The sequence below is a fragment of the Phocoena sinus genome, chromosome 4 (assembly GCF_008692025.1).
Source record: "Phocoena sinus isolate mPhoSin1 chromosome 4, mPhoSin1.pri, whole genome shotgun sequence".
NCBI classification, from domain to species: domain Eukaryota; kingdom Metazoa; phylum Chordata; class Mammalia; order Artiodactyla; family Phocoenidae; genus Phocoena; species Phocoena sinus.
The window spans coordinates 36,948,862-37,237,219 of record NC_045766.1 but is presented as its reverse complement, the minus strand read 5'-3'; the positions used below and the strand labels follow the sequence as shown (position 1 = coordinate 37,237,219).

The 288,358-nt window shown below is 39.6% G+C and overlaps 3 protein-coding genes and 1 non-coding gene across 8 annotated transcripts; 3 read left to right on the top strand and 1 right to left on the bottom strand.

The window, feature by feature from the left end:
* The first annotated feature begins 69,136 nt into the window (after positions 1-69,136).
* VEPH1 (ventricular zone expressed PH domain containing 1) lies at positions 69,137-285,911 on the top strand. Of its 5 annotated transcripts, none has more exons than XM_032631409.1 (14): positions 69,137-69,266; positions 77,123-77,417; positions 103,240-103,455; positions 112,881-113,055; positions 135,528-135,694; positions 147,322-147,531; positions 174,518-174,738; positions 190,303-190,512; positions 191,084-191,481; positions 232,411-232,550; positions 234,986-235,120; positions 264,570-264,687; positions 281,106-281,242; positions 285,215-285,911. In XM_032631409.1, the coding sequence occupies exons 2-14, from the start codon at positions 77,280-77,282 to the stop codon at positions 285,449-285,451; spliced, it is 2,502 nt and encodes an 833-aa protein (XP_032487300.1). In that variant the 5' UTR covers positions 69,137-69,266; positions 77,123-77,279; the 3' UTR covers positions 285,452-285,911. The 5 variants fall into 5 exon arrangements, with proteins under 5 accessions (XP_032487300.1, XP_032487298.1, XP_032487302.1 ...); XM_032631407.1 differs by lacking the exon at positions 69,137-69,266 and adding an exon at positions 69,291-69,471; XM_032631411.1 differs by lacking the exons at positions 69,137-69,266; positions 285,215-285,911 and adding exons at positions 69,291-69,471; positions 283,018-283,092.
* On the top strand, positions 96,544-99,688 carry LOC116753110 (THAP domain-containing protein 7-like). The gene is given in 4 exon segments (XM_032630615.1): positions 96,544-96,562; positions 98,796-99,364; positions 99,366-99,594; positions 99,597-99,688. Coding segments are annotated over 4 exon segments (909 nt in total).
* Positions 122,772-128,307, bottom strand: PTX3 (pentraxin 3). The gene is made up of 3 exons (XM_032631412.1): positions 128,056-128,307; positions 127,205-127,609; positions 122,772-123,995 (listed from the first exon to the last, which is right to left on the bottom strand). The coding sequence occupies exons 1-3, from the start codon at positions 128,183-128,185 to the stop codon at positions 123,382-123,384; spliced, it is 1,149 nt and encodes a 382-aa protein (XP_032487303.1). The 5' UTR covers positions 128,186-128,307; the 3' UTR covers positions 122,772-123,381.
* LOC116753748 lies at positions 179,048-179,154 on the top strand. The gene has a single exon (XR_004349849.1). It is a non-coding gene; the product is annotated as a U6 spliceosomal RNA (small nuclear RNA).
* Positions 285,912-288,358: the final 2,447 nt, after the last annotated feature.

Here is a 288,358-nt window from a genome sequence, read left to right as displayed (position 1 = left end):
ACCGGGGACTTATCCCAGAATCTTTCCTTTTGGGGTCTTGTACTTAACAGCCTTTCTGGGTGATCATTTTCTAAAATTTCACGAGGCTCTAGAATAGCTAGTGTGGATGGAGGCCTGAGAAACCTCTTCTAATGCAGCAGGCTACAAGCATTATCAGAAACCATGGGTATGCTCATTACTGCATTTATTCACAAATATTAAGCACCAGTGATTTTATAGGCTTTCCAGGACTTACCATATACAGATAAACCGGCTTTTAAGACTCACATGCAAGGTAAAATGCTGTTTCAACTTCAACACCTCAATGTGAGAAGCATCACATAAACCCAAAGATGAATTAAAGTCTAGGTCCTCTCTCATGAGTTAGGCAGTATCCAAGGAGCATCGTCAGCCACGCCTGGGAGCTGGTCACACTCATACAGATGACAGCCACAAGGGACTTACTTCGGCAGGTGCCGAGCAGCCTGTTCTGACAACTCCAGACTAGCTAACATCTCTAAAATGCTGCTTTGATCATGGCACTGTTCCCACGGCCCACAGGCGGCCCTTAAGGCCCAAGGCTCTGACCTACCTCTTCTAGCCTATTCTTCTACTACTGCCCTACAGTAACCCTCCTCCAGCCAAACAAGTCTTCTTACTAGATCTCAAATACGTACCCACCTTTAAGCCTTGCTCTTCCATCTGCCTGGAAGTTCCTTCCTCTAACCTTGATCTACTGCTAACCTAACCATCCTGTCAAGCCCACATCATATATTCCCTTCTCCATAGAGCTTTCTGTATTTATTTGTGAGGGTTGCCATACAAAGTCCCATGGACTGGGTGGCTTAAATAACAGATATTCTGGAGGTTATAAGTCTGAGAACAATGTGTCAGCAAAGTTGATTCCTTCTGGAGGCTGTGAGGGAAGGATCCGTGCCAGGCCTCTCTCCTTGACTTATAGATGCCATTTTTTCCCTGTGTCTTCACATCGTCCTCCCTCTGTCCATGTCTGTGTCCAAATTTCCTCTTCTTATAAAAAGACCAGGATTAGGGCCCACTCATTTTAATTTAATTTTACAGACCTATCTCCAAATACAGTTACAGTCTGAGGCACTAGGGGTTAGGACTTCAACGTATGAATTTTCGGGGGGACACACTTCATCCCATAACAACTGCCTTCCATTTCCTCATTTCAGCCAGGAGTGACCTCTCTTCCAATGTGCTAATTGTCTCCACTGCACGTAACATTTAGCAGCAACTGGACTTCTCTCTTTTTTTCCCAACTAGGGACTATCACATTGCACTCTGCATGGTAAGAATATACTAGAGTGGAAGCTGCTTAATGACCCCCACCTACAAATTCTGCAGATGAGTGGTCACTCCCACCCTCTGTAAGCCTCTCTGCTCCTTACCACCAACACCAAGGGTCAACCAAGAGCAGGCCTCTCCCTGCTCTGACTGGTTGAGTTGTAAATTCACCAAGAATTGATTTTTTTAACTGCAGTATACTTAATTTACAATATTAGTTTCATGTATACAGCATAGTGATCCAGAATTTTGGCCGATTATATTCCATTATAGGCTATTACAAGATAATGGGTATAATTCCCTGTACTATACAGTATATCCTTGTTGCTTATCTATTTTATATATAGTAGTGTGTATCTCTTAATCCCATACCCCTGATTTGTCCCTCCCCACTTCCCTCTCCCATGTGGTAAAATGACAAGTTTGTCTTCTATGTCTGTGAGTCTGTTTCTGTTTTGCATACACATTCATTTGTATTATTTTTTAGATTCCACATATAAGTGATATCAGTATTTGTCTTTATCTGACTTATTTCACTAGATGTGATATTCTCTAGGTCCGTCCACATTGCTGCATATGGTGGTACTTCATTATTTTTTATGGCTGGGTAATATTCCATCATATATCTATATCTATATATCTAGACATAGATATATATAAATATATATCACATCTTCTTAATCCAATCACTGGTGGGCACTTTCATTGCTTCCATATCTTGGCTATTGTAAACAGTGCTGCTATGAACATTGGGGTGCATGGATCTTTTAAGAATCAGTTGTTTTTGATTTGACACCTGTATGTGACCTGTTGGACTTAACATATTTACACAATTTAACTAAATATTATGTGAAGCCATGAAAGATGAATGCAAAAGGAAGGAATTGTTTTTAGGAAAATGATGATGGCTGCTTTGGAAAGGCTTGCCAAAAGGGAGCTCCTAAAAATATTGTTATACTATGTGTGAGAGAGAGAACTGTAAGACTCAAGGGAAAAAACGACAATTACAACCTGGAGGCCTCTGTTCTCAGAGCATTCTACGAGCATCTTTAAGTTCTTGCTCTAATGTAGCTATAACTTTAAAGGAACCCAGAACGGGGAATTGTATAAATGTGGTTTGTGAAAGACAACTCCAATATCAGAGCCAGATTTAAAGAAAAGAGTTTTCCCCTCCTGCATCAAGTGATTCCTGAATCAATACACAGTTTTATATTTAAGTTCAAGGAAAATGTTTATAGTATGTGTGTATTAGTTTTCTAAAAATGGCTCTTCATTTTATTTACCGTTTCCAGTCAATGATCCAACTCCCCATCCCTCTTGCACAAGCTAAGAGGGACCCCCCTGAATGAGCTGCCATGTCAGTAAAGGATGGTACTGAGGTGTGGTTTTCATAAACAAAGAAGGTACAACAACTGCCTGCAGGATTTGTAAACTCTGGGCAGCAGCCGACAGACCTAAGGCTTGAGGAATAATAAAGTTTCTTTCCAAACAAAGGGCTCCAGGCCACTGCTGCTGCGGCACAGTCCTGAACAGAGACACACTGTCTGGAGAGTGGCTGCCGTTGTTATCACAGCCCATCACCTCTCTGGCCAGGAGAGGAATGTCTGTACTGGGGTCCCCTCCCAGCCACACCCACGCCCACCAGTCAGTCCACTCCACGGTGTTTCAGCCAGTGTTTATGGAACGTCTGCTCACACCAGCCAATTCCACCTTGAGAACCTTTGCCATCTTTTCCAGAACCAGTTCCCTACACAGTTGTATCAATATGTTACCACAGCATCCCCCCCACCCCCGACCCTCCAGGAAATGAAATATTTTACAATTACCCACAACAGAAGGGATGCCTAATCCTCACTCAACCCCAGCCCCCTGGCCCCCATCTGCTTTAAGAGAGCAGGGTGCCACACAGAACACATCAGTAATTTTTGTTATTCTGTACATTAAAAGATAAGAACCACTGCTGTGTTAAATCTGAGATACAGGAAATTAATCTGCATCCCACCCTCACCCATTACTTATCTAGAAGCCTATTGCCTTTCATTCTTCTCCAAGCTCTTTCTCATTCTTGTTTCCCTTTTCTGATCTTTGCCTTCCTTGTCTCCTCCCTGGATTGCTTGCTTTCCTTTATGTCCTACACCCAAAGGAATGAAAACAAACAAACTCTGGAGTTGAATACAGAGAATAGCCAAAGAATTCTAACGCTGGAAAGACTATTTTAGATGTAATTCAGTTTCATCCATTATTTTTTTTTGAAGTCAATGTACTTTATTATTATTTTTTTTTACATCTTTATTGGAGTATAGTTGCTTTACAATGGTGTGTTAGTTGCTGCTGTATAACAAAGTGAATCAGCCATATGCATATATATGTCCCCATATCCCCTCCCTCTTGAGCCTCCCCCCCACCCTCCCTATCCCACCCCTCTAGGTGGTCACAAAGCACCGAGCTGATCTCCCTGTGCTATGCGGCTGCTTCCCACTAGCTATCTATTTTACGTTTGGTAGTGTATATATGTCAATGCCACTCTCTCACTTCGTCCCAGCTTACCCTTCCCCCTCCCCGTGTCCTCAAGTCCATTCTCTATGTCTGTGTCTTTATTCCTGTCTTGCCCCTAGGTTCTTCAGAACCATTTATTTTTAGATTCCATATATATGTGTTGGCATACAGTATTTGTTTTTCTCTTTCTGACTTACTTCACTCTGTATGACAGACTCTAGGTCCATCCACCTCACGACAAACACCTCAATTTTGTTCCATCCATTATTGACAAGCAAACTAAAGTGCTAAGAGATGGAAGCTAGTTATGGCAGAATTCTTTGGCTCTAGGAATTCCTGTTTGCAGCTTTCTGGTTGGTACTACTACAGGGACTGACTAAAGCAAAGACCATGTTGCACTCTTTGGATTCACTGAGGACCCTTCCTCTGAAGAATAGCAAATCTGAGATGTCCTGTGTGAGATGGCTCTGTCACCCAGAAAATGTTTTAAAACCATCAGTAGACTGCAGTGACATTCATGTCTCCTCAATTCTGAAATCACATGTAGGCACAGTGAGGGCTTATCTGAAAATTTTATTTAATAAGATGTCTGATATATCTCCACACCAGAAGAAGTTAAATAAACACCTCCATGCGATGCACACTTTTTACATTCTCACATTTAAAACAGCCCCAGAACTCTCAGGAGAGCACTAATAAAAAGAGTACCGCTTGCTAGGACTATGTGTTATTCTTGTCAGCACCCTGAATCACATGCAAATCCATTTTCTCTTGAGGAATGGACATTTTTCTCAGTTTAAACAAGAATAAAATTCATCTTTTGAATTCTCTGAAGATTTCCCCTCCTCTATGTATCTATTTATTATTTGTTTGTTTGGTTTTGTTTCATAGTTGGCCAAAGCACTTCCTGCCTTTGCCCTTGAATTTCTCATCTAAGAGGTATTCTACCTTTGGCCCGGGAATTTCTGGAATTAAGTCATAGCTGAGAAGTGTTTTCCCAACATAAAATTCTATATTATGGTACAAGTAATAAAAAATACTAGAGAGAGCTCCTCATTCTTTTTCATCTGGTAATCAACGCCAGGGGATAGCATATTCATTGCTTTTCTTTCTTTTAAATAAAGGGTAAGTTTTGCAATTAAGAAATGGAGTGAAATTGTACTAACTGTCTCTCTCTCTCATCTAGGGTCAAATAGACCACGAGGAGGTGTTATGCCACTGGCATCCAACATTAGTTCGGATCAAGGTGACTCACTGAGAGGAAGAAGTGAGGGGAGAGAGAACCCCAGTCACCTTTTCAAGCTGGCTGAACTCAACTTGGCACCTCCAGGGCCTGAAATCGCCCTGCCATTCCTCAGCAGAGCTACAAGATCCAGGTATGATATGGATGTAACATGGGCTATGAGATTCCACCCAGCGCTAGGGCGTGCTGCCAGCAGAGGACAAGGGAAGCACTAAATGCAGAGATCTGACCTAAAGTTGAGGGAGGAACTCAGCCATGGAATCAGAAATCAAAGCAGAAAGCTGGGGGCCAAAATGAATCCAAATCTCATTCCCTCTCCATTTAAAAGAATTTTAAAAGAGTTTTCTAAGAGCAGAAACTGCCACCAAGGGTGTAGCAGTCAGGCTGGCTATGGTCTGTGACTGGTCTGACAAAGACTAACTCTTACCCAGATGTCCAATAAAAACACTTAGCAAGTATCATTTCCATAAGGCTTTGTCTACTCGAAACACAAGCCAATTGTTTGGGTCCAATTTATGAAGCAAGGTCTTACGAAGGTTATGGGGTGAGGAGGCCTGATGACAACTAAATTGCCTTAAATGGAGCTCAAAATACCACCTTAAACATTCTCCTCTCCCAAGAAATGCTTAATCATAAATCAAGTGACTCAAAATGTATTAAAAATGACAAATAGAGCAAGCACTTACATCTCATTTTTTTCTTTTAATTCACCAATGCATCAAAGTTTTCTGAAAGATATTATTCCACACACAAAAAGATGAAGTGCACCAGGAATGCAAGATTCCAGGGATAAAAGAGGAGATTAAAAATCAAATGGTGGACCAGGCTTCACGCTGAAAATTATTCTGAAAATAGACATACTCAATCTAAGACAAGGAGATGAGGACTCTCAGCTCTGAACTTGTAAGGAGTGGTGAATCTCACAATAATTGGACACGTGTTTTTCATCTTAGAAGAACTTATGAATCCATTTTAATGCATTAAAGTTCATGGATACTATTTGTCCACAAGTAAGCTTTCTCCCCCTTTTCCCCACTATGCAAACGTTAATGGGGTTTTGATTCAGTGGGGAAAAAACCTCCCCAAAGTCACTAATGTTCCCTGAATTGCCGTTAGGCTAGCTCTAGAAGGAATTTTAAAGCATGTGCTAAATGAAACTTTCTGTCTAAGAATATTTAATATTCTACTACTTTTAAGAAACAAGTTATTTTTATGTGTCCCTACTTTTATTGGTAGAAATTCATTCTCAGCAATAAGAATTATGAAGTGCCTAACTCAAGATGCTTATCTGTCTGGACCTGGAATAGATTAGAAAGTGGATCAGGCAGAAAAGTCCAGCCTGGCAAATCATCATACACCTCTTCAGAATGTACTGATTCTGAGCCCTTGGAGGGCTCAGTGTGGAAGGAAAGAAGAGCGAACTCTCTGGAAACAACTTATTTCTTCTCCCTTCCCATTGATTACAAATACCTAGAATATTCAACTGATTGTAAAAGCAGTGAACCTGATTTTTTTTTTTTTCACAGTCTTTCAGTCTGATTGGAAACATCTGTTTTTAATTGCATTTGGATTTGAAAACTAATTTCGGGTGAGATTGGGTTCAGGCTCCAATCAAGTTGGAACTGAGAGATTATTGCTTATCCACGCATCCTGAAACTCAGGGAGGCTTGAGGCCAAGGATACCACGGTTTCTGAATGCATGCATGAGGCACATGCATTTAGAAATCAAAAAGGAATGGCCTAATTCTCTCAGGGAAACTTCTTTAAGGCCAATGATTTGGGGTTTTAGGTTACAGCTTTTCGACTCAGGATTCGATTTTGGGAAAGGTCAGTTGGAGGACAACACCCTCCCATGCATTCCAATCCATGGAGCAGGAGATTAAGCATTCATATGCTCAAATCAAAATAAAAACAGTATTTTGGGTTGTTCATTGACGAGATATAAATCTAGCCCACTCCCTCAATTTGAAAGAAGTTGAAACAAATACACTGTCTCCTAACACAATGGCATGGGGTTCTCTGCCCTTCATCTTACTGGAAGTTGAAGAAAGGAGAATGACTCAAGAACCCCCCTTTGTGCGGGTTCTGGGACTGCCTTTCGCACTCCTGGGCCTGCTGAGGACAGGGGCTCTGGAGTTGGTCCCAAGTTTGTCACTCACTGAGTATTCCTAGGATCCACTCTCCGCCTCAAGATATCCAGTTTTTAAATGAGGCTTTTATTTTTCTGCTTCACAGTAAACATTTTGGGAGTGCTCGTTAGTGATCTATGGCAAAGTACTAAAAATCATAAAGGGCTGCTAAAGTGCAAAGAGCTATTTTGATTTTCTTTAATGGCTGAGTCCAAAAAATAACTGTAAAATTCATGCCAAGAATTCTTAAGAGATTATTTGATACTTTGACAACCCAGAATATGAGCCCTAGGTCTCTTACGTTGCAATTCTGAATGACAACTAGTGCCAATTTTATCAAGCTGATCAACAATAAGCACCCCTATGTTTTCTGAAACTCCAACATCAATGAGTAAAAGAGCACAAATATTTCAATTTGATTACATAGCTATTATACATTTTAATAAGCTAACATGTTTAATAAGCTAAAATGAAGAGTGCCCTCATATTTGTTCCCTACATTCAAAGGATGTAGGTTTAAATACTATGGCTAATTTTCATTAAATTCATTACCCAACTATTCCAAAAGTTTTATTACCATAAGCTATTCATTCCTAAGAATCACTTTTATTGACACACGGAAGGACACTAGTTACCATTTATGAATTCTAAGTGTTCTCTGGAAGGGTTTTCAGCAGTGAAAAGGCCCTTTTTCTTAATACCTGCCATTACAATCTAACAAGAACTTCATATCTAAAATACATTACTTTCAGTGCTTAATCTTGGCTCAACTTTTTTATCTGATGAACCAAAGAAAACCAAGGAACTTCCATTTGAATTTGATCCCCTGCTACAATGCTAATAACCTAGAACACTTTGGAAAAAAAGAGAGCTTTCTTTGTAAATGAATGTCTAGACTTTAAAAATGAAAAGGCTATATACCATTAGCTATTTACACTCCTTAGAAGAGGCCAGGGCTTCCCTGGTGGCGCAGTGGTTGAGAGTCTGCCTGCCGATGCAGGGGACACAGGTTCGTGCCCCGGTCCGGGAAGATCCCACATGCCACGGGGCGGCTGGGCCCATGAGCCATGGCCGCTGAGCCTGCGCGTCCGGAGCCTGTGCTCCACAACGGGAGAGGCCACAACAGTGAGAGGCCCGCGTACCGAAAATAAAAAAAAAAAAGAAGAGGCCATAAAAAGTACGTGTTTATCTCCAAATGGCATTCTGATGACAAAGGGTACCAAAAAAAGTCAGGAAATAAGACTCCAGAATTCCCAAGAAGCCAAGGAAGATGATGCACAATGCAGGTGCTCCTGTGACACTGGGCAGCTGGTGCCTTTAAACCCACACTGAGTCCCTATGTGCAGTTCCCAATCACAGCCAATGCAAACAGCAAAATGGAGTCCCCTCAATAGACCTTCTTTGGTACTAATAGAAGTCAGGATGGTTATTAGTTGTTCCTTTCATTACACAATCCATCACCTCACAAAAGTTTTAAATTGTATTTCTTTAGAACTTATGACATCTTTTAAAATCTTTTATTTATTTATTTATTATTGAAGTATAGTTGATTTACAATATTGTGTTAGTTTTGGGTGTACAGCAAAGTGATTCAGATATATATATACAATATAAATACATATTCTTTTCCATTATGGTTTATTATAGGATATTGAATATAGTTCCCTGGGCTATACAGTAGGACTTTGTTGTTATCTGTTTTATATATAATAGTTTATATCTGCTAATCCCAAACTCCTAATATAACCCTCTCCCCCCCTTTCCCCTTTGGTAACCATAAGTTTGTTTTCTATGTCTGTGAGTCTATTTCTGTTTTGGAAATAAGTTCATTTGTGTCATATTTTATTTATTTTTAATTAATTAATTAAGTAATTTTATTTTTGGCTGTGTTGGGTCTTCGTTGCTGCACACAGGCTTTCTCTAGTTTTGGTGAGCAGGGGCTACTCTTTGTTGTGGTTAGGGGGCTTCTCATTGCAGTGGCTTCTCTTGCTGCGGAGCACAGGCTCTAGGCATGTGGACTTCAGTAGTTGTGGCACATGGGCTCAGTAGCTGTGGCTTGCAGGCTCTAGAGTGTGCAGGCTCCGTAGTTGTGGCACACAGGCTTAGTTGCTCTGTGGCATGTATGGGATCTTCCCGGACCAGGGCTCAAACCCATGTCCCTGGCATTGGCAGGCAGATTCTTAACCACTGCGCCACCAGAGAAGTCCCCTGTATCATATTTTAGATTCCACATATAAGTTATATAATATGGTATTTGTCTTTCTCTGACTGACTTACTTCACTTAGTATGATAATCTCTAGGTCCATCCATGTTGCTGAAAATGGCTTTATTTCATTCTTTTTTTATGGCTGAGTAGTATTCCATTGTATATATGTATCACATCTTCTTTATCCATTCATCTGTCAGTGGACATTTAGGTTGCTTCCATGTCTTGGCTATTGTGAATAGTGCTGCTATGAACATTGAGGTGCATGCATCTTTTTGACTTAGAGTTTTCATCTTTTCTGCATATATGCCCAGGAGTGGGATTGCTGGATCATATGGTAACTCTATTTTTAGTTTTTTTAAGGACCTCCATACAAATTGCTCTTGATACAAACTGCTAAAATGTCTTCCAGAAAGGGTATAATAATTTATACATCTACTCAGCAGAGTATGAGTGTGCCAACAAGCCCTGCCCTTATCAGCTTTGATCCCTACAGCTTCTTTGTATTTGCTCTTTGATAGATGAAAATGGTCTATTACTTTTGGTCTATTCATTTTGCATGTGTTCAATTCCTAGAGAGGTTAAATTATTTTCCACGTATACTCTAATTATTTCTATTTCTTCTTCTTTAATTATCTGTTTTTAAGTCCTATGTAAACTTTTCTATTTAACTGTTTTCCTTCTCAGTTATGGAGATTCTTATTAACATTCTGTTATTCACCATATGTATTTCCTAATCCTTTATATTTTGGTTTTATATCTATATTTGATGTCCAGACATGTCAAATATTTATAGTTAATTCTATAAATATTTCTTTTCTCATCCATTTCCTTCAAGATTAAAAAGTACTAAGTTTTAATATTTAAAATGTCTTCTGTGTGTGATACTGGTGTCAGTTAATGCCCTTTTAAGTGTCATTTAGCACCGATCTCTTAGCTCCATTATTGGATCAGGAGTTAGTAAATTACCTACTGTGAAGCTGCCTTTGGGCTCATTTTCAAGACAATTCTGAGGGAGAGACTATAGTAACCTCCTCTGAAGAAAGTGTTGTTTCCATGAAGCTTCTTTATTCAGAGTCTGCAGTGTGCTTCCCTGTTGCTAATTACTGGGTTATTTATTCCTCTTGATAGATATATATATTATATATTATCTATATTGCTTTTGCAATACTTCATTTCAAAATACTGACAAACGTAAGAATATTTGGAACATGTGGAAATTCAAATGTATTAGTTAGAGAAAAATATTATTTTATTCCCACTAAGCATTCAAAAATTTAAAGTGTTCAATTTCCAGGACCTGACAGAATGAGAGAATATATTTGAATGGAAGTTCAAATAATCCTTGGATGGTTAAAAAATCGGGAAGATAAAATGCACATCCCCAAGTTGAGTCCTTTTTGGGTCGCCACAATGAAGTACATTAGCTGCAAAACGCAAGGGAATAGTGAGTTTTTCAAAAGTTGAAACAACCACCATATCCACTCCAAATGCTTTGTATAATTTACTGTGATTTCATCATATTGGTGTTAATATGCAAGCCCAGCAAAACAGACTGAGACTAAAATTCTGGTTGATCTGTATTCTGTTGCCTAAGCCGAAAGGAGCTTAACAAACAAAACAATCTGAGCGAGAATCAATTCAAGACTGTGACTTCCATATTTTTGGTCCCAAATGCACTCCTCAGAATTCCAAGTCATCTTCCAAAGATAGAGAAAGAGATAAGAAGCACTTTTGATTGATCAGAGCATACAGAGCAAATGATGTACTTACATTTCTATACAGTTAGGGGAATTGAGATCCTAAGTAGAATATACAAGAGAGCTGGCCACAGATAAAACCTGCCATTTCAATTATGCCAAGAGCATCCTAATGCAGGAAGAATGATAGCATTAGGGGGCAATTAAAGCACACATTAGAATCTAAGCATTTTAAAGGAAATTGGGAGTCATTAAACAGAACCAGTATGGAAATTTTTTTTCCGTCTTTGTTATTTTGGAGACCAATAAATATGAAACATCATCTTCTAGGATGGGTAGTAGTCCCCAGTCAGGTAGCAAAATCACTCACCTTTCCACTTGGATATGCTAAGTTGTTTTGAATAATGGCAATTAAAATTTTTTCTTAAATAACTTCGATATAGGTTTATTTACCCGGTTTCCATGTGGATTCCTGGGTCAGCCCCATGGAACCCCTTCTTTGACCAGTATAAAATCATCTGCCTAGAGGAGGGGTTATGTAGGCATGTTCACCTCCTCACTTTGGGTCAGGCCTTCCTGCCCACCAGCCTCTGTTCCATGAGGGGAGAAGATGCCCTCCGATTTTCACGTATCTGGATTTTACAAAGCCCTGATTGATTTTGGTATACCAAAGTTCACTAGTTGTGAAATCCCAAAGGCTTGAATTTTCTTAGATGTAATTTGACAAGTTAATAAAAATTATTTCATGATTTTTTTTTTATTGGGAGAACATGGAAGGGGTGGGGATTGCGTCCTAGCACACTCTCATTTCTTCTTTGAAATAAAATGTTTTCTAGACTAACTTTAGCACATCCACAACATCTTTGCAGAAGTTATAAGATTAACAACAATGAAAAACTCTGCGAAAACATTTCTAAAGTGACTCAAAAAATGGATCTAAAGGAAAGAGCTTATCGCTCTCAAATGAAGATTCCCTTTTCACTCCTGTTGAAGTCCCATGTCGATTCTTCATCAGTAACACTGAGTATTGCCATTGACAGCACAATGAATGCCAGTACCCCAATCACACATAATTCTGCAGGCTTCTACTCCCTAGTGCTTAGAAACAAATAAACAAGGCAATGGTGAGCAAACGCCACAAGCTACTGAGCTGATACCGGGCAGCACACTGAAAGGAATTACTGCAGCTAAATAGTGCTTATCTGGTAGTTAATCTCCAGATTATCTGTGCTTCTGGAATGGCTCCACAATAAAAGGTATCCAGAAAAAAAAAAAAAAAAGAAAAACGTGTGTCCTTTTCTTAGAACTCAGTGTCACCAAGTCCATCTGAGACCAGAGTAGCCACAGGTAGAACCTGATGGACTGTGGTAATTGGCTAGATCAATTATAGGAAAGGAAAGTGCTGTTTAATTGCCCAGCTACATGCTTATAAGCTCAGTGCCTCCATACTAGCGCTGGCAGGCCTTGGAAGAGGACAGAAGACAGGAATGAGAACACTGCAGAGATGGAGTGGGAAGACAGTGCAGGAAAGGAGAGAGGAGATGAAAAGCGGTGTGAGTGGCAGCAACAGTCAACGGAAATTAAAAGCAGTAACAGAGAGGGTGATCTAGACCTCTGAGAGAAGGAGAGAGGCAGCCAAAAGACCTGTTCTTGAGACGGAGAAAAAGCAGTGACCAAGAGAAACCTAGGCACCACTGGAACATGCCATGCAGAGGTCCTGTCATGGGGGAAAGAGGAGTCACTTAATCAACAAATTCTTAATAAACACCTACATTTCAAGATGCCAGGAATGCAAAACTGAATACTTCATGCTGGTGCTCCAAGATGCTATAAACCAAGTCATTACATCCTAAGGACCACATCTCCTATATCTGCAGCTAGATCACTCAACCTCCAGTCAGCAGTGCCAGCCAAGGTACAGTTTGGAAAGGTCTCCAAGGAAGAAACAAAAAGCAGCTGGTCCATAAACCGTTAACCATACAGAACAGAACGGCTCCTTCTCCATGGGCACTGGCTGGCTCTGGTCTTACTCCACCAGGTAATAATAGAAGCAAGAGAACGTCCAGGAATGAGGATCAAATTGAATACTCTTGTTTAGGGAGCTAGGAAATACTGGGATGTAGAACCTTAACAAATGTGACAGACGACACCAAAAATAAAAACAAACATACAAAAACCTATGTTGAAATAGAAAACTTGGTGCCTTACAAATCAGACTAATGTCCACCAGGAGTTACTAGGGGCAGAGTTAAATCCATGCAGTTTTAACTTCTGCATTCAATTTTTAATTTTGTAGTTATGTTACATCTGTATTAGGGTTGTTAGTATCAAGAGACACCAGACACCCAGATGTCTGACTGCAAGATTCTGGGTAAATCATTCTCACTTTAACATCAAATTGACGAAGCATTTATTTTAAAACATTTGTGGAGTTGTAACTGCAAAGATAGAACTCACAGTTTTTTACATATTACAACCACATGTTAAGACAATAGACTTCAATAAAAAATTACCTTCAAACACATTTTGTATTTGGGGGATTTGCTTTATCCCTTAACACTCCGGGTGAGAGGAACAATTGAGCCCACGTTCCTTAGCAAAACTTCATTTTCTTTTGAACACTGCATTGACCCTAAGTTTAACATCATTCCAAATTCGGTCTATTTTCCTTGCACAAGATATTGCAACCAAGCAAAACTCTGTCCCAGAAACCCATAAATTGTATGAGCTGCTCAATTTAGGCCTGAGGGAGTAAATTGAAGAGAGCTTAGCCTGTCATATTGTTTTAGACTGTTTGCCACAGAAATTCAGGATTAGTTCTAGATTGATTGAACTAGTGATGATGGTGACTATGTGTATGTATACATACACACACACACCTATATCCCATTATTTTAGCAATTTTTTTTCCCAAGTAGTCCTTTGCTTTAGTTCTTGATGCCCTGCTTTATTTAATATATTTAAAGTGGGTTTGGTGTTGGGGGGAAGGGGGAGCAGGGCAGGAAACTGAATGAGCATCCTCTAAGTACCAGCTTTACTGGAAACATCCACATATTTTATAATTCATTCCATTCCACCACTCTTCACCAAATGCCTGCTATATGCTAGGTCCTAGGGACTCAATATTGAACAGACAGAGGCGGGCCCTCTTTTTATGAAGCTGTGATTCATGTGACGCCAGTTAAACTGTGAATCAGTCAGATAAATTCCTGACGTCACCTTATTTTGATTTTGAAATCCAACACCTCTACTTACCAGTTGTGTGGCCTTGGTCCCGTTTATCCATGCCTCAGTCTGCTCATCTGTATAACGGAGGTTGCTGTGAAGAGTAAGCGAGAGCAGAGAGCACATGTAAGAGGCCTAGCACAGAGCCTGGTGCACAACTGGATGGTGTCCCCTGCCTTCCTCACAATGGTACCCAGTGGGCTTTGGAGTTGATTTTGCAGATTTGAGTGAATGCTCCCACCTTGTAATAGTTACAGCCACCAGGGGGCAGTAGAAAATGGGCCTCATGAGTCCTGAGGAGAGACTGGCACTATTTTCATTGATAGATGGCTAAAAACAAATTTCATTTTTGTATTGGCTCATCAGTGAACAAATGAAGAAATGAAAAAACTAATTAAACAGTCATTGAAAGAAACAGTGATCAAAGCAGAAGTAAAAATGATGATATTCAGTTACTTGACAAATGTATGCTGAGGGTCTATTCTGGGCCAGCCTCTAAAGATAAAAATAGTACCTGTTCTACCAAGTGGTGTGAAGGTTGTCTGAGTTACAACAGTACTGACAAGCAGTAAACACTTAGGAGCTCTTTGCAGTTATGGTTTTGGGGAGGATATGTTTTTAGAGTAGGCAAGAGATAAAAAGTGGTACTATTTACCACCTATAGAAATCTCTCTAAGAATGTTTGACTTTTCCTGCCAATCTCTCTCTTACCTAGAGGAACCAAAAATTTTCTGATTTATCATTTCTGTTCATTTTTCAATCACACAGACCAACTGAAATAAAAGATAAAATAGCATGGAATCTAAATGTGTCACATCCCAAAATTCTTAAAGGAGTCATAGGGATGATTAAGAGAAATGTTATGTCTTATCACAGTCTGCCTTATCACGTTGAAAATAACTCTAAAATGTTCTATTGATTTTTATTTTTTATTTATTTATCTTTATGTATTAATTGAAGTAGAGTTGATTTACAATTCTGTGCCAATCTCTGCTGTACAGCAAAGTGACTCAGTTATACTCATTTAAACATTCTTTTTTTAAAATATTCCTTTCCATTATGGTTTATCACAGGATATTGAATATAGTTCCCTGTGCTATACAGTAGGACCTTGCTGTTTATCCATTCTATATATAATAGTTTGCATCTACCAACCCCAAACTCCCAGTCCATCGTTCTCCCTCCCCCTTCCCCCTTGGCAACTACAAGTCTGTTCTCTATATCTATGAGTCTGTTTCTGTTTTATAGATAGTTTCATTTGTGGCATATTTTAGATTCTACATATAAGTGATATCATATAGTATTTGTCTTTCTCTTTCTGACTTACTTCACTTAGTATCATAATCTCTAGTTGCATCCATGTTGCTGCAAATGGCATTATTTCATTCTTTTTTATGGCTGAGTAGTATTCCACTGTATATATGCACCACATCTTCTTTATCCATTCATCTGTCAGTGGACATTTAGGTTGTTTACATGTCTTGGCTATTGTGAATAGTGCTGCTGTGAACACAGGGGTGCATGTATCTTTTTGAATTATAGTTTTGTCTGGATATATGCCCAGGAGTGGGATTGCTGGATCATATGGTAATTCTATTTTTAGTTTTCTGAGGAACCTCCATACTGTTTTCCACAGTGGCTGCACCAACTTACATTCCCACCAACAGTGTAGGAGGGTTCCCTTTTCTCCACACCCTCTCCAGCATTTGTTATTTGTAGACTTTTTAATGATGGCCATTCTGACTCTTGTGAGGTGGTATCTCATTGTAGTTTTGATTTGCATTTCTCTAATAATTAGCAATGTTGAGCATCTTTTCATGTGCCTATTGGCCATCTCTATTTTTTCTTTGGAGAAATGTCTATTTAGGTCTTCTGCCCATTTTTCGATTGGGTTGTTTGTTTTTTGTTGTTATTGTTCTTGAGTTGTATAAGCTGTTTGTATATTTTGGAGATTAAGCCCTTGTCTGTCACATCATAAAATGTTCTATTGATTTTTTTTTTTTTTTTTTTTTTTTTTTTTTTTTTTTTTTTTTGCAGTACGGGGGCCTCTCACTGTTGTGGCCTCTCCCATTGCGGAGCACAGGCTCCGGACGCGCAGGCTCAGCGGCCATGGCTCACGGGCCCAGCCGCTCCGCGGCATGTGGGATCTTCCCGGACCGGGGCACAAACCCGCGTCCCCTGCATCGGCAGGCGGACTCTCAACCACTGCGCCACCAGGGAAGCCCCTGTTCTATTGATTTTTAAATGAGAAAAGTGTCAATTATGAATAGAAGTATTAAAATGAACTGTTACTGATTTTACATTTTTTTCCTTCTGATTATTTAACTTATAGTTTGCAAATTGTGAAGGCATGATCATACTCATGTTCCTGTAGCAGAGAGCTGCAAAAATCTGGAGTGGTAAATAAGGATGGACATCCAAAAATGTCAAATCCAAACACCATTATCCAACGTCTATAATGTGGTGTACGAAGATGACAGAGTTATTTGCATGATTAAATACATTAACAAGATAGTTTAAAAGCTCACAATCTTCCACTTTATTTATTTTTTTTACATTTGAATATTGTCACAGAGAGGTTTGCCTGTAGCCACAAACTACTGGTAATGATTACTCTCTTTGTGGACTACCTGTCAGCATCTGTGGATCATTCTTCAGTCTTAGTATAGAAAAGAAAAGGTATCCCCTAATGGCAGCATATCACGTTCAGCTACCTTGAGGCAAGAAAATATTAAAACTGGATGAAAACAAGAAATTAAAACTGAATATAGATTAAAAAAAACAAAAGAATGTCTGAAAACAGACTGGCTTCTATTCTAGTCTAAACAAGTTGTAACATTAAGAGTGTTGTCAAGGGGCTTCCCTGGTGGCGTGGATAAAAATCCGCCTGCCAATGCAGGGGACATGGGTTAGAGCCCTGGTCTGGGAAGATCCCACATGCCGCGGAGCAACTAAGCCCGTGTGCCACAACTACTGAGCCTGCGTTCTAGAATCTGCGAGCCACAACTACTGAAGCCTGTGCCTCTAGAGCCCGTGCTCCGCAACAAGAGAAACCACTGCAATGAGAAGCCTGCGCACCGCAACAAAGAGTAGCCCCTGCTCACTGCAACTAGAGAAAGACCATGTGCAGCAACGAAGACCCAACGCAGCCCAAAAAAATATATATGTGTATATATATATATATATATATATATATATATATATATATATATAAAAAGAGTGTTGTCAGGGACTTCCCTGGCGGTCCAGTGGTTAAGGCTCTATGCTTCCCACAAAGGGGGGTGTTGGTTTGATCCCTGGATGGGGAACTAAGATCCCACATGCTGTGTGGCACAGCCAAAATAAATTAATTTTTTTAAAAAAGAGTGTTGTCAGATAAAATACAGGATTTTCATGTAATATTTAAGGCATGCTTAAAAGAAAAGTTAATTACTGTTTATCTGAAAGTCACATTTAACTGAGTGTCCTGTATTTTTATTTGCTAAATCTGGTAAGCCTATACATGAGGACTTCCATGCACACATAATCTTTCACTCTTTAAAGATTAATTCTGAGAAACGTTTAACTGAATAGGCAGTTGGTTAGTCAGGTAGCAACCTATGAAATTTGTCAGGTCCCCACCAATCCAGCAGAGCAGAAGTCTCAGAGGGAGTGCTTCATCCACTTTTCATTCCTGTAGACCACTCAGATCATAGAGCTTAATGAGGTGGCTAAGTAATAAGTACCAAAAAAACTGGTGAAGTACAGCATTAAACATCCCATTCACTCCCAGTCAAGGCACCCTTGTCAAAAAACAACTGGCCGTAAATGTATTGGTTTATTTATGGATTCTCAATCCTATTCCATTAATCTATTTATCTATCCTTATGCCAGTACCAAACTGTTTTGGTTACTGTAGCTTTGTCATAAGTTTTAAAATTGGGAAGTGTGTGTCCTCCAACTTTGGTATTCTTTTTCAGTATTGTTTCGGCTATGCAGGGTCCCTTACAAGTCCATATGAATTTGAGGCACATCTTTTCCATTTCTGAAAAAAGGCTGTTGGAATTTTGATAGGGACTTCATCCACTCTGTAGAGCACTTTGTGTAGTATTGCCATCTTAACAATATTAGGTCTTCCAAGCCATGAACATGTAAGTATTTCCATTTACCTAAGTCTACTTTAATTTCTCTTAGCAATGTTTTATAGTATTCAGTGTACAAGTCTTTTATCTCCTTGGTTAAAATTATTCCCAGGTATATTATTCTTTGGATCCTATTGTAAATGTAATTATTTTCTTAATTTTCTTTTTGGATAGTACAGTGCAAGAGTATAAGAAGCATAATTGGTTTTTATGTGTTAATCTTGGACCCTGCAACTCTGCTGAATTCATTTATTAGCTCTAGTAGTTCGTGTTACGTGTGTGTGTGTGTGTGTGTTTGTGTGTGTATTCTTTGGAATTTTCTATTTATAGGACCATGTGATCTATGAATAGAGATAGTTTTTCTTCTCCCTTTTCAGTTTGGATGTCTTCTATTTCTTTTTCTTTTTCTTTCTTAATTTCACTGGCTAGAACTTCCAGTACAATGTTGAATAGCAGTGATGGAAGTAGGTGCCATTGTATTCTTCCTCATCTTAGGGAGAATGCTTAGTCTTTCATCATTGAGTACAATGTTTGCTATTGGTTTTTCATGAATGCCCTTTATCATGTTGAGGAAGTTTCCTTCTATTGCTAGTTTTCTGAGTGCTTTCATCATGAAAGGGTGTTGGATTTTATCAGACATGTTTTCTGTGTCAGTTGAGATAATACTGTGGTTTTTTTCCCCTCACTTGATTAATGTGGTATATTACACTGACTGATTTTCTTATGCTGACCCACTCTTGCGTTTTTAGGTTAAATCCCACTTTGCTGTGTATAATCCTTTTTAATATGCTGTTGGATTCAGTTTGCTAGTTTTGTTGGTGATATTTGCATCTATATTCATAATGGCTATCACCAGTAGTTTTTTTTCCTTGTGGAGTCTTTATCTGGACTTGGTTTTGAGGTAATACTGTCCTCAAAGAATGAATTTGGAAGTGTTCCATCCTCTTCAATTTTTAGGAAGAGTTTAAGCAGGATTAGTATTAATACTTTTTCAAATATTTGGTAGAATTCACCAGTGAAGCTGTCTGGCCTTAGACTTTTCTTTGTTGGAAGGTTTGAATACTGAGTCAATCTCTTGTTATAGATCTGTTCAGATTTTTGTTTCGTCAGAATCAGTTTTGGTTATTTGTGTGTTTCTAAGAATTTATCCATTTCATCTAGGCTATTTAATTTGTTGGCCTACAATTGTTCATGGTATTCTCTTTTAATTCATTTTATTTTCTGAAAGGTGGGTAGTAACAATATACTTTCATTTTTTATTTTAGTTGTATCTTCTCTTTTTTTCTTGGTTAGTCTAACTAAAGATTTGTCAATCTCATTGATCTTTTTAAGGACCCAACTTTTGGTTTATTAAACCCCTCTTTTGTTTTTATATTCTCTAAAAGAATAGATTTTTTTAATAGTATGAAGGACATAGAGAACAGAGAAATCAAGTCTCTAAGGACTCTTGGGAGGATTTATTTGAAGGATTAGAATGTAACTGGGCCATTAAATGCCTAAAAAGCAAAGTTTTACTTCACAACTCTTTCCCAAATTGAGAAAGGCCTAAAACAATTTGCCACTTTTGAAGAGCTGCTGGTTTAGGAAAAGTGATGCAGTTGGAGAACTTTGGGTGTTTACTTTACCTTTTATTTAGTGGCTTTTTGGTAGTGGTAAACTTCTAAAATGCAACACTGAGGGAAAAAAAATCATACAAGCAAATCAGCTTACCTTTCTGTTCGCTGCTTCCAACTTCCTGATCCTTGACAGCATGGAGCATGATTGTTGGTTTGGAATCTGAAATGATACGTGGCATATCTTATTTATCAAAGTGCTGTATGCTTAGGTCCTAAAGAATGTGTTTTGAAAATGAGTGTGACCAAAAGAAATGGTATTCAAAAGAGAGCTTATGGGTAAAGCCTACCCACATTTCAGACTTAGGGAGGAAAAACAATTCATGCATAAGAGTCTTGGAAGCTTGTCTTAGAATTTGAACATTGAAACCTCTTCTTTTTGACCATTCCTTTAACTTCTTTTAACACATATATTAAAGAATAGAGTAGAGCAAGGAGGAAAAATCTACTTTTTTGAAAAAAGTAGATTTTCAAAAAGTTTTAGGTTATGTTTCATCATCATATTTTTCATGAAATTCACTGTCCCCCACACAAAATGCAGCAATAAGTTATTAATTGCCTTAAGAGATGTTATCAATTTTATTAGTAAGAAAATTCAGGTCCTATCTATAAAACCACATAGGATTTTGTTTGAAGCTAATAAACAAAAGTTACATTTTTCTTTTTGAAATCACATTTAGCTTTGAGATACAGACACACGCATACACGCACACACATGTCACTCTCCATTTTCAACTTCTCAGTAATCTTTTATTGCAAAACCAAAACTATTTGAAAACGGAATCTTCAGTTTAATCTTTTGTAAAGTCTCCTGATTGTTCTCTAAATAGTGTAAAATGAGAAAGCTCACACAACCTGCACATCAGTGTCTGTCCATCACAGCCAGTAACTGTTAGTCAAATGGGACAAATACCACCCAATATGTCATTAGTAGGCTCTTACTAATATTTCCAATGTGTGGATCTAACACCATCCTGTTGTGCTCAGAAGTAAATCCCAGATGTAAATTATGCATCAAAGATTATACTTGTCTTTAGCTCAGTTCAGCTTTCTGGCTGACCAGCACCCACCTACAAATTAGGCAGCCACCAGGTACAGTGGCCCAACAGATTTTACTGTTGCTGTTGATACTTTAAGTAATCTTCAAGAAAATGGCTGATAGTTAAAGTATAAACACATTTCTGTAGCGGTCCCCACAGCACTTCTCCCACGGTGATGTACAGCTGTGACAGCAGGATTTTCTCAGAGATTCTAAGCAAAACCCAGTCTCAGCAGATTGCAATCATACAAATGATCAAAGCTATTAAAACATCAAGAAAGGTAAATATTACTCACTGGAAATTCTGTACTGATTGTCTCACTTGCTTGAAGAACACACTTTCACAACTCTCTCAGGTCATATAAAAATAGTGAAATAAAGTCTGTTGGATGCAAGACACCAATGAAGACAAAGTTAGAAGTACATATCAGATAAAGAATTTCCATAGCAAAAAATATTTCATACCTTGTTCTTCATCTGAGCTGTGCTAGTCAAATACTTTATCACATACTATGTCCCCTTTTCTCTCAAGAGAGTCTGAAATTCATAATAGAGTACAAATTTTTTTTTTTTTTTGGCCGCGCCAGGCAGTATGCAGGATCTTAGTTCCCCGACCAGGGATCAAACCCGTGCCTCCTGCATTGGGAGCTCGGACGGAGTCTTAACCACTGGACCGCCAGGGAAGTCCCTAATATGGTACAGGTTTTAGACTTGGTGGTGTCTGATCACCACATACAAATTGCCGAGCACACAGTTCTCAATGCCAGACAATGTAGGACAGGCATGGTAAACACTTCTACCCCAGCAGTCAGTGATGTGAGGTCTAGGGCCACAGTCTAGGATAAGGGACTCATCCAAACAGATTTCCACTTTCCTCATTTCATGGCACCCCTGTACCTGCCTCATCACCACCATACAAGGTCCCAGGCCAAAGATTCCAGTTCTTGAAAGGGATGTAAAGATATAACATGTGCCTGAGAGGGTTGTCAGCTGGCTTGGTGCTACAGGGCTTTATCTAAAGCCATACAAGTGGGGTGGCTTCCCCGGGACCCACCTTGGGGAGGAGAGGTGCTCAGGGAACAGAATCTGGGGCAAAGTGCCCTTGGCAACCCAGTGGGGAGGAGAGGTGCTCAGGGAACAGAATCTGGGGCAAAGTGCCCTTGGCAACCCAGAAACAGACACTGGTGGACCCGGAATCCCAGGCCACATCGCCAAGGCAGGGCTCCAGCTCACACCCTCCTCCTTCTTGAACCTCTTCTGCTCCCAGCTTCAGTGTCTTATCCTGCTCTCCTAAGATCTATTTTGAGGGCACAATACCAGAGACCTGTGGTCAAATGCAGCCTGGAGCTGGATAATGTTGTGGCCTCTAGTTGTAAAAAGTTTTAAATTTGTTGCCAACATTTAAAACCAAAAATATTTCACATAAAAATAGAGAATGTGGGCTTCTCTTGGAAATGGGAAAATCTGGCAGCTGGAGCAGCTTTTCCTGTGACAGTGGGCTGGAGCTGAGGAACAGCTTCACCTTCTAAGACAGGACAAGCACCCTATGGACCCATTGGCATTTGAGTTGACAGCTATGGCTCAGCAGTTCCCCACAACTTTTGAAACACAGTTACAGATTCTGGACCATGAATTAGATTAGATGTTAGGAAGGTATTATTTTCTGAATGGGAGGCATGGTTTTGTGTGTGTCATGGTAAAACTGGTCCATTATGAGTCTCTGGTCTCCTGTTCACCTTGTTTGCTCACTTCAAAAAAAGTCTTTGCTATTTTCTGGAGGAGCCATTTTTCTTTTAACTTTTTGCTCCTCTGTTCATTAAAGCCATTTGTTAAAAGGCTGCAGACACCTTTCCTACACTGCTAATTTCTCTCTTCCCTAGAAGCTTGAGCAGTCTCAGTTTCCTCATCCTGAAAACCTAAACAGTAATGCCCACCGATGGGCAGGTTGTCATGAGGACTCACTCATACTTACATTCATGCTTTCATTCTTGATTAATGTCACCTCCTACCTTGTTCTAGGCACTGTGCCAGGGGCTGGGTTAAATGAGACACCTATATGTAGGTACAGAGTGTATGAACAGCTCTTAGAACCAGGCCTGTCTGACACACAGATGCTGCAATCATCACCGGAGTCCAGACACTGAACCTCACTTTAGTGGGAATTCACACCCGCACTTTATGGAAAGAGAATCTAAAAGGAACAGTAATGGAAAAAGTGGAAAGGGGCTTCTTACCCTTGGAAAACAATAACTCTTATCTCCACCCTCCTTCAACCCTGGTCAGTTTCCACATTTCCTTCCAGCAATGCTCCCCATGCTTCCGTTAAAGATGGAACCATCCAGAGAGCTGGGTGTGTGATTGACTCCCGTGGCTCTGTGTGCTGATTGAGGTCATGTTCACCCCTTACCGAAAGCCCAACCTGTGTCCACACAGAGCTAAACCCCTCCCAGGTGGACTCCATCTTCCCTCTGCTCCCAATTATACTTCAAACAGTCATTCCATCTCTTCCTTGAGCTATTCTCATAATCCAAATTCCCCTAACCTAGCTTGTAAGTGATAGGACATAACTCAGGCAGAAACCTTCCAACCCCAGAATCTGTGCTCCCTCTAAACCACATCTTTTCTCCAGCTGACATGTAAGCGCCCCACAGAAGGGACAGCCTTAGTCTACTGTCACACAGGGACGCCACTGGATTTTTGAATGGGAAAATTCTTTATAGAGTCAGGCTGTCTCGGGTATCATAGAACATCTAGCATCCCTGGCTTTGATCAGTTAATTTGAGTAGTACCCCAGTATTCGTGACAATTGAAAGTGACTACACATTTCTAGACAGAGGTAAGGGAAGTGAGGCTACATGGGGGTGGGGGGATGGGGGCGTGGGCAGGGAGCAGTCCTCATTAAATTTCAACATTTCAGTTGAATTTGGCCTCCACATTTTCTTCCCAATAAACTTAATAGTCCCTGGTTTAGCAATAGGTATCCATAATTATAAACAAAGCAAATTCCCAAGAACATGTGGTAATTTTTAAGATACAGAATGTTTCCAAGGAGAACAATGTGCACCACCACTGTGATCTCAGGCAAGTTGCTTAAATTCCCTATGCATCAGTTTCCTCAACTGCAAAATGGAGATAATAAGGGTCCTCAAGGACAGATGATTCTTGTTCCTCTTCCACTGTATAGAATTGTTCTGTGAAGTGGCTTCCTGGCCAGGAACTACATTTCCTGGCCCTCATTGTATCTGGGTGGGAATATGTGGTTAGTTCAGTGAAATGTAAGCAGAAGTGATGTGTGTTGCTTTCTGTTAATGTGGTTTGGAAGTAGGGGCGCCTTCTGCACATTTTTCTTCTTTTGCCAGCTAGATGTCAGTGTCCAGAACATCCTAGGAAGCAACACATTGGAAATGAAGGAGCAACAATGTAGAAAGAGCCTGGGATCCCTGGATCTCCATTTGGAGGAGGATCATTTAGCTCTTATGCCAATCAGGAATATTCATTCTGGACTTAGATGAATAAAGAAGCTTCTATGGTGTTTGAGCCACTGTTCATTTTAAATTTCGTTAGAACAGGTAGCATTGCCTTAACTAATACAAATATTTACCTCTTGTGATAGAGTAAATGATGTAGAGTACTAAGGAAAGCCCCTGGTACATAGTAAACATTCAATAAATGCTAGCAATAGTTATTGTAATAATTATTATTGTCTCTCTATATTACTTAGTGGGGCCAAAGGCACTAAAGTTTGGGGGAAATTAGGTGTGTAGGATGCTTTTAGATGCAACAGATAACTCGGTCTAAAAATGGCTTAAATGATAAGCAAAAATATCTCACACTGTAAGTTCAGGGCCAATATTTTCATGATTGGCTAGACCATGTTGTCACAGACCCTAGTGCTGTCCATCTTTTTGCCCCATTATTCTGGTGTGTGCTGATGTCTCTCCTCATGGGTGCAAGATGGCTGCTGTTGCTCCAGAGATCACATGCAAACAGGACAATGCCCAGTGAAGAAAAGGGGCTTTCTCTTTAATTGGTGAAGAAGACCTTTCTTCCAGAAGACCCCCAACTCCTTATCCAGGATTGGCTTACATGCCCGTGACAAAACTAGTCAGTCATTGGTAAGAATAATGAAATCATCATTGTTGGTCACCTTCCCTGAGCATATGGGAGGGTAAGCAGCCAAGATAAATAGAGGCTCTGTAACAGATGCTGTGGGTGCTGTTATTTCCCCAAAGGAATGCTTTATACTTCCAACACAGGGCTGTTCTACTAATCTTGCAAGCATCCTTTATTCATGTCTGCCTCTATACTTTTGCTCACATTAATGTCCCCTGGAATGCCATCTGTTCTTCTCTTGTAACCAGTATTCAAGTGGCTCCTCAAGTTCTACTTCTTCTATGAAGCATTCTCTGAATGTGTCCTTCCTCTTCTTGGAACTTCTATAGCTCTTATGGTCAGTATCACATTTTGGTATTATTGTATCACATTATATTATTATATAATATTTTTGTTAGTTTATGGTATATTACTATAGGCTCATTGTTTGTTTGACATATATGGATTTATTCACTCAAAAATTGTTTTTGAGCACCCACTGTATGCCAGGCATTGGGGGAAAAAAGTTGAGTAAGACATGGCCCTTGTCCCCAAGTTCCTTATAGCAGTAGAAAACCCCATACCTTAGATGCCTACTGTGTCTTCCATGTTGATCAACCCAGAGCCAAGCATAAGGTGAACACTTAAAATTTTACCTACAATAATATACCCAGGGAGGGGTATATTTGGAAAACAAAGTGTCACCACCACACAAACCCAATTTGTAAAGTGTTCACCCATTATTGTACCTCAAGCCTCCCTATTAATCACCAAAATCACCCCATGTAGAAACCTCATCACTACAGTTACTCTGTGAATTTAAAAGTGACAGTTTCCCAGCAGTTCAAGAGACCCTGAGACATTGTGAATATCAGGTGTAATCATGTGTTTCCTTCCTGGGAAGAATGTGTCCCCATTTGTCTCTTCTCTGTAAAGAGATACAGGACATTAAATCACAAAGGAGAGAAAAGACAGGAAGAAGAGTAGATTTAGAAAATCACTTAGTAGTTGCCTTAGGACTTGCACATAGAGTTTACAAGATGAAAGAAAGTGAAGACACAATCACTTTTAATAGTTCCTTGGAAAAACTCCATCCCCAAATGTCCTTCATTCTTGTTGCTATTTGTTGAAGGTTTGCAAAGCTGACTGAGTGTGTTTTATGCTAATTGGCTTTATCTGACATCTCTTTATCATTTGAAATTAATAGACAGCCTCGTAGATACAAGGTTAATGGAATATCTTCTCCTCCTCAGATTTGCAACTTGGCATTTCCCCCAAAACACCACTTTCATCTTTATATAAGTGATCGTGTCTATAAAGTCTTCTTAAAAAGGCATACTGTCTAATCCCATCAACCCATTTGTGAAACGTTCCAGAGGGAAATTGTTACACTGTTATTGTAGAAGCTGTTCTGCTCTTTGCATGCTCCTAAATGCCCAACAGATCTGACATCCTCTTAGCATGGTGGGGCGATAGCAGCTGACGTGCCAAGCACTAAGCAACAGCTGGCCCCATAGCAAAGCCCCTTCTTCTTTGCTTCTTTGGAATGATGCCACCTGAGAAAAGGAACACTTAATGTGCACTAGAACCAAACTTCGTCCCAAAGTGCACAGATGATAGAGGCTCTCTCTCCTCTCCTCCTGCTTCTCCCTTTCGAGGAATGGCTGTGGTGACACTTGGAAAGGAGGTATGAAAATGTTTGGGAAGGCTTCTCTGTGTATCTGTGAGGGACAAGAGGAGAGGGGAGGAGTGGCAGTAGATAGGGTGACCGTTTTTGGCCTTTAGGGAAAAAAGTCGAGGGAATCAGCAAGTTTATTTCTGTTTGTCCAACTCCGGTCACCAAAGGGAATGAGAATTGAGGGAGGCAGATTGCACGCAGAGTCCATAATGATATTTACATGCTTTATGCTCCCAGAGCTCCAAGGGCTCCAAAGTCTTAAATAGCATTATGCCAGCATTTAAGACATGCAAAAAGGTATGAAGAATAAAACGAAACAAAATGAAACCCAATACATGCTGTATATACATGTCCCATCTCTCCCTCCTGCATCCCACCCCAAAAGTAATCACCATCCTAAATTTGTTGTTTACCACTGCATGCTTTGCAGGCTTTTGCTACATACTAATTGCTTTGCATCTTTTGAAACTTTATTTACATCTGTATCAGATGTAAATAGAAACAGATATAACAGAAAACACAAAATGAAAGCAGCTTAAACAGAATACATGTTTATTCTTCTATCACATAGGAGAAGGTTGGGGGTGGGCCAGCAGTGTCGATACAGTGGTACCTAGGAATCTGTTTCATCCTAGCTCATGGTTTCCACTATCCAAGGCACCTTAAGGTCTAAAGTTAGCTTCTGGCGTTTCAGCCACTATGGTCACCTTGTGGGCTAGAAGAAGGCGATAAGGCTGAAAGACAAAAAAGGGTCATTAGCGGCTGAGTGCAACTCCTTTAAAAGCTCCTGAAAGTCCTAGTCATCACTTATACTTACAGCTCACTGGCCAGAACTAAATCACATGACCACACCAAGCTGCAAGGTCCCCTTTATCTGGGAAGCAACTTACCAAGTAATATTGGTGTTCTATTGCTAAGAGGGAAATAAGAGTGGCTTAAGCAACTGTAGTCTCTGCAAAGATTCATGGTCTGTGTATGCTTGTTTTGCTAAATTGCATTTGTGAGATTCATCTATGTTGAAAGTTATAGCCCCGATTCATTAATTTTCACTGTTCTATACTATTTCATTTGTGAATAGTCTCCAACTTATTTACCCAGTCTCCTGTTTTGTTTTGTTTTGCTTATTTGTTTTAATTCTCTTTTGGGGTTGGTGAAAACAAAGGTTTACAGAAATGATGCTATGAGCATTCTCATATGTGTCTCCTCATTCATATGTATGAGTGCTTCTCGAGCACTCTTAATGGGGAGTGGAATTGCAGGGTCAAATGTATGCACTTCCAACTTTGCAAGGTATTACTGAACTTTTCTCAAGGGTGATAGCACCATTTCATTGACCCCAGTCAATGGTGTCCCTCAAACTCCGCTTTCTCAACAACCCTTGGTATTGAGACTTTTTAGATCTTTGCCTTTGATGAGTGTAAAATAGCTTCCCACTGTGGCTCTCTTTTCATTTTCTTGGATATTAATATAGATGAGTGTCTTTCGTGGTTTTTTTTTTTTTTTTGCGGTACGTGGGCCTCTCACTGTTGTGGCCTCTCCCATTGCGGAGCACAGGCTCCAGATGCGCAGGCTCAGCGTCCATGGCTCACGGGCCCAGCCGCTCCAAGGCATGTGGGATCTTCCCGGACCAGGGCACGAACCTGTATCCCCTGCATCGGCAGGCGGACTCTCAACCACTGCGACACCAGGGAAGCCCTCGTGGTTTGTTTTTTTTTTTTTTGGATGATCTATGTTTCATCTTCTGTAAACTGTCCATCTCTTTTGTCCATTTTTCAAACATCAAGTTATTTACTTTTTTCTTTTTTTGTTCTTTATGTATCCTGGCTACCAGTCCTTTGCCAGTTATGTGTGTTGAAGATATTTTTCTCCCAGCTGGGATTTGCCCTTTCACTTACTCTTATAGTATCTTATGATTAACAGAAGTTTTAAATTTTAGTGTAGATGAGTTCATTGAACTATTTTTAGTTTTTTATCTTAAGAAATATTTTCTTCTCCAAGTTCAAAACATTTCTCTATTTTCACATTTTAATCTTCAATTTACTTATACATAAAATTTATTTTCTGAGATAAAGTTCCAATTTTCCTTTTTACTGTTTGACTAATCAATCATTAGCCCTAACACCACTTATTAAGTAGTCCTTATTTTCCTCATTAGTCTGCAATGCCAGGTATGAAATATATTGTTTCCAGATATTGATAGGACCTTTTTTGGCTCTTTCATTCTTTTTTACTAGTTTACTTGTCTGTCATTCTGTCAATAAGATGCTGTCTTAATTAGCACAGCTTTAATCATGAAGTTAGTATGGGATTAACAGCGTGATAGACAAGTGAACCAATGAAACAGAATAAAAGAGCCAGTGTTTTCCTGTGCTCTGTGTCCTTTTATGTGATGGTCAGTCAGGTTCAGCCACAAGAGGAGACACAGGAGACACTCAGGAAAACAAAGTCTATTATACTCACAGGTCCTACAGAGGGGTCACAACAGCTCCCTCCTCTCTGGTATGCAAGATGCATCATCTAGCCACCTTGGTCTCTCTGGATTGTAGCTCCATCTCCTCAACTCAGAGAGTCCACCTGACTCCCCTTGGGTGAGCATCTCTGAAACTTGGTGTGGAAACGCTCTCAAGGCAATAATCTGGGGCAAACATAGGGCTCATCTCATTTGTTTTTCATATTTCAGGAATCACTGTCCTTCATTGCCTGATGTCCAATGTCACAAAAACCATTTTTTCATATATATTGTCCATTGTTTTTGGTTTTTCAGGTATAGGATAAATCTGGTCCTTGTTACTTTAGCCTGACTGGAAACAATAATCTGGGCAATTCTCATTTTGTCAATATCCATGCAAACTCTAGTAAAGACTGTGACTGAAATAACATTGAATTCATACAGATGGAAATATTGTGATTTTGGGTCTTCCTATTAGTGATATGAAACACATGCAAATAACTTCAACACAAATATGGTATATCTCACACTTCCCTGGTGGTCCAGTGGTTAAGACTGTGCTTCTATTGCAGGGGGTGTGGGTTCGATCCCTGGTCGGCGAAGTTCCACGTGCCTCAAGGTGAAGCCAAATAAAACCAAAAAAAACCATGGTATGTCTCTCAACTTTTAAAGATTTATAAACAAAGTTTTATAATTTTATTCATTAAAGTATTGCACATTTTTGTTAGATTTACTCTTAATACTTTTATCTATCCCTACTATTATAAAAGCTATCTTTTAAAAATTAATTTTTTAAATGTATTTCTATGTTTTCTATAGTGTTTTAGAATATAGTTGACTTATATACATTGATCTTAAATCTAGCAACCTTGCTGAACTTTCTTATGAATTATAATACCTTATCTAGAAGTTCTTTTGGATTTTGTACATATATAATTTTATCACCTGTATATAATTACACATTTTTTACTTCTTCCTAATCTTCATACTTTCTTTTCTTTTCTCTTTTCTCTTCTTTCCTTCCTTCCTCCCTCCCTCCCTTCCTCCCTCCCTTCCTTCCTCCCTTCATTCTTTCTTTGTTGTTCCCTCTCTTTTTTCTGTCTCATCGTGCCAACCTGAATCTCCAGCACAGTGATCAATACTGAATACAAGTGGTGGTAGCAGGTCTTCCTGTCTCACTCCTGATTTCAAAGAGAATTTTTCTAACATTTCACTAGTTTGAGGTTTGCTATAGGTTTTCATGAGGTCCTGTATTGGACCTTTTTTCCCCCTCAGTTTAAATATTCATTGAACATTTGCAACATGAAAGGAACTGTGCTAGGCTCTATGAAGTAGACAAGGTTATACAAGACATGGTTCCTACCTCAAGAAACTGACAGGATCAGTAGTGATATGAAATATCAATATATATAAATGTAACTTTAATACAGAGCAGGCTAGAAAGTGACAAATGAAAGATACAACCAAGTGTTTAGATGTTGCATCAATTCCTTGCAAGATTCAGCTCAATAAATAAATTTTGAATACCTACTCTGTGCAAGAATTAAGGAAGGCTCTCTTAGACATGTTTCTAAAATTTAAATGAATAAACTCTTAGGTTAGTAGTAAGTTTAAGCTTGTGTTCAGTATTTTGATTATTTAATGATTTAGCTCTTAAAACCCCAAGGTTTTACGAAAAGGAAGAGGCCAGTTTTACCCCCATGATAGTGTTAAACTCTAAAATGTACAGTAAACCAAAAAAGGGATATCTTATATGTCAGTGTTATGGAAAATATTGTTTTAGGAATGAAAGATCAGCTAAAAAGATACATTTTAGACATAAATTTTAAAGAGATGTACAAATTGCAATGCTGTCTTCAGAGAAATAAGGATAAAAAATACTGCCCATGAATAATTGCTTTTAGTGCCTTTAGAACTTGATTTTTTGTAATTTTGTAGTTAAATTCAATTCAGTAAGTTACAAGGAAGAAATCCTCTTCTAGGGCTTTGGATAAAGCCATTTTTGTATGTTGTTCTCATTGTATGAAATTAGAGATAAAACATGATTGTACCTGCTTCTCACTATTATAAAAAGAAGTGAATATTCGTATTCCTAAATCATTTGTCCTTAGCAATGTTACATATATACTACCACATAGGAAAAAAAAGACTTCTTCCAACATTTTTCTGTACAAAACATGCACCTACCTTATTATTGTTAATATTTTGTAGCTAATATCTTGCCTGGCTCAGTTGTATGTGAAAAGTCAGAAAAACCGGAACCTAATTCTCTGGGGTAAAGGGTAATAACTCTAGAGAAAAAGGAAAGAATGACAGGAATGATCAAGAATTTCCCTCACCAGTGAGAGGAAGAAAGATGCCTGAGAAGTACCCATTAGATTGGGTCAGTAAGAAGTCACCAGTGACCTTATGGAGACCATTTTTGGTGAAGTGACAGGAGAGGAAAGCCCTTACTATGAAAGATGAAGGGAAGGTGAGGAGAGGAGACAGGAGTATAGACAGCTCTTTCCAGCAGTGAGTCGGCTGCTTTGTCTCAAATTCCCTCAGGGGAGTTGGAGTCCTGAAATCAATGGCTCCCCAAAACCAACTGTTGATCCCATAGAGATACATAATAGAATTTTCATAGAGATGCATAATAGAATTTTCACTGGTCCAAATCAAAGTGAAAAAGGTACAGACTATGTAGGAAGTTGTTCATAAAACTACATTTACTCCATTTAAGAAGTCAGCTCTTGCTCTGAGATAAAGACCTTCCGAAGCATCCCCCATCTCTTTTGGAGGTGGGGAAAAACACTCTTTCCTCTAGGAAATAATGGGGAAAGTAGATAGAAATGTTTTAGTTATGACTTCTTTTTTTGTGAAAAGGGACTTGGTAGAATTTTAAAAGTTCGTAGCTGTATATTTTTCTTTTGTTTTTGTTTTGTTTTGTTCGGTGGGGGGATTGGATTCCAAAAGTCTTAGAATCAGATTTCTTTACCTGAAGGACAAAATGCCTTGGAGAGACCATTACCACAGCCAACCCACCTGGGATACCCAGGCTCCCTCTCAGGTGCCTGTCTTCTTTCTCCTGGAATCCGCTTCCTCAGCTGCCCTGTCCTAGGGAACATACAGGGTCCCACGTGGAGGGCCACTTCCTTTTTTTTCTCAGCCCAACGGTAAGCAGCAGCAACACAGATGAGAGCTTAAACACACCTCTTTAGTTGTAGGATTGCTGACCATCAACTCTGGGCTGCTCAGAGCCCTGCACAGTCTTGACTGGGGTATATGTCTATGCAGCTATGCCAGGTGTGGTAGTACTTTTACAGTCCTGTGTTATGGGCAGTGAATTCCTGTAGAGTTCATGCTATTATCAGTTTGGTAGAACCTACAGGTTCTTTTATTTCTTCTCTCTTGCTAGAAGATGATGATGATGATGACGATGATGATTGTAGTTCCATAGACAGAAAGTCCTTTAACCTTATAAATCATGCCTATTAAATTACTCCTCATTTACCAAAACACAATTTGTTCACAAATGACAAGTAGCAAGAATAATGTGAACGTGTCACATTATTGACACGTAAGATATGTCAATTTGGAAGTTGTGACAGATTGTATTTTCCAAGGTGGCCACACAAGATCTCCCTTTTTACTTGATTTTCTTATGATGTGATGTTGATATTTTTCCAATTAAGAGGGGATGTCTGGGCTTCCCTGGTGGCGCAGTGGTTGAGAGTCCGCCTGCCGATGCAGGGGACACGGGTTGATGCCCCGGTCCGGGAAGATCCCACATGCCGCAGAGCGGCTGGGCCCGTGAGCCATGGCCGCTGAGCCTGCACATCCGGAGCCTGTGCTCCGCAACAGGAAAGTCCACAACAGTGAGAGGCCCACATACCGCAAAAAAAAAAAAAAAAAAAAAAAAAAGGGGATGTCTATGTTATTACCCCTTGAATCTTAGTGGCTTGGGACTGTGGCAGAAGTGATATTTTGTGACTTCCAAGGCTAGGTCATAAAAGATACAACTTCCACTTGCTTCTCTTGAGATGCTTACTCGTAGAATCCAGCCACCATACTGTGAGGAAGTGAAGAGGCCACTAGTGGGTGATCCAGCCCATAGCCTCAGCTGAGATCCCAGCAGACTACCAGCCTTGACTGCCTGACATTTGGGTGAACAAGCACTCAGATGACTCTAGCCCCCAGTTGTTGTGTCACTCCAAGCCTTCAAATCTTCCCAGATGAAGCTTCAGACATTATGTGGCAGAAACAAGCTGTCCCCACTGTGCCTTGTCTTTGTTCCTGACCCACAGAATCTGTGAACATAGTATAACTTTGTTTTAAGCCACAAATATCAGATGGTTTTTTATGCAGCAATAGGTAAGTGACAAAGATGCTCATTTCTTGGTTAAGAAGTAACAATAAAACCTAATATTTATTGGTTCTGGCAACAGATAAGAAATTTACAGTACTTTCTTATTTAATCCTCAAAATGAGCCCTTGAAATAGGTATTACTTATGAATCCCATTTTATTGATGAAAAACCAATGCATGAAGGCATGGGTACAACCTCATGGAGCACAGATACGTTTTATATTTTCATAATTAGTGCCATGTTATTTCTCTTCAATATTTCTCTTCTCTTTTTTCTATACACTAGTGATAAGGGATCATTCAATGTGGAATAACCTTTTTTGTTTTAGTTTGAACTACTTTTGGAAAAATCTAAATTCAGAGTAAACCTTGAAGTAAACCTATGAATGCAAACTCATAGTTTGCATTGTCTGTTAGAGACATTATAAAACAAGTTAATGGGAAAATCCTGGCAAATACTTTGATCATGGAGAATAGTATAATAAAATGATTTCTATAAAGAATATAAACCATAACATTCTATTCTAAATGAAGTATAATTGACCTTCAACATCATATTAATTTCAGGTTCACAACACAGTGATTCGATATTCTATACATTACAAAATGATCACCACAGTAAGTCTAGTTACCATTTCACCACACAAAGATATTACAATATTATAGGCTGTATTCCCCATGCTGTACATTTCATCCTGTGACTCATTTATTTTGTAAATGAAAGTTTGTACCTCTTAATCTCCCTCACTTATTCTCTCATCCCCCCACCTCCTCCCCTCTGGCAACCATTATTTGTTCTCTGTAACTAGGGGTCTGTTTCTGTTTTATTATGTTCATTCTTTTTTTTTTCTTTTTTAGATTTCACGTATAAGTGAAATCATACAGTATTTGTTTTTCTCTAACTTGTTTTACTTAGCATAATACTCTCTAGATCCGTCCATGTTGTCGTAAATGGCAAAAAAAAAATTTATGACTAATATTTCATTGTATAAGTATGCCACATCTTCTTTATCCGTTCATCTACCTATGGACATTTAGGTTGCTTCCATATCTTGACTATTGTAAGCAATGCTGCAATGAATATAAGGGTGCGTATATCTTTTCAAATTGGTATTTTCGTGGTTTTCTTTTCTTTTTTTTTTTTTGGAAAATTACCCAGAAGCAGAATTGCTGGATCATGGCAGTTCTATCTGTAATCTTTTCAGGAACCTCCATGGTGTTTTCCATAATGGCTACACCAATTTACATTCCTATCAACAGTGTATGAGGGTTCCCTTTTCTCTGCATCCTCACCAACACTTGTTATTTGTCTTTTTAATAATAGCCATTCTGACAGGGAGTGAGGTGATATATCATTGTGGTTTGGATCTGCATTTACTTGATAATGAATGATGTTGGGCATCTTTTCATGTGTCTGTTGACCATTTGTATGTCTTTTTTGGGAAAATGTCTATTCAGGTTCTCTGCCCATTTTTAAATCAGGTTGCTTGTTTCAATGATGTTGAGTTGTATAAGTTTTTTGTATATTTTGGATATTAATCCCTTATCAGATATATTGTTTGCAAATATCTTCTCCCATTCAGTAAGCTGCCTTTTGGGTTTGTTGATAGTTTTCTTAACTGTACAGCAAGCTTTTTAATTTAATGTAGTCCCATTTGTTTATTTTTGCTTTTTTTGTTTTTTCTGGTTTTTTTGGTCTGAGGAGACATATACAAAAAAATATTGTTAAGACTGATGTCAAAGAGTATACCGCCTGTGTTTTCCACTAGGAGTTTTATGGCTTCATGTCTTACATTTGCCTTTTATTCACTTTGAGTTTATTTTTGTATATGGTATGAGAAAGTAGTCCAATCTGATTCTTTTGGAAGTAGCTGTTCAGTTTTCCCAACACCATTTATTGATGAAGCTCTCTTTTCCACATTATATATTCTTGCCTCCTTTGCCATAGATCAATTGACCATATAAGCGTGGGTTTATTTCTGGGATCTCTATTCTGTTCTGTTGATCTATGTGTCTCTTTTTGTGCCAGTAGCATATTGTTTTGATTACTGTAGCTTTATAGTATGATTTGAAATCAGGGAGCATGATACCTCGAGGCTTGTCCTACTTTCTCAGGATTGTTTTTGCTACTCAGGGTCTTTTTTGTTTCCATACAAATTTTAGAATTATTTGTTCTAGTTCTATGAAAAATGTTATTGATAGGGATTGAATAGACTCTGTAGATTGCCTCGGGTAGTATGGACATTTTAACAATGTTAATTCTTCTAATCCATGAGCATGGTGTATCTTTCCAATTGTTTGCATTGTCTTCAGTTTCTTTCATCAATATCTTATAGTTTTTATTTGTAGACATTCTTTTCTGTTTAATTTGTATATGTGTTCATTCATGTAGTAATGCTACAATGTTTGAATTGTAGTGGCTTTATAGTAAGTTATATAGCTGCCTGTTAATTAACAGGTACTCAACTTCTAATAAAATTTATTACTTGTATCTGAAAAAAAAAATCTTATAGTTTTCCCAGTACAGGTCTTTTACCGCCTTGGTTAGATTTATTCCTAGGTATTTTATTCTTTTTGATGCAATTCTGAATGGGATTATTTTCTTAATTTCTCTTTCTAATAGTTCATTGTTATTGCATAGAAACACAACAGATTTCTGTATATTAATTTTGTATCCTGAAACGTTACTGTATTTATTTATTAGTTCCAATAGTTTTTTGGCAGCATCTTTAGGATTTTCTATATATAGTATCATGTCATCTGCAAAAAGGGACAGTTTTACTTCTTCCTGTCCAATTTGGATTATTTTATTTCTTTTTCTTCTGTGATTGCAATGGCTAGGACTTCCAATACTATGTTGCATAAAAGTGGTGAGAGTAGGCATCCTTGTTACTGATCATAGAGGAAATGTTTTCAGCTTTTCACCATTGAGTGTGATGTTAGCTGTGGGCTTGTTATATATGGACTTTATTATGTTGAGGTATATTCCCTCTATACCCACTTTGTTGAAAGTTATCATACATGGATATTGAATTCCTCTGTATCATTCAATCTACTGTTGATCCCTTAGAGTGCATTCTTTATTTCAGTTATTCTATTCTTCAACTCTGTTTTGTTCTTCTTTATATTTTCTAACTTTTGTTAACCTTATCATTGCATTCATCCATTTTTCTCCCAGGTTCATTGAACGTCTTTATGATTATTATGTTAATGTCTTTATTGGGTAGATCGCTTATCTCCACTTTGTTTAATTTTTCTTCTGGAGTTTTATCTTGTTCCTTCTTTCAGAATTTATTCCTTTATTGCCTCATTTTGCCTGATTCTCTCTGTTTTTATTTCTATGTATTAGGTAGGTTAGTTACATTTCCCAGTCTTGGAGAAAAGGCCTTGTGTAGGTCCCATATCGCCCAGCAACACAGGCCCCTCTGGTCCCCAGAGCTAGATGCTCTAGGAGGGCCTCCATGTGGCCCTTCTGTTGTAGCATGGCCAACTACTGTGAGCATGCTGATAGTCAGGGCTGGCCCCTAGCCTGATTGGCTGCCACGAGGTGCCTCCTGGGGGCGCTGCTCATCCACTGGTGGGCAGGGCTGTGTTCCAGAGCGGCTGGCTGCAGGGCCTGGCATCACGTTCTTATGTTTTGTTATAAGGAGCTCAAAGAACTCTTCTAAGTGGCTATCATCATCTGTTGACCATAATTCTGTCTCTATTTTGAAGGCTTGGAGTGGTATAATTAACCAGCTGTAGAGGATCAGACACTCAGCCGGAGGGTAAGGAATAGTACTTGTACCTCCTAATTTGTGTTCTGGCCTCTCTATTTACCTAACTGCAGTTTTCTGACACTTTTGAGTATATATTCATTCAGTTATTCATCTATTAATAATTTTCTAAGTTATGAACACCTATTACACACCAACAATGTACCAGGCACAATCCTAGTGTGATGAAGAAATATTTTTGAAGCATTAGTTTACTTAAAAAAAATTCTGCCAGACTTCCCTGGTGGTCCAGTGGTTAAGACTCTGCACTTCCACTGCATGGGACACAGGTTTGATCTCTGGTCAGGGAACTAAGATCCTGCATGCCACAAGGTGTGGCCAAAAAATAAATAAATAAAATAAATAAAAATAATTTTACCACCTCCTATTTTTAGCTCTTTCCCCCAGTTCAGCTAGTTAAGTTTTTCTGGGTTCATAGAATCATGGAAATTATGTGAAACAGTAAGTAGAGAAAAATAGTTTGCCTTTGCTTTTGAGTTTCAGAAGATTAGGCCCTCAGGGGAACACACAGGACTCCATATAGACAAAATATTTGAGAGAGGGAATCTCAAAAATAAGAGTGAGGCTTTTATTTATCCCATCTCCTGCTCCTTTTAGGAAAAGATTCTCTTAACTGAGAGTACAGAAGATCTGGAGGAAGGTAATAAAAGTGCAGATATTGATGGGTTCTGGAACAGGGCCCTGTGCCTGTCCCCAGGTAGGAATGACTGCAGAGCCAGATTGAGAAGACCAAGCTTCAGCCAGCAGCACAGACTGCCCAGACTCCAAAGTGGTGTAGAAACTGCAGAATAGTTTGCTTTGCATCTAATAGAAACATGGTGTGAACTACTGGATTGAAGGGCCTTTGGATTAGGAAGAGGATGTCTCTCCGGTGGCCTTTGTGAACCAAAGGCCTGACAGAGGCTCAGAACAACAGGTGTCCTGGTAGGTACTAGTGGATGGAGAACATGGAGATCTTGAGGGGGCACCCATGTAATTCCCCTACCACTTGGGTGCAACCCCAGGAAAGTGGATGGGGGACCATCTTGATTCCGATTAGATTTGCCTGCCTTGGTAGAGTAGGAATTTGTGAACAAAAAGGAATCATTTAAATAGTCATATTTTTGCACACTGGTGTTAAGGACAGTGATTTTTCTTGAACAAACTACGTTTGGAGATTACATCATTGGAGAGTGACATAATAAATGAGCAAGCATGTAAATAAATAAAATAATTAGAGCCTGTGAAAAGCATTAGGAAGGAAGTGAATAGGGTGACAGAGAATAATCAGGACACCTGCCTATCTAAGATGATCAGGAAAAGCCTGAAAGAACAGCCAGCACAAGGCCCTGAGGTGTTGCAAGCAGTTGTTCTGGGTTCCACAGAAGGCCAGCTGAGTGGACTGAGGACTGGGATAAAGTTGGACAGATGGGCAGGGACCAGAGTTTAGAGGGCCTTGTGGGCCATGATACAGAGCTGGGATTCTATTCTATGTGCAGTGAGATGCCACTGAAGGGTTTTAAGCAGGAGAAATCAGAGTCAAATCTATAATTGAGATTTAAGAAGATGAATCAGGCTATTGTCTGGGGACTGGATTGTTGAGGAGAGCGACAAGAATGGGAGCGTGGTGCCAGCGAGTACAGTGGTCCGGACCAGAGATGATGGAATCTTGAACTAAAGTGGAACAGGAAATGGAAAGAAAACAGTAGAAAAATATAAGATATATTTTAGATATGGGATCAAGAGATCTGGCTGGTTCATCTAGGTTTGGGAAGAGGCACGAGTGGGTATCAGGATGACTTCTAGGTATCTGGCTTTAATAACCAGGTAGATGTTAGGGGCATTTCCTAAAATTGGGTAAAAGGTGATGTTGGGATGATGGTGATACCTTTTCTGGGTTGTGGTGCAAAATCCATTGTTCCATTTGGACTTGTTCAGTTTGATAGGACAAGAAGTCATCCACATGGGACTGTCAAGAAGATATTTAGGTATGAGCCTGGGGTTCAGAGGAGAGGTCTTAGGAGATAGAAGTTTGAGAGTCATCACTCTATAAATATTCTTCAAAGTCATGGTTATGAATGAGATCGATTAGGGAAAGAGTGTGATGGAGAAGAAAAGAGGGCAAAAAATAGCTGGATTCCAGCATATAGAGGTCTGGCAGGTAAGGAGGACAAGGTAAGCTGGACTTTAAATTAAAACATGTACTCATAGTTCTTTACTCTTTGTGATAGCTCTGCTTGGTGAATAGTGTAGCTGACAGGGAACCAACACAAACCAGCCTGTTCTTCATATGTGACTTCCTCCTAAAGCTCTAAGTCTCCTCCACTATTAGTTTCCTCAGCTACACAAGAAGGGCCCTGTTGTAGCAGCCACCTTCCTTACAAGGTTTGGTGAGAAGTGTCAAGATGGAATTAAACTCAGGCACAAAGAGTTACATTCAAATGCCAGCCATTTTCTCGGTCCTTATGAATAGTCCAGACTTTGTATTTTAGGCCTTTAGAAATACTAATAATGCAAATGGAATCAAAATCATTTCATATTATTAACAAGCATTTTTGAGTAATGTTTTGAGTAAGCACCTAATAAAGTTTAAGAAATAAAAGTAACTCATGTTTATTAAAGAGGAATTACTAGGTCTCCATTCATAAGCTTCAATATCCTGCTTAATGGATTCCATACAACATAACAGAAATCCAGTGAATGAATTATGGAGAAACAGTCCACAAAAATTATACTGTTTCCTTTTTTTTTTTACTGTTGTTCCCCCTCCATGAAATAACAATGAGAACTGTAGCTTGAATAAAGCCATTTCTTATAACAGAATGAAAGCATTAGGGTGACACTGGTTGTATTTTATAGCTGCCTGGCAACATCGAAAGCTTTATGGTCAGAATGTGCCCCCTAGTGGAAGATGTGAGTAAGAAAAAGTGGAGAGGAAACGGTACTACGCTCAAGATCTTGTGAGAATTGAGGGTGGGGAGAGGCCTAAGGAGGCAATGAATAAAATGCTTGTTGACCATGGTTTGTAAAGAGCTGTGTAAAGAAGAAGGCACGTCATCAAATGAGGAAATGAGTGTAGCCGGGTGGAAAGGAGCGCCTGGGACAATTAAGCCTGCAGCCTTAGATTCTAGAAAACTTGAATCATTTATGATGAATTATAAATGAAAAAGCCACTGAATGAGGCCTCATAAAGTGGTGGAGAAGTGTGTTGCCTGGGAGCTCAGGCTGCCTGGGTGCAGATCTTGGCTCTGTACATAGCTATGTGACTTTTGAGAGTCACTTTGCTGTCCTCTAAGCTTCAGTCATCTCATCTGTAAAGCAGAATAATCACAGTGCCCTAGGAGGTGTTGGTTGTTGTGTAGATCAGGGTTGCTGCAAGGCACAAATGAAAAAATGTCTAGAAAAGTGTTTTTAGCATAGTGACTGCTGTACTACAATAGCTGTCACTGTTACCTGCCAAGGGTGCATTTAAAATCAGGAACAGGCATTTGCATTTCTATTTTTAAAAATGCCTTCAGATACAGACATTCAACTACAGAGGGAAGCTCTGGGGCTCTGAAAGTTGTGAGACCAGAGATTTCTGAACCATTCTGTAAGACACCCAGATATAGTAAACCGGGTTGCACTTGCTCATCTGCCGTGTGTGTCCTAACAGAACAGTGGCCAGACACATTTGGATCTGTGTAAGCAATTTGTTTTTACAGTTTTACAGTTGAGGTGAAGCCAGTCAGGGCTGGAGAGTTGACTGAGCAGGGCTGGTAGGGTGGGTGGCATGGGGCAGGGGTCAGCTTTCTGTGAGTGACAGCTGAAGGGGGAAATGGAACATCAGCTGGGACCACAGGTAAGGCACAGGTTTACAGGAACCCAGAAGAGCTGTACTCCAGGAGAACACATGAGAACATTCTCAGGGCAGTAACCATTTCCACTCAAGGGTTGACATGGTGGAGTGGGCAAACAAAAGAATAGCAGGTTATTACAGGAAGTTTTGTGGGTTTTTGGAAACTTGCTTTAAACAAACAAAAAAAAGTGTGTGTCTTTTAATTCCCTCAAATGTGCTGCCAAAAATTCAGGTATTTGAAAAGGTCAAGAAGCACTGGTGCAACTGAGAATCTCCAGCTGGAAAGAGGGAGGTTGGGCTGTGGTTGCCTGGAGTCTGGGGCCTAAGGCTCTGTCTTATAAGGAAGGAGGCTTCCGGGAGCCGTGCTGATGGGCTGGTGGGCTCTGCCCATCTCTCTCACTCAATGAAGGAGTGCACAAGCTGGATTTTAAATACATGTTAGTGCAATAGTTTTCAGATGGGGAATTCCACACACACACACGGCAGCCACTCCATGCTTCCCGGATGCATCTCACATCACCCAGAACCCTGTGCAAGTAACAATGCGGTTAAGAATGTGTCATGGCAAATCAACAAAATATGTAGTTTGATCAGCACATCCTGAGAGCAGATTATTAAAATATGCAACCAGATCCCCCAAGTGCATGAAAAGTTAACTAACAAGTTTTGTATCTTGATCAGTTTAATGAGTGAGAAGTCGACGAACAAGCGTGTCAAATTGTACACTCTGGCAAGGGAGTAGATGTTTGAGAGAAGCGGGAAGGGCCAGAGCTAATACTGTTGGTTTTCAAACTACCAATCCTTAGAGTTCGATGTCAGAGAGAGCTGATTAGTAGTAAGATGTTATCCAGCCTGTGTCCAGCATGATGTGATGAGAGGGAGAGCCTTCTGATGAAATGAAACATTGATCCTCCCTTTGAGGCTTCACTAAGTCCTAATGGACTCAGCCATGTTCCTGGAAGACCCTGCCCATACCATTATATTCGCATGTGTGCAACTAAGAGGCAGTGGCAGCCTCTTGAAATAGCTAAACTACCTGACCTTGAAGAGCAGCTAAAGGGAAGGGGGAAAAAAAAGCTCTTTAATCACACTGTATTACAGATGCCCCATGCCACTGAGAAAGAAGCAGGGCTTAATAAACTAGGAATGCCCAGCTAGAAAGCTGGTGGAGAACTCGAGTAAACTAACCCAAGTGGTTGATGATCACTGAGGAGATGTGAATTGGATTGTCACTGAAGACTATGAGGTCTGCTGTCACACTGCTATTGGCAGGATGCTAATGGGGAGCTTGGCAATCCACTTTCAACACAGCCACACACGCCCTCAGTGACTTGACCTGCATATAAACAGGGATGTAGGCACCGGTCTATCAATTCTGCTCTGCTACTTTATCTTGGCTGACTGACTGACATTGCAGCTGTGGGAGTGTTGGTTTCCCCAGGCATAAATTTACCCCCTTCTATAATGAGCCGGGCAACAGAGAGACGGCAATCCCAAATAAAAGGCATAAAGCAAATCCAAATGGGCAATATTCTGCAGACAAAGGAGAAAATTGGCAGTCTGGCAAATGCTGACGTTGGAGCTGGCTGCCAGTTGCCCTTCTGTTGAACATGTACTGTTGGGGCAGAGGAGGTGGGAGAGAGACTTTTCTTTGTCTTTCTAAATTTGGCTAGATTTTCCCAAAGTATAGCACATGGTCATACCTAGAATGATTTGGGGTCTTATGTAGTATATGGACAAACATTAAAAAATGGTAATAGTTATGATTCTATTTCCATGAATATTAGATAAAACAGAAATAGCACATCAAACTCATGATTTGACTAATATTGTTAGAGTGAGGTAAAGATACCAAAAGTAAGTCAAATTAAAGCAAATTTAAAGAAAAATACCACATTTACAACAAGACATGATAAATGGATATGTCAAAAATCATAAAATGTTTTTCAAATGGCTGGAGTTTAGGAAAATTTGGGCTAGAATATTTTTTTTTGGTAAGAAGTTTTCATGTAATTCAGCCTAAGAAACAGTTCTGTGTATGTGTTGAAAAGATGTGTGTTTCTGTTTAAAATGATTTTAAATAGAAAAGGAAAACTGGAGGACAGGAATAAACAAATTAGAAATTAAAGAAGGATTTCAAAATTTGTCACTTATCCCATTTTCATTTGTTGAATGAGCTAAGGGAAGTTCTCTAGCCATAAGCCTGGGAAAAGAAAAAGGTCAGGGTCAACAGATATTTTTTCCACACTGTGTTTCAATGACACACGTTACACATGGCTCAATGCTGCCATGGGGGCCAGACCCGGGTCTGCATGAGGGCCCTGCGAGCCTCTGTGAATCTCTTTCTTAGATAAATCAGGAAATGTAACTTACAAAAATTTATAATACACAGATGAAGGGATCTGAAAACATACCACAGTTAGCTTATTACCTCGCTGTATAGAAGGAGACAAAGAAGCTCAGACCAAGAACACACTCTTGAGGTACTAACACATTAATGAGCTGTCATAAAACCATTAAAGTACTCTTTGAATTACCAAAAAATAACTCTCGATTATTAAAAGTTTTAATTAAATTTTTATGAAGATTTTATTATAAGTTATAGCATGCATCAAAAGTATGTATACTATGTATGCATGTATGGCATGTATAAACATACACACACATATGTATATTTTTAAAATAATAAGATACGCCTGCACCCTCCAACCAGCTTAAGAAATAGAAAATGACTAGTATTTTGGAGTGTCCAGTGTGCCCTACGAACAGCAACCCCATTCCCTCCTATCCCCAGGTACCTACTTCACTGAGTTTCATGTTGATCATTCCCTTGCCTTTCTTCATAATCTTACTATGTGTGTATGTACCCCTAAGCCATATTTTATCTAACGTTTCCTGTCCTTCAATTTTACATTAAAGGAATCACACTGTATGGATTCTTTTTTTTTTTTTTTAAACATCTTTATTGGGGTATAATTGCTTTACAATGGTGTGTTAGTTTCTGCTTTATAGCAAAGTGAATCAGCTATACATATACATATGTTCCCATATGTCTTCCCTCTTGCGTCTCCCTCCCTCCCACTCTCCCCATCCCACCCCTCCAGGCTGTCACAAAGCCCCGAGCTAATATCCCTGTGCCTTGCGGCTGCTTCCCCCTAGCTATCTACCTTACTACGTTTGTTAGTGTGTATATGTCCATGACTCTCTCTCGCCCTGTCAAAACTCACCCTTCCCCCTCCCCATATCCTCAAGTCCGTTCTCCAGTAGGTCTGCGTCTTTATTCCTGTCTTACCCCTAGGTTCTTCATGACATTTTTTTCCTTAAATTCCATATATATGTGTTAGCATACGGTATTTGTCTTTTTCTTTCTGACTTACTTCACTCTGTATGACAGACTCTAGGTCTATCCATCTCATTACAAATAGCTCAATTTCATTTCTTTTTAAGGCTGAGTAATATTCCATTGTGTATATGTGCCACATCTTCTTTATCCATTCATCCAGTGATGGGCGCTTAGGTTGTTTCCATCTCCGGGCTATTGTAAATAGAGCTGCAATGAACATTTTGGTACATGACTCTTTTTGAATTTTGGTTTTCTCAGGGTATATGCCCAGTAGTGGGATTGCTGGGTCATATGGTAATTCTATTTGTAGTTTTTTAAGGAACCTCCATACTGTTCTCCATAGTGGCTGAACCAATTCACGTTCCCACCAGCAGTGCAAGAGTGTCCCCTTTTCTCCACACCCTCTCCAGCATTTATTGTTTCTAGATTTTTTGATGATGGCCATTCTGACTGGTGTGAGATGATATCTCATTGTAGTTTTGATTTGCATTTCTCTAATGATTAATGATGTTGAGCATTCTTTCATGTGTTTGTTGGCAGTCTGTATATCTTCTTTGGAGAAATGTCTGTTTAGGTCTTCTGCCCATTTTTGGATGGGGTTGTTTGTTTTTTTGTTATTGAGCTGCATGAGCTGCTTGTAAATTTTGGAGATTAATCCTTTGTCAGTTGCTTCATTTGTAAATGTTTTCTCCCATTCTGAGGGTTGTCTTTTGGTCTTGTTTATGGTTTCCTTTGCTGTGCAAAAGCTTTGAAGTTTCATTAGGTCCCATTTGTTTATTTTTGTTTTTATTTCCATTACTCTAGGAGGTGGGTCAGAAAGGATCTTGCTGTGATTTATGTCATAGAGTGTTCTTCCTATGTTTTCCTTGTATGGATTCTTTACAATTTGATTTTCTCACTCAATATTATGATTCTAGTATTGACACATGTTAATATGCAAAGATTTGGTTTATCCATTTTCACTCATGTGTACTATTCCAGTGAACATACCACAATAATCTATTTACTATACTGTTCATGGACATTTCAGTTGTTTTCACTTTTTGTTATTATGCACAATGCTGCTTTTACAGGCCCCCTGGTGTTCATGGGCAAGAGCTTCCCTTGGGTATACACTTAGGACTGGAATTGCTAGGTCCTAGGTATGTGTTTCTTCCACTTCAAAAGATAGTGTCATTGTTTTCCAAAAATAGTTTTATCCCTTGTTGGTTGCACTGTTTGCAAATATTTTCTCCCATTCTGTGGGTTGTCTTTTTGTTTTGTTTATGGTTTCCTTTGCTGTGAAAAAGCTTTTGAGTTTAATTAGGTCCTATTTGTTTATTTTTGTTTTTATTTCCATTACTGTAGGAGGCAGATCGAAAAAGATACTGCTACAATTTATGACAAAGAGTGTTCTGCCTGTGTTTTCCTCTAAGAGCTTTATAGTATCTGGTCTTACATTTAGGTCTTTAATCCATTTTGAGGTTTTGTTTGTTTGTTTGTTTGTTTTGTGGTACGCGGGCCTCTCACTGTTGTGGCCTCTCCCGTTGCGGAGCACAGGCTCCGGACGCACAGGCTCAGCAGCCATGGCTCACGGGCCCAGCCACTCCACGGCATGTGGGATCTTCCTGGACTGGGGCACGAACCCATGTCCCCTGCATCGGCAGGCAGACTCTCAACCACTGCGCCACCAGGGAAGCCCCATTTTGAGTTTATTTTTGTGTATGGTGTTAAAGAATGTTCTAATTTCATTTTTTTACATGTAGCTGTCCAGTTTTCCCAGCACCATTTATTGAAGAGACTATCTTTTCTCCATTGTATAGTCTTGCCTCCTTTGTCGTAGATCAACTGACCACAGGTACATGGGTTTATTTCTGGGCTTTCTATCCTGTTCCACTGATCTACATTTCTGTTTTTGTGCTAATAACATACTGTTTTGATGACTGTAGCTTTGTAGTATAATCTGAAGTCAGGAAGCCTGATTCCTCCAGCTCCATTTTTCTTTCTCAAGATTTCTTTGGCTATTTGGTCTTTTCTGTCTCCATAAAATTGTTTTTGTTCTAGTTCTGTGAAAAATGCCATTGTAATTTGAAACGGATTGCGTTGAATCTGTAGATTGCCTTGGGTAGTATAGTCATTTTGACAATACCGATTCTTCCAATCCAAGGACATGGTATATCTTTCCATCTGTTTGTGTCATCTTCAATTTCTTTCATCAGAGTCTTATAGTTTTTGGAGCTCAGGTTTTTTGCCTCCTTAGGTAGGTTTATTCCTAGGTATGGTTTTTTTTTTTGATGCGATGGTAAATGGGATTGTTTCTTTAATTTCACTTTCTGATCTTTTGTTGTTAGTGTATAGAAATGCAGCAGATTTAATCTCCAAAATTTACAAACACCTCTTGTGGCTCAATATCAAAAAACAAACAACCCAATCAAAAAATGGGCAGAAGACCTAAATAGACATTTCTCCAAAGAAGACCTACAGATGGCCAAAAAGCAAATGAAAACATGCTCGACATCACGAATTATTAGAGAAATGCAAATCAAAACTACAATGAGATATCACTTCACACCAGTTAGAATGGCCATCATCAAAAAGTCTACAAACAATAAGTGCTGCAGAGAGTGTGGAGAAAAGGGAACCCTCCTACACTGTTGGTGGGAATGTAAGTTGGTACAGTCGCTATGGAGAACTTAAGGAGGTATGGAGGTTCCTTAAGAAACTAAAAACAGAGCTACCATATGATCCAGCAATCCCACTCCTGGGCATATATCCAGAGAAAAACATTTTTCAAAAGGATACATGCACCCCAGTGTTCACTGCAGTGCTGTTTACAATAGCCAAGACATGGAAGCAACCTAAATGCCACTGACAGATGAACAGATAAAGAAGATGTGGTACATATATACAATGGAATATTACTCAGCCATTAAAAGAATGAAATAATGCCATGTGCAGCAACATGGATGGACCTGGAGATTATCATACTAAGTGAACTAAGTCAGACAAAGAAAGAAATATCATATGATATCACTTATATGGGGAATCTAAAAAAAAATTGATACAAATGAACTTATTTACAAAACAGAACCAGACTCGCTGACTGAGAGAACAAACTTAAGGTTACCAGTGGGGGAAGGGTGTGGGGGAGGGATAGATTGGGAGTTTGGGATTGACATGTTCGCACTGCTCTATTTAAAATAGGTAACTGGGACTTCCCTGGTGGTCCAGTGGTAAAGAATCTGCCTTCCAATGCAGGGGATGTGGCTTTGATCCCTGGTCAGGGAACTGAGATCCCACATGCCGCGGGGCAACTAAACCTGTGCGCCTCAACAAGAGAGCCCACGTGCTGCAAACTACAGAGCCCATGAGCTCTGAAGCCCGCTCACCACAACCAGAGAGAAGCCCATGCTCCGCAATGAAAGATCCCACGTGCTGCAACTAAGACCCTATGCAGCCAAAAATTAAAATAAATAAATAATAAAATAGGTAACCAACAAGGACTTACTGCATAGCACAGGGAACTCTGCTCAATACTCTGTAATAACCTAAATGGGAAAAGAATTTGAAAAAGAATAAATAAATATATACGTATAACTGAATCACTTTGCTGTATACCTGAAACTAACACAACATTGTTAATCAACTATATTCCATATAAAATAAAAATTTTTTAAAAATACCTTTATCAGTTTAAACTCCCACTATTTACAATAGCAACAAAAATAAAATGACTGGATCTTTATCTTACACTATACAAAAATCAACTCAAAATAGAGTAAAGACTTAAATGTAAGACCTGAAACTATAAAACTTCTAGAAGAAAACATAGAGGGAAATCGTGACATTTGTCTTGGGAATGATTTCTTGGATATAACACCAAAAGCACAGGCAATAAAAGCAAAAATTAATAAATGGTACTACATCAAACTAAAATCTTCTACACAGCAAAGGAAACAATCAGTAGAATGAAAAGGCAACATATGACATGAGAGAAAATATTTGCAAACCATATATCTGATAAGGAGTTAATATCCAAAATATACAAGAAAATCCAAACTCAGTAGCAAACCCCACTCCCCAAATAACCCAATTTTAAAAATGAGCAAAGGACTTGAATAGACATTTCTTCAAAAAAGAAATACAAATGGCCACCAGGTATATGGAAAGATGCTCAGCATCACTAATCATCAGGAAAATGTAAATCAAAACTACAATGAGATATTCCCCCACCTGTTAGGATTGCTATTATCAAAAAAAAAAAAAAAAAACCAAATATTAGCAAGCATGTGGAGAAATTGGTACGCTTGTATACTGTTGGTGGGAATGTAAATTGGTGCAGCCATTATAGAAAACAATATGGAGTTTCCTCCAGAAATTAAAAATAGCAGTACCATATGATCCAGCAATTCCACTTCTGGGTATATATCCACAAGAATAGAAATCAGGATCACAAAGAGATATGTGCACTTCCATTTTCACTGCACAGTGTTCACAATAGCCAAGATACGGAAACAACCTAAATTTGTCCATTGACAGATAAAGGAAATGTGGTATATACATACAATGGAATATCATTCAGAATATAAAATTCTGTCATACATGACAACATAAATGAACCTGAAGGACACTATACTAAGTGAAATAAGCCAGTCACAGAAAGACAAATATTTCATGATTCCATTTATGTGAGGTGTCTAAAATAGTCAAACTCATAGAAACAGAGAATAGAACAGTGAGTAGCAGGGACTGGGGGCAGGGGGAGCGGGGGGGTTGTTCACTGGGTAGAAAGTTTCAGTTACACAGGTAAACAAGTTCTAGAGATCTGCTGTACAACACAGTTCCTTTAGTTAACAATACTCTGTTGTGCACTTAAAAAATGTATGAAGAGGGGAGATCTCATGTTAATTATTCTTACCACACAAAATCAAAAACAAAGTGGCACAAAGAAACTTTGGGAGTGATGGATCTATTACCTTGACCTAGATTGTGCCTATAGTTTCATGAAAGGCTGTATGCATATGTCCAAACTCATCAAATTGTACATGAAAAAACTAATTGACTGAAAAACATTAAAGAAGATCTAAATGATTTTGGAATTATAGCATGCTATGTTTAGGGAAATTCAATATTATATAAATATTAACACTCCTCAAGTTAACTGTAAATTTCATGATATTCCAATCAAATCTTAGAATTTTACGTGGAAGTTACCATCTGATTCTGAAGTTTACAGGGAAATTCAAAGGGCTGAGAGTAGCTAGAATAATTTTGCAAAAGTAAAAGATGAGACAACTAGCTCTACCAAATGTGATAATTAAGACAATGTGTTATTAGTTCAAAGATAAGCTATATATTGAAAGAAAAAAACATAGAACTCAGAAACAGAGCATTCTCTAGAAGGAAATGGATAGAGATGGCAGCGCAGATCACTGAAGAAGGGATAAACTCATAAGTAAATGGCACCTGACTATTGGTTGACAATAGGAGGAAAAATAAAACAGACCCCTACATACCACCACATACAACAATCAGTTCCTTGTGGATTAAAAACTTAAATGTGAAATGCAAAACTATAAAACCTTTTAAAAGACAGTGAGAGAATATATTTATGATCTCAGTGTACAAAAGAATATCTTCAATAATATACAAAAAGCACAGTGCATAAAGAAAAAGATTTATAATTTTGACTACATGAAAATCAAAATATCAGAAGACATTTTAAAATATCAAAAAGACGGACTTCCCTGATGGCTCAGTGGTTAAGAGTCCACCCGCCAATACAGGGGACATGGATTCAATCTGTGGTCCAGGAAGATCCCACATGCCACAGGGCAACTAAGCCCATGTGCCACAGCTGCTAAGCCTGCGCTCTGGAGCCCGCGAGCCACAACTTCTGAGCCTGTGTGCCACAACTGCTGAGGCCCGTGCACCTGGAGCCCATGCTCTGCAACAAGAGAAGCCCATGCACCACAGCGAGGAGTGGCCCCTGCACACCGCAACTAGAGAAAAGCCGGTGCACAACAATGAAGACCCAATGCAGCCAAAATAATAATAATAATAATAAATAAAATTTTTTAAATGTCATAAAGAGAATGAAATTCAAACCACAAACTGGGTAGTACTGTACTATTGGTAGTGCAAAATTTGTACTACCAATATCTGGAAAAGAACTCATCAGTAAAGCATATAAAGAGTTCCTATGAATCATCAAGAAAAAGATAACCAAACAGAAAAAAGACATGAATAGCATTTCACAGAAGAAAAATATGAATGGCAAATAAATGTTAAGAGATGATCAAACTCATTGGTGATCAAGGAATTGTAATTTAAAGCCCAAGTGAGACATAATATCACACTCACCCAACTGGCAACAATTAAGAAGTCAAGCAATAATCTGTTGGCAATGATGTGGAGCTAAGAACTCTCACCCACTGCAGATGAGAATGTAAATCAAGACAACTACTTCGGAAAATAAACAAGCATTTTTCAGTACAGTGGGAGGTTCACATATCCTATGACCTAAAAATTCCACTGCTAAGTGTATAAGCAAGAGAAATACTTGAACATTTGTATGCGGAGACATGTATAGGAATGTCCAGAGCAGACTCTCCATTACAGCAAAAATGGAACAAGCCAAAAGCCCACTGACAAGTTAAAAAATAAAGTGGGACAAAGGCATAGAGTGGAATACTATACATCTGTTAAAAGTAAATCAGCCACATTTCCATGGAAGAATCACAAGAACATAATGTTGAGTAAAAAACATTGAGTCACAGAAGAATATAGTTTATTATCCAATTATTATTTCAAAAGCATGTGAAGTATTTAGATAAAAACATGGGTTATAAAACTATTTCTAAAAAGCAAGAGAATAATGATATACAATTCAAGTAGTACATTACTTCTGGGTGGGGAAAGGGAGGGAAAATTGAGGAAGGGCACACATTCTAGTTGCAGGTTTGTTTTTTTTTAAACATCTTTATTGGAGTATAATTGCTTTACAATGGTGTGTTAGTTTCTGCTTTATAACAAAGTGAATCAGCTATACCTATACATATATCCCTGTATCCCCTCCCTCTCGTGTCTCTCTCCCCCCCTCCCTGTCCCATCCCTCTAGGTGGTCACAAACCACCGAGCTGATCTCCCTGTGCTATGCGGCTGCTTCCCACTAGCTATCTATTTTACGTTTGGTAGTGTATACATGTCCATGCCACTCTCTCAGTTTGTCACAGCTACCCTTCCCCCTCCCCATATCCTCAAGTCCATTCTCTAGTAGGTCTGTGTCTTTATTCCTGTCTTACCCCTAGGTTAAGCTGGGTGGTGAGTAGATGAGTGTTCATTTTATTATAATCACTTAAATTGTATATTTAAAAATAATACATTCATTTGTATATATTACAGAGTTCACAATTTAAAAAGACAAAAGGAATTATATAGCTAACAAATACGGCAAAAATTGTGAAGGTACCCCTTGATTGACCAAAGTAGGTGTCATTCCATGCCAGAGAGGAAAAGGAAGTATGACTGCAGCATGTGCACTGCCAAAGGTCCTGTTAATTCTTTGGGGACACCAGCATATACTTGAACATTTGGCACCTGGCATGTAATACATATTCAATACAGTTGGTGAAAGAAAGAAGGAAAGAAAGGAAGGAAGAGGAGGAGGGAAAAAAGTAAAGTATGGGGTGGGGAGGGAAGGAGGCTGGCCATTCTGGTCTTGTGAATAATTGATTCTGCATAATAAAGAGATTCCTTGTTGTCTGGAAAGAATTCACTCTTGTCTTGATGAGGGAGAGCTCTATTCTCTTGCAGAATTTAGCCCATTGTGTCTTCCTGTTACTAATGGCTATACTGACAGCTATAGTATACCACTGAGACTTGCTTGTCAAACATTAACTGCTATGCTATGTTATTACAGATTTTTTTTTCTGATAGAGTAATCATTACTACTTATGCAGAATGACAGAAGCTGCCTGATAGTATTTAATCTAATCTGAAAATACAAGAAATAGCCCAACTATGTAAGACATAGAATGAACCCAAAGGGATTTTTCTTGAAAAGTCAGGACAGGAAGGGAAACATTAAGCACATAACAAAACTCTGACAGACTGTACCTTTCACTTTAGTTTCATGAGAATTGGAGTAGTAGGCAAACAGCCCAGCAATTTGATGGCATGCTTAAATCTGCATTTTTAAAATTAATTTTTAAAGGTTGAATACATACAAAATCATACTCATAAGACATTTCAAAATATAAAAATAATGATAAAACAAAAACTTGTGTACACACACCACACAGCTTTAAAAAATAGAACATTAAAAAAAAACAACTTAGAAGTTCTTCCTGTATCTTATCCCCTCAACTTTCCATCACCCCATGCAAAGTAATGACTGTCCTGAATTTTATCTGTATCATTCCATGACTTTTGTTTATAGTGTCACATATTTGTATATATTCCTAAACACTCAATTCTTTGCACACATTCAAACCTTATATAAATACAATACTACTACATTTTTTTCCTACTATGACTTTTTTCCATTCAGCACTGTTTTTGAGATTCATCCATGTTGATAATATATGTGCCTATAATTCACTCATTTCCATTGCTCTTTGTATGAATAGCACAACTTACATCCATTTTGTCTACTGATTGATATTTAAGCTGTTTCCAGTTTTTTGTTATTATGACACTATGATCTTTCTTGTTCACCTCTCCTGGTTCACATGTGAAAGTTTCTCTGAGACTATACCCAGTAGTGGAATTGTTGGGATATAGGGCATACGTATCTGCAACTCTGCTAGATAATAATTATTTTCTACAGCAGTTTACCAATTTGCACACCCACCAACATTGACTGAAAGTCCCCGTTGCCTCATATCTTCACCAGTCATTTTTGCCACTCTTAGGAGTTAGTATTTATCAAGTTCTCTGATGTGCCCACTTATATCATACTTTTAAGTAATCACAGATGTGATTAAGTCAGTATATTAACCATGTACTTAGATCTGTGCCCACAATTTGAAGTTAGTGCCCCATATCGAATTGAGCCACAGCCTCATTTGGACATTTATCAAAAAGCAGGGCTTAAAATGGAGAATAACTCTGTTGTTTTCTCAATAAAGTGCTGATTGACAAATATGAGGAAAAAATCATGTTAGTGGTAGAAATGAAATATTGCATTTGGCACTGTTGGGAAATCACCCAAGTTTTGTGGGTTTCTGACTTCATAACTACAAGATATTTGGATCAAAGTATACTTACTTTAGGTGACATATGAATTCATAATCCAAGGGAAAAAGCCTCATAAAAATAACTTAACATTAAATATATCTTGCAAAAGAACCATTTAACTTGGCAAAATATTAATGAAATAAAACACATGGGTTAGATTTCCCTTATAATACACACAGGAATAAAATGTGCTCAACAAAATGTACTTTGGCTTTTTCCAAACTAGAAACATCTGAAAATAAACTAAGAGATTTCTCTAAACCATAGCATGTTTCTGGCTTTGTCCTCCACTTGAGTGTTGCTTTCATAATGAAGCACATTAGGGATGGGGGTTGTATTCAGCCTACAAACCATTCTTTATGAGGTAGTAAAGATAAAGACAATGATACCAACATAAAAAATACTTAATTTCATGGTCTTACCTTGTTAGCATATGTTTCATATCAGCCATACGAGTTCTTTTCTGAAATCCCCTTTAGTTAAGAAAGTTAACCATTGTTTTGTCCTGGAAATTTTAGGTAGAAATCTATTATGAAGGTTACAGATAAAGGAGCTAGGTAGGATGTTTCCCTGGCAACTGTAATTCCATTGCTTATAAAGAACAAAGTTATCTATGTTGGTAAAGCATAACTGAAGTTCAGACATTTTTCAAGGCAAATTATTGCTTTATTCTGTGTCCACCAATGTGAACTGTTGACCCATTAAAACTAAGGTTTTAGAAATAATAAAAATATCCATAAATGCAATTTTAGTATAATCTCAGTGCACGTGCAGACTAATTTTCTAAACGTGCAAAAAAATAACACATTTTAGAGATAAAAACTTAACTGTTTTAGACTTCCACTTTCAATATAGTCTAGGCAAATCAATTCATCTGATGAGAACAATAAAATCTGGACAAAATACTTTTTTTGGTGTTTGGAAAAAAATATGCTTCAAGGCACTGAAAAGGCAAAAACATAATAAAGTATCAGGGAGCCTAGGTGTAGAGGAGGATTGAAGACCAGGGAAGTGAACCTGGATTTGGGGGCCATTTTTCCCTGATGGGCTTTGCTGACTCAAAAAGGAATCTGAAAGTCTAACAGGCAGAGAACCTGAGCATTACTTTTCACAGCTTCACAGAGAAAGGGGAATAGGCATTAGAGTCCAGGACCTATCAAGAAGGGAGGGGACTTGCAGAAACTCCTGTAGAAATTCCAAAGGGCTGCACCCTAGGGACAAGGTAAACTGGAAATAGAGGAAATAAAGTTTCAACTTATCTCAATACTTAAAATTGGTGATACCAGTGCTAATGCATGAGCATATTTGAATCCTCTTCTCAAGCAGAAGACATCCTTAGTTTCAAATTATTTTTATAGTCAATTTTGTAAATGCAATGTCCATTCACTCACACACATGAACACACAAACACACACACACACATACATACTCACATACACATAAATAACCAAGCATACAAGGAGATAACATATATGAATAAAAACAAGAGGGGGAAGAAAACCAGGCAACAGAAATGGACTCACCAGGTCTCCAGATACTGGATTTATTAGGCACAGACCTTAAGATAATTTTGCTTATGATATTCAAGGAGGAAAAAAAGACACGACTAAAAAATTGGCAGGGAACTGGAATCTACATGTGAAAAAAAGCAAATGAAAATTTTAGAGACAAAAAAATAACGGAAATGAAAAATTTAGTGGATGGGATATTATATTAGACACAGCTGAACAGAGAATTAATAAGCTGAAAAAGATCAGAATAAAATATCCATAATGTAGAACAGAAAAATCAAAGGATGGAAACAAGTGAAATTTAGAAAAAAAAAAAAAGTACTATAAAGAGTCTATCATACATGTAATTAAAGACGCAGAAGGAAAAGAGGGAGAGGAAATGAGGCAGGAGTAATATTTGAAGAGACAAAGGCTGAAAAATTCCAAAACGACCTCTAACCACAAATTCAAGAAACCCTAGGAATCCCAAGTGCAGGATAAATTAAAATAGATCCACACCTAAGCACAACATAATGTCATTGTTAAAATAATAAAGTCTTGTGGAGATATACATACACATTATATATACACATATTACACAGTGTACACCTATACATATTGTATTCGCCAAGGAAGTACAAAAAGATAGTAAATGAGTATGTAATTTTGAAGCTTATTGAGGAGACAAAGGGAATAAAAAAATGTTCAATCAAAACAAAAGCAAGGGGCTTCCCTGGTAGCACAGTAGTTAAGAATCTGCCTGCCAATGCAGGGGACATGGACTCGAGCCCTGATCCGGGAAGTTCCCACATGTCACAGAGCAACTAAGCCCATGCACCACAACTACTGAACCTGTGCTCTAGAGCCCATGAGCCACAACTATTGAGCCTACACACCACAAATACTGAAGCCCACGCTCCCAGAGCCCGTGCTCTGCAGCAAGAGAAGCTACCACAATGAGAAGCGTGTGCACTGCAATGAAGAGTAGCCCCTGCTCACTGCAACTAGAGAAAGCCCGCACACAGCAACAAAGACCCAACACAGCCAAAAAGAATAATAAAAATAAATAAATTAAAAATAATTTTTTTAAATCAAAAAAGAGAAAAAAATCATAAAACAGAATATAAAACAAATACTATAATGATAAACTTAAACCCAAATATATAAGTAATTAGATTAAATGAAAATGGTTTAAATATTCTAATTAAAACGTGAAAGTAATGAGATTGAGGGGGCAAAACTATATGACGTAAAAAAGAGACATATCCAAAACATAAGGATAAAGAGAGGTTGAAATTAGGATCTAGAGCATACAAATATTAACCAAAAGATATACTGCATAATTATATTATTGTCAAACAAAGCTGACTTTAGAAGAAAAATCATTATTACCAGTAAGGAACGCTTCTTAATAATAAAAGTTTTCAACCACCAGAGACGATAACAATTCTAATTTTCTAAGTATAACAGAGCCTCACAATAGTATAATTACAAAATAGACAGAACTTCAAAAGAGACCAACGGAGAAATGGACAATTCTAAAACATAGCAGAAAATTGTAACACATCTTGAAATATCTAATTCAAAAAGCCATATAAAAAGTAATATTAGAGAGAGGGGGAAGATGGCGGAAGAGTAACACGCTGACATCACCTTCCTCCCCACAGATACATCAGAAATACATTTACACATGGAACAACTCCTACAGAACACCTACTGAATGCTGGCAGAAGACCTCAGACCTCCCAAAAGGCAAGAAACTCCCCACGTACCTGGGTAGGGCAAAAGAAAAAAGAATAAACAGAGACAAAAGAATAGGGATGGGACCTGCACCAGTGGGAGGGAGCCGTGAAGGAGGAAAGGTTTCCACACACTAGAAGCCCCTTCGCGGGCGGAGACTGCGGGTGGCAGAGGGGGTAGCTTCGGAGCCCCGGAGGAGAGCACAGCAACAGGGGTGCGGGGGGCAAAGCGGAGATATTCCCACACAGAGGATCAGAGCCGACCAGCACTCACCAGCCGGAGAGGCTTGTCTGCTCACCTGCCGAGGTGGGCAGGGCTGGGAGCTGAGGCTCGGGCTTCGGTCAGAGCGCAGGGAGAGGACTGGCAGCGTGAACACAGCCTGAAGGGGTTAGTGCACCACGGCTAGCAGGGAGGGAGTCCCGGAAAAAGTCTGTACCTGCCGAAGAGGCAAGAGACTTTTTCTTCCCTCTTTGTTTCCTGGTGCAAGAGGAGAGGAGATTAAGAGCGCTGCTTAAAGGAGCTCCAGAGACGGGCGTGAGCCGCGGCTAACAGCGCGGACCCCAGAGATGGGCATGAGATCCTAAGGCTGCTGCTGCGGCCACCAAGAAGCCTGTGTGCGAGCACAGGTTACTATCCACACCTCCCTTCCGGGGAGGCTGTGCAGCCCGCCACGGCCAGGGTCCCGGGATCCAGGGACAACTTCCCTGGATCCACTGCAGGCTCTCCCTGCACTCTGTACCCCTCCCTCCCCCCAGCCTGAGTGAGCCAGAGCCCCCGAATCAGCGGCTCCTTTAACCACATCCTGTCGGAGCGAAGAACAGACGCCCTCCGGCGACCTACACGCAGAGGAGGAGCCAAATCCAAAACTGAACACCGGGAGCTGTGCGAACAAAGAAGAAAAAGGGAAATCTCTCCCAGCAGCCTCAGAAGCAGTGGATTAAAGCTCCACAATCAACTTGATGTACCCTGCATCTGTGGAATACATGAATAGACAACGAATCATCCCAAATTGAGGAGGTGGACATTGAGAGCAAGATTTATTATTTTTTCCTCTTTTCCTCTTTTTGTGAGTGTGTATGTGTATGCTTCTGTGTGAGATTTTGTCTGTATAGCTTTGCTTTCACCATTTGTCCTAGGGTTCTATCCGTCCGTTTTTTGTGGGTTTTTTTTTTTTACTTAAAAAATTTCTTTTTCTTAATAATTATTTTTTCATTTTAATAACTTTATTTTATTTTACCTTACTTTATTTTATTTTATCCTCTTTCTTTCTTTCTACTTTTTCTCCCTTTTATTCTGAACCATGTGGATGAAAGGCTCTTGGTGCTGCAGACAGGAGTCAGTGCTGTGCCTCTGAGGTGGGAGAGCCAACTTCAGGACACTGGTCCACAAGAGACCTCCCAGCTCCACATAATATCAAATGGCGAAAATCTCCCAGAAATCTCCATCTCAACACCAACACCCAGCTTCACTCAATGACCAGCAAGCTACAGGGCTGGACACCCTATGCCAAACAACTAGCAAGGCAGGAACACAACACCACCCATTAGCAGAGAGGCTGCCTAAAACCATAATAAGTCCACAGACACCCCAAAACACACCACCAGACGTGGACCTGCCCACCAGAAAGACAAGATCCAGCCTCATCCACCAGAACACAGGCACTAGTCCCCTCCACCAGGAAGCCTACACAACCCACTGAACCAACTTTAGCCACTGGGGACAGACACCAAAAACAACAGGAACTATGAACCTGCAGCCTGCAAAAAGGAGACCCCAAACACAGTAAGATAAGCAAAATGAGAAGACAGAAAAACACACAGCAGATGAAGGAGCAAGATAAAAACCCACCAGACCTAACAAATGAAGATGAAATACGCAGTCTACCTGAAAAAGAATTCAGAATAATGATAGTAAAGATGATCCAAAATCTTGGAAATAGAATGGACAAAATACAAGAAACATTTAACAAGGACCTAGAAGAACTAAAGATGAAAAAACCAACGATGAACAGCACAATAAATGAAATGAAAAATACTCTAGATGGGATCAAAAGCAGAATAACTGATGTAGAAGAACTGATAAGTGACCTGGAAGATAAAATATTGAAAATAACCACTGCAGAGCAGAATAAAGAAAAAAGAATGAAAAGAACTGAGGACAGTCTCAGAGACCTCTGGGACAACATTAAATGCACCAACATTCGACTTATAGGGGTTCCAGAAGAAGAAGAGAAAAAGAAAGGGACTGAGAAAATATTTGAAGAGATTATAGTTGAAAACTTCCCTAATATGGGAAAGGAAATAGTTTTAAAAAGTCCAGGAAGCACAGAGAGTCCCATACAGGATAAATCCAAGGAGAAATATGCCAAGACACATATTAATCAAACTCTCAAAAATTAAATACAAAGGAAACATATTAAAAGCAGCAAGGAAAAAACAACCAATAACACACAAGGGAATCCCCATAAGGTTAACAGCTGATCTTTCAGCAGAAACTCTGCAAGCCAGAAGGGACTGGCAGGACATATTTAAAGTGATGAAGGAGAAAAACCTACAACCAAGATTACTCTACCCATCAAGGATCTCATGCAAATTTGACGGAGAAATTAAAACCTTTACAGACAAGCAAAAGCAGAGAGAGTTCAGCACCACCAAACCAGCTTTACAACAAATGCTAAAGGATTTTCTCTAGGCAAGAAACACAAGAGAAGGAAAAGACCTATAATAACAAACGCAAAACAATTAAGAAAATGGGAATAGGAACATACATATCGATAATTACCTTAAATGTAAATGGATTAAATGCTCCCACCAAGAGACACAGACTGGCTGAATGGATACAAAAACAAGACCCATATATATGCTGTCTACAAGAGACCCACTTCAGACCTAGAGACACATACACACTGAAAGTGAGGGGATGGAAAAAGATATTCCAGTTGCAAATGAAGCAACTGACAAAGGATTAATCTCCAAAATTTATAAGGAGCTCATGCAGCTCAATATCAAAAAAACAAACAAACCAATCCAAAAATGGGCAGAACACATAAATAGACATTTCTCCAAAGAAGATACACAGACTGCCAACAAACACATGAAAGAATGCTCAACATCATTAATCATTAGAGAAATGCAAATCAAATCTACAATGAGATATCATCTCACACCAGTCAGAATGGCCATCATCAAAAAACCTAGAAAGAATAAATGCTAGAGAGGGTGTGGAGAAAAGGGAACACTCTTGCACTGCTGGTGGGAATGTGAGTTGGTACAGCCACTATGGAGAACAGTATGGAGGTTCCTTTAAAAACTACAAATAGAACTACCATATGAGCCAGCAATCCCACTACTGGGCATATACCCTGAGAAAACCATAATTCAAAAAGAGTCATGTACCAAAATGTTCACTGCAGCTCTATTTACAATAGCCAGGACATGGAAACAACCTAAGTGTCCATCATCGGATGAATGGATAAAGAAGATGTGGCACATATATACAATGGAATATTACTCAGCCATAAAAAGAAACGAAATTGAGCTATTTGTAATGAGGTGGATGGACCTAGAGTCTGTCATACAGAGTGAAGTAAGTCAGAAAGAGAGAGACAAATACCATATGCTAACACATATATATGGAATTTAAGAAAAAAAATGTCATGAAGAACCTAGGGGTAAGACAGCAATAAAGACACAGACCTACTAGAGAATGGACTTGAGGATATGAGGAGGGGGAAGGGTAAGCTGTGACAAAGTGAGAGAGTGGCATGGACATATATACACTACCAAACGTAAAATAGATAGCTAGTGGGAAGCAGACGCATAGCACAGGGAGATCAGCTCAGTGCTTTGTGACCACCTAAAGGGGTGGGATAGGGAGGGTGGGAGGGAGGGAGATGTAAGAGGGAAGAGATATGGGAACATATGTATATGTATAACTGATTCACTTTGTTATAAAGCAGAAACTAACACACCATTGTAAAGTAATTATACTCCAATAAAGATGTAAAAAAAAAAGTAATATTATAACATTTGGAAAGCTAATTTGTATATTTGATCTAGTGTACATAAACAGAACACTGAATCCAACATACAATCATGTTTTAAAAGGCCATATGCTGAGACATAAAACAATATTCAAAGCATTTTAAAGGATTGAATAGAGTGGATTCTCTGCCTAAAATGGGGGAATAAAAAGGCAACTAGAAAATCACTAAATGTTTGGAAGTTAAACAATAAACTTCTAAATAAGTCATGGGTCAAAGAAGTCATGATGAAAATAGAAAATATTATGAACTCAATAATGATAAAAATACCACATATCAAAACTTATGAGTGGGGCTTCCCTGGTGGCGCAGCGGTTGAGAGTCTGCCTGCCGATGCAGGGGACACGGGTTCGTGCCCCGGTCCGGAAAGATCCCGCGTGCCGCGGAGCGGCTGGGCCTGTGAGCCATGGCCGCTGGGCCTGCGCGTCCGGAGCCTGTGCTCCACAGCGGGAGGCCACAGCAGTGAGAGGCCCGCGTACCGCAAAGTAAAAAAAAAAAAAAAAAAAACTTATGAGTGACAGCTAAAACTATGCTTAAAAGAAAATTTAGTTTTAAAGGCAAATATGAAGAAAGAAGGAAGGGTGAAAATCAATAACCTCAACTTCAAACTCAGGAAAATAGAAAAGAACAGCAAAATAAACCCATAGAAAGCAGAACGAGGGAAGTAATGAAGAGTATAAAATCTATAAATACAATATAAAGGAAATTTTTTAGAAAACTAAAAATTATATATGGCTAAGCTAGTCATTCCAAGGGACTAGGGGAAAAAATGTAAACCCAATAAAATTTGTAGAAAAGAAACAATAGTGATAAAAGCAGAAGTTAATGAAACAGAAACTAAAAAGAAAAATAGGACTGACCAACGAAACTGATGCTGGTTCTTTGAAATGACTAATGGCAAAATGTGTTAAAAAAATCAGAAGGGGTTCAAATGAATAAAAAAGAAGAGGAATATAAATTGGGGGGGGATGGATAAAACTGTTCTATTTACAGATGGTAGGATTATCTACATTCGAAAGTCTCTATAGATAAACTTTTAAAACTACTAAAAGTATTCAACAAGGTTTTGGATACAAGATTAATATACAAATTTCTTTAAGGCTCCCTTACACTAGGAATAATAAAATAGAAAATGTAATTAAAAAAAAGAATCACAAAAAAATTATACAACAGTACCTACGTTACAAATTACCTAGGAACAAATCCTACAAATATGTGCATGAACTTCATAAAAAAATATGTTATTGAATAACATAAAAGAGAACTTGAATTAAGTGGAAATTGTACCTTGCTCATGAATTAAATAAATCAACACTGAAAAGATATCAAGGGACTTCCCTGCTGGTGCAGTGGATAAACTCTGCACTCCCAGTGGAGGAGGCCCGGGTTCAATCCCTGGTTGGGGAACTAGATCCCACACACATGCAGCAGCTAAAAGTTCACATGCCACAACTAAGGAGCTGGTGAGCCACAATCAAGTAGCCCGCCTGCCGTAACTAAGACCCAGTGCAAATAAATAAATAAATATTTTTTAAAAAGAAATCAATACTTCCGAAATAATCTATAAAATTCATTAAAATCCATATAATTTAAATTACAATTCTAATCAAAATCTCAAATTGATTTCTATGAAAAAATATTAACTGAGTCTAAAATTTATGTGGTCAACAAGCTGTAAAGGTCAAAGAATTGCTAACACAATTTCAAAAAGAAAGCACAAAGAAGGGGTACTCTTTCTATACAATATTAAAGACATATGCAAGACATATTAAAGACATATGCAAGATATATTAAAAAGCTAAGATCATCAAAACTGTGTAGTATTGGCACAGAGGAAAACAAATAGGCCAATGGAACATAATAGGTACTCCTGAAATAAACCCAAACATATATGTAAATGTGGACTATAACAGAGCTGGTATAGTAAATCAATGGGTAAAGAGCAGACTATTTACAAAAAAAAAATCATGCTAGAAAAATTATATATATATATACATACACATATATGTATATACATATATATTAATAAAACCAGATTCCTACCTCACATTATAAACAATAAATTTTGCATTAAAACCTAAATATGAAAAATCTCTATATTAGACATTAAAAGTATGAACCATAAAAGGAAAGATAATTTTTTAAAAGCTAAAAGCTTCTATTCTAATTTACTACTCCATTTGTAGAAATGAAGAAAGATTGGAATTACCCAAACACCCATTACTAAATAAATTATGCCGTATCCATACAGTAGAATAAAATGCAGATTTAAAAAGAATGAATTGGACTTCCCTGGTGGCACAGTAGTTAATAATCCACCTGCCAATGCAGGGGACACGGGTTCGAGCCCTGGTCTTGGAAGATCCCGCATGCTGTGGGGCAACTGGGACCGCGAACCACAACTACTGAGTCCGTGTGCCACAACTACTGAAGCCCACGCTCCTAGAGCCCATGCTCCGCAACAAGAGAAGCCACTGCAATGAGAAGCCCACACACCTCAATGAAGAGTAGCCCCCGCTCACCGCAACTAGAGAAACCCCACATGCAGCAACAAAGACCCAACGCAGCCAAAAATAAATAAATTATTTAAAAATTAAAAAAAAATTTAAATAAAAAAATAACGAATAAGCTAGAGCACCATGTTATACTGTTAAGTGATTGAAGTATTATATACCTATAGTATCTGTAGTGATGTCAACTCTTTTATTCCTGATACAGGTAATTTGTATCTTCTCTCTGTTTCTCTGATTGGGCTGGTTAGAGTTTTTTTGGTAAAGGATATGCCTCCTTACCAGTACTAGGAAAATTAAAAAAAATTTTTTTTACCAATTTAACAAGAAAATAATTATATCTCAGCCAAATTGATTTATTTGCTATATATTTCTTTGTTTCTGCATCAGAATTCTTTTCGATTACAGAATTACTGTTTTACTGATGCTTTAAAAATGAAGCCTTTATTCATGAAATTTTTATTGAAGTCCTCCTCTGTGCCAGATAGTAGGCTAGAGCTGGAGTTTCTCAGATGAATTAAAACCTGGTCCCTGCCCATAAGGGTTTGTCAGCTAGTGGGAGATAATGAGATTAATATGGTAGATTAATATGGAAACAAAAAACGATGAGGTCAGCTCTACTTGGCATGAGTATCTTTACAGAGAGGAAGAGGTAAGAATCATGGTGAAAGGATGAGCTGGCACTTTATACACAGACCAGGCGTTCCAGGTAGAGGGGCTGCCAGGTACAAGGCACAGTAGCAAAAGGGAGAATGATGGCTGTATCATCATTCCTTTTTTTAGTTGCAAGCAGTGGAAGCAGTTTGGGGTTGATTAAACAGAAATGGATTTTCATTAAAAATCCATATTAGGAGTTCCCAGAATGCTGGGAGGAGTGAAGGATCATTGGAGAACAGGTGGGGAAGCCCCTTCTGCTCCTGCACTGGGAACTGTGGGGAAACCACTCCAGCCTGGTCCCACAGGTGCCTGTGTTGAGTCAGGACCATGACCTTGCCACCACTCCTGCCCATGAAAGATGGATGTTTCTTTTACCAAACTAAATGACAAAGTGGGTTCTACACAGTTATCCTTCATCAGGTTGTTCACTTCTAAATTACAGTCTTGCATGGAGAGTCTAATTAAGCTTAAATTACCTTCCTTTATTTACTCAAAGTTTATTCAACAAGTCAGGTCCATACTATAGGCCAGACACCAGGTTGAACTCTACGGAATCAACTGAACAAAGTTCCTACCTCCATGAGGTTTATAGTTTTGGAGGACTGGTGAGAAAGAAGTGTAATAAAAATTTTTTTACAAAGAAAGAAGTAAATATATGTTGCAGGCAAACATATATAGTATGTCAGGTGACAGTAAGTGGTATGGACAAAAATTTTAAAATAAAACATGCAGTGGGCTTCCCTGGTGGCTCAGTGGTTAAGAATCCGCCTGCCAATGCAGGGGACACTGGTTCGAGCCCTGGTCCGGGAAGATCCCACATGCCGTGGAGCAACTAAGCCCATGCACTATAACTACTGAGCCTGTGCTCTAGAGCCCACAAGCCACAACTACTGAGCCCACATGCCACAACTACTGAAGCCTGTGTGCTTAGAGCCCATGCTCCGCAACAAGGGAAGCTACCGCAATGAGAAGCCCATGCACCGCAACGAGTAGCCCCCACTCGTTGCAACTAGAGAAAGCCTGCACGCAGCAACGAAGACCCAATGCAACCAATAAATAAATAAATAAATAAAACAGGAACTGAGACATGCAAGGGAGGCAGGGAATGTCACTGTTTTATAGACAGTGGTCAAGCAAAGCACGCTAAAGTGATATGTGGGTAAATATATGAAGTCAAGGAGGCAGCCATAAGGACCTCTGAGGGTAGGGCCTTCCAGGCAGAGGAAACACAAATACAAATGCCCTCTGGTGGATATATATCTACTGTGTCCAAGGAATAGCAAGGAAGAAGAAAACTCTGTGTAGCTCCAGTGTGGCTGGAGCAGAGAGAGCAAGAAGCAAGAGTGGCAGATGAAGTTGAAGACAAGGAGGGAGAAGGGGGGGAAAAGCTGTATCATACAAGGCTTTGCTGATTATCGAAAGGACTTTGGCTCTGAGTCAGGGTGAGATGGAGAGCCATTCCACCGGAGAGTATTGAACAGAAGGGAGTCAGTTTTGACTTGCATTTTCATAGGATCATCTAGTTGTTCTGTTAGGACTATATTTTAACAAGGCAAGAACAGAAGCCAGGGAGCTATTGCAATAATCCAAGTGAGACATGAAATAATGGTGTTTGGATCACAGTAGTAGTGGTAGTAAAGAGAGGAGAGTGAAAGGTGATAGGCTCCTGGATGTATTCTGAAGGCACTGGCCTCACTACACAGGGCTGTGTGTGCGTGAGTGGTGCAGCAAGCTTGAAAGGGGGTGGGAGCCAGATTACAAAGCCCTTTGTATACCAAGTAAAGGAGTTCGGATTTCATCTTCAGGCAGTGAGCTGTCACTTACTCAGTTTTAAGTAAAAGAGTCATATATCATATTTTATTTGAGAAAGCTAATCAAAGTTGAGAATGGAATTGAAGGGGCCATGCTGGAGGCAGGGAGATCTGTTAGGAGACTTCTGTCACTATCCAGATAAGAAAGGATGAAGAATTTGACAAAAAAAAAGAATTTAACAGAAACAAAGCTATCTAGCTATCGCAGTGGAGAGGGGGGAATTGTCATGTATTAGTTTTCTATTGCTCTATAACAAATTATCATGAACTTAGTGGTTTAAAACGGCACACATCTATTGTTCCACATTTTCTGTGGGTCAGGAATCCAGGCATGCCTTAGGTGGGTCCTCTGCTCAGGGTTTCACAAGGCTGCAATCCAGGCGATGGCTGGGCTGTGTTCTATGGAAACTTGACTGGGGAAGAGTCCTCCTCCAAGTTCACTCAGGTTGATGGAAGAATTCATTTCCTTGTGTCTGTAGGACTGAAGGCCCTGGCTTCTTGCTGGTTCTTGGCTGGACGCTGCCCTCAGTTCCTAGAGGCCTCCCATAGTTCCTTGTCACGTAGGACCAATTACTTCATCAAGCCAGCAAGGAGAATCTGAGAGTGAGTCTGTCAGCAAGATGGAGTCCCATATAACATTAGGTAATCATGGGAGTAACCTTCCACCATCTTTGCCGTATTCTGTTTCTTAGAAGCAAGTCACAAGTTCCACTCACACTCAAGGGGAGAAAATTACACAGGGCATGAACATCAGAAAACGGATCATTGAGGGTCACCTTAAGATCTGCCCACCACATATAATAAAGAATGTGGAGAACACAGAATGGACAGGATCTAGGATGTGACAGGGTCATTGTATGTGAGCCTTGTGGCTTGTGGGATCTTAGTTCCCTGACCAGGGATCGAACCCACGTGCCCCCTGCCCTCGCAGTGGAAGCGCAGATTCCTAACCACTGGACTGCCAGGGAATTCCCACTACCACATTTTTAAAATCAAAGTATTTTTTATTTTAATGAAATAGACAATAAACCTAGCCCCAGGTCCTTATTCTTCTTTTCCTAAAACAAACGAAGAAACCAAAAAAACAAACAAACAAACTCTTGCAGTTCAAGCCATGTGTTATTTTGCTGAGCTAAAAGGAAGTTCCTGGTCCTGTGTGAATTTCTGTGTTTCTAATGGACTCTTGCAAACCTGGGAGACTGAACACAGAAATGGTATACCTGAAGCAGTGTGAGTGGTTTCAGGTAAGAAAAATTATTTATAGAAAATGAAATCATCCAGGAATTCTCAGTGTTTATATATAATTTACACATTTAAAGCCATTTTAGAATTTATATTTATATATGTTCTGTAAAGGAAGCATCTTAGTTTGACTGTGGTTAGAGATTCTTTATTTCAAGTTTGCCAAGGGAGTGTGGGAAGGGGTGGAAGTTGTGCAGAAACAGGGGAGTGGGGAGAGCAATACTCTGTGAAACTAATTACCCAAAGGAATTTATGAAAATTGTACATGGATGGATGGATTCCATGATTAGGTTTATTAAGGTCACATAGTACGTGACTAGGATCCACCAAACAAGTTTAGGTGGTTAAAGTGGAAATATTTGGGGAAGTTAACATATAATTGTTTAAAAAGAATTAATTTGGAATGTCCCAGTTTCAAGTACACTGAATGACTACATTCCTTGTAGGCCTTTCCTGTCTCTAACTGTTGTCTGTGGAAGCCTGTGGTTGTCACTGAAGAGGCCCGTTTGACAGAGGTGGTTGTCCACTTCCTTTGCAAGGAGCTGCCCTGTGGGGACCCAGGAGAGCCCATCCACAAACCTGTCTTCAGCTGATTCTGTCCCGTAAAACTTTTTCAAAACAAATGGTAGAAAACCCAACCTAAAATCACTTAAGCTATAAAGGCTTACAGTGAAGGGTGGATCTTGCCAATATCAGAAGCAGCTGGTTTAAGAGCTTAAACAAAGTCACAAGATTTGTTTTTTGGTGGCAAGAGCAACCAGACCTTATATCACATCATCAAGTCTAGCAGGAAAGACTCTGTCCCCCCAAAGCCAAACAATCATCTTTATCGTGACTTTCATTGGGCTGGAAGGGGTCATACACCTCCCCTAAATTAATCACTATGGTTAGGAGAATCCAATTCTCTGATTGGCTAAGATCCAACCTGTTTATGTAAATCAACTCTATCTAAAGGACATCATTTCCAAGGAAAATTTGGGTATAGTTTTTACCAGAAGTAGGATGAGTGGATGTTGGGCAGTAAACACAGAAGAAAGTCCTCTTCATCCCATGAGAATGCCTTTTAACTGAGCCAGCAATTTATTTACGTGGTAGCATGATTGCCAATGGCATGGAAACATTGATATCTGTGCAACTTGTACAGTTGTACAACTTACATCTTATTCTCCCCACCACACTACCCCACCACACTCACATACTTCATTTGACTGAAAGCTCTAGTTAGAAGAGGCTCAGAAATATTCCATTGCTTTGTGTGCAGGCAAAATCTCAGATCAATAAGTGTAGAAAGCCCATGTCATGTACATAAGGGGAGAGAAGTGCCTCCAGATACAACAATCCACTGGGTACCACCAATTAATTTATGCATTAGAGGTTTGAAGAGCACTCTCCTTAAAGGAGAGAGAGAGATGTAAGGATATGTAGGACTGCTTGTAAGGGATCCTCAGTGTATTAGCCCTGAGAAGAGGAGTTCCATATTTGGATAGTAAGAGGAAGTGAATTAGAAATTTGGATGGGCACAAGAAGGGACAGTGCTGGCTTGGAAAGATCTCTAGTGCTACTAGATGCTTCATTCAGTTGTTCAGGGTTTCACTAGCAATACTAATATAGTTAGATTGTTTGCTCATTGAGACTAGTTATTTTCCTTCTCTTGTGGTATTTTTCTTCTATCATATTTGGCTTAAATACTATCTCATTCCACTACATTCCTCCCTCCATCCCTCCCCAGACCTTTTCACTGATGCCTGCCTGATAAAAGGCCCCACATCTGATATTAACCTAAAGTTCCTTGATTCCTTAGAGTGAGCTATTCATTAACAGCACCTAAATTACTGGTTGTTAGGCAAATCTAATTCTTTTCAATCTACGGATCTGCTCCGAGAGGCTTCCGTAAATCTACTGCAGAAATAAGTGAAGCTTTGTGCCAGTTGTTAGCACTAAGCAGAAGTTTGAAAGAGGGAGGAGAAGTTACTCATTTGCTCGATTCAGCATGGTGAGTCCAGGGGAGGGAATCAAGTGTACCTCAGGCTTGACAAGCAGCTCAGGAAAACACGGCTGCTGCCTGCCGACAGGACAGAACCAGGCAGGGGCGACTGGGCTGCTTCTGAGCATGGTCGTGGGTTCCTGCCGAATTGCTCTAAAGATCAAGCATTTTTCCATCTATTTCCTATGATGGCCAGAGTTTCCTGTGCTAAGAGGTATGGCTGTCTTCTTTCCTGTCCTTTTGTTCAGCAAAAACAAAAGCTAATTAAAGTAAACGTCAGAAGCGGTACTGGGGCAAGGAGTGGGCTTCGGGACTGGGGCAGAGAAACTTCCAGCGGCTGTGGCTGATTATGCAGATAAAGTGCATTTGGGAGCTGTGTGTCTAGCCATGTACGCGTGCTTTTCAGTTATTATGATAAAAAAAAAAAGCAACCTCTCTGTGGGTTATTAAAACATGTCTCTAGGCCTCTGGAGCAGAAAACTGTGCTTCTAGATTCACAGAATGTGCATTTTTGTTTTACTCCATAATAGTCTAGGCTCATTTCTATTCCATACTTTTGTTTACCTCAAGAAACATTTTGCAACCAGCAAAGAAACTGGCTCTGCCTATCATTTTCAAAGAAAATTCAGAGGCATCATTACAATCACTGGGTAGGACAGTCACCATTATTGTTTGTTGTTGCTGTCATTTTTTTCCCTTGATGTTTCAGATACCTTACAAATCATAACTGAATCTAGCCACTTTTTTGTTTTTCAAATACATATTTAAATTGCTATAGTACTCAACTGCTGAATTCCATGACATTTATATATGTTTTCAATTTAAAGAAAATACTTAGGGCATTATTTGAATTGGTCATGCAGTTGTTTAATATATGAAATTTAAATGTAAATAAAGATACATTTAACATTGAATTTTCCTTGTAATTTGCAACTCTGGATATGTTCTCTGGAAAAGCAAACCCAGAAAATTGGAATTAAAATTTTTTTGGTGAGATTTGTATCAATTCCAGAGCAAACGTGTCTTGTGAAGTCCAAATTTACAAATGAAAATTGATACACCTTGAAATCATTATGACAGGTCACAAATTCTTGGTTTAGAAAGTTTGCTAGATGTTTCCTTCATTCCTGATGAAATGTTTCCTATCTATTTGTGTTCTCATAAGTTGCAATACACTTTCAAAATTAAGCAGAATTTTTTGAGCTCTTGCCTAAACAGGTCACCAAACCTATTTTTTGTATGCGCCTATGATCACAAGGCTGCTACAAACTTAGACTGTATGAGTTCTAGCAAAAACACCAAGGGTTGAGTCCTTTAGCATCATTTGGAATAACCCAGCCTCAAAGGCTTTCAGTAGGAGTGAAGTGTAGCAACATGTCACAGCAGAGGGAGCCAAGAGACGCCCAGGGAACAATAGACATCTTGTGGGAAGGGCTGAAATGTATGCGGCCCATTCCCATGGGAACGCCTGTAGTTCTTTCACACTGTGTGAAAAAGATGCTCCTTGAAAAGGATCTTTAATCCTTTCTTTCAAGGGAAAATCTGAGAACTTTATTGAAAGTTTCTAGAACCCAAATGGGTCTAAGTTAGTCACTGGGTATTTTAAACACAGGTGAATAAAATGAGAATTTTTGGATGCACAGAAGTGTTGTCCAAAGCATAATGTAAATAAATATTGCTATTCTAGAATTGTCTGAAGTGAAGAAACCAGAGAATACCCTAACCTGGGGTTGGAAGCTAGAGGCTCATTTCTTCAGAATAACTTGGCTTCCTGAGACAGTTATGTTTATTGAAATCCCCCCAAAAGTGGTATCCCAATAGCTGGGCGAGTACGTCCTCTGGTTCAAGTGTGTTTTCATTTAGCAGAATCTACTGATGCATAATAGAGTAAACCAGCAATGTCTTATTAGCCCCCATTCAGCGTAGGTCACCTTGAAAAGTCATAAAGAACTTTTCCCTCTGGTGCCCTGGAGGGTATAATACCCTCCCTCCTTCCTAATAAACATGGGAGTGAGCGTGACACTTAAGTAGAAAGCTCAGGTATTTGGATTACCTGGCCACAAAAAGTCTGAGATACATTGTATTTCAGTCCATATCCGCTCTGTGAAAAAATTCACTGTTACTGTTTGGCCATGGTGGGGACAGCATCACAGTAAAGCTGTCTCTCCAAGAGAACAAAGCAAGTTTGCCAAGAAATCAACAGGGACACATACAAGATAGCGTATGAACTGCCCAGATTTAAGACTGGGGGAGAGTACAACTAGGATATAAATATGACACAAATGGGAAAGACCTAGGCATCTTTAACGCTGTGAATTCAATGTCAGGTAGCAGTACAGTCATCGTTAGCATTTACAGGGTATGGCATGGGGACATATAGACAGGAGAATGACCTACAAGAATAATGATATTATTAAGGATATGATTGCTGTCACTCTTCGTGTGGTTGCTATTCGCCAGATCTGTGTGAAATGCTTTACATAATCTCTTGAAACCTCCCAACAACCCACATCACCATCCTCAGGTGTAAATAAGGAACCTGAGGCTCAGGGAGGTTGATTAATCTGCCCAGGTTTATACTGCAGGTAACGGCAGAGCTGAGCCCAGATGTGTCCACGTCCCCCCGCACTTACCACTCTGCTCTTCTTACTGGGTCCCCATACTCTGTCCAATTCTGGACCCTAAGCTCATTTAAAAATGAAAGAAATTGAATAAAAACTAGTGATAAGTACCGTGAATGATGAATAGAGGATGAAGAAGAGGGAAGACTAAAGAAATATAGTCTATTCCAATAAAAGGAAATAGAATACAGCTACTGTATCAGAAAATTATCAGTGAGAGAATACACCTTCTCACGGATGACTAGGTTCTCTATTTTTATAAAGTAAACTCTTTAAGGGGACAGTCCTCCTCATGTGGATGGCATAAAAATAGATTGATCACCAAGTGTTTAGGAAGATTTAAGAGGTTATTCTCCTGAAGCATATGACCTGGTTCAGTGGCAGGTGTGTGGCCACCCTGAGCACCCACCTTTATGGGGTAGCACCACTGGGGAGACGCCTGCAGTGTTCACATCTTGGTGATCATGCAGATGATTTTATCTGCAGCACAGCTTTTTGTGCACTTTGTCAGCAGATAGGTGACTCCATGGGACGAGCAGACCTACTATAGGAACAGACAAGCTAGGGGTAGAGAATAATATAGTTTAAAACATGATTTAAAGATGTGTCACTAACTTTTGAAACAGTAAGGAAGGGTTTCGGTACCTTTTTCTCCTCTGCAGTATCAACAGATGAAGCAGTATCAACATTTTCTCTGAGTATTGCTGCAATATTTAAAGTACCAATCTAAGTCTGATCCAAGAATCTCCCAGCAAATAAAGAGGGAAAAAACAGGGTATGCATCTTTGTTGAGTGAGTTTGTTCTGTTTATTAGCAACTTCCTGCATCCTGAAACTTTCAACAATGTTGATCTAGAGGCAAAGCAAAAGGATGACTTCTTTAGGAGCTGTGACTCTTCCTGAACAAACTCTCAGTGTTTCACACTCTGTATGTGAAATGTCGAGGGGGAGGGAAGTGTTAATTAAGCTGCAATTCTCCTCCCTTCCGGGGAGGGGAGGGGGGTGGATGTTGAGAAATGGCTTCGATAGCCGTCCCATTCACCTGCTTGAGTTCCTATTGAAACCGTGTTATCTGGGTGGCTTTTTTTTTTTTTCCCCTCCATTCTTCTCAGGGAAAGTATAGATTTTCATGAACACAGGCAGTTTTGTTTTCGCTGTTAAAAACAACTCCACTTTACTGGAGCAGGCTTTCTGTTTCACCCCAGGAAACAGAGCGTTTCACTCAGAGGTAACTCTCCACTGGGTGAGGCGCAGCCTGTCACCTGACCAGCTCCAGAGCTGCCAGTGGCATTCCTAGAATTCTTGAACCCGGCACCGCAATGAACAACTTCAGGTTCACTGAGCTGAGTAGATTCCACTCCCTGTGCCCTTGGAGTCCGCTGCCCGAGTCTCCCACCCAGTCTCAAAATAGACCGTTGAGTAGCAGCAAGTGCGCCTTTGAGGAGTAGCACGCAGGTAAAGCGCGTTTGTGGGGGACAGCTGGGACTCCCCGAAATGTGTTGCGCATGGTTCAGAATAATTTCTCTTTTTGGGGTGTCTGTTTCTCCATACAGAAACCCGACTTGTCAGTCAACATCTGCTTAAAAAATGTAGACTGAATAATGAGAACCTGGGCGTCAGATTAGGGAATGAAATTAGGAGGGCCAAAGGCGGGGATGAAAAGGAATTTTATAAGGCAGTTTTTGTAACATAGAAAGTAGAAGATTTGGAGGCTGACCTACTTGGATGTGAATCTTGGCTCTGTGTGTAACCTGGGGCATGATGTTTAACCTCACCAGTCCTGTTTCCTCTTTGGTAATCATATCTACCTGCAGGGTTGATGGGAGAACTGAGACGAAAGTGTCTAGTGAAGAACTTGGTACATAGGAAGTATCCTAGTGTGTGTACATACACGTGCTTGTGTGTGTACGGTGGATGCATATGTACACCTACATATAGGCCACAGGACTATGACATTCATAAGAGTACGAAGTTTCTCAGAAGATGAGGTAAAATTTGATCTGGCTCTAACCTTCTGGGCTGTTGCAAACAGAGCAGCAAGAGAAGCCAGACACCTGAGCAAAACATTGACCGGAGCTGCTGAAAAATAAATAACATGCCCTGTTGATTCTTATCCAGGAAAGGGAGGACTGGATAAGGATGCAGGGTGCTCTTTAAATGAGGACAGATGGAAGGGAGGCGCTCAATAATTACCATGCACAGTCATGTATGTACCTACACACAGTCCTGAGAGGGGCTTTGTCCTGGGAGACCAAGTGCTTTCAATCCTGACTCTGCAACTTACTCTCCAGGTCCCCCTGGACTGCTTGTTTTCCTCTCTGGACATCAGTTTCTCATCGCGTGGAATTGTTGTGAGAATTCAGTGACTTGTTATGTGGGAAACTCTCAAGAGTAGTGCCTGACACATGGTAAACACCCACTAAACATCAGCTGGTGGTGTCATTATTTTACAAAGTGCTCTTTTGTGTGTTATCTGCTTTGATCTTCAAAACAACCTGATGAGGTAGATGAGGTGTGCCTTACACACGTTTTGCAGATGAGAAAACTGAGGCTTGGGGAAGGGCAGAGCATGAACCAAAGGCCCCATGACCACTGACCGGCTGGGCTGGAACTTGAATCTGGGGCCCCAGACAAGCAGGTGGCTTAGTATGTACTCAGCACACGTGCACTGAATGAAACCTGAAAGTTCTGGCTAAACACCATTTCCTCCACAGACCCATTCCTTGTCATCTTGCCCTAGGAGAGATCTCTCTCTCCCTCGTACTTCCCCAAACTTCCTTTTGTAGTACCTCGGCGACTTTTCTCTGGGTCATCTTTGTAATGTAGAATGTTTGGTCCAAGTCTCCTCTCTCCCTCCTCCACCCCTGGATGTGTGAAAGTTTTCATGTATGGCTATGTGTTGAATAACAGTGTTGCACATGGTGGACACACAAGAGTAACAGCTGCAGTTGGAAGCATGAGCGTGGGACTCCACCCCAGGTGTCACTGCAAGTGTGAAAAGAAAAGAAGGAGCCCAGGAGAACCCTGTGGGTGCTCCTCTCCCCCAGCACGTATTTCTGCTCCTTCTCGAGTTCCAGCTTGAGAAGCTCTGCTATGTCTGGGGCAGCTCAGTCTGCTTCCAGAAGTGCCTGATAGTGACCAACAAGCTGACTGGTCGAGGTGAAGTAATTTCCATCCAATACCTTATTTTCCTGAATATTATTTCACGGAGACTCTGTCATTGCAAATACCTGGGTGGGGGAGGGCGAGGGGAGCGGGGGAAAATTCAGGAAAACACTGCCCTAATTTTTCTTATAGATATTGTAATTCACCCCTCCACATTTGCCAGGATGCAAAGGTCCTTTGTAGGATCCTCACTCTCCTCTCTCCCCATCCCCTGAAACCTTCCCCACCCCTCTCGTTCTTTTCTCATCCTCTAAGCCTCTCTTCCTTGTGACTCTCCTGCTCTCTGGTTGGCCTAAATCCCAGGGTGTAGATGGACAAGGATGCAGGGTCAGTGTAGGAGGCAAGAGGAATTCATCTTCTTGCTTTATGACCCTACCCATATCTTCATCCTCAAATGTTACTAATGGGGTTTCTACTCCCAATGGTAGCTTCACGTGGAGCCTTACGTGTCATCATCGGTCCACAGCAGTTATCGACTGGGAGCCCAGCACTGGAGTCTCTGGGTCCAAATCCCAGCTCTCTAATCTACTAGCTGTGTGGCTTAGACAAGTTATTTAATGCCTTGTGTTCCTCACCTGTAAAATAGGAATGAAATAGCCTCATACAGTTGTTATGAGGATTAAATGAGTTAATGTTTACAAAGCATCCAGGATCTGGCATATAGACAAGCATATGTAAGTATTGGGTGTCATTTTTCTAAAGCTGGTAGGTAGTGCAAAAGTTGCATGTAGGCAACACTACCCTTGAAATCTCTTCAATGGCCTGTAAATTGCACCATTTGGAATACTACAGATAGCTTCTTCAGTTAGGTGCCTGATGAGGGATTTGGCTTGTGTTTAGAGAGCATGTTGTATGGAGAGTATGTATCTTTAAACTTTAAAAGTGCTTTCAGCACAGAGAGGTGCTGCCACAGTGATAGCTCACGGGGGGACACCCAAGGGAGCAGCAGACTTTCCCTTTTCACACTCATTCTGGGGAACACATTCAGACTGAAATGCTGGGCAGAATCGCTTATGTTACATAAATCACTCTCAGCTCTCACTCTTGGAACAAGTGGCTGCATTTGTAAGCTACCTGTATGTATGAGGTGACTCCACTCTAACGTAAACTTGGGGGGAACCCACTGGCCTGAGATCAGGAGAAGAGCACTGCCACAGCTACTGTGAGGCCTCGAAGAAGTCTTAAACCTCCCTGGTTATGAAATGATTGCTAAGGTCTCTACCAGTGCAAATGGTCTATGGTTTTATTAGGCCCAGAAAGGAGCTGATGAGAATAATCAGTTATTTAATTGGTACCATTGCCTTACTCTCTGTGGGCTGTTAATTAAGTAAGAACTACAATGGGACTTTATTATTTCAACTTTGGGAATAGAGGGAGGATTGCCCGATCCTAAAACCCTTCCTCTTTAGCCTTCATTGCAACGTTCTCACCTTCAAGCTCTGTGTTCAAGTTCACGCTCACGTTCTATAGAGATTTATCTGGTCTCATATTCCCAGGCAGAGTTCTTTATTTCATAGCCATTTGTTTAGAGAGTACATAAGAATAGGGCACCTTCTGGACTGAGGTTCAGGAAGCTCCTGTTGTCAATACAGCAAAGAAGCCCAGCCAAGGAGGTAAGTTAAGCATTGGTTTCCACGTCCAGGAAACAGGCAGTGGGTCTAAAAGGTGTTTCCTGTGTTCTATCTTCCTTTCATTGCCCTTTTCTGTTTGGTTCCCATGGGAATCTGTTTGGGGAAAATCTGGCAAGTATTGGGCATATTTGTTGCTGGTCCACTTGTTTCCTTGTGGCAGGGAGAGAAGGACAGGATATAGAAAGGATATAGAAAGGAGAAAAGTAGGGGATTTAAGCTGCTTTTTGAGGCTCAAATTAAATTCTGGAGAAATATAATCATTTTTGACAGGACTTTTTGAGACAAAATAAGGAAAGAGTTCTTTTGAAGATCATCAAGCCAGAATCTGTGATTCCATGCATATTTCCAAATGTCTTTGTTTTCCTCTCTCTCTTCTGGGCACCAAGTTCACATTCTGAGCTCATGCCATCCTACTAAAGGCTATCTTGTGTCATTTGTTTCTCTTGCAGAGCGTGTCAAAGAAGACCTCAAAGTCTGGAGAAAAATGACCTTTCAAGGAATACGAAGTCTATGTCCTGCTACATGTTTTTGTCTCACTAACCTCTGGTGACTGAGACACGTGGTCCTGGGCCTGCCGATAGTCCATTGATTATCAGACCCCTCAGCATGCATCAACTCTTCAGACTGGTCTTGGGACAAAAAGATCTTTCACGAGCCGGCGACCTCTTCTCCTTAGATGACTCTGAGATTGAAGACAGCCTGACAGAAGCCTTGGAGCAAATTAAAATCATTAGCTCATCTTCAGTAAGTAAACTCGTTCTTAGACTAGACCCCTGAAATGACCTATTCCGGAGCTAAATGACTGTACATATCCTGGGGAAAAAGATCTTTGCAGAGGAAAGAGGAAGGACCACTCATGTTGGTCTCTCTTAGCCCTTCTCTGTGGTTTAGCTGGCATCTGAGAAATAATACCAGGGAAGTCTTTGACTTGGGGAGCACCCAGACCACCTTTTGCCCATTCACAGAGACCAGAACTCTGGAAATGGCAGACCTGAGTGGAATTCTCACAAAAGGCTGTCTAAAGGTTGTTTCTACATCCTTGAAATGACATGGAGAGGAGAGGGAGCAAATCTGGGGGAAAGCAGACCCACCGAGCTGCCCAAGAGCATCAGTAAACAAAGCAGCGCCTGAGATGGGGGTTAAATAATGAAAGAAGGCAAGGTGACACCTCCTGCCACACAGGTAATACGAGACCAGGACAGCTATCTCTCTGCTGCCAGAAGTGACAGTTGCCCAGGGCTTAATCACGCTGATTCTGTTTGCTTCTGTATAATCTCTATTTTTTGAACCTTTCCTTTGCTCCTTTTTCTACACCCCCCCCCACCCATTTAAATTCAACTCACCCGTTATTAGCCCCCGGTATGATTAGACAAACTTAAAATCTCCATCAACCCTCCCATTCCTTCGCTTTTCCTCAGTGTCAAAATTATATATCCTGAAAGCACTTCTGAAAGAGAGCGCGTGTGGAGTGCCTGGCGTGGTCGGATGTTGACCTTCTTGACTGTGCTTGCAGGTTGGTCCCATTTCAAAGGCCAAGGCCACCAATTATCCCTTCCCATCCTCCCAGCTCAACAGTGTTTTTGCCAACACTTGGCACAAACACCCACCAGGCAAAGGAAAGAGACAGGACTCCAGCCATAAAATACTGAATAGCAAATATGTACATATTTCAGGGATAACAGCTTTCTTCCATGTCATAATGAAAAGATGCTTAAAAGGCATAGCAACCAGTGCTGCTTCCTCCTCAAATCTGTCAGCACGTTCTCTTGTTGGCTGCCATTAACGTGCCAAGTCCGCCCAGTGACAAGTGAAGTCACTGCCCAAACACTATTTTTCTCTCAGGTAATGTTTTTGACAGCAATTATGTGTCCAGAAAATTAATCAACTTAGTCTGACTCAGAAAACAAAGTATTCCTGGTACATTTCCGCTTTCTGGGTAGGATTTGTGTGCTATTTCCAGCAGTCCCTTCCTTCATACTCCTCTGGAAATAAACTGGCTGAATGTGCTACTGATTTTATCTAATCTAATGGAAAATATGTGTATGTATATCTAGGTATCTGTATCTATATTTCCCTGAAGCCTATTTCCACTAGAGGTCACTAGTGTCAGTGATTTCTTCTGTTTCTTCATCAATTGCTTTGTCTCACAGATGTCAAATTCAGAATTTCAGGACTGGTGAGTTCTATTATGTGTCCCCACTTTTAACCATTAAGGCTGGCATGTCCTTTGTCATCAAGAGCACTGTCCATACTTTAAGCCCTCCACTTAGCATCCCACGAGACTAGTAGGTCTGGAGAGCTAGTAGTTCTCTTGAGATCTGCATCTACTAATTTCTGTCACATCCCATTTCTTCCATTCTCTATCTGTAACCATGGCACAGAGTAGATAGGTGGCAGAATAAAAAGAATAATTTTTTTTAGAGGAAATCATGCAGATCATTCCAATTTTTAAATGCAGGGATCATGTTGATCGATACAGTTTTGAAATTTGCTGATCAATCCTAGTTATAAACATGTTCCTGTTTCGCATTCCTTCCCAGCTCCCCTTCTTTAAAAGCCAGTTCAAGTTTCATTATTCCTGAAAAGATTTCTAGTGGTTCTAGTTCTTAGTGGTTGCCTCTTTCTAAAAGGACTTAATTGCCCTTTTGCATTATACTTTTCTTATAGAAAGTCATCTATTCATATATCCTCAAGTGCAGTCTCTACATGGGGGAATCCAGGATCTATGTTTTCAGCCTTCATATCTCTCGCTGAATTTCAAGCTCGTACTAATTGATATCCACCACCTCAGATTCAATATATCTAAATTAGCAGTTGTCACCTTTCTTCCAGTTATACTACCCTTTTCCTAGATCTCCAGGTTTGAAACCTGGAGTCATTCTTGACCTCTTTCTCTCACTCTCACCTTTTCCTGTAAATTCTGTAGGCACTGCATGAGAAATGGCTCTCATCTGCTGCTTCCCTTCCCTTCCTGCTGCTATCACCTTGGCTTAGGCTCTCAAACTAATTGATCTCCCTGCCTTTGGCCTTGCCTTTCTCTAGTTCAATCTACTAACAGTTACCAGCTTAAATTTCCTAAGCCAGCTTTTATTACATGTCTCTCCATTGTTCAAAGTGTTTCCATGATGCCTCAATACCCATGACATTCAATGACCAATGCCAGTGATCAGTCCCCTGAACGACCATGCCTACTCTATGGTTACTTCCCTGTTAACTGCATCCCATCCTTCCCTTATAACCAAGATCAGATAAATATTCCTTCTTAGGCCTTTCCTAATGACCCTGGATCTCAGTAATCAATTCGACTTCTCAATTCCTCTTTAGAGACATAGAACTGGAAGGACCTTCTAAACTGTCTTGTCCAACTTCCTTACAGCACAGAAATCCCTTCTTTAGGATTCTCGACAAATAGGTGGCCTCTCCTTCTGTTTTTGCAATGATGGGGACATAGTACGTTTCTGATATTTTTTTCCTGCTCCACCATTTTCCTTTGGTAAATTGCCCCTTCCCATTGCCTGAAGCCTTCCTTGATGGGGCCTTGAGTCAAGGTTTTCTACTTTGCCTTTGACAGGGAGGGGGGAAGGCAGGAGTGGGGACACCTGACCCAAGCTATGCCAATCAGATTTTCTTTCCCAGTAATTCTAGAAAAGAAATCAGCAAAGGGTGAGCTATCATGATGATGGTGTCCCAAAGAAACAGTCCTTGCTTCCTGTCCCTCTGTGACTATAGCTGCCTCAGTCATTGTCTTTCTAAGGCTAGATACTACAAATTTCCCTTCAAATCTGCAAGCCACCTCATATCTTTTAATTATTTTATTTGTTTGTTTATTTTGCTACAGTTATCCAAACTTTTCCTGCTGCTTGTGAACAAAGAATCCTAACTGTCAAAGAGATAGCTGTCTCACTGTTGGAAGTTCAAATTGTTAGTGTGTTCCTCCTTTTGGCCTAATAAAATCGCAGTCTATGTATTTTCTTTCTACTATTCTTTGTTCTATTCTCTGCCCTCAACAATCAAGAGAATCTAACCTCTGTTCCTACAAGAAGAACTTTAAACATGTGCAGATAGGTATCAGGTCTCACCTCTGGCTTCTCTTCCCAGCTGAATATCCTTATGTTTTTCTGTGACAAAGAAGGGCCTGTAGCAGGGATAGTTTACACCAGTCTCTGGTCTGGAAACTCAATTTTGTCAGTACATGAGAAATGGTATTTAAATCATGCTATCAGAAGTATGAAACATAATGGTGACTTAGTGATTTATAATGAAAAGTATAACGTCTGTCAGAATTATTGTGTGTTCCATGCTATTCTCCCCGACTCTATTTACCCAGTCTTTCTCTAGACAAGGAATATTATTACTGATTAGGTGTCCTCCTCTTCTATTATAATCACATTTTAGCCCTACCTCCTGGAGATTGTATTTAACTTACCTGTAAAGTCACCCATGTATAGGTAGTGTCTTGCATTAGCCCTGTAGTTATTAGCTAATCCCACTCATACAAGTGGGGTTTTTTTGTTTGTTTAATCCTCAAAGGGCAATCTTTTTTCCAGATTTTTGGAGGATGCCTCTTTGTAGCCTATGTTCTCAGAATTTTGGTTACCCTCCCCTGGAATCTTTTAAATTTATTATTGTAATTTATCATTGCCTGATACTTGAACCAATTGCTTGGAACAGTTGCTGATTCTAGTCAGATACTCTGCTTCTAAAACTTCTTTTCAATAGTAACATCACACAATTGGCCACATTTATCCTTTGATGTTCCAAGACCCTGAGGTTAAATCAAGATTTGTAATTAGATAACTTGAAAAAATTTTTTAAGTATAGAATGTCACATTTTAACCATTGAAATAATATTCTTGTCTTTAGGCCCTCATTCCAGAATGTTTATACCTTTTAAAAAACCATGATTCTGTCCAATATATTAGTTATCATTCCCAGCTTTGCAGAATCTGAAAATTCAGTAAGCAAGCCTCTAATCCTTCCCCCAAAGTCACTCATAAAACAATCGAATGTTACTAGACTCTGCTCTGCAGTCCATGCCCTTTTTTTCCATCAGTTACTCTAAAACAGAGCTCGAAAATATTTTATCCTCAGGCTTGATTTGAGAAAGTGACTTCTCACTCGAAATTCTAAGTTCCCAAATACACCTTTAAGTTTTGTCTTTTCATTTCAAGTCTTATCTGGACTACCTAGGCTCCCTCTTTCCAGACTATCCAGGTGAGACTTTCTCCCTATCCATTCAGCCTCTTCTCATACTCTCAGCACCACCTTTCCCACGATGCGCACCCATGCCTAATCGATCTACCCGTCTTCCAGTTCTCTTTAATTTTTTTAATAATAAAAAAGTTAGGTACACGAAAATCACCAAATTTAAGAAATTAAATAAAATTGTTATCACCTGCATGTGTCTCTCTAACCCAATGCACCTCCCTTTCCTCTCTTAAGGAAACCAATATCCTGTTGTGGTATTTATCCATACGTGTTTTTAAACTTTTTATGTTTATGTTTATGTTTATGTTTTTAAACTTTATATAAATAGTGTCATAAGTCTCAATGTTATGTTTTTGAGGTTTATCTATGTCGGTACATGTAGTTCCAATTCTTTTGTTTTCAGTGAAACAGTGTATTCCATCCCATGACTATGCCACAATTTATCTATGCAATCTTTTTTTGATGGACATTCACTATTTTAACAGTGCTGCAGCGAACATTCTTATAATTAACAATTTTGGCAAATGTGCTTAATATCTAGTGTACACAATCAGAAGGGAAACAACTAATTTTGGGGTTTTGTGTACTTTCAATTTTCTGATAAACCACCAAATTGCTCTCCAATGTGGTTTTACCAATTTACACTCCCATCAAACATGTACAGTATGAGAGTCCCAGTGGCTTTATTTCCTTATCAATGCTTGCTTTTATCAGATTTTTAAAGCGTCAGTTTAAGTGAAGCAGTGTATGATTGTTATTTAAACTTTCACTCCTCTCATTATTATTATTATTTTTTTTTGTGGTACACGGGCCTCTCACTGCTGTGGCCTCTCCCGTTGTGGAGCACAGGCTCCGGACACGCAGGCTCAGCGGCCATGGCTCACGGGCCCAGCCGCTCCGCGGCATGTGGGATCTTCCCAGACCGGGGCACAAACCCGCGTACCCTACATCGGCAGGCGGACTCTCAACCACTGCGCCACCAGGGAAGCTCTCACTTCTCTCATTATTAGGGAGTCTGACCATTTCTTCATATGTTTATTTGCTATTTGCCATTTGAGTTTTCTTTTAAGTAAAGCACCTCTTTATGGTTTGGGTTTTTTTTTTTTCCTTTCCATTTTTCTCTTGAGGTTTAAAAAGAATCTGTTCTTGTTAAAGGAGTTTTTTTGTATATTTTTCTACAAATCCTTTGTCACTTTGTGCATGTTGCATGTCTCTTACTCCAAATATAGCTTGCCTTTTTTTTTTTTTTTTTTTTTTTTCTTTTGCGGTACACGGGCCTCTCACTGTTGTGGTCTCTCCCGTTGCGGAGCACAGGCTCCGGACGCGCAGGCTCAGCGGCCATGGCTCACGGGCCCAGATGCTCTACGGCATGTGGGATCCTCCCGGACCAGGGCATGAACCCCTGTCCCCTGCATCGGCAGGTGGACTCTCAACCTCTACGCCACCAGGGAAGCCCAGCTTGCCTTTTACTGTAACATCTTGATATCCGATAGGATGAGTATCCCCAAACTCTTTCTTTAAAATTGTTTTATTTCTGTTCTTTAATAATTTTGTATTAAGCTTCTCAAGTTTCATGAATAATTCTGTCAGTATCTTGATTGAAATTTCATTATATCTGTAGATTAATCTGAAGAAAATTAACATCTTTACGGTACTGTTTTCTTATCTGTAGATAATGTTCATCTGTCCATTTATTTAGATCTTCTTCAATATCTTTCAATAAGGTTTTATGATTTTTTTTCTTAAGGCTCTTGAGTCTTATACATTCTTTAAAATTTATAAATATTTTATGCTTTTAGCTGAAGTTATAAATGGTACCCTTTTAAAAAATTATATTTTTCAACTATTTTTGAGGTGATAATAGCATAAATGACACTTGTATAGTAATATTATGTCCAGTAAACTCCCTCAACTCTCTTATTACTTATAAATTTTTTCCATTTATTCAACAAATATTTATTAGGTACCTACTATGTTCCAGACACTTCTATGCTGAGGACATAGGAGTAAGTAAAATAGACCAAAAAAAACCAAAAAACAACTCTGCCTTCATCCATTTAATTGGGTGAGGCAGAAAACAAAATAAATAAGGAAAATATGTAGTATATTAGAAGAGGATAAGTGCTATGTAGAAAAATAAAACAAAGAATGGGGACATAAAATTGGAGGTTTGAAATTTTAAGTAGAACAGACAAGGCAGGCCATACTAAGAAGCTGACATTTAAGCAAAACTTGAAGGAGATGAGGGAGCATTACCTGTGGATACCTGCAGGAAATCACTTCAGGTAGAGGAACCATAAAGTACAAAGGTCCTTAAGTTGAGGGCAGCCTAGAGTTTTTGAGGAACAGCAAGGAGGTCAGTGTGCTTGCAGCAGAGGGAGCAAAGTGGAAAGATTATAGGAGATCGGGTCAGAAGGAAAGTGCAGGCTGGATCATATTGGTCCTTGGGCAGAGAGCTGGAGAGTTCTGACCAGAGAAGTAACATGATCTGACTTTCCTTTTCCTGTTTTGAAAAGAGTCTGCAAAAAGGCAAAAGTGGAAACAGGGTGGCCAATTAACCTGCCTCTGCAATAACCCAGATATAAGAAACAACAGAGACTCTTGGAGCAATAGAGGTGATGATAAGTGTTCAGATTCTGGATATATTTTGAAAGTGGTACAAACAAGATTTGTTGATATGGGTACAGCATGTAAAAAGAGAGAGAGAAAGGACTTGAAGATTTTTGGCCTGAAAAACTAGAATGATAAAATTGTTGTTAAGTAAAATGGAGAAGACTGGGAGGAACAGATTTGGGGGAGAGGTAGAAAGGACTCAAGAGTTCTTTGGACATGTAAAGTCTGAGCTGTCAGACATCTGAGCAGAGATATAGTGTAGATAGTTGGATATGTGAGTCTGGGGTTGAGCAGAGAAGTCTGGGCTGGACATTTTAATGTTGGAACTCATCGGCCTTGAGACTGGATGGGATCACCAAAGAAGTGAGTGTAGACAGAGAAGAAGAAAGTCCAAAGGCTGAGTCCAGCACACAAAGATCAAAAAGATGATGAAGGAGGACAAGTCAAGTACACTGAGAGAAGGGTCCAGTGAAAGAGGAAGAAAGTCAGAAGAGCATGATGTCCTGAGAGCCAAGTGGACACTATCAAGGACACAGCGATGTCAAATGCTGCTGATAGGTCAAGTGATGTGAGGACTGAGAACTGACCATTATTCCAGCACATGAAGGTCATTGTGACTTGACAAAAACAGTATCATTGGGTAGAGAGGAGTGAAAACTGGATTGGAGTTCAAGACAGAATGGGAGGAGATTTGGAGAAAATGAGCCGTGACAACTCTGGGCATTTTCCTACCAAGAGGAACAGGGAAATGGAGTGGTAATTAGAAAGAATTAGGGAGTCCAAGAAAGGATTTTTTTAAGAAAAGAGAAGCACATTCTTTGGAATTTTTTATATATACAATCATTATCTTAAAATAATGATGGTTTTGTTTCTTCCTTCTCAATTCTTACGTCTTTTATTTGATTTCTCTGTCTCCTTGTCCTGACTAGCTCTCGAGAACAATGTTGAATACAATAGGAATAGCAGATACACTTTTTTCCTTCTTTAAAGGAAGCTTTCTGACTTTGCAATGTAAGTATAACGTCGTTTGCTCCAGGCTTTTGGTTAATATCTTTTGTCAGATTAAGGAGATTCCCTTTCATTTGTATTTTTCGAAGAACTGTTAAAGTTTATCAACTGCTTTTTCTGCTCTTTCTAGATAATCCGGTTTTCTCTTTTAATCTGTTAATGTGGTGAACTGCAGTAATAGATTTTTAAAATATAAAGCCATTGTTACACTCCTGGGATAAAATAAAATTTTACATTTATTTTAATATATTTCCTGATTTGGTTTCATATTTTTAAAGGAGTTTTGGAACTGTAAGCTTGGCCTATAATTATCCTTTCTTCTACTAATTTTACCTGGCTTTGGTATCAAAGTATAAATACTAGTCTCATAAAATGAGTTGGGAAATATCTCCACATTTCTATTATATACAACAGTTTTATAAGGTGGTGATGATCTATTCCTTGATCTCACAAAACACCCTTGGGGCACCATGAGTTTGTCTGGTTGGTTTTCTGGGGTAGATTTCTGAGGTACTGATTCAATTTCTTTGAAGAAAATGGAAGGATTTTTGCTTCAGTCACTTTTGATAAAATATAATTTCTAGGAAATTGTACATCTGAGTTTTCAAATTGATTGGCATAAAAATGTTTGCATTATTTTGTGTGTGTTCTGCTGCGTCTGTATTTAAATGCTCTTTTTCACTGATATTTTCTTTCATCAATATTTTTAGAATTTTGTCTTTTTTTAAAGCTTTTAGCATCTATATAGGATGTTTCTTTCTTATTAATTTCTTTTTTAATGTTTATGATTTTCCTCTTTATTCTTTCTCTGGTTGTATTCTGCTTTTTTTTTTTTTTTTTTTTAACTCATCTCCTGAGTTGTATGATTAGCTTATTGCTTTTTTTTACTTTCTTATTTTTTAATATAAGCACTTACGATGATAGATTTCTTGCTAAGTACCACTTAGCTTCATCCTACAAGTTTTTGAGACATAGTATTTTCATTATAAATTCTAAATACTTTATTGATTGTGATTTCCTCTTTGACTCATAAGTAAGTTAGAAGGTTGTGCTTTAATGTCCCAAAGAATATTTGTAATCTTGTTGAGTTAAAATTTAACTGCATTGTAGTCAGAGAATGTTAACTGCATGATACCAATTGTTTGGAAATGGTTGACTTGCTTTGTAGCATAGTTTATGGCTAATCTGTGTACATAGTAATAGCTAATGCTTATGTAGCAGTTGCTTTGTTCCAGGAACTGTTCTAAGAGCTTATCACAAGTTAATATGCTTTTTCCTTTCTCAACTTTTGAGATAAATATACTAATATTATCCCCACTTTATAGACGAGGAAACTGAGAGACAGAGAGTTTAGTAATTTAACTTGTCCAAGATTATATAGCTAGTAAATTGTAGAGCCAAGAATCAGGTTCAGAGAGTTTGGCTTCAGAAACTGTTCTTAGCACCACACTAGACTGCCTGCCTCTTTACATGTTTCATATGTGCCCAAGAAGAATGCGTATTTTCTAATCATTGAGCATAAGACATTAAGCTTGTCAATTAAAGAATTCTTATTAATTATATTGTTCAAATTTTCTATAGCCTTAATAAAATTGTTTTTGCTTGGACTGCCAATTGCTAAGAGAGGCATTTAAAAATTTTTAATTTCTATTTCTAGTCTCTTAGTAGTTACCTTTAAAATTTTAGCAAACATAGTCACTATATTTCATCAATTCTAAGATACTTTTCACATATCTATATCTCTGAAACAAGTATACATTTTATGATTGATTGAAATCTAACAGTTGCTATGGGCCAGGCAATAGGCATAATATAGTTGTCATTGCCCACGTATGCATGAACTTATCATAGCTTTGCATATTGTTACCATTCCAACTGAATTATGTGCATTATTATTACCAATATTGAGTTAATATACATTTAAAATGTTTCAAAACTTCTAAATATAATGTGGCACTGACACAAAAACTTATTAGCAATGCAGAAAGGCATGGAAAGAGAGGACCAGGGTATAAATTCTGTATTAATGAATGAAATATTCATAATTGAGGGAAAGATAGAAATTCCATCTTTTCTTGCAAAACAGTAACTGAGAACTTTATGGAACCTAAAACAAAACAAAATAAAAACACCTTTTTATTACTGAGGTATTTATAAAAGATTGCCTATTAAAATATAGTAAGTAGTGCAACTGAAAGCAGAAGAAACAGGCAATTCCCTTAGAATAGATGAAAGAAATTTCAAAGAAACGAATTCGTGTCGTGCATAAGATTTTCTTTAAGGCATGATGTAACTCACAATTAAATGGCACATTTTTCTCTTTCTTCATAATGGTAGGTCTTATAATTGACACCTTCTTACATCTGATAAATTATAATGAATGTCTAAAGTTATGCAATGGCTCTATTCTCCTCCTATTACCACAAGGAAGTTGGAACACTTTAATACTCATCTTACATATTCTTAAGCAGCACTTTTATTCTACCTTGTTTAATGCCCTCAAAACTATTCTTTAAAATTACTGACTTGTTTTTTTAAATTCAGCCAATGCTTACTTTGAGCACCTAAGGTACTCTTTCTTTTCTCACCATTCATTTTTTTTTTTATTCTCTTCCTCCTTTTTATTTCCTTTTGAATCCAAATTCCTACTTTCTGAAGTATACATTTTAAAGCCCCTTCAGTGAAGGTCTGTTAGTAATAAACCCTCTCAATGTTTGTTTTTCTGTTTTTCAGACTTTTTGTCTTTATTTTGCCCTTAATTTTGAATGATAATTACCTGGATATAGATTTCTAGATTTGTAGTCTTTTTATTCCTCAGTAATCTATACTATTGCTGTTGTGAAATCTGCTGTCAGTTTGTCATTCCTTTATGCATAATCTACGTTTTTCTATTTTAATATTTTCTCTGTGTCTTTGATGTTATAGGTTTTCACTATTATGTGTCTAGATGTGGTTTTATTTGTGTACTTCTACTTAATCCTCATTGTGTTTTGTGATTTTGAGTTTTATGCCTTTTATCAAACTTGGAAAGTTCTTAAATATTGTATCAAATATTGCCTTTCCCATCTAATCTCTCCTTCTGGAAATCCTATTTATTTACTTATTTATGCATTCCAAAAATATGTTTTGAGTACCTACTATCTTCCAGCAATGTTTTTAGATATTGGGAATATAATGGTAAACAAAGCAGACAGAAAGAATTGCCCTCATATCCTTTATATTCTATCCTATTTTATTCATGTCTCTCTTTCTTTTTAATTGTGGTATAATTGACATATAACATTATGTTAGTTTCAGGTATACAACATAATGATTTGATATTTGTATGTATTGCAAAATGGTCACCACAATAGGTCTAGTTAACATGCATCACCATCAAAGTTACAAATTTTTCCCCTTGTGATGATAGTTAATAACACTGTATTGCATATTTGAAAGCTGCTGAGAGAGTAGATCTTAAAGGTTCTCATCACAGGAAAAAAATGTTTTGGAACTCTATGTCTCTTCATCTTTTATATTTTCCATCTCTATGTGATACTTTGTTTTTTTCGTTTCCTCAGCTCTGTATTCCAATCCACTGAGTATTTGGGGGTTGGAATTTGATTGCCATCCAAGTTTCATTTGGTTTCCATTCTAAGTTTCATTCGGTTCTTTTTGACATCTTTGGGGCCTTTTTAAAGTGACTTGGTCTTTGTTCATAAAAATAATTTTCCTTTGGGGCTTCCTTGGTGGCGCAGTGGTTGAGAGTCCGCCTGCCGATACAGGGGACGCAGGTTCGTGCCCCGGTCCGGGAAGATCCCACATGCCGCAGAGTGGCTGGGCCCGTGAGCCATGGCCGCTGAGCCTGCGCGTCCGGAGCCTGTGCTCCGCAACGGAAGAGGCCACAACAGTGAGAGCCCCGCGTACTGCAAAAAAATAATAATAATTTTCTTTATACATTGAATCATTTTGAACATATAATTGCATAATTTGAGATCAATAATTCTATTACTTGAAATTTTTGAGTATCTAATCTGCTTATTAGAGACTTAGTTTCTTATTTCCTTGAGTGTTTTATAAATCTGAATTTTTTAGTTGTGTTTAAATAAGGATTTTACTTGTGTGAATACTGAATTGCCTGAGGGTTGAGTGTTTTATCCCTCAAAGCAGTTTTATACTTGCTTCTGCTGGGAACCCCAGTGATATTATCATCTCTGGGACAGCTTCTGGTTTTGTTGTTGTTGTTAGTGTTAGTGTCTTGAGTTTGGAGATTCTTGGAATGGTAAAATAAATGAGGTATGCATATAGGTGTGGTTTTTAAAGTGGAAAGAGTGATACAAATATAAAGGATTATCAATATGGACGCCAATGTAGAATGTGACCATAACCGAGGAGTAACTATGTGGTGTTTTTTGTGCTGTATGTTATTTAGTGGTTATGGAATAAATGTATAAAAATTGTAACCAAAGAAGGCAATATCTGTAATTCTCTGTAAGTTATAAACCCAAGGCTGGCTTTTAGGGATCTGGTATCCTTAAGAGAAATAATAAACATAGTAATAGCTAACCTTTATCTGTACTTACTATGTGCCACACACTGTTGTAAATCCTTTCCCTGTATGTTAGCTCATTTAATCCTCACAACTATGACTATAGGAGGTAAATATTAATAACATTCCAATTTTAAAGATTAGGCAACTGAGTTATAGAGAGATAAGTGATTGCCCAAGATTGCGGAGCTGATAAGACCAGAACATAGCTTTGAGCTTGGGCAGTCTGACCCAAGAGCCCATGCTCATAACCACTATGTTATACTGTCTCTAAAGGGGAAGAGAAATGGTCCATCCTTTGCCATAAGATGTCTCCCTTCTTCTCTCTCAAGCCTCTACTTTCATGCCAAATCCACTCCTCCCACCACTAACCATTTTATTTCAGAGGTTCCACATTCCCTTTTGCCAGTGGGCCATTCCCTGAAGAGTGCTTACAACATAGAGGAGGGTGACTGAAAGGTTAATGGATGGTGATGTGGAGGTGTGGTGTCTATGGCTGAGTGGGAGTTATCCATCCTGATAACTAGACCTGGAGCAGCACAATGCGTGGCTTTTTCATTGTCCTACTCCTCCATTTTGACATGCCCACCACTTTAGGATAAATTACTTTAAAATTGACAATGACCAGGTCACTGTGAGAATGAATCTCTAAACTCAGCTTGATGGGTTTGCTATTAAATAGATCTGGTCCTTGGAAGATATTCATTTTAATATGCATGGGTACTAACCCAATCTTGTGCTCAAGCATTTTAATATGCATGGGTACTAACCCAATCTTGTGCTCAAGCATAAACACATACATATGGACACATATATATTTCATAAGAATTTCATAACTTCAAAGCTGATTCTTCACCAAAAAGCTTTAAACTATTCAATTACATCATTAAAATAATTAAAAAGGTTGGGTTTTTTTGTTTTTGTTTGTTTGTTTTGCTTTGTCTTTTTGAATATCTGCCGAAGGAAGCAGTTAACTACTAATTCAGGTTTTTCCCTTTACTGGAGGAAATCTCCTTTTTAGAGAATAAATTTTTCTTCATGTCATACATAGGAATTTGAATATATTAAATTTCCAGTTGAGAAGTCTCTTTATTTTTAGTGAAGTGGTATGGAATAAGAAATTATTAGCTGCAAGAAGTTCACAGTAATAAGAAGGTTCCTAACTGGTGCACCTATACCTAATATATTAACATATCAGCTGAATTTACGACCAATGTGAAGTGATTTATCCTTATGGACAGCTGCTCAACTTTGCTAGTTAGAAATCTTTGAATATATGCCTTTGGTTCAACAATCTCACTGACACTATCCTGTACACTCCAGCGTCATTCCAAGGCAGCTTTTTCAAAATTTCCTAAAAATTCAGTACTCTCTTAGCATGGAAGTTATTGAACCTTTGTGTTCATGAACCAAGACACATGTATATGCCATGTGCTTTCATTGATTTGCACCTTCAACTTTTACTGAGGCTTGTTTCATCCAAATGAAAATCTCTTTGCTATTTGTTGTTAAATGATTGTTTAGGCATGGTTTAGTATGTTTCTCAAGGTCATCTATATAAGCTCTGTGGTAACTGGGTTCCAGGGACCCAATTTAAAATGACTGCTCCAAGGGAGAAACAAAATCTTGGGTGAGGCCATTTCCTTTGACCAAGGACAGTTTTGGCAGGCAAACTTGGCTATGAACCAGCTGAGAAAATGAGTGTCTTTTTCCTAGCAGGGGATTTGGGCAGTGTAGCATAGTCTCCACTACAGTCTACCCCTGGCACCATGTGAGTCCATTTGCTTTATGTAATCATTTCTTCCCATATGGAAACAGCTTCTCGGAGATGCTGATTGATCTCTACCACTCCAGTTGGTATCAGTGCTGCAATTGGTACTCATCATCTCATGGCAGGCTGAATAATGGCTCCCCAAAGATGTCCACATCTTAAACTCCAGAACCTATGGATTTTACCTTACATGGCAAAAGGGATTTTTCAGATGTAATATAGTTCAGGATCTTGACATGGGGAGATTTTTCTCTTTTATCTGGGTGGGCTTGGTATAATCACAAGGATCCTTGCAGTAGGGAGGCGAGAAAGTCAGAGGCAGAAGAAGGAGATGGAATGATGGAAGCAAGGTTGGAGTGATGTACTTTGAAGATGGAGGCTCATGGAGGCCATGAGTCAAGGAATGCACATAACTTGTAGAAACTAGAAAAGAAAAGGAATTGGATTCTCCCCTCAGAGCCTCCAGATGAACTATCTGTGCTTTAGCCCAATGAGACTCATTTTCAACTTTTTACCTCCAGAACTGTAAGAAAATTAATTTGTCAACACAAATTCTTGAGCCTCTAAATATGTGATAATTCATTACAGCAGCAACAAGAAAGCTGATATAGTCTTCCTCCTTCACCACCTATTCTAGATTCTCCTCACCTTCAGCTTACACCTCTGCTGATTTAAGTTGCTTCTTAGTTGGGGGACTCAGATGCTTTTTCCTGAGGGATCTGAGACCCTGGTCTCCATGCCCTTCTTAGGCTGCGACTTTGTCCATTTACATCAAAATTGGGCAAGGGAGTGCCTACAGATGCCCCACTGTGTAACAGCAGCCCAACCTCCTCCTAATGCTGTGGCCAATTACCCTTGCCAGGATGGCAGCTCTTTTTGTTTTCTGCTGGTCTCTTGACTCAGGAACCTGGAGTGGCTGGGCTCCCAGGCGTGTGTATTCTACCCATAGTGAATTCAACACCATGCGATGGTCATTATTTTAGCATGTATGTATGTATATATATTGTTTGTTGGAGAATGGTGGCCCATTCATATAGAGTATTTGGCTGAGTTGCTCCTTCAAAAGCCTATTCTATTGATCTGTTAGTCCAGCAGTTTCAGGTGGTATGTGATAAGAACAAGTGATAGAATCCCATGACCATGTGCCGACTGCTGAACCTCCTTGCTGTAAAGTGGTTCTTTGGTCAGATACAATGTTTTGTGGGATCCTATGTCAGCAGATCACATACTCTGTGACCCCTTAAATAGTAGTTGAGGCTTAAGACCTGGGGGCAGGAAAGGCAAACTCAAACTCTGATTACATCTATTCAGTAGGTATTGATGTCTTTTCTGGAGTGGAAAGACCTAAAGCAAAAAAATTGCCATCAAATGATTGATTGGTTTTCTTGAGGGATAGTGCCATTTTGGGGGCTCAGCACTGACCTCTGTTGCCAGCAGACTGCACACTTAGGCAATGACAATAATAACAAGATCAACCTTGGTGAATAGGAGCTTATGCTGTTGGGTGATGCCTAGCTTATATCCCAAGGCTACTCCATTCATGCACCCATTGGATCACACTGTAGTGGCTATGATAAAGCTGATGTCATCTCAGCCATCCTATCCACTTGTTTTTTTAGTGCCTCTTCTGTGGTTAATGCTCTCATGGGCATTAAAATGGGATAAAAAAGATATCTACACTTTGTGCCAAATTCCATGTATCAAACCACATGTTTCTTGCTCAGAGTTCCTTATCTCTGATCTCTCAATCTTCCTTCTTCCAGGCCCTTGGCCATTCAGCCAAGCCATCTGCCACCACTCATTATTCTTAGCTCTTACCTGTACGTTCCTTTTTCCATACAAAGTTAAGGACCAAGTGCACAGCCTGAAGCTCTGTCCATTGGGAGAATTTTCTCTTATTGTTGTCATTCAAGGTCTACTTCTAACTAGGTCTACACTGAAACAGCAGTCAAATTTTGACTTCCATCCACATACTGAGCTAACCCATCAGTAGTCCAAGTTCACATGTTTTCCTACTCTATCAGCAGATCATAAGGGAACCTGCCATATGACTGTGTCCTGGAGGTGTCATTTCTATAGTAGTAGATGACATAGGAGTCTAGGCTACCTGTTCATACAGCTTATTTGTGCCTTCTGGCTTTGTTTGTGTCTAACCCAAGATGTGCCACTTCCTAGCAAAATAACTGAACTCCAAAAGTTAAGAAAAAACAAAATCATAGTACAAAATAAAATGACATATTAAGATCAAATATATCTATCATATCATTTCATCTAAATGGTCAAACTTGTCTGTTATAAGAAAAAGACTTTTAGATGGGATCACAAGGCAAAAGCTAGCAAACAAGAGACATATATTAAATAAAATGATTTAAAAAAACAAAATCATAGTACAAAATAAAATGACATATTAAGATCAAATATATCTATCATATCATTTCATCTAAATGGTCAAACTTGTCTGTTATAAGAAAAAGACTTTTAGATGGGATCACAAGGCAAAAGCTAGCAAACAAGAGACATATATTAAATAAAATGATTTAGAAAATGTAATAATAAAAAGATGAAAATCAATAATTTACTTGATTAAAGTACATGTTAAAATTAATTCAAATTAAAGCAAATCCTTTTGATATTTACAGCAAAACCATATGCCACATATTCAAAACTAATATGAGTTTATTATTATTTTTTGTACCATGCCAAATTACCAAATAAAGCACATGAAATGACACTTTGAGACAGAAAGTCAACACTGAGTCAAAATTAATCCTCTTTGCTGAAAATTCTGAGAAGCAGTTTGTCCACATATCTGCTAAAGCAGGGCCCTCTGTTCTCAAATGAAGATCTGTGAACTCTGCATGTAATCCCACCATGTTTAAAAAAGAGTGGATATATGTATACGTATAGCTGATTCACTTTGCTGTACAGCAGAAACTAACACAACATTGTAAATCAACTATACTCCAATAAAAATTAATTTTAAAAAAGTGCTGACAGAATGATTTGGAATCATATGATCAAGTACTACCTTCTTATTTTTGTATAACCTATATACTAGGCATATCTTCAGCTATTAAGAAGCATTGAATAATGACTACTAAATTGTTTTATACAAAATTATATTAACAGCCATTCATTTGATGTAAATCAATGTAAAAGTATGTAAAAGAAATGTTAAAAATATGAAAATGATGCTAGGAAAATGCAAACCAAAAGAAAGAACTCATGATCTTTATATCAGACAAGGAAAAACATATGCCAAAAACACTAAATGAGACAAAGAAAGGAAATTTTTACGACAAAGGATTTGGTTCACAAGTTATAAAGATTAAGAATATCTATGCATCAAATTATATAGCAACAATATTCATAAAATGAAAACTTTAGGAGATACCAGGAAAAAAAGATAAGATATATTAGTTGTAGGAAATTTTAATTCACTTCTCTTGGGCCATAATACATGAAAGTAAAAAAATTTAAGTAAGGCTATAAGAAAGATCTTCCAAAATCTTTTTATGAAATTGTCATAAAGTTGGTATGAAACCTGACAAAGATAAAGACAAATCCCTCAAATATTGATGCAAAATTATTAAATAAAATATTAATAAACCAAACCCAGTAGCACATTAAAAAATTAATTTCCCAGGATGCAATAGGATATATTCCAGGAATGCAAAGATAACTGACATTAGGAAATTTGTGTCTATAACTTATCATATCAATAGATCTAAGGGCAAAAATAATATATCTATAAATTCTAAAAAGGCATTTAATGAAATTCATTATCCATTCTTGATTAAAAGATAAATTCAATAAAACAGGAATAGATTGGTACTTTCTTAACATTACAAAAAAACAGCATAATACTTACTAGAGAAATTCTAGGAGTATTTTCCTTAAAGTTAGGAACTGTACAAGACTTTCTAGTATAATGTAATTCTTTTACATTTTTCTAGAGATTCTAGCCAAAACAATTAATAAGAAGATAAAATTAGCAAAAAGTTTAAAAAGGAGGAGGTAAAATTGCCATCTTTTGCAAATAACATGAGAACATAACTGGAAATCCAAGAGGATCAACTGAAAACACTCTAACATTAAAAGAATTCAGTGAATTGGTAGGGTATTAAATTAGTGTTCAGAAATTGGTAGATTTTATATAACAATAACCAGTTAGTGGAAATAGTCACCAAGAAGAACCAATTTAGAATGTCAAAAGAAAGATAAAGTAGATATATATAAATAATCTGCATGAATAAATGTGCATGCTCTAGATTAAGAAATCTTTTAAAATCTTTCTGAGGGACACAAAAGTGGACCTGAAAAGTAGAGGCATGCTATATTCTTACATAGGAAACTCAGCATCATAAATATGTCAGTTATCCCTAAATTAGTTGAAATATTTTAATAAAAACATCATCAGAAATTTTCTTTCTGAACTAGGCAAGATGATTCTATAGCTCCTCTGGGTAGCAGTAGTAGTACTCACAGTAGTGATAATAACAACCAAGAAAAAATATAAAACAGAAGAGTAATGGAGAGACACCAATCTACTTCCACTTATAGGAATTTGTTCTATGCACATGCTCCTGTAAGTGTGAAGTAACTTGCATATGAAGTTAGACAATGCAACATTTTTCATAATTCCAAAGACTGGAAACTGCCTAAACGTTCATCAATAGGGGGCAAATTAAATACACTATGGTACCTCCTTACATTGGTATACTATCCTACCATAAACGTGAATGGCGAAACTCTTCATATGTTAGTTTGAAAAGATCTCCAAGATTTAGTATGAAGTGAGAAAGCAAGATGCAGATGTGTATGTCCATTTTGCTACCATTTGTGTGTAAAATAAGGAGTGGGGGAGTATATATGTATATGTACGTATGTATGTGTATCATATATTTCTCTATGTACATATGTACATTTGCTTGAATATGTATATAAAGTCTTTGTAAGGACACACAAGAAAGTAATAACTTGGTTCTTTGTGGGAGGGTAATGAGTAGGGGAAAAGGGAGGCTTTTTTCTTATTTCCTATTTTTTAAATTAAATTTTAAATTAAGATTCGTAAATATATTTTTTCACATAATTAAATTCTGAAAATTAGTGCCAACAAAATCTTCTTTCCTATTCAATTAAAACCAATGAGAATATTATGCTTAGTGAAATAAGTCAGAGAAATACAAATACTATATGATATCACTTATATGTGGAATCTAAAATAATAATACAAATGAATGTATACAAGACAGAAACAAACTCACAAACATAGAAAACAAACTTGTGGATATCAAAGGGGAGAGGGAAGAAGGGAGGGACAAATCAGGGGTATGGGATTAAGAGATATAAATCACTATATATAAAACAGATAAGCAACAAGGATTTACTATATAGCATTATACCCATTATCTTATAATAACCTATAATGGAATATAATCTGCAAAAATACTGAACCACTATGCTGTACACCTGAAACTAACACACCTGAAACTAACATAATATTGTATATTGTGATATATATATCAACTATACTTCAATTTTTTATAAATTAAATAAATGAATAAAACCAATGAACCTTTACTGGGCATCAACTATGTACCAGGTACGATTATATGTTCCGGAAGCACTGTGGTACACAATTTCCTCCTCTTCTTGGAGTCCAGAGAGCTTAGAGAAAATGTTATGGAGCAATCATATTAACCATCTTAGCATTTACAGTTGGAATACAGGCTTCCTTCTGTCTATGGTATTGGTTCTGTTTCATCTGATTTTATGTATATTCCCTTTATTACATAAAGTAACCAATATGATGCTGCTTCATATTTGAAGATGATGCCATTAAAATAACTGCTTTTTACAAGAACAGTTATGGCCAAAGATAGTGATTTTAGCCCAATGGTGTTCTCTGTTATTTTTCTCCCCTAAGGATGGTTTTGGTTTTTCTGTTGCTGCAGAGATTTTTGGAAAAGTCAGCGTCACTTATTTGCCCTCTAATATTCCATTTTTCTCTATGACTTGGCTCTATAAGTACCTATTTGCTATATAGGTTCTGGCACAAGTAATAAGTCTGCTGCATTAAAATTAAAAATACACTCACCAACAAAGGAGAAAGGTAAAAGAAAATATAATAAACAATCCACCAAACCAAGCGATGTTCATTCTAGGAATATGGTGATGGATTAATATCCGGAAATTTCATACTATATGATAACGTAACACTTCACATCCATAAGCCAGGTAAGGAAAAAAATGCTTGGTTACCTCTATAGATGCTGAAAGGACACGAAAAAAATTAAAACAAATATTTAAACTTTCAAAATAGAAAGTGGTGCATCTATATGATTTAAAACACAGTATTTTCTTGCTTTTGGCCATAAAATTGTATATATCAAAAATCAGGAACTAAAACCAGAAACTAAACCGCATTCTTTCTTTTATCCTTTTTATGTGAAATAGCTTAGGAAATTCTAGCTGACACAATAAGCCGTGAGATACATAAAAGGTACAGATACAATACAGAAATCTTTCTAGTAAACCCAAGAGAATGATCAGAAAAAATACTACAGTTAAGAAGGCTAGAGGGCTTCCCTGGTGGCGCAGTGGTTGAGAATCTGACTGCCAATGCAGGGGACATGGGTTTGAGCCCTGGTCTGGGAAAATCCCACATGCTGTAGAGCAACTAAGCCCGTGCACCACAACTACTGAGCCCACGTGCCACAACTACTGAAGCCCACGCGCCTAGAGCCTGCGCTCCGCAACGAGAAGCCACCGCAACGACAAGCCCGCGCACCGCAAGGAAGAGTAGCCCCCGCTCGCGGCAACCACAGAAAGCCTGCCCTCAGCAACGAAGACCCAACGCAGCCAAAAATAAAGTAAATAAAATTAATAAATTTTTTTAAAAAAAGAAGACGAGCTAAACGTCTCGGTATCACACCTCGCCAGACTTCAGCGCAGCAATGGTGAAACCACGTCCCGTCACTGCTCTGTGCAGGGAAGTGCACGTGGGACACATGCGAGACGTGCAACCGTGGCATCTCCTTCCACAGGCTTCCCAACAAGGACAACCAGAGACGAGGCTTGTGGCTGGCCAACTACCAGCGCCTGGACCCTAATGGCCAGGGCCTGTGGGACCCGGCACCCGAGTACATCTGCTTCAAACACTTTGAGGAGAACTGCTTTGAACTGGTGGGAATCAGTGGGTATCACAGGCTGAAGGAGGGAGCAGTTCCCACAATATCTGAGTGCTTCTCCAAGTTCCGCCCAACGACCAGGACCCAGGGGCACAGTTACCCACTTGGACCTCCTAAAGTCAGCCAGCTCCCGCGACGCAGTAAGCACTGCTCTGAGGGCCAAGGGTCCACAATGCCAACTTCTCCGCCTCCACCTGCTGACGTCACCTGCCTTCCGGCGGAAGAGGCGTCAGCCCCTGCCGCTTTGCCTACCTACCCCACGGAGAGGCTGGAGGCTCGCCTCAGTAGCGCCTTCTCAGACCGCTTGGGGCCCCTGGGCGCCCAGGCAGATGAAGCGGGCCGCAGCACTGATCCGGCACCCAAGCGGGAACCGGCAGCCGTCGCCTCTGGAGCCGAGGACCGCCTCCCCCTCGGCCTGCGTGCTGTGCCTCCCGCCACCCGCCGGAGCCTCCATCCGAAACGAGCCCAGCGACCGGGTGGGCAGCGGCCTGCTCTGGAAGCGGCGGGCTGAAGCCGCACCTGACGCCCTGGACAAGGCCCAGCGCCAGCTGCAGGCCTGCAAGCGGCGGGAGCAGAGGCTGACCAAGCTGCAGCAGGCGCGGCGCGGGAGAAGAGGGGCCAGGCGGCTGCCCGCCGGACTCTGCAGGAGCATGCGCAGGACTTTGCCACGCAGCTAAGCCGCAGCATGGCCTGAGCGAGGGGCTGCCCGTCAGGGCTCCAGCCTCTGCCAAACTCAGAATCCTCCTGGAGAGGGACCTGACCTGAGCTGCCTTCACCAGACCTGCCTGATGCCAAAATAAATGGGATTCTAGAAGGAAGCCCTGCTCTCTGGCTCAGCTCCCCACTCACCACCAGGCCTGTCTCATCGGAAAAACACAAGAATGACGATTACTGACCTCCTGAGGCTGCTATGCTTGGCAAGTAGTGAGGGCCCTACAATGACCTTTCTGGTCCCTGGAGGGCAGGGATGAGGCATGTGGGGAGCAGAGGGACAGGCACGTGGGCAGCCATCCTGGCCTCGACCTGTGTCCTCATTTTCCTTCAGTTCAGCTGGAATGTGGAAGGCCTCCCCTCACCTGTGGTCATCAGGTAAGTGTGTGAGGTGACGTACAGCACACGTGACCTCTGCCTCTTGGGCCTCGGCCACAACGGCCCCGAGAGCACCACTGAATTCTTTCTAGTCCTGGAAACGGCCACACAGTGTTGTGAAATTTGCTTTTGGGGGGCCCTCGGAGTACAACTTCATTGATTCACATTACGCCTGGGAGAGTGGAACGGCCATTACCGGAGGCGGACGCAGAGCAGGGTTCACAGGTGGTTCCCGAGCCCAAACTCTGAGGCCAGCTGAGGCGCATCTTGCACCGCCGGCTGCTAGCTTGCAGGTGGCTACAGGTGAACTCCCCTCCCCTCAGGGCCACCCGGTCACCAGCACACGGCACCCGGGGCTCTTCAGCAAGGCCTGAGGAGTGGCAGGTGCTGCATTTACGCGGGGCACAACCAGAGGCAGGAAACGAACTCGAAGGCCCAGAAGGTAGACCATCTTTCCCTAAAGTGGCTTCCTGGCAGCTGGGGCAGAAGGGCGCTTGTTCCCAGAAGGGAGGCAGAGTGGTGGCTTCTGCACCGGGCTGGACTCTCAGCACCTTCTGCCGGGACAGGGAAGGACCCGGTGGGGTGGCCTGCCCTTGCTTTCCCGGCCCAGGCAGGAGCCTCCAGTGCAGCCCAGGAGCAAGGCAGCCACAGAGGGGCCAGGAGAGCCGGCTCCAGCCCCGCCAGGGCTCCGCTCCGGCGGGGAGAGGCCAGAAGTCGGCCTGCATTCCTCCCACCGGCCTTCCAACTACCTGGCGGGGGCACCCCCGGTAGGGGTGGGGAGCTGCTGGCATGAACAGAGAACCAGGCAAGACTGGCTGATCCTGAGGCTTCTGGTGGCACGGCCAGGCCTCAGCTCCAGGAGACCACGGACTGGAACCCACCAGTGGGGACTGTGTGGCGAGGTTTGTGTGTAGGTAGCACTGCTGTGGCTTTAATGGAGCAAGCCTATGACAAATACTTACGAGAGACAAAAAAAAAAAAAAAAAATTGAACAAGTAAACAGAAGAGACAGCCCTGAATTAGAACCGGATATACACATAAAACAATAACTAGGAACTGCATTATTCAGTGAATAATGATGGGAAAATTAGATGAGCTAATTCGTAGAAAATGAACATCTTTACTTACTTCCATAAATGCCAGATAGACTCAAGAGCTAAGTGAATGGTTAAAAGATTAATTTCTAAAATACTAAACATTAAATGTTGTTGAGTTGTTTTTTTTAATGTAGAAAAAATACAGGTAAAATTTTTTAAAATATTTATTTTTTTATTTGTGCCAGATCTTAGTTGTGGCATGCAGGATTTTCGCTACTATGTGCGGGATCTTTTAGTTGCAGCATGTGAACTCTTAGTTGTGGCATGTGAGATCTAGTTGCCTGACCAGGGATCAAACCTGGGCTCCCTGCATTGGGAGTGTGGAGTCCTGGCCACTGGACCACCAGGGAAGTCTCCAGGTAAATTTTTATTAAACCTTTGAAAAAAGAAAACATGAAGTTAATAAAAAGCTATTAAAGGAATCACAAAGAAAGGGAGGGAGGGAGGAAGGAAGGAAAGAAGGAAGGAGTGCATGTAGATGGAGATTTGTATGAGCATAGAGTACATCTGTCAAATACGTGAGAAATTGGTGAGCATGGTTTCCCCAGGGAAGGGAACTGAGGTGAAAGGGAGACTAACTTTTCAGTGTAAATCTTTTCTTTGTGTCTTTTGTACCATGTCCATGTATTATCTTTTCAAAAAACTAAATAATTTAACTAACTTTAATTTCCAATTAAAAAAAGGAGAAACAATAAAGTCCCCAAAGACTGATAGATTTGGCTATCTAAAACCTTAGCATGTCAATAAGAGCAGCAAAACAACTAAAAATAATGTAACATGGGGACATACTCACAACCAATATGCCAAAGGTTGACATAATATCCTTAATAGAAAAAGATATTATTTCACCAAAGAAGGACCAAAAAAAAAAAAAAATGAAGTCATTTAAGGAAAAATAGACATAAGATACAGTGGGCAATTCCCAAAGGAGGAAATACAAATGACAAATAAAACGTGTGAAAATATTCAACCTTACTTCTGATCAAGAAATTCCAAGGAAAACAGCAATGAGATACTGTTTTTCACCGATCAAATTAGCAAAAATTAAAAATACTCTGTTCTTGCAAAGGTACAATGGGCAGAGCTCGCTTTAACCCAACTGATGGGAGTATAAATCAGTAAGACCTTTCTGGAAAATAGTTTGGCAGTATGTATCGTGAGCCTTAAAATGTTCCTGAGTTTTGTCTCAGAAATTTCCACTTCTGGTGAATCTGGACTATACATAATCTACAGCATGGAGAGGGCTTCACGCATAAGGTATTTACTGCAACATTAGTTGTAAGAGTAGAAAAAAGATCAAGCTAGAGCCTGCAGTTGGACAGGAAAGCCCCACCACTTCCTGGCTCTTATGGCACATGATGGTGCAAGAATCTAAGCTCTTCCCTGCTCTGTTTTGTGTTCAGTTTTGCCAATCCACCACACAGAGTTCACAGGCCAATTTCCCAAGTTAAAGTGATGGACCTATTTTTCACATTTAGATTTTTTGAAGGGTCATATTACCTCTCCATAAAGATCATTAGGTATTTGAGGAAGAATTAAAATAGGGGAATGGAGGGAAATTTGGTTGGGGAGAGCTACAATGGACTTGGTAGTTATTTGAATTAAAAGGAAGAGATGAAATGATAAGTTCTGTTATGTGCAGAAAGAGAGAGAACACTCCTGAGGGGAAATTGGAGAGTAATTTGAAACATTTCACAAAAGTTGCTGAAATGTCAGAGCAAAGAATAAACCCTGACCTCTAATGAACTTAGAAACTGAAATAGCCTGAAATTTGAACCCACGTGCAAGTGAATAATTAAGCTCCTTTGGACTCTCTCTGCTCCCTGTCTGTGTATCTGTGATAGTACAAACCTGCTCCATTTTAGCACGTTTGCAAATCTGCCTAGTCCACAAAGTACCCATCTCCAAAGAAGAAGGTATTGCATTGGGCTTTACAGCCTCATCCTTTAGCCGCAGTGTGGCACACCCATTTGTTAAGTGACTGAGTTCATATTTTGAAGGTCCTTCAAGAGATAACTTTCCAGAGTATTATTTGACATGAAGGTTTTCTTTCAAACAGGATTACCAAACCAATAACAATGACCAAGCAGTGGTTGAAATCTGTATCACACGAATCACAACAGCCATCAGAGAAACAGAGTCGATTGAAAAGCACGCAAAGGCCCTTGTGGGGCTCTGGGACTCCTGCCTGGAACACAACCTGAGACCGTCCGGGAAAGATGAAGACACTCCCCACGCAAAAATCGCATCTGATATCATGAGTTGCATTTTACAGGTACGTCAGTGTTCAGCATCATGCTATTTGAGACCGGCTTGGCAGCTTAGGTGAACACGTGGTGTCTCTGAACCGAGAGCCAATGTTTCTGTAGCATTCAGATACTGTAAAAAGATACCACCAACCATCAGTAGCTAAGCTGAGCAGGCTGGTAATTAATAAACCGAGAAGGTTGTACTGAGCCCCTACTGTATGCAAGACACACTGAGGGGAATTCAGAGTAACACCACAACAAGCTCTGATCTATTTGGAGAGATAAGACGTGTATATAAAAAAAGCTAACAGTAAAGCACTGTGTGTCCAGATCCAAATGAGGAACATTGGAAAATTCAGAAAAGGAGACCAAAGAGGGGTTGGAGTCTGAGTTGAGGGGCAGTGAACTTGGAATATGTGGAGAGAAGTGGCTAAGTCATTTTTAAGTGCATTTCTGTATGTACTGTGAATTTTCCATTATAATAATATTTGCCTGTTCTGACCGTGTTTAAGTTCTTTCCTTTGGCATAAACATGAATTTAGAATTTTGGCTTAGCCATGAACTAATTATGTAAAATTAAAATGTTGGACAAGTCACATAACTTCTAAGCCACGGTTTCCTCCCTACAAAATGCAGATGAAGTGACATTGTGACAAATTTTACCAACCAGTAATGTTGATACTTGTTTCTTTAAAAAGAATTCTGTGGTCAAATAAGTTGGGAAACACTGAATTCAGTTTTTCCCTTTTGAGCTGTCAGAATGTTTCATAGCACATTAAAAGCTCTGAAAAGTCCTGCAATAAAGAAAGCTGGTTAATTGTTTAGAACAGCATTTTGCAGTCTGATTTGACCATGTAACTTCCTTCCCCATCTCACCCCAACACAACGTTTATGAGCATCCCTCAGAACTAGTGTTCTATTGAGCATAGGTCAGGAAATTCCAGCTATGTTAAAGTGTTTAGCACTGTGTGGAGCAGCTAATATTAGCTTCCTTTCTTCTGTTTTTTCTCACAGTTGTCTGTGTTTAACTGAAGCATATTGCATTTTGTCTGCTCAGTTCCGGGACTGGTCAACTGAACAAAAGAGTCTCCACACACTATCATACTGTTTTTCCTTTGTCCCCAGGGTTAGAGATGGGAGGGGAGGAAATGGGAATTTCAGCGAAATTAATGGAAGATTAATGCTTTTGGATATAACAACAAAGACCTAACACACCTTTTCTTCATTGATTATTCTTCTATTTTTATCTTGAGTATTTATTAATTTTTAAATTTTATTTATTTTTTATACAATTTTTAAAGGTTACACTCCATTTATAGTTATTACAAAATATTGGCTATATTCCTGGTGTTGTACAATACATCCTTGAGCCTATCTTTCACTCAATAGTTTATACATTCCACTCCCCTACCCCTATGTCGCCCCTCCTCCCCTCCACTGGCAACCACTAGTTTGTTGATTATTCTTGACTATGTTATTGAAATACATCCGAAACATAGATTATTTCACTCCAAAGTGCCACTCCACAGACATTCAGACAGAAACTCATAAGTCAGCCCGATTCTCCAGCTCCCCCTGTGATTTCAAAACCACTGGTCTAGATTCCAGCAGCACTGTCCCACAGAAATACAATGCAAGCTACAAACATCAGCCACACATGGAATTTAAAATTTTCTAATAGCCATATTAAAAAGAGGTGAAAACAGATGAAATTGATTTGATATTATATTTTCCTTAACCCAATATATCCAAAACGTTATTATTTCAACATGTAAGAAGTATAAAAATTAATGAGATGTTTTACTTGTTTTGTATACTAAGTCTCATAAATCCATTGTGTGTGTTAGCATATCTTACTTTGCACTGGTCACAATTCAGGGGCTCAGTAGGTTCACTCGGCTCCTGTGTTGGTACAGTTCTAGAGAGTCTGGATGGAGATCGAATTTGAAAGGGTTATGAGCAATTATCGGGAATTTTACCAGGCAGGAAAAGTGGAGTGAGAGAACATTCCAAGTAGACAAAACAGATTGTACAAAAGTCCACATTTGTGAAATGAGACCCAGATCAGAGAACTAAGCAGGCTGACCTTCCAAAATGCCCCAAAGTCTAACATAAAGGGGTGTTTCATTCTGGGTAAGGCATTATGTCTCCTACTTTAAAAAGGGGATGGTGGGGAGCAAATAAAAACGTGAAACTCACTGCTGATCAAGGAGAATGAGTTTGTGAGATTGTTGAGAGCAGGGCCCTGAGGACAAGCACTGACATTTTGGGAAAGGACAGAGAAAAGGGCTAAGGGTTAGGCGTCTTGGTTGAGAGGGACAAGTGAGTCACAGGAGTGGGAGATTCTAGCCTGTAGGGCCAGTGTGGTCACAGGGCGTCCATCGTGTGCCCTCTGAGCAGGCAGAAGGTGTAATAATGGAAGATGGAAAGCCCTAAATGTAAACTTGCCTTTTTCAGAGCAAAGTGCAGCAATTTGTCCAGGCTACCCCTAGGGGTGTGGTCCCAGAAAGTCATTTCCCACGAACCAAAGGCAAGCCTGTGGTTGCAGCTTTGGCATTTAGCTTTCAATCAGATTTTAAGGGGAACATTTTGGCCTGTGGTAAATATTGAAAAGAAGATTTTGTCCTACTTGTAAAATAGGTTCTTGTGGGAAACACGTAGAAATCCAGATGACTCATATTCTGTTTTGTTTTTTCAGTAAAATAAAACAATAGGTCAACTTTAAAGTCAACCACTTAACATTTTTAGCTACACACAAAGATTCCCTCTCCGCCCACCTTACCTCCCAAGATAAGCAATCCCAGCCTCACACAACCTGATCAAGCAAGGGCCCACCAGTTTTTCTGCCCGTATTCTTAAACATTTTTTTTTTCTGGCCACTTTGCTGTCATTTGAAGCTAAATATGTTCACACACACACAAGAAAAAACCTTTTTGTTTCCCTAAATTTCCTTTTTCAACGTACACTCAAACCTACTTCAGATGACCATTCCTATTCTACTTTTATATCTTTTTTTTTTTTTTTTTTTTTTTTTTTGCGGTACGCGGGCTTCTCACTGCCGCGGCCTCTCCTGCCATGGAGCACAGGCTCCGGACGCGCAGGCCCAGCAGCCACGGCCCGTGGGCCCAGCCGCTCCGCGGCATGTGGGATCCTCCCAGACCGGGGCATGAACCCGCATCCCCCGCATCAGCAGGCGGACCCCCAACCACTGCACCACCAGGGAAGCCCCCCTATTCTACTTTTAATAATTAGTGGTTATACTGCTTTCTTTTCTTGGTCCTAACTGTATGAACTTGCAACATTTACCTCAAAATAGTTGTAAAATTTTCAGAATTCACCTTCTATACCTTCCTCAGTGCAGAATCTGTACATGGTTGAGGCATGCACTTGTGAGTTCTGGTTTCTTTTGTGGTGGGTGATACTATCCTGCCATCCCACCCTGTGTCCTTAGACATCTGTAAAATGAAGGATGAATCAGGTGAGCTCTCAGATCACCTCCTAGTCTGAAATTCTGACTCCCTTAGGAGATGCTGAGAGGTAGAAGAACAAAAGGCTTTAGAGCTTGAGGGCCTTAGAATCAGATACTCTTGGTCTCGTATCAGTGAGAGATTGGCAAATTATTTCATCTCTCCAAGCCTCTGTTCTGCCATCTGTAAAATGGGCATAACAATACTTGCTGCTCACGAAGAACAATTTTATTATAAAAGCAATCTCCATTTGTGATCCAGCCTCTATCTGGAAGTACGTATTTCAAACCACAGCTTCCTCTGACCAGGGTTCTATATGGAGTTGGCCAATGCTTATTTGTTTGCCTGTAGAAAAATCCTGAAAGTGTAGATACCCCTCTCCCCCTCCACAAAGCACATTACATTCTAGGATAAATCCAAACCTGAAGAGGGTTGAAGAAAATACACATGCACCTCAAGGGGGTTGTAATTACTGACATAACTGGTGGGCTAGAAGGAAATTCTAGAGAACCGACAGACCAGCCATCATGATGTTGAGAGCCAATGCTTGGTTTTCTCCTCAGTACAAGTTACAGTGGTTTCAGCCTCTTCCCCAACCAACCAAATTGCTTAGCAGAGCTAATGCCAAGTAAGCTCTGGCTTTTATCTCTTCCTCCACATCTTCTCGCACTGTTGATGATCATTTGAAGAGGGAGGTAGCCAAAGCAGGGAGGAGGGAAGAATGAAATAGCCACCAAATTCACTGTGGGAAAATCCAAAAGTATCTGTTTTTCCTTCTTTATAGAAGGACCCCCCACTATCCATTCACCTTGATTCCACGCTTCAGTTTTCTTATTTCCTCTTCCCCAGTTAATGCTGCATGAAGATTCAAAATCTGTCCCTGGCTGGCATGCAAAATGCCTTAGGCAATGTTGAGAGCATTTCCTTTTCAGCTCTCAGAGGCAGGACTGGTCATGTTCATCTAGAAGTTATCCCAGCTCTACCATTTACTGGCAGGGTGATCTTGGGCATTTCATCTTTCTGTGCCCTAATTTCCTCATCTATAAAATGAAGGTAAGAGTAGCTGCCTCATGAGTTTGTTGTGAGGATTAGATGGATAGACATTAAAAAATAGACATAAAATATTTAAGACACAGGAAGTGCTCTATGAGGATTAGCTCTGGTTGGTATTGTCATCATTATCATCATCTGCAGGAAGCTCGAAAATAGCATCAACACTTTGTCATTTAATTATTTATTTTAGCCATCGTTCATTGCCTGTCTCCCCCTAGCCAAAATAGAAGCTTAGTTTTATTCACTGATATGGTCCCATCACCTAGAACAGTGAATGGCACATAGTAGGTGCTCAAGATAATATTTACTGAATGAATTAATCAATGGACAAATGAACACATGAGTAGCTCAGGAGACCTGACTGCCCTCTGGCTTTTGTACTAGCCGTGCTTCACCCCAGAGTGGGCCCCAGTACCATTTCCTCACTTAATGCTGCATAAGACAGGGGCATGAAATGGGAGGAGATGGGGACACCCCCCTACCCCCCAGGTTCCTGAGACCCACTCCCTTATTGCCTGTCAGAAAATACACTGGGAAAACTTAAGTGGATGCCATTTAGATTTTATATATAGCCATGCTGCTAAGAACCAAACATTTTATATATAAATCCAAAATTTGATTATCTGATCCACGATGAGGATGAAAAACAATAAAATAACCATTTTAATATATGGCATTTAATATTTCTTGAGATTACTCTTTTACGGCTCTTAGTTGAATTCAAGGCCTGAGACCAAAGAGCTTTTTAGTTGCTATCACCTCAGATATCTATCTCTTTTACTTAGCTTTATTCTTTTCAATTATAAAACACTGGGAAACCTTCCCAAAGTGCATTTTCCAAAGGAAAATCTCCACCAGCAGCTCAAATTGGTGCTAATCTAGTCAAGAAATAGAATTCTTGGCATCTGTAGAACAAAGCCCTCTTGTTTTGTGTCTACTGCTGGATATAACCGTCCCCATGAGCAAGTCTTTATTGCTACCTTGTACTTCACTGAATTGTTCCCTGAGTGCTGAGTATTGAATTGTGCGTAAGAAGATACACATGCCGTCATGCTCACATCTGCATGGAGGGGCAAAATGTAGCGTAAGCTCTGGCATTAACAGTTGCTGTTAAAGTGGTTTATTTGTACGAGCAATCACAGGGGCTTTGTCTGCATGTATACCATTAGCATTCTTGGGATCCAAATAATCACAGGGATAAAATAATTTCAGGGGCCTGAGATCTACTGCATTAGCAAATCCTTTTGCTTCACGTGAGAGCAAAGCTCAGCCATTGGAAGGAGGTCCATAGGACCCATGTTTGCCCAGCCTCACCTTGGCCTACCAACCCCTCACTCATATCCTGTTGCTGTCACTAGTGCCCATGGTCTCGTGAAACACTAGGAACTGTCTAGATGCTGTTTAGAGATTGAGAGCCTTTGGTGGCAATTCCTTGGTGTTTATATGAACTATTTGCTCTTTGCTTAATGTTTCACTTCTCTTCTCATTTGAGAGATTTCCAGATGACATATGTGGGAGGAAAACAGAAAAATTGAGTGTGTTAAAGTTTTGTTTTGTTTTGTTTTTTAATAATGATATTATACATTAAAAATTTTTTTAATAATTTTCACTTGGAACCACACTTCAGAGACTTCAATAGCTGCCCACTATTTTTCCCTAAGACATCTAGAATTGTTGTAAAAAAAATATGACCAAATTGGTTAAGACAGCCTGTTCTTTCATTGTTGCTGGCAAACGTTAGCTCATTCCCAAGGTTTAAAAACATTAGTTTAAACCTTAGCTGTTAATATGATTTTCACTGATCTCTTACTATGCCTGTCAGTGTTCACAATTAGCAGGAAACACTTGAGTTGTACTTCCAGTGCCACCATCGTGGTTTCTCAAAACGTTACAGGTAAATATGCTCAGAGACATTTTCCTCCAATGGAAGGCGTATATTTCTCTAGCTGCAAGTTGTTTTGGCTAAAGACAGAAAAGATAAAGTAACTGGGGCATGATATTCTTTGTTGGAAAGCTCTAAGAATTGTGTGATTGTGTTCCACTCTCAAAACTACAGCTTTGGCAGCCATGACAGGGACAAAGATATGTCATGTAAAAGATAAACTAGCAAAAATCTACACACTATGGAGAGATTGGGGCAACCCAAGAAAATTGATAGATGAGACGGAAGCGTTTGGGAAATACTCTGTTCAAATTGGGGTATAACTTAAATGTAACCTTAAGGGAGCGGGCATAGAATAAGATTATAACAGAGAAAATCGACAAATCATTCGGGCTTCCTAAACACCACATGTCTGAAGTGCATGTCAACAAAAAGAGGATGCTCAGTATGGGGTCATTATTTTGACACATTTCCTCAGCACTGTCTGGGGGGGGTGAAGGGTGGGTAGAGACTTAATCTGATGGAGAGGAAAGTTTCAATCACCAGACATGGGGATTGGCTGTAGGGCAGGACCGTTAGGTTTCACCATGGCCTAGATGAAATAGCCCTCAAGATATTCCTTTGCTCTGATCTGCTCTTGTGCCCATGAGTGAACATTCTGGTTAGTAATCTGGCTCCTGATTTCCTAATGGTGTGAAAGGGTCTGACCTGAAAAGACTGTCTCTGTGAGAGAGTAAATTGGCATACCTGATCGTGCACCAGCCTTTTGGAAATCCCTCGGTGTGAGTTTCCCTCAGTGGATGCAAACAGTTCTGTAAGGCCTGGCCAAGTACACAGGCAGACTTCTAATGCTGAAGGGTGGGGAGCAGCCAGCCTCCCAGGGATGCCTGACAGCTCATCACTCCAATAATGGCCCAGTCTAATCAGGCACAGTTAAATTCCAGGAGGGGAGACACTCTAGATAAAGCCCGATCTGAGAGAAGTCTGGCTGCAGTCCTGGTTCTGATAGTTAGATGGTGTTAGGAACTCTAAGAAGGATAAGACAGAGACTTACTGAGTGGAACTGATACATAAACACATGATTTGTCACCAAGGAATAGGGTCAGAGCTTTCATCATGGCTGACTTCATGGTGAGACATCAACTTAGGTTGTTGAGTACCTATTTTCTCTGCTCAGGAGTCAGACTGATCCTTGAATCTGAAAAATGGGTGGAACTACAGGAATGGATTATGGATTTATCAGGTCTATTTTTGTTTCTAGGGACTGGGAAGAAAAAAAGTCTAAGCATAAGAGACTTAATTGGCTCACTTAGAAAATTTTAAGGATAGAACTGGCCTCAGGCACAGCCTAACACATGGGGCTCAAATGATGCCACCAGGTTTCTCTTAACTTGTCTCAGATAGATCCATGTTGCCTTGAATCTCATACATATTCTCTCCTACTGAGGTCACAAAATGACAGCTGCTCTTGATCTTCCATTCTCAGCATTTTGAATACAACAGAAGAGAGAGAGTCTCTTTCACAGAGCCCTTGAATGGCTCCTCCATTATAATTGGGTAACTTGCCCATCCCTGAACTTATCATTTGGAAATGTGATTCTCTGGTTGGTCAACGTCTGAGTCATTTGATGGCCCATGAAGCTAAGGGTGTAAGTGCCTTCATTAGAAGTACCTGGGAGGTGGCCGTGGAAGTCCTATTTGCTAAGGAGTGTGTAACAACTCACCTGCCCAATCAACTAGCCCTGAAAATGGATGGCACTGGAAGCCATTGCTGGCAGTTGGTGACCCAAGCAAGAAGGTGGGAGCGAGCAGGCCCTTTCCCAACCCCATCACCTGCCCTTCCTTCTTCCCACCACATTGGGTTCCCAATCATAACTATCACTATAGATTTGTATTTTCTTCATTAGTTATTCAACTTGACAAATGTTTATTGAAGACCTGCTGTAAACCTAGAATTGTGGGAGGTATTAGAGGGGATAATCTATGGGTAGAAAGATAGAAGCATTTTTCACATGAACAGTCAGAGAAAAACAACCACTTTTTATTTCTAAGGTAGTAATGTAAAGTTGAACAAATTGTGCACTGTGCAACTTTTGCTTTATAGTTAGCCTAAGGGGTGGGGTTGATGGTTAGAATGGTTAATGGTAGGGAAGACATATCATTCATTTGTAAGAAAACAATTTGTATTTTCCAAATAGTATCCCCTAATTAGGTAATTGAATGCTGATGGCACTATTGTGTATGTAAGGATATTGATGTTCAGTCACAAAGTACATCAAAAAGAGAATTATTTCAGGATCCAGAATTCCTTTAGTTTTTTAGCCTTACGTTCATTCATCTTTTTCCTTCCGAATCTCAGTCGAAACTTTAGTTTTTAACATACAGTCAGGAAGCAACTGATTCAACATTCCGTAGGGTTTTTTTTCTCAAGTATAAATCTAAGTTATTCCTCTCATCAGTGACTCCTGATCACCCTAAAGATCAATTCCAAACTCCTTAGCATGGTGCCAGACCTTTCATAATTAAGCCTGTTTACCTCTCCAGTCCCCTCTCTCATCTCCTACCCCAGTTTTCCCATGTGTACCCCACATCATCCATACTGAACTATTTACAGTTCCTCAGATGCACAAGTTCTCTCACCTTTCTGCTTTCACACACGCTTTTCCTTTTGTCCACTCCTTTCCTAGCTATCTCCCAGCCATTTCCTCTTCATCCACCAGGTCTCAGGGAAGACATCACCTCCTCCAGGAAGTCTTCCTTGACACCCCCTTCAGACTGGATTAAGCGCTCCTTTTCTGCTCCCTTATCCCCCTGCACATTCCTTATCATGGCCCTCATTAGCCTATGCTATTAAACGCCAGTTTGCCTCGAAGTCTCCCTAACAAGAACAAGGGTTCCCAGAGTTCCCAAATACAAGGAAAATAAGGTGGGCCCTGTGTTTTCACAGCTGCACTCTGAGAGCTTAGCTCAATAAATATTTTTCAGATGAATGAATAAATGAATAAAGAATGAACCACTTATTATTTGTTGATTTCTTATATTTCCTCAGAATTACAACCGGCCCCCTGTGATGGCATTAGCCATCCCCATTGCAGTGAAATTCCTCCACAGAGGCAACAAGGAACTGTGCAGGAATATGTCCAACTACCTGTCCCTGGCTGCAATTACCAAGGCAGACCTCCTGGCCGATCACACAGAGGTTATAGTAAAGAGCATACTCCAAGGTATGGTGCAACGGCTGAGCTTGGGGACGTGTTTTAACAATCATTTTAAAGTATTTTCATGAAGCAGTTATGGTTTGTGGAAAGTAAGACTTTGAGTATTGAGAGGTACGTTAGATTCTCTGCTTTGCCACTAGGTGGCTGGGGAACATGGATAAGGTTACTTGAGCTGGCTGAGTCAGGGTCTCTTCACCAGGCAGATGAATTCTTTGGACTCATTAGATGAGTCGCACGCTTCCTTTCAACTCTTCATGTCTCATTTGGAGAACTGTGTTTTCCGTGCTTCTGGTAATCTTGTCCAACTACCAACTGTGCAGAACCTGTCTGTACTAAGTGGAATGTGTCCCACTGCTGTCGGTGGCAGATGGAAAAGCTCTTCATCCTTTGTTTTCCAAAAGCACAAAATGCTAGATAAAATACACCAGAGAATGTGTAAAGACCTCTTAAATGTGAACACGATTTGGGACTGATTTATAATTGTGTTAAATACTACCATAAAGTATCAAATGAGGACATCTCTGTTAATGTTTTCATATTTGTATGAAAGAGATCAGGTTAGTGCAGTCAGAATATTCTCTTTTCTTGTATTGTTTTCCTTTGGTTTTAGATCTATCAGAAACCTTTTTTTTGTTTGTTTGTTTTGGGTTTGGGATCAAAGAGCAATATATGGTATTATTTGATAGGTACCCAGATATCCCCAGCCCTCATTAATATAAATGTCTGAGGTCCATGAGTATCTTGGCCCACATTTGACTGCCACAGGCCCACATACTCAAATGGAGCATCAGCCCTCTGGAAAGTGCTCCCAGACCAAGTATTTCTGAAAGGCCCCAGTATTCTCTTCTTGCCACAGCATAGTGTGGTGATGCCCATCTCTACCACCCTGAGCCCAGCAAACTCTGTGGACTGCTACCATGGAGGCCCCAGGAATGGACTTGCCCCACACTGTCCTGCCCGGGATGGCAGCCTCTGTCCCTTTGTGCTGTTACCCCTGAAGTTTCAGAAGCCACCAGTCCTCAGTCCACTGTGGTAGGATGGGGAAGAGAACCTGTCTTTCCCCTTCGTGTTAGACTTTGGTAGACAGCCAGAGCAAGGTTGCTTGGCTCCCAGTGTCAAAGTATGGTACTGAGTTCACAGTAGAATATGTTGTTCCATTTTATCTGAAACTCTCTCTTTCTTCCCTGGGCTCAACTATCCACCCAAGAGTCAGGCTAGTAACAAATTAGTCCACCAGTTCTCAAAATTCCTACAGCCCACCAAGGACCAAGATTTTGTTCACAATACCAGACATTCCCAAGAAGAGCTCTTAGTACCCGCCCCCAACCCTGGACATCTGACCAGCCACCCCAGTGGTCTGCCAGATGCCCAGTTTGTCTGAACCCCAGCCATGACAGTGGGGTTTGGCTACAGGACTGAACTGCTAATTTCTCTTTATGCATGATCTAAATTTGCTAGAAGTCCAGGAAAGCAATTATGCTTTTTTCACCACCTTGACTACATATTTGGTACAGATTTTATAGAAATTACAAACACACATGCCACACATTTTAAATCCATGATAGTTAGACTTGCAAGTAACTGATTTATGAGGGGAAAAAATGGAATTGTCTCTTTGCACCTGCCAAGAACTTAACTCATGTATTTGTTTTGTTTTGTTTTTTTGAAATGCACTTTCAATGACAAAGAAATCTTTTGAAACGCAAAATACGCTTTCTGAATTAACTGCTAGTATTTAAAATAAATGATTTCGTTTATTTGATCTGGCACTATGAAAATCATCATAAAATAAATGAAAATTTAACCTATAAAAGGTTGGGACTAAATATTTCAGGGTCAGATTTTTAGGACTGATGTGTCTGTAAAAGTCTGCAATCACTCACATAAGCCTATCAAACTCTGAGTTGCAAAACGGAAGGGATCTTTGTGTCTCTGAGTAGTAAGTTTCCTGCTCTGCAAATCTTTGTCATATATCCCCTGCAAAACAGCCTTAGGAGGCATCATTGGGATTTCTTTTTTCTTTACATGTAGTTTTCTCCCCTTTCGATTTTCCTCTTTGATTTATATTATCCTAATCCTTATTCTCCCATTTTTCTACTTCTGCAGAAAATGCTAAAGTGTTAGAGTTATTTGATTTGATCTGTTTTTTTATTAGACTAGAATTGTAAAATTGTAGAATCTTAGGTTGATTCAGCTCAGTTACCCAGGCAGTGCTTGAATCCCCACAAAATTGTCATCCATTCAGTGATAACAATAATAATTATAATAACAGTAATAACTACAATGGCTAGAATTTATTTCATGCTCTCTTTATGCCAAATGCTGTACTAAGCATTTTATACTGGTTAAATCATTTAATCCCCACAAGAATTCCATAACAGAAGTCCTATTATTATCCCATTTTACCAATTAGTTATAGCTTAAGTAACAGAAACCCAGGTATAAGTAGCTTGATGATGATGATGAAGAAGAGGAAGAGAAGGAGAAGAAGGAGGAGGAACTCCTTACTGGCACACATGACTGAAAAATGCATGAATGTATCAGATTTCCCATATGGATTGATTCAGGACTCAAATGTGGTCCCAAAAAGTCATTACTCGGTTCTGCTTCCTGTGGATTGGTTTCACTTTCATGTTTCATGTAATGGGCCTCTCTCATCATGAGAGCTCACATGAGCTCACATCATCATGAATACCAGTTAAGAAAAAGAAACTCCATATCCAGTCTTATTGTCCCTGTTTGACCACATGCCCATTTCTGAACCAATCCATCATTGCTGCGGGGAGATACAGTACTTCAACTGGCCGGACTAGGGTCATGAGCCACCCTCAGAGCAGGAGCTGATAGTAAACTCACAGAACCATATGGATGAGGAGTAGATAACCTGAAAATCCAGGACTGTAGCCAACAGTGTTGTAAATTAATACTGGGTACCAAAAAGTAGCCTTATGTAAATATTTACTTTTATCCCTTCATACTTCTTAAGAGATTCAGTTCACTTCTTTGGCATGCCAAGATCTCACTGATAATGATCCTCCATTTCAATATATCTCCAATTCTTCCAAGGTTCTTGTCATCTGTAAATTTTATGAACAGAATCACTCTATCTTCATTTTAAAACGGTAATGAAAAGGTAGACCCAATGGGGCCAGGCAAGCCTTGTGGTGTACCACTGGCAACTAACCCCTTACCCTTGGTTGGTGTTATTCCATTGATCATATTTTTTCAGTTGTGTTGTATACATGTCTATCCCTAATTCCAAACCAAATGCGTCCTTTAAGCTTAAATCAATCATGAGAGAATGTCAAATGGGGTTTTAAATATTTATCCCTGAAGGCTAGTTCCAAGCCAGTGTTTTACTACTTCCCATTATTAATTTTCGTATATGAGTAATACTATTTACTTTTACATTAAATGTAAATATGAATTCATTTATTCAAATTGCTTAGACTCCATTTGTCTGTTTTGTGTTCTTTGAATTCTCCCAGTGAGAAGGAAATTCTGAAAGTCCTTCTTTTTGGAGAAAGGATTAAAGGCACGAGCAGAATGTTGTCTTGATTTGTATTAATACTTGAACGCTAAGGAGATAGAGAACCTGAATGTCCCTATATCTAATAAGACAATTCTGTCAGTATTTTTAAATCAACCCACCAAAAAAAAAAAAAAAAAGCCTGTCACATTTAGTATTATATGCAAATTAGAACAAATATGCAAGGAGTAATTACAGTCTTATCTAAACTTTTTCATATAATTAAAAAAGAAGATAGGGTGGAAGGGAGATGCAAGAGGGAGGAGATATGGGGGTATATATATGTATAACTGTATATATGCTATATATATATGTATATATGCTATATATATATATATAACTGTATATATGCTATATATATGTATATATATGTATAACTGATTCACCTTGTTATAAAGCAGAAACTAACACATCATTGTAAAGCAGTTATACTCCAATAAAGATGAAAAAACAAAGCATTATGGAAATGTATGGGCACAGATTTTTGTATAACAATATTAATGAAACTACAAAACAGAACCTAAAATACTGCTTTAATGAGTACGTGCACAGCACCTTGCAGGTGAATCACAGTACAGTTTCCCTTTTATTCTGCTTGCTTGGTAGTTTACACATGTTATTATATATGCCTGCCTGCACTTAGCTGTGTTGACAATAAATTAATGTGGTAATTTAAAAAAAAAAAAGTACATTCTCCAGCTAATTATATAAGGCTGGTATAGCCATGATATCAATACCAAAGGACAATATAAGAAAGGAAAATATAGACCCATCCTAATTATAAACAGAGATGCACAAATCACAAAAATTTTAGCAAAGTGATTCTAGCAATGCATAAAGAATATAATAGTTAACATTCGTTGAGTTCTTGCTCTGTACCAGGTACTAGTCTTTTAACTCATATAATTCTCCTAATAGCTTATGAGGGAGGAACTACTGTTATCCTCTTTTTATAAAAGTTATCCCAGGAATTCAAGGATGACAATATTCAAGATGTAATTCTCCACAGTAAAAGGCTAAAAGGGAAAAGAGTCATTTGATCAGTAAAAGCATCTCATAAAATTCTGTGTCCATTCATGAAAAAAAATAAAGAATGCAACCTAGGAATTTTGGAGAACTTCCTGAAACATTAAGAGGATATAATATATATATATGTATATAACTAAGATATATATATATATCCTTTCCTTTTGTAAAATTCAAAGTCTGTTCATGATTTAAAAAAAAACCTCCCAGCAAACTAGCAATAGAGGGAACATCCTTAATCTAATAAAGGATATCTGCAAAAACCTACATCTACCTCATACTTAATGAGGAAATGTTGAATGCTTTCTCACTGAATTAAAAAGATAAGACAGGGATGTCCCTTGGGTAATTAATTTGATTTCTGCTTAAATCATATCAGGGCAATTTAATATTTTGTAACATCAGAACCTTTTCAGAGTGGGAGATATGTTTTTCAGTGGTCCTGAATAATTCTTCAAATTTGTTCTTTGCTATGTGAAAATGCTTTGCTAAACCTGTCCAGTACTGGAATATAAAAGCACAACCAATGCTTAGTGCAGCATGAGTTAGCATATCTTTCACCTAGGAAGTTGACAATATTATTGGTGATCCCTAAAATGAGGGTATCACCAACTGTAAGGGATTATTTGAGAGCCTATGGGGAAATCCTTTCCAAATTTTTATTTGGAACTCTGATGCAATGCACACCACTACTATCAAAACTAAAAACAGTGACGTCCTTTCATCTGCATTTCTGAATCAGTGATCATAATAAGGAAATATTCCTCTCTGTCAATATGCCTTTTACACGGTCCTCTGGCACAAATCACAAGATGACCTCAAATGATTTGAAACTTAAGTAGAAAGTCTTTGGAAAGAAATGTAATCTTGTCTCAGCAAGAGTCCAGATTCCTTTCTGACTTCCTGGCAGTGGCCTAGAAAAGACTGTCTAGTTAATTATGATAAATTCACCTCATTTCTTTCTCAATGTGAGACAAAGTTCAAACCACTGATTGGTGAGCTGTCTCAGAGAAATTGAGATAGAAAATTGACCTCCCGTTTATTGTGGCAGTGATAATACGTACCAAATAGTGTGGATGTGAGGCTTAAATAGATAAAGCAGCTATACTTTGCACAGTGCCAGGCCCACAGTTCATCAGCAGTTACCATGATTCTTCTTTTTATCACCATCATCATAATCATTATCATCGTTATTGTCATCACTGAGTGTCTGCTTTATACCAAGTCCATATTAAAATATTAAAGGCAGAATCACATCCATTTGTATAGTTTTGTAATTTCTGGGGAGATACTTAACCATTAAAAATTCATGATACAGTTATTCTTCAAGGAAAAGGTTTTAAGTTCACCATATTACAGGTTGTTGAGAAAGAATTTACTAATCAAATATTCTAGAAAACAGGCTGCCAAAGTAATCTCATTAAGAATATTCAACATGAATATTAATAGATATAGGGAAATATTAAATATAATGTTATAGAAGTCAATACAAATGTGCAACAAGAAATAGAGACACATCTTAAATCAGAAAAGAATCTCTTCTGAATCGTTAACCAAGTCTTGGATCTGATGCACGCCAGAGTTTGCACCTTCCTGACTTCACCAGCAGATGTTGCTGTGAAGTAGAATAAGGCCTGCACAGTTATAAGCATCCGTGGGCCGAACTCTGAGAATAACTTACCCACGATGGAAGGGAATCTTTATATTTATTTGTTTGTATTTTTGTTTGCTTATTTTTTATTTAATCCACTAGGAACAACTTGAAAAACATTTTTATGATAACTATTTCATTTCAAAAATTATTTTAGGGTTTATAAAGCATTTTTAGATACATTATCTCTTGTTGTATCATTTTCATAATGCCCCTTCAGCAAGGTAGGTAAGTCCTGTTATCCCCAGTTTTTTGGCTAATTTGAGATTCATAAAGATTAGTTAGCAGGCCTGACATTTTATAGTTAGTGGGTAATGGTACTAGGATTTGAATGTTGTGTTTTTGACCCCAAGCCCAGCAAGCTTTCTTCTATACTCCAGATTTATAAAACCGAATGCAAGGGTCAGCAATCTGAGTTTTCAAGTTCACTGAATCCAGGAATATATAAGTGAACACATACAATTACTTTGACCAAGATTTTTAACTTTTTGAGTGCCCGCCCTCCCTTCCTTCCTTCCTTCCTTCCTTCCTTCCTTCCTTCCTTCCTTCCTTCCTTCCTCCCTCCCTCCCTCCCTCCCTCCCTCCCTCTTTTTATTTTTGGCTGTGGTGGGTCTTCATTGCTGCATGTGCGCTTTCTCTAGTTGCGTCAAGTGGGGGCTACTCTTCGTTGCGGTGCGCGGGCTTCTCATTGCAGTGGCTTCTCTTGTTGCGGAGCACGGGCTCTAGGCGCGGGCTTCAGTAGTTGTGGCACCCGGGCTTCAGAAGTTGTGGCGCATGGGCTTAGTTGCTCCGCGGCATGTGGGATCTTCCCGGACCAGGGCTCAAACCCATGTCCCCTGCATTGACAGGTGGATTCTTAACCACTGTGCCACCACGGAAGTCTTTGAGTGCTATTTCTTAGTGGCTAAAATACAGTTCTGGAAACATTTGGCCTTAGTAAGCTTCTCAAAGAAGAGCTTTCTAATATAAAATTTAAGAAGAGATGAAATAAAAATCAATTATAGTTTCTTCTTTGTTTTCAAATCTGTTTATTAAAGTGAAGTTAGTTGAGTAATTGCAAATAACCTAGCTCTAATATTCTATAATATATACTTAATAGTCAACTGTTCTGGATTTTTTTAAAGGAATTAATACTTAATTAAAAGCCAACTCACATTGCAATAGACAAGGAAAATATATCAACTCTATCTTGTTCAGGTACTCTCTCTGCAAAAAAGTTGCTCTACTTACATACATATGTAGGTACTAGAGTGACAAAGTGTCAGTTTGCCTAGGACTGAAGGATTTCCTGGAACAGGGGACTATCAGTACTAAAGCTGGGTTGGTCCTAGGCAAACCAGGACAGTTTGTCACTCTAGCACACATACATAATATTTTATATTTTGTACATGTAATGTATTATATATTAGTTATAATTGTTATTTTTTCCTCTGAATAACTTGAGCCATCTTGCACAGTTCTTTTACTGTGCTATAATATGATGATGCCCTCAGTAACCATCCTGGTGAGTGAAACTCTTTGCCAATGTGCTAGACTAAGCCAGCACGCTGATATTTCTCTTTAGATTATTTTATTACTATTTTACACATTTCTTACTTCCTCCTTTTGCTGACACTGTGTATTCTAAAACTCATTAAATGCTATTAGTGTAAAGAAAAGAGTCAGATAGCCAGCTTCCTGAGACTGTAAAGTGTATTTTGTACATATAGTCTGAGTATTTTGAGGGAATAAAGTGCTTGGTCTTTTTTATTAAAAAGAAAAATTGCTCTGCGGGATCAGGATTAGATTAAGTGGTCAACCAATAGTGGATTGAAGAAAAGATAAAGGTGTATTTTTTTGTTGTTGTTGTGTAAAAGAAGTGCAGGAGCAGGCAGCCTAGGGCTGGCAAGACAGCTTCATAATATTAAAGGCCCAAGCTTATTCTATATTGTTATGCTAAATCTCTTGATCTAAGATGGTTGCTGAAATTCCAGCTGTGATTACCATATTCCCATCAGTCAGAAGGAGGAAGGGAAAGGGAATCACATTCGTTATTTCACCATCAGCCAGAACATAGTCATTTGGCCACATCTAGCTGCAATTGATGCTGGAAAATAGAGACTTTACTCCGAGTGGCCATACATACCATTAAAACCAGAATTCTGTTATTTAGGAAAAGAGGGAAAATAGATATCAGGGAACAATTAGCAGTCCCTAGAACACTTATCCAGATTTACTGCTGTAGCAGAGGTAATTTCTACTTTAGTAACTCAAGGGTTACTTTCTTTTTTTCAGTTTGTTTCTTCTCTGCCTTCAACATGTAATTCCTGTTAAAAATTAAAAGTTCCCTTACATTTAACTCTATCAGCATATGAATTTGCATATCTCTTGGCCAGCATCATCTTGGGTCTCTTGAACAGATGTAATTCATGCTGAAATGTGAAAAGGAATTGAAAGCATGCCTAACTCTCTGCTGAAGGTTCGGTCAAGTATTTCCTCCTTCAGCTCAGCATTCAGAGTCATAGACAGTGGCTAAACAGGGACTCGCATATGGCCACTGTAACCTTGAATTATGTAATCTCCGAGTGTCTGAGACTGACCTGTGACCTCAAAACTGGGAAGGATTTTCTTTGAGACATTTCACCCTGGCTTTGTGGGTCTCACGAGTAGGGTGAAGCTGTATTGATACCATGAGTATATCTTCAAAGATTCCTAGATTTATAGAATTTCACTGGACACTAAGAGTTTAACCCCCTCCTTTTACTGAGAAGTTCCAGAGGAGTTAAATAACTTGTCTAAGGACCAGGCTAGTTAGTTACAAAATGTGGTTTGATAATTACTCCTGGCTCCCTTCTCCACACCTCATGAACAGGAGATGACCTGTGGTTGTTCAGGTCCTACCTTTAGGCGGACACATCATCACTGTGGTTCTACCACATTTCCTACTGATGGTCAGATGTGGCTTTGTGGTTCTTCTGTCAGCCCGTGCTTGCGTCGCCTCTACAGGAAGAGAACATTAGTGTGGTAGAGAGTTATCTCCCCATCTACAGGTTGAAGGGACTTGACTGTTCTCTCCTTTATGCGTAAGAGAATGGGATGTGTATTAAGGGCAGAATTCATTGTTTCTTTTCCAGATTTTTAGATCTCCCCAATAACAGTCCTAAACCATCTCATGTGAATCTGAGGAACTCTGAATATAATTCATATTTTTTCCCCTGTATACATGGGACAGAAAGTTGTATATGCTCATAGCATCATCAAATTGGAAGGAATCATTATTTCTTCAATTCCTTGATTTCTCAGTTGAGGAAACTAAAACCCAGAGAGATGAATTGACTTAGCCAAGATCATATTTCTTGCCTATGATTTATAGGAAGCCAATGCTTAAAACAACTCTATAGTTTGTTTCTAACGATAGTAACTATTACTATTTACATAACATTAGTATATGAAAACTAATTGCCTGCTTTAGATTTTAAAAAAGTGTGGATTTGCTCCCAAACATTTTAAATTTATAATTAGATGACATGGACTCATTTTTATAAAATATTTTATTTACACTAGAGATTTACAAAAATAGTCTCAATAAAATTAATACAAAACCATTTTACAATATAACTTATATAACTATCTCCTCAAAAAATGACATTTGATTATAACACACACTACATTTGTATTTGTTAAGTCACATGGTAGTATAAATATGTTCTATCATCATTTTTTCATAATAAGGTATGTACCAATAACAATGAACAGTGGACAACAAATGTTATTTTATTATTCTTCCAATGTAAAATTCATCTCTGGCCAAAACAAAATTAGCCAAAGAAAAGTAAAACAATTGTCCTTCTGTTCAACCATACAGTCTTTTTTCATTATTTGAGAGTTTATCTGACAAAGACACAGCATTAATCTGAAAGCACATGGCATAAAGTCTAGTAACAATATCCCCAAAAGCCTTCTCCAATGTCTCCCCTTCGACTATTTATTCAGTATTTTGCCAAGATAAATAAAGATTGATCTCAACTCTCTCCTTCATTTGTCTCAAGTGTTCTTAATAATGCATTCAGGTTTTTAGACCTTCCCAAGTGGCATATGCTTAAAATGTGAGTTTCTTTCTTTGGCTTTAAGTAGAGTTTCACCACACTTAAGAAACGTACTGCGCTCCTCCGTGGGGCTGAATCTCCGTGACTGCCCATCCAACCACATTGCCCCGGATGTGACAGGACTCTGCTCCTCCGGTCTTTCTTATGTCTTCATTGCTGAGAACATGATCCCAGATGTTGAAGCCCGTGAGTCTGCCAGAAAAGGCTAATGTCTCATCAAAGCCACCACCCACACAGCAGCCATTCTTTTCTTGGCCAACCTGCAGGATTCCTCCCTCGGGAACAACGTGACCCGTGGCCATGTCTACAGTGGCGGCCACCAGGTCACCATTTACCCACAAGGCCACGTGCCCTTTCTCTGAATTCCAGGTGCTGCACAGATGGGTCCACGTTCCCAGGGAAATCACAGTATCGGTGACCAGTCTGTTTTCCTCTCCACCCACCACAAGCACGATGGACTGATAGCTGAGGTACAGCTGGATCTCATATGGATTCCTCTTTGTGCCATAGGAAAACAGGACAGTTTTGTTTAACACATCTGTGGCTTTGACCCAAATGCAGGCACTGAAAGCCTCAAGTTTCATTGGTGTTGCTGGATGCACACTTGCAAAAATCTTCTTGGAACGCATGGGGAATAAAATCGCTGTTTCACAACCTAGAGTAGCAAGGGAGTAAGAATATGAAAGAAAATACAAATTCATTCCGAAATGATTCTGGCAGTTAGGCATTTTAGGATGGGCCTTTTCATGACTACGGTTAAAAACTGTATGCAGCAATATGTTATGACTTGAGGGGCCCAAGTATAAAATCTCTATAAAGGAAAGAAAACAGGAATAAGGAAAATCAACTGTCTCATTCAGAAGCATGTAAATGGAAAAGAAGGCACACAGAGAAATGGTAAAATTGGGTTTGAACTGGGCACTCTGGCAGCAGGAGCCACACCCTTAACCAGCACACTGCATTGCCTCTTAGTGGTAGAAGAACCCCTGGATTTGGCTAAAAGAGCTGGAATTCAGTTTGTTTTACTACTAGTAAGCTGTGTTGCTTTTGATGAGCCCCACAATCTCTCCAGGCTTTATAGTTATCTGTCAAGGGCTCTTCCATTCTCCTTGTAATATTCTGCAAGTCTGTAAAGAACAAGCATGTAGCAGTCGAGAAGAGCTCTGTGGACCAAAGATATGCTTAAAAATTCTTACTCTGTCCACATGCTTATAAATGCTATGTAAGCCGTAACAGAAAACCTTTAAGGAAGAGTGAATTCTTCCAAGGGGTCGGATAGAGTATATATTTCTGCTAATCCGCACTTAGAAGGAGACTTTCAAACTTGGGGGTTGGGAGCTTAGTAAATTCCCATCTCTGTCCATCTCCAGGTCACATGGCCAGTCAGGGAGCCGCAGATGCTGAAGTGAAGACCTTTTAGGTGTCTCTAAGAAATAATGTGCTAAAGCCTTTAACAAGTGAGCTCTGCCTTGTGCTAACCTCATATATGCATAAAAGACCATATAAAGAAAGAATTTTAAAAAATCTAAAGTAGGGCTAGGTATGCAGTTTATAACAACCTAAAGAAGATTTACCGTAAGATAGCTTTAAAAAGCAAACTCTCAGAGCTTTTAAAGACTAACTAGTGAATAGAACTTACAGGAACCAAATATCCATGCAAAGTGTGGTAAACTAAGCTAACTGCCTACAAGTGGCTGAAGGCTAGGCTCCATCCTGAAAAAATTAAGCAGATGGACCTTATCCTTTAGAAATAGAGAAGATAATGAGGTTCAGAAAATCCTAGAAAAATAACTATCATACTAAAGCACAAAATTGGTCCTGTCATACTTTGGTATTAACTTTTTCACTGAATAATTTGAATTTCTGAAGATTTTTAAAAATTAATTTTTAATGAGGTGTTGATTCTTTTTTCAGATGAAATTGGTAGGTACATGCTTTCCTAGCTATGTTATTTAAATCAATCAAAGATCATGGAACAAAAGATCACCATATGCATGGGCATTTGACATGCTCTCTGTAATGTTTCAGTAGTGTTCAGAGAGGGTGCCAACTACAATCTCATGAACTGATTTCCTGTTTAAATAAGCCCAGGCAGTTAGGATTGCATTCCAAAGCCTTCCTTGATTGCTTCTCAGAGACCCAGCTTCCCCTGTTGGCTGCACTGGTTATGTGAGTTCATGGAGTAGAACTGCATGTTGACAAGTTTTTTTGTGGCTTCTTTTGGGGGCCAGTGATTGAGGCTCTTGATATGTCTTTAAAATGTCAGAAACTCTCTCATGAAATGGCTTTTAACTAATAGGTTTTTCTGATTATATTATCAAAGACCAAACAGAATTAAAACCAGGTTCTTAAGAGGCTGACAACAGAATGATTAGGAATCCCTTAGGAGCCAAGCTGGCAGGAAACCAAGAGAGGAGAAATCAAAGCATGTGCGTAAAGTATTAGTAGAGGATGTATTATAATAAGAAATTAACATTTTTGAATTCAGAAATACATCCCTCTTCTGCTCTAACTAGTATGCAGAGGTGGAAGTGAAACAGCATAATTCTTCAGTTTTCCTGATATGTGATATGTACAATGATTTTACATGGTTTGCAAAAGACAAATTTCATCCAATAAAACAGCTAAAGAATTATAATTTGTCTCCTTGTCACTTACATTGAGGATCTATTGTATATTTGATTTTATGATTTTTCCCCCCTCTGAAGCCCTACTTAATATTTAAAAAAATATGTTCTGCACTGATAGTCCTCAGTTATTTAGGAAAGACTCATATTCTGGTATGGTTTCTGCAATTTTAAATGCAACATGCTCTCACACATGCATGATTCTTCTCCTACCCCATCCAATAAGAGTTGCTTTATTGGACATAAAGAAAGGATGGTGCTTTTTGTAATTGTTTTCTGTTCATAAGATGCTCAGGAAAAGTGTAAGTCATATTTTCTTACATAGGACACAGATTTTCTAATGTAACCCACAATTGTTACATCACCATTTCTTAGAAATTTTGATTTACAAAGGAGTGTTACTTGGCTCCAAATCTACTCTTTATTTCCTTGAACTGTCTTTCAAATGTATTATTTCGAGCCCACATGTGTTTGAAAATTCACTTAGTATTACATGGGACTTCGACAGGTTGCATCTGGTTTGAACTCACCCTCTCCTGTTTCACCCTGATCCTCCACATCCCTGGGGTGCCACCTGGATACCAGTTCGCTCCTACATCTTACTGTCTCTCTTTGGATCCCTCAGCCTCTGGTTTATTCCAAACCTCACACCCTGGACCTCACTCTGGCGCTCATTTCACAGACCCTAGGGCTGGGGGGACCCCTTGGGAGATCAGATTCAGCCTCAAGTCTTTTGTTTGGAACTGGCAGGGGGGAGGGGCCAGCCCAGGGATTGGAAACCCTTCCTAAAAATTAGGCTGGGCCCTGAAATAGCGCGGGGAACCAGAGCTCCCCTAAAGAGAGAAGCCGGCTAAAATTAGACGAAGTGGAAATCCCTAACGGAGGGAAGCTGACACCGAGAGAGGTCACGGTTATAACCGGCCAATAGAGCTCCTGTAACGCCTGGTCGGATCGGGTGTCAGTCTGGGGCCCCTTGACGTCTATTTTAAGACTGTGATGATTACGTGCACATCTATCCTCTGGATTCCTCGGGACTGGAGACTACTTTTGAAAGCAATTTTCCCGCCTTGTATGGTGTGTCTGAGCTCTGTGACCATGCATGGAGAAACAGAAGGGTGTGTGTGTGTGTTTCCTCCCGCTAAAGCCTCTCCTAGAGGGTTGGCTGACTCTGCTTCCCGCAACTCGCGCTCCGAGAACGAAGCCGCGTGGGGGTCCCCGCCCGGCCCAGCGTCCTCACCTGCTGGCAGCCAGCGTCCTGCCGCCCAGCCCTGCACAGCGCGGAGGTCGGCCTGCGTCTGCCGCAGCTCCTCGAGCACTGCGCCAAGGGCGCGCCCCGCCTCCTCCTGCGGCTGCAGCGCCCCGGCTTCCTCCAGGCGCGCCAGCCTGCGGCTCGCCTCGCGGCTCGCCTGCAGCAGCTCATCCAGCGCCCGGGCCAGCCTGGCCTCGGCGGGGGCCACCGGCGCGCACGGCCTCGCCAGGCTGCCCGCCAGCCGGCCCAGCTCGGCCCGCAGCTTCTGCAGCTCACCCCGGAGGACGTCGTCGGTGGCCTGCAGCAGCATGCCCTCCCGCATCTGAGAGTTCTCCAGCATGATGAAGAGCTTGTCCCACTCGGAGTTCTCCCGACTGCAGTCGCACGGCGTAGCTAGAGCACGGGACACACACGCGTTACCGACCCGCCCAGGCCCTCCTCGGGTGTGCCTTGTAAAATGCCGACCTCCCTCTGTGGTCCCAAGTACTCATCCCCAGTACCCCCCTTTCCTTTCAGGATACCTGCAAAAAACCAGCATGTAAATATCTCGAGTATGACAGAAACCATGCAAGTTTATATGAAGTTGAACTCTATGAAATTGCCGTTCATGGAGCTCAAAACGAGAATATAGGCGATTTCATACAGTTCGACCCATTATGTATCAATGACAGAAGTAACTTTTTGAAAACTCTCCCTTTCCTAACGTGCTTTTCTCTTTTGCAAAACAAACTAATTTTTTTTGCTTATTTCATTGGCTACAAAATATATGTATAATACTTAGACCCAAAGAGGTGGATATGTAATTAGGATTAGCAGAGAAACAGTTAAAATGAACTTACGGTCCTCAGTGGGATGGAGTCCATTGTCTATTTCATTGTCCAGATTCACATACATGAGCTCATATTCATCCGAGTTCTCGGCCGACAGTGCAGACCAGAGAGCACAAAACAGAATCACGGGGAGATGCATTGCTGAAGAGACAAAGTTCTTCCCACAGACGTCGGGAGGGGACGAAACAAGAGGCTCTCAAGTGAGTGGAGAAGGAGCGGAGGAGAGTGAGAGGCAGGAGCTGAGAGCCCTTAATAAATGCTGGGGAAGGTCTGAATGGGGATGAATGAGTAATGCCAGTGGCACTGCGTTCACGGGAGTTCCCCTGAATTGGGGGGGGAGGGGTGGGGGGGAGGGCGAAGGAGACGTGGGGAGTTGCACAATAGTAAACCACAAAGGTTTACACTGCAGTCAGATTAATTGGAAGAGGGTCAGAGGGGAAAGAGGTGGGGAGACGGGGCTAGGACTGTCTCCCCCTGGGGATTAGCTGTTGTAACTTGAATTGGTAGCACTGAAGGATGAGAGGGAGGGGAGGGGTGTTAGGGGGAGAAATAATTCAGCAGGCATAGAGGTGTGAAAGCAAGAGCATCATTTCAGCATTTTGTGTGCACTCGCATTGTTTCACCACCGTTATGTATAGAAAACTTTTTTTCACTTTTCTTTGTACACAGTTTTACAGGTCTAAACTGTGAAAGTTACTCTGATTTCAAGATAAACCAACACAGTAAAAATTTGTATGGCTCTAGAAGCCAAATCCATTCCGAGTTATTCCACCTTTAATCCTTCTGGAGTTGCAACTATACTTTTATAAATGGACTTTCTAATGACAAACACAGCAAAATTGGTAAACCTAGAATGAGAAGAAGCTGGGGAAAAGGAATTAACTGATTTTAGGTGTGTTTCTTTTCATAACCTGAAATTTAGTGGATATATTATTTCACTAGGCTTAGAGTCAAAAATCATGTTTCTAAAGTAAATTTAGGGATTCCTGCTTCTGCCAATATGTGGAGATCTATATAAGCTGAAAACTGGTGGGAAAAAAAACCTCGAAATGTGTTTACATTAGAATAATAATAAAAACTTAAAATGTACAAATAAGCTTCCAATAAAGTAAGGGAGATATCCAGAGGCCAAAGAGAGGGAACCAAAAACAGACCAGTAAAGCCCAAGAGCTGATGCTAGGCCCCCTCCCCCCAGGGGAGGTGAAGGGGTGGACATGTTGTCCGTTCTGTGATAACCAAGTGTTAATGGCCATATGGGAACAAGGCTTAGGCCAGGATGAGGAGTTACCTATTGGATTTCAGTTGGTCCCTGCCCTAGCTCAAGAAAGTGAGAAGTAAGCATAGCTCTCTTTGAACTCTACAGGGTCTCTGAGAGTTTGTGACTTTGGGCCTGCCCTCATATGTTCCAGATTCAAATGTATACTGTCTGACACATATTTATTATTAAAAATAAATTCATAATAAAAATTATTTAAACATATGAGGGAACAATCCACCATAAATTAGAACCAACAGAAACCAAAAGGGATTAGACACCCCTCCCTCAAAAATTTCACTTATTTAAAATATCAGCTAGAAACTAGAAAATAAGTGTGTTTAAAGTGATTTAAGATCTACAAGAAGGAATTGGAAACATGAAAAAAGAAAAAGACACTGATGTTTTTTAAAGAATCAAATATAACTTCTAGAATTAAAAAAAAGTTAATTGAAATTTTTAAAAAATTCAAGGAATGGATTAAATGACAAATTAGGCTGAAGCTGAAGAGAATATTAAGGAACTGGAAGAAAGAGCTAAGAAAGTAATTCTAAAATCCTTTCATTGTTCAAGACAGGAAAATTAATTTTTCTTTGTTAGTTCAAGAATGTTTATCTTTTAAAGGACAGCCACCAAAACCAAAAGGAAATAAAATGTCCAAATAGAAGGAATACAGTGAATTAAAAAAACAAAACTTGACCTATTCAATAGGAAGCAGTGAAGTAGGGAAGAAAAGCATAGACAGAGCAAGATAAGTAAAAAGCACAATGTAACGTAAAAATAAATCCAAATATACCAGTAATCACTATAAATATTAATGAAACAAACTTTCAGTTAAGAGACAAATGTTTGTCAGATAGAAATATTTTTTAAGTTCAGCTATAAGTCACTTACAAGAGTCACACATAAAACATAAGAATCTAGAAATCTCGAAAATAAAAAAATTTTAAAGTGGTGAGAGAATATACCCTACAAGGGCAATTCAAAAAAGCTAGCATAGTTGTATTAATATCAGTCAAAAGTAGACTTTAAAGCAAAGAGAGAAATTAAATTATGATGCAATGCTTTACCAGGAAGATATCTCAGAACTATCTGGTAGTTTCAAAAAAATATGCCAAATATTGGCAGACTTCTAAGAAGAAATTGACAAATCCATAATCATAAAGACAGATTTTAACGTACTTCTCATAACTGATAGGTTCACTTCTGTCATAACTGATCATTCCAATGCCAAAAAACTGCGAAAGGATACAGAAATTTAAACTACATAATTTAAATTTTGATATGATGAAATATATGGAACATTGCTCAGAAGGTTTGATAAGCAAGTTCTACCAAGCAAGGAACATGTAATCCCCATTTTATATAAACGGCCTCTGAGAATAGTGTGTGCAGGAATGCACTAAATTCTTTTTATATGTCTAGTAAGTATGATACTAAAAAGAGACAAGGTCAGTACAAGAAAGGAAAACTGCAAGTCAGTCTCATTTAAGGACATAGATGTGAAAGCTCTAAATGAAATATGAGCCAAAATCCAGCAATCTATGCATTAAAATGCATCATAACCAAGCTGAGTGTATTCTAAGAGTATAAGATTGATTAAACATTAGAATATTCATTAATTTACTACAATAACAAGTGAAAGGAGAAATCATCATGTGGACAGGTGCAGAAAAATCGTTTAATAAAATTCAACTCTCATTCATGTTCAAACTAGGAAAAAGACAGGAACTTAAACTGATAAAATCTAAATACCAAAAATGTGTAGAAACATGTTACATACATTATGATGAATCCTTAGAAGCATACTCTTTAAAGACAGGAATAATAAAACGATACCAGTGGACACTGGTTCTATTCATCAAAGTGTTTGAGGTCCCAGCCGGTAAAGTAGGACAAAAAAGAAATGTAAGGAATAAGGATGGAAAGAAACGAAGTTTTCATCAGTTATTGTAAGTTGATTATCTATATACAGAAAATCTAAGAGACTCTGAAGACAGTTTATTAATAAAAGAACTAAACTTTTGCTGGATGAAAGGTCAATGTACAAAAATCAGCTGCTTTCTTAATGCAGCACATAAATAGAAAATATCTTTAAAAGACCAAAAACTTTCATTTACAATAGCAACAAATATGGAATACCTAGGAATCTATTTAACAAAAGATATATAAGGTACAGCTAATATCACAAAACTTTGAAAGACATAAAAAAATTACATAGAAGAATATATCAAGTTCTTGAATAAGAAGACTCAGTTTTACAGAGATGTCAATTATTCCAAATTAGTCTATATATTCAATGTGAAGAAAAAAACCTAACCTAGTTTTTCAAGGATGTTGACAAACTAATGGTAAAATTTATATAGAGGAATTTGAAGTAGAAGATGAAGAAATTTGCCCTGTGAGATATAATGATTTATTATAAAGTTATTGTAATGAAGAAAATATATAATTGGTGAAGGTATGACAAATAACCAGAAACAGATCCAGATACATGGGAAACTTTATATACGAAAGAGGTATTACAAATCAGAAGGGAAACAGTTGGCCACTCAATAAATTGATCTGGGACAATTGTTTATATACACACAAATATATATTTATAATTAGATCCCTTCCTCGTATGTACAAAAAGTAAAATCCAGATGGATTAAAGACAAACATAAAAACGAAATCATAGGTCTTCCCTGGTGGCGCAATGGTTAAGAATCCGCCTGCCATTGCAGGGGACACAGGTTCGAGCCCTGGTCCAGGAAGATCCCACATGCTGCGGAGCACCTAAGCCCGTGCGCCACAACTACTGAGCCTGCACTCTAGAGCCCGAGAGCCACAACTACTGAAGCCTACGCACCTAGAGCCCGTGCTCTGCAACAAGAGAAGCCACTACAATGAGAAGCACGTGCATTGCAGCGAAGAGTAGCCCCCACTCGCCGCAACTAGAGAAAGCCTGCACGCAGCAACGAAGACCCAACGCAGCCAAATAAATAAAATAATTTTTTTAAAAAATCATAATGCTTTTAGGAGAAAATATAGTAGAATATTTTTATGAACATATTCATTATATTAGGGAAAATTTTCTCAATGACAAAATCTTTATAAACCATAAAATAAAAAATTAAAAAATCAACTCCATTAGGATTGCAAATTTAAAACTAATAGACCAAATATTAGTGTCCAGAATAAATAAGGAACTTCTACAAATCAGTAAGAAAACACAAACATCCCAATCGAAAATAGGCAAAGGATATGAATGGCCAAATCACAGCAGAGGAAATGACCTGAAAACGTATAAAAATGGTGCTCAGCCTTACAAGTGATTAAATAAATGAAAATTAAAACAAAAAATGAGGTGTCACCTTACACCCCATCAGATTGGCAAAAACCAATGTCTGTCAAGACCAAATGTTGGCAACAGAAACATTCATGCGCCTGGTGGGTATGTAAATTGTTATAATCGTGATGGTAGGCAGAATAATGACCCCCTCCCCAAAGATATCCACGTCTTAATCCCCATGACCTGTGAACATGTTGTGTTTCATTGCACAGAAGATGGAATTAAGGTTACCATATAAGGAGATAATCCTAGATTATCCAGATGGACACAGTGTCATCACAAGGATGCTTAAGTGGAAGAGAGGCAGAAGAGAGAAGCAGAGGAAGAGGTGTAGTGACAGAAGCAGGATCAAAGAGTTGCTCTGTAGCTGACTTTGAAGATGGAGGAAGGAGACCCCAAAGCAAGGAATGCTGGTGGTCTCCAGAAGCTAGAAAAGCCAAGAAACGGTTCCTTCCTACAACCTCCAGGAAGGATCCCAGGCCTTCCAGTACCTGGATTTTAGCCCAGTGAGACTCATGCCAGACTTCTGTATTATGGAAACATAAGATAATAAATTTGTGTTATTTTGGGCCACAGTTTTTGTCAATTTCTTATGGGAGCTATAGAAAACTACTACAACCACGTTGCAAAGAAATTTTGGAACATGTAGAAACTTAACTCTGAGGGAAAACCCCACTGCTTTGCTACTTAATTATGTGGTCCAGGGACCATCAACATCACCTGAGAGCCTGTTAGAAATTCAGATTCTCAGGCTCTACCTCCAATCTGTTGAATCAGTATCTGTGTTTTAACAAGTTGTCCAGGTGATTTCTAAGCACATTAAGCTCAGAATCAGTACCCAAGGGAATATTTCGCATTTATGCACAATGAAATAGTCTAAAAAGTGCAGCACTATTGGTGAAAGCAAATAATAACAATAATAATAACAATAATGAAAATCTTCCAACCATATAGTATATGAATAAATTGTTGCATATTTATACAATAGAATACCATACAGCTGTGAGAATAAATGAAGGAGAACTTCTTGGATATAAAACTTCAATACAATGTTGGATGGGAAAAAATATGTTGCACAAAGATATGTACAATATACTATTGATATAGAATTTTAAAGCATGCAAAGAACACTATAAATGCTTATTGATATATTCACATACAATTGAAGTGTAAAAACATTCACAAAGATGGTAAACACCAATTTCAGGTTGGTGGTTGCCTCTGGGGAGAAAAGGAAGTGAGTGGGGTGGGAAGCAATTATGGTACAAGGTTAAGTTTTGGTAAAGCTGGTTGGTAGGCACACCAGTGGTCCTTATATTTTTGCCTATATTTGTCTAATGGCTTGAAATATTTCATAATGAAGAAGAATATATTAGCTTATGAATGAAATTTATAGGATTTCTACACCAAAGTGTCTTCATCAGTTTCAAATTTTTAAAAAAGCCCTTATTTATTTTTGTATTCTTTGATCGAAATCCAAGTCAGCTAAAGATGACTAATCTGGGTTTTCCCTCTTCAGGGGTCCCAGAACCTTTAATGAGTATTGTTCCTGTCTTCAATTACAATGACAGTTCCATTTATTGTGGCCTTTTTTAGCAGTTAATCAGTATGTCTACATAGCTAAGTTCTATGAGCTAATGTGCTTTGTAGAGATTGGGCATGACATTGACAATTCCTGATCCTTTAAGAAAAAGCTCTTAGTAAAATTAGTAAAAATAAGCAAAAATAAATTAAAAAATAAAACAATGTTTTTTACATTAAAAAAAAAAACTGAATATTTCCAATACCTTGGAGTCTGTGAGCATATGCCTAAAATCTGTTTGAGACTAATTCTATGAGCCATGTGTGGAAAAAGCAATTCTCATTATTTATCGTCACCGAGATATATTCACCATGACCCAGGATCACCCTTTCATTAAATTTAGTCATAGATATTCTGAAAATTCTGGCCTTATTTTCTTAATCCTCATATCTAAATGTCCCCACCATTTAATAAGGGTCTACACATGTATAATCACAGCTTATTTGATTCTTTCTGTGTAAGTCTTCTATATACAGAGCCAAATTTAAAGTAAATAGAAGCAAGAAAATTCTTGTTTGAGAAATCCCTAGAAACAACTTCTGAGACATTTAAGTTCTTGAGAGGATTTTTTGAAAAAATCCATACCATAAAATGATAAGCAGATGTTTCCCATATGTTGTTTGCTGATGAGTCCCTGCAAACCTTACATCATATTTTTTTCTTCAGGTTCCACCATTTTAAACCCAGTTGTCCATACAAGTCTTTGAGGCAGATCACCTGTGACAAACAACCTGAGTCTAAACTTCCCTTGAAATAGTGCAGAAATTGGGGATCTAAATTTGCATTGCTACTTTTCTAACTATTCGTAAAAATAAGGCATAGTTTCCATGTATCAGCTGTCTGAATCATGCCTCCATATCTCTCAGGAACATGAATACATTCCTCTGCACTTTTTTTTTTAGTTCAGTTTCATTTAGATTCATGCTTATGTCACCGCTTAGTTTTCATTTAAACAGCATCCAAATGTTGTTTTTCGTCAGGAATTCTTTATTGGAACTGTTTCCTTCTCAAGGGTGTTGTCTGGTTACTGTCAAATTTTCTTTTCCCCATGGTGCATTACTCAGGAAAAATTTTCATTAGATAATAATGCTGATCATATCATAAAATATTCCCTTTCATGGAATCTGTTTAAATAATGATTCAGTGATTTTTCAGAATAAGGTACCATGTTATTTTTAGCAGAGGATTTGGCCATTAGTCTGTGCTATTTAATATGTGAAGAGGTCCAAAATTTGTTGCATTGATAATAATGGTATTCTATGGCTCATGGGCTGATAAAGTCATCATTTCTGTTATTATTCCTTCAACAGGTAATGCCATGTTGTTGAGGGTGTTACCTGCTGTGTACGATAAGCAGCCTCAGCCAATTAACAGACACCTGACAGAACTCCTAGCCTTGATGTCTCAGCTGGAACAACCAGAACAGTACCATCTTTTACGGCTTTTGCATGTAGCTGCGAAGAGGAAGCAACCGGAGGTAAAATTTACGTTATATACATGATGGTTCATACAACCGGGTCTGTTTCTGGGTATGTGGACAGGATGTATGCTTCAGCTTTCCTCTCTCATGTATCTGTGCATGCTCACCTTTACATAAAAGCACTCATTCACTTTTTCTAGAATCATAAAAGTGAGGAGGTAGTGGCAGAAGTTGGATACTGTCTTAGTGTTCTCTAGAGAAACAGAAGCAATAGAATGAATCTATCAATCAATCTGTCTGTCTGTACATACATACATACATACATATTTATCATGAGGAATTAGAGTTGGCTTATGCAATTATGAGGCTAAAAAGTCCCACAATCTGCCGTCTGCAAGCCGAGGACCCAAGAGAGCGAGTGATATAGTTCCAGTCCAAGGACCTGAGGACCAGAGGGCTGAGGGTGTGAGGACCAGAGGGCTGAGGGTGTAAGTCCCAGCCTGAGGCCTGGGGAAGACTGATGTCCCAGCTCAAGCAGTCATATGCAGGCCTTCAACAAATTGGATGTGGTTCACTCACACTGGAGAGGGCAATCTGCTTTCTCATTCTACTGATTTAGATGCCAGTATCATCTGGAAACACCCTCACAGACATACCCAGAGTAATGTTAAACCAAATATCTGGGCACCCTCTGACTCAGTGAAGCTGACACATGAAATTAACCACCACAAGTACAGTAATACAAACACAACCAATGTGCAAATCTGTAGCCACTGAAGGACAGCTTTAATGAAAGGTCAGTGTGGTCGTGCAGTCCTAGGAATCTACGGTTTCTCAGATAGGGCCAAGGGGGAGACCTACACATGCCTTGACTTATGGGGAAATCAGACTGTAGTGAGAGCAAAGGCTCACTTTCTAGATAGCAAATTACTTGTTCTTTGGATTCAAGTAAAAGATTGTAATAATTAGGATGCTTGTGATTATCAGTAACCAAACACCCAACCCACAGTGGTTTAAACAATAAAAGAATTTATTAGCACATGCGATGGGGAAAAACCTTCAGATGAGGCTTGATCAGGAGCTCAAATATGTGAGCAGAACAGCTTCTGTATCTCCATTTCTCAGATTTTTGATTTCTCAGTGTTGGCTTTCATTTTCTGTAGGATTTCTCCTTGTGGGCTCCGGATGGGGTTAGGGGTTCTCTAAGCAGTACGCTTTCCTACAACATCCGAACCAAAGTCCTGATAGTCTCCGTTTCAGACACATGCTCTACCCCTGGAGCTTCTCCTGAACCCTGAGGATACTCACATAGAAACTAGAGGCTGCCAGGAAGGAGGAAGTAGAATTGGATTCTGGAGGGCACCAAGACATGTGCACAGTACAGATTAATGGTCAGCCAAGGTTATATATGGCTGCATCTTTGCCCCATTTTCCTGATAATATCAATATCCACCACTTGAAAAACCAGTCAACACTAAGGTGAAGACTGGAACATTTGGATTCAACATCAAAATTCAAAGAAAGGCAGGCAAGAATGGTCATATGCATAATTAACCACAATAGACTGTAAGCTCCTTGTGGTAAGGCATGATTTCTTCTTTTCCTTTGTATCCCACATCTTGGTACAGTATCTGAGAGCACTCAATAAACATTCATAAAACTAAACTGAACTAAACGGGGTGATAAGTGCTCTATGAAAGGTATAAACGGCGGGCAGTGGGCAGTGAGTTCTACCTTAGGGGAAAATCGGTGCCATGAAGACCCACAAAGGGAGTGGCATCAGGCAATGTTGAAGTTTTATGTCAGGTGGAGCAGAGGGACAAATGGTCTTCAGGAAGTGGGGACTGGGCTGGGAGACCTGGACACTGGAGAGCAGGCTTAAGCCCTACCCCCAGAGGTTTCAATTCAATAGGTCTAGGATGGGGTCCCCGATTCTGCCCTTTTACAAGTTCCCAGGTGATGCTGCCCCTGCTGCTTCAGGGACCACACTTTGAGCAGTAAGGCTAGAAGTCGGGCAGAGGACTGGGCACCTCTCTGTTACCTGGTATGCATCTTTGCTTTTGCCCTTAGAATAATGTATTGTCACTATTTTTTCCATGTCCATCTCTTCCAGTGCACCTTAAACTCCTTGAGGGGCAAAGAGTGTGTCTGCATATTTGTATGAACTCCCTAGCCTAGTGCTGGGCACCTAATAGGGTTTCAATAAAACGTTGTTGAATCTGGAAATGAATAAATGAACAAAAGAGGCCAAAGAGAGTGAAGACCATGAAGAACAAGGAAAAAGATGTGTGTGGTTTCCAGAGGGGGAAAGTGGCTCAACAGGGTCAAGATCTAGGGAGTTAAAGGAGATTGGAGATGGGAATTGACCTTGGATTTGGTAGCTGGGGACTCACCAGTGACCCACGAGAGGCAGTGGTCTGTGGGGTGAAGTGGGGAGTGGCAGGCATCCATTACTGATTGTGTGTGGCAGGGAAGGGTAGGAAATGACCACACGAGTGTGGGAGTTTAGGAGAAATAAGGAGGGTTTAACAACATCCAGTAAGAATAAAGTGATTGAGGTTGTGGGAGAAAATATTAGATACAATAAGGTACTAGAGGAAGTCTGGGAGTGAATTCCAGAGCACAGATGGAGAAACGAGTTTCAGAAAGGATTAAGGACAGAAAGGATGGGCAAAGCTACAACAGAGTTTGGGCTGGTAAGGGAGTGGAGTTGAGGGATCACTGGGTCACCTAAAAGAAGGCTCAGGGTGAGGGGGGCACAGACAGGATGGTGTATTCGTTTCCTGTGCTGCTGTAACATTACCACAAATGTAGTGATTTAAAACAACACAAATTTATTACCTTACAGTTCTGGAGGTCAGAAGTCTAAAATGGGTCAACAGGCTTGCATTCCTTCTGGAGAATCTAGAGGAGAATACGTTTCCTTGTGCTTTCCAGCTCCGAGAGGCTGGCCCATGGTCTGCATCACTCTCATCTCTGCTTGACTCTCCTTTTTCCCTCTTCCAAGGCCCTTGTGAGTACATTGGGGCCACCCAGATGATCCAGGATTATCTCTCCATCGCAAGACCCTTAACTTAATCACATTTACAAAGTCCCTTCTGTGTGGAAGGGAGCATTTTCACAAGTTCTGGGGATTAGGGTGTGGACATCTTTGGGAAGTCATTATTCTGCCTACCACAGATAGAGACTGGGGACCAGGTGATATGGGGAATAGTGAGAGGTGACTAACAGGCCAAACCTGGTTTCATAAATGAGGTGGCTGGCATGCCATTTGATCTGCAGCCTGAGAGCAAAAGCAAAACAAACACAGTTTTTGGAAAGGCAGGTTCAATAAAAGTTCAAGGGGGATTTGGATAGAATAAGCTAATTCTATCCAAATAGAATAAGCTAACTTATTTCCCATAGGGTAAAGGATGGGCATAAAGGTAAATGAAACCAGGAGGAGACTCACTTATAGGAAGGGGGAGGGGAAAGGCCTTGGTGTCACCTGACCCAAAAAGGTAGGGTCCAAGAATGAGGGTGGCACCATGTGTGGCGTTCAGAGAGGTCCTGTCAGACCTCTGGTTACAGGCCTTCTATGGCTGTCCAGAGACTCGGGAAAGGGCTTATGAGGCCATTTAAAACCAGGCCCCTGACTGTTGCCTGGCCTCGTAGGGTCACTTTAATCCTTACACCTTGAACAACTATACAGTCTTAGGGACCACAGGTGGGCATTCTCTATCAGGGCACTGAGTTTTTACATATATGCTATGTTCTCCATCTGGAATGTTCTTTCCTAACCAGGACCACCCTTTCTGGGCTGACAGTTGCTTAGGTGTTGCTTTCTTGCCAGTAGTCCTCTCTGACTCCTTTCTTCTGCCTAATCCCAGACATAGCAATTTCACACTGTCATGAATTTGTCTCTGCTGGTCTCTCCCTCTGGATCACCTTGGCTGTGATGCAAATGCTTGAGACACAAGGACCACCTTATCCATCACTGTGTCCCCAGTGCCTGGCATAGTACCTGGCACACAGAAGTCTCTCCACGAATATTTCTTAAGACAGATGAGTTAGTATTAGTGCCTAAATTTGCAGAGGATTTTACCATTCACAAAGGACTTTTGTTTTAACATCTAATATCTCATTTAATCCTACCAATAACTCTATGATGTATTATTTTTTTCTCCATTTTACACCAGTCAAAATGGATGCTTTGTTGCAAATGGAGTGTAACCTTTAAAAATTGTATAAAAATTAAAAATAAATCAGTTAAAATCAGAAAAAAAAAAAAGAAAAAAGAATGTTTTGAGAGGTTATCTTGCCCCCATCTCACAAGTAGTAAGCGGTAAGTGACAGGTCCAGCACTCTGACTCCCAACCCCCTCCTCTCTTGGCCTGGGGGAGTCACTGAGTAGCCTCCACTTCAGAAGGCCACAAGGGAAGTGTTCCCAGGTTACAGAAGTCAGGGGAGGGTGGACAAGGGGTACCAATAGTGGTTGAGCTCATGCCAAGTACCAGGCACTGTGTAGGTGTTTTACAGAGATATCTCACTTGTTCTCCACAACCTTTTCATTTTGTAAACAGAGAAGTTGAAGTTTGGAGAGGTCAAGAACAGTGCTGGTACCAAGGAGCGACTTGGTGAGGTGGCTTTTCATGCCCCCCTTATCTTTATCGGCCCCTCTAGTTTTCAGACGGGCAATGTCCATGTCTTCCACAGGCCATTACAGTCACACTGCCCCGCCCCTAAGACTGCCATTTACAGAAAATCTGGGGCTGACACTGGTTAGGGAACTTTCGCAGAGCCATACAGATTAGGCTGAGCTACCTCATCAACCCAGTCTAATTCCAGCCAATGAGATCTTTTGATCTCAACATGCTAAAAAAAATGAGACTGTAAGGCTGTGGCTTGTGAAACAAATGGGCGAGCCGGGGGACACAGTAGAAAGGTAAGCTAGACAAGAAAAGGAGGAGAACCGAACAGAAGGGGAAAGAGAGGGGGAAAGCAGATTGCTGTAGGTATTCCTGTAGGTGCTGAGTGTGGATCCTAGAATGAAGAAGCAAAGGGTTAGGAAGCACCCATAATGACGTGAAGGGACCCACCAGGGCCAGGATCCTAACTGGTGGCAGGGAGTGGTGACTAGGGCACCGCCCAACCCTTTGTTTCCCATCAGCACTTCTCTTCCTGTTAAAGCAGCCCTGCCCCTTCCCACCCCCCTTGCCTCCTTCAGCTCTTTGTCAGCTAACACCTGATTACTGAGCTGCTCAGACAGTGAGCTAGAGAAATCCCTGATTCACCTCTCCTCTCTCTCATGTTCATTAATTAGACAGCAGGCAAGGGGAAAAGGAGGGATACAGAGAAAAGTCTACTGAGAGAGGAAAATGAAATTCGTGGCAACAATCAAATCTATAGCCTGAGGCTTTCAGTGTAAGTCTAGTTCATTCAATTTCAGATGAAATAAGAGGCTAAATGAGAAGGATTTTGACCTTGTGACATTTGGATTAAAAGGGGGTTTTTCCTTCTGCATAAAAGCTGTGCCAGTGCTCTGTAACTTGGAGGTAAACTGAGCAGGTTCTCCAATGAAAGCAAGTGCAGGAATGTTTTCATGCTTTCTTGAATGCACTCCTCATTACCCACCTTCTGTGACCAGTGATAACTGGGCTCTCCAGGGCTGGAGGGTCAACAGTTGGCCCTTGAAAAAAAATCTTCTCTATGTATAGCTGACTAGTCCATGAGGTTGTGAAGGTGACATAGCGTCAACATCCATCCGTCTGTGAGTTTCTGATGTTGCTGCCCGACCATGTGGTGTCCCTTCCTCCATCACTGCCCTCTGAGTATCCCTCTTTTAGGAAGCTATCCTTCCTAGGTGGAGGGAGGCAGTTCTTGGCTAGTGACTCGTGGCTGGAAGCTCCAGAGGATTCTCCGAGTTCATTTATAGGAAAAGGCTGGGTGGTCAATTTTCCAAGTGGCCTTCTGGGGCTAAGTCTATATTCTCGGCTGCCAAAAACCATGCTGTAGTCTAGTCAATGAAGGAAACAGAATTTAGTAACACATATGAGCATATGTGTTATTATCCCCAGGATGTAGGCGTCTAGCCCTAACCATACAGAGAAGAGTGGCAGGAAATGGCAAGTTCGGCCCTCTGTTGATTAATGTCCAGACCCAGAGGAACTGCTTTTGTGGTCTGGTCCCTAGAGTCATTTTCTAGGATTTTCTCTCAGCAGTGTAGAGCATTCCTATTCACATACCTAATCCTGCAGCACCTAACATAGCATCACCAGGCTGACAAGACTCAGAGGTCACTTGGTATTTATTTAAAATGAGAAGCCAGTTGCAGAGCATTAAGATAGAGTGATGGAATATATATAGACTGTTCTCAAACAGCCTTTGGAGCAGAACCCTGGGTTTCAGAATATATATTTCGTTAGTATGGTGGGTATAAGTAATACCTGAAAAGAGTAGCAGTTATTTTATAGGTTTCTGGAGATTAATAGAACTTGTAAGTACTATCCAAATTAAATTGAAAGAGAAAATTGAACCTGAGGACTAATTTAAGAGGGAGTGTGGATACACACGTGCACATACATGTACACAATAGCTCGACTTTTTATTCTGTAAGTAAGAATTTAAATGTCATTTGCTGCCAGTTAAGTTATGGAGCTATGTTTTCAGATGGTCGCACCCTCAAGGTGCCCATGGGCTGGAGTAATGAGCTGTGTCCACAAAATTTCAGTTCAAGGACGAGATGCTAAACTTGTCAGTAGACTGCTTTGGGAGACAGAAAAGGCAGTGATTAATTCTGCTCAGGAAGGACCAGAAAAGTCAGGGATAGGACCCTTCCCTGGGCTACTTGCTTTATACTGTTCTGGTTGGCCCTCCTCTGCCTGTGCCCCCAGTTCCCATGCACTTCCCTGTCTACTAGACATAGTCCAGATAACTGGGACCTTGGAATCCCCTTCCTGTAAGTCTCCATCCTGCTTCCAGGATGCAAGGCCTGGTCCCTGGGCCTGTTTTCCCAAGGACAGGCCGTGCCAACAGTGTGACCCCATAGGTCTGAGAGGCAGCCTAGATGAGCTTGCATATGTGGGCTGGGGTATCCACATATATGCATAGGAGACTCCTTGAAGGCAAAGCCAGGGGTAGGAAGAGAAGGGAGGGGCAAGAGATGGGGATTAAGGGTCATTTCTTCCTGTTCCCTCTACAGGGGCCAAAATTCTAAATTCAAATCAAGCCTCCCAGATTGTTATAAAGGTGTATGTGTCAGGTAAGAAGATAGAACACTGTATAAGACTATAGAATATTTCAGTGTGTGGTCTGGGGGCCTCCCTTGTTCTCTAGCTTCAGGTTCTGTGTATGTTAGAGCAGGCTGGAGGGAAGGCTTCCCAGAAGTAGAGCTATTTGAGATCAGCTTTGAAAGTATGAGTTTTCTCCGTATTCAAGCCACTGTGGGTGGTCAGTGGCATGTTGCTGGCTCAGAGGGTTCACAGAGGAAGAGGCAGCAGATATACCCATAAGTGAAGACCCTGGAATGCCGTGGCATTGGGATTCCAGCCATGCACCATGGGAAATCTTTTCTTTTCTTTTTTTTTTTTTTTTGCTGTATGCGGGCCTCTCACTGTTGTGGCCTCTCCCATTGCGGAGCACAGACTCCGGACACACAGGCTCTGGACACGCAGGCTCAGCGGCCATGGCTCACGGGCCCAGCCGCTCCGCGGCATGGGGGATCTTCCCGCAACGGGGCACGAACCCGTGTCCCCTGCATCGGCAGGCGGACTCTCAACCACTGCACCACCAGGGAAGCCCCATGGGAAATCTTTGACATAAGCAGATGAAGTTTTAGGCAGTGAGGAGGCTGAAGGAAGGGGAAAAGACTTGAGGCTAGGAGGTCAGTTTGGAAGCTCTTTCAGAGTCCATGGTGTGGGGCTTGTGGCCTAAACAAAGGCCGTGTTAGCTTGCTCTTTGCCAGCCATCTATGTTACCTTAGTGGCTACTCTGCTCTCAGCCAAAGGAGGCTTTCTCTGAGTTATGAGACGACTCCAATGAGGCACCATGAAGAGACCAACCTAAGGAAATGCCCTGTGTTTGGAAAATATAATTTCTCCTTATCCAAGAATATCTAAAGCCCAAAGCACCACTTCCCTTAAATGTGAGTGATAAACTTCAAGAAATATCTGCCTTTATTCATTCACATTATTCACATTTTATTATTATTCCCATTATTCAGGGCTTCTCTTTTCTTTGCTCCTATGGATTCAACTCTGCCCAGAAGTATATATATTTGCCTGAGCCTGCCTGCCTGCCTTTCTTATTTTTTCTTTCTTCCTTTCCCCTTTTCTTTCTTTTCCTTTTAAAATTTTCTTTATAGGCTTGGGATGTATGGCTGGAGTTTAAATAAAATTGTCATGACTGGAAGCACGTGTCACAGGTGTTCCAGGAATAGGACATGAAGAATAAGGACTAGGAAATGGAATTTTGTAGAATGGGGCAGGAAATGTGTAAGCGTTTTCCATTTCTAAAAGCCTCAGGTTAAGTATGCCGCCCTGATCCGGAGCAGCTGGCTGACACTTCTGCCATAGGTGCCAGGGACCTCTCATAGCTGCACCCAAAGGACATACGGTCAACCCCAATGCACAGGCAGCCTTTACTGAACTGTTCATTCATATGTGCCATTTACCAGAAACTAGCTCTGTCCTTTTCTCCGCAAGTACTGGATATGAATATCAAGTTTAAATTTATACACAGGATGATCCTAGTGATCTCAAAATTATCTTCTTTTATGTCCTTATTAGTTATGTTGTATATGACACATGGTAGTATATATGTTTAAACATTATGTACAACTATTCAAGTACTATGGTGTGGGGTGGGAGTTGGGGTTATCCCCAAACTACCCTATAAAATCATTTAGATCTGTCTTTTGTTTGTTCCTTAAATATTTATTGACTTACTTTCAGGCCAGACTCTGTGCTAGGCACTGAGTATACACTCATAGGTACAAAATGGAAATGATTCTTGACCTTGTAGAGATTTCAGTCAGTCTGCAAGGCAGACACTAGAGCAGCAATGAGAAGGAAGTATGAGGGTAGGAGCTTTAGCAGGGACATGAGACTGAGAGGGGAAAAGAAGAGGAGTTGACAAAGATTTTTTAAAGGAAATAATAGCTAATCTGAAGCCTCAAGAATGATAAGGAGTTATCCAGCAAGTTGGGGGCAATAAGAACTACAGGCAGAATGGATCACATGAGTAAAATTCCAGACACAAGAGAAAACTTAGCAGGTCAAGAACATTTTTTAAAAATCCAACATGGTGGAAGTGTGTTATGAGATGGGATCTGGATGGGGAGACAGTAGAATAGGTGGGTAAGGAGCTAAGTCTAGAAGATGGATAGGAGTCAGTTCAGAAAAGGTATAGTGAACCTCTGGCTTGAGAGCAATGAGAAATTAGTGAAGTATTTTAAGCAGGAGAGGGTCACCATTGTGGCCACAAGGTCGGGAAGGGATTGGACGGACAAGACTGAAGGCAGGGAGAACAGTTAGGAGGCTGTTGGAATAACCCCAGTGCAGGGTGACTAGATCAGTGTCTCAGCTTAAATGTCCCTGCTGAGAGGACTTCCCTGAACCCCAGCCTAAATCAGGGCCCTGGGACTGTGTCTCACAGCACACTGTATTTTCCCTATGTGACATTTATTAAAACTTATAATTACGTATTTATTTTGTAACTATTTGTTTTACTGAGTATATCCTTTACTAGACAGTGAGTTATTGCATGAAGGCAGGAACCTGTCAGACCTGTTAGAAACATTAACTCCAGCACCTAGAATAGTACCTTGCAAATGGGAAGGACTCCATAAATATTGGTGAATGAGTGAATGGATAGATGAATGGACATGGAGGGAAGTGGACCCATCTGTGGGATACTTGGGGGGTGGAATCAATAGGACTTGGTGATTGCTTGGATGAAGCTGCTGATAAGGGAAAAACAGTTGTCAAGAATGATTCCTAGGGCTTCCCTGGTGGCGCAGTGGTTGAGAGTCCGCCTGCCAATGCAGGGGACACAGGTTCGTGCCCCGGTCCTGGAAGATCCCACATGCCGCAAAGCAGCTGGGCCCGTGAACTATGGCCACTGACCCTGCGCGTCCGGAGCCTGTGCTCCACAACGGGAGAGGCCACAACAGTGAGAGGCCTGCGTACCGCAAAAAAAAAAAAAAAGAAAAAAAGAATGATTCCCAGACTGCTGGCTTGAGCAGTCAGATGATTGTGTCATTTACGGGGAAAGAAGACACTTAGGGCTAGAGAGGTGGGAAAAGCAGGTTTTGGGCAGGGGATGAGTTCAGCAGATTGAGCTGTGCATCAGGTTCAGTTTTATACTAGAATGTACATTTCAAGTCTCCCTTACCAAAACAGCAAACCAAAAACAAACAAAAGAAATAAGCATAGTAGAAGTATGGATGGACAAATAGTTTGTACTTCTTTGTTCAGTTTTCCACAGGTTGTCCTTTCTAATTCTTTTATTTTAGCAGACAAAACAATTCATTAAATCATCAGTATGCAATGTGTCTACGTGTTAATATAGAGACTTTATTCCACAAAAAAACACATTCTCCTTAATACCAATTATTGCATCTTTATGTTGATAAAAGCATTAAAATTAAGAAAGATTAGGATATTGAGAATATGGTAGAAATTATTTTACTTTAATAATTTTTTATCGTATTACACTTTTGTGATCCAAATGGAAAATCGAAGAAAATGGAAGAGCTCTTTCCTGCTTCCTTACTTTTATCATTAAATATTTCCACACCATATTTCTCCAGTTTGAAGGCTCTGATTAAAGTCATCGTCAAGGATCTCTTACATACTTATACTGTCCTTTAAATTGAAACTCTCTGATGGTCTATGGATAATTAGGAGTTAACTGATGAAATGAGGTAGTGGAGAAGACCTTATTACAGAGAGGGAATAATATGTGCACAGGTCCTATGGTGAGAGGAATTTGAGAGAGAAAAAAATGCCATTGTTACTAAAGTTGAGAGAGCAAGGTGGTCATGTCCGAGGTGATGTCTAAGGAGCAGGCAAGTAGGGACTGAGTATGTAGGCCATGTTAAAAATTTTGGCTAGTATCCTAACTTCTAGGAATCTCTAGGTGTTCTGGGTACATAGTAGGTATTCAATAAATATTTTTAATGCCATCTATGCTTTTCAATTCAATTTAATTAGTGGTCAAATTCATTCTTCTCAATATATGCAGCACAGTTGATAATGGATAGCACAACCAATTTCTGAGAACACTACTTGATAATGTTTTCCGTGAGTCTTTAGGAAAACTCTATTGTATATGAGCACCAAAAATAAAATAAAAATAAAAAATTGAAGCCTTCAGGGTGGTTTGGAGGAAATGTAACACTACCGATAAGGACATAACACATCAAAACTTGGCTTACGAATAGAAGCATTTAAGCATTTTGCAGCCTTTACTCTTCAATAGCAGAGTGCAGATTTAAAGAGGAAGCAATAGGAACTGAAGCCTCTGAAATTTTATTGTAAATTTAAAATTTCAGACTTGGGAGATTTGTTTGAGTTCCAGCAAGAGTAATAATCTCAGAATGTGTTGAGTTCAGATTGAATACAAAAAATATTAGGTTGATTCTGACTTAATTAATTTCCTCTTTGTTTCTCTTTCTTCCCTCTTCTTCTCCTTTCTTTCTGTAGGTGGTTCAGAAGTGTATTCCTTTCCTAATCGGGCATTTGAAGGATTCGACCCATAACGACGTCATCCTAAGCATCCTCATAGAGATAGCAGGCTACGAGCCAGTGGCTTTGAACAGTTTTCTTCCAATGCTGAAAGAGATTGCTGAGAGATTCCCCTACCTCATTGGACAAATGGCGAGAATCTTTGGAGCTGTTGGGCATGTGGATGAAGTAAGTATGGGTTTTTTTCTCTCCATTTCCCTAAATTCCATTGGCACTTAATCCATAGGAGCTCTGTGGCCTACAAATTTGTCCTGAGACTTCTGAGAGTTTCGTTTCTTTCTCTCTCTCTCTTTTTTTTTTTTTTTTTTTTTTTGCATGGACAGCAGCCTCTGGATCAAGGGCACACTGTGCAGGGTTATGTGGAAGGTTCAGGAAGTGAGGATTTCATTGCTGGAGTGCCACTGAGGAAGGCGAAGGGTTACAATGGAAAGAGCACTATGACAGATTCAAGACCACTTTGTAATAACAGCAACCAGTAAAAGAGTTTCATCTCATTTCTGGTTGCAATTCTGGTCAACCAGGAGACCATCAGTAAACACAGAGTTAGGTCCCAGAGACTGCCTATTAACGAGAACCCATAGCTATCCTGTCAGTAATTGCCTGGACTCTATTTTTTGAGCCCTCTACATGATGTTACTTGAGAGAGTGCAGTAAACGTTCATGGATGTTTAAAAGTCCCAGTCTAAATATTTGCATAATAAAATCTTTCGGAAGGGACAACAGGATGCCACCAGAGCTTGTGGGGACTAGGCAACTAAGAAAGAATTTCCAGAAATTAAAATTCTGAAGGGTGTGTGCATGCATGTATACACACACATGCATGTCTGTCTGACGATTTCATATTGGGATTTAGGATTTTTATCTTTTAAAAATAAAAGCAAATATATAATCGATAGAGGAAAGCTTTTACTTTCACCCACTTACCTATACTGTAGTTTCCTATTAGATAAATATAAAATTGTACAACTCTTAAAAGAGATTTCATAGTTCACCAAGTTTAGCAATCTGTTTTGTTTGATTTCTGCTGAGATTTGTGGAGAGCCTGGTGAATGCCAGGCTTCCTCCTGGTTGAGGGCCTTACTCCTCTAGTTTCCCAGAAGTAGGTGGGAGAACTGGTCTCCCAAGCAGTGTGTATTTATGAATGTGACAGTGACTCTTGTAAAAGGATTACTCGGTACTGACGTGCTGCTTAGTATAATCCCTTTCCATTCAGTGCTGTTTGGAATGTCTCCTGCCTGCCATGATCTGCCTTCTGGTAACAGTTTCTGTGCCCATCGCCTTTGCTGCCAGGAGAGCCTGCTGGTATGCCCAAGTGCTTTTAGGCCAACTGTAACCAACAGCTGTTTGCCTGAATCTGCTGACATTGCAGATTTTTGCGTGGACCAAAAAATTCAACCTCTGATGTGCAAGGCCTTGGAATCTTCAAGTGGTAGTTCTTTTTGTCACAGATACATTTATGATTCATTAGTATGTAGTGATGCACATTGAAAGTGACTACACCTCCCATAGAAAATGTAATCTGTAAACAAAGCAAAACAAAACAAACAAAAAACACTAGCTACTGTAGGTTTATCTGAACTAAGGCTAACTTGAGAGAGAATGGACTATTAGGTGACATTTATGTGACTCCAGGTGAGTGCAGAGAGAAGGTGAGGAGGGTCCAAAGAGCCTCAGGTATCACTTATTTCAAAATTCAGAATATCAGAATATTTTCTCATCTCTGTCTCTCTCACCTCTCTCTCTGTCTCTCTCTCTCTATCTCTCATTCTCATGTGCCCATGGAGGCATCTATGTTTGGGAGAGAAAAAAAATTTTTCTGATGCTTCTGATTCACCTCCTCAGCAGAGAACAATTTTAGATCAAATACTTTCCAAATGTTTCTGGATATCAGGACTGTATTAGGAACTTTTTTAACAAAATAAGTTCTTGGGCCCCATAGAATACCTACTAAATGAAAAACTCCAGGAAAGGGACCCATGAATCTGGATTTATGGGACACCCCTCCCCCACGTCTGCCAGGGTAATTCTGATGCAGCATTTTGTGGATCAGTATTGGAGATCCCTTGACATAACATATTTAAAGCATTTTATCTTTTAGACAAAGGATCAATCAGGCCTTATCCATCACCCATCCTGCCCTCCTCCATCAAGTCATGCTAATCAATTAAAACTTTTCCAGACTACTGATATAGCAGTTTACATGTGGTCAGGAGTAAGTAACACAAAAATTCAAAACAGCAATGGTTTAAACAAAGATACACATCTATTTCCCTTGCACATAAAGAAGTCTAGAAGGCAGTCAGTCTAGAGCTCCATGTTTCAGAAACCCAGGCCCCTTCTCCTTTGTTGCTCTCCTACCCTTGAGCACACCAAAGAGCACAGGGCTTCTATCTCATGGTCCAAGATGGCTACTCCTCTCCACCCATCAATTCAACATTTCAGCCAGTAGGAAGGGGAAAGGGGAGAAGAACTCTTCCAGACAGTCAAACACAACCTATTGTTTATAGCCCATTGGCTAAATAAAACAAAGCTGCAGATGACCATACCTAGCTGCAAGGGAGGCTGGAACATCTAGTCTGGATTTAGGTGGCCATATGCCCAGCTAATCAAAAGAGGACAGAAAGAAATGACAGGGGACAAAGAATGTCTCTGTTGCAGTTCATCAAGTCATTCATTTCTCTGGGTCTCTTTTCTCTCCTCAAAAATAAATAATGTCTTTGCACTGGATTACTGCCCTTCTGGCTCTGATATTCTTGAATTCCATTATTCCATTTCATTTAAGATCAGACTGACACAATTACCTATAAGTGTTAGTCAGGATCCTTTACTCAGAAATAATGCCTAAGATATCAGCCTTTGAAAGTCCTTCTTTTAGTTTTAAGAATGCTAAAATTCAGATGTCCCAAGAATTAGTAGTCTAAGCAGCTATTAACTGCTTAATTTGAGTAAACTTGTTCAATGTTCTAAAAATTTTGTGGAGCCATATTCCTAAAGACCAAAACCAATAAGCAAGATACATGTGTACGGTTATTTCTCTCCAGCCTCTTTGCAGAAGGAAACAGAGAGTTACTGAAGTACATTGCCAGGTGGGTATGAGGGCAGAAGTCAAGTATGGGCTCCTGGCTACCTATGAGGAGGACATTGCAATAAAAAGAGAACAGCAGGAACTTTGCCCTAAAAAGGCCCAGCTGTTTTCTGTGTGGAGAGCTTGGTCTGTGTGACATAAAGGGACATGGGGATATATGAGACATGGAGATGTTTAGGGTGTTAATGAGACAGCCACAGGACCCTAGTGATCTCAGGCCCTAGGATCCTCTTTCTCAGTCTCATCTAAAAATTTCCCAGCCTCATCTAAAAATTGACTTAATTAAAATTTTTTTTCTCTTTGCCACCAGAGTAAAATTTTCAGAGGTATTCAGGGGTTCCAAGTATCAGATGATTTTAAAAGATTTTGGAAATACAGAAAAGCCGATGCAATTTGAGTATCTTGCTTCAACTTCTGAGATGCGCAGTCTGTGACTGATTGGAGCCTACTGTTGATCCCTCCCTTGCTGCCTGCCTTCCAGCAAACTGCATTGTTTGATCCTTACGAGGAAGAGGGGAGTCTCCAGGGAATGTACGCCCGTCAGGCCCAGGGCAGCCTCAGGGGTAGAGTCAGCCTGGAGTCAATCACACATGTTATTAATTGACTTCTGCCCCACCTTCTGTGCCTGCATAAAGCCAAGTGTAGGAACTGCAGGACTGGCTATGGGGAACCATACCAAGTGTGCCTTTCTTTCAAATCAGCACCCATCTGGGTGGGCAAACTGTTTTCAGCAGCTGATAGCAGTCACAGTCTTCCCATCTGCTGATGTAAACCCAGCAGAGGAAAGTTGTATCTATAAAACAAAAAATAACACCCTATAGATACTTATTTTCTCTATCTCCCAAATTACCTCAGGGATCTTTTTTTGCCCAGATTTGGAAAGAAACCGTGCTTAATAGCCATGGTGCTTGTGTCACTATAGGAGGCTGTATGGTGGTGACTCACAGGCAATTTTCAGGTGTGTTCCGGCATCCAAAGTACATATGTTGGATGGAGAGTGAAACTAGAAGGAACAAAGGGCAGAGAAATCTACCCACTTCTAGGGTAACTGATGAGTGGTTGCCTCTGAGGTGTACCTTCTTTGGCCCTGTCCAGTAAAGGACACAGCTGGCTCTTCATAATGCCAGGATACACCCCACTTCTGTGGTGTGTTCAGTTGAAGCAGATGCACAAATAAGGAATATTATTTTATTAGACATGTCCTCAGCATGGCAAAAATACACAGGTCCTTCTGTCTTTCTCAAATGAGGAGACTATATAGTGGAGACCTCCAGACAACAGCAGAAATGACTTAGTAGCTTCTGAGGGTCCATCCTCAGACCTACATCCAGAGAATTCATATAAAGCCCTTAGCACAGTGCCTGGCATCGGGTAAGTGCTTGATACATTTCAACTAATAATAGTAATAATAAAAACAACAGCAATATAATAAAATCCTACCCAGTTGGAGAGTGTTACTGAGAGAGGAATGTGTTTCTTCCCACTCTAATGCATCTCTTGTAGAATTACCAGTTTTTTTCCTAAAAATGCAAGTGTGATCCTACTTCCTTGCACAAAGTCTTCTGTTGGCTCCTCCACTGCCTATAGGATGCCATCATCTTGGCTTGGCCCTACCCTCCCTCTCTAGCTTTAACTCTTATCTGTCCAGGCTGTTCCAGCCCCGCTATGTTCTGTCTGTTAGCATTTTACATCCTTCCCTGAGCACACCTTGCTCTGACGTACGTTGTGATCCTCACAGCCTATTCTTCTGCCTGGATAGTTTCCATCCCCTGCTCTTATCTTTCCTGACCCAGATCAAATGTCGCCTCCTGTGTAAGCTCTTCCAGTTCCCTTAGGCAGTTAGTCACCCCCTCTATGCTCCCACCTCACTCTGGCTGTACCTCAAAGGTCATACCGACTGTGCCATGTCATAATTTGCCTGTCCATGTCTATGTCTTCTCCATGAGTTTCTGAGCTCTCATAGGAAGGAATCATACCTTATCCATCTGAATTCGCCTGTGGCCAAAAGAATTCATGAGTACTCTAGAGTACTGTTAACTAAGAATTTGAAGGTTGGATTCTCACTAGCCACTTTCCTTCAGTCAAGTCTCTGTCTAATTCTTCTAGGTGACATAACTATAACTTAAGAGAAAGGAGAAGAAAATATTAAGATGGAAAGTGTTGTTGACTCTTCAGAGCCTACACAGTTTATCTCTAATAGCTAACAGGTGAAGGATGAGAATAAATTGGATAGCGGACCTGACGTTATTAACCAGAAAGCATATGATGAGCCATGTCTGTCTGTGATTCCCAAAGATCCTGGCTCTTGGTATGTGACATCAGAGAAAAATGATGTTGAGTGGATCATGAAAAGAGGTTTTCAGTGACTTCCCTGGTGGTCCAGTGGTTAAGACCTTGCCTTCGAACGCAGGGGGTGTGGGTTTGATCCCTGGTCGGGGAGCTAAGATCCCACACGCCTCGTGGCCAAAAAAACAAAACATAAAACAGAAGCAATTTTGTAACAAATTCAATAAAGACTTTAAAATGGTCCACATCAAAAAAAAATCTTAAAAAAAAAGAAAGAAAGAAAGAAAAGAGGTTTTTACATATGAGAGCTCAGCAGGCAGCAAACCGGTTGAAGTACAGCTCCCAGGAGGAACATTCACCACTGTAGACTGAGCAGTGATCACCACCTAGGATGTGTCTGTGTAAGAACGCATTGCATGAGTGATCTTGCTGCCCATGGGGACATCCATACAGTGTAACATGGTGGCTAAGAGGGTGGTCTTAAGAGTCAGACCGCCTTGGTTTGAATCCTTACTCACTGTGTGGCCTTGAGCAAGTCACATCACCTCTCTAGATTCAGTTTCCTCATCTGTAAAATAGGAATAGCAGCATTATTTACCTCGTAGTTTTGTTGTGAGAATTTAATGAGTTAAACCACGGAGAACAGTTTCTGGCAAATGGTAAACATTCAATAAACATCAGCAATTTATTACTTCCTCAGTGGTACCCAAGACTTTCTCATTGCATTTATTTAGATATAGACTGAAACTTAAGCCAAGCAGACTGAAATCAGGGAAGACAGGAACAGGTAAAGGGTGTGCCTCAGGGAAAGAGACTGAGTGGATGTGTATGTGGGGGACAAGTCAAAATAAGGACAGAAATAAAAGGAATGAGGTACTGCATGTACCATCAAAGGTATAAAGCAGGACTGGCTGTATCTTCTTTCCTTGTTAGGAAATAACTGGTATATATAAATTTTTTTTCTAGAGTGGAATGTATATCTCCATTATATTGTAGACCACCATTCCTGAGGGGAATAAAAGTAACAAAAACAATAATAAAGCCACATTTTGTAAAAATTTTTATAATTTAAAATAAGCCTAGTTTTCTTGGGGGCACTGGAAGTGCATTGCTTTCCATAAAGGGCAGGTGGTCCCCAGCTCCCCACCTATAAAAACAGCTCAAATAAGTTTGCAGCAATTTTTTTAAAAACTCTCATTAACTAAATCTGAAGTGGTTTAAATTAGATCCAGGCCAGATTGCCTTTTCTTGCCCATGAAGAACTGAAGTAGAATGCTTCAATTCCAGAGGCTTTATTTTTTTCGTTATTTTCTTCACTCATTAGACTCTCTGAGCCATGCAGGTGGTCTCAGCCCCCTTGGTTGGGTATTGCAGTTATTACAACCCTCTTTCCTAATGTGGGTCCACATGCAAAAGAGACTTCTTTAGGAATGGCTTTGACTTTTTTGAGAGGACAAACTGCATTCATGTGTTCTGTCCATCTACCTAAGTCTCAAATAAACGAACTGAAGCAATTTTAGTTTAAGAGTCCCATCCTCACCAGGACCTCATCTCGTTAGAAGGCACACACTACTACAGAGCACACCCTCCATAGCTGTGTTTCCTCCGCCCTATGCCAGACCCACAAGGCAGCCAACCTATGTGGCGGAAACAGAGATGCCCTAAACTGCTCTTTACACATGATCTCATAGTACGTGGAAGGATGTTACGGCCAGTTGTTTTCCTTAGCTGGAGACCAGCAGTTTGCACCTGTGAAGAATCAAATGGCATGCCCTCTGAGTGCGGCCACTGCCAGGGCGGGTGTGAAATCCTGTGCCCTCTGCCTTGTTTTCCTAACTGGCTGGAATATGCTGGCCAAGCACCAGGGTGTGTTTATTACATCCTCTCTGGGCTCAGAGTCTTGGACACTTTTCAAGTAGAGAAGTGACACACATCTTGCCCAGGTCGCGTTTCTGTGACATCCGGCAGGCCTTCCACAAAAACACTTTCAGGAGGAAAAGGAAAAGAATGACAAAGGCAACTGAGAACCACATTACTGTCCTCATCCTGACTGTGTGGAAAAACATCCTGCGAAATAGGAGCTGGCTGGATGCTGTGCATCTTTAACTTGGAAATCAAGACTAAAGGCCCTAGGGGCCATTCCACAAGATGAAGGACCTGTGACTTAAAAACCACAATTTCCCCAAGGGTGGGGAATTTAGTTAAAACTTTGGTAGGTTCAATGTCTTTGGGGAAGCCTTGGTTGGTGCCAGCCGGCAGCTACTTAATACTACAGGATTGTCATCATCGGGGAAGATTCTTTTTTCCAAAATGCAAATAGCTTTATTGTTTTTTATATTGTAAAAAGGGTACATGCTGATTGAAATGATATTAATAAGAAGTCTCTCGCAGAGTGTAAAGAAAACAAAAAAATCTTTTAAGTATATACAAGATATGCTTTCACATAACAGAGCTGATTTTCCATAGCCTCCCTCAATGATACAGGGTTGAGTCGCTGATTCTTTCTGAGTGCAAACCCCAGTGCTGGTGGTGAAGGGAACACAGAGAGGAGAAAGACATGGTCCCTGCCCTAGAGGGGCTCACAGTGAATGGGGGGCAAGAGAGATGTACAAACAGATGATTAGAGTTTAACTTGGTGCCTGTTAACTACTGATTTCTGAACTGGATCAAGAAGGAAAGAACTCACCTTGTGTGGCTGAGTTTGGAAGTGTGTTCTAAGTGAGGCTTGTCATATGATAGGATTATGTCAGGGGAGGAGGAGGAAAGTATTCATGGGAGGACACAGCGGGTGCAATGGCAAGCAGCTGGGGGAAAGCCTTCTGGAAGCCATGAAGAGTTTCAAGTGCCTGGATAATGGAGGGAGGAGAGAGGGATGAGGCTGGATGGTAGACTGGTTCCAGATGATGGAAACTCCTCATTGATTAGCAGGCAGTTCTTGTTTTCTACCTTCTCTCTCCAAACTTAACTTATCACTGGTGTCCAGGTCACCTGGGAACAGTATTTTGTTTCCCTTTATTGTGTAGACAAGCAAATGAATACTGTGTACCTCAGAGTTCCCCAGAAACTAAAGAGCCTGGTAAAAGGACAAACAGTCCCCACAAATAGTTGCAAATGTAGGATAGTAATGGTTACAAAAGTTACATGTTGCAGCAATTTTCAACAATGTCTTGTAATTATCAACTGTAATTTAGGCCAACCGACCAAATCCACAAGGGGCTGTCAGTGCCTCTGTGAGGGGAGAGCTTGGCAAGGCCTAGAAAGGGGCCTCTGCTTGACCAGTCTCCCCTCAGGATTGAACCCCAAGGATAGTTAGCCTGGTCCCCGCAGATCTCACCTCCTCTTTTCAGAGGGGACTTCTGCCTTTCTTATACCAGTGTCTGTGAGGAAGCAGGCCTGTGCCTGCCCCACCAAAAGCATAAAGTTTCCACTTAGCAACTGCCCTTCTAGGCTTGAGCTTAAGATGTAAATGAATCCTGGATTCATCAGAAAGGACAACTTGGCATTGGCAGCAAGTGGGTTGAGGGGATAAAGCAGTTGCTACTTCCAGCTCAAATCCTGCTGCTCTTTTAAGACTATAGCACAGACCTTGCTCTGCCCATAGCCCTTAGGCTTAAATCACTTCAGCAGAAGCCAGCTCTTCTGATCTCTGGTGGCCTCGGCCTGCAGCAGCTTGAAGCAGGGTTTTGGTTCCTGGCCAGTGATTGAGGTCTGGTTGCAGCCGTGAGAGCACTGAATCCTAGCCACTGGACCAGTGGTCAGTGACAAGGCCCTGGCCCTATGGCTTTGCAGAAAAAGAATTCCCACAGAGATGGAAAGTAGTGAAACAAGTAAAGTATTTATTAGGAGAAAAACGAGTACAGTACGTGTGGATAGACACACAGGCAGGCTCAGAGAGTCACGCCCTCGTGGCAGTTTGAATCACTTTTATGGGGCATGTCTTCCGGGTTTCCTTTGGCCAATCATTTTGATCTGCCTGGTTCAGAGTCCGTACCTGGTTCAGAGTCCATATTTGGTATAGCTCAGGATTTTCCCATGTGTGCGCACACATCTCTTAGCCAAGGTGGAGTCTACCGAAGAGGCCTATGTGTAGGTTTGGCCACTTGGTATCACTCCCCTTTTTTTTTTTTAATTTCAATTATAATATTTTTTATTTTTAAAAATTCTTTTTGTTTCGCAAATTTGCAAGATCATTACTTTTTTTGTATTTTATTTTATTATTATTATTTTTTAACAACTTTATCGGAGTATAATTGCTTTACAATGGTGTGTTAGTTTCTGCTTTGTAACAAAATGAATCAGTTATACATATACATATGTTCCAATATCTCTTCCCTCTTAGGTCTCCCTCCCTCCCACCCTCCCCATCTCACCCCTCTAGGTGGTCACAAACCACCGAGCTGATCTCCCTTTGCTATGCGGCTGCTTCCCACTAGCTTTTGACCTCCAAGGGGCCTTTCTCTGCATGTGTAGCTGGGGAGGTCTCCTGACTTTGAGAATGAGGAATATGTGGTCTCTTATCTTCTATCTGGGCAGGGCCCAGCCTCCTCTCTCAATTGTCCTGTTATTCCCTTCTCGGGGTATCTGTCCACAGGGAATGGACTCAAACCATTTGCTCCAGGGGCCTATCTCTCTCCTGCTTCCCTTCAACTGCCAGCATCTGCATTTCTGAGTCTGTGGTTTTCCCCAACTTTACAAGCCACCCCGCTGACATGCATGGCAGGATAGATGTGTGATGAATATCACCCCCAGCCCCACTAGCAGCCTTCAACCAATGATGGGGGTATTTATACCCCAACTGTGTCACTCCTCAAATGAGGTAACCCTTTCCCCAGAATCTCCTGGCATCCCTTCCGAGCTATTTCCCTTCTCTGCCTCACTCTTCTACTCCTGTACTCATCGCTGCAGTTTCCAAATAGATGATTTGCACATAAATCATCTCAGGGTCTGTTTCTGGGGAGCCCAATCCAAGAAAAAGTCATTTCCATACCCTCCCAGGCCATCACCATCTTCCCTGCTCTGAGCATGTGAGAGTGTACAGCTGTAATGTGGAGTCTGCACCTGACTTTCTTCTGGTTGCATTTGCCTTCTGTTCACTTGGTGTATGAATCCACACACTCCCAACCCACTCTAAGCCCTCTGAAAGAGGGCACACTATACCTTACATTTCCTTGTTACCCTGCACTGCAACTGTATTTGTGGCTCCTAGCATGTGGGCCACAAATACTTGCTGACCAGCTGTTACATAGAGACTGGAACTTGACTGGACACTAGTACAGGTCTTGTACTAGTAGACGGCAGCTGATGACATGGCAGGTTGTGAGGAAGACCAGGAACATTAAAGACATTGGGTTCCAGTTGTGGGTGGTGACTACTGGTTTTCAGGTTCTGTTGGTCTCCTTTCTGTGTGGTGGTCAAAGTGTGGTCCCCAGCTTTGGGCACCACTGGGAACTTGAATCAGAATCTACAAGTTAACAAGATCCCCAGGTGATGTGTGTGCACATGAAAGTGTAAGAGGCACTGGTCTCAAGGATCCAGGCCCCACAGGGCTTATCTGCTATAGGATCCCCCCGGGGGTCTGGGCATGCCCACATACGTATATGCATGCATGATTCATGTATGTTTATAGACACAGCCACACCCCTGCAGGTTTCTTTGTGAGACCCATTTGTTTCAATGTAAATAAATCAATAACCTTTAAAAATGATCATCTTTGGCAATGTTAGGGTAAACAGAAACCCAGGGAGCATCAAACATTATTTATTATACAGTTTCTGAGCATTTATCACACATCTGATGTGTGCAAGGCACTGTAGAGAGTGTAAAGTTAAATAAAATTCAGCTCTTGTGTTGCTGGAAGGGGCTTCGGTTTTTCTTCACTTAGAAATGATCCTTCAGTGGGCTTTGACACTTCCTGTATAACATTCCTAGAATTCCTCACCCCATCCCCTCTCCTATGGAAAATGAGGCGGCAATGAGGGGAGGATGGGGGGAGAGTGTTCCTAATTAACAGTTTTAAATAACATAGGGGATATATACAAGATTTTCCTATTGCTTAACTTTTTTTTTTTTTCCTTGTTACTCAATTCATCATCTTTTGACCAGGATCTGGAAGCATCCCCAAAACCCCCAGCAGGATTTGACACATAGATGGTATCACCGTGATGTAAAGGTTTTTTTAAATAACTGTACTCTCAAAAAATATGAGGAGAGTACTTGAAAGTAGATGAATTTTGCTGCATAGCCATAACTGTACTATTTGAGCTGATATTTACATTTCAGCTCTCTGCCTTATTTATCAAAAACTGTAAGCCTGATTTTATTTTGTAGTGAATAGGAATGGGGAGCTTGGTGCTGGTTCACAGCCCCTAAGAAAAGATGTATCTGACAGTTGGCTGATCAGTCACGCTGAAATGTTCACGTTATAGTTCTTAGCATTAACCAGCATGAGTCTTGTTATCCACATGTATATAACACAAAAGAAATTACACTGAGAAGGGTATCTTAACATCAGTTTATTCCTTGTTAAGTAATAAATAAATCTAGAGTAGATAAAGAAATAGTTGCTATTTAAGATTAGTAAATTTAAGATGTCTGGAAAATGTTTTCAGAACTGTAGATTTCCCAACTTCAGCACTATGTAGATCCCATAGAGTTTCAAATATCTGGCAGTTCACCCAGAGAAGTGGAAGACAAACACTTTCCTAACTATCTCCCATTACTGAAATCTTTATTTACTTAGTATGGTTGATTTTAGAAATCCCTGGATTATACTAAGCTCCTATTGATGTCTACATTTTCTCTGGCTCTTCCTTCTACTGCCGCCTTCTTTGAAGACAAACTTCCTTCAGCTGTACGTAGCATTCTCTGTGATGGTGGTCCCTATCTCAATCAAATGTCCCTTTCCTCCTTCAAAACACTTCCTAGAGCCCACCTTCTCTATGATAGTTCCACATTCCTAAAGCATTATTTGGTGACCAACTCTTTCTCCTTCATGATTGGTAAGTACAAACTGATTGTCAGGGAAGGAGGGTAGTGGGAGGAAATGGGAAGTTACAAAGATTTCCTGAAGGAAATATTCTACCTTTCTCCACTTTAGAAAGTGAGAATTACCTTAAAGGCTAAATGCATAGATTTTAGTATCCCATACAGTAGATAAAATGGAAGCAATGGATACAATGAGGTGACTCTTCTATTATTCTGCTGAGGAATGGCAAGATTAAATCATGCTATGGTCTAAATGTGCATGGCCATCCCCACAGTTCCTATGTTGAAGCCTAACCTTAAGGTGATGGATTAGGAGGTGGAGCCTTTGGGCGGTGATTATGTCTTGAGGGTGGAGCCCTCATGTACAGGATTAGTGCCCTTATTAAAGAGTTTCCAGAGAGCTCCTTTGCCCCCTTCTTCCATGGAACCAAAAACCAAATCTGCCAACACCATGATCTTGGACTTTGCAGTCTCCAAAACTGTGACAAATAAATATATGTTGTTTACAAGCCACCCAGTGTGTGATATTTTGTTACAGAAGCCCAAATAGACTAAGACAAAACATGAGTCCATTCAAGATCTCAACACAACCTTATCTAAAAATCCTAAAATGCTGTTCTGCTTTATTTCCACTGTTTACATAAAGGTGAGCTCACAAGTGAGTGGAAAGCAATTTGGAAAGTAATTTTTTCCTCCAAGCTACTACATTTCAGACCTTCTCTTCTGAGCACATCCTGGCCAGACAGACATACCTTCAAACCTCCATCCTATTAACTGCAGTTTGTTTGCATATTTTGATTTACTTATTTATTTATGCCCTGCTGACTTCCAGCAAGCAGTTCAGGCAGTTCACAATGAAAACATAGTTGCTATGAGACCAGAAATAATTAACCCAAGGCAAAATCCAGGAACGAGAAAGGGGAGCATTGGCGGGATAGGGGGCAAGTAGCAAAAAAACTTAAACTATCCTAGCTGAGGAAATCAACAATCTCAGGCAGGGTCACATTTGCAGACTGCATTTTTCCATTTCATTCTCCCCTATAAGTAATGAAATAATATTTATCCAAGTATTTCTGTCTAACTTGTATTTTGGGAGTTACGTCTCAGCTACCATGAATAAAACATCCTGGTGATATTTTTTTGACAGTAAGTAGGTGTAAAGAAAGATAGGCATCTTGTATTTAATTGTATAATGAGTAAATTATGTAATATAATGAGTAAAGTATGGAAAGTTCAATTGTAGCTGATGTATAGTTCAACTGAGTTAAATCTTACCATATTGTTCCTTTTCTAATGACCACAAAGCACTTTTTCTTTTTTTCCTGGCAAAAGGTTCAAACACAATTTCTCTTTCTTTCTTCCTTTCATTTTTCTTTCTTCCTATTTCTTTTCTTTCTTTTTGGACCTGTAATAAGCAACTTTCTTCAAAATGGTTTCCATGATTGGGCCAGAAGACCTGTGGTTACTTTTTTCTATCATTCTGTGATTATACCACATTTGCAAAACAGATATTGTGTAGTTAAAGATGGGCTGCTTCTTTGAGTTCTCTAGAAATGTTTCAATGCTAAAATCCCCAATGGTCTTTCAAAACGTTTCCTTAATTGAAGCAAAAGAAATAGTGGAACCATTGTTGGGGATAATCAATGAGAGGTCATTTACATGAGGGGACCGTGGTGTGGTGGGAGAAGAAATTCTGGCTCCGTATAATTCATTCTGAGTCGCTTGAGCCCACACAAAAGATTTACCTTTAAAAGGCTAAGTTCCCAAGCCCCCAGTTTTTAAAGAGTAAATCCAAACTGTAGAACCTCTAAATCCTTTATCAACCCATAAAATAACACTATGGTTCAAAGCTCAAATTAGATAGATTTCTACAAGCTTTGAGGTCTGTAAGTATTTGGGGGTCAATGCAAAGAAAAGATGCTGGGAAATAAACTCAGCACAAATGAAGAGAGATTTGGGTTTTCAGACATAAATGTGGCCACACCAAATGCTATTTAGGGAAAAATAGTCTTAAATTGGAAACACTTATTTGACAGCAGACCGTGTTCAGTTTTCTGGCCTTTAAAAAAATCAGTCATACTAAAAACATAATTTATTTGGTTACATTATTGTCTCAAATAGCAAGACATAAAAGTAAGCTACCTTTCACATTCTCTGATTTCTACTTTAATTCCTAAGTCAACTTCATTGAAACCTCTCTTTGAGGAAGACATAGTAAGTTCAACATTTAAATAAAAGCCATAACTGCTTTATAAGTACAAAAATTATACCTTGTATTTTTTTGTTTTGTTTTTTTTTTACAAGGGCGGGGTTTACTTTAGCATTCTGTGCCTGATGCACGGAGTTGAACTGAGTCCAGTAGATCCTTAACTTTTGCCATGTTACAAAATTTGAGGTTCATTCAAAACAAAGGATACATCTGTTTTCATCAGCTGCTTCTTAAATTTTATTACTGGGACTTATTCTTTTTAATTGTTTTGCCTAAGCAGTATTGTTTTACTAGGCATGATTTATTACTCTCCCATGTGCCCACAGAAACTGTGTGTTCCTGAAACCATGCAAACTAAATCAAAAATCATAAGGAAAGGATGGGAAGTTATTCCCTTTACATTGGATTAAATGATCATTTAGAATATGTAAATCTGTTTAAATTATAATAGAGCTTTGTTTTTCAATGGGAAGAAAAATACGTTCAGTTAACTCCAAGCTGATATAAAGAAAATTGAGGCATGATGAGAGGATAGAAGAAAGAATTGAGGAATGTGACCTTTTGGAATGCTATTTTAAAAATCAGCTCAAAACTGGAGGATTATCTGCCTAAGGAGACATTAACAGTGTTTTTGTTTATATATGCTCTACTTCGTTCCACAAAAAGGGTTCTCAGGCAGCTTGCTCTCTCAATGTTCTATTTAAAATAAAATACTGAATCTTAGCTTTTGAACATGATAAACTAACAGCATTTGAGGCCTACTTACTGTGCAAGCATTTTGCGTATATTTTTGTGCTAGTATTTTCAGGCTAGAAGAGCATATCCTTGTCTGGGGGTAGCATAATTTTTAAAGAGTAAAATTTATTAACTGTAGAATTATCTTGGAATTCATAGATTACTGGATGACTTTATTTTACTGGACCATTACTGCCTTGTCTACTTCAATAACGGCGATTTTTTGTGGGATTGAAAATGTTATAACTGTAGAATATTTTTGCTTCAGATACAGGAAAATATTGAGAAAGACTGGGAAATAATTGCAAAGAGAAAAAGATCTAGCTATTGATAGATCATGAGGATTCAAGTCACTAAGAAAACCTTAAGTTATATAGTCTTTTGACTTAATCATGTGACATTTTTAAAAAGAGAAATAGGCTTTCTCGGTAAAATGTTGAGCACGTTTCACTTCTAGCTAAACCTTTCCGCAGGTTACTGAAACAGTGGCCCATATTTGCTTCCTGGGTGGGTATTGGGGTTTTAGACATCTCTAGAACTTCCAAACCTTTATCAGTTCACAAAATAAGTTAACTCAGAAAAATTAAGGGAATATATGGCTTCTGAGACAGCTTATTTTAGTGTTGGTGATAATTTAGATATGTCTGCATTTACATTTAGGATTTTCGACACTGAAACAATATTAGCTAACATTTACTTAGCATTTCCCTGTGCCAGGCATTGTTCTGAATGCTTTGTTTTTAACTCACTGAATCTTCACAACCACTGTATGAGGCAGACCCATTAACCTGTTTTATGAACTGAGCCATGGAGAGTTAAGTGACTTGCCCAAGGTCCATGACTGCCTGGTGGCAGTGCAGGATTCAAACACAGGGAGGAGCTTCTGAGCACACTGTGACCACCACACCACCACCCGCTTCTGCTCAGCTGGGAGGGCTTTCCATGGGACTGCCACCTTTCTGTTCTCTGAGGGTGGAACTTCCTCTGGGAGTATGTATCCAAAGAAAATCTCTCACACTTATCAACAACTCAAACAGCCAATACTCTTTTTGTTTGCCCTGCTAGTGTCTTACTCACCAATTCTACTTTCCAAGCAGTAAAGGAAGCCTCTGGAAAGGCAAACACTCATTGTTTCAAGGGGAAATTTTAGGCAGTGGAACAACTTAGGCTGCTGCTAGAAGGTGTCTCAGAAAGAGCTATAAATCTTCAGGGTGGGTGCGGTTCAGAGAGGCCTGAGCAGGAGCTGAGATGGAGAAACTTTGCACGTTGCACAGACAGACCAGCTAAATCCAACAGAAAAGCAGGTCTCTAATGAACTGGACTCGGTCATTTGGAATTTCTAAGAAGAGTGACTATAAACTCATCAGTCAATAGAATCTTTAAAATTTTATTTTAAAGGTTAATATCTCAAACTCTGAACAGACAACAGAATAGGAGGGACCAAAAGTCTTCCAGTAGAATAGGACCAGGAGTCATACATCACCAGTAAGTAAAACTTTACATGTTTCAAAGGGACTCCCACTGTTTAAAAATGACTTTTAAAACCTGATATTGATTTCTCTGCAGGGGAGGTATTCAGAGAAAGAGAGAAGCACAAGGGAGGGGCACACCGGTGCTTTCAATGGTATTGCCAGTGTTCTGTTTCATTACTTAAATATGTTTATACATATTCTTTCATATGCAGCACATATTCTATAATGTAAAAAAAAACCATTAAACATTTACTATGTGCCAAATAGTATGGCTGGCATTGACAACAATAATATAATAAAACAATAGGCCTCTACTAAATGGCTTATTTTTTAGCTCATTGACATTTCTAGTATAATCACATCTTATTAAGAATAATACTTGTAATAACAATTGATTGCTACCATTTTTTAAAACCATTTGCTCTATGCCAGGTCCTTTATAGGTATTATTTCATTATTCCTCATAACAAAGTCTTGAAGAATTTGTGTCAGCTGAGTTTGTTAATAGCATATCACACTAAAGGCAGCTTCAATAATAAGAATATTTATTATCTCATTTAAGAAGTCTGAAAGACTTGATGGGTCCAAGTTCCTTCAAAAATTCCAAAATGTCATCGAAAACCCTTGGTGACAAGGCTCTTTTCTCTCCACCTCCCCAGTATATTGACTTGGCCCCATAAGTATGTCCCCTCATGCTTGTAAGATGGCTGCCACAGATCCAGGCAGCACATGGTGTAGACACAGCAACGTCTGATCAAAGAAAAGGCATGTGTCCTTCCATGTCTCTCTTCTCATTTGGGAGAAAAACCTTTTCCATCAATCTCTCACCCCAGAAAACTTCACCGCAAGTCCAAATGCCCAGGATAAACTCATATACCCGTCCCCTAGTTACAAAGGAGGCTGAGGAATTGAGTAGCTGTCATTTTCACATTATGGCAGGATGGAGATTTTACCAATAAGAAAGAAGGTGATAGGATGAGATATGACTATTGATAGGCAAGCAAAAATATCTGCCACTGAATTGCTAGCTCTAATTTATAGATGAAGAAACTGAGGCTCAAAGTGGTTAAATAAGATGCTCAAAGTTATACAGCTAATAAAAACACCAGGCCCCAAGTCATCTCATGTTTTTCTTAGCATAAGTCCAGCCATGCCAAAAATATCTATCAGTACAGCCATTCCCCAAAAGGAGGTAGGAAGATTTAACAAATCCTATTTTGCTGAAAAGCATGAGGTTTCCCCACCTCATGGTTCCAGAGCCGTGTCAGGAGTGTTGGGGTGTTGATGGTGATTTTCAATAATAAACTTTATGTCAGGCAACACATTAAGCACCGAAGGTACAAAGATGAACATGACATGTCCAGCCTTTGAGGGGCACACCGGGAAAGGTGACAGTGACACAGAAATTGCAGGCACGGATGTCAGGGCTCTCATGAAGATACAGCCAGAGGTCTGAGGAACACAGAGATAGGTACAAGCAACTTTGGCTGGAAGAGTTCAGGAGGACTTCACAGAAGAGGTGACATTTGAAGTGGTTTAAAGACGTGTGGGAGGATACAAGGAAGAGAAGGAGAGGAAGGGCTTCCAGTAGCCAACAGTCTGCCCTAATGGAAGACATCTGTTTCTGATGGAAACTGGGTTGATAAAGGAGATGGAAGAAGAGAAAACAATTTTAAGGGTGGTCTTTTAAAATGGCAACAACCCCTAGCCACAGATAGCTCCGAGAAGGCGGCATATCTCAGTATATCCAACATGAACACCACTTCATAAATGTCTTACCGAGCATATCAGAATCTATTAAAAAAGGATTTACAGATAAGTTTCTCCTTTGGCTTTTTCATAATTACAATTCTCATTCAGGGAGAGCTTCATTCAGTGTTCCAAACCAAATGGATCCCTTTTTTAAAAAAGAATGGCATTATTCTAACATCTGTTTTTCCATTTTTTTTTTGTAAAGAATCAAAAAAGGTAAAGAAGGATTTTAGAATATGTCATGTTACCATGTTTTTCATATTCTGCTGTAAATAACTGAGTTGCTGTTCCAGTCATACTCAAAGAGAATGTGCATACTATTTTTTTGAAGTTGATTTACAATATTGTGTTCAATTCAGGTGTACAAGAATGTGCATCCTATTTAGTTCAGGATTTAAAAAATATTTCTAATAGCTCAAATGTATTATATGGTTAGGTCTTTGATATATCTACTTGTGTGTTACTTGCTTTAACTATCAATTTTGAGAGAAGTATATTAAAATCTCCAACTACAAATATTCATTGATCTGTTTTTCCCTGAAGTTTTACCAATTGCTAAATAAATTTTGAGGTTGTTTTGTTAAAAATAAAAAACAAAAAACAATTGAGTTGCAAGCAAAAAGCAATGGCTGTCGCCAGCCTTCAATCTGCACACCCAAGTTGGGTCATATATACAAATCCATCTGTGGTGGGGAAAAGAATTAATATGTGGGTGAAAAACAGAGCACATGTGGATTTGGATATACAGTAACTTACTAAGGAAAGAACGTTTCAATTAGTTTAAAGGCAAGGAGAGAATCTCCCTGTGGTGAAAAGTAGAAGGAAAGAAACTGGCAAGATGAGCTGGAGACTTAAACTCAAACCAAACTCCATATGACCTGGTTAAGCTGAGCTCACATTCCTGATGGCTGAATGGAAAGTCAGGCCCAGCAGTTTGGAATATCTTTCAATTCTGACCAGAAGATAATTTTCTTTTATAGGAGGTCCACAAAGATGCAAGATTGATTAATCGATCCACCTATCTACGTGTCTATCTGTTGATATCTATCTATCTTTCTATTGACCTCACTGATTTTATATTCACAAAATTCACCCCAGTCTCTAAACTGTGTTTGTAACCCCAAATCAATACTCGAGGTGCTTGTGCGGTCACTCACAGACATGCACAGAATAGTGCCCACTGCACAGGTTCCCAGCTGGGGTTGAACAAGGCAATGCTCTGCCTTCTTGTTTCAGTTCCCCTCTCTCTGTAAACAAGTGTCTGTTCTTCTCATGGTCTATTTAGTGCCACAGTCTAATCTTTGTGCTCTTTCTTGGTGACTTCATTGCTTAAAATGTCTACAAGTTTAGTGCTGAAGTGCTCTCTAGTGTTCCCAAGTGTGAGAAGGCTGTGATGCACCTTACGGAGAAAATTCGTGTGTTATGTAGGCTACATTCAGGCACGAGTTATAGCGCTGTTAGCTGTGAGTTCAATTTTAATGAATTAACGATCTGTATCAATTAAGACATCTTTTTTTTTTCTTTTGAATTTTACTTTATTTTTTTTATATAGCAGGTCCTTATTAGTTATCTATTTTATGCATATTAGTGTATATATGTCAATCCCAATCTCCTAATTCATCCCACCACCATCCCTCCCCGGCTTTCCCCCCTTGGTGTCCATAGATTTGTTCTCTACATCTGTGTCTCTATTTCTGCCTTGCAGACCAGTTCATCTGTACCATTTTTCTAGATTCCACACATATGCATTAATATACAATGTTTGTTTTTCTCTTTCTGACTTACTTCACTCTGTATGACAGTCTCTAGGCCCATCTATGTCTCTATAAATGACCCAATTTCGTTCCTTTTTATGGGTGAGTAATATTCCATTGTATATATGTACCACATCTTCTTTATCCATTCATCTGAAGAGGTCTTTAGATAGAAACACACATAAAACAAGGTTATGTATTGATCAGTTGATGAAAATGTGTGACCAGAGACTTTCAGGAACCTACCTCTATATTTGCTCTAGAAGCAATGCTTCAGTATTTGCTAATTCAGTGTTTGAAATGACTTTATAGAACATAGCTACTATGAATAATAATAATCGACTCTGTGTACACAGACACACGCATACACACAACACACACACATACACATATACATAGAGAGACAGACGGTGATATATCATCACATTCACCAGCAGTGTGAGGCTGTCTAGCAGAGTCCTCTGAGCTGAAATAATTTCCCACCTTCTCACAGACTCCAGAGTAGGGTGCCCAACTGTCCCAATTTGCCCTCGATTGAAGAGTTCCCCAGGATTTGGAACCTTCAATGCCAAAACCAGGAAAATCCCAGGACCAATCAGAAAGAGTTGGTTCCCCTACTCTAGAGTTTCTTGAAGCCAGGTAATTGAGGTGGAGGAGGGGCCCATACTAACCCTTCAGCTCTTGCTCTGAAGCTAGTAACCCCACCATCATTAGGAAAGAGGCTCATGGAATAAATACACCACCAAGCAACTGCTGGCCTCACTTAGGCTTCTGAGGGCTCCTAAGTAAAGGCTGGGCTCTCCCTGGCAAAGCTTCACTGAGAAAGCATTAACAAGCTCATTTGATTTACATTCCTAATGCCCCTTGCAAGTGTCTTTTTGGTGTGTGGAGACGTCTAAGGGTTGAATTATGAAAAAATAACAATGAAATGGCCCAGTAAAAAAGCAAGAATAACAGATGCCCAGTAAATAAAATATTTTCATTCAGGCAGCAAAATAAATTATTTTCTTTAACTCTTTTGTAAATTGATAAAGGACAGAGAGAAAAGTATGGATTTTAGGACCAAATCCACATTTCCTAAAATCAGCAAATTCTCAAACTTTCAGAGATTTGGAACTCTACATAGACTAGTGATTCTCAGCCCTGGCTCTATATTAGAATTACTTGGGAGGTTTTAAAAATTCCTCTGCCTGGACCCCACCCATCACAATGAAATTAAATAGAAATGGGGGCGGGGGGGGGAGAGGGGAATTATTGGGCATTAGAATTGTTCTAAAAGCTTCACAGGTGATTCTAACATACAGCCAGGGTTGAGACCCTCTCACAAGGAGCATAGTGTTGAGAAAGGGTCTTGGGAAAGTTCAGCAGAGAACGCTGAAATCAGTTGCTGATACCTGCTGTGGGTGGAAGACAGGAAGGTAGCAGCAGACAGGGCTGCACTAAGCCATCTTTTTCAGCCTAGCCAAAGTGGAAATATTCAGACTCTGAAATCAGGCAGATCTTGATTCACTCTTGTGTCTGCTACCAAGACTCGTATTACCAGTGTAATCTTGGTCCAGTGATTGGCCCTCTTATCAGTATCTTCATCCTCTTACCATTTTGCAAGGTTGTCATGAGGATTAAGTGAGGAAGCAGATGCCAAGTACCTGGGACTCAGTGGATGCTTAATAGAGGGAAACAATCATCACCATAACCAGGCACCCACATTTTCATTTTTGGCCGCTTTCTGATTTACATTCTGTTATCCTAACAAAGAATAACAGAGGCGTTTTATGAGATAATAGTAGCAGTATTTTACAAACAAAATGAATAACACAAAAAAAATGAATGGTATGACCAAGGCAAATCACTGCCTGTGACCCCAATCCAGCCACACCTATTCATTTACTTATTGTCTGTAGCTGTTTTCCCATAACAGATACCACATGGCCCGTAAAGCCAAAAATATTTACTCTCTGATTCTTTACAGGAACAGTTTGCTGACCCTTGATTCTAGTTCATCAATTCTCAGTGCGGTCCATGGACCCCTGAGACCCCTTCAGGGGATCTGCGAGGTCCAAGCTATTTTCACACTAATGCTCACACATCATTGACCTTTTTCACTGTGTTGACATTTGCACTGAAAGGACAAAAGCGATGATGGGTAAAACTGCCAGTGCCTTAGCACAGATCAAGACAGTGGCACCAAAACGTACTCATCGACTCCTTCACCACCACATGTTTGCAGGGAAGAAACCAAACAAACAAAAAGCCAGTTTCACTTAGGTTGGCCCTGTTGATATTTTGAGCCAAATATTTTGATATTTGGTTTCCGGGGGGCTATCCTATGCACTGTAGGATGTTTAGCAGCATCTCCAGCCTCTACCCGGTAGATACGACCAGCTTGTCCCCCCTAACACCCCCAGCAGTGACAACCAAAAATGTCTCCAGACATTTTTTGAAATTTCTTTTATTTAACTTAATAACTGGTAAATATCAATAGATATAACTCAGATGAACAAAAACTCTTTGGTGTCTTCTATAACTTTTTAAGACAGTAAAAAGTTCCTGAGACCAAAAAGTTTGAGACCTGCTGGTCTATTTTGTATTTACAGAGTATTTATGATATTTACACCACTAAATCAAAATAAAGTGAAAAGGATCCTATAACTGATGATGAACAAGAGACAGGAAAAAGGCGTGGGAAAATATGTGCAAGGGTGGGTTTGGGATTTGGGGTGGGAGGGATGGAAGTATAGCCAGAGAAGACACAGCTTTAGAGACACGGGGATCAGTGTGACCTGAGTGAGTTAGTCCTCCATCTGTGCCTCAGTTTCCTTCTTATAAAATGGCAGTGATCACAGTATTATTGGGAGGATTGCATGAGTAAATACATAAAAATCGTATAGAATAGGATTGGCACTTAGATTAAGTGTTCTCTGTGGGTCAGCTATTATTATTTTAATATTAAATAATCAATTTATGTCAGGCTTGCCATTAAGGCACACAGGTGCTGCTGACCCTGTCCCCACGGTGGGATGACTGAAAGCAGAAAAATGCAGTCACTGGTCCCCAGAGATGAAATATTGTGGAGCCAAGAAAGAAATCAGAATCTCCTAAACCCCTTCTTACCCTAACATCACACTTTCTAATCCAGAATCACATCTGTTACCCCTGTGAGGTACATGGGCATGCTCCAAGTTTTCAGAACAAGCGATGTGAGGTTGGCTAGGCTTCATGTGTTAGTTCCAGAGCAGTTATAACTTTTCTTGTTCCCACACTGTGATTAATTTTTCCTTCAGCTCAATTTGGCTTCCAGGAAATCATCCAGAATTGTGTTGATTTCAGCAAGTACGCACACAGCCATCCTCACCTTTAGGAAGACATGTGCTTTCAAAAAAGGGCTCTTAATGAAACCGTAGGGACACTTCTTAGGTAAGCAAAAGAAATGTTTGTGGACTGACTAAAAAAAACTGCTAAAGAGGAACCTGAAGCTGAAGCTGAGGAAGTTACTTGAAATTTGAAATCGCATTCTCCATAGTAAAGTGCCACATCTCCCGTGTCCCTTTTCTTATCTCTTCCAACCTCCCTTTGTCAATCAGGACACTTTGCTGTAACTGTTTTCTGTGGTTACTGAGACTGTTGGGTTTAGATCCTAAAATCTTGCTGAATTCACATGTAATATTCTCTGTGAAATCTGACCTGACTACACTATTTAACATTAACCCCCCTCTGTGGGTCTCCCTAATCTGCCTCATCTTCCTTTGAGGTACATTTCTCCATCCAACACACTCTGTATTTTACACATGTATTTTGTTTATTGTCTGTCTGCCTCATTATCATGGCAGAGATTATCTTGTTTCTTCAGCACTATGTTCCTAGCTTCTAAAACAGTGTCTGGTGCAGGGTAGGGACCCTCACATCCAGCTTTTGCCTTGAAATGAGGAAGGGAAAATGTCCCTGTGATGCATTGCACACCGTGAATTCACATACAGAGCCCTTGCATGAATGAAAGCATCTATGTTGAAAAAAATATTAGACTCAAGAGTACTTAGGTATCCTTCTGCAGCCTGACAATTATATGAGCCAGAGTATAAAATGGGCTATCAAGGAACTTGTTCTAATGGTGTTTATTTTTCATTCCTCTAATATTGTTATCTTTCAATGAGTAAATATCTCTTCAGTTAGCTGTCCAGCTCACTGAAGTGCTAGCCTTAGTCCCACATATCCAGACAGAGCACTGTGCCCTAGGGGTTCTTACCAAATAGTTATTAAGGGATTGATGGCAGATGTACCCCCTTCCCCAAGAGATGTGTTCCAGTGCAATTGTACATGGACTCTTTGAAAAACAAGTTAAGTATTAAAGACTAGGGAAGTTCACTACTGCAATCTGTTCTGTAATAAATATTTCTTTTAAAGTACAGAATTCTTTTGCAACTACATACCTTTATTTGTAAAGTCATGCCTTGGCATATAAGGTTTGCTTAAATCAGTGAATCAAGACATACACACCGAGTGTAGACACTACAGGCTCAGTTCTGTGCCTGGCTGATGATTGATGTATGAGAAGTGGCCCCTTTAGGAGACTTGAGTGGTACATGTAACCGTTAGGGAATTATATGTGGAAGGGGGGATTGTGGGTCCCTTAAAGGCAGAGACCACTTCTCATCTAGTGTCTAGCACAGACATATTACAGGCATGCAATAAAAGCACGAGTAAACAAATGATCAAATGCAATCAAGTACTAAAAAGATTTTTTAAAAGAGTTGATAATACAGTGAAAATTCAGACAGAAGAGGTCATTAGGAATGGCTTCATGGAGGAGAAAGAAGTTACATCTTGAAAGAAATGAAGGCCCCAAATGCTAGAACAAAGGGGACAGGGGAATTCCTAGCTAGAAGAGTAATTTACACCTGCACACCTATCACTTAAAAGGATTTTGAGCATCAGCCTCCAATATATATTTATTTATAATTATACATATGGTCTATTATTTATTTTTTTTTTTTGGCAGTACACGGGCCGCTCACTGTTGTGGCCTCTCCCGTTGCGGAGCACAGGCTCCCGACATGCAGGCTCAGCAGCCATGGCTCACGGGCCCAGCTGCTCCGCGGCTTGTGGGATCTTCCCGGACCGGGGCACGAACCCGTGTCCCCTGCATCGGCAGGCAGACTCTCAACCACTGCGCCACCAGGGAAGCCCCCATATGGTCTATTATACTACCATTATGAAAGTTTTTAAATACATTAAAAAATAAGATTTTAAAAGACCAGTTAAAGATAAAATAAGCATATTTTTAATTATTTTTGTTTATTAATGGTATATCATTATATTGGGCATAAATCTACATTTCAAATAACGTTCTTGATAATTTTGAATTTTTTGGCTAACTTCCAATCATGTTGGATTAAATCATGTCACCTCATAATATGACTGATGAGAGGATTTATCATAGGTATAAGAGACAAGTCAGCTAAGCCATTTTCTTGTTATTCACTCACGCCTGAGTTATTCATGCTGTTCTTCATCTTCAGTTTTTTGAAGGAACGTATTTAAGTCAACTGTGAGAGTTAACTTGATTAAAGCTGAGTGATAGAATCTCCTCATTCGACCAGGCACATAAAATCTGTAACATGCTGACAAATGCTTAAAGTGAACAAATGAGAGAGGATGTCCTGTGGAGAGGAGGTATACCATTATGGTACATGGCATCATCTGACAGGCAGATGGATGGGGGGTGCCGTTGACCAGGCCTCCCCTGTCCACATGGAGTTAGTGAGTCATAGGCATAGAGGCTTGGCCCAAGGAGGAACCAGAGTTGGGAAGGGTGAATGTGGGGGTCAGATCATTAATGATGGTTGAGAGATTTGGACCTGGCAAGATAGGCTCATGAGACTACATATTTTTAAGAAAGGAGTAACAGGAAAAAGGTTTTATTTATTTTTTTAAAATTGTCTTGGAAATCAGGAAAAAAAACCTCAAAGAAGCCAATTAAGAGGCATTATGAATGAAACATTGTTAGCTTCGGCTAGCTCTCTAAGTAAACTCCCCATAGAATTGTCATCTGCAGGTCATGGAACTCTGACTTTTCTTTTTAAATATAGACCTTAATTCTTCATCGTTCTTCCCCACCACCACCACCCCAGCTTTGTTAAGGTATAATTGACAAGTAAAATTATAAGATATTTAAAGTGTACAACAAATGATTTGATATACATATACATTGTGAAAGGATTCCCCCTATCAAGTTAATTAACCCATCCATTATCCCGTATGTTTTAGCAAATTTCAATTACATGATACAGTGTTATCAACTATGGTCACTATGTTATATATTAGATCCTCAGACCCTATTCATCTTATAACTGAATGTTTATACACTTTACCAACTTTTCCCTATTCCCCCCCCCCCCCCAATGGTCCTTGGCAACCACTTTTCTAGCCTCTGTTTCTTGGGTTTGACTTCTTTTTTTAGATTCTACACATAAGAGATACCATAAGGTATTTGTCTTTCTCTGTCTGGCTTGTTTCATTTAGCATAATGCCCTCCAGATTCATCCATGTAATCACAAATGGCAGGATTTCCTTCTTTTTTGTGGCTGAATAACTTTTCATTCTATATATATATGCCACATTGTCTTTATCCATTCGTCTGTCAATGAACACTTAGGTTGCTTCCATGTCTTGGCTGTTGTACATAATACTTCTATGAACATGGCAGTGCAGATATCTCTTAGAGATAATGACTTCGTTTCCTTTGGATAGATTCCCAGAAGTAGGATTACTGGATCACAGGGTAGTTCTATTTTCAGAGGAACTGCCGTACTATTTTCCATAGTGGCTGCAGCAGTTTCCATCGCCGCCAACAGTTGTACACGTTCTCCATTGTTCTTGGCAGGAGAGAGCCAGGAGCTGCTTGCCGTTCCTGGTGAGTCAGCTGGCCAGCATGGAGCACTCGTTTCACCATATTCTCCTCTTGGAGATTAAGAGCATCACGGACACCTTCTCCTCCATCCTGGGCCCTCAGAGCAGAGACATCTTCCGCATGAGCAACAGCTTCACTGCCATTGCCAAGCTCCTTACGCGACAACTGGAAACCACCAAGGCCAGAAGTGACAGGTGAGCAGGGATCCCTGGGTACCTCAGGATCTGTTGTAAACCCACTGAGACATAGTACAAAAGGCTATGTTTTCTTTTGTAAGCATAAAAGTTCCCAAAGAAAGCCAAACTCACTATCTCAACATAGAGTAACTTCTGAATAAATTATGACATTTGCCAGAATTTTTTCTAAATCTGTGAAAACCAGAATGTAACCAAAACAATCCTAAAAAAAGTGTAAAAAATACGGTAAGGGAATAAGAATGTAGTGCAAATAATAATGTTTGTAGAACTCGTTTATTTATTTAACAAGCATTTAACAGTTGCTTACTCTGTACCAGGAACCCTGCCAAAAGCTAGACGTATTGAGAGATAAAACATGTTCCTTTACCCAAAGAGCTCATTGTCTAGCGAGGAGGTAAATATTGAGTGGGTAATTAGAGAACAGTGGGAAGATTATGCTGATTATGATGCTGTCAAGGAGTTTGGGGAACACAGAGATGGGGGTACCTACTTATTCATGGAATGGAGAGGAATGGGAAGCTGAGATCAGGGAATGCTTCCCAAAAGAGGTGATATTTTGAACCAAGTCTTGAAAGATGACCAGATTGTACCAGGCTGGCTTTGGGGCAGCATGTGAAAGAGCACAGCACTTTCTGGAAACAGAAGTCATTTTGTCTGGCTAGGATGTGTGTAATAAGGAGAGCGACATTAGGTAACACAGATGAAGTGGTAGGCAGGGACCAGATGATGCAGGACATGACAGACCTTCTTAAGGAGTTTGAATTTTATCCTGGAGGCTGTGAGGAATCATGGTGGGTTTTTACATGTTAGGAGATGATCAGAACCCATGTTTCAGGAAGCTCACTCTGGCCCCGGTGCAGAGAACATCTCAGGCAGAGGCAGACTGGAGTCAGGTCAAAGGAAGGAAGGACAGAAAAGTGCCCACAGATATTAGCAATTAGAAAATTATTGATGATTGTAGTGAGTGAGCTGCCAGTGGTATGGCTGGACATAAAACAGGATGCCTGGGGTTGAAGGGAGAGGATAGATACAATAAACAAATCTGGTCCTTTCAAGAAGTTTGTGGAAAAAAATAAAGACCATGCAAGATTGAGGGAGGGGTTTTATTATGTTTTGCTACATTTTGAATGAGGAGGCACTTGGAAAGTTTTATGACCTTAGAAATTACAAAGTACTTTCAAATTCATCATCTCATTTGATTCTCATGATCACCCTAAGGGGTAAGAAGGGCAATTATCATCATTCCTATTTTATAGAAGAAGAAACAAAGGCTCAGAGACTGGTTAAATCTCTTCCCAAGGTTACACAGTAACTAAGTGATAAAAGATGGACTCAAATTTCAGATCCTATGCACTGGAAGGTATTCATTTATGGAGAAGGGGCAGGGCACATTTGAGACTAGCATCAGATTTTGTGAGTTTTGGGGCTAACAAATGATGCATATCATTTTCAGTCTGAAACAGCATTCCAAAAACACGAGAAGCCATCCTTACAAAATAGTGAACATTTAGTCACAAGGGTCCACTTTATGTCCAGCATGGCACAGAGCCTGGAGGTCCCAAGAGATATAAAACAAAACGTAAGACATAAAACACCGTTCCTCAAAGGTTTCACAGTCAGTGCATGTGATGGGGTTAATGGAAGTGCGTATAGCAGGCATGAGAGACATACAGCCAGGGAAACGAAGAATGTTCCACAAAGAAGGTGAAATTTAAGTTCATTCCATGTTTATTGAGTAGCTTCCCTGTGCCAGGCATCTGCGTAGGTACCAGATTAAGTTGCACAGTATGAATGAAAGTTCCCCAGATAAGCATCGAAAGGATACTCCAAACAGGAAGGACACTCCTCACGTGCAAAGATAAAAGAGCTTAAGAGTGTGTGACCCAGACGAACGAAAAGCAATTCGTTCATCGTGGCTGGAGTGAATACACCAGTGGAGGGTGGGAGAGTAAACTGAAAAGTTAGGTCAAAGGCAGATTCTCAGAGAAGCAAGGAGTTTGTCCTGTAAGCAACATGGCGGCTTGGAAAGATTTTAATCCAGGGAATGAACTCTGCTCCTAGCACAGTAATTAGCAGATAGTGGGCACTCAATAAATATTTCTTCACTAAAGGACTAGGTGGATGAGGAAGTGGCTGATGTGCTGGAGCCCTGAATGGATTTGGCTGGAGCTGCAGGCTGGCAAGAGAGAGAGTGACCAGGATGCTATTACTGGGGGCTTAGCAGTAGGCTCCCTCCATGGTGTACGAGGCCTGGGCTAAATCAGAGGTGGGGAACCTAAGAAGTCAGGACAGATCTTTATAGTGAGAGAGCTTGGAATTAGGAAGAATCGATTATTGGTGAGAGGTAGGGTGAGGAGAAGGGGAGGAGAGTGAATGAAAACCCAAAGATATCTATCTTGAGTGACCACATACATATGGAAGAGGATGCTGAAAACCGAGAAAAGATGTAGCAGTAGGGGAGCCCATCTGGAGGACCTCTTGGCCCACTCCACACAGAGAATATTTTATGCCCAAGATGGTCATCAAAGTCAGCAATAGCTGTTCATCTGAGGAAGCCAGATAGCAAGTGCCCTTTTCTCTCAACACCATAGTTTTGATTGAGCATATAAAAATCTGTTGCTACCTGGTTCAATGTCTAGTATAGATGCCTATAATACCAGGGTTTCTAATTTTGGTGCTCTTGACATTTGGGCTAGATAATTCTTGGTTGTGGAGCTGTTCTGTGCATTCTACAGTACTTACGAGCTTCCCCAGCCTCTGCCCACCAGATGCTAGTAGCAACCCTCCCCCTCAGCTGTGACAACCAAAAATGTCTCCAGACGCTGCTAAATGTCCCCTTAGAGACAAAAATCACCCCCAGTTGAGAACCACTGCTATTTACGTATTCCATTTAAAAACAGCATTTACACAGACCCCATGACCTGCCTAGCAGCAGCCTACACATGGCAGCATCCAAAAAATCCAAAGCCAGCATCACGAAGGGATGATTTGTCATCTGTGTGCAAGCACAAAGTCACTGTTGACCAATTTTCATGATGTGGGGAACTTCAGTTTAGAGCTTCTACAGCTGGTGTTCGGGGGAGCCACCTTACATTCTGTGCTCAGCTAGCCTGCTCATTTCTTCTTCCAGTGGTGACAGGTGTGTGCGTCAGATGTGAAAGCTCGGGCACGTATTCTGGCCAGCAGTCTATCCATTCTTTCTTGCCTCTACACAGGCAAAGTTTCAAGAGGCCAGTTGACTCTCCATGAGATTATATGTGTGAAAAAGGGTTTGTATAAAGGAGAAACATGTTATACAAGGGTGTCACATTAGGCATTCTGACAGGAAAAATGATTCTTAATAAGCAGGCCCAGTCCAATTAGCAATAAACAACTTCCACATGAAAAGAAGAATTTAGGAGATATGTAGACAGGAGAAAAAAATGAGGTCTCACTGTCAAAATATGAGTCTGCATTGGGAAAATGCATTTCTCCTCCGTTTATTATTTTTCTGAGGGGAAAAAACAAAGAAAAAATTAAATGTGAAGAGATGAAAGGTCACCACTCCCTTCACATACACCACCACCACCACCATTGCCGCCACCTCAGCCTCTCTCAGTTCAAAATACTTCACCCGTTTCAACCCTCTCTGTCAGTCTCCTTCTAATCGATTGTAAGTATTCGGTGGGAATCTCAAAAAGGCTGGTGTGGACAGCCAGGCTTTTGTATTAGCTGCTCATCCTCTCTAGGATGGTTGCTAGGCTTCTCTCCCCACATCTTTTCTCTGAATAGCCTTCATTGTGACCATTTAGCTTCAGTAATTTTAATCTGTGCCCCACAAAGCAGAAAGGTCCACACTTTTGTCTAAAGCATCCAGCAAAGTCTGATCCTTACAATTGAAGGGGAAATGAATAAGGGAAGAGAGCTCAAAAGAAAATTAAAGATGGATTAAATTCAAAACAGATGTCATCTAATTTACAAATCTGACACATAGCCCAACAGGCCAGATTTTAGACTTCAGGCCAAAATTACAAGACTATCAAAAGAAAAACAATTAGCATCCTAGAGAGAATGAAAAACTGGAGGAGACGGGAGCCTCCTTTGCACCAAATGACTGAATTAATCGGGTGATTTTTTATTTGATGCACCAGGTAAGCACACTTGCACTTTTCTTGTTCCTGTATTTCAGGATGAATGTTTTTATCTAAATAATAAACCACCGGAGGCAGACTAACAGGACAGCCATGCAAAACATTTAGATTTTGAAATTAATTCTGGAGAAGCAAAAGAAAGATAACAGCAATTGTGGATTAAAAAAGAGAGGGTGGTGCTTGCTTTGGCAGCACATATGCTAAAATTGGAACGATACAGAGAAGGTTAGTATGGTCCCTACTCAAGGATGACATGCAAATTCATGAAGCGTTCTCTATTTTTCTTACAGTTACCAAGGGGGAAGGGGTGGGAGGGAAAAACTGGGAGATTGGGATTGACATATATGCACTACTACATGTAAAATAGATAACTGATAAGACCTGCTGTATAGCACAGGGAACTCTAGTCAATACTCTGTAATGACCTATATGGGAAAAGAATCTGAAAAAGAGTGGATATATGTATGTGTATAACTGATTCACTTTGCTGTACAGCAGAAACTAACACAACATTGTAAATCAACTGTACTGCAATAAAAATTAATTCAAACATTTTTAAAAATAAAAAAGAGAGGGTGTCAAGATAGGAGAAAAGCTCTATACCTTTCACAACTGTATGAGCCCTAAGTAGCCTGCTGGGTGGCCACTAACCATTGAACCATTTGCTTGCTGGGACCCATGGGAAGCTGGGGAAAGAGAAGGTGGCTCCTGGCAGCTGTGTGCTGGCTGAGCAGTCAGTGATCCTTGGACTAGAAGACGCCTTTGCCAATGCTTGTGGTGCCAGGGACCACAGAATTGGGGACAGTTTGTCACTGGTGGTCTTAGTAGGAGGTTAGGCTTGGCCCCAACTAGGGATGGAAAGTTTGAGGGATGGAAATTGTGAAAAGAAAGCAGGGGTGGGGGGGTAAATGGGAAAAATGAGAAAAAGGTAGGGAGAAAGAGGGACCAGGAAGAAGGCACAAGGGGAAAGCAGAGGGAAAGGAGAAAGGGCACCTGGCACAGCCCTAAGTCCCAGGCCTGGGTGGTGGTGGGGGGGTCACAGTTCCCTCAGATCCAGCTTTCACACCCTAGCCAAAGCCATCAAAGTCATGGGGGAGAAAGTTACCTTTAAGAAAAGTTTTAACACAAAGCATTAACCTCTGGCTTGATTAAATGGGTGTATGTTCTTTGGTTGTTTTGGTGGTGATGGTGATAGTAGTGATGAGACTGTGTTTATTCTTTGTTTTTAAGAATCAGGTGGGAGGTGAGGGGTAGGCAATGGAAGGTAAAATATAGTCAAAACCTATTCGGTAGGTTTAAATCTGATTTCGGGATACAGGTATCCCTCACTTTTCAAAAGTTCACTTTACGCTCCTTTGCTTTGAGGGAAGACCTACATTAGTACAGTCGTCTTGATTCCAGGACCCCTCGGATACCAAAAGCCATCAATCCATCGATCCTCGAGTCCCTTTTATAAAATGGTGTAGCGCAGTTGGCCCCTGTATAGGCTAGTTCCACATCCTCAGTTTCAACCAATTGCAGATCAAAATTCAGAATTCATTCTGTGGTTGGTTGAATCTGAGGGTGTGGATGGGGGGATATGGAGGGCCAATTGTATCTGTTTTTGCTAACAGAAAGAAATCCAAAGAGGGTTTTCACTTTTACAAAAAAAAAGGTAATTGCTTCTTCACCTTATACCCATTTCAGCTTAGGAAAGGCTTCATAGGAATGCTCAGATAGCGGGGGAAACCTGTAAATGGAAAGCAGTGACACAGTGGAGGGAAGGAAATGAAACAACAGTATGTGGGAGAGAATGAAGGGAAGATAGAATAAGGAGATTATGTTCACAAGGAAAGGACTCCAGGACATCTCCCCTCCTTGGAGTCACCCCAGAGTTTTGTTTTATTCTAAATTTCATGCATTGAACATCAAAGAAGTGGATGACAGGGTGGAACAGGGGATTTGAGTCAATGTGTGTCTGGAATGTATAGCAAAGCAACATGGACTGCAGAGACCCTTTTCCAACTGTGAGACCCTTTGCAACCTGTCATTCCAGAGTTCCCATCTTGACATCTGGGAATCACATCAGAACCCAACCCTGATGTGATACACAGTCTCTGAAGGCACAGCCCAAGAGTTTAGGAGTGATGGCTCTTTACCGAGTCCACAGCCAAACTGCAGAGAGCAGGGAGCCAGGTTCTTCTCTCCAGCTTTTCAGAGAAGGCCATGTTTCTGAGTCTGATCAAGCTTTTAACCAGCTCCTACCATGTGATGGGTTCAGGTCTGGGAGCTTTTACTATGTTATATTGTTACATCGTCACAACAACAACACCTTTTAATATATATTAGGATTACAGAGGCTTCATACTAAAGCATAGTGGAGAAGACTTTGTGGATGGGCAAGAACAAAGTAAAATTCTTTTTTTTTTTTTTGGATGCGTTGAGTCTTCCTTGCTGTGTGCAGGCTTTCTCTAGTTGCGTCGAGCGGGGGCTACTCTTCGTTGCAGTGCTCCGGCTTCTCATCGCAGTGGCTTCTCTTGTTGCAGAGCACGGGCTCTAGGCGCACGGGCTCAGTAGTTGTGGCTTGCGGGCTCTAGAGCACAGGCTCAGTAGTTGTGGAGCACGGGCTTAGTTGCCCCACGACACGTGGGATCTTCCCGGACCAGGGTTCGATCGAACCTGTGTCCCCTGCATTGGCAGGTGGATTCTTAACCACTATGCCACCAGGGAAGTCCCCAAAGTAAAATTCTTTACCCAGCCCCTACTCACCTCTAGGTTCATGGTAGTTCTTCGAGGGGCAATAGTGTAAATGCCCAGACATCAGCTCATAGAGTTTTCTTTCATTTCTTCCTTTAGTGTAGTCCAGTGTATCTCAAATTGTACTGTGTACAAGATTTACAGTGTTCACAGTACTTCATTAATAAAGGAATTTTAAAGGAATGTCAGGGGTGACTTGCCTGTTCCTCCCCAAAGTGATACCACACTAACCTTTATTATTACCTCCTAACAATAGAATGCCTTGTTTGTGCCTCTCTTCCCACTGAAGGCTGCTCTTATCCAGGACTCCAGTTTGGTATCCCTTCCCCAGGAGGTCTTCCCCACCCACCCATGCCCATGGTGACCTTCTCTTTTGCCCTGCTACAGCTCACATTGCCTCTCCACTCCTCCACACCTGAAGTCCTGCACTGAAGTGCTAGGCATCTTTCTGTTTACCCTCCAGTCTCCCCCAAACTCGACAGAGCTAATATTCATAGCCTATGCACTGTGGAAGGAAAATAGAGTCTTAAAAGTGCTTACAAGAGCTCCCACTTTTTTAGGCAAGACATGTTTATACAAAGAGAAATTGATTCTTTGAGAGCAACTGTTGGCTCAAAAAATGCGCATAAGGAGGTTCAGGACCATAATTAAAAACATGTGATGTTCTGGTCAGTGTTGCCCCCTGCTTAGGAAAAGCTGAATGCAATTTCACCCCACCAAGGTAACCAGAGTTTTCATAAAAAACATGTATATGTTTTCAATCTAGGGAGGTCTAGGGTGGTCACTTGTATAAAAAGAAAATTGGAACAACCATTTGTGGCAGTAGCTGTGGTTCTTGTTACTCCTCCATGTGTAGGGAAGGAAGGGCTTCGGTTTTTTGCCCCTCTTCTTACTGAAGAAGTTAAGTCTGTCATGTGGTACCATTTACGTTCCATCTGCTGTTCATTTACTTCCACCATTTGTCCTTCCTTAAAGCAGCATTTATGGTGATGTGAAGGTCTGGAAAGGTATTTCAGGAATTCATTTATCAGCAAGAGAGGTAGGTGGGAGACAGCATTACCAGCTTTGGAGCCCATGAAGCAGCCCCAGGGAGCACAAGGCCGCAGAGGGGCTGGCTCTGCCAGTGTGGACAGCCCTGCCCGGAGTGTGAGCGGCACAGTCACACCTTTGCCGGGGGGACCAGGCCCCTTTCCTGTTTCACAGCTGTGTTCAAAACACAGGACACACAAGAGAAAATAGCTTTTCATCAGGCTTCTGTGGTTTGGCTTTCCCTTTCAAACAAGACAGGGAACAGCAGAGCTTTAGTCTGGAGGAAAGGAGAACCTGTGCTGTGGGAGGAGAGGTGAGAGGGACTTGACCCTAGACGGCCCCTTGTGGGAGGGGTGACCGCTGAGGATAAAACAGTTCTACTTGGGCTTCCCTGGTGGCGCAGTGGTTGAGAGTCCGCCTGCCGATGCAGGGGACACAGGTTCGTGCCCTGGTCCGGGAAGATCCCACGTGCCGCAGAGCGGCTGGGCCCGTGAGCCATAGCCGCTGAGCCTGTGGGTCCGGAGCCTATGCTCCGCAACGGGAGAGGCCACGACAGTGAGAGGCCCGCGTACCGCAAAAAAACCCAAACAAACAAAAAGAAAAACAGTTCTACTTGACCCTGATGACCCAGCTGTTTGCTATTTTCATTCCCCAAAAGCTCCCTGTTCCTTTTTGGTATCCATCATAATTGAACTCTGAAGTTGCTATTTGCATGCTGTTTCCTGAGTTTTGAACACCTTTCAGTTTTTGTTAAAGGGGACACCAGAATTTATTTTTCAGACCTCTGTGAAGGGTTGCTCAGTGATTATATGTCAACTCCGTTCTGGTGTGTTCCCACAGGATGTTACTCGGCGGCATTAGCATATAATAATTCTTGTTGGTTACTGTGCTATCACCAGTCCCAAAATATGTATTGCTTCTTCCTGTGGTAGAGTCAAAGGCAAACTGAAGGAAACACCTACTGAGAGGCAGGGGGAAGAGGGTATGAAGTGGGTGAACCCTGGAGGTGGATACTTGAGTTTAATGCTGGGTTTACTAGTTGATCTTCAGTAAATTAGTCGACGTCTCTGTGTCTCAGCTACTCCATCTGTGAAATGGAGATGGCAAAGGGCCTGCTTCACTAGTAGAATGGGCAGACCGGATGAGGGGATGTATCAAAAAGGATAACCTAACCATTGCCCTGCTCTTCCAGTATTAAACGATGGTGAGTGACAACGTCTTACCTTTTTCCCTCTTCAGGCCCAGTGGTTGCATTTCATGGCAGATACCCTCCCCTTAATCCTCATGGCCAGCCCCCATTACCTGCTCACGTTCCCAGAAAAAAAGTTAGCCTAGAAAAGGAGGAGCGTGTTGTCTCTACAATTCTCACTCCTGATTCAGAGTGTTCTGATGACATTACTATGTTACATTTTTGTACTCTCTTATAATTTTCAAAGTGCTTTTGTAACTTGTGCCACATCCAGATGACAATTTATTAGGATCTGTCAGCCTTCTGGTAAGGCTGCCGCTCACCAGGTTTGCCCATTCTAGGCTCGGGAGCCTTGACTGATGATTCCGGGTCCATCTGAACCAGTATCTGTCAGGGGCAAAAAGTGAAAAGGTACCTTTACCTCAGAACTGATAAAGACCCTGGAAGGCTTGAGAAGGATAAAGCTATGGAATGTGAGGGAACTGCATACAGTTTACCACACTCCAAATAACACACAGTTATTTATTTACTTACTTACTTACTTAGCTGCGTTGGGTCTTCCTTGCTGCGCGCGGGCTTTCTCTGGTTGTGGCGAGCGGGGGCCACTCTTCTTTGCAGTGTGCGGACTTCTCATTGTGGTGGTTTTTCTTGTTGCGGAGCACGGGCTCTAGAGCGCAGGTTTAGTTGCTCCGTGACATGTGGGATCTTCCCGGACCAGGGGTCGAACCCATGTCCCCTGCATTGGCAGGCGGATTCTTAACCTCTCTGCCACCAGAGAAGTCCCACACACAGTTTATTAAGTCTCACCTCACTACAGAATTAGTGAAACCCCTGGCAGCTTTGCTTGATTAAGGGAAAGTGCCTCTGCCCTGGTCTGCTTAAGATTCTGTTCTTTCAGTGCCTGGGCCAGTGCTTCTCAAACTTGAATATGCACTGGAACACCTGGGGATTGGGTTAAAGTGCACACTCTGATTCGGCAGGTCTGGGATGGAGCCCGAGACTCTGCATCTCCAACAGCCTCTAAGGTGATGCTGATCCTGCTGGTCCAGCAGCCTCACTTTAAGCAACAAGGGCAGGGGCTTTGCACTTTTTGCTGATCTTTTTCTGTGTCTCATTCCTTCTTGTGTTGGTTTAATGAAAAGAGAACAAATGACTGAGCATCTGTATTAGAGTGATCACTTCCTCGTATCAGGACTTTTAAACTTTTGTTCTATTAGCAGAACGTTCTCTCTCCATGCCTGCAATTGCTCAGAATTCATCCTTGAAGTACAGAGATTTTTTAAAAATCGACCATTTCTATATCCCAGTCCTTCTATGCTCACACAGTAGGGAGGGTCGCTCTCCTATAGTCCATAGTCTTTAGGATGCTGCAGAGGTAGGAGGGACTGTATGGTCTTTCCTGGCTTAGAAAAAGAAGAAGCTTATCTTCCAGGTTTGGTATCACCTGTACAAGCTGCCTTCTTTCGGTATCAAATGTCCACATTGGGCAGTAGCCACCTAGAGTTTTACCATTTGACATTTTCATGCCCATTCTGTATTGGGCTACACTGTCAAATCCATTATCTTGTATAATGTTTTCAGCAATCTGGTGATACAGTATCATTGATCCCATTTTTAGATAACAGAAAAGTCATAAAGAGGTTTGCCTGTCACCAACAGGAGATTGGAGTCATAAACCTAGATCTTTTCCCTGGAAGGCCATATTCAGTCTATTTCCCAGCCACGATCTCCTTTCGAAGCCCCTAAAAAGAATCTTGTTGTGGATGAAATAAACCATGGAGTCATTTCATTTCAGCGAGTTCTATGTTCTGGTGCCCATATAACTGAGCACCTGCTGGTCTCTGCTCTTGTGCACTGAGGCAGTCAGGGGCAGAAGAGAGTACCAAGAATTTGGATTCAACATTGTCCTTTCCCTTAGTATTCAATTTTAGCTTTTCCAGAGGCATTACTCATTTCAGTTCCAAAACAGATGACAGTGCCGTGGAGCTGGGGGATCATCTCTGTCATTCTTATGATGATTGATGACCCAAGAAACTGCTGAAGAGTAGGGAACATAACATCCTAAGAATTTAGGACTCCTATGTGGATTTGGTCCATCATATTCTCCTACTTCTCCTCTAACAAGCTCAACTCTGCAGGATACATATCCTGGGCATGGGATCATAAGCCAAGCTCATCAAAAGTTAACTAATATTATTTTTCTTTGATTTAAGGAGCCAGGAGGAGAGGCTGCCAACCTCTCCACCTCTGTCAGCTTTATAGTCTCATCTCCTAGCTTAGTGAGAGCAGTGAACTGCCCAAGGACCAATTCGTTTCTAAGGGGGAGTCCCGCTCACACAAGAGGGAGATAATTAGGACTTCCCCTGCCCCTCCTGGGTATCCCTAGAGATGCTTTGACAAACTTTACCTTGGCAATAGACACCAAAAACTGTTCAGACTGGAAATCATCTGAGCCTCTTGTAATGTGGCATGTTGAGTTAAAGCCAAGTTAATATTTAGGGGATTATAGAACTCTGACAAAGATTTCTGTAAAATTACCTCTGGAGTTAAAAGCAACAAATGGAAAAAAAAATAACAACCCCCTTGCATGAGCCCAACTCCCTGGCCCCCACAAATAAATGTAAACAGGACCGGGACCTCCACTCTCCACCCATACTTTCACATTTGTGATGCATTTCTTTGCTCTAAAAGGAATGCAGAGTTTCTCTCTCTAAAAGATTTTTGTTTTTGAACAATTCTCTCCTATTTATACTAAATTTAAAAACCAAGAGAAGTCAAAGAGCAGTGAGTTTTTTTTATAAATTCAAACTTCTACCTACTATTTTCTGACCTTTCAACCTATTGGAACAAAAACTTCTCCTAATTCTCTGCCAGCAAAACTCTGTGACAAATCCAGGTGGATTGATGGTCAGTAACAGAAAATTCTCTCTGGTCCATCTTGTGGCTTTGGCTACCTTGGAGACCCTTCATTACCACCCCTATCCCATGACTCCTGTGTTACAAAATCTCTAAATCATAAAAACAAGAAAGATCGTGTATAAGAGAGAAATTCTTTGTGGTGAGAAACCTACTCATCAGTAACACTCATCAGCCTCATATCTAGAGATTACTTTTCTGGCCCAGACATTTTATTGTTGCTTCTTTACTTATTTAGTCCTTTGCAAATCCCTCTTTTCACTCCTACTCTTGCTCCTTGCTTCTCTCCACAGTTGATATTTACCAAACGACACTGCCCCATCCCCTCCTCCCTGTGAGTAGGGGGAGACCAGGACCAGGAGAAGCAGCCGGTGCTTCACAGACATCTGGTAGACCTCCAGAGGGTTTTTTGTGGGTGCAGGGAGCAGGCTGGCTTCAGAGATGTAGGTGGTCTCAGTTCATTTATTCTGCAAACACTTCGGGTACCTGTGAGTGTCAAGCACTGTGCCAGGCACAGGGGAACAAGGATGAGCATTATAGTTCCCTGCCCACTGAGCAGCAGGGATTTACCCAGGAATAGGGTGGCCAGATGAAACTAATAGAAATACAAGACATCCCGTTAAATTTCAGGTAAAGAACAAATAATTTTTTAGTATAAGTATAATCATTTTAGTATAGTACAATACATTTTTTACTATGTCCCATTAGAGACATACCTATACTAAAAAAAATATTTGTTGTTTATCTGAAATTCACATTTGGCTGGATACCTGGCAACCTGCCCCAGAGGCACCTGACCTAACCCTCTTGGGTCAGCGGATGTCTAGGGTTAACCCATAACTTCTTTCATGCCCAGAGTCCCCTCAGGGATGCTGTAAGGCAATCTGAAGGTGAAGGAAGGCATACTCCCAGGTACGAGAGCTCTGACTCACACAGTCCATGGTGCTTAACAGCCCACACTTGGTGACTGGAGACAGGGGCAGGGAAAGGGGGCTGAGTGACTGTCCTCTCCTAAAGTCTGATGCTGTAGCATTCTCCAGGGGACATCAGTACCTTCCAGGATATGGAATATTGATCTGCCTGCGTCTAGGCCATTGGTGTTTTCTTTTTACATTAACACAATGCCTAGACAAGGACAGATAAAGCTTCCAGAGGAGTAATAATAATAATAACAATTAATAATAATAATAAAATTTAACATCTCCTGACTTCCTGTTTTGTGCTAGGAACAGTGCTTCACACCGATTCTGTCATTTCAGCTTCCCAACAACCCTATGAGTTAAGTATAGTTATTATCTCCATTTTGTAGATGGGGAAATTGGTATGAAGAGGACATGAAATAAAAGATATCCATAAGTAAGAAAATTTTATTTAAAAAAATCAGAAACTGATCCAATAAAATTATTGAGGGAGATTTACTATAATCATGTGAAATTTGAAGTTTTTTGGAAGAAAATGCTATTATTTAAACTGTTGTTATAACCCAGAGCTTTATGTAGAAAGAAAAAACTAGTAAATGCATAAGAAACTATACCTCTAACAACTTGTATGTTTTGAGATTTAAAAATTTGTTTAATGCTCAACATCTGATATATACATATTGGGGTATACTTTGTGCTTCACAAATTTTTAAGTTTTAATAATCCCAGCTATAGAAATTTCTAAAATAAAGTTCAAAAATAAAGGTATCTTTCATTTTTGAAATGTGATTAGGTTCCAAGGAGCCAGAGGAATACTTTAGTTTGGCGACTATACATGGACTAACATAGATAGAAAATAAATACTGCCCCCAAATTTCTCATCTTGAGAAGGATCTTTTAAAATTAACCTTTGTAATCATGATGGTTTTTAAAATACCATCCAATGACAGCACTATCTTGATTTTATTTGGAATAGGAGTAAAACTTCAGCTTTTAGAATCTTCTGGCTGGAAGACGTAAAAACCTCCCATGTGTTTGTGGGCAGCCAGTATCTTATGTGTGTCAGAAAGGGAAACGTGTTCAAGATGAGCATTTATTCCCATGCGCTGGTTCTTGAAATCTACTCATGTATATTTCACTCAATCATGGGATGGAAAATAAGTTTTTCATTATCTATGCAAAACCATAGGAAGCCTATAAAAGTTATATTAAAAATGCATTTAAATTTTCTCAGAAATAGCTTATTACACAATAAACAGTGTCCTATTACTTAATGTGTGATCTACTCTCCTACCCAGTTTTCACCTTCAGCATCTCTCCCTGGGCTCGACTAACAGGAGGACTCCAACCCCTGAGGACCCAAAACTAGGAACCCTCCCTCAAGGCCAGGACCCCTCTCTGGGCCAGTCAGAAAAGCTGCAGGATCCAACCCTTCAACAATGCCCACCACAGACATGGCCCCAGAATAGGTGGAAAGTAACTGAAAAAAAATCATCAGCAGCCCCTCTATATTGGTTTTCCCTAAAATAGCAGTGCCGCTAAGAAAACCGAAATTTTATTTTCTCACCCTAACTTAAGAAATATGACAGGTTTACTTTGGCCCTTATGGAAAAATAGCCATATGTTTGAAAAAGCCAGGATTTTTCTGTGAATTTGAGGCGCTTTCCCTCAACCTCTAGGAAAAATACGAAAACCAAGTAAATACACACAGACAACCAACAGAATTCTTAAGCCATCTTGGTGAATGGACTCCTAGAGATTATTAACCCTTGTGTTTATAAGGAAAGAATTAATCCTAACCCCAAATTATATGATTGATAGTGATTATTAAATTGAAATTAAAGTAGCTCTAGTCTGGCTCGATATTAGAAGGCAGGTTAGGGAATACAAATGCATACTACTTTTCTCTAATCATTCAGCACCTCAGTGAGCATCAGTGAGCTATTTCTGCAGCTTGTCTGTGGGATCTTACTCTATCTAAGCCACTGGTAGCCCTCAGAGAGGTAACAAAGTTATTTCACAAATAGCCCCTGCCTTAAAGGAGGTAATTTTAATGACCCACAGAGTGTTTTATAAATTCTACTATACAAGATATTTGGAACTATTAATGTCATTCATGGAAAGCCTCTTTCCTCCAACATAATAAAATTCAGAAAGATTTTTCTTGCTTCATAAAATGGAAGAGTCCCACTGATTTCCTTAAAATAACAAAACCATGAGTTTACATAGTCCATTTGAAATGTTCTTATTCTAATAATTTCAGTACAAACAGATCAGCATATATAAGTTTTCTAGAAAATTCCTGGCATGAATTTCATATGAAAGCATGCTTTGGAAAGCTAGATAAGAATATGGTAGATGACCATAAAAACTGCTTTTCATCCTCTGAATCCTTCAAAAGGATTTCTAATACAAAGTTGCCATAAACACCAATGTTTCTAAACTTCTGGCAGAATACACTGTAGAAGCATTTTCAAAGACCTGTGTCCATAGTAGTTACTCAATAAATATTTGTCAAATGACAAATTAAAAAAGTGAGCATGTACAGTTTTCAGTTTTGAATAAGAAGCAGTTAGCAGTTAACATTGTTCTGAAGGGTATATGTGATGAGCATCGAATGCAATGATTTTCATTCTTTTAGGAGAAAACTCAGCACTGAAATCGAATTTCTTGAGAAGCTGGAAGAAGCCAGCCTCACTGTTGATGAAAATGAAGATCATGAAAAGCTCCAGGTTAAAATACAGGCTTTTGAAGAGAAAATAAATGCTGAGGGCAACACCCCTGGCTCAATCAGAAGATATAGTTTGGACCAAATTTCTAAGGAGGAAAGAAAAGACATTAGATTTAATAGGTATAAATTTTGTTTGGCTGGTTTTTAGAATATGTGCTTCATGTTTGCTATTAGTTTTGTTATCACACTTTTATTAAGTGGTTTTTAAATATCTTTTACCTATAGCAAAATTCATCCACAGTGCTTTCGTTATCCAAAGAAGCTTGCTATATTAAAAGGAGAATTCAAATAAAAGTCACAAACCTATGGTTTATTTTTTTTAAACACTTCTTAAATATAAATATGCTGATATTGAGAATGACTGTCAAAAGCTTTTCTTGATTTCTGATGAAAAAGCAGAAGCAAAAGTAGAAAAAAGAATATAAATATGTAAGTTCACCATTTCCCAGGCACTTTTGCCATGAAACTGATTTTTAAATCTTTGTTTTGGGAGGTAGCCTAGATCTACAAAGGTTTAGCTTATTACATAATGTGTATGTTTTATCAAATTCTGTTAATAGCACCAATTTTCAGTTTCACACTCTAGAGGAAGTAACTTTTGCCCCAGTGTTATTATTCTTTCTTTTTCTTGTCAGTAAATGGTAGCCCAGCTTCTTTACCTGCCTCAGCCTTCCCTTTGTTTGTATTGTAGGTCAAAGAGTTTGGCGTTGCACACCGCGCTAACGAATGACTTGAGTTCAGAGGATGGGGAATTTGTAGAGAGTGGAGATACGCCAGCCAGCATCTCTCTTTCAGAAATAGACCCACTTGGCCAAGGACATGACAGGTCGCCCTTTAAGGGAGACACTGATGGATCACAACTGGTAAATTCTTCAGTTTCACACCCAAGTATTATACATATAGAATCTGAGAATTTGCCAGAAACAGTTAAAGAAAACTATCAGGAAGAAACTCCAGATACAACCTCAAGGCCTGTAGAATACCATGATAAGCTCTATTTGCACTTAAAGGAAAACCTCAGTAAAGTGAAAGCATATGCTGTGGAAATGGGAAAGAAGATTCCAGTCCCTGACCAGTGTACCATTGAAGGTAAGTGACCTGAACTCACCAAACTTAAGAAATTTTAGGTATCGCTAGAAAAAACAAAAAAATAAAGCTCCAGTAATGTAAATCACCATACCCTTCTGGATCTTTTGCAAAATAGATAATTTGAAAATACCCTTACATTATTTTAATTGCTTTTTTTCCCCAGTAAGTTTAATCATCTTTTTGATTCCATTTGAATCTACCTAAATCTACCAACTCTGATTTTTTCAAACCTCAAAATATATTGTTTCTGGTTTCCCATTCATAGTGTTCAGGAAAATTCTGGAAAGGGATATGTGGCCCCCAAAATAGACTCTGGGGTAGGTGTCCAACCAGAGGCATTTTCAATCCACATAATCAAGCAAGAAAGCTATGGGCAGCATTGAGCTCCAAGAGATTTTCCTTCTATTCATTCAACAAGCACTTATGAAGCAGCTACCATATGCCAGGCACTGTGCCAAAGGTTCAGTTATGAACCAAACAGACGCACTCCCTGATCTCTTGGAGGTTAGACTATCGAAAGAAAAGATCGAAGCCATAGTCAGGAGGTGATGTAAGGTCAGGAGCCAGTGAGAGTGTGAGCTAGTCAGAAAACAACAGACAAAGTAAGAAAAGAATGTCAGGGCCGGAACTTCCCTGAGGTGCCCCATTTAAGGAGATGCCAAAAAAGCTCAATAAAATTTTAAGTAAAGTCAGAATTAGTAACAACATCTTGCCAAGCCATAATGAGCTGAGGCAAAAGGAGGTAAGTAGTAATATTGAGCATGTCTTTATTTACAGTTTTGATATTTTGTTTATCATGGACTTTTTGTATTAATTTTGATTTTTAAAAATATTATTTATCTTGACTACTAAATTTTCTGGTGCTCCTTTAAATTCTGTGCCCTAGTCCTGGCCCCGGGAAAGATGATGGGTTGGAGACACAGGTACTAAAATGGCAGAGTGCCCAGGGCAGGCTTACCCTTCTGGTAGTGGGTTGAGCAGGTGTGGATGGCTGCAGGCACTCTCGGGCTAATTAGATCTTTCCTACAGTCACTCTTAAGCAGCAGCCATGTTCTTCCCTTGAGATTTAGATTAAGGTCCTTGCCCACTCCTAGGACATAACATCTTTTCACAGGTTTCAGCTCTCATAGAAAAAGCCAGGCAGCCTCTCTTCTAGAAAGAAACACAGCTGAAGGATGGGGAATCCAATTTATATTTACCCACCCACTGACCATCATCCCCTTTCATGTTGAGGTACTAGGAGGGTTTTTTCATACCCTGCTTTCTATTCCCTTCTCCCACTCCATATCAGAGGAAGGTGGATTCTCATGCTACCAAAGGAAAAGGGCGGTTCAAGCATTTTGTAATGACAAATATTACTGTTTAGCATGTTTGTATAGAATCTGACATTTTTATTTTAAAAAACTGAAGTATAGTAGATTTACAATGTTGTGTTAGTTTCAGGTGTACAGCAAAGTGATTCAGTTATACATATATATGTGTGTGTGTGTATATACATCTTTTCTTTTTCAGAGTCTTTTCCCTTATAGGTTATTACAAAATATTGAGTATAGCTCTTTGTACTATACAGTAGGTCCTTGTTGGTTTATCCATTTTCTATATATGTATTAGTGTGTATATGTTAATCCCAAACTCCTAATTTATCCCTCCCTCCCCCTTTCCCCTTTGGTAACCATAAGTTTGTTTTCTATGTCTGTGGGTCTATTTCTGTTTTGTATATAAGTTCATTGTGTATCATTTTTTTTAGATTCCACATATAAGTGATACCACATGATATTTGTCTTTGTCTGGCTTACTTCACTTAGTGTGGTGATCTCTAGGGAATCTGACATTTTCAAAAGTGTTTACATTAATTTATTGATTAGCCTTCTTAAAACTCTTTTTTGAAATGGTAACAATAAAAGTGATATTGCTCCTATTCAATATAATTTTGGATAATTAAGTACACCAGGACTTGAGAATGGCTAAAATCAATACGACTGAATTAACACACTCTTAACAATTGCATGCTTCACTAATTATCTATGTATTTAACACACATGTTGGAGAATTTAGTATAAGAAAGGTTAAGTGAATTTCCCAGTTTGACAGAGGACGTCTGTAGCAAATATAAAGTTAGATACATTTTCATCTACTGGAATCGTTTTTGTTTTTTAAGTTTCGCTTAAATCATTAAAGATGTACTATATGGTGAGGTTTAATCTTGTGGAAATGTGAAAGAAGTCTGGCAGAGTTACTTCAAGCATCTGGTTGTCAAAATGATATTTCTTATGGCCTTGAATTCTTTTGGGAGATTGAGAGTTAACTAGGTGACTTGGGTTTTTTTCACAAAATATTGAATGAATCCATCATCTCTACTTAAAAAAAAAAAAAAGATTTTTCTTTTCATGTTTTCTACCAAGCATGGCCTAGAACTGAGAATGTATTTTTTTAAGTTGACATTTTGGATTCATTCATGCTTTTGTAATTTCCTGGAAGTTCCTGGGAAATGCCTTGCACTGAGATATGAGTGAGGGATTGAAGATTTATATGACTCACTGTAAATACATCCACGGAGAAGGGACTGGTACTGACTGCAGGGGACACATTGTTATTATTTCAGATTGTGTAAACCACTCAGCAAAACTCCAGCAGTCGTCTGGCTGACACAGTTTTGCTTATTGTCGTGAGATCACTCGGCTCAACAATATTGTGTTTCTTTCCTTAAAAATTTAATGAAGAAAGATTTAGGCTTAGGATTTGTGTTCTGTTTAATGTATTGTTGGTATAAAAGAGGGATATTTAGTCTTTCTTGCTAAATTATGCAAAGTAGTCAAGAAACATAGAGGAGAACCATAAAAACCACTTCCATGCTATTAAAAAGACAAATAAGCCAGCAGGAAGTAAGAACAACAACAAAGAATTAAGAACAATTAGAGACTGTGCTAAAAGGACATGACAAAACAATCCTTTAAAGAAGTTCTTTTTGTATTGGTTTGAATCATATGAAAAAAACTGATGTTCAACTTCCTTATTTTGACTGACAAAAACATCACTTTCATATGGTTCAACATAATACTTCAGTAATAAAATATGTTGAAAGAACAGGAGCCTCGTAGTCACTGTACAGCAGAATTCAGTATGTGGTGAATCAAGTCACAAATAGCATTCTTGTCCTCAGTCAGCCATCTTATTACTGCATGATATTGATCACAGTGGGAACAGGCAATGGGCAATAGATCAGCACAAATCTATCATCATATCTGGAAAAATTGTCAAACCCCAGGTCTTATTGAAGCTGGGTCAGCAGTTCATTTTGGGTATGAAAGCCTGTTATTCCCTAGTCAGTTATTCTCTCCTGGGCTCCACTGACCTCTGGCATAGGAGCAGGTTTGCCAGCCACTGAAAGTTAATGTATTCATGTGCAGAGTGATAGTCTAATACCTGCCTGATTATGTTTACATAAAAGACCAGAGGAATTTTGTTCATCTGCCAAGGGGTATTTTAAAAATCTGAATCACTGGTATTCATTTATGTGAACAAAAATGATTTAGAGGTTAAAAACAAAGCACATGATATTGAAATAAATCCTTGAAAATCTGGCCCATCACTGGAGTTCTATAAAGGAAGATATAAAATCTTACAAGAACCCATCAATGCTGCCTTGGTTCGCTTTGAAGTATTTCCTGATTGGGTGAAAATACATCCCATCTGTAGAGCACATCAGCAAAGCTGACTTGCAGAAAGCTAATTTTAAAGCTGGTAATGTGGTCCTTTCTCTAATAGACCCACATGAGTTGATTTTTCTTGACTCGAACAGATATGAGAATATACAAAAATAAAATACAGCTCATTGTAAATATCAAGAAGCAGGTGCTGTTTTCATAATTAATTATAAATAAGGCTTCCTTATTGAAATTTTGCATGTAGTCAAGTCCAGCCTCATATTGGGATGACCGAGGAGACAAAGCCCACACCAGTCTTTTACCTCTTTCTCCTCAGTTGGTCCAATCTGGAGGATAATGATAACACTGATCCACTTAATGGTTCTGGGGGAGGTTTCTTTCTTTCTTTCTTGTTTAGAATAGATTGGTTTAATCCTAGGATTAGAATCATTTACCCATGGGAAGAGTTGTAAGATATGCAGGTAGAGAAAAATCCTAAAGTTTTTCCACACAATTTGAGAGGGAAAACAACAAAATAGGAAGATGTCACAAATTCTCTGGAACCTCATTTCACCGATGTGGTCCACTGAACTCGTTTGGAGAACACTTGTTAGGGAAAAAATTTTCTAGAGAATTTTTCTTGGTGCTTTGGAATTTATCTTGGGTGACCTACTCACCTGTTCCCATTTCTCCAGAGTGGATTTGAATCAAAAGAAGACAGGTAGGATGGTGGCAGGGTTCTCCCCTTCACTTTCTCCTGCCACACACATCCTGCTTTCTATAATCTACATTGGCCCATGAGAAACACCCAAATAATATGAAAAGACCCCTTCTGAACTCCTCTATCAAGTTAACATCAAGTCACTGCCCTTGTTCATCCCCAGCCAAGAGTAGCTGTAAGGCCTAGACAGATACCATGTCACTGGTAAGGATGTTATGCACTTAAATCCACAACCTAACTTGTTCTACTAGAGGGCATCAGATAACTTTATTTCTCATTAGTTATATTTTCACAAGCTCTTATTAAAAAATAAAAAGTTTGATTTCCTTTGCACATTCAGATAAATGACTAAAGAAAAATGCCCTAACTGTGCTATTGGACAAAGAAGTGTGTTGCTTATTTGCATACTTGCATTTGGTTTACCTGATATTATCTATGGATGAGATGTTTATTCATCCAGCTAGGAAACAGTGCAAAGTGAGATTGATAAGCACGTTTTGTATGGAAATTGGGAGAAATTATCTGTCAGTAAATGAAATGAGTCAACTAAACTCTTGAAATGGTTAGTTCCTCTAATATAGTGTCCACCTTGGGTAGGTGTCTAATGGATTTAAAGGGACTGTGCTAATAAGTAAACAGAAGCAAAAGTAAGTACATAAACTGAGCAAAAAATGCATAGGAGTGCCTTGCAGTATATCTCGCCCTAAAAGTAGCCACATTAAAAGAAGAAGAAAGAGGAGGAAGAAAAGGAGGAGATAGCTAGGAGCAGAAGTAGTCCGCTGTGACATATTTCATATTCCTTAAATATATACTTCTAAATGTATTATTTGTAAAATAGAAGGCTATATGGCATTATACTTTTATGTCTGTAGTGAGTATTTTTATCTTTTTTTTAGGGAAGCTCATACTCAGAGATTATTTTCAGTCTTCTGTTATTGTTGTTTGGGGACTGTCTTTACTCCAAAGCATACAGTGGTGGACAAAATGGTCCTGAGCCACTGATGGTCCCCGGCAGAAGGGTACATTCCAATCCAATTTGCCACAAACCAAATTTCAGGAAAGTGAATGTTATTTTTTTTTATTTACTTTCATTATGAAACTGGCAGTATGTGCCCTGTAGGGAAACAAAATGGTCCCTAGATATCATCAAATCTCATTTAAAAACTGAGCAAATCTATATTTCTGAGCTCTGTTGTTGAAGAGCTGGTAGCCAGGAAACTGGGAAGAGATTATATGGCTGGGTAAAGGGTTTTGATATGACAGAGGAAATGGGTGGGTGGGAAAAAGATAGTTTCCTCTTGTTTGCTCCACATTAACCATCAAACTTTAGATGATGGAGGATTTTTAAATGTTTTTCTAAAAACGTAGGCAATCACACAGTGGGCAATCAGGAATTCAGGTGTTTGATAATTTGGTGGCATTTATTTGTTACAGTCCATTGCCATAGAGGTGCGTATTTACAAAGAGCAGATGAGTCTGTCTAAAGCAGACAGAGCCTCATGTCACATATTGGCAGACCCACTTGGGGTCAGTGAAAAAGAGCTAATTAAAGCATACCAAGTCCCTGGGTTTCCTCTGTCAACATTTTTGACCTGTCCACATTAGAGACCAGTGAGAAATTATAAAAGGCATTTTTTTCTTTTTATAATAAATGATTCAGTGGACTTTTAAAAATAGTTTATGGAAAATACTCATTTTTAGATGAAATATTCACATCAATTATCAATTATGCCATCATTAAAATAGGCCACAAATTCAGGAGACATAATGCCATTGCAGAAACTCCGATTCTGTTTCTCATATTAAAACCCCTAATTTCCAAGTAGCCTTTTCAGATTGGCTTTTTTCACCTAGTAATATGCATTTAAGCTTCCTGCATGTTCTTTTTTGTGGCTTGATCACTCATTTCTTTTTAGTACTGAATAATTTCCATTGTTTGGATGTATCTACCATTGTAGTATCATATAGACTAGTTTTACTGCCCTAAAAATCCTCTGTGCTCTTCCTATTAATCCTATTAATTCACCCATTAATTCTACAAATATTTCTGAGTGCCTACCACATGCCAGCATCATTCTAGGAACTGGGAAACATCAGTGAACAAAACAGGCAAATATCCTTGCCTTCACAGAGACTGTTCTAGTAGGAAAAGACATACAATAAATAATAGACATGATAAATAAATAAAGTATGGAGGATGTTAGAAAGTGATAAGTGCCATGAAAAAAGTAGAAATAGAGCTGGCTAAGAAGAAACAGGACAAAGAAAAGGATTTACATTGTGTGTGTGTGTGTGTGTGTGTGTGTGTGTGTGGTTCTAGAAGGACACCCATCAAAACTGTCACCACCGGTTTTCTCTGAAGAATCAGATTGGATATGGGAGTGCAAAAAAAGAGAGGGAAAGAGAAACTTGCACATTTTAAAGTATACATTTCTTCAAGGTTTGGAATTTTGTAACAGTTTTATAACAACAATTTTGTAACTCCCTTCAGTAAAAAAGAGACATGCTGATAACTTGGACCCAGGTGATAACTCCAGACTCCTCAGAGTCCTGTCTGCCCAGAGTCTATAGAATTGAGTTGAGGTCCTAACTCTGCTGTTGGGCAGCTCCAATTCCTCCAACAGATTACTTGATCTCCTGTGACACCAGTTCCTCACATTTATCCCAAGAGTATATTACAAGGTCATGAGATTTCAACCTGTGCTCCCTGAAGACCATTGGGGCCCCTTCAAAGGGCCTCGGACACCCCATCTTTCTTTCTCTGCCCTGCAGACAGAGCACCTCTCATGTACCTGGTGTTACACGTTGGTCTTCCTGATAGGCGTTTAAACCAAGAATTCCACAGCTTAAAGAAACTTGAAAAGCACTCAGCTGCATCATTTTTAAGGTCCTTTTTTAAAGTGCCTTATGTTCTAAATTAATTCTAAGTGTCTTATGTCAGAGCTGGCAAAATGTAAAACGTTCGTTATTTGACAACTTTTTGTTTGTTTGTTTACTGAAGTATAGTTGATTTACAATGTTGTGTTAGTTTCAGGTGTACAGCAAAATGATTCAGTTTTATATATAAACTATATATATATAGTTTTTCAGATTCTTTTCCATATAAGTTATTACAAGGTATTGAATATAGTTCCCTGTGCTATACAGTAGGTCCTTGTTATTTATCTATTTTATATACAGTTGTGTGTATCTGTTAATCCAAAACTCCTATTCCCTCCCCCCACTTTCCCCTTGGTAACCGTAAGTTTGTTTTCTGTCTATGAGTCTATTTCTGTTTTGTGAATAAGTTCATTTGTATCATTTTTTTTAAGATTCCACATATAAGTGATATCATATGATATTTGTCTTTTGGCCACATTTTTAATCATCCTCAACTTTATTGCTAATTTTATATTTCTAATGTAAAGTTAAACACTTTTCTTTTATGTTAATTTTCTGTGCTTTGTCCAGATATCTGTATCCGTCAATTTATAATAGTTTGTTGGGAGAAAATAAGCCAGATTGTTAAATACTTTTTTTACCTTTTTTTTTTTTTAATTGATGTATAGTTGATTGTTCAATACTTTTGAGGCCTGTCTCACTATCTGCCCAGATTTATCAGTATCTATCAAATAGCCAATGACCAATCATGATCAGTAAATTAGTGCATTGTGTCTGTCCTAGCTGGTCTATTTCTATTCAAATTGTTTGGTTTACCTTACTTAACAGAAACCAATCTTATTTCAAATTGTGTAGAAAGGAGCCTACAAAAATATATAATAAAATAAAAAGACATAATTTGCTCAGTTTAAGGGGAACAAAACAAACATATAGAAATAAATCCAGTAGTTGAGTTATTTTTCAGAACTGTATCCCTGGAAATTTTCACAGTTTCTAAATGTGGTTTGCAAATTTATTTCTGAGCATTCTAGCGGCCATAGTAAGGAGGGAAATAAAATTAGTTTAAAAAAATCTGGAGTGTCCATAAGTAAAAATATGATAATTGCTCATGGGGGAAAAAAAGATAGCTGTTTATTTATTTGGTTGATAAGGCTGTGCCCAGTGAATCTAGATCATCAAAAAAGGTATTTACATTATGCAACAAACAGTTAAACACAACAATAGAGTAGTGGTTCTCAACTGGAGGCAATCTTATGGCCAGATTGGGGACTTTTGGTTGGGGAGGTGTGAGGTAGGTGCTACTGTCATCTAGTGGGTAGAGGCCAGGGATGCTGCTAAACATCCTGCAGTGAATGGACAGCGCCCCCCGACCCCCCGACCACTAAAACAAAGAATTTTTCAGCCCCAAATATCGGTAATGGCTCAGAAACTCTGCAACAGAGCCTTGTTTCTCAAAATGTGGTCCCTGGACCAACAACATTGACATCACCTGGGGACTTAGAAATTCAGATTCTCAGGCCCACCTTAGACCTACTGTATTAGCATCTACAATTTAACAAGATCCCTCAGGTGATTCATATGCACATTAAAGTTTAAGAAGCAGTACTGCTGCAGGAATGAGAAATTCCATAGTGTCCTAGTAGTAGAGAATATAATTTTCTTCCTTACAGTGACTTTGTGATTTAATTAATTGACTCTTCATTTAATGCTTACCTCTTAATTGAGGAGATGAGTTTTCGTCACAAGGACACTCAAGGATATGGGGCTCAGTCATTTGGACTGTTTATGGCACTGAATTTGTGGTTCCAGTTCTTTGATTCTTCTCACAGGATATGAGTTTTAAAAAGGAAAAGTAAGCTTGGAAGCCCGGAAGCTCTACTCCTTGGTATATGTTTGAATTTGTACTATGTGACCTTCTGACTTTTTATGAACATGGCATTTAGTTCCTCATAGAAGGTAATTTTAATAACTGCAGAATACCATGTGTATCAAATATGTCTTCAGTGATGCTTAGTCAAGTTGTGTAAATGAGTTAGAAGCATTTGGATTACATTTCCCTTAAAATATGCATAGAACTAAAATTAAGCAAAAATATGCTGGAGGCAATGTGTGCTTTCCAAATTGCAAAACCTTGAAAAATGGGTTGAGACAAGTATCTGTATGTGAATACACCTACCATTGATATTTACAGGTTAATCCACTTGGCCTTCATTCCTTTTATTTTTTTGTTACATTAATTTATTTATTTTTGGCTGTGTTGGGTCTTCATTGCTGCGCGCCGGCTTTCTCTAGTTGCGGCGAGCGGGGGCTACTCTACGTTGCAGTGCACAGGTGTCTCATTGCGGTGGCTTCTCCTGTTGCAGGGCATGGGCTCTAGGTGCATGAGCTTCACTGGTTATGGCATGTGGGCTCAGTAGTTGTGGCTCGCAGGCTCTAGAGCACAGGCTCAGTAGCTGTGGCACAGGGGCTTAGTTTCTCTGAGGTATGTGGGATCTTCCCAGACCAGGGATTGAACCCGTGTACCCTGCATTGGCAGGTGGATTCTTAACCACTGCGCCACCAGGGAAGTCCCTTCATTCCTTTTCATTGGAACTGATGTCATTGTACTTTGGACCATCTTTTCTCTACTAAATCTATATCATTTTTTCTAAGCTCTTCTAAAAAGAACCTTGAAAATATTTAAATAAAGCTGTCTTTTCCAGTAAAGTAGACAGTTGAGACTATTCCTGTATCCCCTATCATGTCTTTCTACTGAATTTTTATTTTACAGTAACACCACTTCATAAATACAATTATACCCTGGGGGTTTACGTTTGTTTGATTGATTGCTTTTTTAACAAAGCCTTTGCACTCTTAAAAGTAATGGAATCTATAGTAAAAGAATCAAGACAAGCGTAGGCATCCTTTATATTCTTACAACATTGATATTGTACGACCTCTCCATAATTCCAATGTCAAATGTACATTGAACACTTAAGGTGTTTGTTAACGCTTCCAGAAATTTTGTCATGGTTAACTTTGCATTCCCTGGATTATCGTGGATTTTTAATTTATGTGTGACAGCAAGAAGAATTATTCTGTCTTCTTAAAGTAATTTAGTATATATATAAATTTAAGGGTTTACTTGAGAATTTAAAGCACTAAAACATGAAGCAATTTCCGAAGCAAAGAATAAAATGATAGCATATTGCCATCCTTGGTTTGTTAAAGTGTTACCTGCGAATACCTTTAATGTAAATTATAGTGCCTTAATGGGTAAGGGTACCTATTTAAGTCCAACTGAGAAACTGGTTTTTCAAACTCTTGGGGCTTAAGAAATTCCCAAATGCTTTTTAGTCAAGCATGGTTATTGTTAACTTTCAAACTCATGCACATTTTAAGGAAATGTAATCCATGTGTTTCAAATTCATTTTCACTTAATCCATCAAGACATGGTTTGGTAAACTCTTCTGATCCATATGAAGTATTTTACTGATAATAAAAATCTCATCAAGAAATGACTTTTGCTGATAGTTAAGAAATCTACCCTGATTGCTGAAATGTTGACCCTGTTGACTTTTGAAGACAAAGATCTTTTTCTGGTTTTGGTCACACTCTTTTTCTTCCATCTCAGTTACCGTTTAAAAAAAACACAAAAAACATAAACAACAACAAAAAAATGATGACATGGAATCATAGAATCAGCTGGTTGTGGGCAAGGTTTGTACAGGGAGATAGGGACTGGTCATTCTACTCAAGGTGGGCTTGGAACCACCCCTGTGATAAATTAATGATTAGGTACAATAAATCAGTTAAAGTGTTTGAGAAGAATTCCCCTTCTTTTTTCCAATCCAAAGCCTATACCACCATCACCACCTTCTTGGGGGGAGCCTCAAATAATTTCTCTTAGCAAATCATTTATTTGTGTTCTCACTCTTTGTCCCTTTCCCCCAAACAGAAGGGGCTGACATTGTCCAGACAGATGAGTGTCTGGAGACAAAGAACTTAAAGAGTGGTGTGGCGGTGGGCTGTCCCCAGTGAATGTCCTCGGTATCCAAAGAGCAAGTGGAGCCCTCAGCTGCCTTTACACCTGCCCACCCCGTGCAGGGCCCAGTGCTTGACAGCACCAGCCTGGGAGGACTGGCAAGGTTGACATCTTTGGTGGGCAGCTGACCAGGGAAAGAAATCCATTGCAGCAATGTGTCCAGCTGGAGTCAGTCCTTGCAGCCAGCTTAGGCCTTCTCAAGTCACAGATCACTGCCTTCATCAGATGAATGACCTTCCAAAAATGCTTCTTTGTGCCCTGAAAAGGGGATTCCTGGAGCCTTTCTCTACCCTTGCATGAAGTTCCCAGCTGGGTAAACAGAAGCCTGGGTCACCAGCTATGGTCTTCTCAGCCCATGGGGGCCTTGACCAGGTCCAGGACAGCAGTACCACTTGGAGCCTGAAGAGATTCCTTGGGCCCTAGAGTAGGACTCAGGGTGCCTTTTTTTAGGTTTCCAATACCTTGGCTTTTAGGGCACTGGTTTCAATAACCATTATCTAACATCCCCCACTCTCACACACCTTGTGAGAGGGTGTCAGGGTTTGGAGTCCCAGAAACGGGGCTGGAGTGGGGCATCACTCCAGCCCCAGCAACTGAGACGAGAAGCAGGCAGCACAGGGGTCTGAGTCTATATCTTGTTACAGCCGAGCAAGCTCTGGACCCTCTCTACCCCAGTGCCCAGCACAGTGCCAGGCACAAAGCAGGTGCTCAACACACATGGCTGAATGAATGAGTGAATGAATGAATGAACAGACAAATGAACCAACAAATGAAGAGCAGGAGCAGGCCTGCCCAGAACCTGACCTGGTAGATGCCGTGTGTACGGCTAAGGGGCAACTGAATCTCTTTTCGCCAAGTGGGCTTTCACAGTGCATGTGACTTTTCGCTTACGGTTAGGTTGATCGCCGATATTTCATTAGGAAAAGTTCATTGTGTTGTTATGCAACATAAGAGGTTGAAAACCCACAGAGACTGCCACAAATAAAGAAATTAGATCTCAAACTCAGCATTAAAAAAAAGGCGAAATGGTTAATCATTTGCTGGCAATATGTACATGGTACTTTTCAAAACATTTGATAGGTTGAAGAAAGTACTGAATTAGTGAAAACTGCTCATTGTTAGTTCTATGTAGATAAATGAGCTTCTTTATAGGTACTCATACAGTTAGAGGGGAAAGTGCAGGAGTGAGGCTGTGGGGTAGAGCTGTTAGAAGCATGGGCTCAGGCAGCCAGAGTTGGGGCCAGGAGTCTCTCTTCCACAATAATGGCCAATTCATTGCATATTTGAGAATTAAGTGAGATATGCATCTAAAAAGCATTACTCCTAAAAGCTTTTAGTATTTTTAACTCGAATTCAATCAGTATTCATGTTGCAGGCTCCGGCTATCATGGACATTAATTACATGTGGATTTTCATCTGTAGGAGAAAAGGGGTGAGGTGGGTGAGGGCGCAGTTTAACTCCCCACAGTGCCCCACCGCCCGTATATAGGAAAGGCATGGGCTGAGCAGTGGACGAGGTGAAGACTTCTCCCCAGAACAGTTCCACAGCCAGTGTCACCTGCAGGGAAAATGATCTTATTCTTCAAACTAAAAATGAGACATGTGAGCTGAAGAAAGCTGCCGATTTATTTATATCCAATGGATGTTTTTCAGACACAGTTTTTAGTTTCTGAGTATTTTGTACCTCTGAGACTATGCTTGCCTGAAATTATTTTATGTATAAAACAAACTTAACTCATCACTTATCCTTCAGAAGGCTAGCCCACTGTGATAATTTTGTGACAGCTGGTAGATTAATTGAATTTATCAACCAATAGCACAACCCAATTCTAATCCATTTCCTAGTGGAAAAAATTCCTAGAGAAGTTAATTTTGTTTACAGTTATAAAAGCATAATGTTCACTGTAAAAATTTGCGAAATAGGGAAAGGAGTAAAGAAAATCATCCTTAATCTTACCATTTTACCACTGTTAGAAATTTTATGTATTTCTTTCCAGGACTATATTGGAAAATATTTTGACCTTTTCGGGAAGGGCTATTTTTCAAAGATGATTCGCTTTTTAATCAGACAGTGAACATTTGGGTTTGAAAATTGTGGACTAATTTAAAAGTACAGTTTAACAATTTAAGCCAGCAATGTATAATTATAACTACCTTTTGCTGCAAAATTTAAGCAGGATAATCTTCTAAATGGAATATTTTTGTTGAAGCACCGGGAACAACAGACCTGCTAGTCAACTAACATGAATTTAGTATGTGAAGAATTGTCAGATTTCCCTCTATGAATAACATTTATCTCACAGCTATATCAGATACAAGATATTGAATTTAGATCAGTACCTTTCTTTAAAAAGATATTTTTTTGCCATACCTTAGTAAAATATATTTCTTTCCTGGCTGCGGCATTCCCTTTGAGGCTAAGATTAAATGTAATAATTTAAAAAATGTTAACATTCTTCAAGTTTGAAACATAGAAAAATATTTACATCAATCCTAGCAATATTAATCATTGTTACCAGCTTATTCTAGACTAGAGGTTGGCAAACTTTCTATAAAAGGCCAGGTAGTAAATATTTTTGGACAGAGGCAGTCGATGAGGTCTCTGCTGCAAATACTCAACTCTGTCACTGTGGTGTAAAAGCATCCATAGGTAATATATACATGGAGGGGCATGACTGAGTTCCAATAAAACTTTATTTATACAAGCAGTGAGTCAGACTTGACCAACAGCTGTAGTTTATCAAGCCTTGTTCTAGACAGTCAATTTTTACTGGCTGTCACATTCACCTAGAGTTTAGATGCAGTTTAAGGGTTTCTGACCCTTCCCGCATCCCTTATACACACAAGACTTCCAGTAAGCATGGTTGGTTGAACACATGTTTATCTCCACTACCACTAAAATGCCACATAAATCACAATAAAGGAATTAAAAGGTATAAACTTAGGAGAATGGAGAAGACAGCAGACAAAGGATGTCAACAAAAGGTTTGGCCAAGTAAGGGAGATGCAAACTTGGCAGTAAACAGTGCCTGGGTAATAGCATTTGTGGTCCAAGGGAGGTGCCACATGAGAGGGATCTTGTACAGTTCTGCTGAGCTCTCGTGATCTAGGTAGGGCTGGAGGCAGCAAACTGCTTCTCAGGAAAGTTGGGCAGAACCTGCTGCAGTCACTGCCAGAGCTGCCACACTTAGCTTATTTGTAAAACTCAAAGTAATTGGATGAGGGTCGGGGAGGAGGTCTTGACTCCAACTGTAAACGTTTTGGTATTCAGTGGGTTTTTGGAATGAGAAGAATAGTGCCAACAAGAACTAGCAGTTTAACTGCTAGTGCTTTTAGAGCTATTAAGTTATTCTGAAGCTCTTTCCCTTCAGCCTTCTTTCTGAGACCCAAGTGAACAATTTGCTCTTATTTGCAGGGTCACTTCTAGCACCCATTGATGAGTTTCCATCATGTGAGGAAGGAAGGGACAGAAAGTCGGAAGACAAGAAATGGCAGAAAGGAGGCTTCTGGCTGCAGATTTGCAAGTCTGGGTCTCTGTCCACAGAAGGAAGCTCAGACTGAGGGAGGCTGGTAGCTATGGCGCCAGATGGACTTATTCGGGTGTCTCACTCCACAGCCCTGCATGAGTCTGGCAGACAAAGGCAGTGTGTTAAGAAGCTGTGTGTTCTGTTGTGACAGATGCAAACTTCAAGGGTCACTGGGGTCATATATAACAAGCTTCAGTAACTCTGAGCCAAGAACTCCCATCTCCTTTTCCCAGCAGAGTATTTAGAGAATTGATGAAAAAAAAAAAAAAAGTTGACTTAGGTTTTTTTTTTTTTTTTTTTTTTGAGATAGACCCTTTTCGTCCTCTGTTTTCTCTTTTGTCCCAAGACAGACACTAGTTATATTCAGGTCCTGTTTGCTCTATCTATTCAGAGGGAAAAACATTGGATTTCTTGTGTTATTACTAACACTGTCCCATTATTGTGTTTCCTTTGATTTGACTTCCTTTTCTCATAATGAATCTTCCTATCTTCTCCCTCTCTTTGATGTTCTTGTCTCCTGTCTCAGTTCATTGTATTTGCATTTACTTCTCCCATGCACATCCCTTTCATTCTTTAGTTTGGTCTACTTTCTTTGAGAATGTCAAGGAAAAAACACCCCTGAGACCCCATACACACAGACTTTGGGCTTTTCCCTGGCAGCTTCTCAGAGAGCATTTTACTGAGCATAAGGTATCATAAATTGATAGAGGTGATTAGGGGAAGGGGCTGGTCACTGATCTTCAGTTTGGGCAGAAGGTAAAATTAAAATCAAATCAAATTCAGCAGCCCCTCCTTTCTACAGGGGTTAGGAAAGGCATGGAGTACAAGGAACCGTGAACCCTTCCTGGTGGTAGAGCTTTAGCTCTGCCATCACTGCCCACCAGATGCTGCCTGCTCACGGTGGCCTCTGGTTCTCCGCCTACTAGATTTTACATTAATGTGGATACCTGGGGCACCCACATACCCAGGACCATCTGTAAGGACATGTGCAGACAACCTGCAGCTTTTACCCTTGGATTTAAGTGATAATTGTATTTGGGGAAAGGCTGACTCAGCAAGATACAGAGAGAGGTAAAACAGTGGTCATTTGCCATGTTGGACCTGCAGGAAGAGCTTTGGCCATCTCACTCTGAGCCAGGTGCAAGTGGTTCAAGCAGAGAGGAGGAGTTATACACTTAATAAGGAAGTAAAATTACCTCTACCACCTTTTGTTATACTCTTTATTACCATTTTATTCTTGGAGCACAGCGTAGTCCCATGGTTTCTTGTAAATTCACAGTCCGATTTGAGTTTCCTTTTGTGAATGCGGTCTCTTGAAGCTGGAGGGTCTTTTGTAAGTCATCCTTCTATGTATGCTTGAGAATTAGACTACTCCTGCAGCCAAAAATATGGAGTTTTCAAAGTTCTATTCCGAGAACTGCCAACGGATCTTAGCGGTAATCCAGACCAAGTTAGCTTTGAAGTCATCAATCGTGGTCAAGGTTTATACACATTTCAAAAGAAAAAACTAGGCTTACCAGAACCAGCGTGGTGTTTGAGGACTGTGTACATCAGCCCCATAGCCAAGGTTCTTTCCCACCACGGGGCCCAAAGCTGGACCCTTCTGCCCTCACCCTTCACTTTGCTCACCCCTGCCTGTCCTAGAAGTCTCAACACAAACGTTGCTTCCTCAGAGCAGCTCTCTCTGACCCCCCACCCCAGTCTAAATTAGCTGTTCCCATATTGTTCTTTGGAGGTTTTTTTCCGTCTTCTTTTTCCTTCATGGTACTTAACACACTTGTATTTTTGTGCATTATTCTTTATTGTTTGTATCCACTAGATAAAATTGGTAGCACATTTACTGCATATTCAATGTCTATACTGTAGGAGCTCAGTAAGCACATGTTGAATGAATGACCTTTTGAAAATTCCTATGAATCTATGTCTATACTGTATTAAACCCCTTTTAATATGTTTTTTTTTTACTGCTTAGGAAAACGAATTTTTATTAGGAGCTCTATTAGCCCAATCTAACCTTTGTATGTCTGGATATTTGGGATTTTATTTTTACAGCTTGTATTTTGACTACCTTCTTTACAGCTAACCCCCTACCCTCTTAAAAACAAACAAGAAAATAGAGAATCATTGGAAATTATTGAACAAAGCAATGTACAGATGATAAATATTAGAAAGAGACCATTGTTCGATTTCTTCGATTGGTTTGTCTTTGTATCAGTGATAGTATCGAGGGGCTGTAAATTGATGGTGGCTGCTATTTGTATTTGATGTGGCTTATCCCTCTAGTTTCCGGCTCTAATAATTTCCCACATGGACTTGCTCTTTCCAAATGGGTTGACTCATTGTGGGTAAGAGTAGCTAACTTTACTGAGCATCTTTATGTTGCATAATGAAGATTTGTTGACTAAAAGGATAAGCGAATAATTATTTTTATTTAATCCTGATGAAAAGCATATACCATCTAGTGATCATCATCCTCATTTTAGAGATGAGAAAAGAGAAAGTCATATAGCTATGGTAATATGGCCAGTGGGTGGCAGAGTCAGGACTCAGCCCTGGATACATGACCTTGTTGCTGTCTGTCCATCCCACACTGCCTTTTTGGACGTGCCATTTTCATCCACCCTCCACGCCTTTGCCCTCATCATTGCTCCTCTAGGTGCCCTCCGCTCCATTTCTCTAGGGCCACCATTCATCATGTCTAGATCAAGTCTTACTTTCTCTGTCCTCAGTGATGGCAGGTACTGTTCATCTTGTAGTTTACCTTGGATTGCTTTTTCTTTTTTTTTTTAATATTCGTATATTCCTAATATCTCTTTTTAAGTTGTAAGAGTCTCAATGAGTCTTTTTATAGTTTCAGTACCCAGCCCAATGCCCCATACTTGATAAATCTCCAAAGTATTTGTTGATGATGATGTTGTTAGATATTTCCCTGGTGCAGGATATCAAGTGAAATCAACCTTCTTCAAGCTTACCAGTTATTGTCACAGCAACTGCATCAATGGCAACTAATCTCTAACATCTTTCAGAATTTATGCTCTAAGAGTACAGTTCATATGAAAATACCTTCCTCAGAGGCTTTCAGTTATACTTGTGGCCTACAGTATTGAGTTTCCCTTAAGTCTAGAATTATGTTCTAAAATTAGCTTCCATTTTCATAGTATATCTCAGAACTCGCTGCACAAAATTAGTTGCTTTCTATTCAGCGAAACCTCATTAAGCAGCAGCAAATGAAATAAGATTCTCCCTAGTTTTCCCATGTCAGATACATGATTATGAAATCAAAATAGATTTCCTAGTGGACATCTTAGGAAAGCCAGGCTCAGTTAGGAGTTGCAAAAGGCCACTTCTTGCAAGATCATCAAAGAGTTAGAGACGGACTTCCTGGTGGCACAGTGGTTAAGAATCTGCCTGCCAATGCAGGGGACATGGGTTTGAGCCCTGGTCTGGGAAGATCCCACATGCCACAGAGCAACTAAGCCCGTGCACCACAACTACTGAGCCTGCACTCCAGAGCCTGCAAGACACAACTACTGAGCCCTCATGCCACAACTGCTGACGCCCGCGCACCTAGAGCCCGTGCTCTGCAACAAGAGAAGCCACCGCAATGAGAAGCCCGTGCGCCACAGCTAAAAGTAGCCCCCGCTCACCACAACTAGAGAAAGCCCGCGCGCAGCAACAAAGACCCAGTGCAGCCAAACATAAACAAATAAATAATACATAAATTTATTTAAAAAAAAAAGTTTGAGACAGTACATATATACTGTGTGGAGGTCCTGTGCAACTTGCAACAACCTATCTGACATCATCGAACCTCTTGGTAAATACATATCACTCTCTAAAGAGTGTTTTATTAAGGCTGTCAGGTGACAGTGAGGCCAGAATGCTTTAGTTCAGAAATGCCAACTGAGAGAGAAATGAGTTAGATGACTCACGTGTAGACAATCTTAGGCTCATCCTCCTTTCCTCAGGGGAAAAACATGTGAACAGACCCATTTTAGTGGAGTTTAATAATAAAATTTCCTAAAATTTCCTGTGCCCTAAATCTGGTTGCTGTTATACATTTTGCAGAATTGTAAAGTAATTGGTAGCACATGGCATGGTACCTGCAGGGGATCAGGGCTTGCCTGCCTTGTTTGCCTCTGTACAACTTTTGATATATCTCTGCTAGGTAGAGCCAAATGTTTATTTATAACACATGGGCTTCCACTGACTCAGTGTGACCACAGAGTGACTCTTTATCATTGCCAGAAATCAACTACATTTGCATCATGCAAAAAAAAAAAATATATATATATACACACACATACATCTATATATGTGTGTATTTAATTTAAAATTCATATAAGTTTCAAAATTACTTTCATGTCTGCAAATTGTACTAGCTCCTATGAAAATATCCCAGATTTGTTTCTGATCATATTTCTGTTGACTATTTTGTATCCTTACTGTTTGGACATCTAACTTGTATTTGGCTACCATCAAGAGTACAGGGTAGGAAACAGTTGAGTTCTTCCAAATGAACTTCCCCTAGAGGTTTTGTAATTGGATAAGTATTCAGGTTCCTCCTCCTAGGGCTGAGTTAGACTCATCAGTGTTGTTGGAAGGTGCACGCTTTCTAGTGGTTACCAAAAATTCACTGGAGAAGTAATAAACATGTCAATGGGGTCACTTAAAAATAAGTTCAATTTTCAATTCATTTCATAAGTTATATTTCATTATTCTTACTTTGGGAGGAGTACTGGCTGGAAATATTAGAAACAATATTGAAATTAACCCACAAATATGAATGACGTTGCCACATAACCTTTTTCTGCAATTATGAGCAGTCAGTCATGCAATCAGAAATGACTCCTGTTTGAGTACTATTCATAAGGGTAGCTACTCATCTGTCTGCACAATCAGGGGGCCAGGAAAGTGACTGCAAACGTCGTTATTTAGGTACATCTCTTTCACAATTAATATGGCAGGGTTTTTTTTTAATTTTATTTTTCGGCTGCGCCGCATGTCATGTGGGATGTTAGTTCCCCAACCAGGGATCGAACCCGTGCCCCCTGCCTTAGGAGCACAAAGTCTTAACCACTGGACCACTAGGGAAGTCCATGCAGTTTTGTTTTTAAAGTTGGACATTATAAGAACAAGGAAGTCAGTGTTAAAAATATGTGACCATCCCTCAAGAAATTAAACATAGAATTACCTTATGATCCAGCAGTTCCATCTCCAGGTATATACCCAAAATAATTGAAAACAAGTATTCAAACAAATACATACACTGCATAAATGTTCATAGCATCTCTAGTCACAAAAACCAAAAGGTGGAAACAACCAAAGTGTCTATAAATGATTGACATTGAATAGATAACAAAATGTAGCATATCCAACAGTGGAATATTAAGTAGTCATCAAAAAGAATAAATACTGATACGTGTTACCTCTTGAATGAACATTATGCTAAATGAAAGAAGTCAGACACGAAAGGCCACATGTATACGACTCCATTTATATGAAATATCCAGAATAGGCAGATCCATAGAAACAAAATGCAGATTGTGGTTGCCAGAGACTAAGGGGAAGGAGACTGACTACTTAATAGGTACAGGGTTTCCATTTGGAGTAATGAAAAAGTTCTGGAACTAGATAGAGGTGATGGTTTCACATCATAAATGTACTTAATGCCACTGAATTATATACTTTAAAATGGTTAAAATGCTAAATTTTATGTCACGTGTTTTACAGTTAAAAATTTAAAACAGTATATATGACTACACATTCTGTGACAAACTCCATACTTAATTAGCAGCAGGTACTCAATAATTATAGCATGGTTCTGAGTTAATCTCTCTGTGCTACTAGTAGCAGCAAGCACAATGTGCTAGGCACCATTTTAAATGCTTTACTCTACCCTGAGCAAGTATTATTCCTAAATTACAAATGCAGAAAGTGAAATATGGAAGTGAAAACAAAATTTGCCTCAGACCACATAATTTGCTGGTGGTAGACCTGAGATTTGATCCCAGGTTGTCTAGCAACAGAGTCTGTACCATTAGCTGCTGTGCTATAGGGTGAGCTGATGTTGTCCTGTGATAATAAAGCTGATGTGCTTATGGCAGCATGTTCTCAGGCTCCCAGAACAACGTTGATAAAGTTTCAGTTATTAAAGAACAGATAATTTTTATTCATATCTGCAAAGTACAAGCATATTTCTATTGCCTATAGTATGTATTTGATTACCAGGTAATCAGTTAAATCAGTGGTTTAATTACCGTTGAACATACACACATCATGAAAGAACTACAAGAAGTACAGTTCTCTTTCAGTGCAAATTCACTGTGCTGTGCAAGGCCGCTGGCTGTGGTCAGAGGTATCATGTGGCCCTTTGCAGTCTTCTGTTGGAACAAGAGTTACCTGCAGTTTCTCAAATCTCTCTCTCTTCCCCAGTCTTGCATTCCAGGGGCTAGACATAGTAAGCTAAGTCAGATTTGGTTGAGTCATAAATCAGGGACTTGGTCATGAAGCATGCAGGGGGCTGAGAGAAGTAAAGAATATCGTAAGCACAGAGAATGGGGTAAGAAGTGATAGGTGAGAAGAAACTAACTAAAATAAAATGTCAGCCTCCTCCAGGGATCTCCATACAATCCCAAATCACACTGTCTGAGGAGTGAGGCTCACTTGTGCTGCATTGCAAGGCCTCTGCATTGCCCACCTCTAGAAGGGCACCATTTACTCTGTGGCCTTTGTGAATGACACCCTCTGAACTCATGTGGTGTAGAAGCTAGTCAGTGTAGAAATACTTTAATTTCAAAATGAAGCCATTATAATCTAAATATATGGGAGGAAATTGAACTGTGCACTTTGCCATGCTTCTAAGAGATTTGAATCTCAAGATATTAAGGAAAAGAATAGCTTCCTGAACTGGTTCCATTGCAATTCTGTCTTAGAGAAACTACCATTCAAAACCCTTCTAGCTCTGGGACTTCAGGATTTTTTTAACTGGAATCTGGCATCAGATTTCCCTCATAAGGCACATTTTTGAGATGCCAGAGTTCTGGGAGCAGGGCAAGAGGCCACTCCTGCAGCCTCTGTTGAATGAATGTTGATTATCTTCTCACCCCAAAGTTTATGTTATCCGCTGTACTATTGGGAAATAGCCAACTGAGGCAGGGATAATTCGACTATTAACCCTCACTTTGGTTCTTCAATAGATCTTTTTGTCTTCCTCTATAGGACAAAATATATAACCAGCTGTTTCAAATTTACAACCAGAAAGTTGAGTTTCTGGAAGCTGAATGACATTGCTACTCCCTTTTATGAGGTAACTTCTCTGGACAGCAATAAGAAAAAGAAGGTAGAAATAATTAACCAGAAACAGTAAAAACGTTGACTCTGTTTAATGTTAACTGTGATGATTAATGTCATCATCACTGGATTTTAGGTCACATAAGAATGAAACAAGTTACACTTAAACACAACTTGAAAGAAGCAATGGGTGAAACTAAGGCTTTCAAAGATACAGTGACCTCTGTCATGTGTAACATTGATTTATAGAAAAATAATTTTATGATTATGACATTCACTTCTGCTAGAGACTTTCTGGTTTCCCAGGCTAACTTGACAGAGACAGTTTATTTCCTTGGCTTATTTCCTTGATTGCTATGCTTTCAGTCTGAGGGGTTCCCGTTGGGGAACAGTAGTATCTTGAGCTGGGATTTCATGGGTCAATCACGTGGGCTTCCCTCAAGAGAGGTTTGAGCAAGAATGAGAATGTGCCACGTAACTCATCCAATTGTACTATACAGATCAAAACCACAATCAGAACTGAAAACAAACTATCAACAAGTCTGAATACTGTGCAAATGAAATTGGTACACGATTTATAATAGGATTTATATAATTGAAAACACTTAGGTATAAATTAAATCCTCTTTGACTTCAACTACTATTAGTTGCTGCCGGAATCAGACATAGTAAATCACAACATCTTTGAGTCTCAGATTCTTCTTCTAAACTGGAAGTATCTACATCACAGGATTGTTTTGAATATAAAGGGGCAAAACACACAAAAAGCTTTTAGAGTAGTGCCCAACATGTAATAACCAACCAATCAATGTTAGCTATTTTTTCCATTTTTGGTGCAAGAAAGTCATCTTCTTACTTAGGGTGCTTTGAATACAGCAAAATGTTAAGCCTTTCCTTAGAGCTTCCTGGTGGTGTTCTTGCTACATGACTACCCTACTGAGCATCAAAATAGCATCAATATCAAAAGCCTCACTTGCTCACCACTTGAAGTACTAGAACTTTGAAGGATTTCGGAGAGACCAAGTGAATGGCTTGAAGCACTGTTACAGGATCTTCTTTTTTGCTAGATCTTCTTCTGTCATGTCCCCAGAGAAATTTATTTCAGTTGTATAGAATTTTATTTCAGCCTGCACGTATTAGCTTTGTATTAAGTTATTTTTGCAATAAGCAATTAGGTGAAAATTTCAGGACACTAAGAGACCTAGAGATTCCAAGGGTCATTAGGATCCCCTTTTCTCTAATCAAAACAGCATTATGGTTGGGGTTTCCCTGGCAGTCCAGTGGTTAAGACTCTGCTTCCACTACAGGGGGCATGGGTTTGATCCCTGGTCGCTGAACTAAGATCCCGCATGCCGCCAGGAGTGGCCAAAATAAATAAATAAATATTTTTTTTTTTAAAAAAACAGCATTATAGCAGCCCTCCTGGCTGAGGGCTGATTTCTTTCCCCCTATACAATAGTCGTAGTTGTAATAACGATCATGATAATGATCAAAGAAACATTATTAAGCACTTGCTCTGTCCTGAGCACACTTCTGTCTGAAAATCACTTAACGCATTTTATGCTCACGTTAACCAGGGTGGCCAATTCCTTTTGCCTTGTCCAGGTCTTTCCCAGTTTTAGCACCAAAAATTTCAAGTCCCAGAAGCCACCTCAGTCCCAAGCAAATAGGGATGGTTGATCACACTAAACATCCCTTAGAAATAGATGCTCTTATTATTATTCCAAATTAAGTCACAGAGAGGTTATGTAACTTGCCTAATGACACAAAGCTAGTAAGGAGAAGAGTCTGGCTCCAGAGTCTGGGCTCTGTACCACCACCATGAAACAGAACTGGATTTTGGATGAGGGGTTGGAACAACTGGACCTAGAATGGCTTCTGAAGGGATGGGCTTTTCAGTCCCTGTCTCAGGGCAGAGACACTGGTTGTGAGAGCATCCCAGAGTCTCTGTCACCTGAAGGTTAATGGGCAAGTCTCACTCTGTTCTTTAATGGCAACACAAAACAGCAAGCTGGTACAATATCTGAACAGTTTTCACGTAAGACATATACAAGCATATATGCACCAAGAGGCACTACAGTCCACTGTGTGTGATTAGATTTCAGCCTTCACATGCAAAATGTCCTGATACCCTGCCTCGGTCAACTTCCCACCCTCTACCTTTTGCTGTGTGAATATTAATAAGACTCTCTTTTTATTAGGACAAGATTTCTTTCTCTACCCAGGTCTTCTTGTTCAGGATAGTTTTATTCTCTATCATTATCATTATTTTTCACTTATTGTAAGATTACAGAATTTCACATTACAACTTAGCTTTGCAGAGAAAATGCACCATCATTTTGTCTAGAACTCCTCGTGAACAACTAACCACTGATTAGTAAGGGGGAAATTAACTGAGTCCTTATTTAAATCTAATGATTTGAGTAGTATGTTTAGGAAACAACCTCTCATTTGAATAAAAATGTTCTTCCTGTTACCCCCTGCCATGCTTATCTCTCTAAGGTGGCATTTGGGGGCATGACGAATTGGGTCCTGTTTCCTTGTGGTTGTGGAAAAGCATGTGCGTGGGGGTAGTGGGGTGAGAGGGAGTGTCTTCTTGCCTAAGGGATAATGTCCTTTGCTTGCTTTTCACCCTCTCAGCTAAAGTTATGGGTGACGTTACTTATTTTCCAGGCACTGTGTGCATAGCTCTTACCTAGCAATTGCTGTGGCCCCCTCTGAAGCCTAGCTGGGTCAGTTCTCTCTGCTGTATACTGGACAGAGCTCCTCCCCACTACAGTGATTTCTCTGAAAAGCTGTCCAACAAGAACCTCAGCTGCTTCTTCCTCCTCCTGTCCACTCCATTACAGGGACAAGGGTGGCTCATGGGAGCTGAGCCTTATACCTCCTATGCTTGCCTCCGAGCTGTGCTTTTAACTAAATTGGCTGCCCTGTACTGGTGCAGACAACCACCTAGGAGTGGATCTCCTTCCTAAGGGTCACCACTGCCCTCCATGTTACCGTACTTAATCTAATATACTCCCCTTCCCCAAGCTGAAGTCCAAATATAATGAAGTCAGGACCCACTTCTGATGACGTCACAGTTATCTCTCTCCTTCTCTCCACAATCTGCCCTGCCAGAACTGAAAAGTCTTCTCTTTTGCTTCTTCTATGTTATATTCTCCCTACCAACTGTAGAACTGATATAGCTGCCATCCCCTCCACACCACAGGTCTCTAATGGAAGTTCTTCATGCTCAGGGGTTGATAGACTAAAGGGAGATAAAGAAATTTAGAAAATCCTTTCTCAAGACAAAAGCTTTGCTTGCAAGGTGTTGTGCTGTATAATACAATTTTGGCAGTTAAGAAATGAATTCCTTCTTACCTTAGTCTTCCTCTTTGTATTCTTATAACAGTCTATACCCCATTGCCACTCCACGCCCATCCTAGAGCAAAGTTTTTGAACTCAGAAAGGCAAAAGAGAAAAATAACGTTTAAAACTATAACTATTAGCCTCATTGCATGGTAATTTTGTGAGACATCATTTAAATTACCTCCTTTAAGTAACATCAACTTTTTCATTGTATATGATTTTTTTCTTTTTAAGTTATACAGATAATACATGAATATAAACCCATAGGGAAAGAATTAAAATAATACAGAAGTATATGGAGTAAAATAGTGTTTGCTCCCCACCCTAATCCCGCTTCTTGACCCAGAAATAATCACTGTCAATTGTTGATGTATAGTTTTACAGACCTTTCTCCCATGCATTTATATAAATATATGGGTTTATATACCAATACATAATTTTGACTTCCTTTTTCCAAAATAGAGCTTTCTACACCTATGGTTTGTATATTTCTAAATATAAAATTACCAAATTTCCCTTCACATCTCTGAATTTAATTTGCATTATTAAGGCAATCCCTTGCAAAAGAATTTTATTTCATTCTGATGATTCAGAACAAAAGCATCTGTCATGCTTGTTTGACAACTGGCTAAAATTTTTGCCATGAGCGGGAAAATATGCATAGTACTTTTGCTCCGGGTGGGGATGTTGCACCCATGTGCATGTGATATGGCCAGTGGCCAGCCAGCTTCTGAGAAAGGATCATGTATTATTTCTCAGGCAATGATATCATAAACAGAACTTAGTGAAAATGAGACAAAGTCCTCTTTCCTGTTACCTTCCTGCCCTAGATTCTTCATCAGATGAGAAATTTGGTAGTCTTTCCTTAGCACATATTAGTTCAGCAACTCACATTTCTGAGAACCTATAGAACCAAGCCCTGGAAATACCAAGATGATTAAAGCAGTGTCTTCGGACATTGAGAAAATTTCAATATTATTTCAAACAGTCATTTCAGAAATTCATCTTCACTTTTGAGAATCTAATTTTTTTTTACGTCGGAACTTCTTTCCTTCTGTTTCCTGCATCAAAGTTGTGGAATAATTGTTATTTTGTTCAAAACTTCTAAACTTGAATTGTGTAGTGACAGGGGAGTATAGTTTCAGTCTAAGATAAAAATATATTTTGCAAATCATATGGAATTAAAGTTTGATAAGTGGTCCACACTGGCTTGTGATGTCTTCCATTTTTTATTTTTTCAGGCAAAAGCAAGAGTATTTTTACGTGATGAGTTTGTTCTACATTTTTTCCCCAAAATTGTAATTTATGTTTTACTTCAGAAACATGATTTTTTAAATACTTTGGAAATGTTCTCATCAGACAAATTACCGGTTTCATTTCCTCCTATTCTTTTTCTGTCCAATTTAGGATATTTACACAGTTAAATGACAGTATTATTCATTCATTCAGGGTCAGTATTTTGAATTCCATGTCTTTGAAATATATCAAAGGAGAGTTAATTAGGAGATGGAAGAAATGGCTTCAGTGGTTCCTGTCTGGCTAGTGTCGGACAGGAGAGGGAAATATACTCCAACAGACCCTGTTGCCATCTGTCCTGTATTGAGTGCTGAGAGTAAGTCCTGGCAGCCCTGGGCAAATGTCCAACCCTGCTTTGGACAATCATCAAAGACACATTTCTTCATGGGCCCCTAGAGGCCCTCATTGAATCATAGAATTTCTAAGCTAAAAAGTACATTCTAGTACGGCAGTTCCTAAAAAATTAAACATAGAATTACCGTATGACCCGACAATCTCACTTCTGAGTATGTATCCAAAAGAATTGAAATCAGGGTCTAAAAGAGATATTTGTACACCCATGTTTATAACATTATTCACAATAGCCAAAAGGTGGAAACAACCCAAATGTCCGTTGACGGGTGAATGATGACTGGATAAACAAAATGTTATATGCATACGATGGAAAATTATTCAGCCTTAAAGAGGAATAAAATTCTGATACATTCTACAAATTATATGAAACTTGAAGACATTATGCTAAATGAAATAAGCCAGAAACAAAAGGATAAATATGATCCCTTATATATGATTCCACTTACGTGACGCACTTAGAGTAGTCAAATTCATAGAGACAGAAAACAGAATAGTGGTTCCCTGAGTTTGAGGCGAGAGGGAAACGGACAAGTATAGTTTAACGGGTATAGATTTTCAGTTGGGGAAGATGAAAATGTTCTGGAGATGGATGGTGGTGATGACTGTACAACAATATGAATGTACTTAAATGCCACCAAACTGCACACCGAGAAATGGTTAAAATGATAAATTTCATGTTATATTTATTTTACCACAATAAAACATCCTTACCCTCATGGAGCTTGCAATCTAGGAGAAAAAGAAAGATAATAAGCAATTAGAAATGTAAAATTTTTAAAAGTACAGTTTAGATCAGCTTTGGCCTGCCGTCATTTTTACAGATAAGAAGTGAGAAGACAGAAGAGATAACAAGAGTCTACTCACTAAGACCCTGGTTGTCTGACTCCTGGGCCAGTGATTTTTCCATTGAACCATACTTCCTTTTTGAGGTACTTCTGTTACCTCTATTTTATCTAAGCTGTTCGATAATATCCTGGAAAGAGAACAGGCTTTGGAACCTGGGTGCAAATTCCAGCTCCTAGAAGTTTGACCTTGAGATTTCCTTCTCTATAAAGTGGGAATAACTAAACCTACTTCATAAGGGTTCAGTGTAATCTGTTACACTTACACCTAGGTACGAAGTAAGTAGTCAAAGAAAATTAGCTCCCTCTCTGCCAAGTTCTTCAAATGCCTTCTCTGAATTTGTTGCTTATTTATGTTATGTTCAATGTGCTAATACTTTCAACCTACGAATTTCTGCAAAGATATTCCTGTATTTGAGTTTTTATAAATCATTCTAGAAATACAGTTTGGATATGGAGAAGAATGATTCAGTTGAAAAACCTGGGAAACAAGCCAGAAACACTCATTTGACCCTTATTTAGCTGGGAGAGAACTTTCAAAGTGTAAGTTTGGTAAAGAATTCAAAAGAGCTAACTTATTCCTTTTTCCAAAAAATAAAGCCAACTTTTTGATATTTCTACTAGCTATAAAAAACTTAAAGTCGTACTCTATTTTTATTCTTAAAAGGCACTTATCTCTAAATAAAAACTATATAATGGCATGAATTAGATATAAGTACAACCCTGGAAGATGAGTTGTGTCTCATCTCCCAAAAAGAATGGTGTGTTTCTGAGATCCAATATATTTAGAAAAATAGTCACACTTATCAACTGTTAGCAGAGAATCACAGGGCATCACAGCTACCACCATGGTCCCCCTTCACCTGATTCTACAGCTTTCACCACCTCTAAAAACTATAAGCCTAGTTATTTAATTATTCCCTCTGAGTTTAGCATCCTCTCCTACTTCCTCCTACCACATTTGAGGATAAAAGAGATCAGTTATTCCCAATTTACATAGGCCTCTAAAGAACTTCTCTTTATTGATTTGCCACAGCTCTTTATATTTTATGAGAAGATTTGTCTTATCCCCAGGTTAGAGAATTATGTTGACTATATAGTAATTGCATAGAAATTAATGCCTTGGGTTATATTTCTAAGCCTGAACAACTTATGTTGTCTTGTTAAAGGTACTGGCAATTTATTTTGGATTGTCCATCCTGTCCCTGCAGAAGCTACAGATAGCTCAACTGGGGAAGTTCAAGATCATTAAACAATATGACTTTGCATGAGGTCTTATCACTTTGTGAACAAAACATGGATCTTATATTTTAATGAACTTGGGTCTTAATCTTGGCTCTGCATCTTAATTGATTAAGTCATTTAACTCTCTGACACTTTAACCTCTTAAGTGAAAAGCAATAATAGATAATTATAAGGATTAAATGATAATTATATAAAACATCTAATGGAGTGATTGGTAAAAAAGTAAATACTTATATTAGTTATTCCAGATATCAACTTGCTCTAATATTTTAAGTAGTACACACACACACAAACTAAAATCTGATTTTTATTTTTGATTATGGTTTTGCTTGATTTCGAATTTCCACTAGACTTTTTTTTTTTCATCTTTACTGGAGTATAATTGCTTTACAATGTAGTGTTAGTTTCTGCTGTATAACAAAGTGAATCAGCTATATGTATACATATATCCCCATATCCCCTCCCTCTTGAGCCTCCCTCCCACACTCCCTATCCCACCCCTCTAGGTGGTCACAAAGCATCGAGCTGATCTCCCTGTGCTATGTGGCTGCTTTCCACTAGCCATCTATTTTACACTGGTAGTGTATGTATGTCAACGTCAATGCTACTCTCTCACTTTGTTCCAACTTCCCCATCCCCCGCTGTGTCCTCAAGTCCATTCTCTACCTCTGCGTCTTTATTCCTGCCCTGCCACTAGGTTCATCAGTACCAGTTTGTTTTTTTGTTTTTATTTATTTTTGGCTGCGTTGGGTCTTCATTGCTGCATGCGGACTTTCTTTAGATGCAGCAAGTGGGGGCTACTCTTTGTTGTGGTGCATGTGCTTCTTATTGTGGTGGCTTCTCTTGTTGCAGAGCATGGGCTCTAGGTGCATGGGCTTCAGTAGTTGTGGTGCATGGGCTCAGTAGTTGTGGCTTATGGACTGTAAAGCACAGGCTCAGTAGTTGTGGCCCAGGGCTTAGTTGCTCCACGGCATGTGGGATCTTCCCAGACCAAGGAATGAACCCATGTCACCTGCATTGGCAAGTGTATTCTTAACCACTGCACCACCAGGGAAGTCCCAGAACCATTTTTTAGATTCCGTACATACGTATTAGCATATAGTATTTGTTTTTCTCTTTCTGACTTACTTCACTCCGTATGACAGACTCTAGGTCCATCCACCTCACTACAAATAACTCAATTTCATTCCTTTTCATGGCTGAGTAATATTCCATTGTATATATGTGCCACATCTTCTTTATCCATTCTTCTGTTGATGGACACTTAGGTTGCTTCCATGTCCTGGCTATTGTAAATAGTGCTGCAATGAACATTGTGGGTACATGTATCTTTTTAAATTATGGTTTTCTCAGAGTATATGCCCAGTAGTGGGATTGCTGGGTTATATGGTAGTTCTATTTTTAGTTTTTTAAGGAACCTCTGTACTGTTCTCTGTAGTGGCTGTATCAGTTACATTCCCACCAACAGTGCAGGAGGGTTCCCTTTTCTCCACACCCTCTCCAGCATTTATTGTTTCTAGATTTTTTGATGATGGTCATTCTGACTGGTGTGAGGTGATACCTCATTGTGGTTTTGATTTGCATTTCTCTAATGATTAGTGATGTTGAGTATATTTTCATGTGTTTGTTGGCAATCTGTATGTCTTCTATGGAGAAATGTGTATTTAGGTCTTCTGCCCATTTTTGGATTGGGTTGTTTGTTTTTTTGATATTGAGCTACATGAGTTGCTTGTATATTTTGGAGATTACTCCTTTGTCAGCTGCTTTGTTTGCAAATATTTTCTCCCATTCTGAGGGTTGTCTTTTCGTCCTGTTTATGGTTTCCTTTGCTGTGCAAAAACTTTTAAGTTTCATTAGGTACCATTTGGTTTTTTGTGTGTTTATTTCCATTTCTCTAGGAGGTGGGTCAAAAAGGATCTTGCTGTGATTTATGTCATAGAATGTTCTGCTTATATTTTCCTCTAAGAGTTTTACGGTGTCTGGCCTTACATTTAGGTCTTTAATCCATTTTGAGTTTATTTTTGTGTATGGTATTAAGAAGTGTTCTAATTTCATTCTTTTACATGTAGCTGTCCAGTTTTCCCAGCACCACTTATTGAAGAGGCTGTCTTTTCTCCATTTTATATTCTTGCCTCCTTTATCAAAGATAAGGTGACCACATGGGCATGGGTTTATCTCGGGCTTTCTATCCTGTTCCATTGATCTATATTTCTGTTTTTGTGCCAGTACCATAGTGTTTTGATTACTGTAGCTTTGTAGTATAGTCTGAAGTCAGGGAGTCTAATTCCTCCAGCTCCATTTTTCGTTCTCAAGATTGCTTTGGCTATTTGGGGTCTTTTGTGTTTCCATACAAATGATAAAATTATTTGCTCTAGTTCTGTGAAAAATGCCATTGGTAATTTAATAGGGATTGCATTGAATCTGTAGATCGCTTTGGGTAGAGTATAGTCATTTTCAGTGTTGATTCTTCCAATCCAACAACATGGTATATCTCTCCATCTGTTGGTACCATGTTTGATTTCTTTCATCAGTGTCTTATAGATTTCTGCATTCAGGTCTTTTGCCTCTTTAGGTAGGTTTATTCCTAGGTATTTTATTCTTTTTGTTGCAATGGCAAATGGGAGTGTTTCCTTAATTTCTCTTTCTGATTTTTTGTTGATAGTGTATAGGAATGCAAGAGATTTCTGTGCATTAATTTTGTATCCTGCTACTTTACCAAATTCATTGATTAGCTCAAGTGGTTTTTTGGTGGCATCTTTAGGATTTTCTATGTATAGTATCATGTCGTCTGCAAACAGTGACAGTTTTACTTCTTTTCCAAATTGGATTCCTTTCATTTCTTTTTCTTCTCTGATTGCCGTGGCTAAAACTTCCAAAACAATATGTTTAATAATAGTAGTGAGAGTGTACGCCCTTGTCTTGTTCCTGGTCTTAGTGGAAATGGTTTCAGTTTTTCACCATTGAGAATGTTGTTGACCATGGGTTTGTCATATATGGCCTTTATTATGTTGAGGTAAGCTCCCTCTATGCCTACTTTCTGGAGGTTTTTATCATAAATGGGTGTTGAATTTTGTTGAAAGCTTTTTCTGCATCTACTGAGATGATCATATGGTTTTTATTCTTCATTTGTTAATATGGTGTATCACTTTGATTGATTTGTATATGTTGAAGAATGCTTGCATTCCTGGGATAAACCCCACTTGATCATGGTGCATGATCCTTTTAATGTGCTGTTGGATTCTGTTTGCTAGTATTTTGTTGAGGATTTTTGCATCTATGTTCATCAGTGATATTGGCCTGTAGTTTTCTTTCTTTGTGACATCCTTGTCTGGTTTTGGTATCAAGGTGATGGTGGCCTCGTAGAATGAGTTTGGGAGTGTTCCTCCCTCTGCTATATTTTGGAAGAGTTTGAGAAGGATAGGTGTTAGCTCTTCTCTAAATGTTTGATAGAACTCGCCTGTGAAGCCATCGGGCCCTGGGCTTTTGTTTGTTGGAAGATTTTTAATCACGGTTTCAATTTCAGTGCTTGTGATTGGTCTGTTCATATTTTCTATTTCTTCCTGGTTCAGTCTTGGACGGTTGTACGTTTCTAAGAATTTGTCCATTTCTTCCAGGTTGTCCATTTTATTGGCATATAGTTGCTTGTAGTAGTCTCTCATGATCCTTTGTATTTCTGCGGTGTCAGTTTTACTTCTCCTTTTTTGTTTCTAATTGTGTTGATCTGAGTCTTCTCCCTTTTTTCCCTGATGAGTCTGGCTAATGGTTTGTCAATTTTGTTTATCTTCTCAAAGAACCAGCTTTTAGTTTTATTGATTTTTGCTTTTGTTTCCTTCATTTCTTGTTTTTTTTTAATTAATTTATTTATTTATTTTTGGCTGCATTGGGTCTTCGTTGCTGCACGCAGGCTTCCTCCAGTTGTGGTGAGTGCGGGCTACTCTTCATTGCAGTGCGCTTGCTTCTCATTGCAGTGACTTCTCTTGTTGTGGAGCACGGGCTCTAGGTGTGTGGGCTTCAGTAGTTGCGGTGCCTGGGCTTGGTAGTTGTGGCTCGTGGGCTTAGATGATCCACAGCATGTGGGATCTTCCTGGACCAGGGCTCGAACCCATGTCCCCTGCATTGGCACTGTACCACCAGGGAAGCCCTCCTTCATTTCTTTTTCATTTATTTCTGCTCTGATCTTTATGATTTCTTTCCTTCTGCTAACTTTGAGGGTTATTTGTTCTTCTTTCTCTAATTGTTTTAGGTGTAAGCTTAGGTTGTTTATTTGAGATTTTTCTTGTTTATTGAGGTAGAATTGTATTGCTATAAAGTTCCTTCTTAGGACTGCTTTTGCTGCATCCCATACGTTTTGGGTCATCGTGTTTTCATTGTCATTTGTTTCTAGGTATTTTTTGATATCCTCTTTGATTTCTTCAGTGATCTCTTGGTGGTTTAGTAGCATACTGTTTAGCCTCCATGTGTTTGTGCTTTTTACAGGTTTTTTTCCTGTAATTGATATCTAGTCACATAGCGTTGTGGTCAGAAAAGATGCTCAATATGATTTCAATTTTCTTAAATTTACTGAGGCTTGATTTGTGACCCAAGATGTGATCTGTCTTGGAGAATGTTCTGTTTGCACTTGAGAAGAAAGTGTATTCTGTTGTTTTTGAATGGAATGTCCTATAAATATCAATTAAGTCCATTTGGTCTAATGTGTTTAAAGCTTGTGTTTCCTTATTAATTTTCTGTTTGGATGATCTGTCCATTGGTGTAAGTGGGGTGTTAAAGTCCCGTACTATTTTGTGTTACTGTCGATTTCCCCTTTTATGGCTGTTAGCATTTGCCTTATGTATTGAGGTGCTTCTATGTTGGGTGCATAGATATTTACAATTGTTATATCTTCTTCTTGGATTGATCCCTTGATCATTATGTAGTGTCCTTCCTTGTCTCTTATAATAGTCTTTATTTTAAAGTCTATTTTGTCTGCTATGAGTATTGCTTTTTGAATTTCCACTAGACTTTTAAAATATTATTATAAATTATAACTCCTTTCTGACAAGATAGGGTGCTTTCAGGGTTCCATGGCTATATCCCACTTCTGAAACATTATGATATCATTTAGTACTATTTCTAATTTTAAATGTTTTCTAGAATGTTAATTGGTAGAATTTCTAGATTTCTAACTTTTTTTACATTAATATTTTACAACCATAAAATGAATAAAGAAGTATTTCTTTACCAAGATCATAACAAGATTACTAGCATCTGAAGTATAGCTAAAATACAAGTGGCTAAGCTAAGGAAGAATGTTCACATTAACAAATAGCTGTATCTCAGGACTTCCCTGGTGGTCCAGTGGTAAAGAATCTGCTTTCCAATGCAGGGGACGTGGGTTCGATCCCTGGTCGGGAAACTAAGATCTCACATGCTGCGGGGCAACTAAGCCTGCATGCTGCAACTATTGAGCCTGCACGCCTCAACTAGAGAGCCCGTGTGCCACAAGCTACAGAGCCCATGCGCTGTGTAGAGAGAAAATCCATGTGCCCCAACTAGAGAGAAGCCTGTGCACCACAACTAGAAAGAAGCCCTTGTGCCACAACAAAAGATCCTACGTGCTGCAACTAAGACCGGATGCAACTAAAAAATAAAATTAAATAAACAAATAGCTATATCTTTCATGCCAGCTGTGAAAATGTGGAATGTTTAGTTAAATTTAAGTCAAAATTTCAACATGAAAATTAGTACTGTATTATTACTATTATAATTTCTCATTATTTTCATGGGAATATCCTACTGGTTTTATCATTGTTGCTCCAGAAGGAATCAGAAAGAGTATAATAAAATATTATTATTATGTTTTGAGGTAAACTTCTCTATGCCAGGTACTATGGTGGGTACTAAATACACAAAGATTTTTTTTTTTTTAAGATGTTGGGGGTAGGAGTTAATGAGTTAATTAATTAATTAATTTTTGCTGTGTTGGGTCTTCGTTTCTGTGCAAGGGCTATCTCTAGTTGTGGCAGGCAGGGGCCACTCTTCATTGCGATGCGTGGGCCTCTCACTATCGCGGCCTCTCTTGTTGCAGAGCACAGGCTCCAGACGCGCAGGCTCAGTAGTTGTGGCTCACGGGCCTAGTTGCTCCGCGGCATGTGGGATCCTCCCAGACCAGGGCTTGAACCTGTGTCCTCTGCATTAGCAGGCAGATTCTCAACCACTGCACCACCAGGGAAGCCCCACAAAGATTTTTAAGAGACAAAGAGAGGAGGGTGGAAGGGAAGGAGAGGGGGGAAAGAGAGGGAAAGGAAGAGGAAAAGAACTCTGCCTTTTATAGTGGACAGAGATAAAAATACTAAGAGTGTGACTCAGGCTCCTCACTGTTGAAGTGGGAGTTTACAGGTAAGCAAGAGGTGGAGGCTAAATGATCCATGTAGTAATGAATTAGAATTGAAACCATGGGTATGAACTCATGTTTAGCTTAATATAGATACAGATGGTTGCATATAGAAATACTTGTAAATATATATGTGTACATATACACACATAATTTCCCTGCTTTGTCACCTTAGGAGGCCAAGGAACAATGACACCCAAGTAACAGCGAGCATACCTAGTACCCAACTCTTAGTTTCTAACACAGTTCTCCAGTGAAAGGAACCAGAAGTCCTTGGAGAAACAGCTGATTCTAAGACAGGGCAGGAAACATACAAGATGAGCCTGGAGCATCTTGTATGTGAGATATAAGTAAGGAAGTGATAAACAAACAAATAAAAAACCACACACACAATGATGACAGCACATCAAATGGACACAGGAACCAACTGAAAGAACTCCCTGTGGCCAAAGCTGGAACAGTTAGAGCAACAAAATAAACAAAATAATATTGAATTATAAAATAAATATCTGTGAGTACATACTGATAGAATAATTGGCCAAATAATTTGAATGTAATAACTAGAAGAGGAAGAGACAAATTTGTGCAGAAGAATTCCACATAATTTATGCAGCTGTTCTGCCCTCAGGAGGTGAAGCTAACTCCCCACTCTTTAAGTATGGGTTGCACATTGTGACTTCTTTTCAAAGAGGACAGTTTGGAAAGTGGGGGAAAAAAAGATTAACTTTACAGTGGAGAAATCTGGTGAACACTACCTCAGCCAGATGTTCAAGGTCAACATCAATAGTCATAGGTCATGTAGATCAAATGTACTCTCCATATGATATGAGGAAAATGGCACTTTATCTCTGTGGTTTTCCTCCCCCAAATTCGAAATCTCAGTCTATTCATGAGAAAAACAGACAAATCCCAACTGAGAAACATTTTACAAAATGTTTCAAAACTGTGAAGATCATCAAAAACAAGGAAAGTCTGAGAAATTGTCACATCCAAGAGGAGCCTAAGGAGACATAATGAGTAAATGTTCTGTAGTGTCCTGAATGGAATCCTGGAACAGAAGAAAGACACTAAGTATAAACTAAGGAAATCTGAATAAACTATGGACTTAAGTTTATAATAACGTGTCAGTATTGGTTCATTACTTGTAACAAATGTATCATACCAACTTTTTTTTGGCTGCATTGGGTCTTCATTGCTGCGCGTGGGCTTTCTCTAGCTGTGGCGAGCGGGGACTACTCTTCATTGCGGTGTGCGGGCTTCTCATTGTGGTGGCTTCTCTTGCTGTGGAGCCAGGGCTCTAGGCGCGTGGGCTTCAGTAGTTGCAGCACATGGGCTCAGTAGTTGTGGCACGTGGGCTCTAGGGCGCAGACCCAGTAGTTGTGGCACATGGGCTTAGTTGCTTCGCGGCATGTGGGATCTTCCAGGACCAGGGATTGAACCCGTGTCCCCAGCATTGGCAGGTGGATTCTTAACCACCGTGCCACCAGGAAAGTCCCTCATAGCAACTTAAGATATTAATAAGAGGGGAAACTGGGTTATAGTATATAGGGATCTCTCTATATATTGTAATTATATACAATATATAAATATATAATAATTATACATTTATATATTATAATTACATATACGTAATTTTTCTGTAAATCTAAAAGTATTCTAAGGCAAAAGTTTGTTTAAGAATACTAACATAGGACTTCCCTGGTGGCGCAGTGGTTAAGAATCCACCTGCCAAATGCAGGGGACATGGAGGAGCCCTGGTCCGGGAGGATCCCACATGCTGCAGAGCAACTAGGCCCGTACGCCACAACTACTGAGCCTGCACTCTAGAGCCCGCAAGCCACAACTACTGAAGCCCATGCACCTAGAGCCCGTGCTCTGCAACAAGAGAAGCCACTGCAATGAGAAGCCTGTGCACCACACTGAAGAGAAGCCCCTGCTCGCTGCAACTAGAAGAAAAAATAAAAGCCCATGTGCAGCAACAAACACCCAATGCAGCCAAAAATAAATAAATAAATAAATTTATAAAAAATAAAAGGACCAAAGCAAAAAAAAAAAAAAAAAATGCTAACAAAATTTTAATACAGTACAATGAATGCAGTGTAGGAATAAAAGCATATGAACTGTGGGAGAAAAGTGTGAGAGGAAAAAAAGAATTCCAAAATGATCCTTAAATACTTTGACTTAAAAAGAAGATCAGGGCTTCCCTGGTGGCGCAGTGGTTGAGAGTCCGCCCGCCGGTGCAGGGGACGCGGGTTCCTGCCTTGGTGCGGGAGGATCCTACGTGCTGCGGAGCGGCTGGGCCCGTGAGCCATGGCCGCTGGGCCTGCGCGTCCAGGGCCTGTGCTCCACAGCGGGAGAGGCCACAGCAGTGAGAGGCCCGAGTACCGCAAAAAAAAAAAAAATCAAATGCTCTTTTGTATCATGTCTTTAAATTTATCCATGTGTATAATGTGTATATTTTGGGTATTTCAACTTACAACACATTATATTATACAGTTCTTGCTGCTTATGTTAACTTCAGTATTTTTAAAGACCAAACCAAATCCTTTGTTTTTTTTTTTTTTTTTTTTACAAAAATAAGCCACAATCTACCAAAAGTAAAGAAATAACAATCAGATTTGGTGGAATATGAGAAGCATTCTATATTTAGCAAAGCATGACCTCCTCTCTTTTCAATATTTAATCTAGAAAAATAAACAGTTTGGGCATCAATTGTATAAATAAAAAATATCTTAATAACCCAGATACACTAACCTTACTACCCGGAATTACCTTGAATATTCATGCCTTATGTGATTTTTTTCAGGGTGTTCCCTACTCTTAAAATGCTTGTCTCTCTCACATTTTTTCTAAGTTCAAAATCTTGGTTTAGCTTTCAAGGTCACCTCAAATATTTCCTCCACCGGGAAGCCTCACCTGGTTCCCCAAGGATGATAGCTGCTCATTGCTGTGAGTGGTCGGTACTGTGTGTCCCTCCATTATCCCATGGACTTAATTTACAACTGTTGTTTATAGGTGTTTCTCCCATTTGGCTGTAAACTTCTTAAGAGCAAGGTCAGAATCATGGCTCCTCTTGGTCTCTGCACAGTGTCTGACACCCATTCACTCATCCAACACCATTTATTGCATGCCCACCATTCAATACCATGGAATGAACAGGAGGGAGAAAATTACAGAGAAAAATTAACAACTAAATGTTAATGTTGGAAAATCTTTCTAATCCAGCAAAGCTCAGAAAAAAAAAAATGAGGAGAACAATATTGAAACAGATCCAGTTTACTGAAAGCATTAACAGAAGCATTATATCACAGAACTGATGTTTTTTTTAAATCACTGGTGTATATGCTTCTAGGTAAAGGGCAAAGCTTCTATCGCTTTGCCCATTTTCCGTGATCTGGGACCCCTGTGGTTTGTGTATAGAAAGCTGGTAGGCTCAGGGCAAGTAAAATAAATTGAATCAATGTTCATTTTCAAAAGAAAACATGAACAAGCAGTAATTTAGGGGAAGGGAAAAGAGAAAAATGTTTTTTTCGTGGCAGAGGCCCGAAGTCCAACTTGGACTGTCAAGCTACTGCACAGGTTCTTACAAACGATCTTTTTCCCTTTTGGAACTTTCTGTTAAAGCAAAACAAGGTGCTGTCTCAATGTATACGTTACAGCTAGATTGATTTCCAATAGAACCATTTTTTGTGTATGCGCTCTTATAGAATTCTTGGTTTCTGCCTTCTCTAGTATTGATTAATTTAAATTCAATTTTTCAATGCCAAAAAAATATTTTTAATTACCATTCTCAAACAATTTCTGATAGGGCAATTTTAAGTGGATATTGTGCTCTATTCTATTCTATGAAGTCTTGCCCTGTCAGTGGCAGGCCTCCTGGTCTTTTCCACTGAACTTTCAAGCACTCTTTATATCTCATGATCCACTCACCCACAGAATGCAGAAATGATTTCTGATTTCATGCAAGATTTTGAATGCTTAAATTTCCCCCAAACAGCTAACATCATGAAAACTAGTCCTCTTTTATACCAATGGTTCAGAATCACACAGAAAGTTATTATTTATTAAGATTTCTAAATATGTTTCTAAATTGCCCTGTGGCTTTATTGTTTGGTTTCCAATGTCGTCTTCTCTAATCTATCATTGGCCACCCTCCCTTAACTCTTCCAAACTCTTTCCCAAAAGCCTGTTATTCCTTCACACCTGAGCCCTGATGGTGCACAGATAAGCTTACCCCGTCCCCACAATTCTCTAGGGAACCCCATGCACTCTCATGGGTTGGGACTGACTCTACCACCTTATTAGGGTTCCCATCAGCTTTTAATAAACTCTAGTCCATTTCCATTTTTAATAGTAGGGCATAATTAATCTATTTATTTTCAAAATATTTCATTTAACATGTCAGATTAATTCTGAAACAATAAATACCCCATGAGCTATCGATATGACTCTACAGATTTAAAAATTCCCAGTATGGTAGAGCCTAAAGCATCCCAATGTGGCAACAGTTTGGCTGAGTTCAAATCCTCGTTCTGCCACAGATAGGGCAAACTTGAGCAATTTTTTCTGGATCCTTGAGCATCATTCATCTCTCCAGACACTCTCTTTAGAGCATCTGTTGCGTGCCACGTGCCAAGGTCATAGTGGTGAACAAGGCAGTCACAGTGGTTCACTAAGTTGACCCTTTAATGGGCTAAGATTCCTCATACTTAAAATAGAAACAGCAACACCCATCTTGTAGGGTTGTAAAAATCAAATGGCTCCTAAACATGGCTCCTCAGCATCTCTGCTCTATGCCACCACCACCATGCTCCCCCACTTTCTTGTTCCTAAAGGATGATCTCTTTAAGTTTCCCTGCTGAAGCTCTTCAAGATGAAATAACCTTTTTGAGCCAGGACAGTTCACAGGAAGCCACCCCCTGGCCAGAGTTATTCTGAGGGTTGTTTCTGTGGCCTCTGTACAACCAAGAGAACAGTGCCCCTGGTCATGGCACACCATCACTGCCCAGAAAATGCCTCGGTTTCCTTCACCCATTTGTTTATGCTTCCCAGGTTATTTCAAAGTTCCCAATCAAATGGAAATGACACCTATCTCCCTTTCTATTGGTAAGAGGTTTTCTCCTCCCATGCAAGTTGCTTGGAGACTTCTCATCCATTGTTAATCAAAAGAAAAAGAGGAATAAAATACAACTTGCTTAAAGCAGCTACATTTAAATCTACATTCCATGAAATGGATCTACTCCCAAATCCATAGTTGTTTGAAGTTATTAGCTCACAGACTGAAAACTAAAGAATGTATTTCTAAAGATGTTTGTATGTTGAAGTATAAGGTGTAACTCTGGGAAGAATCTAATGTTTAATGCTATGTGTATTTGTTTCTAGATTCTGTTAGAAGTTGTGTAGCAAAGCTGTTCTTCACTTGCTCCCTAAAGGGTCATTATTGCCTCTACAGTAAATCCAGTTTTATTCTCATCAGCCAAGAACCTCAGCCGTGGATCCAGATCATGTTCCTATTTCAGCAGGTGTGTATAATTCACATTCATCGTGGCTCCTTGATGAGAATAACTCACATTTTGATGTGAATCAAATTGTATATGAATATAAAAAACAGCATTGATTTTTCTTCCTTTTCTTGAAATAATGATCTTATTCTTCTTCTACTTTACTAATGTTTTTCAAATGGGTTTCATCTTTGGCTTTGTTCTTAACAGTTGTCAGTTTTCCGAAAACAAACCAAGAAAACTTGATTTTACTTTTGCCCCTTCAGTCTTATTTTATTGACTTAGTCTGATTATTTGTTTTTCTCTTTGAGCAAACTCACCAAAAAACATGTTTATGCTGCTTTTCTTCTTTGTTCTTTTTACTATAATGTGTCCTTTCTTCTTCCACACCTTTGATATTATGTGATCTGGATGAAGCCTGACTTTGAGGTAAATAAAAATCAAATCTTCGACGTGATAGTTACAAACCCAGTGCTAGCCTTGTATGCTGGGCCAGACTCTTCCCCTTCTCTGTCAGTTTATGCCTTCATGCAGTTCTCAAATTAACAGATTCCAGTCTAAATGGACCTCTTTGGAATGATGATTAATTAAATCAGGTCCTGCTCTTCTTTAAGTGAAAGATCATATGCTGTATAAGTTTCTGGTAATAATCAAGAAATTCCCAGATGTGTCCACATTTTTTTTAACTTATTTTATATTGGAGTATAGCTGATTAGCAACGTTGTGATAGTTTCAGGTGCACAGCAAAGCATGTGTGCACATTTTGGGTTTCACAATCAATCTGTTACTGCTCTTAACCTTTTTAAATCTGTGGGCAACTTACTCAGGGTATAAGATCCTCTGCCTTTTCCCACTCAGTATAAAAAGCAGCTCATCTTGAGGATAACAATAAGATTTTTCTGGAAAAAGAAATTGTTATTCACTTGCTAAATAGAAACTTTGTACACAAAGACCACCTAGAGAGTCTTGTAAGTCAATATTTGGACAGGCATTGACATAGAAAATGGGATTTCACAAGGCAAAATCATTATTTTATTATACCTCACACATAAAGGATAATATATATGGTATTTTATATGTGTGTGTGTATAATTTTGTGACTTTTATGTTCTATATGTTTTTATAAAATTGTTCCCTTGAATTGAGACACTTCTCACATTCATAGATATAACACCACAACATGTAAATAACTGTTAAACACATAATTGGTTAGTAAACATACAAACAGTGTAAATCTTCCTTTGAAAATTTTAGAACCTAGGGGCAGGACAGGAATAAAGATGCAGACGTAGAGAATGGACTTGAGGACACGGGGAGGGGGAAGGGTAACCTGGGACGAAGTGAGAGAGTAGCACTGACATGTATACAGTACCAAATGTAAAATAGATAGCTAGTGGGAAGCAGCCACATAGCACAGGGAGATCAGCTTGTGACCACCTAGAGGGGTGGGGTAGGGAGGGTGGGAGGGAGATGCAAGAGGGAGGAGATATGGGGATGTATGTATATGGATATAGCTGATTCACTTTGTCATACAGCAGAAACTAACACACCATTGTAAAGCAATTATACTCCAATAAAGATGTTAAAAAATTTTTATTTTCATTGGCTTGAATGATATATATGTAAATGTGATTCTTTTTTTACATTGACAATCTCATTTTCCCAAACTGAGAATATCTTAAAGCTCTAAGAATATTCAGCCATTACACATTTTATAACTGAAAATGTTTGTGTTTCCCCAACCCCCCCACTCATACTGTTCACATCTGAGCAATTGAATAATGAACTCTTGGTTATTTCATGTCTATTCTTCATGATTTACTCTGTATAAATAAACTTGATATTTGTACTCTGTACTCTCTTGATACTTGTTTTAATTTTATACCTTAATTCTCAGATCTTTGAAAAATAAATATATATATTAATATTAACCATTTTCCAATTAAGTAACATGCTTGAGAAATGATTGAAGTAAATACTACATTACAAAGGTTAGGGGTATTTATAGAGATCAATATCAGCTGTCTTAAAAATCCTATTTATGGGCTTCCCTGGTGGCGCAGTGGTTGGGGGTCCGCCTGCCGATGTGGGGGACGCGGGTTCGTGCCCCGGTCTGGGAGAATCCCACATGCTGCGGGGCAGCTGGGCCCGTGGGCCATGGCCGCTGGGCCTGCCCGTCCAGAACCTGTGCTCCGCAACGGGAGAGGCCACAGCAGTGAGAGGCCCGTGTACTGCCAAAAAAAAAAAATCCTATTTATGTTAAATTTTCTGTTAAGAAATAAAAAACATGAAATGTACCATATGTTTGATCTTCAAGACAGATTTCCCTGTAGCTTTATTTAAATTTAAACCATTTTTAAGTTCAGACCAAGCCTAATAGTGCTTTGCTTTCAATCAAACAATACTGTTAGGACAAGAGATAACATGTCACGTTTCTCTCATTAATGCCCTTTCAGAGCCTGTTTCCTGAGCCCCTGTCTATACAGAGCCGTTCTGTGCAATTTCTCAGAGCTCTGTGGGAGAAGACCCAGGCAGAGGGTGCTCACAGCTTTGAAACAGCCATGATGGAGTCCACTTTCCCACAGCAGAAGGTAAATGCTTTTTTCCTTGGACATGTTATTTTAAACCAAGATTCAAGATTAGCTTGAAACAGTTTGCCTTTTCTTGATAGTTCAGTTTTTTCCCTTCATTCCTTTATTTTCTTTTATTATTAGAAAACACTAAGTAACGATTTACATGTCATGCTATAGTGGACTCAGGACCTAGAGATATCAGTAGACAAGGTCACTGCCCTTTGAGGCTCCCAGACTGACATAATACTGCCCACTCAGAGCCACACAAAAACCACACACATGGTATGGAATAGAAAACATTTTACAAAAGAAGACAGACAACTCTAGGACTGAAAAGGAAAGAGCATTGGGGAATCAAGCTCCAGCTTCTTTAGTGCTTTTCATTTCATCCTTCCATACTTCCTCTCATCACCTTGCCCTCTGCTGTCACCACAAAGCTAGAAAGGGAAGACAAGGTGAACAGGAAGGTCAGGGTGGGAAAGAGCTCTGTTGAGGCAGACAAGGATGATGTGAGACAGAGCATTTTAGGAGTGTGGAAACAGGGGCATCACTCTCAGAACACAGTTGGCTGAGATCTCCTGAGCAGGCCTTTGAACTGGGAAAGGACCAAACTGTGGAGCTACGCCTATCCAGTCAACAGAGTGTAACCAGAAGTGGATGTTCACTGCCGTGATCAGATCTGCCCATGAGAAAGGTCACAGGACTGGCTATGGAGAGAATGATTAGAGGAAGCCTGACTGGAGACAGGAAGACTACAAAGGAAGCAACTACTGTAATCAGGTAGGAAATGAAGGCCTGAGCTGAAGTTGGAAGTTGTAGGAAGAGGATGGATTCAAGAGCCATTAAAGAAACAGAATCAATAGGACTTGGTGCCTGATAAGGAAATTGAAAGAACCAAGGATGACTCCAGGTGCATTGTGTGGCCAATGGATGATGGCACCATCTTGAAAAAGAGAGACCACAAAGGAAGCTGATGTGGAGGAAGAAGATAAATCATTCTGGCTTACATATTTTGAGTGTGAGTGGTTTGTGTAGATAACCAGATGGTAATGGTGGTTGAATTGCCACTGTGGACCTCAGGAAGAAGGTCGTGACTGGAGATAATGGATTTGGGAGTCAAAGATAGCACTTGATGTCATGACAGTAGATTGGATAACTCAGGAAGAACATGGATAATGAGAATAGAGAATGGTTATTGATCTCTCCTTAGTAAATTGCCAGCTTCTGTAAGTCCTTCTCACACTCAGATATCCTGATTATCCTTATTTTGCCTTCAAGAAAGCCCAGTAATAAGCATTGGATGCTTACTGATCAAACCAGAGATTCTGAGAGTATATGATCATGGTCTTTGTCCTTGTTTTACTATTGAGAAGGGGAACAAACATACTAATATTAAATAAACTCAAAGTACAAACAAGTAGCAAATTAATCAAAAACTGTTACATTGTGAAACAAACTCATTACCTCTTAAGTGCTGAAGGATTGTGAAAAGATGAGAAATGGGTGTGATTAATCAGAAGTTTAGTTAGTATGGTCTGTAAGACACTGAAGCCACACCCAATTATTGCATCACTATATTTTGGCTGTGGTTTAAGAATTAGACATGTCGTATTAAGAATAAAAGAAATGCCATAGTTGCATCAATGCAAAGTAGAATGGAATTCTTTGCATATTTCCTGCAAATTTTAAAGTTTTGTATCATGTTTAAAGACAATGCCTCAAATTCTTATAAATGTTTCATAGTGAACTGTAGTTTAACTAGAGGGAACTTGTAAATTAAACCTCAGCAGACTGCTTCAAGTCCTAAGAGGTTGAAAAAAAACCCCAAAACTTCGCAAACCAGTTTTGTGCATGCTCACAAGTATACTTATTCATATTTCTTCTATTTCATGCCAATAAATATTCCTCTAGGGAAAAATTAACTGCAAACCAAAATGTTTTATAAATTTTTAAAACTTTATAATTTGGTTTATTGATAACTAATAGAAAAACTTTGATGTCTGGAATGTGCACTGTGTGACAAAGTTTATCAACCTGGGTATTTCTCAATCAAATTGATTTTCTACTCTCTTTATTTTATGAAGTGTTCTTCCCATGAAATTCATAATAGCTGTGAGAATGGTCCAAAGTCTGCTTTCTTTTCACCATATGTGCCAGGTTGTACATACACTAGTGATTTGAAAATGATGGGCATGTGTGTATCTGTTGCTGTGATAGAATTAATACTGCAGCCAACTGGATTCAGGTATAGAAGAAAGGAAGACACTTCTGAGAAAATGCCTAAGTCTTTAGAATATAATGCTCTGGAGAGTTTGTTATTGAGAATTCATTTTAATAAAATCTTGGAATTTTAGAATTGAAAATCAACAGTAAGTTATCTATTAATTTGTAAAGTGCTTGAGGGCAAGGGATGCACTATGTTTACCATTATATTTCCAGGGTCACACAGTGCCTGGCACATGGTAGGCTCTCAATAAATGATGAGTATCAATTGAATAAGTAAATAAATCCTGTCACTTTCCAGATGTTAAAATTGGAAGCATAGGGACCTGTCGTAGGTCACCTACCTAATCAGGTGCAGAGCTAGAGCACAAGCATACACCATGGTGACATCGGGTCCACCACCAATATATCTGGGTTTTCTCTACTCTGGCTTGTAAAATTACAATTCCCTGCCTCTTGAAGTAAGCCTTGATCGTGTGACTTGCTTAGCCAATGATATATGAGAAGGGATATGTGTCACTCCAGGCAGAAGCTTTTCAAAGCCAGTGTTTCATTCTCCATCTTCCCTTTCTTACCCTACCATGGGGACTGCAGAAGCAAATGTTGATATTGAGTTGTCAGAAGACGGACAAAACCTGGAACCCCAAACTACCACATAGAGGACTGCTGCTCTGGAGAGCCACCCAGACCCACCACACACTTCGCATGATGAAGGAACAATCTTCTGTTTTGTTAAAGACAGAAGTTTTGGTGTTTGTTATGGGAGTATAACCTATCTATCTTGACTACTTTTCTTAATTTTAAATAGTAATAAAAACATTTTTTAAAAACTTGGATTAATGGAAAGATATGCCCTTCTCATGCCTAGGAACACTGATTACACAAATGGAAATTTTCCCTCAAATCATAAATACAATTTATTTCCAATCATAATAGCAACAGAATTTCTTCATGGAGTTTGACAAAGTGATCCTAGATTTGAGAATAACCAAAACAGTTCTGCAAAAGAACAGAGAGGAGAAAATTTTTCTACTAGGAAATTAAAACTTATTCTAAAAGCACAATAAGATGAGGAGGTGATTATTGCTATAGGGATAAATTAATACTAATAAGGAATAAAGAGTCCAGAGATAGTTCCAAGCATATATGGACACTTGGTAGATGATAGAAAGGAGATTTCCAATCAGTGAGGAGAAAATAAAATATTTTAAAAATAATATGGGGGACATGTGACTTTTCAGATGGAAAAGATAAAATTAGATCCCACCCAGACACTATAATAAATAAACTAACTCTAGATAAAGCTCTAAATGTAATCAATGAAACTTTACAACAAGTAGAAGAAAATACCCATAGTTGTCTTTGTGACTTCAGGATAAGAAAGAATTTAAGACATAAGTAAACAGAAATCATAAAGGAAATATGAATAGATTTGAATACTTAAAAAGTTTAAATTTCTGTATGACAAATTACACCACAACAAAGTTAAAAGGCAAGCACAACCTGGGAGAAGTTATTTAAAATATGTGTAAGGGCCCTGAACCAAGATGGCGGAGTAGAAAGACGTGCTTTCCCTCCCTCTTGTGAGAACACCAGAATCACAACTAGCTGCTGGACAGTCATCAACAGGAAGATGCTGGAACACACCAAAAAAGATACCCCACATACAAAGACAAAGGAGAAGCGACAATGAGACGGTAGGAGGGGCGCAATCACAGTAAAATCAAATCCCATAACTGCTGGGTAGGAAAATCACAGACTGGAGAACACTTATACCACAGAAGTCCACCCACTGGAGTGACGGTTCTGAGCCCCACGTCAGGCTTTCCAACCTGGGGGTCCAGCAATGGGAGGAGGAATTCCTAGAGAATCGGACATTGAAGGCTAGTGGGATTTGATTACAGGACTTCGACAGGACTGGGAGAAACAGACTGCACTCTTGGAGGGCACACACAAAGTAGTGTGCACATCGGGACCCAGGGGAAGGAGCAATGACTCCATAGGAGACTGAACCAGACCTACCTGCTAGTGTTGGAGGGTCTCCTGCAGAGGTGGGGGGTGGCTGTGGCTCACAGTGGGGACAAGGACACTGGCAGCAGAAGTTCTGGGAAGTACTCCTTGGTGTGAGCCCTCCCAGAGTCTGTCATTAGCCCCACCAAAGAGCCCAGGTAGGTTCCAGTGTTGGGTTGCCTCAGGCCAAACAACCAACAGGGAGGGAACCCAGCCCCACCCATCAACAGTCAAGTGGATTAAACTTTTACTGAGCTCTGCCCACCAGAACAACAGTCAGCTCTACCCACCACCAGTCCCTCCCATCAGGAAACTTGCACAAGCCTCTTAGATAGCATCATCCACCAGAGGGCAGACAGCAGAAGCAAGAAGAACTACAATCCTGCAGCCTGTGGAAAAAAAAAAACACATTCAAAGAAAGATAGACAAGAAGAAAAGGCAGAGGGTTATGTACAGATAAAGGAACAACATAAAACCCCAGAAAAACAACTAAATGAAGTGGAGATAAACAACCTTCCACAAAAAGAATTCAGAATAATGATAGTGAAGATGATCCAGGACCTTGGAAAAAGAATGGAGGCAAACATCGAGAAGATGCAAGAAATGTTTAACAAAGACCTACAAGAATTAAAGAACAAACAAACAGATGAACAATACAATAACTAAAATGAAAACTACACTAGAAGGAATCAATAGCAGAATAACTGAGGCAGAAGAATGGATAAGTGACCTGGAAGACAGAATGGTGGAATTCACTGCTGCAGAACAGAATAAAGAAAAAAGGATGCAAAGAAATGAAGACAGCCTAAGAGACCTCTGGGAAAACATTATTCACAACAACATTCACATTATAGGGGTCCCAGAAGGAGAAGAGAGAGACAAAGGACCAGAGAAAATATTTGAAGATATTATAGTTGAAAACTTCCCTAACATGGAAAAGAAAATAGCCACCCAAGTCCACGAAGCGCAGAGAGTCCCAGGCAGGATAAACCCAAGGAGAAACACGCCGAAACACATAGTAATCAAACTGGCAAAAATTAAAGACAAAGAAAAAGTATTGAAAGCAGCAAGGGGAAAATGACAAATAACATGCAACGGAACTCCCATAAGGTTAACAGCTGATTTCTCAGCAGAAACTCTACAAGCCAGAAGGGAGTGGCATAATATACTTAAAGTGATGAAAGGGAAGAAGCTACAACCAAGATTCCTCTACCCGGCAAGGATCTCATTCAGATTCGATGGAGAAATCAACAGCTTTACAGTTAAGCAAAAGCTAAGAGAATTCAGTACCACCAAACCAGCTCTACAACAAATGCTAAAGGAACTTCTCTATGTGGGAAACACAAGAGAAGAAAAGGACCTACAAAAACAAACGCAAAACAATTAAGAAAATGGTCATAGGAACATACATATCGATAATTACCTTAAATGTGAGTGGATTAAATGCTCCAACCAAAAGACACAGGCTTGCTGAATGGATACAAAAAAAAGGCCCATCCATATGCTGTCTACAAGAGACCCACTTCATACCTAGGGACACATACAGACTGAAAGTGAGGGGATGGAAAAAGGTATTCCATGCAAATGGAAATCAAAAGAAAGCTGGAGTAGCAATACTCATATCAGATAAAGTAGACTTTAAAGTAAAGAATGTTACAAGAGACAAGGAAGGACATTACATAATGACCAAGGGATAAATCCAAGAAGAAGGTATAACAATTATAAATATATATGCACCCAACATAGGAGCACCTCAGTACATAAGGAAAATGCTAACAGCCATAAAAGGGGAAATCGACAGTAACACAATCATAGTAGGGGACTTTAACACCCCACTTACACCAATGGACAGATCATCCAAAATGAAAATAAATAAGGAAACAGAAGCCTAAATGACACAATAGGCCAGATAGATTTAATTGATATTTATAGGACATGCCATCCAAAAACAGCAGATTACACTCTCTTCTCAAGTGCACATGGAACATTCTCCAGGATAGATCACATTATGGGTCACAAATCAAGCCTCAGAAAATTCAAGAAAATTGAAATCATATCAAGCATCTTTTCTGACTACAACGTTATGAGATTAGAAATGAATTACAGAGAAAAAAATGTAAAAAACACAAACACATGGAGGCTAACAATATGTTACTAAATAACCAAGAGATCACTGAAGAAATCAAAGAGGAAATCAAAAAGTACCTAGAGACAAATGACAATGAAAACACGACGATCTAATACCTATGGTATGCAGAAAAAGCAGTTCTAAGAGGGAAGTTTATAGCTATACAAGCCTACCTCAAGAAACAAGAAAAATAAACAATCTAACCTTACACCTAAAGGAACTAGAGAAAGAAAAACAAAACCCAAAGTTAGCAGAAGGAAAGAAATCATAAAGATCGGAGCAGAAATAAATGAAATAGAAACAAAGAAAACAATAGCAAAGATCAATACAACTAAAAGCTGGTTCTTTGAGAAGATAAACAAAATTGATAAACCATTAGCCAGATTCATCAAGAAAACGAGGGAGAGGACTCAAATCAATAAAATTAGAAATGAAAATGGAGAAGTTACAACAAACACCACAGAAATAGAAAGCATCCTAAGAGACGACTACAAGTAACTCTATGCCAATAAAATGGACAACCTGGAAGAAATTGTCAAATTCTTAGAAAGGTATAACCTTCCAAGACTGAACCAGGAAGAAATAGAAAATATGAACAGACCAAACACAAGTAATGAAATTGAAACTGTGATTAAAAATCTTCCAACAAACAAAAGTCTAGGACCATATGGCTTCACAGGTGAATTCTATCAAACATTTAGAGAAGAGCTAACACCCATCCTTCTCAAACTCTTCCAAAAAATTGCAGAGGAAAGAACCCTCCCAAATTCATTCTGTGAGGCCACCATCACCCTGATACCAAAACTACAAAAAAGGAAAATTACAGACCAATATCACTGATGAATATAGATGCAAAAATCCTCAACAAAATACTAGCAAACAGAATCCAACAACACATTGAAAAGATCATACACCATGATCAAGTGGGATTTAACCCAGGGATGCAAGGATTCTTCAATATACGCAAATCAATCAATGTGATACACCATATTAACAAATTGAAGAGTAAAAACCATATGATCATTGCAATAGATGCAGAAAATGCTTTTGACAAAATTCAACACCAATTTATGATAAAAACTCTCCAGAAAGTGGGCATAGAGGGAACCTAACTCAACCTAATAATGCTATATATGACAAGCCCACAGCAAACATCATTCTCAGTGGTGACAAACTGAAAGCATTTCCTCTAAGATCAGGAACAAAACAAGGATGTCCACTCTCACCACTATTATTCAACATAGTTTTGGAAGTCCTAGCCACAGCAATCAGAGAAGAAAAAGAAATAAAAGGAATACAAATTGGAAAAGAAGAAGTAAAACTGTCACTGTTTGCAGATGACATGATACTATACATAGAGAATCCTAAAAATGCCACCAGAAAACTACTAAAGGTAATCAATGAATTTGGTAAAGTTGCAGGATACAATATTAATGCACCGAAATCTCTTGCATTCCTATCCACTAATGATGAAATATCTGAAAGAGAAATTGAGGAAACACTTCCATTTACCATTGCAACAAAAAGAATAAAATACCTAGGAATAAACCTACCTAGGGAGAGCGAAGACCTGTATGCAGAAAACTATAAGACACTAATGAAAGAAATTAAAGATGATACCAACCAATGGAGAGATATACCATGTTCTTGGATTGGAAGAATCAATACTGTGAAAATGACTATACTACCCAAAGCAATCTACAGATTCAATGCAATCCCTATCAAATTACCAATGGCATTTTTTATAGAACTAGAACAAAAAATCTTAAAATTTGTAGTAGACACAAAAGACCCCGAATAGCCAAAGCAGTCTTGAGGGAAAACTCCGGAGCTGGAGGAATCAGACTTCCTGACTTCAGACTATACTACAAAGCTACAGTAATCAAGACAATATGGTACTGGCACAAAAACAGAAACATTTTAGTGGAAAAAGATAGAAAGCCCAGAGATAAACCCACGCACCTATGGTCAACTAATATATGACAAAGGAGGCAAGGATATACAATGGAGAAAAGATAGAGTCTTCAATAAGTGGTGCTGGGAAAACTGGACAGCTACATGTAAAAGAATGAAATTAGAACACTCCCTAACACCATACATAAAAATAAACTCAAAATGGATTAGAGACCTAAATATAAGACTGGATACTATAGAACTCTTAGAGGAAAACATAGGAAGAACACTCTTTGACATAAATCACAGCAAGATCTTTTTTGACCCACCTCCTAGATTAATAAAAACAAAAATAAACAAATGGGACCTAATGAAACTTAAACGCTTTTGCACAGCAAAGGAGACCATAAACAAGACGAAAAGACAACCCTCAGAATGGGAGAAAATATTTGCAAACAAATCAACCGACAAAGGATTAATCTCCAAAATATATAAACAGCTCATGCAGCTCAATAGTAAAAAAACAAACAGCCCAATCCAAAAGTGGGCAGAAGACCTAAGTTTCTCCAAAGAAGACATTTCTCCAAAGAAGACATACAGATGGCCAAGATGCACATGAAAAGCTGCTCAACATCACTAATTACTAGAGAAATGCAAATCAAAACTACAATGAGGTATCACTTCACACCAGTTAGAATGGGCATCATCAGAAAATCTACAAGCAACAAATGCTGGAGAGGGTGTGGAGAAAAGGGAACCCTCTTGCACTGTTGGTGGGAATGTAAATTGATACAGCCACTATGGAGAACAGAATGGGGGTTCCTTAAAAAACTAAAAATAGAATTACCATATGATCCAGCAATCCCATTACTGGGCATATACCCAGAGAAAACCATAATTCAAAAAGACCCATGCACCCCAGTGTTCACTGCAGCACTGTTTACAATAGCCAGGACATGGAAGCAACCTAAATGCCCATCGACAGACGAATGGATAAAGAAGATGTGGTACATATATACAATGGAATAATTCTCAGCCATTAAAAGGAACAACACTGGGTCATTTGTAGAGACATGGTTGGATCTAGCAACTGTTACACAGAGTGAAGTAAATCAGAAAGAGAAAAACAAATATCGTAGATTAACGCATGTATGTAGAACCTAGAAAAATGGTACAAATGAACCAGTTTGCATGGCAGAAGTTGAGACACAGATGTAGAGAACAAATATATGGACACCGAGTGGGGAAAGCTGTGAGGGGGTGGTGGTGGGATGAATTGGGAGATTGGGATTGACATGTATACACTAATGTGTATAAAATTGATGACTAATAAGAACCTACTGTATAAAAAATAAATAAAATTAAAATAAAATATGTGTAACACACAAAACTCTCCTACACATCAACAAGGAAGAGACAAACAACCCAAGAGAAAACTGGGCAAAGAACATGAACAGAAAATTCACTGAACAAAAACTCAAGTGGCCAAAACACCTAAGAAAGGATGTTTAGACTCACTAAAAATCATTGAAATAATTGATTTAAAATGTTAAAAATGAAGTACTTTTTACAGTGATCAGACTGGCAAGAATAAAAAATTGTAGCAATACAAGTTTTGGCAAAGATGTGAAAATATAAGAATGTTCATACATGACATATGAGACTAAAACAGGTTTATCTCCTTAAAAAAGAAAAAAGTACTTAAGAAAAAAAAATATATGTAGTCAATAATTAGATTCATAAATGACAACTAGCTGGCAGTCAGGGTAGGTGAGTAACTTTCCAGAAGTTACTTAATGACATTTACAACTTATCAGAAAAAAACCCTTAAGCATTTTCCCCCACAAAGGATTCCCCTATCTAGTTAATTAACATATCCATCACCTCACATATTCTTTCTTTCTTCCCTTCCTTCCTTCCTTTCCCTCTCTCCCTCCCTCCCTCCCTCCTTTCTTTCTTCCTTCCTTCCTTTCTTTCTTTCTTTCTTTCAGAACATTTAAGTAGGAAATGCTCATTTCTTTCCACAAGGAGGTTTTATATTATAACATATAAAAATGCTCTGTCCTAGACAAGGTTTAAGACAAATTTTCCTTTACAACCTTTTTAAAAGGGCAATCTGGCAATAGCTGGTTATATTATAAATTCATGTACCCCACTATCTTGCAATTACATTTCTAGGTGAAACTCTCACATACTTGCACCAGAAGACATATACAGATGTTACCTGAACATTGTTTGCACCAAAAAATCAGGAACAATGCAAATGTTCATTATTAGAAGGACACAGAAAAATGTCGTGATATAGTCATGCTACACAGGCAGTGAAAGTGAATTAATTAGACCTATGTGTAGTAACATGGAATAAATCTTAAAAACATACTATTGATTTTTAATAACCAAGTTGCAAAATTATGATATGAATAGTATGATAGCTTGCATATATTTTTGAAACACACTGAGCAGTATTATGCATTATTTATGGGTACATATACTTGTGATAAAAATACAACAGCATATTTAGAATCACACCACATTCATGATGGCATTGCCTCTGGATAACGAGGAACTGGGGAAAGGAAGGAGGGAAATGTTACTGGGAAGAAAATTAAGATCTCAATTTCATCTATAATTTTGTTTTTAAAAAATCAGAAGCAAAATATTAGCATTTGTTAAATTTGGCCTGCAGGGTCATGGGTATTTGTTACATTATCCTTTGTACATGCTGTTCTTTCTTTCCTTCTTTTTCTTTCTTCCTTCCTTCCTTCCTTCCTTCCTTCCTTCCTTTTCTTCCTTTCTTTTTCTGTTTTTTTTGATTAAACCTGTAATGTCTAAGAGTAGAGGATTAATATATTTAACTACAAAAAATATAAAATTTATAAACAAAATCTATTTAGTAACTTGAAAATATGTGTAACAAGTATGAAAGACAAGTTTAATATCCTTAAGATACTGTGGGTTTGTGCAAGTCAATAATCAATGGGCCAAAGACATGAGCAAATAATTCAAAGGAGACTTTGAGTGCAGAAAAAGTATTCAGCCTCATTAGTAGTCAAGATTAAAAAATTGAAATTAAAATAACAGTACCTTTTTAATCCATTTTTAAAAAGGCAATAATCAGTGCTGGCTAGAGTAAGGGAGTTTAGACACTTTCACACATATCTAGTCAGAATGTAAATTATTTCAACATTTCTAAATACGTAATTTAGCAATGCAGGTCAAGAGTCTTAAAAATATTCATATCCTTTAACACAGTGATTCTACTTCTAAGAATCTGTTCTAAAGAAATAATCTGAAATGTGTATAGAACTTAAGGTACCCACACCAAAAAAATACTTTGGAGTAATCTGTTAACAGCCTAAATGTCTAAAGGTGGGAAAATGAAAGTGTTATGTACATATGCTTGGGGTGGGAGGGGGAAGCTGGGGCGAAGTGAGAGTAGCATCGAAATATATACACTACTGAATGTAAAATAGTTGGCTGGTGGGAAACAGCAGCATAGCACAGGGAGATCAGCTCCGTGCTTTGCAAGGACCTCTAGGGGTGAGATAGGGACAATGGGAGGGAGACTCAAGAGGGCGGGGCTATGGGGACATGTGTATGCATGTGGCTGATTTGCTTTGTTGTGCAACAGAAACTAACACAGTATCGTGAAGCAGTTATACTCCAGTAAAGATCTATTAAAAAAATATATATACACATTATAACACAATATAGTATAATATTTTCTAATATATAATTTAGATTATTAATATAAAATAATTTACAATATGTGATATATCATAACAATGTACATAACATATATATCTAAAGATGGGACAATTAAAGTAATACACATATATAGACATCCATCTATAGGGAAGAATATTAGGAAACCATGAAAAATCATGTTTATGAAAAATGTTTAATGACATGAAACAATGCTTACGTCAGATAACACATTGTGGGATGCAAAATTATTTATATAAAGAAGATTATTTGAGATTTGCCCATTAAGACAGCCGAAAGGAAATATACCAAAATGTTAGCAATGATTAGCTCTGGTTGATGGGATTAGCTATCTTCTAAATTTTCTCTAAGTATCTATTTCTTTTACAACCAAGGGAAAAATATAATTACAGAAGTACCACTTTTACTTATATTGCTTTTTGTAAGTAAATGTAAGTAACTGAGCAGTTTATTTAAATAAAGCAAATTTTATTTTACTAAGCAGAGATGAGTGATGCAGCATTGTATTGGCAATGTCAAAGATATTGGTCTTTAACATCTTAAGGAAGGAGGAGATGTTCATTTATGTTTCCAGTAAATAATTAGAGTGCTTACAATTGCCAGGTAGTCTTCTAGATGCTGAAGATAGAGGAATGAATTTTAAAAATACATAATAAAAAAAGAAAATTCCATTTTAAGATAACCAATTTTCACTGTAAAATAAGGATTTTAGAAAAAGGGCAGAAAATCCATTGATTTATTTAAGAAATGAAGAGAATGGCCTCTGTGGAGTAACTAGAGATACTATTAATAATTCCATTCCAGGGCACGTGCACCCAGCCCTTCAGAGGGAGCAGTGCTCTGATTATCAGAGGACCAGACAGTTGACAAAGCTGATGCAGAGATTGCTGAAGGGCTGGAATGTGAGAGAGGGGTTTCTGTTATTGACACACATGTTCCAGTTCCCAAAGCATGCAGAAATTCCATATGCCATAGAAATGAGTTCTCGAAGCTATGCCCATTATGGAAACGAAACCAGAAAAATTTAAATTTACTGCTGAAATAAAATGTACCCCATGTGGCTAACACTTGGAGATTTGTTTTCAGTCCACATTGCTACGAACACACTTGACAGTTCCCAGGGTAACTGGCTGTAGTGTCAAAGTATAAATAAAACTAAAGCTCCAATTCTTGGTAGAACAAAAAGAGACCTTCTGATGCTCCCAAAGGCTTAGATTTAGTGTTTTGAGTTACCGTGTTAACATAGTGCTTGAATAAATAAATACATAATAAGTAAATAAGTAGTGGGCTTATTATATATAGAATATAACTTCAAAATCTTACCGGAAATTCAAGTGTACATGTGTGATATAAGTGACAAGTGTTGGTAGGCCAGCCTCAAAAGAGAACAGTGTGAACCCAGGTGTCTCAGAGAGGTTAGCTGTGTTGAATCTCCCTTTCAGAGCAAGCAAGATAATAATGGGGTAGATGGAAATTAGGTTCGAGATTTCAGAAGCCTAGATGGGGTGGAGGGCTCTTAGGCTTTCAGGCTATGAGCTCAGAACCAGGAAAACCTGATAGGCATATCTAAGAAGCAAAGGTGAGGTAAAGAGATAAAAAGAAGGTGTGAATAAGCATCCATCCAAAGAAGCTGGGCAAGTGGTAAATCCATTGATTATGGGGTAAATTCCATGGGAATGCAAGTCATGATAGGAAACCACAGGCAAGGGGGTTGGGAGGGCAGATTGAGGGTGGAGTGTGGATGCAGATGCAAAGTTGGGGGGAATGGTAGACATTAAAATACAAGGTCTGGGCTTTTAAAAGAAAGAGGAAAGTGGTTCCATGTATGGAGAAATGACATGAGCAGTAACATGGAAGAGACAAAAGTCTCAGCGAAGTCATGGTAAATATGACTCAAGTTCATTCATTCAGTTAAAAATATTTTTTACAAATGCCTGCTCTGTGCCAAGTACTGTGCAGAGACCGAACCTAAACCACACCCTGCCCCATGGAGACAAGTAATGTACACGTAAATAAATACACAATTCCACACTGACAGATGCTGTGCAAGCATAAAATGCCTGAAGAAAGAGATGAAGGACGAGGGCATTTGACGGATGGTCAGGGAAGTCTTCTCTGAGCTGGTGTCCAAGTTTTCCTGGCAAAGGAGCCTATTTGCATAAAGGCTTTGAGATTAAAAACACACACCCACACAAACAAACAAAAAACAAAAGAAGAAGAATTTAAAAAGAAAGTCAAAACCTTGGCATATTAGAGCATTCTTCTCCAAATTTAAATCACACATCCAATCAGAAAAATTTTTAGAGTGAGCACCCTCCATGCTTATCTTTATTTACTTATAAATTATATACATGTATTATACTCATTATTTCCATTAGAAAACATATTCAAAAACAGAAATTGTAAAGGAGGAGATGAAAAAGAATGTGGAAATTCCATTTTCCTCTTCCTACATCCCAGTGAATGGTCATGCATATGCAGGAGTCAACTCACTCCCCTTCCACAGTGTTGGAAGGAGTGTAAGGGTCAGGGTTGAGCCCTGTGAACAAAGGGAGAGTGAAGATTAAGGGGTTGAGAGTTGGTCTGGGGGAATTTACCCCTGGCCTCTTAAGCCATGGCAAAGAGATTTTATTGCAGTATGTGGGAAGCCACCCAAGAGTTTTGAGCAGCAGACATTACCCAGCTTGTCTTCGAAAGATCACTCAGTCTGCCGTGTGGAGACTAGATCGGAAAGGGGCAAAAGTATCGTGGAGATCACAAGGGAAACTATTGCTAATCCAGATGAGAGAAAAAGAGTAGTTAAAACTGGGATGGTCCTGGAGGGATAGAAATAAATGACACATTGCATATAAATTTTGGAGGTAAATGAGTGGGGTGTAAAGGTGAGGGAGACTTTCGAACATCTTAAGTTTAAAATGCCTGTGAGATGTTCCGGTGGAATCGTCTAGTGGGCAAACGGGAAATGGTTTAGGCCAGAAATATAAATGAGGGCATTGTTGGCACAGAGATGATGAAAGCCATGGGAAGATTAAAGCCATCTGGGAAGAGAGCACAAAGAGGGAAAGGACCCTGTTCAGGATTGAGGCCAGAGAACAGCCGAGAGACAAAAGAAACCCAGAAAGAGTAGAGGTCACATATCTCAAGAGAGAGTCCAAGAAAGAAAGAAAAGGGAATTGGATGGAATTTGGCAACCAGATCAAGGAAGGTAAGTACAGATAAGCATCCGTCCAATTTGGCAAGTTAGAGCAGTTTTACTGGAGCTTTAAGAGCAGGGTTCAAACAGGAGTCAGTGGAGAACTGAGAAAGAAAGAATGAGGAAGGAGACATAGAACATGTAGGGAGCCATTTTAAAAGTATGGTGCTGAATGGGTTGGTGATGGAGGAAGTGTGGAGATGGTTGAAAATGGAAGCCCCCAGATCACCTTTATAAGTTGTTGCGATAAAACAATAGAGAGGGCGAGAATGATGAGCAGGTGAGAGGAAAAAGGACTCCACACAGGCCCAGGTCAATTAGTGGATTTGGTGGTGAGAAGATGAGTGAGTTCTTTTTTATGGCTTTTCATCTTTTTCAATGAAATAAGAGGTGAGGCCATCAGCTGAATGTGGAGTCAGGGAAGGAGGAATGGAATGTAGGAGGTTTGAGGAAAGAGAAAGTTTGAAATGAAATTCTCACAGAAAGGAACCATGAATTTGCTAGAGAAAGATGGCAGGACTGTCTGGCAACAAGGAACATCCATTTGGGTTCTGAGATAACAGATTTAAACTAAAACAGACAGATGATTTTCTCCAGCAGTGATCAGCTGTTCAGGGGCTAAAATGGAGTTCATCCAGGCTTGGGCTTTTGTCTTTTGGTTGAGTGGTAATGAAATGGTGAAAAGTTTCAAGGTAGGGGAGATCTATGTTTGAGAAGATACAGGGTAAAGATGTAGACCAGGGCTTCCCTGGTGGCACAGTGGTTGAGAGTCCGCCTGCCGATGCAGGGGACAGGAGTTCGTGCCCCGGTCCGGGAGGATCCCACATGCCGCGGGGCGGCTGGGCCCGTGAGCCATGGCCTCTGAGCCTGCGCGTCCAGAGCCTGTGCTCCGCAACGGGAGAGGCCACAGCAGTGAGAGGCCCGCGTACCGCAAAAAAAAAAAAAAAAAAAAAAAAAGATGTAGACCAAAGAAAAGATTTATGCTGAAGAGGAAGAGTCTACACCTAGGAGACTCCACTTGAGAAACAGAAAGATGGTCTTTAGAGCCCAGAAAAAAGCAAAGTTATTTTCTGAATGAAGACAATGGATTTGTGCTGAGCCTCTCTTCACAAGACCCCTCTACTTCTCCCAGCACCAACCTATGTTCTACCATTCCCCTTGGAAACAAGGGCAGAAGCTCATGCATGAGCTCCTCACCAAAGTGAAGGCAGACAGACAACAGCTGAGAGGCCAGATGAGGCTAAATGTGACTATGGCCACGTTTACACCGTGCTCTGTGCATAAGGCTTGCGATGCTGGGAAGCATTTCCCAATGCTTAAGTATTGGTAATACTCAATGCTTGAGCATCAGCTTAAGCGTAAGATGAATTTTTATCAGTTTATCTAGTATCAGTGGACTTGCATTCTTTCACCATAGCCACGTAATAGTTCATCTGGGATTACCGCGATGAACATAAGAGGAGAGGCTTGAAGATGAACAGACTCCTTGAGAACTGACACATCCTCTGGAACTTTTATAAGCATGACTTTTATTGATGTCTTAGGACCACTGAGTTTGGAAGTCCAGCCAGATTCTAAACTTTGCCTCCCTAAATTCTGTCTCTACCTTCATTTGGATTCACTCTTTTTTCCCCTTAACAGCTATACATTATAACAATCTAATTGAGCCCCTCATTTAAACAATTCCATACAGACAACTCATTATATTAAGTGATTGCACATGATTTTGTAAACACATTAAACCTAAGTGACAGTTCCATTCACTATTAAAAAACTAGAAAATTATTACCCTTTTACTTGGCTAATTAATACACACCAGTAATATCCCCCTAACCACCATTCACATATACTGTGCTTATGTTGTACATAAGCTTTTTTAAAGAAATTAAAATCGGCATAAATATTTTCTCGGTTTATTTTAAATCCTGGCTGATCACACGTATTGTGTTTCCTTCATGTTTCACAAGCCAGACTGTCTTATAATGAAGCATGTCAATTTTACTACTGTAGTGAACATTCCTTCACAGTCAGCCAGATGTTCTGCATCAGTCAAGGAAATTAAAAAAAGAAAAACCCTTCAGAAAATAGTTAACAAAATACCTCTATTCCTGGGGGAACAGAGGTATGCAGTCCCTCTAAAATGTCTGTTCTAATTCAATAGTGGTTTAGATTCTTTTCTTAAATAATCAGTGCATGAGTACAATCTTATTCTTTTTCCCTTGATGCTATCATGGATATTGTATGAATGCCTACAGACACTGGGCACTGAGCTAGTAGACAAAAACAGCACCTCTCTTCAAGCAAGGTGGAAGCGTAGTAGTTTGAAGCTCAGGACCTGGGTTTGAATCCTGGCTTCACTACTTACCAGTTCTTTTATCTAATTCCCCCGTGCCTCGTCTTCTTTACCTGCGAAGTGCACTAAACACTAGTACCCAGTTCACCGGGGTGTTATGAGATTTGGAAATATATGCAAAATCACTGTACAGTGACCGGGACATACATAGTAAGAGCTCAATAAACCGGAACTAGTATTGTTTTCCTGCACTTCCTGTGCAAGACCCCTCTCAACAAAATGAATGACAAAGCTTTCATCTTTTGAGAATGAGCTTTATTTTCACAATAGCCAAAATGTATCCAGGCTTAAGTCTCTTATAAAAGGAGACTACTCAAACTGAGTAATAGGGCTTCCCTGGTGGTGCAATGGTTGAGAGTCCGCCTGCCAATGCAGGGGACACGGGTTCGAGCCCCGGTCCGGGAAGATCCCACAGGCCGCAGAGCAACTAAGCCCCTGAGCCACAACTACCGAAGCCTGTGCACCTAGAGCCCGTGCTCAACAACAAGACCGCAGTTAGAAGCCCGCACACCGGAACAAGGAGTAGCCCCAGCTCACCGCAACTAGAGAAAGCCCGCACGCAGCAACGAAGACCCAATGTAGCCAAAAACAAATAAATATATTTTTGAAAACCTGAATAATAGTTTCCGAGTTAAAAGTTGGACTTCAGTAAAGTAATGAAACTTTTTCATGTGTGGCTCACGAATATACTCTAAAAACAATTCCGAAACAGACTTCTAAAAAGGCAGAGGCTGTGTCGCTAAAACGTGTGTCATCATCCAAGTTTAAGACTCATTTCAAGATATAAATTCTGGGGTTTTTTAATCTAAAAAATCATAGCAATTTATATATCTCAATACTAGACATATCAAGAAGGAGAAGAATCAGTGGCACTATTGGCTTTTTTTGTTTTTTAAGGACCCTGAAAGTTGCATGTAGATTGGCAAACTTTTGGTCCTAAGAACACATGACCCTCTTTCCCTCAGAGGTCACAGACTGTGGAGTAATCTTCATATTTTTAAATTCAGTAAACAAATATTTCCTAGAGTCTAATTATTTTCAGTACATCTTTGAATTTTTATGCTATTTTCAATATAATTTGGGGCTCCTAATGAAGACCAGTCTGAGGGGAAGGAGCCATTTTTTTAAGTCCTCCGCTAAATACAGTCCAGAGTATCATCTGACGCCTCATTCCAGGGTCTGGTAATTCCTTGCCCAGTCCCACTTGTAGCCATCGCAGCCGCCCACACTGCACGTAAGCCCCTTTCTCCGTGATCTTTCCCCAGAGCTAATGGGAAGCATTAGAACACCGTCACTCCAGTGCTGGTTTCACTGAGTAATTCTCGGACCATAGCACGTCAAGAGTCCCTGGAGAGCTTGTTTAACTGCAAATTCCTGGGGCCTCTGCAGATCTTGCAAGGGGTACTTGCTTGGGTGGGCCTGGGAATCTGCATCGTAGACAAACGATCCAGGAGATTCTGAGGCAGTATGTCCCACAGTCTACTCTTACAGAAACACCAGAAAAGAGGCAAAGGCACCTGGAATCCAGCTGACTTGGCTTGAATCACATCTCCACCACCAACACGCTCTGGGAATCTGCTCAAGTTGGTTAACCTCACGGAAACCCACTCGCCTCGTAGGGCTGCTAGGAAGGGAAAATGAGATGATGCATTTAGTTAGTTAAGCACCCAGCAGAGCACTGGCACAGAGTAAGTGCCCCATAGACAGCACCTATAAAACCATTACTTCATAAACTTCCAGACTGTGGTTAAATCACCTGTTTAGTTTTCTCTTTTTGGATTTGTAACAATTTAGATATATTTATGGCCCTGCTTTGAATTTTTTCCATTTTCACTCCTTTTGTAAGAACTGAGTGCTATGGTCTGTGTCTGAGCAGGGCTCAGATACCTCATTATAACCCTATGTGTGTGTCTAATTATTCTCTAAGTGGGCACACCTCACTGCACCCTTTAATCTCAGCATCTCATTAGAGTGCTCCGTTTGCCACCTTGTTATTTCCCATCCCTTCACCAAGGTCCCCTTTTTTGTTCTGCTCCTCCTTTCAGTCCTCACATCTTCTTACACCCATTTCTTTATTCATAGTATTAAATCCTTCCTTTTATGCTTGTCATTATTCCCTCCTTTCTGCACAGCTCATTACATCCCTCCATCTGTGAACCTCATTATGCCATTATGAGGGTGTATCTCATTACACCCTCATCATGCACATATTATTAGCTCCCCCATTCATACACAGCACTGCATTCTTTCACTCTGCTGCTTATCACAACCTGCCCTTTCCACCCTCCCTATTTAATGTTTCCATTTATAAATCATATTACGTCCCCCGCAAATGCCTTTATCATTACATCCAACCATTTATGCATCTCATTACCCCACTGCCCAGGCACATTTCTATGTGCATTTCTATTTGCTCATCTCATTGTGGCCCCGTCGGACATGCACACGTCATTACCACCCTTTCAAGTGTTCACGTTGCATTACATCCTTCTATGTTTGCATCTCATTATACCCAATATTCGTAGGTTTGACAACAAACTAACGAAAACAGGCAGATAAATATGTTACTTGCCTTTAGAAAATGAAATATGTTTCTCAGACGCCTGATATCAGTGTTTCTTAAACAAGTCATTCATTTCAGAAAGATTTACATATATTTATCTAGCTGAGACAAAGACACTGTATATTTTATACGCATAAAAAGGAGTGTCTTATCTTACTCTGTTCATATCATCATAATTATCACTACTTTGTATTACTTCTCTACAGTTTACAAAGTAGCATAGTTATCCATGAATTGGTTTGTGGCAACAGCTCTCTGAAGGAGGCAGCTTAGGGATCACAGTCATTGTGCAGATTGAGAAGTACATTGAAAGCCCCGAGAAATTAAGATATTTCCCAAGAACTGCTAGTGAATAACAGTAGCAGGGCTCAAACTCAGATCTTCTGGCTCCCAAACCTACATTCTTTATACCATCCCACTGTGCAGAGAAGAACCTTATTTCTAAGTATCACTTGTGTCATCTAACCCATTCTGTAACACTTCCCTACCGTAGAACTGGGTGCCAGTGTTTTTTAGGTTTGGTTTGTTTTCTAAAACAAAACAGTAGAACATATTTCAAACACTTTGCATTTCATGTCTTTGTCTCTGAGTTTGAAGAGCTAGAGTAAAAGAAGCTTTCATATGGAGCCACCCAACAAGAATAAATGCAAAAATCAAGAGAAATAAATGGTCCTTTAACGACCATCACCACTGAGGCCAGCCTCATACGGGCAAAATGAGGAGATCCTTCTACAAGGGATTTGAAGGGCACCAAGGAATCCTCCCCACATGTACAACCTTTGTTCCTCACAGATTCTAACCCCTGCCAGTCTCTTTGCTTCACTGAACTGTGTTCTCTGCCTCACTTTTATTTATTTTTGATTATGAAATAACTGACAAATTCAGGAAAGTGCAGAAAGATGACATCCATTCCCACCACAAGATAGAAGAGGTGTTTACATTTCTTCCATATTTACTTCAAATATTTTCCTTTACAAAATGAAGGAAACTGTTGCAAATACTCTCCTGAGGTCAGTGTGTATTATTTCCGTGAATGTTTTGCACCATTGTTTTAAAATTTTGCATATGTGTTACTGTATTGCATACATCTTTCGTAATATGCTTTCTGTGTTTTAAAAATATGTCTGTTCATACATGTAGATCTAGCTCATGTGGAATTTTCCATTGGGTAAATAGACCAGAGTTTGCTTTATCCCTTTCTCTACTGAGGAGTAGTTCATCTTATCCCATCTGCCTTGATCTCTACTGCTTCACCAGTGCTTAGCACTGTGCTCTGTTGAAAGACTAAACGGAGACACTTGAAATTCCCATATCATGGGAAACAATGCCTTCTCCTTAAGTCCATGATAAGAGTCAGTTTTATCCCATTGATCACTATTCCAAGTAGTAAACAAGTCGACAGAATGATCATTCTTAAAATAAAACTAGACCCTGGCCAAATGTTGATATGCCCTAGTGTATTAAAATAATTGTACCCAAAAAGGGTGGTCTGATGCCCAGAACCTGGAATGCTTCTGATGACAGCAAAAGGCAATAAAGGTAGAGAAAAAAATACAGTGTTTTGTACAGAAGTGTGGTTGATTTTCCCCATGGTTTAAGAAACAGTGGTATTGGAAGCCACTGGAGACTGTTGCCAGCCCCTGATGCAATCAAACCACGGTGACTGTGGTCACCAAAAGCATGGCCTATTTCAGGCATTAGAAATGGTTGTTGGATAGAAATTCCTCGAGAAACTTCAGAGTCTAGAAAGTCCCTTATTGTGATGTGGAAAAGGACTTCCTCATGCTGTGCTGGTGGGAATGTAAATTGGACAGCCATCCTGAAAAGCAATTTATCAGAACCTAGAGAAGTTAAAGATATGCATAATGTTAAATTTTTTAACGTGTCATGCAAACAAGGTTTCTGGAGCAGAGCAGATTATTATTATTTACAACGGATAACCTCACCGCTTCCCCTTTGCCTCAGTTGTTTACCCTCAGGCAACACGATGAGAACCACATGTCATCCTACACATACCAAGGTCTGCATTATAGGTAAGGAACCATGAAAACATGAATCTGGATATTTACATAGGGGAGGGACAACGCCCCCACTCATCTGAAAGAAGGGGAGAAAAATCTTTGCTCCTTGGGAAGGATGCTGGGTTCTTACTCTTAACTTTTGGATGCAGATAAATCGCTCCATGGAGAGGACAAGACTAGTGTCTCCAGCTTGATAACCCAGGGATGTCTCCAAATCCTGGGTCTCATCCCCACCTTGAAATATGAACACATACTTCTGGGAAGATAAATCTCTCTAGATGGTCTCTCACTTTCTGATTAGTTATGAATTCACTTCTAAAGCTTTTTCTTTTAACCCAGGTCCCAAGTTTCAGTAAAATTTGCTCAGAAAGCCCAAACTCTGCAAAACCATAAAAATATTTTCTCTATATTCTTACACATACCCTATGATCCAGCAGTTTCGCTCCTGAATGATTATCCCAGAAGAATTCTTGCTCATGTCCACAAGGGGACATGTATGATGAGAATATTCATTGTTGCATGGTCCGTCTAGGTGCAAAGGTGGAGGCACCCTTGATGCCCATACTTAGGAGAATGGTTAGATAAAATGTGGTGGGTGGTGAAAATGCACTAGTAAATCACATTACAGCAGTAGAGGCAACAAACTAAATACACATACAAAACCTTGTAGAGATCTTGAGTGAAACAAGCGAGAAATAGAATGTGGTCTATGATATAATGTATTTATGAAAATGACAAATACCCTAAGCATTGCTCCATATTTTTCAGGAATACATATCTGTTCAAAGACATATCAAACCCCGAAGAGTGAGAACTTTTATAAAGGGGAGATGGGAGGAGAGTCTGAGAATGAGAGCAGTATCAGGGATAAAGGAAGAAAATTAAGACAGCAAGAGAAGGACCTCACCCCCAACAAAATAATGTACAGAGCTGAGAAGTATGATTATCTCACTAATGGATTCCAAATGAAGAAAAAGAAAGCCTCTCGAATGAGCTTTTTCCACCTCAGCACCTCTATGGTCTAGTACACATAGTAATACATACTAGTACCAGATGCTCAATACGTAGTTGTTAAATGCAGGTGGCAACCACTGATTAGAAAAAAAAAAAAATCACTGCAATTCTTTGTTTTCCAATATGAAAGGAGGTCCCGTGGGAATGCAGGCTTTCATTGCCAGTAGTTCTGGTGATTACATTTACTGCTGACACCCTGTAGAAATGCCAACATTTTCATGACATTTGAACATTGGTAGTCTTTTGCCCTTGCTTCCACTCTGATAAAAAATACTTTGCTGGTTTTAATGGGCTAAAATTTAAAAGAAATTGATACAGCAGAAACTAACACAGCATTGTAAATCAACTATACTCCAAGAAAAATTAATTTAAATAAATTAAATTAACCACTGGGGAAAAAAATAAAACAAATTGGATCCTTCAAGAAATTAATTATGGGTTTATCAAATATTTATGAAGCTTCACCCAATTTGCCACCTTTATTTTGACTCAATGCATATATGCTTATATTAACTTTTCCATAAACTACTTTATTTAAACTCTTGTCATGCTTACTGCCAACATTCTATAATCAAAAATATCACTTTTTTTGGTCCTTAGGTGAGTGTGAAAATTTGGCTTTTTGAATCAAATCAAATATTCTATCCTATTTATTGGTTCTTGAATGAAAGAATTCTTCAAAACATCTCTCTGAAATAAATCAAACATGGGTGCCTTCTTCCAGCCACTTGGAGCCAGAACCATAGAATTGTCATGACTTGCCAGGAAGCAGCTCAGTTCTTCTCAACACACTGGGATTCAAAAGATAGGAAGAAGGTCAAGTCTATTTCATGATCTGCAGTGATAGTAAAAAGCTTGCCACTTTGACCTCAAATACTCATGTGTACTTAGGGTTCTTTTCCTAATCTGGGATGGAAAAAGGAGAGACAATGGAATGTAGCACATGTACGACATCCATGTTGAATACTGGAGCACACTGTGAGTTCTTCCAGGTCAGCATCCTTGCCACCTCTGCTCAGAATCTGTCTCCCAGCTGTTACCCACCTCCCTCCTCACACATCCCAACCTCCTGCCAAGTTTCAGATAAGTCCCAACAAGTTCAGTATTCATGCCTCAACTCTTCCTTCTGTATTGCAAAATTTGGAATAAAAACATCTCTGATTATCAAGAGTGGAATTTTTGCTCTTGCAGCCAGATTATGTATTTTGTCGTATGAAACCAAACTATTGTGGAAAAGTATGAACATATGCACATGAGGATTGACAAATTCCTCAAATACCAATTAATGGAGACAGATCAGCCATCCCCACCTCTGTTCCCAAGGGTGTAGAATTAATTTCCCAGTCAGTGCATGCCAGAATAACTTGGGGAGCTTGTTTAGAAATGCAGATTACCAGGCCCAAACATGGACTTATTGGGTTGGGCTTCCAGAGGCAGACCTGTATATGATGTTTGTAACAAATTTCCCCAGGATTCCTGATGCCCATACCTCCTGAGAACTGGAGATCTGGAAAAGCTGAGGGTCTTGAAAACAAGCAGTCAACATGCTATGTTGATGGATTCAGGCAAACATTCTTCTTCAATTACTACATTTTATTCTAAAAACTTGTTTTATAAAGTTAAATAAAATGAATTCCTGTAATATAAATAGAGACACAGGTATTTTTTTTAAAGTAAATATGTTCTAAAAGAGCTTAATAGTCATAACTGAATAGACATGAAAATTGAAAACCTAAATGCCACTGCTGATATAAATGTGGCTCAATTAGCAAAAATTTAGAAAAATTCGTTGAACAGCTCCAATGGGCAGAGTGCTATGCTAATTAATTTCAGAAGCTACATATAGAAATATAATGATATAGAAATAAGCTACAAAATAATATAGAAATTGTTAAGGAACTTTAATCCAGTTGAGAACCAAAAAAGTCACATCAGAAGAAGGTTAATAATAACCACAGCCAAACACAAATAAAGGTGTGTTCTAGTTTCCTTCTGTGAGAAATACTGTGGACCCAGCGGATTGTCTTCTCATGTCCTTGGAGTACAGGACTGTGTCTCCTTCATCTATTTGTCTTTGGTTCCTGACACCAGGTGCTCTTAATTCTAAGTGACAGGAATTAAACTCAACAGTGATATTTCTCAGAAATTGAAATAAATTCTTAAAATTAGAGCATAAATATTCTTCAGTGTCTCTTTTGTTAGTTTATTCATTCAACATACAGTGTTTCTTACAAGATAGTATGACTACAAAATGTAGGACAACATGAGTAACATAAAGATGAACAATATAGAGAAGAATCATTAATTTTCTTCCCTCAGTAAGTTTATTTCACACCCTGAACTCCATACAGTTAGAACATGTGCACTAGAAATAACCATAAAGACGTAAAGTGTTACTATTATGTGAAAATATTGAAGATTGTTTAAAAAATAACCCTTGTTTACATTTCTTAAAACATGCTTGAAGTATGTGCCGAGAGTTGATCCTATTAACCATAGGCACATAGAGCGTGTGAGGCAATCCTACGTTTCATTATCTGTGCAAAAATAGAACAGAATTTAAATGTGCCAGAACCCAAAGTTCTTCCAGATGTATCCTTTCACTGATTTCTGGAAAATTGTTTCCCAATACCTTCTCACAGTACATAGACCATGTTATAAGATCCACTTCGGACTTTTACAGAATCGATAGCATTGACTCATGCTGTCATTGTCATCAAAACAATGTTGTAAATATCCTCTCGTCTTTCCAAGCTGCCTGGCATATTTTTCCCTTAGGCTTTGCAAGAGACTTTTTATATAGTTTTCCAAATTCCTACTCCCATTAATGACTTTTTTTTCTAAAACTGGACAAACATTTACTTAATCAGCTGTTTTAAAAACATCATTTTCCCCCTCCAAGGGCCTTTACCCCTTTTGAATTAGATGGTGTTTATCAGGAAAATCCTTCTTAGTGCATGCTTACTATGATTATGTATCTTTTTTCTTTAAGTCAACAGAAATAACACGGACTCCAATATTCTTTGGGTTTTATTGAGGCCTGATTTGGTGTGTACTTGAAAGAATGTGACCCCTCTAAGTAGAAGCATCATTTTCATTGAAAATTGGCCAGCAGTGTCACCTCCTCTTCTTCAGAGCGCAGTCTCAGTATTGATGCCTAAAACTGCATAACAAACCACCACAAACCTAGCAGCTTAAAACAGCATGTATTTGTTACCTCACAGTTTCCTTGAGTCAGGAATTTGCTTGTGACGTAGCCGGGTTCTCTGCTCAGGGTCTCACGAGGCTGCAGTCAAGGTCTTGGCTGAGCTGTATTCTCATTTGGAGGTTCGAATGGAAAGGGTCAGCTTTCAGGCTTGCTCAGGGTGCTGGCAGAAATTTGGCAGGGTGGAGGGGTTGTTATAGGACTGAAGGGCCGGATTTATTACTGGCTGAAGGTGGCCTCTAGGTCCTAGAGGCCACCCACAGTTCCCAGCCATGTGGCCCTCTCCATAGGCAGTTCACAGTGTGGCAGCTTGCTTCTTCAAGGCCAGCAGGAGAGTTTCCCTGTGCATCTGCTGGCTACATGGGCTTTGTGTGTGCGTGTGTGTGTGTTGGGGGTGGAGGGAGGAGATACATAATAATACAATCACGAGATTAATATTCTATCACCTTTGCCATATTCTTGGTTAAAAGCAAGTCTCAGGTCCCTCCCACACTTAAGAGAAAGGGATTATACAAAAGGGTGAACACCAGGAGGTGGGAATTATTAAAAGATCACCCTCGGGTCTGTCCACCCCAATGCCATTGAACGGAAACACTCAATGAGTGACCCTACTTAGATCTAAATTATTTTTATTACTCTTCTGGAGTCTAGTTGTCTTAAAGGAAGTTTGTCATTCTCTAACCAAATCAATTTTAGTTCTCTTGCCTTAAAAAAAAAAAAAAAAGCCATACAGCAATTCCTGGGCAAGGCCTAGAGAAGCTACAGGACCCAGGAGGATAAAGAAGATGAGTAGGAAAGAGAAATAATGACCTCAAGCACATTGAAGAAGTCAAAATTCCAAAAGTTTAGGTATCACGAGTTGATGGTTTGTGTTTGCTTGTTTTGTGATTTATTTTGCTTTGATTTTCCACCAGTGTTTGGAACTACCTGTGTCTCATTTGTCTCTCTATTCAAAGTTGACTGTTACTGCCAACTTCAACAGTTCATAGAATTACCATCTACTTCCTCACTCATTCCCCTTTGCACGACACCTAAATCCTCTGAAGAAGTAAGTCTGCTTTTGACTTGAGAACTTGAACACTGGGATCTCGCTTGCCATCTGTCTTAAACTTTTAAAGTAACTTTTTGCCAAGACACATGTGGATTATGAGCAACAACCTGGGACACTTCTGGTCTCAGAACAGGAAAAATAAAGGAACCCTTAAGTATTATTTTAAGTACTTTGTTTGCTAGCAGTGTTTGTGGTGAATGGTAAATTGATCCTTAATTGTGTGGGAAATAGAGAAGTGATCTGCATGCCAATGGCCAAGTATAGACTTCAGAGACTTAGCAGTTTTGAAACTGATATTTATGAACATCTGCTTTTTCTCCATAAATTTTAATATGGATTTCATCCTTTGAAACCTACAAAACTCCCAGGTGCTTCTTCAGTCTTTATCTTGGAAACATGCTTTTTTAAAACATCTCCTTTTTTTCATTGAACACATTCAACATCACTTTTGCTAAAACAACATTTCTTTATAAACAGTGCCTACTGGAATGCCTAAAAGATGGTATTAAATGTTAGCAGCTCAAAACACTGTATTCAGCATTTTGAGCCTCCAAAATGTCCAATCCCAGAACACAAGCCGTAACAGTCTTAATAAAGGATGCTAAAAAGAATTCATTTCTAGTCCCAGTTTATGCCTTTCTTTATCCCACAGATATTTATTTAATGCTTGCTTATTTTTAGTGCTGACATTAGAGCAGCCAGTAAAACAAAGTCCCTGCCTTCATTGGGTTTTTGTTCCAGTGAGTGTAAATGTTCCTGAAAAAGAATTCACTTTAAATTTTCATAATACTGTTCGTATAGTTCATTGGAAAACTTTGCACTGGTCCTGCAAACCAATGATATTCATCCATTCTTGATGTTGGACTAGATTCTGGGGTTATAACTTGTGAATGCAGTAGATATGTTTCTGCTCTCAAGGAGCTTAGAGTTTAGCATACTTCTCACCTGTGTCAAGAAAGGCAGACCCAGGGAACTTTGAGGTAGGATCTGGGTAGCCACTGATCATTCTCTCTTTTAGATCCGCTGTAAGCAGGGCTAACAATGCCTCCATCCCTTGGCTCTTGGGCATACTAAGAGCCGTTACTATGGGTAGAAGATGAGTGTGTGGACCAGAGGAAAGGAAATAAAATCACAGCTCAATAGACGACAAACAGAGAAATCAGCTGGGCACGTGCAAGGCTAGAAAAGACATTAAATCCCTGCTAGGAAAGCAACTTTTTAAGAGTGCAATTCTGACCACTCTGTAGCAGAGGCTATAAGTCATTTACATAATAGGAAAGCCTCCGGAGGATAGTAGAGCTATTTAATTTGGTTAAGCTAATAGTTTTCCATCCATTTACAGTGTAATGGAACCTCCCTCCTCTGCCTCTTAAACAGGAACACATTGGCAGGTTGCCACAGGGCACATAAAACAGGGCCGGTCTTCTTGGTGTGTCAATCCTACTCAACCATTTAGAGGGGAAAAGGTAATTAATCTACTGATAAGTAATTTAAGGCATTATTTTCCATTAAAACCAATGCAGCCATATAATGGACTAGCATGCAAAATTTGCATCCACTTTTAAGATAAGCATGAAACTAAAACAGGGCTGGAGCCAAGGGCTGAGGGATTAAACCCTCTCACACATTTTCTATCAGCCCCCTGTGAAGCCAACCTAATAAAAATAATTTTTTGGTATGAATAATTGATCCTCAATGTTATGTAAAGTGTAAATAAAAGACAAGTCCCCCAGAAGCATTCCTTTCAACCACACTGCCACTTGGATACCCCAACTTTTTAGAAATTCTGGAGCTGCTGTTAGATGTAAGAAAATTCTGGGCCACTTCACTTCCCCACAACCTGACGCCCAGCCCTGGGGCCCATGCTTGCTGCCTTCCGCATTTAAGAGCACTGCCCTGGGAGAGTTTGAACTGGCTGCTGTGTTCCAAAATGGGCCAAGAGAGGTTTGCTCAATGCCCCCTCCTTGTGCCTGGCAGTGAATTTGAGCCCTGGACGTCCTGCTTCCATATCCCATTTTCCCCCTCGCAGAATGCTGTGTGGCAGGCAGAGCCACTTATGTTCTTTGTGCTTTGTGTTCCTGAAACAGGATCTGGACCAGGTACAGCTGCATCTGGAAGAAGTGAGGTTCTTTGACGTGTTTGGCTTCAGCGAAGCAGCAGGAGCGTGGCAATGCTTCATGTGCAACAACCCTGAGAAAGCAACTGGTAAGAGCCTCCCTCCCCTGGCTGCTGAGAATCACTTGTGCCCCTGGGATTTACAGGGATGCATGATCCCCACCGTTCTGCTTGGCTTTCTTCTTGCATAAACATCCTAAGTTGGCATAATGCACAGAGGTGTGCCTGACTGCCTCTGCTTCATGCTGAGAAAGGTATCTCACCAAAGTGGGAGTGAGAAAAAGGGAGGATGTTGAAAGGGAGAGAAACATAAATGAGAAATGAGCAAAAGAAACAATGCCTACAATTATATGGCTATGGAGAGAGTGGTACTGGCCATTTTGCCCTGAAAACATTCTTCATTTCGACCCCGATGACCCTGAGGGTTAGAGAAAAACAAGCATCCTGTCAAGAAGCCCAAGGAAACAAGACCACACTAAATGCGTGAATGGTCGCACAGGCCTCCTCATCTCATAGTCCTCCCTTACATATGTGCTTGATGATTGAACTGGGTGAAAAGTGAGACATTTAAAGAGTAGGGAATTATTTGAGAAATAGCTTCATAGCTGGTTATTTACCCTTCCCTTCCTTTCTGCTGCCCAAGGAACTTGGTCTACTGACCTTGCCTAAAAAATAATCATTGTTGGTGAATCTGAGCCAAGCTCTATGTTAAACATGTCAGTATCTCATTAACCTTCACAGTAATCTCATAAGGCTAGTACTAATATTATCTCCATTTTACTGATAGGGCACCTGAGGCACAGAGGGATTTGGGAACTGCCTGAGGTCACACAGGTAATAAGTTAACAGCGTCTGGATTTGAACTCAATCTGACTCCAGAGCCCACGCTCTTAACCAACTCTCCATGCTCCCTCCCAGTTACGCTTGCCCCAGTCTGACCAGTGGAAATAGGTTGATAAAAAGTCTAATCTTCACAAAGTTATGCTGTCCTTGGGAACAGAATACTTTATCACCAATGTGCCCTCTTAGAAGGCATGGAGCTCTCAACACTGACACTGCCCAGGAGCTGCAGTTTAGACCAAGAGAACTGTTGAACACAAACCACTTTGTAGATGAACCATCCTCTAGAGAGCCGTTGATTATACCACCTGTACCCATTCCTTGAATTGGGGGATTTTGTGCATCTTAAAGATCATCCATTGTGGCAAGTCTATCCTCTTGCTCAGCCAAGAAGTTAAGACTGAATCGGGAAAAAAATGTGTTTATTTGGCCAGATGGAAATGTGAGGGGCTCTCAGAGAGGCACCAACTAAAATGTATTACCCCACAGAGATGGTATGGGTGGAAGAAGCTGGCATTAAGGATAGCAGCCTTCGTGAGGCACACATTGCTGGATGATTACAGACCAAGTCTGAGTTGATGCCAGAATGAACGCCCCAATTTTTAAAAAGTTAATTTGAGCAAAGAAGGAATTGAGGAACTGAATGTCTCCGTTATGAAACTTTCTAATTAGACCTTATTTCACCTGTGAAAAAGACAAAGCATAACAGAAACCTTATTTGAGATCGTGGCGAAGTAAGGTGCTTATCTGAGGTGGCTCTGAGGGGCCCTTAAGAATTTCATTCCAAGTAAGCTGAGTCCTTACCTTAGTTCAATAAACATTGAATCGTATCTGGCCAAGGGAGGCTCAGGAAAGGGCCTGCAAGTTAAAACCACAAAGTGCTCCTTTAATATATGTTTTCTCAAATTCACTGCCATGCACTTGAAAAGAACATTTTGTACATTCACTCATTCTTATTTGTGTTTCTCACAGTTAAATATAGACTGAGAACATATAGCAATAAAAATTCAAACAAGGCCAAATATTTTATAGCATAACATACTGAATCAAAACGTTTGGTGCCGAAAACTTAGCGTGCTTAGGTTTCTTTTCTCATTTCCTTTTGCTCCATGAAAGGGGATTTGAATCTGAGAGAAATCCTATTTTAAATTATTATTTTCACCAAAAACTCTTGACTCCCTGAAAAGTTTATATAGGTTGTTGATCTAATTTTCTTATTTTTATATAGCATATAAATTACATATTTAAGTGAAAGGTCTAACATAAGACTGCTGACACATATATTATTCATAGGGATGATATTTGCATTCATGTTATGCTTAAATTGTAAGTTTAAAGGTGATCAAGACATAAATATTGGGAAAAAAAATTTTTTTTTCCAAGGAATAAATATTTTGTTATTTGGTTATGCACAGCTAGCATAGTACTTGGGTCCCATTTTTCACTTATGAAATGCACGTTTGTTGTGTTGGTTGAATGTCTTCTCCAGGCTGAGCCTTGGGATAAAATATGAATAAGGTACAATATCTCTGCTCTGAAAGGATTCATAATCCAGTTAGGGCCAGAAGACATATATGGAAACATCTAACATACTTCCTTGTATGTTTTTAGCATGCAATAAATACCTGTTGAGTGAGTCGATGAATAATACTTAGAAGTGGAAAAGTCAAATACATCTTGAATATTAAAATGTTTCAAAATTGTGATTATGTGTTAATAATATCAAGTACATCACTATACCATACCCATTGCATTCTGGGTCTGGTAAATGGAGGTTGGTGCTTCTTTCCTCTTTGAGAGAAGTCACCATATATACATCAGAGTCTGCTTCCCTGTCTTTGCTCCTGATGTACTGTGCCCAAGTCCTGTTACTGCTCTGGTTTGGTGAGCGCTCCTGCAAGGCCCAGATGCCCTGTCAGCCTCAGGGAGGAGGGATCTAAAGAGATAGAATTGGTGCCTAGGACAAAAGACTGAAGAAATTGCATTTGGGATTTTTTTTTTTTTTAAGGTATTGGCAAATGGTACAATGTTCTCAAATATTTGTTGTTCCAGTATTTTCTAATGAGGCCATTAGAAAATTTCAGTTAGACATCAGGAAAGTCATCCTGAAATATAAATCCTTCTTAATAATGTGTAAACTAAACTGTGGGACTCCAGAAATTGACAGCAAATCAACTGGCTTCCACGGTCACTTTAAGGACAGTCTCCTCCTTGGGTAAAAGTCACATCACCCCGCTAACTCCCAGTCATCTTCCCATCAACTCTACCATCAACACACAGAAATGCACAGAAGTTTACTATTTGGTATTCAGAAAAATATTTTTTTGTCCAGTTGGGTGTGAAGTCAGAGGAAGCTAAATGCTAGCATAGTGTAAAGGTCTTAAAATTATAAATTGCTGGCATTTATCATACTAACTATGTGCTAAGTCTTACATGCATTTTTCTCACCATTATTGAGTCCATTTTACAGATCAAGAAACTGAAACACAGAGAGAGGTTAAGTACTTTTTCCAAGGTCACACAGCTACTAAGTGGTACAACTAGGATTTTAATCCAGGTTAATTCCTGAACCTGAAATTTCAATCTCTAGGGCAATTCCAAGTTAAGCACATGGAATGTTGAAAATTACAAGAACAATTATTTCATAATGTTATATTGCATTGGAAAGACCAAGGAGTGATCTATTGATACCTCTCTGATGACTTAATCTACTCAAAGATGAGCAGGGGTTTTGGTATGATAATGTGTAGGAAATGATTACATGTAAGAAATGGCTACGTAGAAGCTATTTCCAATCCCTCCAACTGCTGATTCAGTTTCTGATAATCATTTTATAAAAGTACAGAGTAGAAGGTTAGAAAGTCACTGAAGTAACTCAAGAATCCTCAGAGACTTGCTTGTTGGTGTTTATTGCCAATCCTATTACCCCACATGAATGAGAGAATAGAGGTTGAGCAAATAGATCAAACAGAACAGAATCTATTTCTGGAAAACCAAACAGATCCCTTTATCAGTCATCCTTGTGTCCTGGAACTGCTAGTGCATGTTAACAGTAAGAATTAATCAGCTGGACTGTCCTGGAACACATCTGGCTGTCTATTCAGTCACATTGTTTTTTTTAAAGGAAGAGGAGGAACTAAATCGTGACTTTCACTCTTGTTTCTTGAGACACATGGGATGCCTTTGTTCTTACACCCTACAGAAAACAACTCAGAGATGTCTTGGTTTTGGCACTTGTGTCTCCCTCTGTAGATCTGAGCACTCGCCAGTGTGATCACTCTTTTAGTCACTGGATATTTAGATATTGAATGTGATTGTCTGTAGGAGGTCTCCTTAGGTTATAAAAGAGAATGAAAAACATTTTTTCAGACAGACTTCAACCAACTATCATGATTCCTCTTTAGAACTTGATTTCAAACATTTGTGCTATAAGAACATGCTGTCCATTATATGACATGGACAAATAGAGATGGTTTCAAAATGCTATCAGGATAAGAAAGACCTCTGTCAGGAGATATTCTTCAGACACTAGAAACTGGTAACAGCAGTGTGGCTCTCCTTTGCTGGACACCTTCAGCGTGAGCTAGATGGCTTTCCACTCCAGACACCAACGTGAAAATGGACTAGGGACTTCCCTGGTGGTCCAGTGGTTAAGTCTCCGTGCTTCCACTGCAGGGGGCACAGGTTCGATCACTGGTCAGGGAACTGGGATCCTGCATGCCGCACGGCGAAAAAAAAAAGAAAATGGGCTAAATGACTTCTGAGGACCGAACTCATAAGACATAAACAGCCTGTGGGTCCATTAGTATGAAACTTTTCCATTTAATTTTAGTGCCAACTTTCACAGAACTTTAAGGGCGACAAAAGAAAACCCACTTTGGATTTATGCAGTGACTGGGTTTGTCTTATGATGCCTTCCCTCCTCCCACAGTGTGTGAGCATGTTGTCTTCCATGTTAAATGTGGTTGGAGTGCCAAAAACAGGACAGTGGTTGGGCAGGATAACATCACATTTTCACATGTATATACTGTTAATGTCTCGGTTCATAAGACTGAACCCCAGACTGTTGTTCAAAGATACTTTGAATTAGTTAATGACAAAATAAATACATGCTCATCAACTCAGATAAGTTATTATCCTTATCCTGAAATCTTTTTCCCTTTCCCCTCTTCCCATCTCCCTGTTCTATGCCTCTCTGTTAAGCCTTCCCACACTCACATTCTCTCTCTGTCTCTGTCTCTGTCTCTCTCAAACTCACATACAAACACACACACATGTGCATACACACTGGCGTACAGGGACACACCACCCCAACAGAATAAACTCTCTCCTCTCTGTCCTTTCCGTTCTCTGCCCACACCTTCTGTAGTGTACACAGCACATTGCCATCAGTCTCTCCCACTAGACAGTAAACTAGAGGTGGAAAAACCATCCATTATTTTTCTTTGTATGCCCTACCCAGTACCTGGCACATGGTAGCATTTAACAAGTATTGGGCATATAGATGGATGATGGAGTAATTCATGGATCATGTAAAGTGATAGGATGATGATAGAAGAAATAAGATTTGTTTTGAAATGCAACTTTAAAATCTAATTCTTTCTCAAAATTAAAAAAAATAACTTACTAAACTGAAACCTTGAAATAGCAGCTTTTGCAAAGAAAGCTTTTATAAGAAGAAAATGTTGCTATGTACAAAGTTTCAACACTATATGGTTACCCAATTTTAATATTTTACTAAACGGTTTCAATACACACAGAGTTCATAGTAAGCTTGCTAATAGCCTGTGAGCCTCTATGAGAAATAAGCTAAGATCAGTAGCCTAATACCCTGCAGGGGTTAATTTCCATTTTTCAACCAGCGTCACTATCCTAATCCTTCTGCCTTTCCATATTGGGTCAACAACAATCTTATCTTGATAGGCTGAAAGTTTACTTGCAGCAAAGCGTGAATCGCTCTGTGGTTACCCACAAACAAATCATCAGGCATTGAAATGTGTCCTCTTCCACTCAGAGAATAAGCCGAGTCAAGACAACCCATGGAGGAGGAGAAGCATGCTTTAGAAAGGCAGACTAGAGTGAATAAATCAGTCTCTACCACTTTACAGATTCGAAGTGACATAAGAATTTTTATGTAGTTTTCTAAAATAAAGAACTTAATATCTTTTAAAAGAGCTCTAGTCATCACCTTTCAGAGTAATCTTACTTTTTTATCTACCTATACAAATACATTAGGAATGAAATTTATTTTTCAGCCACAAGCTCCCCTATGTAAAAGACATATAAGTGCGTTTAGCGGCCACTGAGAATGAAGTCATCAAATACCTCATATTTTGCCTTGGATCTCATCCCTTCCACCTTCTCAGAAACTCCACAGCGTAGATTACCCTTTCTCTCTTTTTTATTCAATGTCTCCCTCCAGCTTTAACTCCCATGGGCTTTTAAACACTTTCAACTGGCTTAACGTCTCCTTTCCCTTTACCTACTGCCTCTCTCTCACCTCCTCTTGAAAGCCAAAAGAGTCCCGTCACTGCTCACTCTGAATTTCCTTGCCTCCTTCTCCTCCTGCTTCAACCCTCTCTAATCTGACCTCTAAGCCCATTATCTCTGTGGTCATTTAAGGCCACGCAGGTCCCAGGCACGGGGTATGTTCAGTCCTTGTGTCACTTGCCTTAAGCAGCATTCAATTCTCTTGGCCAGTTCCTCCTTCCTCAAACATTTCTCGCTTTGCCTTCTGAGACAGCACTTCTTGGGTCTCCCTCCTACTCTAGACACTCCTTCTCAGCCTCCTTTCCAGGCCCACCTTCCTCTATCCACCTATTTATTGTCAGAGCACCTCTCTTCCCCTCACTGTAACTCTCTCCTCTGTCAATCTCCACTGCTTCTGCGGCTTCAGTAACCTCTTCTATGACAAAACTCCCAAATGTGTATCTGCAGTCCAGGCCCCTCCTCTGATTGACTTCTCCCATCACCTGCTTGGTACTTCAAAGGCATCTCAAACTCAGTTCATTTAAATTAAAACTCATAAGGGTCCCACCCTTGTCCCCTCCCCCCCCAAAAAAAAAACAAACAACACTTGATTTTCTTCCAGCATTCCCCATTTCAGTAAATACAACATCACTCATTCTGATGCATCAGCCAGAGACCCACTGCCCTCTCTCCTCCCCTATCTAATCTATCACCCAGTATTGTGGATTTACCTTCTCAACTGTGCTCAACTCTGTCCACCTCTCTCCATTGCCCTAAAGCAAACTACCATCACCTCTAACCTAAAATAATGGCAATAGCCTCCTGACTGTGCTACTTGGACCTTCCAGCCTCCTTCCCACATTGCAGCCAGAATGACCTCTTCAAGGCACAAATCTGATGGGACCACTGTCTGCATAAAACCTTACCATGGCTTCCCACAGCTCTTAGCTTAAAGACCAAACTCCATACCATGTGCCTGAGAGCTTCACATGCAACGTTCTCTCCCAGCCTTTCCAGCCTCACCTTGTCCCCAGTGCCATCTGCTCCTCTCTGCTCTGCCCAGAAAGAACTCCTTTCAGTTTCTTATACTCACCTCACTTCTTCCTGCCACTATGCGTTTGTATCTGCTGTTCTTCTTCTAGGAGTGCCCTTTCTCCCCTCATCACCTAGTTAATGTAGATCTTAGCTTTCCCATTACAACTCAGATTCATTGCCTTTCTATAACCTCCTGATTTATGCTAAGGTCCTCAGAGTACTTCGGAGCCTCTCCCTATAACACTTGATATACCTGTCATCTTGTTTTTTGTTGTTGTTACTCTTTCATTTGGTTGGCTTTTGCATGTGATTATCTGATTAATGTCTACTTCCTGCAGTAAACAAGTTCTATGGAGGGAGTCCCCCTCATGCATCTATCCTCAGCCCCTAGCACAGAGTAGATACTCAATAAATATCTGCCAAATAAATGAATGACCAATTTTGTATTTTCTCAAAAAATTTTTAGTAAAATTTTTCTTAGGCAAGTGGTGACAAAAAACAAATTAATGAATTCACAATAATTCATTGTAAGAGAAACAAGGTATTCATATGATGACACTTGCAGTGTATCTTTTGTGCCAAACGTATTCTTTGTATAAACAGTATTTTCTTAATAAGCTCTTCTCAAAAGTACTATGAGAGATCATTTTATTTAACAGAGAGTAGTTATTGTGTGTGTATGTATGTATGTCAGATTCACAGAGTGTTATGGTGTATATGATACAGATAAAGCTTCCAATGCAGACATTGTAAAACTTCTATTTATCGCCAAAAGGTTTGAGGCCAAGTGTTGAACCACACCAGATGGAAATTGTGTTAAGTAATTCCACAAAAGCAGTGTAGGCACACCTTAGAATGCTCTTAAACACCAAGAATGTACGTGCATGCAGGTGGGACAATGGCTAACGTGTGCAACTTGTACAGCCCAAGCAAGGTGACCCTCCTTATCACAGAGCTGGCACAAGTGTGTCAGATCTATTTTTTTCCATACAAAGAAAGCTCTACAATGTCAAGGCCGTGGCGGAAAGCACTCAGCATTTTAAACTGTCTAAAATCCTGTGGTCAGGTGTTGCCAGCAATACCTATCCATGACATCATATTAATGAGATGACAGCATGGGACCAACATGGGAAGTGTGTATGGAACCCTTTTTTATTCAAAGTTCAAGAATAAGGTTGAGCAATTCTCTCCATTCATTTCTACCACCCCTGATCTTTTCCCATTGGTCCCTATCAGTCGTTACTGGGCAAGTCTGGGCCAGTCTTCTTTGACAGGTTCCCATAAGGACACAAAGGTGACCATACTTACTGCTCAGAACTTACTGAGCAGGTTACCTTCTTGGCAAGTGGCCTTAGAATTTTTCTTTCACTGATGAAACCATAAGTAAGCCAAATTCCACAAGCATTGATTCTGAACATTTTCTTCTATAACTCTATTAACTTAAGCCAAGGACAGGCATGTGATCTTATACTGCTGTCCTATTCTTTAATTTTATGGAAAGGTCCTAACAATTTTCTTCCCACTATTGGTTTTGCAGTTTTACTATTTTGGGTATTGTACGGCCTATTACTGTCATCTATCATGAGGCTACTGTCATTTCCTAGAAGTTCCTGAGCTATGTTAGAATAACCTGGGGATCCTGTTAAAAACGCAGGGTCCCTCACCCTACCCCAAAATTTCGCTTCAGTAGGTTTGGGGTGGTTCCTTGTAGCGTGCATTTTAAGAAGCCAGCAGGTAATTCTGATGTAGGTGGCCCTCAGAACAGTTTGGGAAACACTGCTGTACAAGCTTATAAAAGAGTAGTTCTGAGGCTTTTTTTAGAACAATATTTCAGTGATTAATAGAGAAGCCTAGAAAGCAGACTGCATTTTGATGGGTATGAAATTACTGAGAAAGGAAGCCATTCGGCACATGTGAAAGTGCCCTCAAAGGGCTGCTGTCAAAATGAGTTTGTCCTTTTTTGGACCCCACGCATCTTGTAGGATGTTACAAAATGGATGCTGGATGATACCTCCTCGTTTATTTACTACTGTAAGGAAATATGAGCTTCTAAAACACTGCCTGGATATTCATACGAAACATGCCATTTGTTACAATCCTCAGTGATTTCAGAAACCACAGATGCTCAGCCTACTAAATGTGGCTCCTATGACCTCCTCATTTAATGATTCTATCCCTCTTTAAGCATATCCTCTGTAATTAGAGTTGGCTTTATTAGAACTGGCACACATACAAGAAAATCAGTAGAACCATAGAAGGGAATTGAAGTAAAGTTGAGACTCTCAGTACATAAAAAATAATTCCCCACAGACTGTACAGGAGTTGTAATTCCCAGAAGCAGTCATTTCAAGGGAAAAGTTTTTAAAAGACATACTTTTTCTCAGTTCTTCTTTTAAAACTAAGTATTTGAGATTGACGTTTTTTCTTCCAGAATATGCCTTCTTTTGAAGGTATTTGTCTTTAACAATCAAGAAAAAATATCTAAGAATTCGAACATCACAAATTAAATTCACAACCGTCTTAATTATTCTCGTACAATGCAATATTTTCAAGACAAAAGTTGCGTAAGCCAGAAAGCATACATATAAGGAACTTCTGGGTATGGATAGAGTTCGGTACAGTGTGAATAGTAGCTAACGGTGGGGGACATGTCACCACCTACTGTCATAAGAATAAGCAGGAACTCTGGAATAAAAGGGAGCGACCACCAATGATGTGGAAAAGGCTCCCAGTGCAGCCCAATCCACTATTGGATTAGCTTGAATATAGCAGTCTTTGTGAACAAGTGGATCTGTTACTCAACAACAGAAGAGTTCACCTCCCTTTGGGACTCTTTGAATTGCTTGTGACACCTCAAGTTCAAAGCCTGCAGTCCTTGAACTTTAAAAGGGTTTCCCATCTTACTCTGAATTCTCTCACTGTTCCTAACACTTTAATATAGTGTAGGTTTCATTACATCCTTAATTGGAGGGAGGGAGATGGGTTTTATCCTAAAGTCATTAGGATATGGTATTTATAAAAACCACCCGTTCATCATCACAGTAAGAGATGATGATGAGTTTATGTTCATGATCATGGTCATGATCGTGATTATAGTAGCTACTATTTGTTGACCCCGTATTATGTACCAGGACTTAGTTAAGCAAGGCTACTGTTAACCTTTACAGCATTTTTGTGCCTTTATTTATGGTGGATGATGTCCACTTGGGGGTGTAGACTTAAACAGCAAAATTCGGGCCGAATTTCAGCCCCTACTTACCCCTTGGCTGAGTGTTTTTGTGCAGTGCACAGCCATTCACAGTGGCCCTGTTGTTAAGCATGACATCTTTGGAGAAGAGGAAATTGAAGCTCAGTGAAGTTAAACAACTTGTACAAGACAAGTCAGCTGTTAAAGTAACAGATTCTGGGCTTCAGCTGAGGTCTGACTCCAAAGTCACTGCCCTTACCTCATCAGCCCTAGGCCTAGGCCAGAGAAAGTCTTTGGTACAGCCCTGTATGATTTATTATAGTAAGGAGTAAACACGGCGTTCGACACACTATGTTTAACTAAATTATAATTGGCTAAAAACATATTCACAATTGCAACAGATCTTAAAACAAGGTGGAGACCTTGAATTATTGAGCTCTTGTGCTCTTGAGATAAAGGGGTTATATGACTACAGAAATTATTATTTTTTATGATGTTATGTTACAAAGTATTAGCTTCCACTTTGCACGATGTCCAGGGATCTTCAGGATGAGTCTCTTCTTGAATCTCACATCACATCTCGTTTGCCAAGCCCCACCAGGTTCCATCACAAAGAATGAGTGACAGTTCCTAGAATGCATTTCATGCCCACTCTGTCGGCCTCAGCCCTTTGCATATGTTTTGGGTTTTTTTTTTTCAGAATATCCTTCTTCACTTCACCTTCATCACTGCTACTTGTCCTTCATAATTCAGCTCAGACACATTTTCTCCAAGAAGCTTTTCTGCTTCCTACACCCAGTTTAGAATAGGTGCCTCCCAGGGTGTTCCATTCTCCTTACTTCTGGCTTTCAGTTACATTCTGGCAGGAGATCAGAGGGAGGGAGCAGAGTGAGGTCTGCTTATTTATTCCCGACTCCCTCCCTGCTTGGTCACTGCAGGTTGACTGTGTCCTCAATCCACAGCCACAACTCCTGTCAGGCAGCGCTCTTGCATACAGGTCTCCTTCTGGGTCCTAACTGTTCTCTTCGCTTTCCTCTTCAGCCAGAGAGGGGTGTTATGCCTCCTCCTGGCTCCTGGCCCCAGAGTACTAAGGTGCTTTTCCTACACCTTGCCCACATCTGTGTAAGTAGTCCCTTTATTAACTGCCCTCAGTTGCCCAGCTTGAGGTGCCCCCGTTTCCTGCTGCAGCCATGCCTGATCCATAGCAGATCCCATCTGGGGTCTGTGAGGCTTCATGTCTGTGCTAGCTGGACCTTCGCAGGCTCTAGGCCCCTCCTTGGTCCTTAAGAAAAGCAAGGTCCTTTCTAATGGGATTTCAGAAGAACTTTCAAATGAAGTTCAACATGGCCTCCCCATGACTATTTGATACCCAATCTCTTTCCTGGATCTTACACCAAAAAGTCTTGAAGCAAGGTCCTTTCTAATGGGATTTCAGAAGAACTTTCAAATGAAGTCCAATATGGCCTCCCCATGACTATTTGATACCCAATCTCTTTCCTGGATCTTACACCAAAAAGTCTTGAATCGCCTGCCGATCCCCTACCTTCAGCTCATGACTTTGACCAAAGTGACTGCTTTACTTGCAGAAGAAGTGAACTTGCTTCTGAGTTCATTGATTCTTCCAGCTTCTTTAACTTTTTTTCTTTCATGCACTTTCCCTCACATGTCCCACTTGTTACCTCAGGCCTTCTCTGTACTCCTCCTAGAAGTTCCTTTCTCCCTTCTTCAGCGGGGGCCTAGCCCCCATGTCACCCTCTCCCAGCTGGAAGAATTTCCTTTCTTTGAGTTCTGTAATGCTTGGCTTTTACTTCTGCAGGGGCACTTGCCAAACTCTACACTGAGTTGTCAAATTCGTAAAATGCTTTATCTCCCCACAAAATGATAAACTCAAGCTCTCTGAGCTGGGCTTTATGACCCCCTCAGATCCAAACACAGTGCCTTACAGCTTATCTGTGCTCAAAATTATGTGTGAGATGACTGGATATCGTTGGTAGATCAACAGAGGAATATTCTTTCTTGCTTTAAGGTATCTGGTCTGATATTATTTCACTCTTATTCACCAACTTTGTGTTGAGTAAGACTAACACCTTCAAATTTCATCTTTTATCAACATAAATATTTTCAACTCTTGGTGCACAAAAGGAATACAATTAATATATGACCATTTGTATTAGCATTCTAAAAGACTTTTAAGTTGATAAACATGGTAATAGTTTGGGTTCCAATTGCACTAGAGAATTCAGTTTAATATTCCATAGTTTTTTCAGCCAACTGATAATTTAAAAAAGGAACAGATCCTGGTTGGTAAAGAATGTCTTAGCCAAATTGTGGTGCTTTGAATGAAATTATGTGTTAATTGGCAAGAGAGAAAATATTTAAATATCCTTTATGCATTATGTGCAAACAAGATAGTTTTAGACATACAATCATTCCCTCATAGGCTCATTCCACATGTTATTTTTCAAGTGGAATATGATCATCCTTAGAAAGAATTAGTTCCCTGTTTTGACCATGAAGAGACTGCAATATCATATGAGAATTATTGCTTACCAGGACATGCTATGGGCAATAGGCCTATTAAAAGGACACATGGCCAGTCACGCATAAGCCAGACATAATTATAAAAAAAAAAATTTTAGGACCTGGGATAGCCACTGGAAAAAAATTTAAGTCTTTTTTTTTTTTTTGCCTTTTGAAACTATTTTAAAATTAATCCTACAGCTACAAATAGCCTGGCTTTTACATATTATCTGAAGCTGACTCTGATGCCTAAATTAAGGCCCTAACATGCAGCTAGTTTAAAGTGCTTCTAACATTTCCTTCCTAAAATCCTTTCCATGGACTTTTCCCCTGGGATCCACTTTCATTGGTCTACAGTGAAAAGTCTTCACTTAGCAGCATTTCTCCATCATCCTTCATCCTTTTGTTCTCCAGGAGGCCTATGATTTTCTCTGGTGTCTCTCACAGTCATTGTGGGCATGTGGGTATGTGGGTATGATATCCCAGCCACTCCATGTCTCAAACAATTCCCTCAACTATTTTGCCAAGTGCGACTTCCGTCACATACACTTAAAGTGAACCATTTGGACCTGCCTTGAGATTTGGATCTATGTTGAGGAGAAGTTCTTGTAGCTAATTCCCTATGTCAGATCTAGAAGGACACATGTGCTTAAATATTACCTAAACCGATAGTGACTTCAAATCAGCTCAGATATCATGACTATTTCAAATGTTTCTCTGAGTAAATATGGGAGAAAGACTGGAAAAATATTCTGTTATTAAATGACATTGCATTATATTAAATCATCTTACCATTAAAAATGGCAAGACAGCAATGTGGTTACAAAAGATGAAGTAAGTTCTTTAATAAAAGAGGGGGACGGGGTAGTAGTTCTTTGCTACTTACCTAGTGTCCTCACATAAATCTCTTTAATAAAAGAGGGGGATGGGGTAGTAGTTCTTTGCTACTTACCTAGTGTCCTCACATAAATCTCTTTAATAAAAGAGGGGGACGGGGTAGTAGTTCTTTGCTACTTACCTAGTGTCCTCACATAAATCTCTTTATTTTGATTTTTGATCTCTCAACATCCTTGTAAAGCAGGTGGGAGTGATTATTATTTCCTCTTCGCTGAGCAGAAATCAGTGGTTAAGAGGACTCGAATCTAACTCTTCTGAATTGTTATTCAAAGATCCTTCAAAATTACAATTAGATCAGCATTTTTTTCTAATTTGAAAGCATAGGAAATGGGTGTTTTAGAAAAAAATTAATCCTATTTTTGGCTTGGGTTTTTCCTTGTTGTTACTTAGTTGCTTGTTGGTTTGTTTTCTCCTCTTGAAACTCCGTTGGACCTTCCCTTCCTCCTCCCAGACAGGCTGCTGCACTCTTCATGACTCAACAGCACGTGTTAGCAGACATTCATGGAACCCCTAGCCCAGGCCGACACTGTGAGCACAGGGCAAGCAGGCTGTACCTGCCCTCTAGGACCAGTAGCACGTGGGGAAGACATGGTGTCCTAAGTGCTTTACCTGCTGCACAAAGGAAGCAAGCACTGTGTTTATGGAAAATTTAAATTTGCAAAGAGCATACTAGCTTTAAGAAAACTCTAAATCAGATGATTCCTAGTAAAGCAAAGCAGAACACTGAGATAATTTTTTGACATTGATTGTCAATGATTCTTGAGTGACTGCTTTCCATACCCTCTGCTATACCTAGTACTAGCCACCATGGAGCATCGCAGAAAATGGGGGACACTTCTCATCACTGAAGCCTCAGATTAAATGCCACCTCAAATATGCAAGCTCTTTCCTGACCGCTTAAATGCATGTGCACCAACCCCCAAGTCACTCACTCTCTATTCTATCTTCATCATAACCCTATCACTATCTAACAATATATTTCATATGTTGTTTCAGTTATTAGCCTTAATTTGGGATTGACAATGGAACATCCAATTGACTAGTCATCAGACAAGAAGGGAAAAAAGCTAGATTAACTTTAATAGAATTTTGTTTATAAAAACTATACATTGCATTATTCTTAACCCAACAGTGCTGTTAAGGTGGACAAATCCCCTGTCTGAGGTAATTTTTCTACCTACGTTAGATAAGAGAAATGGTAGATGGGAAGGATAGGTTGTGTTCATATGGTTAAAGAGGTACTGTCCAAATTTCATAGTGATTAACAAATTTCATCACTTTCAAGGTGCTATGAAAATTGAACATTAATGTATATAAATAAATATTGTCATACTCCCCAGAAATCAGATGCTTTCACATGATTTTGAAATTTGAAGAGTGAATCTTATGTAGTTGGTAAAACAAATGGAATTCTTCAGTTCAACATTTAAACTTCTGACATTGTAACCGGATTTCTAATTCTATGGTTATGTGTAATCATACACACTCTACTTCAGTGTAAAATGAATCCATTCATTCACTCATTCGACAAAAATTTATAGACTCCATACTAGGTTAGATGCCTGATGTAACAATAGTGAACAAAGCAAAGACCCTGCCCTCATGGAGCTTTCAGTTGAATGGGAAAGAAAGACATTAATAAGGTAAATACCAATAATCATCTACAAATGATGATACCTGATAGAAAAGAAACATGCCAGTTGCTTTGAGAACGTATAGAAGACAGTCACTCGAGTCTGGGTTTGGGAAAGGTCTCCCAGAGGAAGCAACGTTTGAGTTGAAACATGAAACGATCAGTTTTTAACTAGGTGAAGATTCAAATATGGACAGTGGAGACAGAGTGTGTGTGTACCAGAGTGGAAAAATCATGTTCAAAAGAGTTAGGTAAGTTTGCCTTTGCAGCTGTTAAGGATTCAGAAAAACACATCTTTTGGAGCACTACATTGACTTTTGCTGACAAATAGCTAAATATACTTGGTTTATGATTATTTATAAAGTTATATTTCTAAGCAGTTCACGTGAACGGAATACCATGAAACAAAGGAGTTAGGAAGCACAGAAAGCTGAATGTCTGGATGAACCTTACAAAACTGCTAACCAGGGCTTCCCTGGTGGCGCAGTGGTTGAGAGTCTGCCTGCCGTTGCAGGGGACACGGGTTCATGCCCCGGTCCGGGAGGATCCCACGTGCTGCGGAGCTGCTGGGCCCGTGAGCCATGGCCGCTGGGCCTGCGTGTCCGAAGCCTGTGCTCCGCAGCGGGAGGGGCCACAACAGTGAGAGGCCCGCATACCGCAAAAAAAACCTGCTAACCAAATGCTCTTTTCGTGAACTATGTTCCTTTTGCAAATCTCGATGAGGGCTTTCAACACTTTCCCATTATCATACCTAAATTGTGCATTCTTTTAGGGACAAAGGGGGAAGGTTAACCAAATTTATAATTTGTTAGCCCATTATCCAAATGTACTTACTGGGTCTGGTTCACTGTACAATTCTGACTTTTGATCACTTGCCAGATAAATAATGGAAAATAAATGGCTTGATCGTTCTGTTACCTTCAACAGTTGTAAATCAAGATGGCCAGCCTCTCATAGAAGGAAAACTTAAAGAGAAGCAAGTCAGATGGAAGTTCATCAAAAGGTGGAAAACCCGCTATTTTACACTGGCTGGAAATCAACTTCTGTTTCAAAAAGGAAAGTCTGTAAGTACCCCTACCATCTTTTACACTTGCATTTTTAAGGTCTTGATCTCTGCCAGCTAGGCATTTTGTCTTGAGTTAAAAAGCCAATAATGTTTTCCTTCTCCATTTTACAGTGTCATTTTATTATATATGCCCCTTTGACTGTCTACTCTGTTCATTCCTATGTTAGTTGTTTCACTGTACCTCTTCAGTTTATTACGGGAGGGTTTTTTGGTTAACTTAAGTTTTAGAAGACGAACCACAGAAGGTGTACCCGGGGATCTCGACTTGAATACCATACCTGCTGTTTCCTTGTGGATCACCTAAATAAATGTGTGGCTTATGACATTGGCTCTGACTTCTTTTAGGATTGAAGGTTATATTTGGAGGTGGGGACCTGACGAAGGAGACAGTAGGCAGGGAGGAAGAAAAAAAGGCTGATTTATTTTAAGTACTTTTTGTAGTCAACCAAATTCAATTCTGATTAGGGAAAAATATTACTATCTTTCATTCATTTAATATTCAGTTAATGAAAACAATAGAATTCTGAAAGAATTAATAAATATTTAATATAATTTTCAATCTGAAGTAGGATGCTCAGTAAATATTCATATTCTGAATTTTCAGTGGGAAACTTGTGAAATAATATTCTATTGCAATCAACAATGCAAAGTTATCCCTTTCTTTTCAAATCAGTTTTATTTATCATTAAACTCTACTCATTACAGATCAGGGAGCATGAAATTTTGACCTACGTCTTGACCATTTTGAGATATAATAATAATAACTTAACAGAGCTTATCACATGCCACACTGGATTGCCTCTATCTATCTTCGGAACAATCCTTTGAGGTCAGCACTATTGTTATTGCCATTTTGTAGATGGAGAAACTGAGGCACAAAGAGACTGATAGTCTTGTCCAAGGTTAGAGCCAGTAAGGTGAGAAAGGGTAAAACTGGAGTTAGGCTCAGGCAATGTGACACCAAGGCATGTTCTTAAATGGGTACACTGTCCAGCTTCCCATGTACACTTAAAATACAGGGTCAGAGGCAAACCAAACTATGTCTGAATTAATTAATGAGAGTGTTAAATTACTTAAAAATTACATTTCACTAAGAGCACATGCACTATATCTTTGGAGTGCTCGTTACAAAATTTATTTGAACTTACTACTCAACAGGAATCAAGTATGGTGTATCTGAATTATGACAAATTCTGATCAACGCTCTTTTAGTTAATAAGACTTCACATTAACTTTTTGAATGAAAAAGAACATTTTGGTGACATCTACTTTGAACTCGTGTTACTTTCTTCATCTGTGTGTTTTATAAAATATACAGATGGGCTGAAGGTCTTTTTAACTGGGAAGTATAATGGTGTGTTCAATTTGAAAAGTTATTGGCGGTTTAAGGAAACATTTTTTTAGCATAGGTTCACACTGAAGCATTTTTAAAATGTTTAAAATGACCATTTGAATTTCCTGTCTTTATTAAAGAAATCAGAATAGAAGTTAAGATGTAGTGATTTTTCAGATCCCTCTTATGCATTAACAAAGTAGAGTTAGTGCATAAGAATGTTTTTCCTGAACTCAAATAATGACCTTTATACTTCTTGATTCGGAGCTTTTTAATAAAGTTTAGAGAATAAGCTATTGTATAATTGGCTAACTTATTTGACATCTTTATCAGGAAATGATGGTTTGACATTCCAGAAATATGACAGAACATTTGGCTCAAATATTAGGAAATAATATAATGTAGCGTGAAGACCACAGCAAAATCCCTCTCATCCCCAGGGAGACAGTAACCATGCAGTGGTCAGCAGTCCAGCTGAAGCTTCAGCCACATCATAAAGGGATTTTCTTGTAAATGAGGAAAATGTGCATTTTAAAGTAAGAACTAAAAGACTATAGTGTCTTATTTTTCACTTTTTTTTTTTTTTTTGGCTGCACTGGGTCTTCGTTGCTGTGCACAGGCTTCCTCTAGTTGCGGTGAGCGGGGGCTACTCTTCGTTGCGGTGTGTGGGCTTCTCATTGCAGTGGCTTCTCTTGTTGCAGAGCATGAGCTCTAAGCACGCGGGCTTCAGTAGTTGTGGTGCGTGAGCTTGGTAGTTGTGGCTGAGTAATAGTCCATTGTATATATGTACCACATCTTCCTTATCCATTCATCTGTTGATGGACATTTAGGTTGTTTCCATGCCTTGGCTATTGTGAATAGTGCTGCTATGAACATAGGGTTGCATGTATCTTTATGAATTACAGTTTTGTCCAGATATATGCCCAGGAGTGGGATTGCTGAATCATATGGTAATTCTATTTTTAGTTTTCTGAGGAATATCCGTACTGTTTCCACGGTGGCTGCACCAACTTACATTCCCACCAACAGTGTAAGAGGGTTCCCTTTTCTCCACACCCTCTCCAGCATTTTGTTATTTGTAGACTTTTTAATGATGGCCATTCCGACTGGTGTGAGGTGGTACCTTATTACAGTTTTGATTTGCATTTCTCTAATAATTAGCGATGTTGAGCATCTTTTCATGTGCCTATTGGCCATCTGTATTTTTTCTTTGGAGAAATGTCTATTTAGGTCTTCCGCCCATTTTTCCATTGGGTTGTTTGTTTTTTTGTTGTTGAGTTGTATGAGCTGTATGCATATTTTGGAAATTAAGCCCTTGTCAGCTGCATCATTTGCAAATATTTTATCCCATTCTGCAGTTTGTCTTTTCGTTTTGTTTATGGTTTCTTTTGCTGTGCAAAAGCTTGTAAGTTTGATTAGGTTTCATTTGTTTACTTTGTTTTTACTTCTATTGCCTTGGGAGACTGACCTAAGAAAACATTGGTACTATTTATGTCAGAGAATATTTTGCCTATGGTCTCTTCTAAGAGGTCTATGAGGTGTCATGTCTTATGTTTAAGTCTTTACTCAATTTTGAGTTTATTTTTGTGTGTGGTATGAAGGTGTGTTCTAACTTCATTGACTTACATGCAGCTGTCCAACTTTCCCAACACCACTTTCTGAAGAGACTGTCTTTTTCCCATTGTATATTCTTGCCTCCTTTGTTCAAGATTAATTAACCATAGGTGGGTTTATTTCTGGACTCTCTATTCTGCTGACATCAGTATTTTGAATTACTCTTTTTGTTTGATGCTCCTGAGATTTTTCCAAGGTGGACAATGCACCATAGAAAGTTTAGGATGAGTGGAAAAGATGCCTTTCCACTGCAAAGTGAGAGAAGGGTGATTGTGAAAGGGAGATGGGAAAGGAGGGTAAGCAAGATTCTCAAACACAGGTATATTCTCCAGTGGACAGAATGGGCTCAGGAATATTAAAGACCTGAAATTGCTTTAAAGAAGTATCTGACTCCTTAAAAATATTCATGCTAGCCCACCATGATGACTCTGGTGTTAGAGAGATCCTTAAGCATCTGCTTTAATGCAAAGAAAATGTAACATCATTAAATATTCCTTCCCTTAATGTTTGTGGACAAATCATGCTTCCAAAGCTCAAGAGAGTTTCAAAAACAGTTTCTTCGACTTAAACATTGGAACCCTGTTTGTTCAATTAATACCTCTTTCTCAGAGGTAACACAAAAGAAAATTAAATGTCAAGCCTGTAAAATTATCTCAGATTCTGAGTTAATATTACCCCAAATTGTACTGCTGCATTTTGCTCTATTAATACAGTGTTAATGTCAGTAGAAAATGACATAAAGTCAAAGAAATAGGAATCAAGCATTTTTCCCAATCCCACTGTATAATAATTTTCTATAAATTGGCTGTTTTGTTTCAACCCTAGATAGTACAACAAAAAGCCAGTTGCTCACTCCTTCATTTGCTCTAATGACTCTTTGAGGCTTTAGCACCCAAAATAACAAAGGTCTTAAGCCACATGAAGTGAAAGGATTCTGATCCTCTTAGAAAATTCTCCAGGAGCCAGAGATCTTTCCATACTATTGAAAGCTAGCTCATGTTCTTTCCTTCCCATGCATTTCAGAAAGATGATCCTGATGACTCACCAATAGAACTCAGCAAAGTACAGAGTGTGAAAGTTGTGGCCAAGAAACGCAGGGACCGCTCTCTCCCTCGGGCTTTCGAAATCTTCACAGACAATAAAAGCTATGTTTTCAAGGCCAAGGATGAGAAGAATGCAGAAGAGTGGCTCCAGTGCATCAATGTGGCAGTTGCCCAAGCAAAAGAGAGGGAAAGTAGGGAAGTAACCACATATCTGTAGGGATTTGCAAGCCGACCTCACACCAGTTGTATACAATGGGCATTGCACTGTCATTGCCAATGTCAGGAAAAAGAGATAAATTCACCATGTCATGCTGTTTTTTATTAAATACCAATGGAGCAGTTTTCCCCAAGAAGCAGGACCTAAAAGTGGCAAGATCCTGAGTACATTTCAGATCCACATGGCATTTGCATTAACTCCAGAACAGCTGTGTGAGGCATATGGGAAAAGGAGCTACGGATGGTATGAAGCCAGAAAGGGGAGAGTAGGGATCTAGAAACTTCCATAGACATGTTATTGTACATTGTAAGAAAACAACTTTAAAAGATACCTGAACTACCTATCCTAAGGGAAGATTACGTACTTCTGATGAAAAATAATCTGTCAAAAGTATTAAAAGAAGGGGCTTCCCTGGTGGCACAGTGGTTGAGAGTCTGCCTGCCAATGCAGGGGACACAGGTTCGAGTCCCGGTCCAGGAAGATCCCACATGCCGCGGAGCGGCTGGGCCCATGAACCATGGCCGCTGAGCCTGTGCGTCCGAAGCCTGTGCTCTGCAACAGGAGAGGCCACAACAGTGAGAGGCCCGCGTACCACAAAAAAAAAAAAAAAAAAGTATTAAAAGAAAAAAAAACCTACAAGGAAAAGTCAAATTGATGAACACTGAGGAAAACCACATAACTTACTTACGGAAATATAATTACATTTATCCTCTCCTAATACAAGTGAGGCTAACACTTTGTAAAATGGTTCTCAAGTTAAGCCAATTATGTAATTAAATGTCCTTCAAACCCCTTATTTGATTATTCCTTTTAGGTTCATATAATATGATCTAAAGTTTAGATACTTGGATATTTCTCCTGCCCAAGGCAGTAAGTGTAAGCCAGGATAAGCACAGAAAACCATTTTCCCATCTTCAAAATATGTGTCATTTCCATTAAACTTTGAGATTTTAAAGTTCTATACGTTTCTTCTTTGTATTCAACACTTTAATATCTCCAAATTACAAACATTTATTGGGTTTTGCCATTACCCATAATTAAAAAAAAAAATTAAGCTGTAGTAGGCAGAATTCTAGAATGACTTCCAGTGACCCAAACCCTGGTATAACCTCCTCACCCTGAGTGTGGTGGGACCTATAACTTGCTTCTAACTAATAGAATATGGCAAAAGGGATAGGATAGTCTCTACCATGATTATGTTACATTACATGGCAAAGATGAAGGAAATTTTCCAGATATAATTAAGGTCCTTAATCAGCTGACTTTGAGTTAATTGAGAGGATATGATCCTGGGTGGGCCTGACCTAATCAGTTGAGCCCTTTGAAAGAGGGTGAGCAAGTCAGAGTCTCTCCCACTGGCCTTGAATAAGCTGCAACAAGTTCTACAGCTTCAAGGAAATGAATTTTGCCACAATCAGTGAGCCGCTTGGAAGAGGATCCTGAGCCTCAGATAAAGCCCATTCCCAGCCAACACCTTGATTGCAGCTTTGTGAAACCTTGAGCAGAGGACCCAGCTAAGCCATGCTTGGACTCCTGATCCATGGATACTTGGAGATAATAAACAAGTGCTGTTTTAAGCTGTTAAGTGTGTGGTAATTTGTTATGTAGCAATAGATAAGTAATACAAAAGCTTACTTGTAATGCACATACAGGTTAATTTTTTTCTTTGAAATGTATTAAACATAGTCTAGTATAGAAACATGGAGAAGGATTATAAGTAGTCAATACCCTGAATTCTACCCTGACTCTACTGCTAAATCACTAGGATAGGAAATATAACAGAAACCAAGTTTGGGGAAGGAAACAATTCAATCTTAAGTTTTAACATAAAGTTTGAGAGTATTGTGAATTGTAGAAGTTCTTAGAAGTTGGAAATAGAATTTGGAACGTGAAAATTGGGCCTCATCATATAAATAGATGGTTGCTGAAAATGTGGGATAAGATGAAATTACTCAGGGAGAATAAGACAAAAGAATTAATAAGGGCTTCCTTGGGACACCCAGGAGTTAAGCAAGGGGGCTGATTAGTGTTCAGAAATGTTATAAACCAGAGGAAATAATGTCACAAGCACCAAGGTTTTCAAGGAAAAGAGAGAGATCAGCCATGTGAAATCCTGAAGAGTAATCACTTAAGATAAAGAATGACTTTTGCAACCAAGAAGCAGTTGGTGTCATTGGCAAGAACAATTTCATTGGAGTGATGAGGTGAAAGTCAATTTCAGTGGACTGAAGAATCAACAGGAGATTAAGAGTTTAAAGCAATAATTGAACTCTGCTTTCAGTAATGTGGGGCTAAGATGGAGAAAGTGTTTTTTGTTGTTTGCTTTAAGGATGCATTAGACTTAAGGGAAAGAAGTTTAAAACACAGAAAGAAAGAGGAAAAATAACTTTGCTTGAGCAAAGTTTCCGGAAATGAAGGAAAACGATTAAAACTCCTTTTTTCCACAGCAATTTATGGAGCAGCTACCAAGAAACAGGTACCATGGTTGGCCTGGAGATAGAAAAATAAAAGATCCAGCTCTTCCCTTCAAGGAGTTTACAGTGTAGTGGAGGAGATGGACATGTACAACAAAAATTGAAATGCTATGTGGCAAGTGCCTTGATGGAAGTATGCACAGGGTCCTGAGGAAACATAGGAGAAGGCACCACTGTAAGTGACTTTGAACTCAGCTTGGGCTCCCTTACTGTTCCCCAGAGGTGTTAGAGAATGAGCTTGTCTTAAAGAACTAGTAGGAGTGTCATGGGCAGACAAGGAGCAAATGGCCAGTAGAGGGAACCGTCTTGCAGAGGTGAAGGAGGAGGAGGGAACATGGTCTACTTGCAAAACAGCAAGTCCTCGCCTGGGATTGGAACATAAGGGACTTGTTGGGAGATGGTGCAGAATGATGCTGGAAAGGCCTGCAGGGCC

What these genes read in the sequence shown, in the direction of transcription:
- VEPH1 (XM_032631409.1), top strand. Translation starts at nt 77,280, where the DNA reads ATGCATCAACTCTTCAGACTGGTCTTGGGACAAAAAGATCTTTCACGA. An exon ending in CGAAGAGGAAGCAACCGGAG is followed by an intron (nt 135,695 to 147,321) that starts GTAAAATTTACG and finishes TTCTTTCTGTAG; the next exon opens with GTGGTTCAGAAGTGTATTCC. An exon ending in CTGTTGGGCATGTGGATGAA is followed by an intron (nt 147,532 to 174,517) that starts GTAAGTATGGGT and finishes TGTTCTTGGCAG; the next exon opens with GAGAGAGCCAGGAGCTGCTT.
- PTX3 (XM_032631412.1), bottom strand. Translation starts at nt 128,185, where the DNA reads ATGCATCTCCCCGTGATTCTGTTTTGTGCTCTCTGGTCTGCACTGTCG. An exon ending in ACTCCATCCCACTGAGGACC is followed by an intron (nt 127,610 to 128,055) that starts GTAAGTTCATTT and finishes CCCGTGCTCTAG; the next exon opens with CTACGCCGTGCGACTGCAGT. An exon ending in AGGACGCTGGCTGCCAGCAG is followed by an intron (nt 123,996 to 127,204) that starts GTGAGGACGCTG and finishes TTGCTACTCTAG; the next exon opens with GTTGTGAAACAGCGATTTTA.